General features: G+C 35.1%; 39 protein-coding genes, 2 long non-coding RNA genes, 1 other non-coding gene and 6 pseudogenes across 44 annotated transcripts; 32 read left to right on the forward strand and 16 right to left on the reverse strand.

Annotated features, from left to right (window-relative positions):
* Positions 1 to 1,331: 1,331 nt before the first annotated feature.
* On the forward strand, positions 1,332 to 8,680 carry LOC145610938 (cysteine-rich receptor-like protein kinase 7; annotated as a pseudogene).
* A 1,090-nt stretch (positions 8,681 to 9,770) lies between these two features.
* Positions 9,771 to 12,786, forward strand: LOC145610940 (cysteine-rich receptor-like protein kinase 10). Its single transcript, XM_081666196.1, has 6 exons — positions 9,771 to 9,774; positions 9,958 to 10,091; positions 10,175 to 10,385; positions 11,660 to 11,897; positions 12,026 to 12,176; positions 12,284 to 12,786. Exons 1-6 carry the CDS (start codon positions 9,771 to 9,773, stop codon positions 12,605 to 12,607), a joined length of 1,062 nt encoding a protein of 353 aa, XP_081522322.1. The 3' UTR covers positions 12,608 to 12,786.
* Positions 12,787 to 13,466: 680 nt separating this feature from the next.
* LOC145610941 (cysteine-rich receptor-like protein kinase 25) lies at positions 13,467 to 14,237 on the forward strand. The gene has a single exon (XM_081666197.1). It carries the CDS (start codon positions 13,467 to 13,469, stop codon positions 14,235 to 14,237), a length of 771 nt encoding a protein of 256 aa, XP_081522323.1.
* Positions 14,238 to 15,783: 1,546 nt separating this feature from the next.
* LOC145610942 (cysteine-rich receptor-like protein kinase 25) lies at positions 15,784 to 18,156 on the forward strand. The gene is made up of 5 exons (XM_081666198.1): positions 15,784 to 16,606; positions 16,823 to 16,945; positions 17,044 to 17,165; positions 17,618 to 17,828; positions 17,921 to 18,156. The coding sequence occupies exons 1-5, from the start codon at positions 15,784 to 15,786 to the stop codon at positions 18,154 to 18,156; spliced, it is 1,515 nt and encodes a 504-aa protein (XP_081522324.1).
* Positions 18,157 to 21,175: 3,019 nt separating this feature from the next.
* On the forward strand, positions 21,176 to 26,736 carry LOC145611501 (cysteine-rich receptor-like protein kinase 26). The gene is made up of 6 exons (XM_081666833.1): positions 21,176 to 21,993; positions 24,881 to 24,999; positions 25,324 to 25,534; positions 25,644 to 25,881; positions 26,018 to 26,168; positions 26,271 to 26,736. The coding sequence occupies exons 1-6, from the start codon at positions 21,192 to 21,194 to the stop codon at positions 26,586 to 26,588; spliced, it is 1,839 nt and encodes a 612-aa protein (XP_081522959.1). The 5' UTR covers positions 21,176 to 21,191; the 3' UTR covers positions 26,589 to 26,736.
* LOC145612657 (cysteine-rich repeat secretory protein 57-like) lies at positions 22,084 to 23,472 on the forward strand. Its single transcript, XM_081667981.1, has 2 exons — positions 22,084 to 22,090; positions 22,919 to 23,472. Exons 1-2 carry the CDS (start codon positions 22,084 to 22,086, stop codon positions 23,470 to 23,472), a joined length of 561 nt encoding a protein of 186 aa, XP_081524107.1.
* A 73-nt stretch (positions 26,737 to 26,809) lies between the features above and the next one.
* LOC145610943 (cysteine-rich receptor-like protein kinase 10) lies at positions 26,810 to 30,235 on the reverse strand. Its single transcript, XM_081666200.1, has 7 exons — positions 29,668 to 30,235; positions 28,993 to 29,127; positions 28,312 to 28,433; positions 27,844 to 28,054; positions 27,500 to 27,737; positions 27,215 to 27,368; positions 26,810 to 27,121 (listed from the first exon to the last, which is right to left on the reverse strand). The coding sequence occupies exons 1-7, from the start codon at positions 30,233 to 30,235 to the stop codon at positions 26,810 to 26,812; spliced, it is 1,740 nt and encodes a 579-aa protein (XP_081522326.1).
* Positions 30,236 to 32,396: 2,161 nt separating this feature from the next.
* Positions 32,397 to 38,723, reverse strand: LOC145611502 (uncharacterized). Its single transcript, XM_081666834.1, has 2 exons — positions 36,265 to 38,723; positions 32,397 to 32,685 (listed from the first exon to the last, which is right to left on the reverse strand). The coding sequence occupies exons 1-2, from the start codon at positions 37,330 to 37,332 to the stop codon at positions 32,662 to 32,664; spliced, it is 1,092 nt and encodes a 363-aa protein (XP_081522960.1). The 5' UTR covers positions 37,333 to 38,723; the 3' UTR covers positions 32,397 to 32,661.
* Positions 38,724 to 38,976: 253 nt separating this feature from the next.
* LOC145611503 (uncharacterized) lies at positions 38,977 to 40,446 on the reverse strand. Its single transcript, XR_014106395.1, has 2 exons — positions 39,605 to 40,446; positions 38,977 to 39,289 (listed from the first exon to the last, which is right to left on the reverse strand). It is a non-coding gene; the product is annotated as an uncharacterized LOC145611503 (long non-coding RNA).
* Positions 40,447 to 42,467: 2,021 nt separating this feature from the next.
* On the forward strand, positions 42,468 to 46,519 carry LOC145610944 (cysteine-rich receptor-like protein kinase 10). The gene is made up of 7 exons (XM_081666201.1): positions 42,468 to 43,236; positions 44,430 to 44,555; positions 44,661 to 44,782; positions 44,907 to 45,117; positions 45,201 to 45,438; positions 45,537 to 45,687; positions 45,816 to 46,519. Exons 1-7 carry the CDS (start codon positions 42,468 to 42,470, stop codon positions 46,107 to 46,109), a joined length of 1,911 nt encoding a protein of 636 aa, XP_081522327.1. The 3' UTR covers positions 46,110 to 46,519.
* Positions 46,520 to 49,909: 3,390 nt separating this feature from the next.
* LOC145610945 (cysteine-rich receptor-like protein kinase 25) lies at positions 49,910 to 53,910 on the forward strand. Its single transcript, XM_081666202.1, has 6 exons — positions 49,910 to 50,684; positions 50,926 to 51,045; positions 52,118 to 52,215; positions 52,298 to 52,842; positions 53,471 to 53,621; positions 53,713 to 53,910. Exons 1-6 carry the CDS (start codon positions 49,910 to 49,912, stop codon positions 53,908 to 53,910), a joined length of 1,887 nt encoding a protein of 628 aa, XP_081522328.1.
* A 2,624-nt stretch (positions 53,911 to 56,534) lies between these two features.
* Positions 56,535 to 60,882, forward strand: LOC145610946 (cysteine-rich receptor-like protein kinase 25). The gene is made up of 8 exons (XM_081666203.1): positions 56,535 to 57,366; positions 57,799 to 57,918; positions 58,270 to 58,454; positions 58,590 to 58,779; positions 58,897 to 59,134; positions 59,288 to 59,438; positions 59,538 to 59,772; positions 60,707 to 60,882. The coding sequence occupies exons 1-8, from the start codon at positions 56,535 to 56,537 to the stop codon at positions 60,880 to 60,882; spliced, it is 2,127 nt and encodes a 708-aa protein (XP_081522329.1).
* Positions 60,883 to 62,102: 1,220 nt separating this feature from the next.
* Positions 62,103 to 65,200, forward strand: LOC145610947 (cysteine-rich receptor-like protein kinase 15). Its single transcript, XM_081666204.1, has 7 exons — positions 62,103 to 62,892; positions 63,137 to 63,259; positions 63,646 to 63,812; positions 63,921 to 64,131; positions 64,227 to 64,464; positions 64,611 to 64,761; positions 64,862 to 65,200. Exons 1-7 carry the CDS (start codon positions 62,103 to 62,105, stop codon positions 65,198 to 65,200), a joined length of 2,019 nt encoding a protein of 672 aa, XP_081522330.1.
* Positions 65,201 to 73,596: 8,396 nt separating this feature from the next.
* LOC145610948 (cysteine-rich receptor-like protein kinase 15) lies at positions 73,597 to 76,849 on the forward strand. Its single transcript, XM_081666205.1, has 7 exons — positions 73,597 to 74,404; positions 74,675 to 74,803; positions 75,190 to 75,359; positions 75,490 to 75,700; positions 75,796 to 76,033; positions 76,253 to 76,403; positions 76,499 to 76,849. The coding sequence occupies exons 1-7, from the start codon at positions 73,597 to 73,599 to the stop codon at positions 76,847 to 76,849; spliced, it is 2,058 nt and encodes a 685-aa protein (XP_081522331.1).
* A 9,543-nt stretch (positions 76,850 to 86,392) lies between these two features.
* LOC145610949 (antimicrobial ginkbilobin-2-like protein) lies at positions 86,393 to 87,313 on the forward strand. Its single transcript, XM_081666206.1, has one exon. It carries the CDS (start codon positions 86,393 to 86,395, stop codon positions 87,311 to 87,313), a length of 921 nt encoding a protein of 306 aa, XP_081522332.1.
* A 2,782-nt stretch (positions 87,314 to 90,095) lies between these two features.
* Positions 90,096 to 91,681, reverse strand: LOC145612212 (peroxidase 56-like). Its single transcript, XM_081667593.1, has 4 exons — positions 91,463 to 91,681; positions 91,096 to 91,281; positions 90,825 to 90,990; positions 90,096 to 90,514 (listed from the first exon to the last, which is right to left on the reverse strand). The coding sequence occupies exons 1-4, from the start codon at positions 91,679 to 91,681 to the stop codon at positions 90,096 to 90,098; spliced, it is 990 nt and encodes a 329-aa protein (XP_081523719.1).
* Positions 91,682 to 100,600: 8,919 nt separating this feature from the next.
* Positions 100,601 to 101,389, forward strand: LOC145610951 (uncharacterized). The gene has a single exon (XM_081666208.1). The coding sequence runs from the start codon at positions 100,601 to 100,603 to the stop codon at positions 101,387 to 101,389; it is 789 nt and encodes a 262-aa protein (XP_081522334.1).
* A 5,918-nt stretch (positions 101,390 to 107,307) lies between these two features.
* On the forward strand, positions 107,308 to 108,135 carry LOC145610952 (cysteine-rich repeat secretory protein 4-like). Its single transcript, XM_081666209.1, has one exon. It carries the CDS (start codon positions 107,308 to 107,310, stop codon positions 108,133 to 108,135), a length of 828 nt encoding a protein of 275 aa, XP_081522335.1.
* A 1,247-nt stretch (positions 108,136 to 109,382) lies between these two features.
* Positions 109,383 to 110,330, forward strand: LOC145610953 (antimicrobial ginkbilobin-2-like protein). Its single transcript, XM_081666211.1, has one exon. The coding sequence runs from the start codon at positions 109,383 to 109,385 to the stop codon at positions 110,328 to 110,330; it is 948 nt and encodes a 315-aa protein (XP_081522337.1).
* Positions 110,331 to 111,777: 1,447 nt separating this feature from the next.
* On the reverse strand, positions 111,778 to 113,354 carry LOC145610954 (peroxidase 27-like). Its single transcript, XM_081666212.1, has 4 exons — positions 113,136 to 113,354; positions 112,772 to 112,957; positions 112,496 to 112,661; positions 111,778 to 112,196 (listed from the first exon to the last, which is right to left on the reverse strand). Exons 1-4 carry the CDS (start codon positions 113,352 to 113,354, stop codon positions 111,778 to 111,780), a joined length of 990 nt encoding a protein of 329 aa, XP_081522338.1.
* Positions 113,355 to 118,375: 5,021 nt separating this feature from the next.
* On the reverse strand, positions 118,376 to 121,306 carry LOC145610955 (cysteine-rich receptor-like protein kinase 19). The gene is made up of 6 exons (XM_081666213.1): positions 120,580 to 121,306; positions 119,733 to 119,854; positions 119,438 to 119,648; positions 119,089 to 119,329; positions 118,782 to 118,929; positions 118,376 to 118,690 (listed from the first exon to the last, which is right to left on the reverse strand). Exons 1-6 carry the CDS (start codon positions 121,304 to 121,306, stop codon positions 118,376 to 118,378), a joined length of 1,764 nt encoding a protein of 587 aa, XP_081522339.1.
* A 4,749-nt stretch (positions 121,307 to 126,055) lies between these two features.
* On the reverse strand, positions 126,056 to 128,064 carry LOC145610956 (uncharacterized). Its single transcript, XM_081666214.1, has 3 exons — positions 127,947 to 128,064; positions 126,546 to 127,115; positions 126,056 to 126,315 (listed from the first exon to the last, which is right to left on the reverse strand). The coding sequence occupies exons 1-3, from the start codon at positions 128,062 to 128,064 to the stop codon at positions 126,056 to 126,058; spliced, it is 948 nt and encodes a 315-aa protein (XP_081522340.1).
* Positions 128,065 to 128,348: 284 nt separating this feature from the next.
* LOC145610957 (putative cysteine-rich receptor-like protein kinase 20) lies at positions 128,349 to 131,232 on the reverse strand. The gene is made up of 7 exons (XM_081666215.1): positions 130,482 to 131,232; positions 130,062 to 130,172; positions 129,739 to 129,860; positions 129,444 to 129,636; positions 129,086 to 129,323; positions 128,809 to 128,959; positions 128,349 to 128,653 (listed from the first exon to the last, which is right to left on the reverse strand). The coding sequence occupies exons 1-7, from the start codon at positions 131,230 to 131,232 to the stop codon at positions 128,354 to 128,356; spliced, it is 1,866 nt and encodes a 621-aa protein (XP_081522341.1). The 3' UTR covers positions 128,349 to 128,353.
* A 627-nt stretch (positions 131,233 to 131,859) lies between these two features.
* Positions 131,860 to 132,594, forward strand: LOC145610958 (antimicrobial ginkbilobin-2-like protein). Its single transcript, XM_081666216.1, has one exon. The coding sequence runs from the start codon at positions 131,860 to 131,862 to the stop codon at positions 132,592 to 132,594; it is 735 nt and encodes a 244-aa protein (XP_081522342.1).
* A 154-nt stretch (positions 132,595 to 132,748) lies between these two features.
* On the forward strand, positions 132,749 to 135,008 carry LOC145612570 (putative cysteine-rich receptor-like protein kinase 20). Its single transcript, XM_081667918.1, has 6 exons — positions 132,749 to 132,817; positions 133,523 to 133,644; positions 133,763 to 133,973; positions 134,114 to 134,351; positions 134,441 to 134,591; positions 134,670 to 135,008. The coding sequence occupies exons 1-6, from the start codon at positions 132,778 to 132,780 to the stop codon at positions 134,964 to 134,966; spliced, it is 1,059 nt and encodes a 352-aa protein (XP_081524044.1). The 5' UTR covers positions 132,749 to 132,777; the 3' UTR covers positions 134,967 to 135,008.
* Positions 135,009 to 137,559: 2,551 nt separating this feature from the next.
* On the forward strand, positions 137,560 to 139,573 carry LOC145610960 (putative cysteine-rich receptor-like protein kinase 20). Its single transcript, XM_081666217.1, has 5 exons — positions 137,560 to 138,046; positions 138,322 to 138,441; positions 138,682 to 138,803; positions 138,892 to 139,089; positions 139,484 to 139,573. Exons 1-5 carry the CDS (start codon positions 137,560 to 137,562, stop codon positions 139,571 to 139,573), a joined length of 1,017 nt encoding a protein of 338 aa, XP_081522343.1.
* Positions 139,574 to 141,449: 1,876 nt separating this feature from the next.
* Positions 141,450 to 144,795, forward strand: LOC145610961 (putative cysteine-rich receptor-like protein kinase 20). The gene is made up of 7 exons (XM_081666218.1): positions 141,450 to 142,280; positions 142,399 to 142,518; positions 142,929 to 143,050; positions 143,141 to 143,351; positions 143,472 to 143,709; positions 143,807 to 143,957; positions 144,108 to 144,795. The coding sequence occupies exons 1-7, from the start codon at positions 141,551 to 141,553 to the stop codon at positions 144,405 to 144,407; spliced, it is 1,872 nt and encodes a 623-aa protein (XP_081522344.1). The 5' UTR covers positions 141,450 to 141,550; the 3' UTR covers positions 144,408 to 144,795.
* Positions 144,796 to 148,650: 3,855 nt separating this feature from the next.
* LOC145611095 (cysteine-rich receptor-like protein kinase 10) lies at positions 148,651 to 151,502 on the reverse strand. Its single transcript, XM_081666337.1, has 7 exons — positions 150,646 to 151,502; positions 150,417 to 150,557; positions 150,197 to 150,315; positions 149,903 to 150,113; positions 149,579 to 149,816; positions 149,334 to 149,484; positions 148,651 to 149,239 (listed from the first exon to the last, which is right to left on the reverse strand). The coding sequence occupies exons 1-7, from the start codon at positions 151,460 to 151,462 to the stop codon at positions 148,913 to 148,915; spliced, it is 2,004 nt and encodes a 667-aa protein (XP_081522463.1). The 5' UTR covers positions 151,463 to 151,502; the 3' UTR covers positions 148,651 to 148,912.
* A 6,838-nt stretch (positions 151,503 to 158,340) lies between these two features.
* On the reverse strand, positions 158,341 to 161,259 carry LOC145611103 (cysteine-rich receptor-like protein kinase 10). The gene is made up of 6 exons (XM_081666342.1): positions 160,338 to 161,259; positions 159,864 to 159,982; positions 159,558 to 159,768; positions 159,101 to 159,338; positions 158,848 to 159,001; positions 158,341 to 158,750 (listed from the first exon to the last, which is right to left on the reverse strand). The coding sequence occupies exons 1-6, from the start codon at positions 161,161 to 161,163 to the stop codon at positions 158,421 to 158,423; spliced, it is 1,878 nt and encodes a 625-aa protein (XP_081522468.1). The 5' UTR covers positions 161,164 to 161,259; the 3' UTR covers positions 158,341 to 158,420.
* A 2,764-nt stretch (positions 161,260 to 164,023) lies between these two features.
* Positions 164,024 to 166,939, reverse strand: LOC145611096 (cysteine-rich receptor-like protein kinase 10). The gene is made up of 7 exons (XM_081666338.1): positions 166,088 to 166,939; positions 165,836 to 165,976; positions 165,620 to 165,738; positions 165,294 to 165,504; positions 164,969 to 165,206; positions 164,727 to 164,877; positions 164,024 to 164,631 (listed from the first exon to the last, which is right to left on the reverse strand). The coding sequence occupies exons 1-7, from the start codon at positions 166,902 to 166,904 to the stop codon at positions 164,305 to 164,307; spliced, it is 2,004 nt and encodes a 667-aa protein (XP_081522464.1). The 5' UTR covers positions 166,905 to 166,939; the 3' UTR covers positions 164,024 to 164,304.
* Positions 166,940 to 170,033: 3,094 nt separating this feature from the next.
* On the reverse strand, positions 170,034 to 173,394 carry LOC145611094 (cysteine-rich receptor-like protein kinase 26). The gene is made up of 7 exons (XM_081666336.1): positions 172,341 to 173,394; positions 172,095 to 172,238; positions 171,886 to 172,004; positions 171,592 to 171,802; positions 171,081 to 171,318; positions 170,836 to 170,989; positions 170,034 to 170,728 (listed from the first exon to the last, which is right to left on the reverse strand). Exons 1-7 carry the CDS (start codon positions 173,161 to 173,163, stop codon positions 170,399 to 170,401), a joined length of 2,019 nt encoding a protein of 672 aa, XP_081522462.1. The 5' UTR covers positions 173,164 to 173,394; the 3' UTR covers positions 170,034 to 170,398.
* On the forward strand, positions 173,006 to 175,963 carry LOC145611102 (uncharacterized; annotated as a pseudogene). Its single transcript, XR_014106330.1, has 4 exons — positions 173,006 to 173,142; positions 174,006 to 174,059; positions 174,632 to 174,715; positions 175,049 to 175,963. The product of XR_014106330.1 is annotated as an uncharacterized LOC145611102 (transcript).
* A 1,256-nt stretch (positions 175,964 to 177,219) lies between these two features.
* Positions 177,220 to 178,422, reverse strand: LOC145610962 (cysteine-rich receptor-like protein kinase 26 pseudogene; annotated as a pseudogene).
* Positions 178,423 to 179,313: 891 nt separating this feature from the next.
* On the forward strand, positions 179,314 to 181,356 carry LOC145611104 (uncharacterized). Its single transcript, XR_014106331.1, has 2 exons — positions 179,314 to 179,734; positions 179,931 to 181,356. It is a non-coding gene; the product is annotated as an uncharacterized LOC145611104 (long non-coding RNA).
* Positions 181,357 to 182,329: 973 nt separating this feature from the next.
* Positions 182,330 to 184,981, forward strand: LOC145611100 (cysteine-rich receptor-like protein kinase 10). Its single transcript, XM_081666340.1, has 6 exons — positions 182,330 to 182,460; positions 182,587 to 182,717; positions 182,856 to 183,066; positions 183,180 to 183,417; positions 184,069 to 184,219; positions 184,364 to 184,981. The coding sequence occupies exons 2-6, from the start codon at positions 182,619 to 182,621 to the stop codon at positions 184,652 to 184,654; spliced, it is 990 nt and encodes a 329-aa protein (XP_081522466.1). The 5' UTR covers positions 182,330 to 182,460; positions 182,587 to 182,618; the 3' UTR covers positions 184,655 to 184,981.
* A 2,521-nt stretch (positions 184,982 to 187,502) lies between these two features.
* Positions 187,503 to 188,518, forward strand: LOC145611101 (uncharacterized; annotated as a pseudogene).
* Positions 188,519 to 189,065: 547 nt separating this feature from the next.
* LOC145611092 (cysteine-rich receptor-like protein kinase 7) lies at positions 189,066 to 192,244 on the reverse strand. The gene is made up of 7 exons (XM_081666335.1): positions 191,301 to 192,244; positions 191,027 to 191,167; positions 190,799 to 190,917; positions 190,514 to 190,724; positions 190,202 to 190,439; positions 189,958 to 190,108; positions 189,066 to 189,860 (listed from the first exon to the last, which is right to left on the reverse strand). Exons 1-7 carry the CDS (start codon positions 192,133 to 192,135, stop codon positions 189,531 to 189,533), a joined length of 2,025 nt encoding a protein of 674 aa, XP_081522461.1. The 5' UTR covers positions 192,136 to 192,244; the 3' UTR covers positions 189,066 to 189,530.
* A 652-nt stretch (positions 192,245 to 192,896) lies between these two features.
* Positions 192,897 to 195,964, reverse strand: LOC145611098 (cysteine-rich receptor-like protein kinase 10; annotated as a pseudogene). The gene is made up of 7 exons (XR_014106329.1): positions 195,121 to 195,964; positions 194,728 to 194,868; positions 194,505 to 194,623; positions 194,172 to 194,382; positions 193,833 to 194,070; positions 193,585 to 193,735; positions 192,897 to 193,461 (listed from the first exon to the last, which is right to left on the reverse strand). The product of XR_014106329.1 is annotated as a cysteine-rich receptor-like protein kinase 10 (transcript).
* A 2,135-nt stretch (positions 195,965 to 198,099) lies between these two features.
* Positions 198,100 to 201,387, forward strand: LOC145611099 (cysteine-rich receptor-like protein kinase 25). The gene is made up of 7 exons (XM_081666339.1): positions 198,100 to 198,907; positions 199,548 to 199,700; positions 199,790 to 199,920; positions 200,040 to 200,250; positions 200,349 to 200,586; positions 200,802 to 200,952; positions 201,097 to 201,387. Exons 1-7 carry the CDS (start codon positions 198,100 to 198,102, stop codon positions 201,385 to 201,387), a joined length of 1,983 nt encoding a protein of 660 aa, XP_081522465.1.
* Positions 201,388 to 204,475: 3,088 nt separating this feature from the next.
* Positions 204,476 to 208,619, forward strand: LOC145611787 (cysteine-rich receptor-like protein kinase 25). Its single transcript, XM_081667156.1, has 7 exons — positions 204,476 to 205,500; positions 206,281 to 206,409; positions 206,512 to 206,642; positions 206,839 to 207,049; positions 207,140 to 207,377; positions 207,560 to 207,710; positions 207,852 to 208,619. Exons 1-7 carry the CDS (start codon positions 204,672 to 204,674, stop codon positions 208,173 to 208,175), a joined length of 2,013 nt encoding a protein of 670 aa, XP_081523282.1. The 5' UTR covers positions 204,476 to 204,671; the 3' UTR covers positions 208,176 to 208,619.
* A 1,097-nt stretch (positions 208,620 to 209,716) lies between these two features.
* On the forward strand, positions 209,717 to 210,718 carry LOC145611257 (cysteine-rich receptor-like protein kinase 25). Its single transcript, XM_081666569.1, has one exon. The coding sequence runs from the start codon at positions 209,717 to 209,719 to the stop codon at positions 210,581 to 210,583; it is 867 nt and encodes a 288-aa protein (XP_081522695.1). The 3' UTR covers positions 210,584 to 210,718.
* An 840-nt stretch (positions 210,719 to 211,558) lies between these two features.
* Positions 211,559 to 215,022, reverse strand: LOC145610963 (cysteine-rich receptor-like protein kinase 8). The gene is made up of 7 exons (XM_081666219.1): positions 214,833 to 215,022; positions 214,264 to 214,488; positions 213,876 to 214,007; positions 213,604 to 213,719; positions 212,908 to 212,968; positions 211,857 to 212,094; positions 211,559 to 211,712 (listed from the first exon to the last, which is right to left on the reverse strand). The coding sequence occupies exons 1-7, from the start codon at positions 215,020 to 215,022 to the stop codon at positions 211,559 to 211,561; spliced, it is 1,116 nt and encodes a 371-aa protein (XP_081522345.1).
* Positions 215,023 to 218,217: 3,195 nt separating this feature from the next.
* LOC145611256 (cysteine-rich receptor-like protein kinase 15) lies at positions 218,218 to 221,906 on the forward strand. Its single transcript, XM_081666568.1, has 7 exons — positions 218,218 to 219,064; positions 219,360 to 219,485; positions 219,986 to 220,116; positions 220,213 to 220,423; positions 220,500 to 220,737; positions 221,021 to 221,171; positions 221,278 to 221,906. The coding sequence occupies exons 1-7, from the start codon at positions 218,236 to 218,238 to the stop codon at positions 221,584 to 221,586; spliced, it is 1,995 nt and encodes a 664-aa protein (XP_081522694.1). The 5' UTR covers positions 218,218 to 218,235; the 3' UTR covers positions 221,587 to 221,906.
* Positions 221,907 to 234,920: 13,014 nt separating this feature from the next.
* Positions 234,921 to 237,015, forward strand: LOC145610964 (cysteine-rich receptor-like protein kinase 26). The gene is made up of 5 exons (XM_081666220.1): positions 234,921 to 235,743; positions 235,901 to 236,023; positions 236,196 to 236,317; positions 236,489 to 236,702; positions 236,777 to 237,015. Exons 1-5 carry the CDS (start codon positions 234,921 to 234,923, stop codon positions 237,013 to 237,015), a joined length of 1,521 nt encoding a protein of 506 aa, XP_081522346.1.
* An 11,666-nt stretch (positions 237,016 to 248,681) lies between these two features.
* On the forward strand, positions 248,682 to 248,788 carry LOC145612935 (small nucleolar RNA R71). Its single transcript, XR_014106840.1, has one exon. It is a non-coding gene; the product is annotated as a small nucleolar RNA R71 (small nucleolar RNA).
* Positions 248,789 to 253,737: 4,949 nt separating this feature from the next.
* Positions 253,738 to 257,960, forward strand: LOC145611371 (cysteine-rich receptor-like protein kinase 15). Its single transcript, XM_081666697.1, has 7 exons — positions 253,738 to 254,559; positions 255,408 to 255,542; positions 255,748 to 255,872; positions 255,980 to 256,190; positions 256,296 to 256,533; positions 256,694 to 256,844; positions 257,308 to 257,960. The coding sequence occupies exons 1-7, from the start codon at positions 253,788 to 253,790 to the stop codon at positions 257,623 to 257,625; spliced, it is 1,950 nt and encodes a 649-aa protein (XP_081522823.1). The 5' UTR covers positions 253,738 to 253,787; the 3' UTR covers positions 257,626 to 257,960.
* Positions 257,961 to 258,271: 311 nt separating this feature from the next.
* LOC145610965 (uncharacterized) lies at positions 258,272 to 271,105 on the forward strand (annotated as a pseudogene).
* LOC145611376 (cysteine-rich receptor-like protein kinase 25) lies at positions 263,254 to 264,992 on the forward strand. The gene has a single exon (XM_081666703.1). The coding sequence runs from the start codon at positions 263,254 to 263,256 to the stop codon at positions 264,154 to 264,156; it is 903 nt and encodes a 300-aa protein (XP_081522829.1). The 3' UTR covers positions 264,157 to 264,992.
* Positions 271,106 to 281,775: the final 10,670 nt, after the last annotated feature.

The following is a 281,775-nucleotide window of genomic DNA, read 5'->3' on the forward strand; positions in this document are numbered from 1 at the left end:
CACCACCCCCTTCCCCCCAATTCACCACAACCCTCCCCGAAACCACCACCCGCGTCGCACCACCAGCCCCAACCCACCTGAACCCTCCCCCTCCCTTTCCCACAACCGCGTCGCCCCCAAAACAACCAAACCCAAAACCCTAGATCCCCACCACGGCCACGAATCTGGCCACAAATGGCCGAAATCGGCCGGTTTTGGGGCTCAGTGGCCTTGATCGGCCGATTTCAGCCTTTTAAGGTCAAATTCGTGGTCGTTTTTGGGGGGATGAGTTTTGGGTTTGGTGGTTTTTGGAGGCGATACGGTTGTGGGGAAGGGAGGGGGAGGATTTAGGTGGGTTGGGGCTAGTGGTGCGACGCGGGTGGTGGTTTCGGGGAGGGGTGCGGTGAGTTGGGGGGAAGGCGGCGGTGGCGCGGGGGCGGTGCTGCGGTGTTGGCTGGAGTAGTTTTAGGATTTTTGTTTTTTTTTTTTTTTAATTTCTCTTTTTTTTTTAACAAATAAAATGCTGACACGTGTTACGGTGGGCCACACTTAACGGAATTTTTGGATGGAAACCGTTAAGTGGTGGTAAAACCTATTTTCGTGTTTTTTACGAGGTGGTAAAGTAAAATACTTTTTTTGGGAGGTGGTAAAAGAGATTTTCGTGTTTTTGTGAGGTGGTAAAAAACTAAATTTCCTTTTAATAATGTTTTTGTTATTTTCGTATTTAGTAGTTATTGGGCCTTGGACTTCCAAAGTTGTGTTATTTAGTTATTGGGCTATCTTGCTTCTTTAATTAATTATTAGGAATTTTATCTAACTTGCTTGCGGAGCAAGTAGGATAGATTTATTTTTCTTATATATACTAGTTGTATGTCAATTATTTTAATAGGATATTTTATAATAAAAATTTGAGTTTTATTGAGCTTTTGCTTGAGCTTTTGCTTGAGGAGAACTTTGTTAAGGTTTTGTTAAGGTTCATACTAGTTGTTAACTAGGGTTTTGGGATGGTTGCTCCTAAGATCAAACTTAGAAGTCGTTGCCTTCTAAGACTATCCTTCAAATTTCCACCATTAAAATCACTTAAATCCTTCAATCAAATTAAAGCCATCAAATTTCATTTTTTTAAATTTTTTTTTATTCTTTTTTATAAATGGATGGCGATTTTCGAAATTTTCCGACAGAAATTGAAACTCCAAGGGTAGCATTAATGGAGGAGGATAGCACCCCTTCCCTTTAGGTTAAACCATGCCCCTAATTTCACCTTTTTAACATAGGGATATCGTTTAATTTAGTGGCGCAGCCGCCGTAATATCGTCGGTAGAAGATGATATTTTTGGTGAAAGGGGGAGACGATGCGTGTGGTGTCGGTGGAAGGAGGAAGTGATACAGATGGTGGAATTGGTGGTGTCGGTGGAAGGAAATGGGAGGTGTTGGTGGAAGGAAGATTGAAGCTTCAATGGAATATTAATGTCTACTTTGATGACTAAGCAAGTGACTAAGCAGTGAGTAAGCATAGATTGACAAAATTTGTTGATCTAATAGATCAACTGGGACTCCCTCGTAAAATTATGCTTTTACAAATCTACCGGCCTTAAATTTACAGGGCATTATCTGATCCTGTCAATTTCTTGTGTTATAAACATGATTATGGCTTAATAGTTTTCTAATGGTTTGGTAGCCTAAATATAAAATTGCTGCTCAGCTTTAAGGTTAAATACTATTATTTGAAAATTATGCTGTTAGGTACAAGCCAATTCAGACTGAGGCTTCTTTGTACTCAAAATCCGTTGAACTAGTAATATCTTAATCTCACCTATGACTCACAAGTTTACTTTAAAGTCGTTATTAATAGACGCTTATGTTATCTTTTTATAGATAAAACTTCATCCCTGACATCATAGAGTAGAACATTTTCTGGATTTTGTATGTTCGAGGAAAAGGGGGATGATGAACTCATCAATTTGTCCCCCTCTCTTGTTTTTGGACCATGCAGTTTGGTTTATACAAAGCTAGTTGTTTAGCAGTTTGGACTCTCATTTTAAAAACAGAATATGGTTAATAATTATAGTATTAGACATGTTTAAATAGGTTTCTTTGAATATAAAACCATAAATTTATAGGAAGACTTAGCCTTTTGACTTTCTTCTTTTAATTTCTGCACTGGTTAGAAATCTGGACATACATGACAAGTTTTACCTCTACAATATCCTCATTATATGGCCAAAGCTCTATTAATTTTCGTTCTTTTACTGCTACACAATCTGATAATTGAATGTAAGGCTACAGTAACTTTTGTGGAAAAGTATTGTTCTAAAAATTCTTATGATTACAAGGTGCAAGATAACGTCAAATCTCTTTTCCAAAATCTTTCTAGAGGAGTAGCCTTAAAGAAGAACTTTTACCAATCTACTGCTGACAACAACGCTGTTAAAATCTATGGACTCTTCCAGTGCCGCGAGGATTTGGATTCACAAGTTTGTGGTGATTGCATACAGGATGCAATGTTTACATTAGCAGGGAGGTGTGCGAACTCTTCCGAAGCTGTTGCATGGTACTATGAATGTATGCTTCGCTATTCAAACCAATCTGTGTTTACATTGGATAGTACAACTCCATATACCTCATCGCAGGAGAGGCTACCTTATGTTTCGGATCCACATCAGTTTGATAAACTTCTTTCTGATACTTTCAAACTAGTGATTGATAGAGCAACAGATGACAGGCCGTTGAGTCATTTTGCAGTTCAGGATGCTGAATCGAAATGGTATACACTTGCACAGTGCATCCCTGTGATAAGTGGGTCAGAGTGCAAAAAGTGCCTAAATATTGCAACAACTAAAATGCTTCAATGTTGTAGTGCCCTTCAATATGCAATGGTTTTCCTGCCAAGTTGCCAACTCAGGTATGCCAATAGTCCTTTCTACAAGGTGCAAAATGCATCTCACCTGCAATCATGGAAAATTGCAGCAATTGCGGTTTGCATTACAATTGGAGTTGGAATACTAGTCGTCTGCTCTATATGCTTTAGAATTGACCGAAAGATGGCAAACAAAAATCACAAAGGTAAGGATCCGTTTGGCATCGCTTTGAATTTTTATTTTTTGGTTTTTTGTTTTTCAAAATCATTTGATGATATAATTAAGTATGTCATATAATGAATCAAAAATTAGTCAAACTTATTAAAATTATGATAATTTTTAAAACTGACAACAAAAAAGTGAAAATACCTTAATCTTTGGGTCTATCTAGTATTGCTGTGTTTTTTGTTTTTAAAAATCATATTATATGTCATATAATGAATGAAAAAGTAGTCAAACTTATTAAAATCATGATAATTTTGAAAATCGACAATAGAAAATTGAAAACACCTTTTTTGTTTTTTTTTTGCCTGTTTTTGATTAAATTTTTTTTTTTAAAACATAAACGATGCCAAATAAGCCCCTAGTTTCTTGTTTAATTTTTGCTTTAAAAAAAATCAGAAAATGGAAAAAAAAAAAAACAATGCCAAAATTATTGTGAACTCATTTCATACTCTTTATGTGTTTATCTTGGTTAATGAACATCCTAATTCTATTCTTACAAGTGTTGTATCTGTTGAAATGCTGAATTATAGACTATGGTAGCAACTAGCAAACCAAAAATCCTTATTTTTGCAGCTTGTTGACTTTCAAAAGGATGCTAAATACATCTTTAATCTTATGTAATTCAGGCAGGTTTTTTATTTTTATTTTTATTTTTTATTTTTATTTTTTATTTATTAAATTTTTTATTTAATTTTTTTATTTTATATCTTTGGGTGCAAGAATTTCTGGTTACAAGGTCCTGTTCCATTTTCATTAATCATTTAAGGATATTTGCAACTATCCTCTAGTTGCAAGTTAAGGAAAAAAGTCGTGAATTGGAAAAAAAAAAAAAAACCACATGAGTACGTTTATTATGAATTGATTATATTATAAACTATATAAAGAGAAAGGGTTTTTTGGGTGATAAATTTGCCTTTCTCCAAAATGCCCTTCTCAATTTATAAAATTACTTATCTACTATGTATTTTTATTTATAAAAATTTCATAACTACTCCAATAAAAAAAAACACTTTTTTAATTTTTTTTTTATAAAAAAAAAAACACTTTGTTAAAAGAGCTGTACATATTTTTATTAAAATAAATAAATTTAATACCAATATAGTTCCCTAAAAAAACCAATATAGTTCCCTAAAAAAAACCAATATAGTTTAATGTATACCACGTTCATATTTGTTTCAAAAAAAAAAAAAAAAATAATTACATTTAGGGCCTTTTCATATTTACTGAATTGAGCTGAACTGAACTGAACTGATTGGAGCTGAACTGAACTGATTGGAACTGAACTGAACTGAATTGAGCTGAAATGAATATTTTATGTGAGAGGGAAATTAAGAGCTGAACTGAACTGAACTGATTGGAACTGAACTGAACTGAACTGATTGGAGCTGAATTGAACTGAACTGAACTGAAATTAAGTAAATGTGAATAGGCCCTTATCTTATCTATATACATAGTATTACGGATTTAAGCTAAATGTTTACTCTGTAGTCTTGAATCTTTTATACAAAAAACTCAACAATCAACAATATTTAATAAGGTGTATGTGTTGTTGACTTTTTCGATCTTTAATTTAAATCTTTACTTTAAAATTTTATGTAAGTATTGATTTTCAAAAAAAAAAAAGATAAAAAAATAAAAAAAATTAAAACAATATTATGAGTAAAATAATAAATTTCCTACATTGTACACGCGTGGCGTGTATCTCGTAGCTTGTATAGATGATTGAAAGTGATTTTGCTTCTCCGATCCTATTTAACTGCATGTGATACAAATAAGTCATCTGAAGCTGTTGATTAAAAACCTAAGTTTTTTTTAATTTTTAATTTTTTATTATTATTTTTTAAAAATATTTGTTTATACTTACATGCTAATGAAAAATTGCTTTCTCAACTACTGCAGTTGACAATGATGATGTTAAGACTGCTGAAACATTAAAATTCAGCTTCAGTGTCATTAAAGTTGCAACAAAAAACTTCTCTAATGATAACATACTTGGAAAAGGTGGATTTGGTGAGGTATACAAGGTAATTATCTTTCTATAAGTGTTGTCTGACTTTCATTCTAAGACAGTCTAACAGCTCAAGTTCACCATAGTTTGCTACTTAATTATACAAAATTTTGAATCAGGGTAAACTTGGAAATGGACAAGATGTAGCTGTGAAGAGGCTCTCAAGGAATTCAACCCAGGGCTTCTTGGAATTCAAGAACGAAGTTCTCTTAGTCGCTAAACTTCAGCACAGAAATTTAGTTAGACTATTAGGATTCTGCAAAGCAGCAAAGGAAAAGATACTTATTTATGAATTCCTATGCAATTCAAGCTTGGATCATTTCCTTTATGGTAATAATTTTTAAAAAGAATTTAACACATACCAAAGAAGCGTACCGTGTTGATAAAGTTACACTGTAAATATTGCAGATCCAAAGAAGCGTGCATCTTTGAATTGGGAAATTAGATTTAAAATCATAACTGGAATTGCAAGAGGGCTCCAGTATCTTCATGTAGACTCCAGACTCAAGATCATACACCGAGATCTGAAATCTAGCAACATTTTGCTTGATGAAGAAATGAATCCTAAAATATCGGATTTTGGTATTGCAAAGCATGTTGAGATTGATCAAGTACAAGGTGATACAAGCAGAATCATTGGAACATAGTAAGTTGCCTTTAGTGGTATGCTTGTCATTTATTCAAGCTGGCATGAATACAAATTTATCTTAAGCTTCTGAATCTTCTTCTTCATAATTTCCTTATAAGTGCAGTACATATCAATTATTTTTACATGTCAATAGTGTTTTTGGCACATGTTTATTGGATTAGTAGTGAGTGGTTGATTGGTTTATTATTACGGTGGGTACATGGCTCCAGAGTACGCCATGGAAGGTCATTTCTCAGAGAAGTCAGATATCTATAGTTTTGGGGTCATGGTTTTAGAAATCATCAGTGGCCAAAGGAATAATGTTAAACAACATCAACATGAAGGACTACTACACCAGGTGAGCATCTGTTCTGTACACCTTATTTTCACTTATTTCAGGTGTAATAAGTTCAGATAAGTTCAAATAAGTTCAGATCAGGTTTAATGAGTTCTAATAAGGGTTATCCAAGTACAAATTACAACTAAAATAAGTTTTAATAAGTTCAATAAGTGAAAATTAGGTGAATAGAACACACTCTAATTTTGGTATTTTTTTTTAATTGTATACAGTAATAAGTGTAGATATAATATGAGGTAATTCTAAAAGTGATTTTTAACAGGCATGGAGAGTTTGGAATGAAGGAAGAATGTTGGATTTAGTAGACCCACTCTTAGGTGATGACTTCTCTAGTGAAGAGGTGAAAATTGCTTATCACATTGGTTTGCTATGCATCCAAGAGGATGCATTTAAGAGGCCTACAATGGTACCAATTGTTACAGCATTGAATGGCAACTCGATAAATCTACCTTTGCCAACCCAGCCCCTTTTTTTCAAAGTGGTTTCTACTGATGATGCAACACATACCAACTATTATACAATGGTAACAGAGGACAAAAGTCAATCAAATGGGTTGAATCAATGTGCTAATGTGGCCGCTGCATCGGTGAACATACCACAGCTCTGAACTGGGTTGGCCAAAATCATTCTGTCAACCTGGAGCTTTGCATTGTTAACATATCAAATTAATGCTCCCGAGCCAGTGTAGTCCTATAGATCAATCAGTTCATACATGTTTCGTATGTTTCAGAACCGTTCAGTTACTGTAATTTCTTCAGAATTGGTCTTTTTCTACATGTTTTGATCACCGATGGAAAGGTTATGACTTATCCCCTCGATATCCTCTGTTATCCCCTGTTTTTTTAGTTGCACCATTTAGTATAGGCATAAGATTTAAGAAAAAATGTAAAAGATGGAGAATGTCATAGTATGTGCACATGTGAAACAAACAAATAAGAGAGAAAAAAGTTGGTAATAATTGTTATAACATGTAATACTCTTATTGTTTAATTAATGCATCCTTATTTCAAAACAAAAAAAAAAAAAAAAAAAATTGTAATAACATGTGAACTTGTGAACAAGGGCAATAATGGTATTTTCGATAAGTGAATGAAACATACTTTCTCGAATTTTTTTATTTTACTTGCAATGTGGTTTTGGGAGGTTATTAGTGAAGGTAAGTGCATAATTTTTTTCTAAATAATTTTAGCATTGAGATTAGAGAAGGGTTAGGTACCTTGTGTAAAAATCATTTGGGAATTTACCATTAGTATACCTCTAGAATTGGTTTTTGTCATTGGTAAATTATTAATCTTTTGTGTTTCTAATTGGTACACCTGTACTCTATGTTTCTTTCCACTAGTACACCTCTATATTATGTTTCTTCCCACTGGTATATCTTTATGTTATTCTTTTTCCTATATTTGAGCTTAATTTGGATCATTAATATGTCTACAGATTTAGAGTTAAATGAGAACTTTCTTAAAATAAGAAATAAAATTAGGATTATATGTGCATAATTGTTGTACTGAATGTGCATATATTTCGAGCTAACGAACGCCCCCGGGAGTGTATATCAAAGAGCTAGTGATTCTTCTTCTTCTTCTTTTTTTTTTTTTTTTTTTTTTTTTTTTTTTGGCAAGAAACCGAACAGGATTAGTAATTAATAAGCATGAAGTTAGTGGCCAAGGCCAACTTACAAAAGCACCTCACCATAGCTACGGTGGTTGGTGTTGTAGTGCAATTAGTTGTTCAGAATTAACTAAGTTTGGTCCAAAATGGTCATTCAAGCTACTACAGATCAAAGTATTAGCCACATCAGGCCTTAGAACATTGATCGCTCCTTAGATTATTCTTTTCTAGTGATTCTTCATATTACTTAATTAAAGATTTTAAACTACACATGAAACTGCACGATCTTTTTTAGTCCCGGTTTAATGTGATAGCCATCACAACATTGATCGCTCCTTAGATTATTCTTTGGAAGACTAGATAATTAGTTGGTGTACATTATAAAATTTTAGCCAAATTATTGATGTTAACATTTTGAATACTCTATTTCGTAAATTAATAGTATTACAAATATACTTTTATCCAACTTGATCGAAGCTAATATTGAACTGTTCTAATTTATAACCATTGAGCTGAGACTATCTTGCAGGCCATATATGTTAAAGTACGTATTTATATTAGTAAAAGGAATTAATTAAAAACTAATTATCTGGTCTTTGCAAGCTAGCCTTCATGTTATTGATCACTTTCCTACTGTAGATTTTAGGCTGTTTTCTAGCCCCGTTTTCTCGTCTTCATGGGAAGGTTTATGTTTACTTTCACCTTACTAATTTTGATTTGCTTTGGCCTACTATTCTATGGAGGCGACGCCGAGGTAACCTATGTTAATATTACTGGCTGTGCACCTGCAAAAGGAAATTATACTGATGGCAGCTTCTACCAACAGAATCTCAATCGTCTATTCACCGATCTCTCATCTCATGCCCCCTCTCAGAAGTTCTATAATTCCACTGTTGGCAATATCCCCAACAAAGTTTACGGCTTGTATCAATGTCGAGAGGATGTTAGCTACAATATATGCAGTGAATGCATCCAAGCAGCAACCCAAAAGATTCTGGAAGTCTGCCCTTTGATGGTGGAGGCAACGGTTTGGTATTATGAATGTACTTTACGGTATGCAAACCGGTCGATTTTCTCCTCATATGAAACATATCCTGCGGCTTTCTTATGGAGCTATAAATTCAATGTTTCAAACTACGGTGCATTTGCTCCAGTGCTTGCAAGAGAATTTAATAGCTTAATAAGTCAAGCAGTTATCGGTACATCATCCGGACATTTTGCTACCGGAGATGCCACATGGTCAACTTTTGAACGAGTTTACTGCCTTGTTCAGTGCACCCCGGATATAGACGAGTTTGGGTGTAACAGCTGCTTGATAAGTGCTTTAAGCGACATGTCAGGCTGTTGTAATGCAAGTTCGAGGGTATTGATCTTCAAGCCAAGCTGCCACTTGAGATATGATACCACGGAAAAATTCTATTTTGACATAAACCATGAGTTACCAGCTCCTCCACCATCAAACATGACTACAGGTTAATCCTTGATCTATTTTGTTTTAAAAGGAGTTGACATTCTTATTATGTTCTTATGATTATCTTTCTATTTTATAATTTTTGGTAAAAGGAGAAACCTCCAACAAACCTCCTGACATAACCACTAGATTGAAGCGGTCAATGATTGTCGCGATAGCTGTTGGGGCATCCGTTGGGTTTTTGCTGCTGCTTGTTGGTCTATGGTTGTGTATGCGGCCAAGTATAAGGAGAAAAGCATCTATGCCAACTCTTACACAAGTTCCACCACCTCAACAACCAGATAATGGTAACCCATTTAACATTTTCTCCCTTGAATCTCATCCAATATGCTTCATTTGACTTTTAGGGCAAGACTCATCATAAGCTCTATGTTGATTTTATTTTTATTTATTTATTAGCTGAAACATCTAAAATACATTGGCTTAATTTTATTAGTAAAAAAATTGCTCGTTGACTTTTTCACATATTTTACATTTTTATTTCCATTTATGTTTGTATGGAGTACTTTTTTTAATGTATTACTTGAATTTGCACATTTGCCAAGACACATTTTTGATAATCAATAGTATTGACAATTTCATTATAATAGTAAATCATTAAAGTAGACATTGTGACTAATCTAACATGTTACATGAGTAACATTTATCCTAAAACCGATAGGTGATGAAGGTGATAGTCTGGGTGATATGGAATGTCAAGCAACTCAGATTTTGATTATTATCCTAACAGATAATACAAAAAATTGAATCAACCAATGCAATGTCAAGCACCCTAAAAAGTTTTTTTATTTTATTTATTTATTGTTATTCTCAATACAGTTAGAGGGGAAGAAGGTGATAGTCTGGGTGACACGGAATTTGTGCAATATGATTTTGCTACTTTGAAGGATGCAACAAGAAACTTCTCAAGTGATAACAAGCTTGGAGAAGGCGGCTTTGGTGCTGTTTACATGGTAATACATCCTTTGTATAATCTAAATTGAATTGTAATCCTAGACTATATATTATCTTTCGTATTCTTTGTGGATATTGATAGGGGACCCTGAATAGTGGACAAGTATTAGCTATAAAGAGGCTCTCTGGCAACTCGGGACAAGGTGCTAAGGAGTTCATGACCGAGGCTCGTCTTGTGGCCAAGCTTCAGCACAGGAATCTCGTCAAGCTGTTGGGCTTCTGCTCTCAAGGAGATGAAAAACTACTTGTTTATGAGTTCTTGCCTAATTCAAGTGTTGATCGGTTCTTATTTGGTATTCTCTTTGAACTCCTTATTGTTTAGACTTTTCTCTTTAAAAAAAAAAAATATGGATAATAGTCTACAGCATATACTTTGTATATCTGTTATAGGAAGTAGTTTTTTTGTTTTATTTATTTATAAATATCAGTTAAGGAAGTAGTTAAGCTGACATTTTTTCATTAAGCTTTTGAAGAAAGAATAAAACACTACTCCGTAATCTGTAATATGGAGTATGTACATTAACCATTTAACAAAGATATTGTTCAATTTGCTCTCATTCTCAAATTGTGTAGCCTATATTTCAAATTAATTAAACAAATAGGTTAATTTTTTAATATAAGTTCAATATGAGAGTGAGGGATAGCTCAATTGTTTAGAGCTTCCTCCCGGTTCCAAAAGATCATAAGATCGATTTTCACCCCTCGCCCTTGTGGCTCTCTAAACACCAAAAAAAAAAAAAAAAAATTATATAAGTTCAATATCAAACTTCCCATATTATAGTTGATGGTTAGCTGTAATAGAAAATTTCAAAGGAAAATAAGAATTACATGATATGGTTGACGACGTACTCCGGTATATTTTTGTTTTATTATGTTGAAAATTTCAAAGGAAAATAAGAATTACTCCCTCCGTCCCAAATTACTTGCAACAGTTTGAATTTTTGCACTATTCATACATCTCCCTTTGACTATCTTTTTTAACTATTATATGAAAGTCAATGTAATCATGTAAGATGTTGTTGGGTCTATTTTAATGTATAGTTTCTTAATATAAACTTTTTATAACTTATATAAATATATAATAAAAGATATTAACGGTCAAACATGTACATCGGCAAGCGTGTCCAGTCAATATGTTGCAAGTAAACTGGGACAGAGGGAGTACATGATATGGTTGACAACGTACTCCAGTATAATTTTGTTTTAGTATGTCATTCCTTATGTATTTGTTTGTTTGACAGAGTACCACATATACTGTATGTAGATGATTAACAAAAAAACACAAAAGTACAACATTTGGGCAAGACTTACATACATAAATGAAAGAAGCTAGATTGTGATAAGTGGAGTTTCTTAATTAAGCAACATGAAGTATTAAAACATGTCAATGTTCACTAAATAATTCGGAAAGAAATCTAGCATGTAATTAGTAGATATGACTACTCTCGTCGATATTACTCTTCACTTGCTTAGATTTGTAGCCATGAGTGGTAAAAATCATAATCATGACGTAGATGCTCCAAATGACTTATTTGCATTGTGTTTGTGTGTATTCATGTGAGTATAGATCCAAGAAAGCGGGGAACACTAGATTGGGAAACACGGTACAAAATCATAATGGGGGTAGCAAGAGGACTTCAGTATCTTCATGAAGACTCCCGCCTTACAATTATACATCGTGATCTTAAGCCCAGCAACATTTTATTAGATAAGGACATGAATCCCAAAATAGGTGATTTTGGCATGGCAAAGCTTTTTGGAAGGGAACAAAAGTTCGGAAACACCAGCAAAATTGTCGGAACACAGTATGCTTTTATTGCCTTCTTACTCCAAAACTTGCCTGAAATCTTTGTAGAAGTTGCAATGAAATTGGTTGATAATTTCTCAATTTTGTATTTGCCTGAAATCTTATATGCTTAGAAATAATATGCAGTGGATACATGGCCCCGGAGTACATGTTAACAGGGGAGTATTCTGATAAATCAGATGTCTATAGTTTCGGCATCATAATTCTAGAGCTCATCAGCGGTCAGAAGAACAGAATACACTACCAGTCTTCACACATGGAAGATATTCCAGTTCTTGTATGTCTAGCTTATTCTGTATGAAATTCTTAATTTCTAATCCTTAAATTCTTTTTCATACTATATAATATAGATAACATGTGGTTTTTCTACTCATTCTTTCGAAGGCGTGGAGACTGTGGAATGCAGGGCGATCTTTGGAACTACTAGATTCAACATTATTGCGTGACGATTATACAAGAAATGAAGTACTGAAGTGCATCCAAATTGGGTTGCTATGTGTTCAAGGAAGTGCAGTAAAACGACCTACAATGGCAGCAGTAGTTTTAATGCTTAATGGTTCTGTCGCCTTACCATTACCCTCAACACCTATAATCTCTCCCCATCAGTTTAATGATAGACAGCAAACTGATTCAACTGCGGCTGATCAATCCATGTCCAAGTCTGTAACCTGGGATGCAGAAGTCGAGCGAGATTTATACCCGAGATAGTCATGACGGTTGCACCATTTGAATACTTTAGTTTGAAGACACAAAAGGTATGATCACTTGATGAATGTTGTAGTAAATATGCAATTTGCAAATTGTATTTGGCCTTCTCACTATCTGTTGTATGATACCTGATTCCTGAGTTATGTTACTGATCAAAATTTCTTCTGAACATTCCTTGAATTCTAATTGAACAAAATCATTAAACAATTGAACTCCGTACGATATTGTAACACAATTCTGTGATTTGTGAAAGAGCCAATGTACAACAAGTCAACAATACAAGAATTCATAACTAAACCCAAACCAAACAACTCATTATTGGTCCCATTGCATTAATATCAATCCTTCCAAGTTCCAACTAATTTCTTGTGCGCTAATTCAAAGAATATTTAAAGCGTAAGAGAAATGTTCACATAAATTTGATATCTATCAAATCTTAGAGGACTATGTCAGAGGATATATATTGGTATAAATTTGTATGATTTGGATATATGATAGCCACGAGCTTGCAAAAGATTACGTTTGAGATTTTAGCCTTCTTTCCTATTTTAGCCTTCGAAACTGTTTATGAGAATGATATAGTGGTTGGCCTTGACCTCCGTCCCTAGTTGGCCTAGTTGATCTACCGGGATAGCAATGGCATTGAGGTTTGTGAGTGACGCGACGTGTACGCTAATTAATCCCTATTGAAGATCGATCAGATCAAGACAACTAACAAATGAAGACAACCAAAAAAATTGCCATCTTCTTTCTACACTTTTATTTCATAGTTCTGTTAGCCAGTACACTTTACACATACAACATGGTGAGACTAATTATTACGAGTATATTGCTTATTACCTTCCTATTATTTCCACCAATGGCTATTGCTACCACCCACAATGCGCTCTATATTGGATACAATTGCACAGGTAGCGCAAATTCTTCAATCGATAGCAACAAAGCCTCGCCGCTATACCTATATAACCTTTATAATTTGCTAGGAACTTTCACATCCCACGCCTCAAGCACGGCATACTACAACTCTTCCTTAGGCCAAACCCCCAACTGTGTGTACGCTTTCTACATATGTCGATTTGATCAAAGTGCTAACAGCTGCAGTGCATGTATCAATGAAGCGAAAGACCGGATCCTCAAAGCGTGCCCCTACCAAACGGAGGCTATCATTTGGTATGAAAATTGTATGATGCGCTACTCTCGGTACTCATTTTTTGGCAAAATGGATGTATCTCCTTGGGTACCAATAGCAGAACGTCACCAGAATATTAGTAAGAATCAAGTAGATCATTTTGCAACGAGTATGCGAAAGAGCATGAACGAATTGGCGACATTGACAGCTTATAGCACGTCTCCTAGGGGGAAGTTTCAAATGAGAGTGGTAAATATAACAGGATTTGGGAAATTGTACGAGACAGCACAATGTGTACCAGAAATAACCGCAAAGGATTGTCAACTTTGCTTGATGACCGCGGTTGAGAGGGTTGCAGTAAGCGTTAGTGCTCGTGCATTGTTGCCTAGTTGTATTGTATGGTATCAAACAACTCCCTTCTATAACTCTTCAGCAATAACATACCCGTTCTTCAACTCAACCTCGGCGACACTTCAACCAACAACTAATTTGGGTACGTGAAACACTAGTAATCATTGCTTACATTTTGATAGCGAATTGATTGATTAGTTATTGATCAGTTTTGATTGTTTTGTTTTGTTTTATTTATTTATTTTAAATGGTGGTCTTATATAGTTTTGTTTAACAAGAAGTACATTAGTATAAAAGAAACAAAAGGATAGGAAAATTGATCTTAAAGGCTTTAATTTGGTAAGTGTTGTTAAAAGAAATTGAAGGTGGTTGTGATAGACTACAAGTGAAGGATGATGTAGGAGGCTAAGGTCCTGCTCACTTCTCCCTTAAAAAAATAAAATGAAGTAAAAATAATTTCAGTTCAGTAAAAATAAGCTTTGTTCAGTAAAAATAAGTTAGGGCCTATTCTCATACGATTATTTTCAGTTCAGTTCAACCCTAATAAGTTCAGTTCAGTTCAGCTCCTAATTTTCTTCTCTTATATAATATTCATTTCAGTTCAGTTCAGTTCAGCTTTAATAAGTTCAGTTCAGTTCACTTCAGTTTAGCTTAGTTCAGTCAATGAGAACAGACCCTCAGTTTAGTAAAAATTCAGTAACTTTAAAGAAGAAATATAATAGAAAATCGGTAAAAATAATTTCAGTTTAGCAAAATTAATTTCAGTTTAGTATAATTAATTTCAGTTCAGCAAAAATAAGGTGAAGTGAACAGGCATAATTGAAGGAAAGATGGCGAAAACTTCTATAAAAGAAAATGATAAACAGTTTTTGATACAAGTATTATTATTGTTATTTCTCTCAGTTAATTATAGATTTAGGATTTTCATCAAAACCACTAGTGCAAAAAAATGATCATGAGGCTTTTCATTTGCAGATAAAAAGGAGTTATTTATTTATTTATTTATTTTTTTTATTTTTATTTTGTTATAATATTTCTTATTTTCAAACTAAGTTGTTGATGGAGACTTGGAGTTGACAAAAGTAAAGAATTGGAATCAAATCCAAGCGGCAACATATTTGTCCCATTGATTTATTTTCATTCCATCTAACCACTTTCTGGTACGAGTACTATAATTCAAAGGATATTATTTATTTTCATACCCATTGACATCTTGATTCTTGACAATAAATGTCACCCAAAACAGGAATCTTTTTTATCCTAAATATAAATAAATAAAATTTAGAAATCAGTCCAAAATCACAAGCAGACCATGTCAAGGGTTATTAACTTATTATATTTATTAGATAGCACGTATATATTTTGTTTGTATAATAGTTATGAGCTTCGAAGGGGTCAAGTTCGGCATTAAAGCCTTGTTTCCTTATTCAGCCTTCGAAACTATTCAAAAGAAAGATATACGTACATTCTTGAGATTGGCCATCTCGAAGGCAGCAAAGTTGATCGATCGATGACAACAACTAGGAGGTTAGCGAGTGACGCGTCACGTATATTATTTACTAGATTTCTATCGAATTGACAACGAGACTAATAAGAATAATGAAGACGACAACAATATAAGATTTGTTGTCGGCTTCATCTTCCTACACTTGCAATTTCAATTATTCATAGACCCATTTTGTAGGACACATATAAAATGTCGAGACTATATATATTTTTGCTTACCATCCTACCCTTTCCAATTGCTATTGCTACAACACACAATGCGCTCTATATCGGCTACAATTGCACAGGCAGCGCAAATTCGTCGACACTTGATAGTAATAGAGCCTCACCTTCGTACCTATACAACCTATATAATTTGCTAGGAACTTTTACTTCCCATGCCTCAAGCGCGGCTTATTACAACTCTTCCCTGGGTCAAACCCCCAATCGTGTGTATGCTATATACATTTGTCGATTTGATCAAACTGCTCGAAGTTGTAATGCTTGTATCAATGAAGCCAAAGATCGGATCCTCAAAGCGTGCCCTTACCAAACGGAAGCTATTATTTGGTACGAAAATTGTATGATCCGTTATTCCAAGTACTCATTTTTTGGCAGAATGGATGTATCTCCATGGATAGCAATATCAACGCCGCAAAACAGTACTAGAGATCAAGTAGTCCACTTCGAGAAATATATGCGGAGGAGCATGTATGATTTGGCTATATCGACAGCTGATAACTCGTCTCCAAAGGCGAGGTTTAAAATGAGAGTGGTTAATATAACGGGATTTGGGAGCTTGTATGAGATGACACAATGTGTGCCTGAAATTACTACCGAGGATTGCCATCTTTGCTTAACGATTGCTATTGGGAGGCTTGCAAATATAAGCGTTAGTGCTCGCGTCTTATTGCCTAGTTGTATTGTTTGGTATCACACTGCTCCTTTTTATAACTCTTCAGCAATAACCTACCCTTTTTTCAACTCATCCTCGGCGACAAACCCACCACACACAAAGATAAAGACTCCAGCCGGTAATAGTTGGTTAAATTTACGAGTACAACCTAGTATAAAGATAACATGTACATTAGTGTCATAACGAGTATACTCCTAGTATACTCGCTCTAATATGTTTGATTGGTTATGATCGATATTATTTTGTTTATCAGATATATGAAAATTTTCATTTGATTAAATTATCAGATTTTGCTTCTTCAAATTGAAAATTTCATATAATTCTTACTATACAGGAAGGAAGAAAAGATCTTCACATATTGTCGTAGCAGTATGTGTACCAGTAGTTGTAGCAATCTTGCTTTACTCCGGTGCTTGGTTTTGTATCTATCGCCGTAAGCACTCAAAACCATCTTCAGGTAATTTAATTAGTAGATTTATCATGTGCAAGACTATAAATCTTATATTTTGAAGCAAATTTTAGCCTTATTCCATGTCTTTCTACTTATTATTACAGATATGGAAGATATTGCTGGACTAGAGTCATTACAATTTGAGTTCAAGGTGATTAGAGCCGCAACAGATAACTTTTCGCCAAGTAATAAACTTGGACAAGGTGGATTTGGTGTGGTTTATAAGGTAAAAGTCTACAGCCATAACTCCTTTCTTCCCACAATGCATTGTCTTTTTTTTTTTTCTTCTTTTTTTTTTTAATTTTTTATTTATTTTTTATTTATTTTTTTTTATTTTTTGGGTGAGTTTATTATAAGTTATAACATGTAACTTTTTTTTTTTTTTTGAAGACTATAACATGTAACTTTAATCATCGATATACTTTGATTTGATTATTTGTAAGCATATACTTTTATTTTTGTTACAAATCATTTTTATTTTATTTCTTTTGTTAAGCATCATATATTATTTTAATCACATTGAACACTTTTGTTACCTTATAGATTAATCTCTACGATCGAACTCTATTTTAAGTTGAGCTCACTTGAGAGAGCTACGATATCATTTTGTTGATACGTGTTCAATCAAATTCACAAACTAATGATGTTTATTTCGTTTCGCTGCCTTTAATTTGGTAGGGAAAACTTCAAGATGAGCAAGAAATAGCAGTGAAAAGGTTGTCAATATATTCGGGACAAGGCATATCAGAGTTCAAAACCGAGATTCTTTTAGCGGCGAAGCTTCAGCACAATAATCTGGCTAAACTATTAGGATTTAGCTTACATGGAGAAGAGAAGTTACTTATCTATGAATTACTGCCTAATGCAAGTCTCGACAAAGTCTTATTTGGTATAATCTCATGAACCTAACTATCAACTTTGTCCTAGCTAATTTGTAAATTAAAATCTTCTATTTCATAACATGTTTCGTATTCATTGTAGGCCAAAATAGTGTGTCACTAGATTGGGAAACCCGGTACAAGATCTTACTTGGAACGGCCAGGGGACTATTATACCTCCATGAAGATTCGAGGCTGAAGATTATTCATCGAGATCTAAAATCTAGCAATATTCTTTTAGATGAAACTATGAACCCAAAGATTACAGATTTTGGATTAGCGAGACTTGTTGGAAGGGATCAAATTCACGCTGACACGAGTAAAATCGCTGGAACATAGTAAGTACATTACATAATAAATTTCCTAATTGATGTACACATTTTGCCTCAAATCATCGAACTATGTTACTTTCTTTGTATTACAGTGGATATATGGCTCCCGAGTATGCATTAACGGGGCGTTTCTCGGTCATGTCAGACGTCTATAGCTTCGGAATAATAGCTCTGGAGATAATAAGTGGTCATATGTGTAGCTCAGTTGCCTTCCCCTATCATGAAGAAAGTCTACCTCTACGAGTAACTTCACTACTCAACTTCGTGTATTTTTCCTTATATATAATTGACTCATTTTTTTCAATCTAAACTTCAAATTATTTTGTTTGATTTTAGGCATGGAATTTATGGAAGAGCAACTCAACAATCGACTTGGTAGATCCTAGACTTAACGGAAAATTTCCGGGCCACGAAATGGAACGATGCATCCATATTAGCTTGCTTTGTATACAAGAAGATTCAAACAAGAGGCCAACAATGGCTACGATTGTGTCGGCACTCAATGGCCACCAAGTAGCTCTCTCGGAACCGGAACCACCTTTGATTGGTCCGTCAACCAACATTACATTTGGCGGCTTACACCAAAATTTGGGCGTATCATCTTCTGGTGAATTTCTTTCAAATAGTGATAACATAACAGAACTTTATCCTCGGTAGAGTAAGGGATTTGTAGAATATGTATTCCCCCCCCCCCCCCCCCCCCATGAAAAATGTGACACTTAAATCACAATGATGGTATGTATTCCATTTAGTATTACAATGTTTACAAAATTTTTTTGGTTCTTCTCAGTTTTCATTTAGATTTTTTTTCTTTTATTTTTTCGTGGGTTGTTCACTTGTTCTTTGCCGTTATTGTAACAACAGAAAACCAAAATTGTAAAAATCATGTAAAATTAATATTACTCTCTTAGGGCCTGTTAATATTTACTGAACTGAGCTGAACTGAACTGATTGGAACTGAACTGAACTGAACTGAACTGATTGGAACTGAACTGAACTGAACTGAACTGATTGGAACTAAACTGAACTGAACTGAACTGAAATTAAGTAAATGTGAACAGGCCCTAGTCACATATTGTTTATAATATTGTGAATTCACAAGAGCTAAGAAAGGTTGAACATTGCATGTTTGGTATATATGTACATCCATGAATAATACTTCTAATTGTTCTCCATATGACAAAAAAAAGGGGGGGGGGGAATTCCCCTTGCATGAAAGATTTATTGTTCCTTATAAACGTTTTATTCATTGATGTGTACACGCATTTTGATGAAAATTAGAACAATTTAGGTTTTTTTTTTTGGAAGAAAGAACAATTTAGTTAGTAAATACTTCGTATATAATATGAAATAATATTTTATAAAGTAAGGAATTATGGTAAAAATAAAAGGAATAAGAATATTATATTGGGACAAACTAATTAAGAAGACCAAAAAAAAATTATGTGATAACCGATATCGGAGATTCGGAGTTGTCACAATTTATAAATACATTTTTATTTCAAAGTACTCGTATTAACTAGTAAACTTTTGTATTCACGCTTAATTCACGATATTAACAACTATATTAAATTCCCTCAAAAAAAAAAAAAACCATATTGAATTTGTTTACTCCGTAATAATAATTGTAAGACTCCACGTGGAAAAAACAACAATAAAAAAAAGGATTATTATAAGACATTACCTTGGAAGTTGGAATTGTCTAGTCTACCCTACACAAGTTAAAGAAAAGCTAACGAGAAAATTATTAAAAGACCATAATCCCATGATTCAATTATTATGTTTAGCCCTTTAACTTCAGTGTGTTATCGTCACATTTATATCACTTCCACGATTTTGTCATATGCTAATCTGAATGGGAGAACGAAAAAAGTCAAAAATTCATGTAGGTGTAGTTAGTGGACAGATAAACATTACACACTATTTTTTTTTTGGGTAAATGATAGACGACATTACAACCATCGAACTACTACCTCCGTACAGGATATGTGCAACGATTAGACATTTTTCCACTTTACTTTATGTCAAATCGTTGCACACAACCTGTAACGGAGGTAGTATATGTTAGTCCACTATTCTCTTAATTCTTCAGTTCACACAATTTTTCCTTATGTCCTGTTTAGATAGACCAAACACTCTTACTTACCTTTCTGACAAGAATAATTTTCAATGTACAATCAGTTATACCTTGTAAGAAATTAAAGACTTATTTCTAGTTGGAGCACATTTGTAGGAGAGAAGTTGCAATAATAGATACTGTTGATTATTAAAGTTAAATATATATTTACATAAGGTGGTATCAAGAATAGTATATTTTAAGGGAAAAAGAGTATAGTGGGATTATTAAAGAAGTTTTAATGCAGTAAATTTTAAAATAAAAATAATTGATGACTCCAAGTCTCCAACTAAAATAAAATAAAGTTTTATCTTGAAATAGAGGGAGTACATATTATGATAGAGTATAAAACATATTCTTGGGCCACAACCATCAGCTTAAGCTTTTGGTTGAGATGGTCCACTAACATGGTATCAAGAGCCAACGTGACACAAAGGTCACAGGTTCGAATCTCATCCACCCCCACTTTCAAGTGGAATATTAAGTGCTGGGTATGAGGAGGGCCCATGTTGCATCCACACTTCTAGCCCAAACGGGCTCTCGTGTGAGGGGGCGTGATAGAGTATAAAACATATCCCTAGGCCACAACCATCAGCTTAAGCTTTTGGTTGAGATGGTCCACTAACATATTATTTCCCGGCACAAACTTTACTTACTCCGTTTATATTTTCAAATTCTATTACATCAAAAATTGTCAAAACAATGGTCACACCGAAGGAAAATTTTAATCCCAAGAGGACCATATTGTATACACTTATTATCACTATCAAGAGTATCAACTTTAAGGCAATGACGTATAACACCTAACAACCCAACCATGTATGAGTTATTGTATCATTACTACTTTCAACTGTACTTAATATATTTAATTCTAATAACACAATTTTGTTCATTTACATCCCCACTTATAGCTTATTCATTCTAGTATGTATATGAAGAGGCAACTTTTTGTTTCAACCTTCATTTTGGGTGTTCTTTCCCAACTTTTTAGTGTTTATGCGGTGGTTGTCTTTGAGTATAATGACTGTTCTTCTAGTTATGGTAATTACACCCAAGGAAGTGTCTACCATCAAAACCTTAATAATCTTTTTTCGAACCTTTCATCGCAAACTTTGTCTCGTCGATTTTATAACACTACTAGTGGCGATATTCCTAACAAAGTGTACGGAATTTATCAATGTCGAGAAGATTTTACCGTAGAGGTATGCAACCAGTGTATCGCAGATGCAACGCAAAAGATTACGGAAGTGTGCCCTCTATATGTCGAAAGTATCGTGTGGTACGATGAATGTATGTTACGATATGCAAACCGTTCCATATTCTCTTTGAGCGAGACATCTCCATCTGGTGATGCGTGGTATACGGATGCTGTCTCAAACTATGAGGAATTTGTCCCGGTGATAGAGAAGACGACGAAGACCATAATTAGTCAAGCTGCACGTACTACTGCTCGGGGACATTTTGCTAGCACGTATGCCAATTATACATCGGTCAATAAGGTGTACAACTTCGCCATGTGCACCCCCGATATAGATGAGGTCGATTGTAAGAATTGCTTATTGATTGCTTTGAAAAAGTTATCGACATATTATAACGAAAGTAAGGGGGTGACGAGCTTCCTTCCTAGCTGCCAATTAGGGTATGATACCGCGATTAATCAGATGACGCATGTACCACTGACTCCAGATCAAGCTCAAGCTCCCGGTCAACCTCCAAGTCCGGCTCCAGGTAAGGCTCTAAACTATGTCTTTTTTTTTTAGTTTTTTTAAGAATTGTATTGAATGAGTACTTAAATATTTTTTACGTCTTTTTGCAACCATGTGGGGTAGGAAACTAAAGTAGAGAGGTAGTGTTGAGGTAATTTTTCATGAAAATGAAATAATGCAACTTTTTATGGACCCATTGGAGAAAAAATTGGTAATAATCTCTTAGACGAGAAGGGAATATCAACTACAGTAGATAAGAGGGGGGGGGGGGGGGGGGTTATGAGTTATGACTGTGGGGCGACATACATAGTTGTAACTAGAAAGTATTTAAGATTCATAAATATAATGGCCCCTCTCTAAAAATTGTTTGACGAACGGGTCCAATTATTTGTTATTGACCCACATATCTTATCTTTTGACTGCCCCAAAGTCCAAAGTAAGAAGTGATGGGGTAGGTAGTAAAATAACAACTTTATATGAGATAAAGATAACCCAATCTGAACTCGACTCATTAAGATGTCGAACAAAATTATGTTGATCCGATATTACTCGACTAACCAAACTCAAATTTAGATTAGACATGATGACAATCATAGCACCAGCTACAACTTTGGTATTTTTAACACAAAAGTACTAATAGATATAATTAAAAGTTGATATTTTGAAATTATACCAGAAAACAAATTTAACATAATATATATTTTATTCAGTAAATAACTAATTATTGATTTTCAATATGAAGTATGTACATGGTGTGTCAAAAGTCAATATTACTTCACATACTATAAATGCACGCACCACAAGTCTACTAATAGTATACTAGCTAATACGTTAGCACGGCTTAAATAAATAGATCCTGTCAAGGAATGACATCATGGTTGGCGAGAATTAGTCAAAAATCTTGTTTGTTTACACTTTGCTTTTGCAACTTTTTGGTGTCGATGAAGCGGTTACCTTTGAAGTGTACGAGTGTTCTTCGAAAAATGGTAATTACACCAACGGAAGTGCCTACCAACGTAATCTCAATCGCCTTTTTTCGAGTCTATCCACCAAGACATCTACTCGAAGGTTTTACAACACCACTACCGGCGATTTTCCAAGCAAAGTTTATGCAATCTATCAATGTCGAGAGGATCTAGGCTTAGATATTTGTAGTCAGTGTATAAAAGATGCAACAAAAAAAATTACACAAGTATGTCCATTTTATAGTGAAGGTATTGTATGGTACGACGAATGTATGCTAAGGTATGCAAACCGTTCTATTTTCTCCTTGAGCGAGACAAATCCATCAAGGGCGTCATGGTACGATGGTATAGTCTCGAACTATGACAAATTTGGTCCATTAGTGGAAAAAACAATGAATAACATGGTAACTCAAGCTGTTAGTGTTACTTCTAGGGGACATTTTGCTAACACATATGTCGATTGGACATCAATCGATAGGATGTACTGCTTTGCTATGTGCACTCGCGATATAGATGAGTTTGGTTGTAAGAACTGAAAGGATTTAACGAATGTGCTAGCTAAGTTTGCGATTAACGACAATTAACAACAACGAAGACGGAAAACAAGCAATAAACGAGACAAGGAGAATTTACCGTGGGAAACACGAGAACCGGGAGGAAAACCCACCAATCCACTATGGAGTAACAATTTGATGAAGAACAATGTAGATTACAAGCTTTAATTACCATTAAAGCTCCCACCCCAACTCACCCTCTCAAACACTCAAACCCTAAGTGTTTGGGTTTACATGAGGCTCTCTATCTCTACATCTTTCCCCTTCTTCCTCGTTTCTTGGCCAAATTTAGCTTATGACCAGTCGTTGGAAAGCTCTTGAGACGAGCTATCACCTCCAACTTGAATCATCTCAATATCACTTTTAGATCTTGAGATATGGTCAATTGAAGTCAACCCTTTGTCGTCCACCATTGCTTAACACCAAGCAATAGCCCATAGCTTAAACTCCTAAGCTATGCACCCCTCTTTGCCTTCTTGAACCGTTCTCCACACTCTCAAACCCAACAATCTCCCACCTGGAGATCGGTTCAAGTGTGAGAACAAACACACTACACATATACTCTCATGGCTTCTCCATTGTGCTTCAACATCTCTCCATAAGCCTCACAATCTCCCAACCCGGAAATTTGCTTATAATCACGAGATCACAACAACACAATAAGCCAACCATCGTCATCAACATCTTTGCTAATCACCATAGCAAAGATCCGTTTTCTCTACACCAAGAAAACAAACCCACTTCCTCTTAACCAAGGAAGTGACATCAAGGTCTTCACCAACCTTGACAAACTCATCACATAACCAAGGGACTTTGCCATGTTCTCCAAGCACTTCACCGTGCTCTAAGCCGAACACACCCTCCAAAGCAACACACAAGCCAAAGGAATTCAACAATGCTCCCGGAACAACTCACCATGCTCCCACCCGAACAAAACATCCTTTGCTCCACTTGCTTTTCCACACACAATACCCATGTGTGCAACACATGTCCTCTTCACCAAGGAACACCACCGAAGTCTACACCAACTTCGACACAACCATTTCCTATTCAACAAGGAAACAACATCTCCTCTACACCAAGGAGACCAAACATCAAGATCAACACCAATCTTGATAAACCACTTTCTCTCCACCAAGAAAGCACCACTTCCTCTACACCAAGGAAGCAAACCGGAGTCTACACCAACTCCAACACACCACTTCCTCTACACCAAGGAAGCAAACTCGAGTGCTGGTTTTTGCGTCTACTGTCACAAACGCAAAAATCCTAATCCAAGTAACTTGCAAATTATTGTCGACGATCTTCTAAAATCTTCACTTAAGCAAATCCAACAAGATTTAAATTCATTTTATATTTAGTACGTGTCTTTTTTTGCCAATTATTACAGATGAAGAAATTGTTGGTGTAGAGTCATTGCAATTCAACTTCAAGACAATAAGAGATGCAACCGATAACTTTTCCGAGCATAATAAACTTGGCCAAGGTGGATTTGGTAGAGTTTACAAGGTACATTTCTTCAACCATAACACGATTAATATATACTAGTCCCTTCGATGTCTATGTATCCCTCCTCTTAGTAACCACATACCAAAAAAATTGTGACAAATGAAAATTATCATTCTAGCTATTCTAATATACACATTTTTTTTCTCGTTCTTATTTCTCCCTAGCTAGTTGGTTACCAATTGACTTTTTCGATTTCTAACTTGTTAACCTCCTTAATATTCCTGCCCCAACTCATAAAATGGAGGGAGTATAATATCACTGACGATTTGCTCATAAAACTTTGATTGATTCTTGTTTATTTTTATTATGTAACTACTTTCATAGGGAAAGCTTCAAGATGGACAAGAAATCGCAGTGAAAAGGTTGTCAACATGCTCAGGGCAAGGCAGTGCAGAGTTCAAAACGGAGATTCTTTTAGCTGCAAAACTCCAACATAATAATCTAGTTAAACTCTTAGGATTTTGTTTACATGGAGAAGAAAAGTTGCTTGTGTATGAACTATTGCCTAATGCAAGTCTCGACAAAGTACTATTCGGTATATAATTTCATGAATATTCATCATTCTTTTTTTTTCTTCTTCTTCTTCTAATTTTCTATAGAAAGAAACTAGAATTATCAATAATGCACCCTTGAAAATTTTGCAGGCCAAAACGAGCATCCATCACTAGACTGGGAAATCCGCTACAAGATCTTACTTGGGACTGCTCGGGGTCTTTTATACCTTCATGAAGATTCGAGGTTGAAGATTATCCATCGCGATCTAAAACCCAGCAATATTCTCTTAGACGAATATATGAACCCAAAGATATCAGATTTTGGATTGGCAAGACTTGTTGGAAGGGAACAAATGCATGTTGATACGAGTAAAGTTGCTGGAACATAGTAAGTGGCACATTCAATTTTTTAGTCCCTTCAATTATGCGGCTTCTTTTGATAAGCGTAACTCATACTCACACCAAATTATCTCTTGTATATACCTCGATCAAAAGTTTCTTATCGATGACTCCCTATACTGCAGTGGATATATGGCTCCGGAGTATGCCTTGACAGGGCGTTTCTCACTTATGTCAGATGTATATAGTTTTGGAGTAATAGTTTTGGAGGTAGTAAGTGGTCACATGTGTAGTTCAACCGTCTTCCCTTATCATGAAGACAGTCTATTAATACGAGTAAGTTATTACAAGACAAAAGTATTAGTCTAATTCTATTTGTATCATGATATTTTTGCAGCTTAATGTTCAAACTTAGACCAATTCTATGATTTGTTGCAGGCTTGGAAACTGTGGAAGGAAAATGCAATTTTAGACTTGGTGGATCCTAGACTTGATGCCAACTATTCGACCGATGAAATGACAAGATGCATTCACCTAGGTTTGCTTTGTATTCAAGAAGATGCAAACAAGAGGCCGACAATGGCTACGATTGTCTCAGCTCTCAATGGCCACAAAGTGGCTCTTTCTGAACCCGAACCTCCCTTGGTTGGTCCATCAACCAATGTTACATTTGGGTTGAAAAATAATTTGGGTATATTATCTTCCAACGAGTTTCATTCAAATATTGATGACATTACAGAAGTCTATCCTCGATAAAGCAAGGTAGACTGAAATCATAGTCATCGTATTTATAATCAGGTTGTTACATGATATAAATGTCACACACATCAATTTATATAAATTTTTCATCTTGCTCGAATCCTTTTTTTTTTTTCTTTTGTTTTGAAATATATTCTAGCTCGAATCCTATTAAAGTTTAAATTAGTCTAGCGAATCATTGATACAATAACTTAGACAAATCATCTATATATATGCATTCATCTTGGGTCAACCCCAGATATAGTTACATTATTCACAGACCCGCTAGACCCGTTGTCTAGAACGTTTACTACTCTTATGTTCCTGAAAACGAAAATCGGCTCTTGTGGCATTGGAAGTGTGTATGCATTACTAATATTACTATGTAACACAAGAACTGGTAATTCCATCGTAGGTCTAACATCCATCGACTCTTGAACGCAAAGCAAGCCAACGTGCATGCATCTCATAACTTCGTCACTTGAGCATGAGTCTCTTATTATTGGATCCACAAATCCCAAAGGATTTCCTTCCCTCCATTTTATCCACGCCTACATATATATTTTAGTTCTTGTTTAGGTCCTTCCATAATTTCTATTGGTATGGAAATTGGAGAATAACATGTAATTTAAAAGGAGACTTACATGGCTTATAAGGTCATCAGCGTCACCCAAATCATCGAAACAACTATTTCTTCTTTTTCCAGTGATGATTTCTAAAACAAGTACACCAAAGCTATACACATCTGATTTGTCGGAGAATTGGCCTTGCATTGCATACTCTGGAGACATGTAACCGCTGCAAGAAGAATGATGTACGCATAAATAAATGTATATTCATCAATAATATATGAATATGTTCCTAAATGATTCTTTTGGTCCTATTTCTATTCAATCGCCAATGAGTTTGAATTTTGTAATTCTACTCACTATGTTCCGACAATCCTATTTGTAGTCCCTTGGCTTTGATCCACATCGAAAATCCTTGCCAAGCCAAAGTCTGAAATTTTGGGGTTCAATTCTCCATCAAGCAAAATATTGCTTGCTTTGAGATCACGGTGGATTATTTTAAGCCGAGAATCTTGGTGGAGATAAAGCATCCCTCGAGCAATCCCTCCTATTATATTGTATCGCGTTCCCCAATCTAATAACCCTTGTCTTTCCGTATCTGCAGATCATAATAAGTTACAATATAAAGGTTAGTTAGCCCGTTAATAGTTTTAATATCTTAGAAAGAGACCTAAAAAGAATCTATCATGAGAAATCTATCATACCAAATAAAAAATAGTCAAGACTTTTATTGGCAACATATTCGTACACTAGAAGCTTCTCTTCTCCGGTTAAGCAAAACCCTAATAGTCTAACCAAGTTTCTGTGTTGAAGTTTTGCTACTAACAAGACCTCATTCTTGAACTCTTCTTCACCTTGGTAAGAACCTTTGGACAACCTCTTCACTGCTATTTCTTGTCCATCTGGCATTATACCCTAAGATAAAAATTAAAAATAAATTAAAATAAAAATAAAACCAACTAGCAATTTTTACCGTTTTACAAGTCTATTGTGTAACCGCGCATGATAAAAAATAAAAAAATCTCTACTAATTTCGTTATTTTATGTTCTACTTGGTTGAAAAACATTTTTTGAATAATTTTATAAATGTAAGAGGATGTAAGATAATAATAATATAAAATGATAAAGAGAGGGTATAATTATAAAATTGAGTTCTAATTATATTGTAATACCTTATAGACGCCTCCAAATCCACCTTCGCCGACTTTATTCTCATCTGAAAAATTATTAGTTGCTAATTGAAGTGTAGCCACATCATATTGCAAGGACTCAATCATTGCGAAATCCTGACTTGCTGTATCATATCATTAATCGATCATCTTTAGATTTATGAGTAATGTAACAATATAATTTAAAGAAGGACATTTTGTGGGAAACTACCTTTTAAAGCAATTTTTTTGCGAGAAACTACCTTATAAAAAAAATGTTGTAATAAACTACCTTATAAAAGCTAAATGTTGTAAGATATTACCCCTTGGCCGGAAAGTGAGAGTTGACTAAATTTTTCCGGCGTTGACCAAGTCATGTGCCGGTCACATGACATTTAATTCATCTTGGGTATTATATGGATAAGCTCGGGGAAAATTAGGGGAAATGTGGAAAGATGAATTAAATGTCACGTGACCGGCACATGACTAGGTCAACGCCGGGAAAATTAAGTCAACTCTCACTTTCCGACCAAAGGTAGTGTCTTACAACATTTATCTTTTATAAGGTAGTTTTTTACAACAATTTTTTTATAAGGTAGTTTCTCGCAAAAAAAATGCTTTAAAAGGTAGTTTCTCACAAAATGTCCTTTTAAAGAACTAATCTTAGGGAGTATGCAACAATATAATGCGCGATCTTCTTACCACTTCTAGCGCGCAATGTGTTATACTTCTTAGCTTTCTTAATCTTATAACATAATCCTAGGGCAAGAATTACAGCTGATATAACAACTACTGGAATCACAATGGCAATGATCATCTTGGCTGTATTGTTTCTTTTTCCTGCATTTTTGTAGTTCTTTTGTTAACATCATAATCTCATTGGGACTTATCTCAAAAAGAATGAAAGACAGTAAATAGCAAGAAATAATATGGTAGCGTATTAATACAGTTGTTCATCTTACAGTAAGATGAGATGCAATATGATCAATGATTAACTATACATTAAAGTAACAATAATGTACATATAATTATTATCATATTTGTTGGGCCGCACGCACACCACAACTCCACATTAGTATGATATTATCCGTTTTGAACCTAGCTCGAGATTTAATAATCAATTGTAAAATATATTAAAATTAAATTCTAATTATAAGTTCACATTAAAAATGAATTTAACAAGATCAACATGTCATTTTCCATCTATAAATCACAAATGGTAGTCAAACTAAAGTTTAAACTTAATTTATATTTACATAACCCCTGAGATTTCACGTCAAATATATAAGTCGCAAAACGTAAGTGAAGTAATTATAATTAATCTTTCCAATAAATAAAAATATACTAGTACCTACGTAAGATTTGTTTCAAAAGTCATACCTTCATGAATTATTGCTGTTACATTCGCGATGGTAAGATCAAATCGAACGTTACAACTAGGTAGCAATACCCACGTACCGATCCTCGTCTGGAGCTGACTAATTCCAACACTCAAGCACTCGTTACAATCATCGGAAGTCAAGTCCGGTGTACACTGAGCCATCGCGTAATACTTTAAGGAACTTGTAACATCACCGGTCTTATTACCATACTTCATGGAGCTATTCGCGACTAGGGGTGCTAAATCATCCATGGTTTCATTCCGTACTTTTAAAAATGCTTGAATTACATCACTAGGAATCGATGGAACATCGTTATACCCCACAATACTATGAGTAACATCGACTTTCTGATAGATTGGCACATTAGAAAAACGAAATGTACAATTTTCACTCCATAGAACGGCCCAATTTTGGGTCGGACACTCTTTGATGATACTCAAATGTGACTCATTAACACATCGGCTACAAGATTGACCATCAATATTACCCCGGCATAGGTAAAGGCCGTAAACTTGATCCGGACTCTGGCCAACCGTCGAGTGGTAAAATGTTGATCGGGAAAGCATAGCTTGGGAGGTTAAATTGGTTAAAAGATTATTGAGGTTGGTTTGATAAGTGCTATTTATGGTGTAAGTTGAACTACCCGTGCAATTTGTATAGTAGTAAAAATAAGCTTGTGCACATGGAATAACAAATTGAATGGCTAATAACAATGTAAAGGATATTATTATCGAGGCCATAGAATTTGCGCAAAAAGGCTAGACAAAAAGAGATGATGATAATTGATTGGACTATTTTGTAAAATATACGAAATATTGTAAGTAATGGAAGAAAACAAAAAATGTAGTACGTATATATATTATAGAAAAATTCCATTGTATTATTAGGGCTGCCAAGGTTGACTTTTCCAAATTAATGACTTACTCTGCATAATAGGGTATAAGTATAGCACTATATATACTTGACATTTTTAATTTGCTAACCAACTTTGATTGTTAATGTTATGTATAAGTTAAACGAATCTTTGGAAATTAATTTTTAAGCTTGCTCGATATTATTAATTTTATACTCTTTATGTCCCCATATAATTTGAAAAAGTCTCATTTCATCTGTTTACATTTCCTTATTAGTTATAGATAGAGTATTACTTTTTTTTTTTTTTTTTTGACAAGTAGATAGAGTATTACTTAACAATAATTTGTTTGTATAATTGAATATCACCATTTTTCATTTACATTTTTTTTTAAGTGTTTAGAGCCACACAACTGAATAATTTTAGAAATTATTATCGTCAAACTAGACCGAACCTATCTCTCCATAGTGGACTTATTCTAATTTCTAAATTAATTTAGACAAAGTCATCTATTGTTTAATAATTCGATTTCCTCTAACCTTCTTAAATTTCTCATCAATGTAGGGCATTGTCTACCTTGCTCCATTGATCTTTAGCAACAATATAAGAACTAAAATAATAGAATAATATCAATAATTCTACTTTTAAATGTCATTTTAAATTAGTTAACTACACTGTCCTAATTTTAATGTATAACTAATTATAACTAGTCCCACCAAAACATGATTTCTAGTATAATTCTACACCGAGTACACCCCATTGTGCCAACTGGCCTAGTAGATCATATAAAGCATATTCTCTCCCCATTAAATATATTAGTCTCATTTAGTTAGTGGACAATTTTAATAAGTTGACTAAAATTGGGTTTAGCATCGTATTGATGCCATAATTAGTAATATGGTCTTTTAGGAGAAAGATTTGTAAAGCAAAATCCTTAAAAGGAATGAAAATGGAAAATAAAATATTATCAAAACACAACTTAAAACTATAGGAAGAAGCAGTTTTTAATGCAATTATGCAATGGATGATACAAGCAACTAATTGATCTTTGACAGATCGAACTAACGAACATTATTTGGGCATACTTGCTTCCAATTTGGGATTGGTTTATTCCAATGATTACTTACACAACTGTTTTGAGCTCATGCCATGCATGACTAATGCAAAACTTTCCTTTTTGTTGATAATATTTTAATCCAAGTATAAAATTTCATTAATTGTTATTATTTCATTGTATGTTTACATGTCTGTATCTATTGTACATGATTGATATCATTTCATAACAATTATTTTATGGGATATATCCTATGCAACTTTTACGTACGGTTGGGAGAAATTGGCATCGACAACACAAAATCAACAATGGAGACAATGGTGGTGTTAGTACCTATTGTCATAGTTTGTGTTATTTTAACTATTAAGAGTAATAATGGAGACAATGGTGGTGTTAGTACCTATTGTCATAGTTTGTGTTATTTTAACTATTAAGAGTAATCAAAGGTAATATTGGGTGCACCTAAATCATATATAACTAATGTTTTACGTTACACCAATTTTGCCTTTTTACATATGAGCATACTATCTTTTTTCATAGTCGCTCGTAAAAAAGTTGCATCGTACGTCAATAAGTCTTGTAATGCTTGATTAGGAAATTCACACATTAGGTAGAGACCCATCGGCCATCAATCAAAAGTCCACTTAATACAAGATAATCTTCTACAAAATAATAAATTAATAATAGAATTGCATGACTTACCATTGACCCCTTAGTTTTGAAAAGTCAAGTAATACCAAACTAACCACAGTTAAATAATGCCTCCTCCGGTCCTCCCACGCTTGTTTTATCTTTACTTTTTTTTTTTTTTTTTTTTTTGAGGTAGAAAAGGAACTTAGTTAATAATTAAGGAGGTAGTTAAGTTTACAAAAGGCGATCTCTCACTGTGAGAGAACAAAAGTACAGTCTGATCAGAAGCACGATCATCTAGAGAGATACAGTCAGAATCTAGGTAGTTTATACAATAAGGAGGGGGACTTTGTAAAACAAAAAGCTGGTTCCGTTCAGTTGCCTCCTTCCGTGCCTCCTTTGCCATGATGTCAGCAACTCTGTTCTTCCCTCTTTCTCCATAGTATAGTTGGACCTCAGGCAGTTGAAGAAGCTGCGCCCTGCATTCAAGCAATGGTGGGGTTAGGACACTATTGCTTGTGTCATTTAGATCAAGCACTATGTTCCTGCAGTCTGTTTCAATTTGGCATCTATCCCATCCATTGTTCCTGATCCATTTTAATGCAAGGGAGATTGCCTGTAGTTCTGCATCTTGTGCTGAAGGTGAGAAACCTTTCCATTTGAAACCTTCTATCCATATACCCTTGTCATCTCTAGCAACACCTGCACAGCCCACTTGTTTGGAGTGGTTGATGTATGATGCATCCACATTTATTTTAATGAAGTTTTGGGGGGGGGGGATCCCAGGCAATAGGCTTAGGCTCTGTTCTGGCTGAACTAACACTGGAAAAGTACCATTCAGCAGCAGCCCAAGTGCATTGGGATGTAGATTTTTGAACAGGGGAATTTGAGTGTGAGAATATCCAGGAGTTTCTCCTCTTCCAGATGAACCACAAAGCAAAGGTGAAGGTGATGTGCCAAGGGATATTGTGGTGGCTTAGAAGTTTGTCTTTCAGGTTCCTAGATAGCCAATTTGGGAAGGTATCTAGCTGTGAGTCAAATGTAGAGGGAGGTGGCTTAAGCTCAGTCCAGAATTCCATAGCTCTTGGGCAGTCAATGAACAAATGGGTAAGGGTTTCAATGTTTGCAGGGCAAAAAGCACAATATGGTGTGGGTTTGCAGTGTCTATTATACAAGTTCCTTGCAGTGGGAAGTCTATCCCATAACAGTTGCCATAGGAACAGTTTGATTTTAGGCAGGGTATGCACCTCCCATACACATCTCCAATGGTACTCAATGCAAGGGGTGGTAAGATCTGAGTTTATTATCCAAGCCTTTGCAGCAGCACTATCAAACTTCCCTCTTTTTGTCCAACTTGTGAAATTAAAATCTTCACAGTCAGATAATTGAACACTGTTAATTCGAGCCCTGATATCCTCTGGAAATACAAAGCCTAGCTCACCTTCTAACTGTTCTCTATCACTAAGTATTGCACTGAGGGATTTATATTGTGAAGAGAGTGTTAAAGGTCCCACAATCAAAGTTCTTGGAGTCTCATGATGTAGCCACTTATCTTCCCAAAAAGTGATTTTCTCTCCATTCCCAGGTTCCCACATCAAACTATGTTTGAAGAGCTCCCATCCTTTTCCTATGGCAGACCAAATGTGGGAGCCTTTGTTAAAAGGGGTTGGGTTGGGTTTGTTTTTTACATACTTCTCAAAAAGGAGTTTTCCAGCCCAATTTGATCTGGTATCCACCATCCAGCACAGTCTAGCAAGGCTAATGAGATTAAGGTCTGAAAATTTCAGGAATCCCAGCCCACCCCTCTCCTTAGGTTGACAGACAAAATTCCAAGCTATCCAAGTTATCCTCTTTCTAGTGATATCCCCCCCCCAGAGAAAGTTTGAGCATATGGAGTCAAGCTTATTTAGGATGCACTTTGGTAATTTTACACAGTTCATTTGGTACCTGGGGATAGAGAACAAAGTGGACTGGAGAAGAGTGAGTCTTCCCCCCCTTGACAGTGTCTTTGCTTTCCAGGAGGCTAACTTCTTCCCAATTTTTTCAATAAGGCCATTTAGTTGCCTCCTAGTTGGCTTTTTCTCAGACAGGGGGTAACCTAGGTAAATGCCTAAGTCTGCAGATCTAGTAACATTTAGGGTTTGTTCAAAATCATCAATCATGTGGATGGGGGTGTTAGTAGAAAAATAAATTTGGCTCTTCTGTTCATTTATCTTCTGACCAGAGATGGAACAAAAATGTTTGAGGGTGTCACTCAGGGATTTTAGTGTTTTGCTATCAGCAACCCCAAAGAGTAGGACATCATCAGCAAAAAGGAGGTGAGAGATTGAGGTCTGGCCCCCTCTAAATCTAAATGGTTTCCATTTATTCAGGTTGCATTGATCATGGATCTGTCTGGATAAGAACTCAAGACAAAGGATGAAAATGTAAGGGGATAGGGGGTCACCTTGTCTAATCCCTCTAGATGGGTGGAAGGGGGAAGAGAGCTTACCATTTATGAGAATTTGGGAAGAGACAGAAGAGATGCAGGACATGATAAGGTGTACAGTCTCAGGTGAGAAGTTGAAAAAGAGAAGGCAGTGCCTTATGAAACTCCACTCAAGCCTATCATAGGCTTTCTCCAAGTCTAGTTTCAAAGCAAAAAGACCTCTAGAACCTCTTTTTTTCCTCATAGAGTGTAAGACTTCAGAGGCAATTATGTAATTTACCTCTGTCCCCCTCCCTTTTAGGAAACTGTTCTGGTTTGGAGAAATTATTGAATACAGGTGAGGTCTAATTCTGTTAACCAGAATTTTTGACAAAAGTTTGTAAGAGGTATTGACAAGGCTAATGGGTCTAAAGCTAGTGATTTTACATGGAGAAAGCACCTTGGGAATGAGGCAAACAACTGTTTTGTTTATTTCTGGTGGGATTTGTTTGGAGGAGAAGATAGAGTTTATTAATGACAAGCAGTCCTGATGAATAAAGGGCCAAGAGGAGTGGAAAAATGAGGCATGGAAACCATCAATTCCAGGAGCCTTGAGAGCTCCAATAGAGAACATGGCCTCCTGGATTTCAGGCAGGGAGGAAGGCCCTGCACAGTGTATACTACCAGAAGAGTGTGGGGTGGAGGGGACAGAACAGGGCTCAGAAGAGAAGAGTTTTATGAAGTGAGCAAGAATATGCGAGTGAATATGACCAGGGTCAGTGATCCAATCCCCTACATCATTTTTCAAGGCATGAATTTTGTTCCTTCTGTCCCTAATAGTTGCTGAGCAATGGAAGAACCTAGTGTTTCTATCTCCTTGTGACAGCCAGTCAGTTCTAGCTCTAGTAGCCCAGTAAAGTTGTTCCTGGTCAAGTGTTTCACTCAGAAGTTTCTGTAGGCTACTCTCAAGGTCAAACAGGAAGGGGTTAGAGGGATTTGATTGGTAAGCTAGTTGGACTCCATTTAGTCTAGCATTTATTCTTTTAATTTGGCTTCTGAAATTCATAGGGTGATTTTTACTCCAGGTCTGTAAATCTGCAGTGAGCATGTGCAGCTTGCTGTGGAGATCTCCCAAGTAAGAGGGCCAATTATGTTGGACAAAGGAAATGAAATCTAAGTCAGTTAACCAGAGAGGTTCAAATCTGAATGGTTTCTCACCAGGGAAAATTTGTGTTGCTGTGAGAGTCAGTAACAAGGGGTTATGATCAGAGGAAAGTCTAGGGAGATTTCTAACAACATTCTGAGGGTGCATTTGAACCCAGTCAGCAGTAGCCAAAAATCTATCTAATCTCTCTAAGATTGGATTTCTTTTTTGTTTGTTGAACCAAGTAAATTTGTGCCCCACATACCCCAAGTCTACAAGATTGCAGTGTTCAATGGTATCATTAAAGGCACTCATTTGATGCAAGGGATGAAGATTGCCCCCCCATTTTTCATGTTGATAACATAATTCATTAAAGTCACCACATACAAGCCAAGGTAAGGACATAGATTCACTCATCTTTTTCAAAGACTCCCACATTTCCAATCTAGCATTAAAAGAAGTAGAAGCATAGATTGCAGAAAGAAAGAATTTGTATTTTGAATTTACCTGTACCACAGCATGAATTGCACGTGGTTCTTTACTCACAACATGGAGAGAGTTGAAACCAGAGTTCCACAGAATGAGGATGCCTCCGGAGTAGCCAATTGGATCCACCACCTCGAAGGAGTTATAGGGTAGGATTGAGAGTATGTGTTCACAGCTGATTTTTGGCACTTTAGTTTCGGTTAGGATGATGATATCAGGGTTGTGATCCCTAATCAAGCAACGGATGTTGAGTTTAAAGCCATCACGGGCTATCCCCCTAGCATTCCATAGTAGGATCGACATTCCGGGTTTCATGTGGGGGAGCTTTGATAGTTCCTTCCTCGTGGGGTAGGCAATCTGAGTGTTGAGGTCGACATATTTGCTCAGAAACGGACTGAACATGGAGGTGGTGTTCTTTTTTATCTTGATTCCCGACATTTGGGTCTCTTTCCCTTTTTGTTTCCCCCACCCCACTGAGAGATGAAGTTGTTGGGCTTCCTGTGCAAGGTGCATGAGTTTGACGTTGTTTGTGCCTGACACTGATTGAAGCACCAGCAAGTCGTCGGTAATCGACAACGCTTTTCTTACGCTCGGAAGAACGGGAACCGGGTCTAGTATGAATTGTAATTCCCATGGTACCGCCATTAGTGAGCCTTCCTTGTTCAGTTTTTCCATCCACCATTTGAATAGTATCCCGAGTGGTTCGCTGATGATGGAGACATCCGACAGGGAGGGGACATGTGCTGGAACAAGGTAAAAAGGATTGTCCGGGGACGCCATTCGCAGGTTGGAGTAGAGGGGGGACTGATCTTCCGGGCTTAGGAGAAGCCCCCTGATGCTCGTCGGCGAGATCGCATGCCATTCCCCGAACAGGCCTTGAGCGTAGAAGGACATTAGGTTGAGCATTGTCTCCGGGAAGGTTATCACCGGCTTCGTCTTGGTGATAATGTTCCTGTCCTGCGATGGTTGAAGATGGACAATCGAAGGGGGCATGATCGGAGGTCTCAGGAAGCCTCCCTGATCCGCTAGCTCGTCCGGGTCTAAATTGATGAGCTTGTTCAAGTAGTCTGGGAGAGACATGCTTGCCATGGTCGCTGTTTTGGTTTTCTTGTGATGGATGGCAGTGGTGGTAAGGTGGGAGGAGTGGTAGATAGTGAAAGGGGATGGATAAAAGAAGGGTAAAGGGTTTCTCGGAAATAGTCATTTTAAAATTTTTTATGGGAAAGGAGGAAAAATTGGTGATGAGACAGGAGGGGGAAGGGCGGCGAGAGGTAGGGGTTAGCTGTTGTTGAGTGTTGCAGGGAAGTTGAAGTGACAAGTTGGGAGAAGGTAAGGAATTAGAAGGCAAACTGTCATTTTTGGTGGGATTTATAGTTTCCTCGGGCCCCACAAGTTGAGATAAAATCTCAAATTGATTTTCCGTATTTTTGGATGAGTGTGGGCCCCACGTGTTTACTTTTTGATTTTTGGAAGCCAAATTACCGGTGGATATTACCCCCCTATTCTGTATTTGGCGCCAAACTTTTTGATGTTCCTGCATCGGCGATTTCGTTGTTGCCGGAATGGTATTTCCGGCCATTGTATCCGTTAGTTTGATGTCCGTGGAGTGCTGACCCTGGTTTCTCCTTGAGATTTGATCCAAGTAAATCAATCTCTGTTTGAATCCTCCTATCCACAGTCCGTCCTTCCTCTGTTTTTCGTAATCCATCATTACCAGGATTCGGGCATATCTGAGGTTGCCCTGCTCTAATTTTCTGGTAGTGGCTCGAATGAAAACTCCCAGTGAGTTCCCTATTTTCCTAAGTATGCAGTCATTCATGAATTCAATAGGTAGCTCCGGGAGCTCGACCCAAATTGGAATGCGGTTGATCTTCTCCTCTGAGGGTTTAAACCCTGCTCTCCATTTCTGAACATGTAAGAAGGTACCATTAATGAACCAAGGTCCGCCTGACAGGACTTTTCCCATGTCTGCCGCGTCTTCAAATTTAGATATGAAGAATCCCTTCCCAATTGGAAAGGATAGTACCTTTGCCTTTGGTTTCCATATGCGAGGCAGAGTTTGCACAAGGTATTCAGTGGAGAAGGATTTTCCATGAGGTTTGGATATAATTGCATTAATCCATGGTTGGCAAAGGGAACTATATTCTTCCTGGGTAATTGGAAGAAAAACCTCTTTTGTTTCATCGAAATTTGAGGGGGGTGAGGAGGCTGGGAGGGTGGACAAGGCCTGCAAGGGGTTCGTACTACCACCCAATTGAAGTGCTTTTTTGAAGGAGAAGGGGTGCGTGGTGGTGGGTTGTTTTGGGGGAGTTGGTGTGGGGAAGGAAGGGTGGGAGTTCTTGACGGCAGATTTGGGGAGGGGGAGAGGGAGGAGAGGTGGGTGGTGGGGTGAAGTGGTGTTTGGTGGAGTTGGAGGAGGTGGTGGATCCGGTGGCTTTTTCGAAGTGCTTGGTTTCACTCTCTCACTAGGACTCTCTCTCTCTCTCATCCTATCTGGTGTTTGGTCCTGTTTTATCTTTACTTCGTAATCAAAATAAACCTTACATTTTTATTACTTTTATTTTCAATTGCTATTCCTTCAACTGAAGCTGTTCTTGATGATTATACCGATAACGCAAACAGTCCAGATTACACCCTGAATAGCCCGTTTAAAGCGAGCCAACCTTAACAACATTTTAGCTATATTACAATATGGAATAATTTGATTGCACCGTATGATTGGAAATATTGATATAAAATTATAAAGCATTATGATCTTCGTCATTATATGAAATATGTTATACGTTTCAGTCCATGATTATATCAAGTATGTTATACAGCAGTTCAATGCATGTTACATGTCTAATACAGAGAAATTTTTATCTTATATTTTGTAGCAAATGAAACAACATAGATCGTTACAATATGTTACACAAACAACCAGTTTAATTTATTACCACATTGTTTTATAGGGAAGCTCATTATATAGTACTTGTGTGCTCGACTACAATCCATCGTCATTCCATAGATCATTCGCTTCTATCAGCAGGATCATTGAGTTGTGTTCCTGAATCCAGACAAACTTACAAAAATGAACGACTGCACAAATTATATCATAAAATAACATGGATGGAGTTAAATGTAAAACTTTAAAAAAAATGTTAATATTTCCTCTCTTTTTTTGTATTAGATGCATCACTTTTAAATAATAGAACTTTCAATTTAGATGCATCACTTTCCCTTTTAATTAATACATTAAAGGTCTTACTAGAGACTGATGAGATCTCAAATCAAATTATTAACCAAATCAAATCCAAAGTAAAACCAATATTACTAGCTAGTAAATCTGATAATATACAAAATTTTTAGTATCTTCATTTACCTGTTAGTGAAATTGGTGCTGAATTAGTGGCTGCTGTAGATGGGAGAAACTGCAAGGGCTTAACCTCTTCACTTGTGGAATACTTGTTACTGAATGCGAGAGTAGTCTTATATTGAGCCATACAACTACTGTATATAACATCTCCACTTAAGCTACCGCGAAAACTCAGTAGCTTCTGGCTCGCTTTTGTCAAGCACTTGTAACAATCACTAGCCAACAAGTCCGGCGTACACTGGACCATCGCGTGAAACGAATCAAACCTTGTATATTTGACAACTTTTGAAGCAAATTTTCTTCTGTTTAAAACATTCGAGGCTTGGATGGCCAAGGCCTTCATCGTATTCCTTAGAATTTTCATGATATGAATACGACGACTACCCTCATTTTTACGATTGTACCAAGAGGCCGTTAACATCCCTGGATCCAACTTGCCAAGAAACGACTCATTCGAGTATCTTACCATACAGTGGTCATACCAAATTAAACCCTCTCTTCCATAAAAGGAGTTTTCGAAGATATAGTTTTTAGCAGAATTGATACAACTATAGCAAGCTTGGGGATCGACAACATCACCTCGACAAAGGTAAAGGCCATGTAGCTGATTAGGAGTTCCGGGGAAGGTAGTACTAAAGTTATAAAACCCGGTACTTAAGGTTTGGGATGTTAAGGTCACTAGGAGATTTTGAAGATTGTTTTTTTCACAATTATCGATCGTTCCAGTTCCGTATGCATGTGCATAGACAAAGGAATGATTTGAGGTTGATAAAACACATTCAAGGCGTAGGAAGATGATAAATATTATTGGAAATATCATCATATTGGTGTTTTGAAGGTGTGGGATGAAGGTGATAAATAACAATGACTACTAGCATGGCTTTTATTGATTGATTGATAAATTAAGTCAATATTTGACATCAATCGTTTTTATTTTTCCTAAAATTAGGGACCCACATCGTTTTGGTGGATACAGGGCGACCATTTAAAATCGATTAGTTAGCGAGCCCACTATATTGAATGTTTTACATGTGTTGACTTCAAAGTCAAGAGGAAACATCATAGAAACCCCTGTTTTTTTTTTTTTTCCACTTAATAGAAAATTAAACTGAAGAAGTGAAGATCTCCGAAAATCGAGAGAAGAGCGCTATGACCGCTAATCCACTCAAAAGAATACTATATCAAGATTAAAATTCGAGAGTAAATTAAATTTTCAAAAATGTTAATAAACGGGTGAGAGAGAGAGTTCTCATCATGCCCCATTATTATTATTATTATTATTATTATTTTTCCTCACATTCTAGAATTGACTAGGTCATTTTCAACGTTGACCCCCATGAGCAGGTTAGATGACCTTTCTTTAACCAATCCCACCCTTTTTCTTTTAATTTCCCTCTAACCACTATTTATTAATCAGACATTAACAAAATGTATCAGCCAACAAAACTCAATCACAGAATGTACATAACGGCTAACAAATGAATTATATCAGCCAACAGAAGGATGAATAAGCAAGCAAAAACAACATATAAGCCAACAAAATAAACATATCAGCTAACAAAATGAAACATATATACGCTAACACAATACGTATCAGTCAAAGGAACATATTAGCCAACTAAAGGAACATATAAACAAACATATCTGCCAGCAAATAAAACATATCAGACAAACTTGCCTCACATAATTACGCGTACGGCAATACGCACACAATACTTTCTCACTTTCGATGACATACGGCTTCTTTAAATAAATCTGATTTTTTACCACCTCTAAATCTCTAATGCACATATTTTACTATTAATAATGCATTTCTATTATATATGAAGTACATGATAAATTTATAAAAACTTGATACTTTCAAATTAAAAGTTAAAATAAATTTCATAATATCTCACATAATATTGTTGTGACATTTATGTGGCAATGAGAATTTACAATCATATTTGCATTTGTAAGATCTAAGTAAAAAATAATTCATGAGACTCCATCAAAGGAGTCAATAATATAAGGAAATTTTGACAATTATCACCTTCTGTTATGTCCATTTTAGCAATTAACACCTTCTATTTTTTTTAAAAAAATTATCACCTTCTATTTTTTTTTTTTTTTTTTTTGACAAGACCTTCTATTTTCAATAACATCAAAAGTTACCACTTTCTTGCTCTCAACTACCACATGATGTCATTTTGGGCTCATTCTTCCCCTTTCCTCCTTATTTCCCTCACATTTCTCATTCCTAACTCAATTCTCATCCCCTCCTTCACTTTTTTTCCCCAAACAATAAAAAACACTTCAGTTCACTTCTCCAAATCAAAATTGACGAACAATTATTGGTGGTTTAGGGGAAAAAAAGTGAAAGAGGAGATGAGAATCCAAATAGGAATGAGAAATGTGAGGGAAATAGGGAGGGAAGGGAAAGAATGAGCCTAAAATGACGTCACATAGTGGTTGGGGGCAAGAAGGTGTTAACTTTTAATGTTTTTGAAAATAGAAGGTGGTAATTTAAAAAAAAATAAAAAAAATAAAAAAAATAAAAAAAAAAAATAGAAGGTGGTAATTGCTAAAATGGACATAACAGAAGGTGATAATTGTCAAAATTTCCATATTATAATATCAATCATACTCTGCATCTTGTATTCTTGGAAAAAAGTAGTCAGCATAGTTATAATTACTTGGGAAAAACAAAGTAAGACATCATTGATTTGACAACAATATCGACCATTCAGGAAGCAACTGAAAACTTTACCAAATACTTGTATAAGTTAACCATTGCTTTTAGAACATTCATGTAACCCAAAATTTTAGGCACTCTTTCATTATACTTACTCCATATATACTTTCATGCATCAGCCACGGCGGCACAACTATGGTCATGTTGATATCCCTAACCTTATTACTTGGGTTTCAACTTATTATTAGTACCCATGCTTTTGATTACTTCACTAACTGCACAGGTAGTTCTAATTACACCCAAAACAGTCAGTACCAAAAAAACCTCAGTAATCTCTTAGCCGAGTTAACTGCCAAAGCTTCGGTTTCTGGTTTTTATTACACATCTGTAGGTCAGATCCCTGATAAAGTCTATGGCCTTTACCTATGCCGGGGTGACATAGGTGGTCAAGGTTGTGGTCAGTGCGTATATGTAGCTCAAGGTAGTATCCTCAAAGAGTGTCCGACCCAGATATGGGCTCTTCTATGGTATGACAATTGCATGCTTCATTTCTCTAATGAGTCATTTTATCATCAGATGGATGATTACCCAAGCAACGTGGCATGGAACCCTGAAAACATTACTAGTAAAGAGACTCGGGCATTTTCTAATGTGCTTAACAAAACCATGATGGATTTGACACCAGAAATTGTGAACAGCAAGGTGAAATTTGGTACCAAAATGGCTAACATCACAAGGTCAAAGAAGTTATATACCTTGGGGCAGTGCACGCTAGACTTGTCAGCAGATGACTGTGGTCGATGCTTGAAAATTGCGATTGGGAAGCTTCCAATGATGCTTGGAGGGAGAGCTTTGCTACCAAGCTGCAATGTAAGATTTGAAGTAAGACCGTTTTATGGCAATACTGTTAACACATCATTCTTGCTATCTGCAATCACCAATTCAACATCAACCGTTACAAGAGGTATAAAATTATGCAACTACTTTTTGTTAGCTTGTAGTGGCAATTTTCATAGTCTTCATATTTTAGAATGGATTTTTAATGAAAGAATTAACAATTAATCACTATCATTTGTGGACATAACCTATCACTTGAGAACTTAACTAAGTACACTTGTCTAGTTTTGCACCGTTAGTTTCAAGTGTCATGCAGTCATACACTCATACTGATCTTGTGATGCAAAAATCTTACAAGTTAATATCAAGAAAAAGTATTTACTCCATTTTTCATTACCTTAGGCTATGAATAAGATTTTAGGAAGCATCACTTTCTGCATAAAAAGAGCCGAGTAATAGTGCATTGATAATTTAAAAGAACAAATAATAGCATATCTACATTTAAAGTAACATATCAAGAGCGGACCTATATGAACCTGTAGTAAAAAGTTACATCCCCTGTTTTTTGGAGATAATCAGCCAAAGTTCAATTAATTTTTGGATGAGAGAGATATGTTTTTCGAGGAAATTAGTCGGTTGAATTTTCTCATTAGGGAACTTTTTGTTTGTCCAAGTACACTTAATTTCACAAGATGCATAGTATTAACACAAATATGACTACAGAAAAGGACAGCTCAAAAAAGCCAGGTCAAGAAACAAAGTTAAAACAGAGCAAAACAGAGGAAGAGTTCAACTGTGACTTTTTAGAACGGAAGTTTACAGAAACATTAATAAAGAAAAGTTAAGTTGAACAAAGAAACTAAATCAACCAATTGACTTCTAAGATGACTACTGTTTTCAATATGGTGTATTAAAACTTTATTACACCTGGATTAAGCACTGATTTTATTGTAGCAGCCACTACACTAGGAGGCAACAATATGAAACTTAAGAGAGAGTTTTAAGTAAAACACGCAAGCTGAATATACTATTTCATTTTATTAATAACTAATGTTGCAAACTTGCAATATCAAGCTAATATCAAGCTAAGCTTGATCAAGCGGAAAGGATAATACCTTCAAAACATGAGTCGCTAGGGACACTTTAAGAGTGAAGATTCAAAGTGTCTAGCCTGCTAAGTAGTTAACCTGGGCCAGGTACATGAAGCTTCAGCCTGGAGAAGGCAATTCTTATTAGCTAGTCCAATATTTTCAGGATTTATATTTAATCCAATTCCGTGCAAAAAGGATAAAAATCTTAATACAAACCTTAACTATGCAGACAAGCAGAAGATAAGAGAATCACACATCGCCATTGCTGTCAGCATTCCTGTAATCTTTGCGGTCTTGCTCCTGGCTGGTGCTTTCTGTTGCATATACAATCGAAAGGCAGCAACGCCATCTCCTGGTAAATCAAAACTTTATGTTGAACACTCCTCTTTGACAGTCATATAGCATGCAAAGAACATCACAAAATTCATGTATTTCAAATAATATCTAACCATTGAAACAGAACTGGAGGAGATAGTTACAGTAGAATCATTACAATATGATTTCAAGACAATACAAGTCGCAACAAATAATTTCTCGACAGATAAAAAGCTTGGGCAAGGTGGATTTGGTGTTGTTTACAAGGTAATATATCTAAAGTATAACAAGCTACATATTTGAAGACATTTAAATCATAAGTTTTCAGTTTAGGTTTGTTAAATTTTATTGCATAGAATATTATCACACATTTTTAAATCCAACTTTACAGGGAACACTTCAGAATGGACAGGAAATAGCAGTGAAAAGGTTGTCATCCACCTCAGGGCAAGGCATTGCAGAATTCAAGACAGAAGTTCTATTAGTTGCAAAGCTTCAGCATAAGAATTTGGTCAGACTACTGGGATTCTGTTTGCAAGCGCAAGAAAAGCTACTTGTCTATGAGCTCTTGCCTAATTCAAGTCTTGATAAAGTCCTACTTGGTACCATATAATTAATTTACAACAACCAACACTTCATTTCTCTTTTGTTTGTAGCAGATCAAGGTTTCTAATAAATTAAAACTGCAGATCCAAACAAGCATCATTGGATTGGGAAACCCGATATAAGATAATAGCAGGAATTGCTAGAGGACTCCTCTACCTTCATGAAGATTCAAGACTAAAGATAATACATCGTGATCTAAAATCAAGCAATATTATGTTAGATGAAAACATGAACCCAAAGATATCAGATTTTGGTTTGGCAAGGCTTGTAGGAGCTGATCAAATTCAAGGTGATACCAATAGGATTGTTGGGATATAGTAAGTATATCATAACGATTCATACTTGTTGGATTATAACTGTTTATTAAATATTCTCAATTATAACTTCTTCCACATGAACTTGAATACTGTTGCAGTGGATACATGGCTCCAGAGTATGCAATGGCTGGGCGGTTTTCAGTCAAGTCAGATGTTTATAGCTTCGGAGTAATAGTTTTGGAAATCGTAAGTGGTCATAAGTGTAACTCAACAGCCTTCCCTTTTCACGAAGAAAGTCTACTTCAGCGAGTAAGCATGATTCTATACAGGGAAAACCTTCTTAATCTAAGAAATTTTATAACTTAGGACAAGGCTTATTAGTTTTCAAACTGAAGATCTGATAGTTTATATTTGATGTGTGAATCTATTCACCCCAGGCCTGGAGGCTTTGGAACCTCAATGCAGCTTTAGAGTTGGTGGACCTCAGACTCAAAGGTAGCTTCTCAAGTGAGGAAGCAGTAAAATGCATTCACATTGGCTTGCTTTGCATCCAAGAAAATGCAAATAAGAGACCAACAATGGCTCCAATTGTCTCGGCGCTCAATGGCTATACAGTTGTACTCTCTGAGCCAACACCACCTCAGTTAATAGCCACTAGTAGTAGCACTTCTGGTCAATCTTCTATTATATTTTCAGGAAGTACGGACATCACAGATGTTTATCCTCGATAACGAATAGAGGATAGGAGAAAAATATATATATAGTTCAGGACAGATGGTCTTTCTTTTTGCTGGGATATAACATTCCAATATTCAACAAGACTACAAGTTAGCTAAAAATGTGTCCAATTACAGGAAGAATTCATTCACATGCTCTAACATACAGGATTTACTTCTTGCTCAGATACAGCATATAGAAAGGACCAGTCATGAATCTCATGATGATCAATATTTACATCAGAGATATGAGAGGAGATGCAAAAATATGCAGAAAAGTCATAGATGTGAAGTCCACTTATGAACATAAAGTGTAGGCCACTGCGGCCAAATTTTTTTTTTTCAATTCTTTAGCTTTGAAGTATAGATAGAATATTCGTAAGAACTTGGAATCCTTATTTTTCCAAAAACAAATAAAAATCAATATAAGCACATTAGTTGACTTATTACATAATGAACTATCACATTCACATCAAACATCCAAAACAAAAAGTTCTTGCTGTATTTAATTTGGTTATATATGGATTAAAAAGATTTTTATGTAATTCACACCGCAAAATAATATGATCTATGTTTAGTTTGCTCAGAACTGTAAAATATTGACAAACTAGAAGAGGAAGTTTACAATTGTACCTTTTTGACAAATGATAAAGGTAGAAACTTTCCAAAAACAGATCCAATATAGTGCTGCTAAATTAGAGTCCAGAGTTCCAGACGCAGTTCCAAAACGAACAAAGCTACCTGCACACAGAATAGTGCACCATACTGCATGTTAATAACATCAATAATATTATGGCTCCATCCACTCATTTAACCAAGTATTGACTCTCCAACAACAACCCCTAGTTTTATGTCAAGACTGGATGTCAAATTTGTCAACTTCTTAGTTCACAACAGCATCAAATATTGTAATGAACCAATCAAGGCCACCTATTGTGCACACTTACTACAGAAAGAAGCAGCAACAACAAAAAGGCTCGAGCAAACCACAAGACAAGCAACAACAACAATTGACAGCAGGAGACAAATGATCAGAACAGAATCGCTTTTCAGGAGCTTTATTTTGGCACCAAGGCAAGAAGACAAAGTTAGTAGTTGTTAGTAATTAAGGCTAGTCACATGTCTTATGTAAGGAGATAGTTAAATAGCAAGAGGGAGGGAAATAGAACATTCATTCAGAAAGTTGTAATAGTTAATTGTAGCCATAGTTGTAGTGAACTCTCAAGCCTTTTGGCTATATCAATTCAATCAAACGTATTCTGCCATTATCTTCTTCTTCTTCTAACCATGAATTACTTGTGTGAGAGCACAGTCCGTTGCAAACATCACCAAACAATTGGTACTGGTTAACCTTGATATAAATCTTATATCAGAGGCTAACAGAACAGGTGTGAGCTATTGAGATTGACTTATATATTACCTTCATTTCTTAAAAGCCTACACATTCACTATGTTAAACATGACATGATCATTGTTACAGAAGCATGGACCCAAAATATATTAGGTGCGATAAATTGTCTGTCGTACCAGATGTCTACAATTTTGGAGCCATTGTTCTTGTGGTCAGAGAGATAGAAACATCCGTACTACAGCAGAAGAAAACAGACTTGAAGTGTGTGTGTGTGGAGGGTGGGGGTAGGGTGGGAGGTATCTTTAGATAGTTTCTCACAGATTACACATACACTAGCCAATAAAGTAAAAATGATTCATGGACTCATGCGACAGCAATGGAGGTCGTAAAATACCAAGGAAATACTAGCTTTTAGTAGACACTGGCAATTTTTCAGCTAAAGGAGTAATACAATATATCCATATTGGCTTTCAAAATCATGCACAACAGAATAGACCCACAATGGCATCATAGTTTCTGCCCTAACTAGCCACTAAACTTATCAATCAGATGTACCATCAGAAGATTCCACAAGACATATAACAACATTTCATCAGCAGGGATGTATCAATCTACCACTACATATTCAGATATGCAAGATATAACAGTGTTAAGAGCTCGAAGATGGTCAATGCTAAATCAGGTACATTTATCAGAAGAACAGCTAGTTCAAAAACAGCTTAGATGTGTTCATGCAATCATGCTAGCATAGCTTCTCAATTAAGCTATCTTCCTTGTAAGACATAGCAGGCCAAAGCATGGATAGGCTTACCATTCTTGAGGATTGAGATAGATTTACCGCAAAAAAGTGTGTGCATCACCTTATGGCTTTTAATTTTTCTTTCCATTGACCAATCTCTAACTGCTACCAAAGTCTTAATTTTTTTTCTGAACAGGTGTCAACTCACTAAAAAATAGGTTTCATTGACACATAGTTATCAGTAGAATATATTCTCTAATAATTCCAAATATCCTGATCTGACATAAGCCTTACCACTTTGCAATTACGTCAATCATAAATAAATTAACAAATATTATTTGAAATAATATTCGAAAAAGACAAAAAGCCAGTGCAAAGGATATGCTCGGACTTGACACTTTAACAAGGGCATTGATTATAGGTTCAACTATAATCATGTATCAATTTGGTATCAAAGAATATATAAGATCCATCTGTTCTGAAGTAGCCATATTCCACATTATTGCATGCTCATAAAAGATAAAATAATGTAGTAACAAGTTGATGAAAATCAACTAATGACATCATTTTAGCGAATCTCTATTCTCAAATACTTCAAATCAAACAATAAATTGTTTGGATGAGGAGGTACAAAGACTTTGGCTTGGCAAGGCCTGTTAATATATAATATACAAAAGGCAATACTACATACCAACAATTTTGGAACATAACACTATTAAAATAAAAAATATATAGTTAAAACAGTTTGAATTCATGTATCAAAATCAGAAACCATGTTATATGCTTAATTATATTCTTATATACTGAGTATTTTACTACAAGATCCTAAGATGCTAGGCTATACAATAAAGTAACCTTCTCCATTTGCTACGTCATTACACAAACGTGCACAAAATGAATCTAAAGAATGACAACATTCTCAATTAATCAATCCTTGTAACAGCTATGTTCCAAACCACATTACTTTCGGCAACTCATTCATTAAATGCCATACCCAGTTTCTCACCCTTGCAAAGTTCTTATTTTTGTATGAGGTACTTACGACAAATTATCATACAATTTGATTATTTCAAACTTGGCTACAACAAGTTGAGAACAAACACTAACAGTTCTTTCAATTGAAATATTCAGGTGACCCGGCTTTAATTAAAAAATTATTACAGTCCTCACATTGAAATTTTCAAATAGCTGGGCTTTTCCCTTGCATGGAAAATTTATAGAGAAAAATCATTGAGTTGCATTGAATATGAGCAAAAAAAATATTTTCCCATCAGGCCATTACCCAATCAATACTCCCTTGCTGAACTTTCTAGGTCACATAAACTCATTCCTAAGGAGCAAAAAAAAAAAAATTCCCATCAGGCCATTACCCAATCAATACTCCCTTCCTGAACTTTCTGGGTCTCATAAACTCATTCCTAACACCAAATATATCATTTTTATCAGGTCAAGTAGACAGGTTCAGGTCCGTTTTAAGCTTAATTCAATAAATCATTCTCTTATACTACTAGATAATTTCAAGTAATATTTGAAAAAATCAGCCAAGCCTACAAAGTTATGTTTGCTCTTTGCAATATATAGCGGGATATCTATTTTAAGGAAAAATAATACATCTAGAGCCCCTTCCGGGGAAAGTCAGATGTATTGGTTCAATCACTCAATCAGATTTCAAAAATATAGTCTCTCCCAAACAAAACAGCTGGGCTGGGCTTTCAAAACTCAAAAATGTCACCGTTTCACTATATCTTAATACCTTTCCTAATAGTCTTCCTTCAAATTCTCCAGCTAAAAACGGTTACTTCAAAGACAAATCTTATTGGCTCATACTGCTATGAAGCTGGTAATTATACACAGAACAGTACATACCAAAAAAATCTCAATTATGTCCTATCAGATCTCAGCGTAAAAGCTTCTACAACTGGCCTCTATAATTCCACCAGGGGCCACAGCCCCAACATAGTCTATGGCCAATTCTATTGCAGAAGTGATGTCAGTCATCAGCCCTGCCAAGAATGTGTACAGTCTGCGGCACAAGAAATAGTTACCAAATGCAGTGACCAGAAAGAAGCAAGCATTGCATATGAGGAATGCTCGCTAAGTTATGCAAACAGGTCAATATTCTCACTCTCGCTAAGTTGGCATCGGAACAGCAATGAGGACATATCCAATCCCACACAGTTAGACAAAGTAATGTCAACAACCATCGACAACTTAATCAAGAAGGCAGCTTATAATAAAACGTACCATGGTTATGCAACGGAAAAGGCTCCTCTCCCACCTGATCAAATGTTGTATTGTATTGTTCAATGCTCCCCTGTTATACTTGGCTCACCTTGTGAAAGCTGCTTGAGCAACTGTTATACAGAATTGCAGACTTGTATTAGAGGAAAACAATGGGGTGTGATTTTCCGGCCAAACTGCCAAACAAGGTATAATACATCACGTTTCCATCCTACACCAGGTACTCCAGGACAATCAGACAAGCAAACATCGCATTCAGGTAATAACAATAAACATTGTGAAGAACTTTGGAGAATGATAAACCCTTTATAATTACAAATATTAAATCAATATCAAATAAGGACATAACTTTCTGGGGAGTACAATTCAAATTGAATACATTAAAGCACCAAGGCCCCCAACCAAAAAACAGACTTAGTATTTATGATGCTATTAATTGCATAGTTGACAGTCTTGGCAATATAGATATTTAACTTTATTTTATTTTATTTTTTGAGCAGTCAGGAGTATACATTTTTACATAACAAGAGCTGTTGTTCCAGCATCTGGCTTTGTATTGTTGCTTCTCTGCAATATCTACTTCTCTATGTACAGGAGGAAAAAACAACACAGACGTGCAGGTATATAACTAATTCATCCCAGAATGTGTTTCTTTATTTTTCCCCTCTAGATTATAAGCTATAACCTAAGTCCTATACACAACATTACATGAGCTTATTGTCAATCATTAGTAACACATGCAATAACAACAACAACAACAACAAGAGAAGAAGAAGAAAAAAAAAGGGTAAAACCTCACCTCTAGAAGAAACAGAAATTAAACTGTCATCTCATTGCATAATGTTTTAGCAAAAGAACTAGTGCACCGCAAGAACACAGGTTTGACAATTTTTTTTTTAAAGAAGGTTTGACAATATAATTGTAATAACATAAGCATTGATATATTACAAATTTAAACAAGAATCTTTATTTGAATTAATAAATTTAGGAGGGAAAAAAAACCTAAGAATAAACAAACACATATACTGAAGGGTAATTTAATAGCCAAAACTCTTGTCAAATCTTATTCACAGTGTAATATTGTCACTGGAACAGTATGCAATGCTTAAGCTCTGCTTAAGCCATGACAACATTATTGGGTAGGGGTAGGAATGTAGGATAGCATTAGCCAAGTCTTTTTCGAGTTATAGGATTTGATGTATTATATATTTCATACATATGGTTTTTTTACCAGTCAAAATACTTGAGTAATTCTACTATCTCCGTTTTTTATTATTTGCAACAAAGGGGTATGTTTGTGAGACATAAAAAATTCCTTTATCGCAAACAATAGGAAACAGAGGTAGTGTCTTAATCTTGCATGGGGAGTGCTATACACTTCAGCACAATAGGGTCTCCTCCGTAAAGTGTAGAGTACATCAATTAATGAGCTTGTCTCAATAAAAATTTTACCTTTACAAAATGTCCACTAAACATGTAGTGGCACCATCGAATTTGAGACTGGATTATTGACCAAAAAATAGAGTCCACATACAGTCAAAAATAATATTTGATAGCACCACATAAAAGCCTTTTGCAACTTCTAATAAAAGAAGGATTATAGAGGTAATGCTGCATTGTAATTATGGTTTTCTAACTAATAACAGACTTGTTTTACTACTGTTTACTCAACCACAAACAATCCTCTGCCAGGCATCATCAAATATAGCTTCAGCGTAATAAACACTGCGACAGATAACTTTTCTAACGATAACAAAATTGGCCAAGGAGGATCTGGAGTTGTTTACAAGGTAATACAACATACACGTCCACTCACATTAACATTTCAATTTTCTGTGACAAATGAAAGGGTTTTCCATACACCCACTGCAGGGGAAGCTTCCAGATGGCAGGGAAGTGGCTGTTAAGAGGCTCTCAAAAGCCTCCCGTCAAGCTCTTAAAGACTTTGATAATGAAGTTCAGTTAATAGCCAAGATTCAACATGAAAATCTCGTCAAACTGTTGGGGTATTGCTCCAAAGGCAAAAAAAAGTTGATTATCTATGAGTTTGTACCCAACTTGAGTCTAGATAAATTCCTATTCGGTAATATGTTCTATCAGAAAGAAAAAGATTGTGAAAGGTACAAAGTTATTCAGATTGTAGTTTGTGTTGTCACTCATGATCATGAATATCTTGTAGATCCAAAAAAGGTGAAGCTACTGGACTGGGAAACACGGTTCAAAATCATAATAGGAATTGCGCGAGGACTTTTGTACCTTCATCAGAATTCAGACAATAAAATTATTCATCGGGACATGAAGCCAGACAACATATTGCTAGATGAGGAGAAGAACCCAAAGATAGCAGACTTTGGTGTGGCAAGGCAACTGAAAAGAGGTCATACAAAGGCAAAAACTAAAAAACTACGTGGAACACAGTAAGACCTAAAAAGCTTCTGAAAAATATTGTTTGCAAATAGTTCTACTTTTATTCACTTTTTCAAGATGCATAGCTTTGTGATAAATAACTCTTGTTAAATACTACCTCCGTTTCTTTTTAGTTGACACATATTCCTTTTTAGGAAGTTTCTTTTTAGTTGACACGTTTCCTTTTTGGATAAATTTTTTACCTTGCATTTATAAGCTACCCCCACTTGCTTTTTCATTCTCTATCACTCTCTCTCCTCTCTTAAATATTTGTGCCTAAATCAAACGCGTCAACTAAATAGAAACGGAGGAAGTATTATTTTACTAGTATAAAAGATTATTTATTTTGGAAAAATACACATTGGAACTAACAAGATCCACATGATAACATACATATGTTTACCAACTTTGTCCTTTGAATAGGAGTACTCAGTTTTGAGTATGATATTTTCATCATGATATAGGAATCCAATCCTATATGATGGTTACATGCTCCCAAGACAAGCCTAAATATCTTGAAGCATACAACCAGGCTCAAAATTAAGCCAAAAGGTCTTCCAATTTCTAATATTGGACAAAAGATTTGTTTCACACTTTCACTAAGATTCTTAATGCTTATGGCCAAATATTGTATTGCAGTGGATATATGGCTCCAGAATCTGTAAAGGGTGAAGAATTCTCTATCAAGTCAGACGTGTATAGTTTTGGGGTCACGCTCTTGGAAATCATAAGTGGGCTAAGAAATACTTATGTTATCCGTGTACTAAAGAAGGATGGTCTTATTAACCATGTAAGACATCCTATATTTTCATGTTTAAAATAAGCTTCAAAAGGCAACAATAAGCTATATAAGTCATAAATAATGTATCATGTTGCTTCAGGCAAGGAGTCTTTGGAACACTAGATATGCCATTAGACTAGTTGATCCATCTCTGGAGAGCAACTTTTCAAGCACTACAGTCATACGTTGTATCCAAGCAGCACTATTATGTGTTCAAGATAATCCTTCAAGTAGGCCAACCATGAAAGAAGTCCTCGATCTCATTCTTCACAACAGCTCCGCCTCAAATGTCGAATAAAGTATTGTTGGGTACTTCACCAGCATCATCCAACACAAATCCACAAGGCAAGCACAAAATAGACGGTAAAGTTTTTGGTGGGCAAGAAAATGAGACAAATACAAAAAGTCTGCCTTGCCAGTTTGAACTTTGCACCAAGAGTGACACCCACATAGCAAGACATATACTACCTTTGTTACCTATTTAGTTGCACCTTTTGGGTATTATTTGTGTAACATACAAAATTCCAAAGTTACAACTAATACGTAACATAGGTAGTATTTTACCTTGTTAGTTATTACCAACAAGATTACATACATATGATCACAAATGACCTTGAGTTCAAAGGAAATTCTCAGATCACCTCAACACTATAAAATTTCCTAAGGACTGTAACTAGGATGGTCACCATACCTTTGGTGTATTTCACATTCGCTAAGATAACCTTCACACATTGCAATAACAATCTTTTAAGAGAGATTTACATCTTAGGGTTGGTCCTAAGTTCGAGGCTATTTACAAACAAAATAAAATGACTATTGTATTTCATTTCTATAGTTCTAAAACAATTAATGGTTATACTTACACATCATTATAAGGAAATGTAATTGTTTACAAGATTTTTATGTTTTTTTTTTCTAGACGTCAAACCGAAAACTTTAATTAGGGAGGAGAGCGAAGGTAATTAGGGGAGTTAATTAAGTGGGAAAGTGAAAAAGTGAGCCCAATAACGTCTTATTGGACGGAAAACGTTAATGGGTAGTGTTACCCAAACATTTTGTAACTTTATTCTAAACAAATTTTAAATAGTTGTTCAGTAGTTCTATACAAAATTTCCTTAGTTGACATCTACACTTCTTTTTATAAGTTGAATTGCCTATATTTGATGAATAACAACTATGATTCAACTATTTTCGATTCTGGTCAGTAGTCAGTAGAATTGAAAGCAACACAGTGTAATATTCTCTATTCATGACTTTATGCCAAGCATTACCAAACACCAAGATCATGAACCATATAAATATTATAATTAAACATAACCAAAGCATATACCATTAACAACTATTATTCAATATAACCAGAAGCAATCAAGCAAGTGCAATTAACATTTAAAATTAAACTACTACCTCAATTTCGAGAAGAGAATTGTGGCAAAATTAAAGGAATTAAAGAAAAAAAAAACGGAGATTTACTGATTTAGTACAATTAAAGTGAAAATTACCTCATTATGACACCACTGAAGAAACTTTAGATCTTTCCTCAACAAATTGTTGGGCCGCTGTGCCAGAATTGTGGAATTGAAGTGATAACTTTGAGCAATTTCTGTCCTAAATTGGTTCTTCAAGCAAAACCCAATTTCATGACACTCTTCTCAATAAATTTGGAATTGAAAATTGATAGAAACAAATTCGACAGATTGAAAAATAAAAAATTAAAAAATTAAAAGCTTCTACATTTCTAGGTAAATTACCCACAACGGGTAAGTTGTCACACACTCACACTCGTGTGCTAGTAAGGAGACGGGTATTGGTATATGGGAATTGGGTGGGAGTTTTGCGGTGTATATTGCCTTGTTAGTTTTGTGGGAAAGGGAATTCTATTCGGCTTAATTTTGTAGGTCTATTTCCACGATTTTGTAAGAGTGCGGGGAATAGAGGGGGTGGGAATAGGATTGGGAATTCAATAATATATTGTGTTATTGATAATTCAATTTTTTTTTTTTTTTTTTTTTTGTTAAAAAAAAAAAAAAAAAAGCTGGGAAGAAAATTGATTGAGAAAAAAAATCAAAATTATGATATTTAGAGCATCAATTTTGGACATCGTCTGAGATTCTACTAATAAACAAAACACAGATGTAGCCCAGACGAAGAAGTTGCATAGTGGTGCATCAACTCTATAACAATGGGCTAATGGGAACATGTATAGTGTTTAGAGGTGTCAATTTGGATGTTTGGATCGGATTTGATGAGGTCTGATCAAGTCGAGTCGGGTCATTTTTTAAAGTTGAGTCATACTAAATTATTATGTCCACACAAGTCGAGATCTAAATCGGATCAGATTGGGTCGGATGTAGTTTACACAACACTATTAACTAGTACAATAAAATTTAATTAGTATTGTCAACTATCATTAAACTATTATCCATTTAGAGAATTTTCTTTTGCAAAAACATATATTAATCATTTGTATATTCGAATTTCTATATAAGTAATTAAACAGTGGACAATCAATTGACAGCAAATTGATATCACTACATTGATCAAGTTGATGTTGTTAATTGCTGATTACAAGTAGACATTGATTATAATAGTACAAACTTAATAGTCAAAGTCAAATGTTGATCATTCTAACTCAAGAACAAAGCCATTTGAGGCATAGGCAGTACTGAGTCCAATTGACCTTTCAGAACTCTATGATATTATTCAGTTTAAGAAATCAAAGTAACACAAAAACTTACCCAATACAGTATCAAGCAATTACTGGAAGTTGGAACAAGGAATTTGCATCATATTCATATCAATTACCCACAACTTGGGAAAATGATACCCAAAACAGTTTGTATCTGCACTCGGTAATGTCTCAACAAAGTTGATACCACGTATTTTCAGCACTATAAGCTTTGAAGTGGCCAAACTTATGTTCATATGGCTTACAAACCAACAAAAGTTTTGCAGGAAAAACGGTTGAATAAGATGGAACCATCTTATATCATCTCAAAATCTCTCCAACTAACCTTCCTCGTATTCCTACTGCTGAAACATGTTAGTGCAATTTCCCAGCCCACTTACTTCTATACCATTTGTGACAATGAAAGGGGTAACTATACGCAGAACAGCTCATACAGTGGGAGCCTCGTTAAGCTCCTCACAGAACTCGGTGGAAAAGCCTCCGGATCTGATTTCTATAAAGCCACCAGGGGAGAAAGCCCCGACAAAATCTATGGCACATTCTATTGTAGACGTGACATCAATCCTGACTTATGTCGTGATTGTGTACGGGCAGCAGCGCAATGGATCATAAGAAACTGCACTAATCAAAAAGAAGCTGTTGTCTGGTATCTGGAATGCACTCTAAGGTATGCAAACAGGCCAATATTTGGTCTGGACGAAGACGACTATAATGAGTCATCGGTGACCAGCTATGAAAATGTAACCAATCCCAATGAGTTACAGCAGGTGGTACTCGAAAGCATGAACAGCCTTATTCAAAAGGCAGCTTACAACAAAGCTTACCATGGTTATGCAACGGGGGAGGCCCCTTTCCCCCCATATCCAACCCTATACAGTCTTGTCCAGTGCTCACCTGATATTCTTGGTCCACCATGTTATCGCTGCTTGCGTCGTATATTTAGAGATATGCACTCTTGCTGCAACGGAGGGAGAGTGTCAGTTACCATCTTCAGGACTAATTGCCAGATGAGGTACGATTTGGCACCTTTCTACAACCAACTGGCTCCATCTCCACCCCCATCTACAGGTAATAATACACAAAGGGAAGAGAAAATGAGATTCCTTTGCCAGGTTGTTATGGGAAATTCCCAGTTTCTCATGGTGAGAAACGAAATTTGTTTCTCATGGGGGCATTTTCGTGAATAAATCAACAACTTTTTCAATATTGTGGGCTCCACAGTTGAAAAAGTTGTTGATTTATTCACAAAAATGTCACCATGAGAAACGAATTCGTTTCTCACCGTGAGAAACTGGAGCATCCTCAGGTTGTTATACCCATAAAATGCCTCATGTATAATCATTTTCCTTCCCTTCCCGGCCCCTATCACACATGCATGCACCTTGACTCATATTTTCAAAGTTTTTCTGGTAAAGAACCAAACTACAGCTTTGGAGTACGCATAAACAGCATTATACGCATTTCATATTCCTAACCATTTTCCTACAATTTATGCTGCAGAAAAGGGTGTACTATTCTATGTGATAAGAGTTGCTCCTCCGGTTGCTGGCTTTGTATTATTGCTTCTATGCATCCTCGCATTCTACATGTACAAGAGGAAGAAAAATCAGAGACCTATAGGTAATTGTCACTCAACAGACTATAATTCCTGTTAGGATCGGATATGTTAAATGTTAAACCATACAAAAATTTAATACTAATAACTTGCTGGACTAGTAAAAGAGACCAGCCATGGAGATAACACAACACTACACAAAAGAGGATTACAAACTTACAACTGCTGAGAATCCTGAGATAGAGGATAACAAAATACCCATTCATATTTTATAAAATATTAAGCCTTATAAAAATACACATGTTCTTGAATATCACATAAGGTATAGCTAGCCTTTAGTTAATCTAAGCTTGCAAGTCGCATGCATTGTTTTCCAACTAATGGCAGTTTATTTTTTCCACTCTTTTCCTCTACAGCTGTTGATCCTTCCACCGTAAGCAATGATCCTGTGATTTCTGTCATTAACAGCAACGAATCGAACATCGAGCCATCCAACCCCACAGAATCATTGCAATATAGTCTGGACACAATTAAACTCGCTACAAGACACTTCTCCATGGACAACAAACTAGGCGAAGGTGGATTTGGAGCTGTATATAAGGTATTAATATAATATCCTGAATTCCAAAAAACAGAATATCAACAATCATGTTTTTGCTTTGTTTTAAATACCAAGCTGAAAATGGTTGCTCAATTATCTGTTAAGACTTAATGAGTTTCCAAATGCCTAAAACAGGGAAGACTCCCAGATGGACAGGAAGTAGCTGTTAAGAGACTCTCAGAAGACTCTCGTCAAGGTCTAAGAGAATTTACCAATGAAGTTCAATTATTGGCGAAGCTTCAACACAGAAACCTTGTCAAACTTTTGGGTTTCTGCTTAGAAGGCGAAGAAAAGTTGCTTATCTATGAGTTTGTATCCAACTTGAGTTTGGACAAATTCTTATTTGGTACTATTATTTTACTCAACATTATTCTTGGTGGCATAAAGTACTAACTTATTCTGATAGTATTCCATCTTACTCACGGTTATAAAAATCTTGTAGATCCAAACAGGCGCAAGTATTTGGATTGGGAAACACGATTCAGAATCATAATAGGAATTGCACGAGGGCTTTTATACCTTCATGTAGATTCTCGGGTCAAAATTATACACCGGGACTTAAAGTCAAGCAACATTTTGTTGGATGAAGGAATGACTCCAAAGATAGCAGACTTTGGCATGGCAAGGCTTGTGAAAATGGACCATACACAGGCCAATTCTACCAAAATTTTTGGAACATTGTAAGCTATTAAAATCTTCATTGGTGCTTGGGGGGGGGGGGGGAAGCATCCACAAAAATCAAAAAATGGTCCCCCCACATTGTGATCATGTATACAAATATAAGATTTACTTCAATAATGGTAACTATAATGTTGATGGGTAATATTTTGCAGTGGATATATGGCTCCAGAATATGCAGTAGCAGGGGTATTTTCTATCAAGTCAGATGTCTACAGTTTCGGGGTCATGCTTCTGGAGATCGTAAGTGGGCAAAGCAATAATTTGTTTATTCGATCACTAGGACATGACAGCCTTATAAGCTATGTAAGACACCCTAATTTCTGTTTTCTTGACCTGAATTTGGTTCTAAGGTTAATATTCTTTATAAGTAATAGGTGAAATATGTATGTCCCATTGTTCCAGGCACGAAAACTATGGAATGCAGGGACTATTTCAGAACTATTTGACCCATCCCTAGGGAACGACTGTTCAAGAACCGAAATCCTAAGATGTGTCCAAGTAGGGCTACTTTGTGTCCAAGATGAACCTCCAAGTAGACCAACAATGGAATCAGTTCTCCTCATTCTACAAAACAATTCCTCTGATATCCAATTTCCACCACGCCTTTCATCAGTTTCATCTGACACGAATGTGCAAGGTGGGTACGTAATAGGAGAGCAAGATAGATTTTAAAATCATAAAAGAGATCAAGATTATAGTGGAAACTCCACTGCGCAATTAACAGACTTGTACCCGCGCTGACATTCTCTTAACAGCAAGAAACAACTTTTCCTATTTTATCCCCCTCCCCTTTCACACACCCAAAAAAATGTGATTTGCAATTTGCTAAACTATGGTTGAGAAAGATTTATGGAACTGATGTATTCAGGCTTCTTTTTATGTCAAATTGTCTAAAGTTGATTGAGCAAGTATTAAAATGTTGTATATTCAGCATACAAGGATAAAATCACACAAAAGAAGGAGAAACAGCAGGTGTTGCCAATACAACAAAAACAAAATTATAACATTAATTAAGTCGATCTAGCAAAAACACAAGCGAGTAGAGGTAATGTTACCTCAGATTTCAATTATAAAGATCTAAACAGCATGCAGCCATACATGTAAGCCACTCACACATCGACCTGAATCTCAAACGAAAGCAATAGTAATTAATATCAAGAACAACCATTGATCAAATAGCATGATTTGTACACTGTGAATTAAGGCAAAAATAAGGAATTGCAAATTAAGGGAATACAAGGGTAGATTTTTGAGAAATGACTAGTTTACAAAGTATGAAATTGTTTGTACTTAAACTAACCAATTATTATTGTTTATTGGAAATTATTTCATATAAACTTCAGCTCTTACCCAAAATAATCACCATGTACTTCCCTCCAAATTCAATTTTAATTTAAACAATATCTATGAGGAAATATAAGTTAATTGTAATGATTGACAAAATTTGTTAATCATAAGAGTAAAATTAACTTTTCCATAAATTATTTGGGATATTTTTGTCAATGTACTAGGACATGGTCACCATACCCTTTGCGGTTGATCATGCCCTTAATATCACCCTTTATTCATAGGGTTTTTGTTTAAGGTCGGGGAAGGTGAATGGAGATCAGGGAAGCTTCAACGGTGTTGGTGTTGGTGTCGGGGAAGCTTCATTGGTGTTGGTATAGGAGATGCTTCAATGGTGGTTGAGGTTCGGAAAGGTTTAATAGGGGAAGAAGCAGAAAGCTTTTCAACAGGGGGAGTTTAAATGATGGTACTGGTAGAGTAACGGCAAAACAACTGTCAAATAATTGACCGTTAATTCAACCATGAGGTGGCATCAAGTATTGTTCACAAGTATGGCAGTATTACAATAATCCTTCTTTGGGGCTGGCTCTCAATCAATTATCCTTCTTTTGCTCAATTAATAATTAACATTAAATAAATTGTAAATTAGTGAAACACAATAACTTAAAAAAATATATAAAATACTCTGTAAAGTTAAGACTAATGTCATTAAAGTTTAAACTAATCCTAATCACCTATTTGGATTCACGATTAAAATCTAGTCAAATTGAAAGAATAATTCTTCTTGAAGTGGCTTGATGTGACTTAACGCTATTGTTAGCTCCTTCCCAAAATGTCTTTCTTTGAATTTCATTATTTCTTCCCTTCCTAGAGAATTGCTCCAAATTTCAACTTTATTTTTTTTAAGAATCAGGTGCAAATATGTCTACATGGGTATGCACAATTATTGACAAGGAGAGGAAAAGGTATTAAGCAATCTTTAGTGACGTTTGTTTTTTTTTTTTTTTTTTTGTATACTCTATATAACTGTATAAGACAAGCTTTTAGAGACGAAGGGTATATGACTATATGTCACACTATATCTACTAAACATATTTGTAGATTAGGAGTGTGTTTGCAAGACTTATTAGATATGAAATAATGAGCCTGACTAAAACCTTATTTGAACTTGATGAGCCTGATAATAAGAAAGGAAAAGTAAAGACAACCATAACACAAATAATACAGCTCTCAATCTATATAGTTGTCACATTGCCGTTACATTTTTAGATTCAAATTCCTACTGTGATTTCACTAATATAGAAGTAGTACTCCTTATATAATCCGTAGTAGTTGCCTCATTCCTCTAATCCTCTTTGTTCTCCATCACTCCAATTAGAAAAGGTTATTTTATTTGAAAAATACCCTATATAGTTTATATGACTAATATATAATATATATGAATAAAGGGAGTAATTGATAACTTCAAGCAATCAATAAAGTAATACAATGTATTTTGATTAGGCAAAATCTCAAGTGTATCAGTAGGCAACAAAGCCAGTCACTTTGATAGAAAATTTCAGATACAGCTTTAAAGCGGCCAAAATAATAAACGCCAATAGCAGCACATAATTGGAATTAAGTTGGGAGTAATACCATAGCATAATAGCAATTTAGCATATGCATCAATGCATGCAGCAAATGGCACCATTTTACTATACCTCAAAAATTCTCCAAGTAATCTTCCTTCAATTCCTACTGCTAAAATCTGTCCTTGCATATTCCAATCCAAAATATATCGCCTATTACTGTGAGCAAAATGGTAACTACACAAAAGACAGTGAATATCAGAAGAACCTCTACCAAGTCCTTAGAGATCTTGGTAACTCCGGAACTGATTTCTCTAACTCCGCAAATGGTGAAAGCCCAGATAGAGTCTATGGCATGTTCTATTGCAGAGCTGACATCAATCCTCCATTGTGCCAAGCCTGTGTACGGGCAGCAGCAAAACAAATCGTGAATAATTGTACTAACCAGAAAGAAGGAATTATCTGGTATCAGGAATGCACTTTAATGTATGCAAACAGGCCACTCGCCTCTTTGGATGAGGAAAATTCTCCTCTTTATTGGTTTTACAGCGAAGTTAATGTATCCAATCCCATTCAGTTTCAACAAATAGTGTCATCTACTATGAACGACCTTATTCAGAAGGCAGCTAAAAATAGCACATACCATGGTTATGCGACAGCAGAGGTTGAGCTGCCACCATATAGCACACTTTATTCTCTTGTTCAATGCACTCCTGACATACTTGGTCTACTATGTGAGAGATGCTTGATTGTCTTTTTAAGACATATACAGAATTATTTGCAAAACTCTTCAAAAATTACGCTTCTCAGGGCCAATTGCCAAATGAGGTACGATCCAGTGCCTTTCTATACACCGCTACCTCCCCCGGAAAGCCCAAGTCAACAACCTCCTTCATCTCAAGGTACAGACTTTTTTTCTAAATAATAGTATATAAGAAGCAGGTTGATTTACTAGAGACCAAAAAAAATAAAAGAAAAAAATGAGTGGTAAGATTAGACCTGGGAGAGTGGGAGGGAACATCCATGCACCTTGCGAGAATTGAGTCCTTGTCTAAGATGTGGCACTGATTCTCCCTGCTCTGCACAAAGTTTTTTTCATTGTTAGCACATCATGCCCCTAACTTCTTCACCTTTTTTATTGAGCAGGCAAGGGCATACTATTCTACATAACAAGAGTTGTTGTTCCAGCTGTCGGTTTTATATTGTTGCTTCTCTGCGTGATTGCATTCTACGTATATAGGAGGAAGAAGAAACAGCCAAGACCTGCAGGTGAATATCACTCTACATAAATTCCACCATGTATGCTATAGATTTGTACAGTATATCAGATTTTGCAACTGGATAATAAATATGCAAGTGGAGTCATCTATCTGCACATAATTAAAGCGCTTGAACAATAGATAAGGCATATATTAGTTTAATTTTCTCTACTAAATCTTCTATATGTACCCTTTAATGGAAAAAATGACACAAACTGCAAATGTTAACATAGTTGCTTGACTGCTTCTTAATCTTCTACACATATTAAGATGTTAGGCTACCATTTGTCCATTTGAGAAAGATAATTTCTAGATGGGGTATCAAATTAGTGCTAGAACAGTTATTGGTCCTAAGAATACCAGCTTATGGCATACACTTATTTCCTTGCTCTTCAGCTATTGAAAACGGTCCTCCAGCAGATGGCAATAATCATGATCCGAAAATTCAGCATTCCAACAGCGCTGAATCATTGCAATACGACCTGGACACAATTAAATATGCAACAGGCAATTTCTCTATTGACAACAAACTTGGTGAAGGTGGATTTGGACCAGTTTACAAGGTAATATTCACTAATATAAAAGATTCAGATTTGGTTTGAAATCCAAACCATGAAAGTGGTGGCCCAAAAACATTTGAGAATTAATTGGTTTCTTTATGGCTGATGCAGGGAACGCTTCCAAATGGCCAGGAAATGGCTGTTAAAAGGCTGTCAGAGGACTCCCGTCAAGGTCTCAGAGAATTTACAAATGAGGTCCAATTAGTAGCCAAGCTTCAACATAGAAACCTCGTCAAACTTCTGGGGTTTTGCTTGGAAGGAGAAGAAAAGCTACTTGTTTATGAATTTGTCTCGAACTTGAGTCTAGATAGATTCCTATTTGGTAGTGATTCAACCCAAAAAAATCCTTGCATCTGGTACATATATAAAATGCTTTTGGTAGTATTTTTCTCACTGACAATCATATGCATCTTGTAGATCCTAACAGGCGCAAGTACTTGGACTGGGAAACCCGGTTCAAAATTATAATAGGAATTGCACGAGGACTTTTGTACCTTCATGAAGATTCTCGAGTCAAAATTATACACCGGGACTTAAAAATAAGCAACATTTTGTTAGATGAAGAGATGAACCCAAAGATAACAGACTTCGGTACAGCAAGGCTAGTGAAAATAGACCATACACAGGTTAATACTACCAAAGTTTTTGGAACATTGTAAGATTAACAATCTTTAAAATAACTTATTGTGATATTATTTCAATTTAAAATTGCAAATTTCCATAAGATGCCTAAATCTCTTGGTCATTTACAAAACTTTAACCAAAGAGCACTATATTTAAGATAATGGGAATGTTTTGCAGTGGATATATGGCTCCAGAATATGCAGCATCAGGAATTTTCTCTATCAAGTCAGACGTCTACAGTTTTGGGGTCATGCTCTTGGAAATCATAAGTGCACAAAGTAATAATTTGTTTACTCGAGCACTTGGGCAGGACAGCCTTATAAGCCATGTAAGACATCCTAAGTTGTTTTCTTGTTAATAATTAGCTTAATACATGCTGGTAACAGGGTAATAAGTCATATCTATTGTGTTCCATATCATTGCTCTAGGCGTGGAAACTTTGGAACACAGGTGCTATCATGGAGCTAGTTGATCCATCTCTAAGGAACAATTTTTCAAAAACTGAAGTCCTAAGATGTATCCAAGTAGGGTTATTTTGCGTTCAAGAGGACCCTACGAGTAGACCAGCAATGGAATCAGTCCTCCTCATTCTCCAAAACAACTCCTCCGACGTCCAATTTCCACCACGCCTTTCAGCAGTTTCATCTGACACGTATATGCGGAATGAGAACATATCAGGAGAACAAGGCCAATTTCGAAGTCTTGAAAGTGATCAAGCTTATAGCGGAAACTCCACTGCGCAATTAACAGACTTATACCCACGTTGACATCCTCAGAACAGCAAGAAACAACTTTTCTATGTTATTCCCTCCCCTTCCACACACCCACTCACACACACACATAAAATGCCATTTGCTATTTTCTAAACTATGGTTGAGAAAGAGGGAAACTGATTTTGGCACACCCATTGTGAGAGCACAGATTACAATGCTATTCTCAAAGGAGGTGTGCTAAAATTTATGTTTGGTGTGCTTAAATCACTTCCCAAGAAAGTGTTATGCAACTGTATTCAGGCTTCTTTTTATGTTAAATTGACTAAAGTTGATTGAGCAAGGCTTAAAATATTGTACATTTAAGCTGAAATGTTTATGCCTGATTATTATGTCAAGCATTACAAGAATAAGATCATAATAATAAAGAAGGAAAACGATAGCAGGTGCTGCTAATACAACAAAAACAGAATTATAACAAATAAGGTCTATAAGTTTACCTCCAATATCAACCAAATTAGATCCATACAGCATACAGCCATACATGTAAGCCACTCGTGCGCCGACTCGAATCTGCAATGAAAGGAATAACAATCAATATCAATAACAACTACTGATCACATAGTATGATCTTTACACCGCGAATGTAGGCAAAGTTTAGGAATGCAGATTAAGGGAATACAAGGGTAGATTTTATGAGAAATGACTAGATTTATATAACATAATCCCCACTTAAACTAGCCAATTATTAGCGTTTAATGGAATTGCAATTATAGTCCCACTTAAACAATATTTGAATTGACTGAAAATGGTTTCAGAATCATAAAGGTTACACAATGCTTTACATAATTACATCCTAATTTCTTCATATTTACAGGGGGCTGCCCAGTTGATCTTTATGATTGACAAACTTTGTCAATCTTGGTTGCCATGTCAGAAGTTGGAGGAAGTGGACATCTACTCAGCAGCCGAGTCAGAAGAAGCCTGATACATGTTGGCATATTCTTTTTAAATGGCGGTCACGTTGTTCGTTAGGTGCTACTTGACGGTGGAAGATTTAATTTATGTTTGCAATAAATGTTGGTAGGTGGAGGTTTATATAGACCAGTCAAATATAGTTGTTTGACTCATATTAACTAAATGTAAAAGAAAAGCTACTGGAAGTGTTTGTAGTATTAGTACTGTAGTATACAAGTATTAAATACTCCTATTTTTTTTTTTTGCCTTTTTTTGCATCAATTTGGCCGGTATATTTGCCGAAACGCAACTTTAACCATTAATATCTTTAATTATCTATTAGTAAAAATTATAACAATGAAACTAAACATTATGACTAATCTAATGTATATTATATAATAACATTTTTTTTGTTTATAGAGGTGAAAAAAATTTTAATCAACCATGATATGTATATAGTGCAAAAATCAAAGTGATGGCATTTAAAAAAACAGAGGTAATCTATATTAAATAAAATTACACAATCCATTTTTAAATAAATGTTACTATTTGCCCGCAACATTTTAGGATTTTCCATTGTGTAGTTGTAAATGAGATAGTTGGTGTACTAAATAATGTACAAAAAAAATAATGATTTATAAAACGGTTATTTCACCAAATGTCACTAAGTTGTTTAAAAATTTACTAAATGCCATGTAGTTTCACAAATTCACCAAATATAATTTATTTTAATTAATAAAAATAATACTTTTCTCATGATTTTGACAAAAATTGCCCGAGTAAAATTTTGGGAGTCATTTTGATTCTTTATGAGTTCAAATTAAGCTCGAAATTGGCAAAAAAATAACATAAATGTCCCGTCTAGTGTGCCAAAAATTATTTCGATTAGTGTGTCATTATATTACAAATACTATATTGTGGACCGAGTTTAATATTTATTGAAAAGTAATGTGCAACAAAACCAAAAAAGAACTAGATAATTATAGATGAATGAACTTAAACGGTATATGCATTACAAATCATAAATTGTGGACCAAGTTTATTATTTTATTGAAAAGTAATGTGCAACAAGACCAAAAAAGAAGTAGATGATTGGACTTACATGGTATATGCATTACAAATACAATATTGTGGACCGAGTTTAATATTTTATTGAAAAGTAATTTTTAAGAAGACCAAATGTAGATAATTGTAGATGATTGAACTTAAACAATTTATGCATTACAAATCAAAATTATAGACCGAGTTTAATATTTTATTGAAAATAAATGTACAACAAGACCTAAAAAGAAGTAGGTGATTGTATATGATTGAACTTACGTGATATGTGCAAATTTACAAATACTATATTGTGGACTGAGTTTAATATTTTATTGAAAAAAAAAGTAGGTGATTGTAGATGATTGAACTTACATGGTATATTTATTACAAATCATAAATTGTCTACCGAGTTTAATATTTTATTGAAAAGTAATGTGCAACAAGGCCTAAAAAAAGTTGGTGATTGTTTATGATTGGATTACATGATATGTCCAAATTACAATACTATATTATGGACCGAATTTAATATTTTATTAAAAAGTACTATGCTACAAGACCTAAAAAGAAGTAGATGATTAAACTTACATGATATATGCATTACAAATACTATATTGTGGACTAAGTTTAATATTTTATCGAATACTAATGTGCAATAAGACCAAAAAAGAACTAGATAATTATAGATGACTGAACTTAACGGTATATGCATTACAAACCATAAATTGTTGATCAAGTTTAATATTTTACTAAAAAGTCATGTGCAATAAGGCCTTATAAGTAGTAGATGATTATAGATGATTGAACTTACTTGGTATATGCATTACAAATCATAAATTGTGTACTGAGTTTTATATTTTATTGAACTTTAATGTGCAACAAGGCCTAAAAGTAAGTAGGTGATTGTATATGATTGAATTACATGGTATGTCCAAAATTACAAATACTATATTGTGGACCGAGTGTAATATTAATTGAAAAGTATTGTGCTACAAGACCTTAAAAAAGTACTCTACTATAATTAGTACTTCCTCCGTCTCATAATAAAAGTCCCTATACAATCTTCTTTGGGTCTTTATGGCGGAATCAAGATAATTGCAACAATTAAAAAAAACTAATTACATTGTAACACGCCCAAATCTCCCTCTACGTAAATACTATATTTATACATATACAAATACTGTAGAGATAGACTTGGGCCTATTACCGCCACGTGAAAACGTGAAGCTTAATTAATTACTCAAATTGCAGCGGAAAAATAGGTATTATTAATAATATGAATAACCATAATAACTATTTCAAAATAATCCAATAAAAACTCCATACATAAATAAAATTAATTCCTAACTATGTGATCCCAATCCCGACTCTAGTATGCGCACGAACAACTCCACACCTGAAATCAAGACTGCTTACCAAAATGGTAAACAGGGCAAACCAAAACAAAAAGGAAAACAGATTAGCAAAAACGTTAAGTACGTATAAGTGCAAGGCATGTAAATATTTATATTAGGCAAACATGCTTTCGAAATAATCAGTTAAATTTAATTAGTCACAAGTCACTTTCAAAATTAGACTTTCTAAAATCAAACTTTCCAAGGGTAGTAATGTTCATTAATAAAGGCTTTCCAGACAAGTTATACTATACTCGAGAAAAGACCAGATCATACAAAGCTCATTGTCTTACTTAACCAGTCCCGGGTAGAGGAACAATTAAAATACCAAATACTCAGGCTCATAATAAGCTGCAAATTAATTAAATCAAGTGATTTATAAATTAAACCAATTTATATTTAATTCAATCAGCACTTTTAGAGATCAAACCTTTAAATCATAAAATCATATATTTTAACTTGTCACGCAAGTCATTAACTTAAATATTCATACGTTTATTCAAACAGTTATTAAAACAAACACACTACTAAAATTAGGCTAAATGGGTATAATAATAATAATAATAATAATAATAATAATAATAATAATAATAATAATAATAATAATAATAAAACGAAAATCATTCTTAAATAAATAAAATAATTGGATTAAATCAAGTTAAAATCCGGATAATAAAATAATAGATAATATCAAAACTAAGATTAGTTGTAATTCATAAAATAATAATTAAGCTAAGGTTGTTAAGTATTACTAAAATCCGGAAGATAAATTTAAAAACGGCATACAATGTTAATTAATAAAGTATGAACCGACCAAGATAATAAATTACAAATATTTAATTATTTCAAATAATTAAATAAATTACTAATTAAGAAAATATTTTCCAAAAATTAGGGGTATTACACTAATAATTGGAAGCACATGTTTGCATTTAGGGTGACTCGACTCGATTTGGCTTGACTCGAACTCGACTCGACTCGAAACCTTAACGAGCACGAGTCAAGCAAGTTATAACTCGACTCGATAAGCTCGTGAGCAGCTTGATAATATTTTTTTATTTAAAATATTATATAACAATTTATAAGAAAAGTATAAAAAGAAAAAAAAAAGTAAAACTAATAATACTAAAACGTGGCATAAAGAAAAAAAATACAGCAATTATATAATAGAAAATAAAAAAAAATTAACATAAAACACTCCTTTGTAATTAGCAACAGTAGAGTGGCTTCAAAAAAAAAAAAAATAAATAAATAAATAAATAAATTAGCAATACTAGAGTACTAAAAATCCAAGGTTTTTGAAAATCAGATGCCTCAACTCATTTTTACCAAATCAAATTATGCCTCACTTTTCCCAAACCAAATTATGCCATGTGTGTGCCCATTAATGAAATCAAGTTATGGCATTGAAAGTTTGTTAACTAACGGCATTGAACGTGTGGTATAGTCCGTGAAGTCCAACTATGCAAGCCTATTCATACGTGGATGCTTAGTCAAGGGTAGTAATCCAACTCAACAGGGCAATTTGACAATCATATCCTCAACTTTATAGGTTGAAATACCATAAATGACCTTAGATTGACAAAGTTTGTCAATCATAAAGATTAACATGGAATTCCCCTATTTACAGGCCACTGTATTTCAATTTCATAGAAGAATTACAGTATATATAAAAAGAACAATTTTTTACAAAATTTCAATTAGATATCACAAGTACTAGTAAAATAATAAATTGGAAGAAAAATTAGATTGAAAAGATTAGTCAAATACCTAATTTGTTTACTTGGTATTATTAATAGGAGATTAGGAGCCTCTGATTTACCAGAAATTTGTCCAATAGAAAGATGAATCAACTGCTCCTTTATAGTTTCGCAAAATTCATCCAGTTCTTTCGCCAATTTTGGAAATCACTAATCAAAATTTTCTAGACAAACAACCTCTTATAATTAGATCACACCTCCCTTCAAAAAACAAATAAAGCCCCAAATTTGGCACTTGATAGCCGAGGAGAAGTAAATAGCGTGTCAAAAAGACGGAAACTGACATGATCGACCCGATAGTTAAGCTAATGTCACGTTATTTGGGAATGTAAATGTACTACTGGCGCAACGCTGTGATGTAAATGATGCCTAAAAGCTGTTCTCTTCGGATCATTTTCAGTTCAGTTCAATTTAGTCCAGATTTAAAAAGTTCAATTAAGTTAATTTCCTTCTCTCATAAGATATTTAGTTCAGTTCCAATAAGTTCAGTTCAGTTCGTCAATCAGAAATTCAAAACAGGCCCTAAGAGTGGCATTCAAGGACATATATAGGAGCATGTTGTTGCTCTATTTCTAATTACTTTACCCTCCACGTGTCCATTTTATTTTTCTCTCTATCTCTCTCCTCTTAAAAAAAAACTGTCTAAAAGACCGTGAAAATAAAAGTGTAGCAACTAAAAAGAACGGAGGAAGTATGTAGTATTTGATATCTTTTTATGAGTATGGTCAAAATGTAAAGATTAAAAAATAACAAGGAAGTAGTTTTCGTATTTAAGGCTTAATCAACTCAAGGTCATAGAAAAATGACAATCTTGAAATATTCCTTGTCAAAATGACTATGGAGGGGTAAAACGAGGGAGAGGGAGACTGGAAATGACTAGGGGCGTGGCGCTAGCTTTTAGGTAACTTTTAGTGGTTTGACCAATTCAAACCACTACTTAACAAAAAATGTGAGTGTTTGGCAAAGTAGTGGTTAGGGTAGTTTTTAGTGGTTGAGGTAGCTTTTATGAAAAGTTAAGAAAGATTAGCTTTTGAAATTTGAGGTAGCTGTTGAAAATTTAATCTATAGTTTTAAAAATGAAATATTGATTTTTATACATAACAGCTAGTCAACCGCTACTTTACCGAACACTCATATCTAAATTATTTATCTTCAGAGCTAATAGCTTGTTGACAGCTAACAACTACCTACACAACTAACAACTGCCTCCACAGCTACAGCTACCTTCTCAGCTATATATTAGCGAACACGCCCTAGGTTGGAAGGAGTTATGAAGGATATGAAGTATATGGATTTGCACGAGGATAAAGCATTGGATCGTAAGGGATAGAGGAGGAATATTTATGTCGATGGTTACACGGAATAAGCAAATTTGGTTCATGTTAGTCGACCCCACTTATGGGATTAAGACTTTGATTGATTAATTGATTGATTTGATTTTGAGAAAATCTAGAATTAAGATTACACTTAAATTAGTTGGTAATGACAATTTCATAGTTAGCATATCCTGACATCCTGTTATATTATTGCAGCAAAAAAAAAAAAAAAAAAAAAAAAAAAAAAAAACTGTTATACGAAGTATAATCGTTAGTAACCCATACAAGTCTGCAACTTCATCAGAAAGTTCTTAATTATAAGTCAAATAATAATCAATTATGTTAAAATGCAAGTTGCACTGTAAAATTTGTCAAGGAGCTAATGACATTCTCTCTAGCTAACTTGAAATATCACGACACATACTCCCTCCGTCCCCATTTGATAGTCTCTTATGGGCAAATTTTAGTCCTAAAATATTCACCACATTTGCTTTTTCCAACAATCATAAATATTAATTTTTTTTACCAAAATTCCTTTCAATTTGCAATTGTACAAATTTATATTTTTCATGTAAATTTTGTTTTCCCATGTATTTTTAATACTTTCTCTCTCTACTTTTTTTTGCATACCCAATGTCAATTTATTTTTTCGATGTACTTTAACTATTCATATTTGTGTTTATTAGTTCCCGTGAAAAATGCCCATAAGAGACTATCAAAAGGGGACGGAGGTAGCATAAAACAAAATATGTGTTGAACCATATTACTTCATCCTCCTATTATTAACATAATAATTCTTTTAACATAAATTTTCAAAATAAGGAGGCAAAACATTATGATTTTAATTTTCAAAATTGTCATCCTCACGCTCATCAAAATCACAATAGCACAAACCCAAGAACTTCAACTTGATTTCGCCGGAGGAAAATGCCTAGAAAGTGATAATATAAATACCAATGGCACATACCACAACAACATCCTCACCCTTTTATCAAACCTCCAAGCATCCTCTTCCGTCAACAACTTCTCCGACTCCTCCGTTGGCCTTGGCTCCAACTGTGTCAACGGATACTACCTCTGCCGTCCTGACATCTCCCTCACCACCTGCGAGTCCTGCATCCATGCCACCATCAACACCATACACCAATATTGCTTCGATAGGAAGGAGGTCACCATCTGGTACTATGAATGTATGATAAGATACACCAACAACTCTATCTCCGCCACCGACGGAAACCAAACTAACCCTTTATATTTCAACTATGGTACATTAAATGTCTCTAAACCTGAAGGCATCCCTGCATTGGTGAATACCACTATGCGGGGGATAAGGGGGTTGATTTCGGAGGCGGTTTCATTGGATAAATTATTATAGATGAATAGTGTCAGTAACTTTAAGTGGTAATATAGATCATAATAAGAATAATTAATTTTTATGTGTCAAGTGTCATTAAACTACTATCCATTTATAGAATTTTATTTTGCATAAACATATATCAATACTTCGTATATTCGAATTTCAATATTATTAATCAAACACTAAACAATCAATTGACAGCAAAACTGATCTCACTACATTGATCAAGTTGATATTGTTTATTGCTGATTACAAGTAGACCCTTAATTTTAATAGTATAAGCTTAATAGTCAAAGTCAAATGTTTGCTCATTCTAACTCAAGAACAAAGCCATTTGAGACATAGGCAGTACTGAGTCCAACTGACCTTTCAGAACTCTTTGATATTTATATACTACCTCCGTTTCGTATTTACAACTCATTAAATGTTTCGAACGTTGAATGTAACACAGTGATGTGAAACAGACAAGAGCACCTCATTATTTACAATCATCAACAGTTCATACCTTTACTCGGTAAAGTCTGAACGAAGTTGATACCACGTATGTTTAGCACTATAAGCTTTGAAGTGGCCAAACTTATGTTCATATGGCTTACAAACCAACAAAAGTTTTGTATTAACATATGAAGCAATGGAACCATCTGATATCATCTCAAAATCTCTCCAACTAATCTTTCTTGTATTCCTACTGCTGAAAAATGTTATTGCAGATTCCGGCCCCAAGTATTTTTTTACCACTTGTGACGATGCAAATGGTAACTATACACAGAATAGCTTATACAAAGCGAACCTCTACCAGCTCCTTAAAGAACTTGGTGGAGAAGCCTCCAGATCTGACTTCTACAAAGCCACCAAGGGGGAAGGCCCTGGCAAAATCTATGGCACATTCTACTGTAGAGGTGACATGACTCCTGAATTCTGTCGTGATTGTGTACAGGCAGCAGCACAACAGATTATAAGAAACTGCACTAATCAGAAAGAAGCAGTTGTCTGGTATCAAGAATGCACTCTGAGGTATGCAAACAGGCCCATCTTTGGTCTGGACGAAGAAGACCTTCGTTGGTCTTATTGGTTCGACCAAAGTTATAATGTATCCAAACCCAAACAGTTACAGAATGTGCTGTTCAAAAGCATGAACAGCCTTATTCAGAAGGCAGCTTATAACAAAACTTACAATGGTTATGCAACCGGAGAGGCCCCTTTTCCCCCGTATCCAACTGTATACACACTTGTTCAGTGCTCACCTGATATTCTTGGACCACCGTGTCAACGCTGCTTGCGTCGTATTTACAGAGATATGCAGCTTTGTTGTGACGGAGGGAGATTGTGGGTTATGATCTTCAGGACTAATTGCCAGATGAGGTACGACATGGTGCCTTTCTACAACCATCTTGGTCCATCTCCAAGCCCACCAGGCTCACATCCATCTACATCTACAGGTAACAAAGAAAAGAAATAGAAAACAAAATCCCTTTGTCAGGTTGTTTTATTTTACCCATATAATGCCTCATCTTCCTTCCCTTCTCCCAAAAGTCCCAATCATAGATTCATACATGCACCTCCCAGCCATGTTTTAAGATGTTTTTTTCTAGCAAGTAATCAAAGCATGATTTTTTGCTTCCTCAATCCAGAGCGAACACAAGTGAGGCAGATTAAAAACATTATACATAGTTCATATTCCTAAACCTTTCTTACATTTTATGTTGCAGACAAGGGTGTACTATTCTACGTGATTAGAGTTGTTCCTGCAGTTGCTGGTTTTGTCTTGTTGCTTCTGTGCATCCTCGCATTCTACGTGTACAAGAGGAAGAAACATCAGAGACCTGTAGCGGCTATAGGTAATTGTCACTCAGCAGACTAGACTTCCTGTTCTTATATGTAACTCGTAAACCATAATAACTTTAATTCTAATTACACGCTGAACAAGCAAAAGAACCCAAGTCACGAAATTGATACAACATACAACACAAGAGAGGATTATAATTTACAACTGCTTACCTAGAGCTAGAGAAACACAAAGTACCCATTCATATTTCAAAACATATTAAGCCTAATTAATACTACAGCATATTGTTCTTGAATATCACATAATGTATACACTATAATGAATCCAAGCTTGCAAGTTGCATTCATTGTTTTCCAACTAATGGCAGTTTTTTTTTTTTTTTTTTTTTTTTTTTTTCCTTCTTTTTTTTTTTCCCTACAGCTCATGATACTTCCACAGTAAAAAATGATCCTGTGGTTCCTGTCATCATTAACAGCAGTGAATCGAACATCGAGCAATCCAACCCTTCAGAATCATTGCAATATAATCTGGACACAATTAAATTCGCTACAAGACACTTCTCCATAGACAACAAACTAGGTGAAGGTGGATTTGGAGCTGTATATAAGGTATTATATCCTGAATCACCAAAAACACAATTTCAACAATCATGTTTCTATTTTGTTTTGACTACTAGGACTCAAAATGGCTGCCCAATTCCTTATTACAACTTAATGAGTTTCCAAATGCCTTAAACAGGGGAGGCTCCCAGAAGGACAGGAAGTAGCTGTAAAGAGGCTCTCAGAAGACTCTCGTCAAGGTCTAAGAGAATTTACCAATGAAGTCCAATTATTGGCAAAGCTTCAACACAGAAATCTCGTCAAACTTTTGGGTTTTTGCATAGAGGGCGAAGAAAAGTTGCTTATTTATGAATTTGTATCCAACTTGAGTTTGGACAAATTCCTATTTGGTACTATTTTTAACTCAACGTTATTAATGGTTGCATAAAATACTAACTTATTCTGATATTATTCGATTTCACTCATGGTTATAAACATCTTGTAGATCCAAACAGGCGTAAGTATCTGGATTGGGAAACACGATTCAAAATCATAATAGGAATTGCACGAGGACTTTTATACCTTCATGTAGATTCTCGGGTTAAGATTATACACCGGGACTTAAAGTCAAGCAACATTTTGTTGGATGAAGGAATGACTCCAAAAATAGCAGACTTTGGCATGGCAAGGCTTGTGAAAATGGACCATACGCAGGCCAATTCTACCAAAATATTTGGAACATTGTAAGCTATAAAAATCTATTTTATATTTCCAATAACGCTGTTCTTCAGCCATCAAATACTATGTGAAAGTTTAATATTACCACTAAATGCCAAACAGGTGCTTGAGGAATCCACAAAAATTAATATTGGTCTTCCACATTCTGATCATGTTATTCGTATACAAATATAAGATTTACTTCAATAATGGCAACCTTAATGTTGATGGGTAATGTTTTGCAGTGGATATATGGCTCCAGAATATGCAGCAGCTGGGGTATTTTCTATCAAATCAGATGTCTACAGTTTCGGAGTCATGCTTCTGGAGATCGTAAGTGGGCAAAGCAATAATTTGTTTATTCGATCACTAGGGCATGACAGCCTTATAAACTATGTAAGAATCCCTAATTTCTGTTTTCTTGATATGTATTTGGTTCAAATGAGCTTACAATATGGTTAATGGCTAATATGTGTGTCCCAATCTTCCAGGCACGAAAACTTTGGAATGCAGGGACAATTTCAGAACTATTTGACCCATCACTAGGGAACAACTGTTCAAGAACCGAAATCCTAAGATGCATCCAAGTAGGGCTACTTTGTGTTCAAGATGACCCTCCAAGTAGACCAACAATGGAATCAGTTCTCCTCATTCTACAAAACAATTCCTCTGATATCCAATTTCCACCACGCCATTCAGCAGTTTCATCTGACACGAATGTGCAAAGTGAGCACATAACAGGAGAACAAGGCCAATTTCGAAGTCTTGAAAGTGATCTTGAAAGTGATCAACCTTATAGCAGGAACTCCACTGCGCAACTTACAGACTTATACCCACGTTGACATTCTCTTAACAGCAAGAAACAACTTTTCCTATGTTATTCCCCTCCCCTCTCACACACCCAAAAACAACAATGTCATTTGCTATTTGCTAAACTATGGTTGAGAAAGAGTTATGGAACTGATGTATTCAGGATTCTTTTTATGTTCAATTGTCTAAAGTTGATTGAGCAAGGCTTAAAATGTTGTACATTCAAGTTGAAATGTTTATGCCAAATTATGTCAAGTGTTACAAGAATAAGATCATACTTCGTACTAAAGAAGGAACGAAAACAATAGCAGGTGTTGCTAACACAACAAAAACACATTATACAATCAAAGTCTATAAGTTTACCTCAGATTTTAACCAAATCTGATCTAAACAGCAATCAACCATACATGTAAGCCACTCGCGCACCAACCTGAATATCAAATGAAAGCAAAAATAATTAATATCACAGTATGATCTGTACACCACGAATAAAGGCAAAAATAAGGAATTGCAAATTAAGGGAATACAAGGGTATATTTGTGAGAAAAGACAAGTCTATACATTAAGACATTATTTGCTACATAAACTAATCAATTATTAATGTTTATTAGAAATGATTTCATATAAACTTCAGCTTTTACCCAAAATTATCACCTTATACATGCCTCCAAATCTATTTTAAGTAGAATATTAATGGATAATAATCAATTATCAATCTCTTATGTTCAGTTTATAATTCACATTATTTGGATTGGTTTTTGGTAATCAAAACATTAATTAGGAAAAAAAGGAAGAACACCAGCCTAATTTCAATTTGTTCATCTTTACAGGCTACAATACTTCAATTTCGTAAAAAAATTAAAGCTGAAAAAGAACGATTCTTATGAAAACATGTCAATGACATAGAGTAATCTGTAATACTAATTCTTTAACAAGCAAATATAAAAATCGAAAATACTATCTTGGACAATAAATTAAAACTGAAATGTCGAAAAAATTAATCAAATACCTAATTTTTAATTGACAGCTCCTCCAATTGATTTCAGAGTGCAGAAATTCGGGACGTCTTTGGCATCATCAGAGATTTTTTTATTTTTGACGGAAAATCATCAGAGATTTTTACAAGTGGAAAGTTGTAATACGGAGTGAACGTACTCTTGGTAAAGATCCAATTTTATGTTCTTGTCCTTCTTGATTGACAAATTTCATTTCCTAAGGGGCATAATAAGTACTAAATGCAGTAAAAAATTTCCTAAATGCAGAAAAGATTAATAATCAATCAATCAATCAATTAACCTATACTAAAAGCGAATCTAAAGTGACATTTGTCACGATGTCGTTAAAAAATTTCCCGCCTTTTTTTTTTTTTGCCAAATTTGAATGACTTCCATTTTGTAATCTACTCATAATACTTATTTCCATTTTGGCAACACATTAATCCAATCATACTCAATTAATTTTTTATTATTATTTTTTTAACATATATTTTATATAATAAATCTTTTAGTTACAAATATACTAACATAAATTAAAATTAAGTATTGAAATATATCAATATCCAAGATTATTATAATACTATCAATTTTTTTTCCTCCAACTTAAAATTTATTTTAATTAAAAGTAGAAAAAATTGTTTTGATAGCCTACTTTGAAAATTATACATAACGTTTGTATGAACAACTGAACAAAATCATTTTAGTACATTATACTCCTCCGTTTTTTTATAAGTTATAGTTGGATTTGTACAGTTGTCGAGACACAACTTTGATCATCAATATCTTTAATTAGAGACTATTATTTTGTTACAAATATTGTTTTTGGTTAAATTATTGTTGAATTAACACTATTCTTTACAATTTTTGTTGTAAAGTTTAATTATTACCGTGCATGGCACGGGACTTAACCTAGTATGTATATTAAAAAAAAGACAAAAATAGGAGCGGGAATAGGGTAGCACATGAATTGGCTCATTTCCAACCTTGGGAATTTAGTCAAAGAGTGTGGAATAATAATTTCCCGGCTCACAATTTGGATGTTGCAAACGATGATTTATTAATCTAAGTTCCCTTTTGAGGGTTTTTTTCAAAAAAAAAAAAAAAAAAAAAGAAGACAAAAATAACCTCTTCTAAATCAATACTATCGTTTTCCTTAATACAGTGGATTCTTCACTCCTTCCCCCCTTCTCTTAATGTCTACTGTAATCTTCTCCAAGCCAATTCTACATTAACTTCATCTCTTAAACATTTTTTTGGTTGCTTGTTTGTCAATTGGGTTCACAAACTGTTGTTATAATTCATAATTAGGTAGTTTACTTATACGAAGTATATGTCTAGTTTGTGAAAAAAATTGCCTTAAAAGTTATAATTCACTGTATTTTGATAAGAGTATTTGTCTTGACGCCCGGAAACATCATCCGGTAGGTAGTTCAAAGCCCCGGAAACATCATCCGGTACATAGCTGTCAGCCCCGGAAACATTTTCCGGTAGTTGGTTTTAAAGCCCGAACATTGCAACCAATTGCAAAATGTTGGAGTTGGAAATTTTTTAGAGAAACTTTTCCATCAATCTTACAAATATTATGTACTTCGAATGATGAAAGTAACTGGAAAAAAAGTCAAGGAAAATTTAACAACAATAATCCAACCTTTCATCGTTTCTCCCAAAATAATCCAACCTTTCAATTAACCCTGAATAATCCCACCTTTACTACTTATTCTCCCATACCACCCCCAGCAGGTCACCTCACCTCTTATGACCGGTTGCCAAGCCACGTGGCACTCTTTTATTGGTTGAAATTTTATTTTTTTAATTAATCTTTTAATTTTAATACTTAAAATAAAAATAAAAATTAATAAAATTCCTATCTTCTTCTCCCTCATCCCTTTCTGCTCCAATCTCTCTCCTCCTCTTTCATGGCCACCATTAAAGGCGGACTCTCTTTTAATTGGACTTGCATTTTGACTCTCTTTTCCTTGGTTGCCCTTCCACTACTTACTAAAAGCAAAATCTTTCTTTTTTTTTGTTTTGATTCGATTCAGACCAAAAATTACGGACTTTCAGTCAAAATTCATGATAAACACGATAAATTGGAACCATTAAAGGCGGGGTTAATGGCGGCCATGGATGGCTTGGTGTTCGTATTGGTGGTGGACTGGTGGTTCGTAGTGGAGAGGTGAGTGGGTGGGTAGTAGTTCAATTCGTGGTGGGGTGGTGTAGGGGTTTAGGTGACGGTGGATTGAGGTCTTGAGGGTGGAGCTTAGTGGTGGTGGTTGTCAATCATGGTGAGGTGAAGTGGTAATGGTGAGTTGAACTGTTGGAGAAGGAGGATGAAACAGGAAGGGGAGGAAGGAGAAAGGAGGTTTTTTTTTTTTTTTTTTTTTTAAAAAAAAAACAATTTTCTGTTAATTGAATAAAAATAATAACAAAATTAAAAAGGAAAAAAAAATTACCGGTTGTATAGGTCACATGTAAATATAGGATTGCTATGGGAGAATAAGTAGTAAAGGTGGGATTATTCTAGGTTAATTGAAAGGTTGGATTATTTTGGGAGAACTGATGAAAGGTTGGATTATTCTTGTTAAATTTTCCAAAAGTCAAAAGGTTAAAGAAGTTGGAATTTGCGTACAAGTGGTGAAAGGGATGATTATACTACATATACTAGTATAAAATTTCAAAATTTTTGGGTTGGAACTCTGGGACTTAAGAGTCTTAAAGAGGTTATTGTTAACAAAGGGTAAGATTGGAAATCTAATTTTCCATAAAAATTAATTTATACTGCATTTAGGTAATTTGGTACCTGCATTTAGTACCTCCCGAGATTAGTAGATTTAGGAACAACCCCGTTGAAGATGTTACTATGCTAGTGACAAATGCGTAGAACAATTTTGCGTTGTTAATCCTTGCCAATAATTGGCAACTTACAAAGTGACACATTTAGGGTCTTTTATTCAGCTTAATTTCAGTTTAGTTCAGTTTATAATTTCCTTTTCTTATAAACAATTCAATTTCAGCTCTATTTAATTCAGATTAGTTCATTTCAGTTAAGTTAAGTTCAGTTCAGATGTTTCTTGTAAATCGGAACATACCCTTAATATGAGATGAGCTCTAGTAGACAGTATTGACATATTGCACCTTCTTTTGGCTCGGTTGATACTCTTTAAATCAAGGTTAGAGATGTTAATGAGGCAATTAGCATTAATGTAAAAAAAATAAAAATAAAAACCGACAAAAAAAAAGCTCATATGCACATGAATTGTAAATGATTGTCGGGATGAACTTTTGTAATTAGCCATAAACCTAAGACCTGATTTACCCTCATTGTTATTACATAGTTTTTATTTTTGTATGTCACACTGATTAGTTAAAAAAAGGATTTTTTGACATTTGCTACCACTAAATACGCCTCTCTTCAGATTCACTATCAATTTTAAAAATTATTTTACTTCGCTACCACCCTAAACAGAGTTTGTTAAAAATAACTACGTTATGCCTTACACCGTTATAATTTTCGTCACTAGGGTTGTACCACCGTCTAGCCACCTTCTTGCCACCCTCCCACCTTCCAGCCACCCTGCTACCACCAACAACGACCCTTGTCTCACCACCGCACACAACACCTCCCTCCACCGTCACCACCGCAAAATCTTGCAGCAGCACCCACCTTCATCGTCGAGGCAACACCACGCACCGCACCTCCTCCATTAGCACCAGCACCGCAAAACACCACCACGCACAGTGGCATATCCCCCCTTCAGCAGCAGCACCAACACTGTCACCAAATTGCGACCAACCACGAAGCCAACCCCCCCTCCCCTTGAAAACCCGATCCAAGCCCCGATCTCAGCCCCCTCCGATCCCCTTGAATTAGGGTTTGAGATTTGCTCAATTGGGGGTTTTGGCTGGGATCGAGGCGGGTTTTCGAGGGGAGGGGTTATCGGTGGTGGTGGTCTGGGTTTGGGGGTTAGGGTGGTGTCGTGGTGGTGGTGAGGTCTGGGTTCGTGGGTTTTAGGTATAGGGTTGTCGGTGGTGGTGGTCTAGGTTTCGGGGTTTGGGTGGTGTACTGTCGTGGTGGCTTGAGGGTGAGGAATAGAGAGACTCTTTTGGCGCCGGCCGCCGGCAAGGGGGAGGGGGAGGGGTGGGTGGCAGTGGGTGGCTGGGTTTTTTCTTTTCTTTTTTTTTTTTTTTAAATTTTTTTAAAATAAACTTAACGGAAATCCTAACGGATTCCGTTAAGTGGTAGTTATTTTTAACAAACTCTGTTTAAGGTGGTAGCAAAGTAATTTTTTTTTTTAAAATTGGTAGTGAATCTGAAGAGAGGCGTTTTTAGTGGCAGCAACTGTCAAAAAATCCTTAAAAATAATTGGTTTCAACAATCCCACTTTATCTTAATTATTTTTACTCCCTTTGATCTATTCTAGTGTTACCTTTGACCAAACACGCATATATTTGTTGGATTAAGTTCTCACTTAGAGCCTGTTCTCATTGACTGAAATGAGCTGAATTGAACTGAACTGAATTGAACTTATTAGAGCTGAATTGAACCAAACTGAATTAAACTTATTAATTAGTGATTTTTAACTACGGATTAATGATCTTTGCCTATTTATTATTATATATATGTGTATATACAAATATACATATTAAAATATTTAAGAAAAATATTCTAGATAATTAAAATATTTATGAAAAATATATTAAAACATGGATATTATTATTATTATTGTTATTATTATTATTATTATTGTCGTTGTAGTAATATAAGCTTAAAAGTATGAAATTTGGCTTTATATCATTAGCAATATCATTAGATATTAACTTAACTGAACTGACAATATAAAAAAAAAAAAAACAGTATAAAATAGCAATATGCACGTTAAAACAAAGAAAGTAGATTTTATTACGACAAGCTACTAAGTAATTGTATGACTCTTCATGTTCCCTGCCATAACAATTATGATGATGTTATAGAATAATTAATAATCTTGAATCAACTAGTTCTTGAAGAATAATTCAAAGGTAACTTATCCTTTCAGTCATATTATATATAGTTGGATACTGCAAGTTGTGAAATTAACTAAGGAGCTACTGATCTTCTCTCTAGCTAACTTGAATGTTCATGACACATATATAAACAACATGAAAACATGTTCTGAACTATTTTAATTCAATTATCCTCTTATTATAGCATAGAATATATCATTAATTTCTACCATAATAACTCTTAACATAAATTTTCAAAATGAGGAGGCAAAACAATATAATATTTGTTTTCAATATTGTCATCCTCACACTAATCAAAATTACAAGGTAAAATTGGTAAAAACACCTTTTATGTTCAATTTTTTTGAAAAAACCACCTTTTATGTTTTTTTTTTTTAATTAAACCACCTTTTAAGTATCTAAATTTTTAATTGCACCACCCCTATTTCAAATTATGACGAAAAAATTAACTAAACGTCAAAGGGGCCCACAACTTGTGACTTTCGCTCCTAAATCATGTATTTTTTCACCTCCAAAAACATTTGACCCTCCCCTTTATATATATGCATGACTAAATTGAGTAAAGCTCTAAATAACCAAACTTAATTTTGCTACAAAAATTAAATTGTAGTATTTGTTTATTCTCAAAACCTAAATTGAGGTAATTGAAGTGGATGGTTGAGATGGAAGGGAAAGATTTGCTATGGTTGATGATTTGGAAGTGAATGGTTGAGATACAATATGTTAGATTTGAAATAGGGGTGGTGCAATAAAAAATTTAGGTACTTAAAAGGTGGTTTAGTTAAAAAAAAAACTTAAAAGGTGGTTTTTTCAAAAAAGTTGGACAAAAAAGGTGGTTTATACCAATTTTACCAAATTACAATAGCACAAACCCAAGAACTTCAACTTGATTTCGCCGGAGGAAAATGCCTCGAAAGTGATATTATAAATACCAATGGCACATACCACAGCAACATCCTCACCCTTTTATCAAACCTCCTAGCATCCTCCTCCGTCGACAACTTCTCCAACTCTTCCGTTGGACTCGGCCCTGATCGTGTCAATGTTGGATTGATTCAAAGTAGTTGCTATAATTTAGGATAGGAACATGTTTTGTTAGTTGTTAAGTAGTTTGCTAAATATGTGGAGTTAAGTGGAGTTAGTGGGTTAATCAGCTTTGCTTTATTAAAGTTAGACGTGGGAATATGGGTCATGCTATTCCTAAATTTGTTATGCCTATATAAGGGCTTTTATTGTACTTAGTTTTAATTGAATTGATGAATACAAGTTAGTTTTGTAATTCTTTACGGATACTACCTCTGCCGCCCTGACATCTCCCACGCCACCTGCGAGGCCTGCATCAATGCCACCATCAATACCATACACCAATACTGCTTCGATAAGAAGGAGGTCACCATCTGGTACTATGAATGTATGATAAGATACACCAACAACTCTATCTCCGCCACCGACAAAAACCAAACTAACCCTTTGTATTTCAACTATGGTACATTAAATGTCTCTAAGCCCGAAGGCTTCCCCGCATTGGTGAATACCACCATGCGGGGGTTGATTTCTGAGGCGATTTCATCGGATAATCTACACCGGTTTTTTGCTCATGGGCAGGAGAATTTCACTACGTTCGAAGGGTTTTATGAGATGGTGTTGTGTAGGCCTGATATGACAGCAGAGTCATGTGAAAGTTGTTTGGTGACAGCATTGGGTATAATACCTAGTTGTTGTGTTGACAGTTTAGCAGTATGGACTATGGTTCTGTTGCCTAATTGTCAGTTGATGTATGATACTGCGCCGTTTATCTTTGATTCTCAATCGACGCCGTCACCAACGCTTCCTCTTCCGCCTACTTCTGCTCCCTAACCTTCATCGACATATGCTTCACAACCGAAGAATTATTATCTATTTGTTGTGATGGTTTTATGATTTGAGCTATGTAATGAGCTTATTATGGTAATTATTTCCTATATTGTATTGGTGAAGATCAATATAGCTTTGGGGATTCTTAAGAATTGTACTTTTAATTTTTAAAATCAATAGCTAAGTCTATTAATTTTCTAACTTGTTGAATCAAGAGTTTGTCAATAATTTTCCCTTTACAAGTGAATTGCAATCCAAATAGCATCACAATGTCATATGTATAATTTTAGATAAGTTATTTTCATTAGTCTTATGAAAACATCACACATGCACAAACAGATAACCAAGGAAATAATGATACGAAACGCAACAAATAGTAAAATAACCACATTTCGGCCATGTATATGAAGTTACACCTCTATTTCAATACAAATTTTTGTATGCGGCTGGCCACATGGTGCGGCAGGGGTTACTTGTATGGTGTTACTGGTTTTGTCCGGGGTTACTTGTAGGTGTTACTTGTATTCTAGGGTTACTTGTAAGGGTGTTACTGGTTTTGTCAAGGGTTACTTGTAGGTGTTACTTCTATTCTGTGCTTACTTGTATGAGTATTACAGGTTTTGGTTAGGGGTTACTTGTAGGTGTTACTTGTATTATGGGATTACTTGTATGGGTGTTACTGGTTTTGGCCAGGGGTTACTTGTAGTGTGTTACTGGTTTGGTACGAGGTTTTGGTCTGAGGTTACTTGTAGGTGTTACTCAACCCCTACAAGTAATCCATACAAGTAACCCCAAAATACAAGTAACATCCTACCAGTAACACCTACAAGGCTACAAGTAACTATAGAAACAAGTAACCCCTGTCGCACTGAAAAAGCTCTGCTATTTCAAATGTCTAATAAAATTGCAATAAATTGTGTGAGAGTGTTTATCCCAACACTAGGGATATGTTCTACTCATTTATTGTACAAGTTTCTTATTGTTAAGCTCATTTAATAATTGAATGCAGCCAGAGCAATTATAGTACTACACATTTAGGGCCTGTTCACTGAACTGAACTGAGCTGATTGGAGCTAAATTGAACTGAAATTAAGCTGAAGTGAACAGATGCTTACTAATTTATACATAGAAAGACGTGCTGTCATCGAAAACTATTCATGGTGAGATTAAAGCTTTGAATTTAGAGTTGTGCTCGATTACAATACACCCTCTTTCGTTGTCCAATTTAAAGTCATTTCATAAATAAAAAATATTTCCGTATCTAATTTCCTTATTTCTTTAATGAAAACAAAAATATTCTCTTTTACCCTTCTTTATCCTACCATTCTACATTAGTACATTATTATGTATTGAGAAAGATGTATAGTTAGTATGGAAGAATATGTCTATCTCATGAAACGTCAAAAATGTCAAAGGATAGATCTTCTAAGCTAGTAAATGGCTAAGCACTAAGCATACTAATAACTTCGTGCTTCCACTAATGAGGAAAGAAGAAGACATTGACTTCACTTTAGGTGTACAATTAAGTAGCAAATTGTCAAACTATATATTACTCTAAGTGTACAAGTTGCTGATTAATTTGACATTAAGGATTATGATTTGACTAAACTTCATTCTACCCTTAGATTTATACAAGTAGTACAACAAGTTTATATTATTTATTCTTCGAAATAATAAGTGCAAAACTAATACTCCGTATCATTTTTCATCCAAAATTAAGAGATGAAGCTCCCCATCGATGTTAGTATAATCTTCTTCATTCCTTTTTTCCTTGTTATCACACTGGTTTCATCTGAATTCCATTTCCACAGCGAATATTGCCTAGATGATGTTGGTAATTACACAACGGGTAGCACGTACCATGAAAAATTAATTGCCCTTCTGCCTAAACTCATAAACAAAGCCTCCATATCCACCTTCAATCATCATACTGTTGGACAAGGGATCAACCAAACATATGGCTTATATATGTGTCGAGGTGATCTCAATGACCAACAATGTCATGATTGTGTTGAGGCTGCATCCAAAACAATTATCGAAAAATGCCCTACACAAAAAGAGGCCATCATGTGGTACCAGGAATGTATGGTACACTATGCAAACCGCCCCATCTATTCTCACCAAGAGCAAAATCAAATGAGCTACACTCCGAGTACACTAAATGTGTCTGATCCTATTAAATTCGGAAAATTAATTTCAAAGATGATGGATGGTTTGATCGCGCAGGCTGCCTATAACTCAAGTCGTCGAGGTTATGCTACTGACCAAGGCGAGCTCACATTGCTTGAGAATGTGTATGCCTTCGCGCAATGCACTCCTGACATACTTGGAAATCGATGTGAGAGATGCCTAAGAGTGGCATTTCGAAATATGGGAGCATGTTGTGGGAGGGCAAGGGTATCGATGGAAATGTACTTGCCTAGTTGCTGGCTTCGATATGATCAAACTCCTTTCATAGGATATTTTAGCAATGAGAATTACGCTGAATCTACCAGTATGTCTTCTTCTTCGACATCAGGCCCGCCAACAATGAACTTCAATGTTCCAAATAATACGCCCGCCGTGCCACCTTCGTCACCTTCCGCTAGTAATCGGATGTTTCTACTATGTCATTCTTCAAAAAAAGGCACCATAACATTATGACGTGGCATGTTATGATTCGTCAATTTTTCCTTTATTTTTTAAAGGTAAAATGTATTATAATATATGTATAATTGTAAATACGCATATTTTTGTAAAGAATACATAATTATAATATTTAAAATCTATTTTTTAAGAAAATCATTTTCAAATAAATTATAATTAAAATTTTTAAAATAAAATATGTTCTTCATCTTCATCGTTCTACATTGTTCATGGATTTTTTTTTTAATAATCTCTATTCCGTACAATCATGGGCAATTAGGCTGCAGCGATTAGGGTGCAAGTTCTGGCGGCTTTTCCGGCGCATACAGCCATACAGGTCCGGCAAAGGGTCCACCGCGGCGGCTCAAGTTTCTGGCGGATTTTGGGTGGCGTGTTCCTGGTGGTTTTCTCGATTATTGGTGCAGAATTAGGGCTGCGGTTTTCAGGCGAATCAACAGGTGGTTCAGGCAACAACATAGGCTTTCCGGCGTTGCAGTTCTTCGACAGTTCACAGTTTGGCGATGGTTTAAGGATTGATTTTTGTCAATTTTAAAAAGGTTTCAGGCGGTACTTCATTGTTCGTTAAAATTCATTATGGACATGGTTTAAGGATCCATAAATTGGGATGAACGAACAATGTATTAAAATTGTATTGGCAAGGGTATTGAGAATACATTCAATGAATTTGGGATGAACGAACAATGGTGAAATTAATTAATTTTGTGAATTTTCTTTGTTTTTAAATGATTGTTATTATTTTTTTTTTTTTTTTGAAAGAAAAATGATTGTTATTTTTTAATTATACTGAAGTTATTTTCAAAAATTTATTACTAATGTATAAATAGATTTTCATAATTTATAATTATGTATTTCTAATAAAAATAATACATAATATAAATACAATTTTAATACATTATGGACATTAAATAATTCAAAATAAAAATAAAAATAAAAATACTAAATACGGACCAATCAAATATCGCCATGTCAGCAAGTTGTGGTGTCCTTTTTGAAGAATGACATTGTAGAATTTTCACTAGTAATCAGCTGAGAAGCCCAAAGAATTACTTGCTTGTAATAATGACATTCTTCATATCATCATATATATTCATGCTGGCCTGTTAAGTTTTCGAAATTACGGGTGTATTATCTATGACCTTCTTAGAGAAATGATCAAGGCGGCCATGGGTAGTTTCATTGACAGAAATATGTAGACAATGCAACTATGTATCAAACAATATCTGCTTTATTCAACAAATGTTACTTCCTATCAAATGTTAATTTCATTGAGTATTTGATAATAGTGTTGTGGTAATAGACTTTTGTGACAAATGATATGTAATGTTATTGTGTTCCTTGGCGTTGAGAATACTTGGCTTTATCATAACAGACCTGGACCACACCCGTCACAAGCGTCCATTTCATTTGACCAAAATTATTCCAACTCAAAACTATATGGCAATGATCGCTTAGCCTTCTAAAGTGGACACGACTTTCTCTTTTCTTTGATGTGGGATCACATCCCAATATTTCACTTCACTTTTATAGTATTTTAATGTGGGACAACACTTTCACTCACATGTGAGTTTTCTCATGAGCTCAACACTCCCCCTTACATGTAAGTTGTCCATAATATTAACCCATATTACAACACAACCTAACCTGGACTATATATATATATATATATATATATATATATATATATATATATATATATATATATATATATATATATATATATATATATATATATATATATATATATATATATATATATATATATATATATATATATAATCACCAAATAAAGTATTAAGGCACAAAAGTACAATAAAATTAAATTTACTCAAATTGATATCGTTACAAGATATTGATTAGGCTATTTTATTTAAAATTTGTACCATCGATCCTTTTGTTTTTTAAAGCTTAACTCTCAATGGAGTAAAATGTTGATGTGTGCAGTGTAAGCATTGTGGATAAAATACGAGAGGCTGATTGATTGAAAAGGGTAAATATTATGGGGTAAGGGGGAAAAGAGGTATATGGGGTTCAATTCGAATTCACTAGTAAAGATTATGCAGGATTGCATCAAAATAAGAATTTTCAATTCAATTTAAATGAATCAAACAAAAATGTTCCTAATTGCTTGACTGTCATTTGAAATGGCTGCATATTCCAGCAATACATGTGAAAGATATACTATGCTGCAAGATCGCTCCATGTTCCATTATTCGCAATTTTGATAAAGGAATACCATTATTTGATTCTTAAAATAAATCCGATATCTTTTGTAGATCTCGTATTACTTTATAGTACGTAATTAGTTAAGCTTACTAAAAATATAAAAAAACTCTTACACAAAAATTATAATAATTATAAATTATGTTTATAAATAATGATAGTTAATTAATATAGAAAGAGAGCATCCAACTACATGAAAACAAAGACAAAGTAATGGAAAATATTTTAACTACATACACATTCTTGAGATCTTATGAAAGATCATCCGATCCTATGTATATAGAAAAAATAAAATGGCTTCCACTCTTTGAGCATATATATACTCCGTTAAAGCCAGATATTACTTCGATCTTCAGTTGGAGACGAGCTCGATCAATCTCACTTGAACTTATAAGTTCTTTACCAATATCAAATCTCACAAACATACACTTAACGAATCTTCTTAATTATTTATGCAGTAATTAGTATAACAAAATGAACGAACAAATCAATTAACATGAGTATAATTTTGGAGTTCGGACCACGACGAAACGTCACATACGTACGTTCTTGCTTTTAATTAGTAGTTAACCTTTGAGCAAACTTTCCTTACTTGACCAGCATTACCAGTTAGAACTTCAATTCTACCCATTCTAACCATCGATACACCAAAGTCTTTGAAGAATTGCCTTTGGTTTTTATTATTTTTGTGAGCTTCAACATAATATTTAGTAGCGTAATCGTCGAGTAATGCAGCATCAGATTGAAATAATCCTCTATGTTTAGACACTGTCTCGAAGTAATCGTTATCAAATTTGTTGGAACTTTTGGGATCCATTTCGACAATCACGTCAGGACCATTTTTGGTGCATTTCTTCCTCAATGCAGCAACGTATTTGGGATCCATGGTTGGATCGAAAGAGTTGTCACCTCTTCCGTTGAAGTTGTAGAGACGGTTCCTGAACGACGAACAATGAGATACACCTATTGTGTGTGCTCCTGCACAATTATTTTCTCGAGTTAGTATCAATTAGAATTTGTTATATACACCCGGGTGTACCGTACACCTAACTAACTAACCTAAGGTTAGTTTTTGCTCTTTGTTTGATGATGAAATGAAAAACAATCATCAAAATGAGAACACATACTCCTGGGTGTATGGTACACCCGAATGTATATAACAACCTCTCAATATCAATAGTGAATTGTAAAGTTTAATTTAGATACGAGAAAGTATATATGACTTACTGATCGACGAGAAGAAATGTAAACAAAAATAAATAAAGAGTTGTTAAACATATTTACATACCTGATAAAACTACGAGATCCTTTTTGGTTAGTCCTTTTTGGTTAAATATATTAATCAAAGAGGAAATGTTGAAAAATGGTGGTGGCAAATTTGCTAGAGCTTCAGTATTCGAAGTAACGAAACCATCTCGCCTTCCTAACTCAACATTCCAGTACGATCCTCCGGTCTAAAAAGGCAACACACAGTACAATAATAACAACATCTCACTACCAATGTACAATTATAACATTAGATAATTTAGATTTTTTTTTAATTATTTAAAAATGTATACCTGAACCACAACGTCCCTTGATACTATGGCTAATATATCAGCACATGAAACAACTCCGGGGCAATGCTTTTCCAATGCACTCTTGACTTTATCTATGACTTTGTAACCTCTAAGAGTTAGATTTGGAATTGCATCTTTCTCACCTTGTTTTGTAGGAGAATCGAGTAGGATTGAAGCATCACAACCCTGAGAATCAATATATATATTATGAAAACGATTAGTTTGTTTGCAACTATACTATGTTATATACATGTAGAAGGTCAAAAAAGAGTTGCATTAAATTTTTATTGAAAGAACATAGTCTAATTAGTTCGCGCAAAAATGGATAGAAAAAAATGAAAATTCTACAGTAGTCATCCTTACTCACCCTAACAAAACAATCGTGAAAGAACATTCTCAACAAGGGGCCAGGAAGAGTAGGATCAACGTAAAGAGATTCTTTGATGACTTTCAAGGCAATGGACTCGGCTTGAGGACATGAATACCCATAGTACCCCACTGATAGGCCGGATGGGCCATAAGCAGGATTCGAGGCAACAAGAGGAAGAAGAAGAGCTAAGAAAATCACAACTTTAGGAGTAGCCATCGATCGATCTCTTAATTATTGATCAAGTATTAGGCTAATTAAAGTTGCTAGGATGAATGTTGTAAGGAAGATAGGAGCATCCTTATATAGTGTATATATTAACATGTAAAATATTGCCAACTATTCCAATTTGCATGCATGCAACACCTTTGTGTTTGCACGTTTGTCTTTGATTTTTGGTTGGTGGTGATAGCAATAGTCCTACCGTATTTGATGAATTTGACGAAGTATTACTTCAATTATATATATTAACTACTTGTATATAGTATCAGTTACTATTGGCATGGATGTTGGACTATCCTTTCCTTAAAATAAACAAAACATTAATCAAATGAAACTGAATTATGAGTAATAATTATTTAATGTTTAAGTGATGAGCATGTAATACACTTGTAATTTATTATTATATGGGAATGGGAATAAAGATTGAAGGAGTATCCGGACATAATAGGGAAAATTGGACATTGCCAGTCCATTGAAATAAGAGGGTGCTAGGATTATTTCTCTCTGAACAGCAAAATAAGGAAATTTTGACTTTTATCACTTGTAAAAAACGAAAAATTTACTTTTACCACCTCTATAAAAAATAAAATAAAAAAAAGAGTTATATTTTACCACTGTATATATATAAAAAAAAAATGACTTTTACCACCAATCACCGCCAACTAACGGACTCCGTCCATAAATCCGTTAGTGGGACCTACCATGTCTACGTGTCACCATATTATTGGGTTTTGTTTTTTTTTTTTAAAAAAAAAATATCCAATCATGTGGCAATAAGAAATATTGATTTAATGATTTTGAATTTTTTTTTGTTTGTTTAAATATTGATTTAATGATTTTGAAAATTTTTAATCTTAAATATTTTATGTGATAAGTGTTATTAAATATAATTTTGGCAATAACAAAGGAGAGAGAAATATTTAATATCAATTTTAGTGCCAAAACTAATGATCATTTTTTTCATTTATAATCTTTATCATTATAAAAATACGAATATTGTTTAATATATTTAAAGGTATCGATGGGCTAGTATATGGAAACACAACATTAATTAGTTACTTGATGCCTATTCGTGACTAAATCCTACGACTCTAAGAGACTTTTTTTTTTTTTTTTTTTTTTTTTTTTTTTTGGTTTTTTGACAGAGTATGAGACGACCTTGGTGCCAAACACAATCTCACCAATTATTGATTATAAAATATTCTTCAGTTTCTGTTGTTTTAAGGTTAAACAATTAAATGTTTAAAACCTAATCTAGAGAAAGAAAAAAAAAAGGTCAAGTATAACACCTATCGTTTTTTTTTTCTTTTTTTTTAATTAATTAATTTATTTTTTTATATAGGTTTTTTTTCGTAGCTGTTTTTGAGCAAGATATATTACACCTACGTTGGAGTCTTGAACATACCGTGTCAACCTTCGACCGGCACATGGGCCAGCTAACATGTTCTTGCGACGATGGCACAAAAAATTTATTTTTGCACCATCCTTAAACATATAATAAGCTACTTTCAAAATATATAATAAGCTTCTATGCATCCTCGCATTCTATGTGTACAAGAGGAAGAAAAATCAGAGACCTAAACCAGCTTGAGTTTGGACAAATTTCTATTTGGTACTATGTTTTAACTCAACATTATTTTTGGTTGCATAAGGTACTAACTTATTCTGATATTATTCCATTTCACTCATGGTTATGAACATCTTGTAGATCCAAACAGGCGTAAGTATTTGGATTGGGAAACACGATTCAAAATTATCATAGGAATTGCACGAGGGCTTTTATACCTTCATGTAAATTCTCAGGTCAAGATTATACACCGGGACTTAAAGTCAAGCAACACTTTGTTGGATGAAGGAATGACTCCAAAGATAGCAGACTTTGGCATGGCAAGGCTTGTGAAAATGGACCATACACAGGCCAATTCTACCAAAATTTTTGGAACATTGTAAGCTATTAAAATCTTCATTGGTGCTTGGGGGGGGGGAAGCATCCACAAAAATCAAAAAATGGTCCCCCCACATTGTGATCATGTATACAAATATAAGATTTACTTCAATAATGGTAACTATAATGTTGATGGGTAATATTTTGCAGTGGATATATGGCTCCAGAATATGCAGTAGCAGGGGTATTTTCTATCAAGTCAGATGTCTACAGTTTCGGGGTCATGCTTCTGGAGATCGTAAGTGGGCAAAGCAATAATTTGTTTATTCGATCACTAGGACATGACAGCCTTATAAGCTATGTAAGACACCCTAATTTCTGTTTTCTTGACCTGAATTTGGTTCTAAGGTTAATATTCTTTATAAGTAATAGGTGAAATATGTATGTCCCATTGTTCCAGGCACGAAAACTATGGAATGCAGGGACTATTTCAGAACTATTTGACCCATCACTAGGGAACTATTTAATTAAATTATTACGTAGTATTTATAATTCAAAGTAGACAAAGAAACTCATACACTGATACACATAACAATAATACAAGTAGTAATAAATTTTTGTTAAAAAAAAGTGTTTAAAAATATGAAACAATGGTGGAATGAATTACGAAAATCATCACATTGACAATGATACGCTATAAAGAAATCCAGCTATACATGATTGACCAAGTATTACTGTATTAGCAAAAATGTCAACGACATTATCAACAAAAGTAGAATATTATAGTCCGTAAATTCTAAAGCAAACCACTGCATTACTAAATTGATAATGAGGTGTGACCAAGTTAAACCAGAAATATAGAGTATATTATTGACTGAATTTTATTTTGCTAATTCCTGAAATGCTCGAAATAAAAAGTATAGCTGGCCACAAAGAAAGTCTCATCATAACACTGAAAACAGAAACTTTCCATTTTACAAAATATAGGAACTTTCCTGCCTTACGCGAAAATGATTTTTTTTTTTTTTTTTTTTTTTTTTTTTTTGGTGAACACGAGGGGCAAGCCCCAAAAGAAGAAAGAAAACACCTAGAACAAAACTAGAAAAGGAAAACAGAACAAAAAGAAAACAAAAGAACAGCAAAATAAAAAAACTACTAAACTAGGCTGCTGCCAAGAACAAATTCCAGCAGCCTCTTATTCTAGCTCAAGGAACTGCGGACGGCACCATCCTAGCCCTCGTAACTCCCTTCAAGTCCTCCAATAAAACGGTTCGAAGATCCTCCGGGACCGCCTCAAAGATGACTAACCTCTCTGTAGCCGTTACTCCATAATTAGCTAACCAATCTGCAGCCCGATTAGCTTCCCTGTAGCAATGGCTAAATGTAAGCTCCCACTCACGCTTAGTGATAAGGGATTTGCATTTTCGTAACAAATGTATATAAGGAGAGTTGGGGGGTACAGGATCCACCAACATACGCATAATCACCTCCGAGTCAACTGTAACTTGGATCTTTCGGTGACCACCATTCCAAGCTATAGATAGACCCCTCATTACCGCAAGCAATTCAGCTTTTGTGTTCGAACAGATTCCACAATTTGAGGCAAAGCATTCATATAATTCACCTCGATGTCCTCGAATAATGCCTCCTGCTCCTGCTAGTCCGGGATTACCACGTGAAGCTCCATCAGTATTTAAACGCACCCAATACTCACGAGGAGCAATCCATCTGATCAATACCTCAGTTCTCTTCCTTTTGCGGATGTTACTTCCAACAATATCTCTTTCTAAAGCACACTTAATATCCCTCACTCTAGCCATAATGAAGCTGCATTGATCAAGAGGAATAACAACATTGTCCTCAAAAGATCTTTCGTTTCTCCATCTCCACAACCACCAACAAGTGGTTGCAAAGGTGAGATTCCAATCACTTTCAACATTAGCCTTGATCGGATTCAAATTATACATAAGCCAATCTTGAAAACTTAGGCTATTCCACCCACCTTCATACTTAATACCCAATTTGCGCCACACTGATCTTGCTGCTGGACATTCTCTCAATATGTGATTCATATTCTCTTCCACATATCCACAAACATAACATCTGGGATCAGCCGTGAGGTGCTTAATAAATCGAATAGCATTTGTCATGTGTCTATCATTATAGGCTAACCAAAGAAACAGTCGAATCCTTTGAGGCGCTTGAACCTTCCAAACATAATCCCATCTCTTATCTTCTTGAGGACTATCAGCAGCCCCTGTTCGAATAATATTCATAGCAGATTTCAACGAGAAACCACCCCTTGTCGAACCATTCCACACTATCGAATCAACAGCTTCATCATCAGCTATTAACTCGTGGGAGTAAATCTCCTGCACCACATTGGTTGGTAGATAATCAGCAAAGCATTCAATTTTCCACCCAATAGATGGATCCCACATTTCATCAACTGTGCACCCAAGAACAGAATCTGGAGGAGTAGCTGTAACTGATTCGATCAAAGGGACTTTGGTAGCCCACCTTTGATGCCAAAAAGAGGTTGATTTCCCATTTCCTACAGCTATGTCGATCCCTTTGCGAAGCACATCAATATTCTCCACTATACCCCTCCAAGCATTAGAAGAGTCAGCCTTATGTTTAAACATCTCCACATCACATCGGCCTTTGCAATATTTTTGTCGAATAACACGAGCCCAAAGGGAGTTAGGTTCCGCAAGCACCCTCCATCCGAGTTTCGACAAGAAAGCAGAGTTCACTTTCCTCATAGAACGCAAACCAAGCCCTCCTTCATTCTTAGGTATAGCTACTTTATCCCAAGCCACAAGATGAATTTTTCTCTTTGAGTCTGTGCTTCCCCACAAAAAACCACGGATTTTGCTATCAATTTTATCACATACACCTCAAGGAATCCGGGTTGTTTGCATAGCATAATATGGAGCTGCTGACAAAGTCGATTGGGCTAAAGTAAGCCTGCCAGCCATCGACAGAACCTTAGACTTCCACCCTGCCAATTTATTATTTATTTTATCAATTAGAAACTGATAATTCTCCTTTGTTACACGCCCATTTATCGTTGGTACTCCCAAGTATTTCACAAAATCTTCTGTATGCTCCATTCCTAATTCTTCACAGACTGCTTCACGAATGTTATAATTCGTGTTGTTGGAGAAGTACACTCGGCTTTTATCGACACTTACTCTGCTTCCCGAAGCTTCACAGAAGGTATCGAGTCATTTCTTCATACATCTAGCTTGGTCTAAACTAGCTTCACAGAATAAAATAAGATCGTCTGCAAAAGCTAAATTCGATATGGGAGGTCCACCAACACTAGCTCTTATTGGAATCCAACTTCCCAAGGTACATTCTCGATCAATGAGGTGAGCAAGTCTTTCCATACATATAACATAAATATATGGAGAGAGTGGATCACCTTGGCGGATTCCTCGTGAAGGGAAAAAAATTCCGTGGGTTCTCCATTCCATAAAATGCTCAGTTTAGTAGAACTTATGCACATTATGATAAGATCGACAATTCCTTGAGGCAGTCGAAGTTCAAGAAGAGACTCCCTGATAAAAGACCAACGCAACTGATAAGTGTTTTATTTGTCCACTTATCATGGCTTTTTAAAACACAATTTTGTACTCTTTCCCCTACTTTAATCCCTTTTTCTAACTCCTCTTGTGCTAATTTGCATCTTTTGGCTTCCCCGTTTCTTTTTATGTGTGTGCTCGTGCTTGTAGGTACGATGAAAAATGGGCTAATAGCATAAGCATGAAGAAATACTCTTTGGAAGCAAAGGAAAGCAGGAGCGGGCGTGCAGCCTTTTAGGAGCGGGCGCTCCTGCCTGAACTGCCACATTCTGCCTCCCCTGCGCTTTTAAGAGCGGGCGTGCACCTATTTAGGAGCGGGCGCTCCTCCCTGTTTTCCTACAAACTGCCTCAAACTGGTGCAAGAGGAGAGGGCGTGCAGAGAGCCCAGGAGCGGGCGCTCCACACCCAGGAGCGGGCGCTCCACACCCAGGAGCGGGCGCTCCTTCTGTTCTGAAGCTCGATTTTGACGGATTTTACGATGTAACTTTTGGGCATATAAATACGACCCTTGGCTTCAGTTTTCTGGATCTTCTTTTCCTTTTAGTTTTCTTAGGCCCTTAGTTCTCTCAACCCTCATTTATTAGCTTAGAACTTCTCAACTCAATCATTGTAGTAGATTAATTGAAGATTGTTCTCTTGAATTCAACAATTTCTCAACCTTGAAGCATTTTAAGTAATCTCTTTCCTCTATCCCTTACTCTTTATTTTCTGTTTTTAATTCCTTGAATTGTAGATTTCTCTCTTAATCTTGGTTAATTGTTGTTGCATGTTCAATCTACTTTGTTCTTACTACTCTCTTCAATTTGTTAGATTAATTTTGGATTTAGATATTGTTGTTTTGATGTCCCTCACCATGTTTAGTGAGTAGTTTCTTAGCTAGGGGTTGGGTGAAGACCCAACCAAGCCATGGGTTGATTGATGTTTGTGCTTGCATGTTCATTTTGGATTGATAATTGATTGTTAAAGAGATGGTTAATTGCATGTGTAATTGGATGGCCACTTATTGCTCATTTATTCACTTCTATGCTTGCATTGAAAGATGAGGTCTAGATGTGAGCCATTTCTTGTATGATTATGCTAAATTCCTCTTGATTACGGTACCTCGTTTGGATGATGTAGTAGTCTTAGTTGCGGTAATTAGGAGAGAAATCCCAATTATTTGTCCCTTAGTACTATCTCGAATCGATCGAAAGACGAACCCGAGTTAGTAGTCTACTTCCTATTGTTAAGACTTGGTTGGCCTATCTTGCTAGTTGAGTTTGGTTTAAGAATGCTTAGTGTGGTGGCTTCGAAAGAAGACAATGTTGAGTGCCCTTTCTATCACCCAATTTGTGTACATGCTTGCCTATTGTTTTGATTCATTGGTTTGGTTGGTGTCGATTCCCATATCCCCCTAGTGTTTGTCTCCATATAGTAGTTATTTAATCAAACCTCCCATTTGTGACCGAACTAGATTACAACCGTTTCATATTCTCGGTGTACTTACCCATTCCCTGTGGATACGATCCTCTACTTACCCTAGACTTGTCTTAGGTTGGTTTAGGTAGAAATATTGTTTGGTTTTAGGGTGATCGTCCAACGACCGATTATTTCCCTCTACCAGCAACCAATCATAAGCCTTTTCGAAATCAATCTTCACCGCCATATAACCTCTTTTACCTTGCTTTCGTCTCATAGTGTGGAGCATCTCTTGCACTATTATGATGTTATCTGTAATTTGTCTTTTCGGGACAAAACTACATTGAGTCGGGGAGATCAAATGCGGTAAGAGAGGCTTTAAACGATTAACTAGGACAAAACGATTAATGCGAAAATGATTTATGGATATAAGTTAAATAGTTAATTAAGATTATAAAACTAAGTAAACCAAGTTGCAAGTAATTAATATTATAAAATCAATTAGACTAAGAGTCTGTTTACATTTACTAAATTGAGCTGAACTGAACTGAAATGAATATTTTATAAGAGAAGGAAATTAAAAACTGAACTGAACTGAAATTAAGCTGAAGTAAACAGGCCCTAAGTTAATTAATCCACACATATACTATTGAATTTTTCTACACTATATCATTAATAGCCGTGAAGTATATATTTTCATCTTTGTAAGAAAAATGAGCTAATTATATTAGACGAAACCTCGCATAGGTCAATTTGTCTCGAGTTCACAAGTAAGTTCTTTGGAAATGTGGGACAAGTGAGGAACTTTCCCAACTTCATAACTGTGACTTTTATAAGACAAAATCCTTACTAGTAAATGAAGTAATATCTGTTGTGAAAGGGCAAATATGGCACACTCATTTCCCTTATATAAAGTTGAACACAATGGCACCTATTTTTCTCCAAACAACACATACAGCAAAACATGGCCACTTCTTTTCTTTCAAAAACTCAGCTTGCTCTTTTTTTCATCATTCCATTTTTTCTTGGTGTGAGTTCTCAATTAACTTATCTAAGCCATTTATGTTCTGAAACTTACACTAATCTTAACGACTTCAAAGCCAACATCGACAAAGCCATAACTCAACTCACATTTGAAGCATCAAACACCTATTTTGGCACCAACACCACAGGCTTAGGCCAAGACCAAGTTAATGCCTACTTTTATTGTCGTTACGACGTCTCCCCAAAAACGTGCCAAAAATGCGTCGCAAGTGCGGCGAAAAACATGACATCGGCGTGCTTTTCTAGTGACGGAGGCATCGTACACTACGAAGAATGCACCTTACACTAAGATCACCTCTCATTTTCCACTATTATGGTAGAGCTGCCGCGGCTCATTGCCTCTACCCATGAAACCGCGGAACTTGAAATCTATTTTAATCGAATTTTGGGTGACACCGTAACTGATTTAATCGGAAACGTTACCGCTGAGTTTCTAGTTTCCTCCCGTTACTTCGCCACGACAACGCCCAAGTACGGGTCCGGAACCATATACACACTCGGTCAATGTAATCCGGATATTTGTTGAAAAAGATGCTTCAAAATGTTAATTGTTTTAATTAAATTAGTCAAATATTAATGGCAAATTATGCTCCTAAATAATAGTAGCAGTTTAGTATGGTAGTACATAAAATTAGAGTCAACAAGTGTAGTGGGGAAAATTATGGTACATGATTGACCACCACTTACCCATGTTTTCTATATTCTTGGCATTAGTTAGTTAGTTGTTAGCTTAAAATTAGCATTGTTAGTATTAGAATTTAGCCTATATAAAGGCCTTTGATGTACGTTATTATTTGCTCAATGAATGCAGTAGCTTTGTTTACAACATTTTATTCATATATTTGCATTCATAGTTCCAACAAATTGGTATCAGAGCCATTTGATCCTTAGGTCTTGTGAGGTTAAAAAATTGTGAGAGTTCTAATGTCTACCCCAAACAATTTTTCACTTTCCATTCCCACATTCAAAGGGGATAATTATAGTACATGGGCTATCAAAATGAAATCATATTTGAAAGCCATGATTTTATGGGAAGCAATTGAGAGTGATGTGTATCCAATTCCTCTTTCACAAAATCCAACCGTAGCCCAAACCAAAAAATATGATGAGGATATGGCAAAAATTGCAAAGGCACTTTTGTGTCTACATTCGGCGGTGTCGGATGAAATCTTCACAACTATTATGGGCTGTGATACTCCTAAAGAAGCATGGGAAAAAATTAAGGAGAAGTATGAAGGAAACCATCAAACCAAACTCATGCAAATTTTGAACCTTAAAAGAGAGTTTGAAATGATGGCAATGAAAGGTGGAGAAGGTGTCAAGGAGTATGGGAATCGGTTTATGTGTGTGGTCAACCAAATCAAGCTACTTGGTGGAGAATTTACAAGCCAAAGAGTGGTTGACAAACTTCTTGTCACTCTTCCGGAAAAGTACGAAGGTAAAATTTCTTCACTTGAAGATACTAAAGATCTTACCAAATTTACATTTGCAGAATTGATCAATTCACTCCATGCGGTGGATCAAAGGAGGACCATGAGAAATGAAGATGGTGAACACAAGAATAAAAAAGCCTTTCTAGCAAAGTCTCCTAATCAAAAGGGGAAAGGCAAATCCGTCCAATGCAACAATTGTCAAAAGATAGGTCATGATGAAAAGGAATGTTGGCATAAGGGAAAGCCGAAATGTTTCAAATGTCAAAAATTTGGGCATTTGGCAAAGAATTGTAGGTCTCAAAATGAAGATCAAGAGACCATGGCACAAGTGGCCGTGGAAGAAAATTTATTTTAGAGTTGTGGGTGAGAAGTGCACCATGGAGAGAAGTGCTCCAAATTCCAAACGAGAAATGTTGATGAGACGTGCATCAACCAAGACAAAGTCAAAGGCAATGAGATGTGCATTGCGGTTGAAGAGAAGTGCTTCACAAAAAAAAATTATCAATTTTGAAGCAAGGGTGTGTGTTGAAAAAGATGCTTCAAAATGTTAATTGTTTTAATTAAATTAGTCAAATATTAATGGCAAATTATGCTCCTAAATAATAGTAGCAGTTTAGTATGGTAGTACATAAAATTAGAGTCAACAAGTGTAGTGGGGAAAATTATGGTACATGATTGACCACCACTTACCCATGTTTCCTATATTCTTGGCATTAGTTAGTTAGTTGTTAGCTTAAAATTAGCATTGTTAGTATTAGACTTTAGCCTATATAAAGGCCTTTGATGTACGTTATTATTTGCTCAATGAATGCAGTAGCTTTGTTTACAACATTTTATTCATATATTTGCATTCATAGTTCCAACAATATTACCTCTGTAAATTGCAGTGTGTGCTTGAGAAATAGATTCAGTGACCTCTCTATAACTTATACTAGCTCAATTTATGGACAAATGTTTTCACCAATATGTAGATTGAGCTATGTATTATCTGATGATGTGCTCAGTCGCCCGTGGAAATTTTCTCGAACTTTTGAACAACGTCCAATTTTCTCAACAGGTATGACCAATTGGCAAATGCTTCAGTCAATTTTCGTCTTAACTATTTTAGAGGCCCTACCCCTACTTCCTCCGTTGACTAAATCTGTTTTTTTTTTTTTGAAGAGACTAATTACCTTATTATGATAAGAATCGTATTATGTGATATGTTGGATTCATCTTAAATTTTCCAAATATCAAATTTTTATTACGTATAATTTTTACACTCATCTAATTAACACTACTAAAATTCGGCTAAATTGCGACCGTTTTTTTACGACCGTCTGAAAATCGGTCGCAAAATATGAAATTTGCGACCGTTTTTTATGCGGTCGCAATCTTACGACTGCTTTGACAACGGTCGCAAATTTGCGACCGTTATTAACCTTTTAGACGGTCGCTACGATGTTTGAACAATTAAAAATAATACTAAATTAAAATAAATCGTTTGCGACCGCCAAAGACGGTCGTAAATGTTATAATCTGCGACCGTCACAGAGACGGTCGTAAATTTCATAATCTGCGACCGTCAAAGGCGGTCGTAAATGTCATAATCTGTGACCGTCAAAGAGACGGTCGTAAATTTCATAATCCGCGACCGTCAAAGGCGGTCGTAAATGTCATAATCTGCGACCGTCAAAGAGACGGTCGTAAATGTCATTATTTGCGACCGTCAAAGACGGTCGCAAAAAGCTTTTTTTTTATATAAAAAAATTCGGGTATATAACTACACCCATCTCACTCCAACCCTAATTAACTAACCTCACGCCGCTCCTCTTTCTCTTTCCTCTCCTCTCTTCTTTTTCTTTCCTCTGAATCTCTAATTTACTTCCTCTTATCTCTCTCCTCTATGTTTCCTCTCTTCCCTTCACCGATTTTTGCCACCATCCTTCCTCCGCCACCATATTTCCTCCACCACAATCTTCACTGGCTCTCCTCCTCCTTAAAGGAGTACGACAGCGGGCGGTTTTATTGGCGAGTTCGGGTTCGATTTTCTCAACAAGTACATTTAATGGTTTTTAAGGTGGAATTCGACCATGAAAAGTCTAAATCTAGGCTTTTTTTATGGCCGAATTTGGCCTTATTAAACCAAATTTGAGGTGAAATTCAAAGTTTGAGGTATGTTTTCATGTTTTTGATTTATTTTTTGTTTCATTTTTGTTATTTTCGTTTAATTTTTGGTTGATTTTCGTTTCGTTTTTGGTTGTTTTGTTTGATTTTTGTTGTTTGTTTTTAGTTTTAGTGGGTTTGATTTTGTTTTTGTTGATTTTTGGGTCTGATTTTTGGGTAATTTTCGTTTAGTTTTTGGTTAATTTTTGTTTCGTTTTTGGTTGTTTTGTTTTTGTTGTTTGTTTTTGGCCTAGTTTGTTTTAGTGGGTTTGATTTTGTTGATTTTTTGGTTTGATTTTCGAGTAATTTTGGTTTAATTTCGTGGTTTAATTGTCATTAATTTTTGGGTTTGATATTTAAAGTGAAATTGTTTGATTTTTGTTATTTTTAGATTTGTTTTTCGTTAATTTTAGTTGGTTTAATTGGGTTTTATTTTCATAAATTTTGTTGAGGGTGGCTTTTGTTGTGGCCGATTGGGGTTTTTACGGCAAAGGGTTGGGGTTTTCACGGCAAAGGGATGGAGATTATGGTGGTTGGGTGATATTTACGAGGTGGCTGGTGGTGTTTTAAGGTGGGTAAAGGTGTTTTAGGGTGGGTAAAGGTGATGAGGCAGGCTGCATTCACAAGAAAGTGGGTGCGGCTTTTTTTTTGTTTTTTTTAAACTCTTTGCGACGGCCTTAAGCGGTCGCTAATTTCCAGATTTGCGACCGCTTCGTATGCCGGTCGCAATTATATATATTTGCGACCGTCGTCCAAGCGGTCGTTGAAAATATAAAAACGGTCGCAAAAAAATTTGCGACCGTCAAACGGTCTTAATTATTTTTTTTTGCGACCATATGAATAACGACCACCACGTTACGACCGTTGACGGTCGCAATTAAGTTCTGCGACCGTTTTTGCTATTTTCAACGACTGTCAGAGGCGGTCGCAATTTGGCTAAATTTTAGTAGTGTAAACAGATTCATAATCAAAGATGTGCATTGAATATTGTAAAAGTCAAAGTGTAGAATATAGAATGAAACTGGTAAAAGCATTATACTAGTCCGTATTATTTTTGACAAATTGTCTAGTCCTTGTATTATACTCTGTATAATTATATATACTTCCTAGGCCCTATATATATTAATGAATGCATGACTCTCTCTTCATTCTTTCCAGGAACACGAGGAAGTTCAATAATTGGTGCAATGATAGCAAGTATTTCTATCGCGGCATTGTGTTTGAAGCTTCTCTAAGTCTCGAGCTACTCATAACATATAGACATATACCGTTTCTCAAAAAAAAAAAAAAAGAAAAAAAAAAGAGAGTTATAGACATATACCGAAGTACTATATACTCCATAACTTGTGAATTTAAGTGTTTTTAAAGCTTGTGCAATTTTTTTTTTCCCAACTATCTTTATCACTTTGTAACTTGTGTAACTGTATATCTTCATTAAAGCACTATATGTTGCCTCCATAAACTGTATGAGGAATAAAATTAAACATTTTCTTTACAATTGAGGTTCTTTTTCGCCAAGGTAGACATGAACGATTAATTCTGTACATGTCATCTTTGAATTTGTGATGAAATTGTTGATTAGGGCCTGTTTACATTTACTTAATTTCAGTTCAGTTTAGCTCTAATCAGTTCAGTTCCAATCAGTTCAGTTCAGTTGAGCTCTTAATTTCCCTCTCACATAAAATATTCATTTCAGCTCAATTCAGTTCAGTTCAGTTCCAATCAGTTCAGTTCAGTTCAGCTCCAATCAGTTCAGTTCAGTTCAGTTCAGCTCAGCTCAGTTTAGTAAATGTGAGCAGGCCCTAAGATTACATGTAAAGTGATGCGAAAGTGATAGTTGTATACATAAAGATTAGGCACATTGTAAAAAAAAATATTCTCGAGACATTTGCATTCTCACTACTACAAAAATTGGCAAAGAGACCCGTTCAAATATGCCTAAGAAACCGCTTTACAACGGGTCTCTATCTCAGGGGTCTGTTTGATAAAGAGACCCGTTCGTTGGAGGGGTCTGTTTTTTAGAACAAAGAGACCCGTGGTAAGTGATAACGGGTCTGCTATATATGTTACAAAATTAATAATTTAGAAGAATAACAGACCTGTTATTTGAGATAAGGGGTCTGTTTGGTGGTATCTAACAGACCTATTATGTCAAATAACGGGTCTCTTTATTCTTCAACTTTTTTAAAAAAATAATAATTTTTCTTTTTTATTTGGTGTGGTTTGGCAGGTTCGCATTTGAATTTTGAAAATTTTGTTTATAAAAATTGGCGGATAAATCAGATGAAAGTAAACTGTAAGTGACAATTTAAGACCACAAAAAATAGCAATAGAGTAAAGTAAAATTGATGTAATACAAAAAAAATCATCCAACATAAAATTGCAACAGAAAAAAGAAAAAAAAAATAATTTTACTGAAATTTACAATTATATATAGTTACATCAATAAAGACTTGTATACTCCATTTTCCATCTCCTTGGTTGAGCAGATCTTGTGCAAAATCACGCAAATCTGACAAAAAAAAAACAAAGACAAATTGCTCTTAATGAAATTATATAAAAGCTCGTATAATTATATTGGTGATCCAACAAAAACAAGAAAAATAAAAAAGCTAATTAAATAACTTCGTATGTAACATTTATTCATTAAGATGACACTACACTACAACCAAAACTCTACTCCTATTATACTTGTAAACAAAATAATTACCCATGAGCATAAAATTCATAATAATACAAAGTAAAAGAACACCTGCAATTAATACGCATCGTTAAAGTGGATGAACTCCCAGGAAATACTACATCATCTCGGCCGAACCTCCATTAATCAATCAACTCTGAAAAATGACCTGAAGGTGAGATCCGAAAAGAGGACTACAACCAAAACGAAAATGGGTAGTTGTAACTAAGAATTCTATTAGAAAACTTATTTGAAATCACATTCAATAATAATAACAATAATAAAAATAAAAAAAATCAATCTATAGATAGGAATTTAGCTCATCAACTAAGACAACAATTCTTCATAATTTCCAGATCTATTAGCATAAGAGGTTAAACTTCTTTTCACCATTGAAGAATTGAAGTATACCTTGAATGGGGTTCGATATTTAGAAAAGTCGAATGCGATTGATGATGGTTTATGTTGTTTATTTTTCCACATACATCTCCCATTAACTTGATGATTTCTTGAACTTCAGAAAAATGTGAGGATGAAAAGTAAGCAAAATTGAGGGGAGAGAAAGAGCCCCTATTTACCATTGTAGTGGTTTGATTCAATAGAGAAGGGAAGATGAAGTGACGGCGGATTCATCAGGAGAGGCTGAGGGATTTATTTGAGGGTTGGGCTTGGTTTGGGCGGAGGTTTTAAGAGAGGGAGATTAGATGAATGACATAGAGTGAGAATAGGGAAATATTAATTTAAAAAAAACGTCAGGGCACTGCAGTTTTGGGAGCAAAGTTTCGAGACCCTCAAAAGTAGAACGGGTCTCTTATCTCTTTTTTTTTTTTTCTTAATACACATAAGAGACCCGTTATAATTAATATTAGATCTCTTACATCAAACAGATCCGTTAGTTAAATAACGGCTCTTTAATTGGGGGTTATTTTTCCAAGTTTTGTAGTAGTGTCTGATAATCGTCGTACGTAGCATGTTTGCAATAATGATAACCATTGCCATCAAAGTTGACAAAAACTAATTAGCATCGATCTGGTGGGTGGGTGAATGTAGTATCGTATACTTACATTGGTAGGATCTTGGTTATTGACTTATTGCTTGGAAGTATAGGTTTGTATGATTCTTCATAATCCTGCCATAGCAAGATATTATAGAAGAGTTGACAATCATGAATTAATTAGTTTTGAAAGAATAATTCAAAGGAAACATATCTTTTAGGTCATACTTGGTATTATATAGAACGAAGTACATATAGTTGGATAATGCAAGTTGTAAAATTAACTAAGGAGCTACTGATCTTCTCTCTAGCTAACTTGAAAGATTGTGACACATATAAATAATATGGAAACATGTTCTGAACTATTTTAATTCAATGTTGTAGGTCCATAATATATACTAGTATCATTTCCTATCATTAACACACATAATAACTCTTAACATAAATTTTCAAAATGAGGAGGCAAAAAATTATGATTTTTGTTTTCAATATTGTCATCCTCACACTGATCAAAATCACAATAGCACAAACCCAAGAACTTCAACTTGATTTCGCCGGAGGAAAATGCCTCGAAAGTGATATTATAAACACAAATGGCACATACCACGGCAACATCCTCACCCTTTTGTCAAACCTCCAGGCATCCTCCTCCGTCGACAACTTCTCCAACTCCTCCGTTGGTCTCGGCCCTGATCGTGTCAACGGATACTACCTCTGCCGCCCTGACATCTCCCTCGCCACCTGCGAGGCCTGCATAAACGCCACCATCAACACCATAGACCAATACTGCTTCGATAGGAAGGAGGCCACTATTTGGTATGATGAATGTATGATAAGATACACCAATAACTCCATCGCCGCCATTGAGAGCAACCAAACTAATAATCCTTGGTATTTCAACTATGGTACATTAAATGTCTCTAAACCTGATGGCTTCCCCGCGTTGGTGAATACCACCTTGCGGGGGTTGATTTTGAAGGCGATTTCATCGGATAATCCCTTAAAGTTTTATGCTCATGGGAAGGAGGATTTCACTTTGTTTGAAGGGTTTTATGGGATGGTGCTGTGTAGGCCTGATATGACAGCAGAGTCTTGTGAAAGTTGCTTGGTGACAGCATTAGGTAGAATTCCTAGTTGTTGTGTTGATAGTTTGTCAGTTTGGACTATGGTTATGTTTCCTAATTGTCAGCTAAGATATGATACTGCGCCGTTTATATTTGATTCTCAACCGTTGTTGTCGCCGCCACCAACGCTTTCTTTCCCGCCTACTCCTGCTCCTTAGCCTTCATCGACATACTTCACAGCTGAATTGTCTATTTGGTTTGAAAATTTATGATCTAGCTATGTTATGATATTTTTATTAGATTGACTTGATTACGATCAATATAGCTTTGGGAGTTTTTAGAATTGTATTTTTTGCACTAATTATAAAAATACTACTTGTATTTGAGTTGATTGAAATTATACATTTTTTGTATAAGGAATTTTTGCTACAAATATTTCAATTGAAAATGTACGAACCACAACCTCATTTTGTTCAATGTGACTCTGTAATTAGATCAGTATCTTACATCCTTTGGAGGCAAAACAATGATCTCTTGCATTTGCAAATTGTGTTAAATTAAGAAAATAGCCAATTTTTCATCAGATCTTGTATTAATTTGTGCAAATAATCAAGACTTCATCATTAATTTTACCTTTTCAAAATTTTAAGTGAATTGCAATCCATATAACATCACATTGTCATATGTACAATTTTACATTTTTACACAAGTTATTTCACTAATCTTATGAAAACATCACCCACAAACAAGATAACCAAGGAAGTAATGATACGAAACGCAACAACAAAGTACAATAATCAAATTACCAAAATTTTCCTCAAAAAAAAAAAAAAAAAAAAAAGGAAGTACATTTATCAAATATTGGCCATGTATGTGAAGTTGTAGTTCTGTTGAACACATTTAGTACTTTAATAAAGAACGATGTGAAGTCATCGAAAGCTACTCATGGTGAATTGAAGCTTTGAATTAAGAGTTGTGCTTGATTATGATGCACCCTCTTTCGTTGTCCAATTTAAAGCCAGTTCCATAAATTAAAAATATTTCGGTATCTACTTTATATCTTTAATGACAGCAAAAAACCAGGCTACTACCTTATGTATTGAAAAGGATGCATGATTTTGTATGGAAGAATATGTCTATCTTATGTAAAGTCAAAACGCTAAAAGATAGATTTTCTAAGCTAGTGATGAATGGCTAACCACTAAGCATTCGTATAATTTCGTGCATCCACTAATGAGGAAATTAAAGAAGAAGACATTGACTTCGCTTAAGGTGTACAATTAAGTTGCTAATTAATTATATTTGACATTATCTATATATTGCATACACATATATGATTTGAATAAACTTCTACCATTAGACTTATACAAGTAGAAGTAGTATAACAAGTTTTTTTTTAAAAAAAAAATCTTCTTCTAATTAATAAGTGCAAAATTTAATATCTTTTGTCATCTAAAATTAAGAGATGAAGCTCTCAATCGATTTTCGAATAATCTTCTTCACCCCCCTTTTCCTTACCATCACACCAGCTTCCTCTAAATTCCATATCCACAGTGAATATTGCCTAGATGATGTTGGTAATTACACAACGGGTAGCACTTACGACGAAAACTTAATTGACCTTCTTCCTAACCTTATAAACAAAGCCTCCTTATCCACCTTCGATAATCACACGGTTGGACAAGGGATCGACCAAACATATGGCTTATATATGTGTCGAGGTGATCTCGACGGACAACAGTGTCATGATTGTGTTGAGGCCGCATCCAAAACAATCGTTGAAAAATGCCCTATACAAAAAGAGGCCCTTGTGTGGTACCAGGAATGTATGGTACGCTATGCAAATCGCCCCATCTATTCTCACCAGGAACAAAATCAGATGAGCTATACTTGGAGTCTACAAAATGTGACTGATCCCATAAAATTCGGAAAATTAATTTCAGAGATGATGGATGGTTTAATCGAGCAGGCTGCCTATAACTCAAGTCGTCGAGGTTATGCTACTGACCAAGGCGAGCTCACGTTGTTTGAGAATGTGTATGCCTTCGCACAATGCACTCCTGACATACTTGGTAATCGATGTGAAAGATGCCTAAGAGTGGCATTTCGAAATATGGGAGCGTGTTGTGGGACGGCAAGGGTATCGATGGAAATGTACTTGCCTAGTTGCTGGCTTCGATATGATCAAGCACCTTTCATTGGAGAATTTAGCAATGAGAATAATGATGACGCTCCCTCTACCAGTACGTCTTCGTCGAAGACATCAGGCCCGCCAACATTGGACTTTAACTTTCCTAATAATACACCGGTCGTGCCACCTTCACCACCTTCCGCTAGTAATCAGCTAACAAGCATAAAGACTTACTTTTTTGTAATGACATTGTGTATATCATCATTATTCATGGCATGGTAAATTTTCGAGATCACGAGTGTATGTATTATCTATGACCTTCTTAGAAAAATAATCAAGGCCGGCAGCCATGGGTTGTTTCATATGTAGGCAACTTTGTATCAAACTATATCGGCTTTGTTAAACAAATGTTACTTCAATTCGTATCAAATGTTAATTTCATTAAGCATTTTGATAATAGTGTTGTGGCAATGAACTTTTTTTGTGACAAATGAAATAATGTTATTGTGTCCCTTGAGATTCTTTTTTGTTCAAACTTTAAAAGTGATGACCAATAATATCTTAAAAGTAGACTTGTCAAAAAGATTTGTCGGAATATAATGTCGGGTTAATTAAGTTTAATTTGAGTCAGGTTATTCGCAAGTTGAGTTACTTTTACTATAGGTTTGAGAACACTTATCTTGATCATAACTCAAAATATTAAAGTATTGTATGTACATGTTTGCTGTATTGATGAAATTGATATTGTTACAAAATATTTTGTTTATTTTTATATATTTTCTTTATTTAAATTTTTGTACCGTCCTTTTGTTTTCTAATAAAGCTCAACTATCAATGGAGTAAAATGTTGATCCTCGTAAGAAATGTGGATTAAATAAGAGATTAATGAGGATGAGTAAAAAGTATAAATGTTATGGGGTAACAGGGAAAAGTGGTAATTCGGGATTCAATTCGAATTTGTTACTAAAGACTTATGCAGGATCTCAACATTTATCAAATTTTCAATTTCAATTTAAATGAACCAAACAAATATATTTCTAGTGGCTACAACAAATCGCTTGTCTGTCTCTTCGAAAGGGCTGTATATTCCAATGATACATTATATTTGAGATATATTCTACCGTGCAAGATCGTCCCATCAATCATAGTTTTGAGCTATTGATAAAGGAATACCTCTTTTTGCTTCAATTAAATTCGATTTCTTTTATAGATGTCGTATGGCTTATCCGCAGTTAATTGAGTTTACTAAAAAAAAAAAAAAAAAAAAAAAAAAAAAAAAAAAAAAACTAAACTCTTACACAAATATTATACGGAGTAATAATTTTGTTTATAAATAATGATAGTTAACTGATATAGAAAGAGAGCATCCAACTACATGAAAACAAAGACAAAGTAATGGAAAATATTTTAACTACATACACATTCTTGAGATCTTATGAAAGATCATCCTATGTATATAGAAAAATTAAAATTGGCTTTGAGGATACATATATTCCTTTAAAGCCAGATATTACTTCGATCTTCAGTTGGAGACGAGCTCGATCAATCTCACTTGAACTTATAAGTTCTTTACCAATATTAAATCTCACAAACATACACTTAACGAATCTTCTTAATTATTCATGCAATAATTAGTTTAACCAAATGAACGAACAAATCAATTAATATGAGTATAATTTAGGAGTTCGGACCACGACGAATCGTCACGTACGTACGTGCGTGCATTTAATTAGTAGTTAACCTTTGAGCAAACTTTCCTTACTTGACCAGCATTACCAGTTAGTACTTCAATTCTACCCATTCCAACCATCGATACACCAAAGTCTTCGAAGAATTGTCTTTGGTTTTTACCATGTTTGTGAGCTTCAACATAATATTTAGTAGCGTAATCGTCAAGTAATGCAGCATCAGATTGAAATAATCCTCTATTCTTAGACACTGTCTCGAAGTAATCGTTATCGAACTTGTTGGAACTTTTGGGATCCATTTCGACGATCACGTCAGGACCATTTTTGGTGCATTTCTTCCTTAATGCAGCGACGTATTTGGGATCCATTGTTGGATCGAAAGAGTTGTCACCTCCTCCGTTGAAGTTGTAGAGACGGTTTCTGAACGATGAACAACGAGATACACCTATTGTGTGTGCTCCTGCACAATTATTTTCTCGAATGAGTATCAGTTAGAATTTTTTATATACATCCGGGTGTACTGTACATCCAACTAACCTAAGGTTAGTTTTTGCTCTTTGTTTGATAATAAAATGAAAAACAATCATCAAAATGAGAACACATGCTCATGGGTGTACGATACACCCGCATGTATATAACAACCTCTCAGCATCAATAGTGAATTGTAAAGTTTAATTTGGATACGAGAAAGTATATATGACTTATTGATCGACGAGAAGAATTGTAAATAATAAAGAGTTGTTTTATATATATACATACCTGATAAAACTACGAGATCCTTTATGGTTAGTCCTTTTTTGTTGAAACTATTAATCAAAGAGGAAATGTTGAAAAATGGTGGTGGCAAATTAGCTAGAGCTTCGGTATTCGAAGTAACAAAACCATCTCGCCTTCCTAGCTCAACATCCCAGTACGATCCTCCGGTCTACAAAGGCAACACACAGTACAATAATAAGAACATGTCACTACCAATGTACAATTATAACATTATTAGATAATTTAGAATTATTTTTTTGAATATTTAAAAATGTATACCTCAACCACAACGTCCCTTGATACTATGGCTAATATATCAGCACATGAAACAATTCCGGGGCAATGCTTTTCCAATGCACTCTTGACTTTATCTATGACTTCGTATCCTCTAAGACTTAGATTTGGAATTGCTTCTTTCTCACCTTGTTTTGTAGGAGAATCGAGTAGGATTGAAGCATCACAACCCTGAGAATCAATATGTTAATATAACGATTAGTTTGTTTGCAATTGTACTATGTTATATACATGTAGGAAGGTCAAAAAATAGTTGCATTAAATTTTTATTGAAAGAACATAGCCTAATTAGTTTGCGCAAAAATGGATAGAAAAAAATGAAAATTCTACAGTAGTCATCCTTACTCACCCTAACAAAACAATCGTGAAAGAACATTCTCAACAAGGGGCCAGGAAGAGTAGGATCAACATAAAGAGATTCTTTGATGACATTCAAGGCAATGGACTCGGCTTGAGGGCATGAATACCCATAGTACCCCACTGATAGGCCGGATGGGCCATCAGCAGGATTCGAGGCAACAAGAGGAAGAAGAAGAGCTAAGAAAATCACAACTTTAGGAGTAGCCATCGATCGATCTCTTAATTATTGATCAAGTATTAGGCTAATTAAAGTTGCTAGGATGAATGTTGTAAGGAAGATAGGAGCATCCTTATATAGTGTATATATTAACATGTCAAATATTGCCAACTATTCCAATTTGCATGCTTCCAACACCTTTGTGTTTGCACGTTTGTCTTTGATTTTTGGTTGGTGATTTTTGATTTTTGTTTGCACGTTTGTTTGCAATAATCCTATCGTATTTGATGAATTTGACGAAGTATTACCTCAATTATATATTAACTACTTGTATATAGTATCAGTTACTATTGGCAAGGATGTTGGACTATCCTTTTCTTAAAATAAACAATTAAAACTATATATATTATGAGTAATAATTTAATACTCACTTATACTTGGTGAAAAAAGAAGATTGGCACTGTCCTAAGGTCACCGGTTTTTAAAAATGTAATACACTTGTAATTAGTATTAATATATGGGAATGAACATATTAAGTGATGAACATGTAATACACTTGTAATTAGTATTAATATATGGGAATGATGGGATTAAAGATTGAAGGAGTATCTGGACTTGCCTCCCAGTTGTACATAATAGGGCAAATTGGACGTACATTGCAAGTCCATTGAAATAAGAGGTTGCTATTATTTCTCTCTTTATCTTAAAAGCAAAATAAGGAAATTTTGACTTTTATCACCTGCAAAAAACGAAAAATTTGCATTTACCACCTCTATATATATATATAAAAAAAAAAAAAAAGAAGGTTGTATTTTATCACCACATAAAAAAAAAATAAAAAAAAAAGTTAGCTTTTACTACCAATCACCGCCAACTAACGGATTCCGTCCATCAATCCGTCAGTGGGACACTGGGACCTACCATGTCCACGTGTCACCATGGCAATAAGAAATATTGATTTAATGATTTTGAATTTTTTTTTGTTTGTTTGAATATTGATTTAATGATTTTGAAATTTTTTAATTTTATAATATTTTAAGTGATAAGTGCTATTTAATATAATTTTGGCAATAAGAAAGGAGATAGAAATGTTTAATATCCATTTTAGTGCCAAAACTAATGATCATTTTTTTCATTTATAATCTTTATCATTATAAAATACGAGTATTGTTTAATATATTTAAAAGTATGGATGGGGCTAGTATATGGAAACACAACATTAATTAGTACTTGATGCCTATACGTGACTATATGCTAGGACTCTAAGAGACCTTTTTTTTTTTTTTTGGCAGAGTATGAGACCTTGGTGCCAAACACAACCTCACCAATTATTGATTACAAAATATTCTTCAATATCTGTTGTTTTAAGGTAAATGTTTAAAACCTCATCTAGAGAAAGAAAAAAAAAAAGGTCAAATATAACACCTATCTTTTTTTATTTTATTTATAGGTTTTTAATTGTTTTTTTCGTAGCTGTTTTTGAGCAAGATATGTTACACCTACGTTGGAGTCTTGGACATACCGTGTCGACCTTCGACCGGCACATGGGCCGGCTAACATGTTCTTGCGACGATGGCGCAAAAAATTTATTTTTGCACCATCCTTAAACATATAATAAGCTACTGTCAAAACAGCTAAAAAAATACTATTTTTTAACAAAGAAAAAAATTCAACATTATTTCTTTGGTTAGTCAATATTAAGTTCATGGTATTCCATTACAAACCCGAGGCTTCTTTCAATTAGCTGGAATATATATAACTTGTTCTAAGCTAGTAAGCTGCACATATCTATATAATTTAGGAAATTTTGTGAAAAACTACATATTATAGTCCAGAATTTGCGAGGAACTACCTATTAAAAAAAATATTGTAATTGACTACCTGATTTTTGAAAAATGTGGTAATTTACTACTTTAGGCCGGAATATGAAGTTTGACCAAAATTCTCCAACGTTGGTCACGCGACACTTAATGACCCCTTTCTTTCCCAATTTTTTGCCCAAAACCCAATTTAACCCAGAACCCTCAATTTCACAATTCGAGGTGATGGTCAAGTGACCAAATCAACGTCGGAGAATTTTGGTCAAACTTCATATTCACTGCTGCATACCTAAGAAGCTAATTTAATGCAGAATAATTCAACAATTCGAGCCATCCCAAACAATTTAGAAAATACGAGTAGTCAATTTGTCAACTCATGCAACAAGAATTAGAAAAAGAAATAATAATCAAAGAACAACAAGCATCATGCCACAAGGTGACAAGGATGAGAATTTAGTTCATGGCACTCCATTACAAGCTAGAATTTAGTTTACACGATTACAACCCGAGGCTATCTTCAATTAATATATTTTGTTGTAAAGTATGATCTATAAAATTATAAGTCACTTTGTATAGTGTACATATGCATTCAAAATCACTAATTTAGTTAGAAATACAAAAATACATGGCTATCTTCCGAACTATTTTGTTTATCTTTCAAATTATTTTACCATTTATACTAACACCTCAAGTAGCGGCTCAAATTCCTATTCATGATAAAGGTATCAATACGTCTCCAGGCCATCTTTGCATTTTTCTTCATAATTTCGGCAATTTCACGGTTAACATATTACTTATATAATTAGAACGCTACTAGATAAGATTTTAACTATATATCTTTTTCTTGTTTAGGTACTGGCAACACAGTTTGGATTATTTGGAAACCTCTCATCATAATAAGCGGCATAATAGCCATCATTATAGTTGTGTTTGTTGGCTTAATAATTGGTTGTATTGGTTTATGCTTTGGCTGTATCAAAGAGGAAAAATTGCAAGGTAATGATCTTACATACTATCTTGATATCTTCCTCCTTTAAATCTTCTTCATATTAACTTATTCTATGAGTACTTGTGTACTACATCTGTATCGATCCTATGCATGCATGCTAGATTGCTAGTAGTGTACGTGCATGTATGTTGTCCCACATTAGTGAAGATCGAAAAATGATTCACCTCATAAACTTGAGGTATAGGAATATGATTTGAGTATCAACATCAAAAAAATGATTGTTTATAAATGTACGAATATACATATGAAATAAAGTTTATATACTTCCTCCGTTTTCTTTTACTTGCAACACACCTTTTAGGCACGCAATTTAAGGAGATAATTAATAAGGATAAATGAGCGATTTTATCAATATAATTTTTACATGAAGATTAGAATAGGGTTAAGTGTCATTTGTAAAAATTATAATTAATAATTTATCCGTTTAAATTACATAAACCCGACCTCAAAACACGTGCCACAAGACTGTGTTGCAAGTAAATAGAAACGGAGGAAGTATAAATCTACTATGCTTAAGTGTATTGTTAGCCATTGACATTGCTAATGCGAAAATTGGATTTATGTCATTGCAGAAAACAAGGGGCAATCAAATGATTTAACTGAACCTCCACAGGTTTAGGTCGCGATAATCATCATGAAATCATTATATCCCGTCAGAACCCATGTTTAATTGGCTGTAAGCAAAGTTAAATTAGCTTTGTGCATAAATCTAGAATGTCTTAATTTAATTTGCTCCTCTATGTTTGAATCGAAAAGAATATTTTGTATATATTTTTTTCCAAAATTTTTAGTGCAGAAGTTTGGAATTAAGAATCTAAATAACTTGCATGCTTCTCATTATTGTCGTTGACTGAAAGAGTCCATTTACAAAAAAAAAGCCTGATGGACTTGATTTATTTTTCACAAAATAGGGATGCAGTTGCTCCCCACCTACTCGGGCTTTATAGGTCTTCCCCAAAACCTAATCTTGTTGTTTAAATCGACTCGTATGACATGCATGATTAACAGAGTTAATGAGGATATGTAGTGACATTTTCGTAAAACTTATGGTGAATTTGAAATTTTTGATGGGTGTGTGGTGTATAAAGTGAAATCTCTAGGATATTTCGTGAAAAAACCTCTATTAACATTTAACATGTTATATTTTTACTACTCATACAATGTATTGTTCTAAATATATTGATAGTCAAAGTAAACCTTGACAAACAAACGTGCATTGTTAAAAGGAAATTTTGACAATTACCACCTTCTGTTATGTCCATTTTAGCAATTACCACCTTCTATTTTTTTTTTTTTGAAAATTACCATCTTCTATTTTCAAAAACATCAAAAGTTACCACCTTCTTGCCCCCCAACTACCACGTGACGTCATTTTGGGCCAATTCTTTCCCTTTCTTCCCTATTTCCCTCACATTTCTCATTCCTATTTGGATTCTCATCTCCCCTTTCACTTTTTTTCCCCCAAACCACCAATAATTGTTCGTCAATTTTGATTTGGAGGAGTGAATTGAAGTGTTTTTGATTGTTTAGGGGAAAAGAAGTGAAAGGGGGGATGAGAATCGAGTTAGGAATGAGAAATGTGAGGAAAATAAGGAGGAAAGGGAAAGAATGAGCCCAAAATGATGTCACGTGGTAGTAGAGAGACAAGAAGGTGGTAACTTTTGATGTTTTTGAAAATAGAAGGTGGTAATTTTCAAAAAAAAAAAAAAAATAGAAGGTGGTAATTGCTAAAATGGACATAACAGAAGGTGGTAATTGTCAAATTTTCCTTGTTAAAATATGAAGAAAATTAGGATTGGAGAGAAGATTAATAATTGTACACCCGCCTTACAATATTTTTCTGCACACGACTTATTTAAAAGCTTGTGTTTTATGTAGGAATTATGGTACAATACAGGAAGATATCTATCATCAATATCAGTCTGGTAACATCAAAGGATATCTGGAAAAAATGTTCACCACATTATAGAGTTGTGTTTTAATGGCTGCCAACAAAACACGCACTCGCACACGCATACATTACAGTCTTGCATTATTTTTTTCCCACAGCTTTACAAAAAGAGCAGTTTTTTTGTTTATGTACAACAACTTATACCCCGTGTTAGTTGTGTAGGACACAAAAAGGTTATTCTTTGCTCATGTGCTTGTACCTTGTAATTGCGTTTATGCATGAACACGAGCAAAATAGTTATCCTTGATTGTTCCTTGAAACGTACATGTTGATGTACGGTGAAGATACTCTTTTAGCGAGCAGACAACTCAGTGATAATATCCTCCATTATTGGTTCTACTCCAGAGCTTCCAAGTAAATCTGCCGGATTTTGTTGCTTGTAATAAGGTAAAATTGGAGGGGGAAAAGGCAGAGTCATGCTAATATTTAACTGGGTGTTAAGCATGATTAACACTGATGCCATGTTTGGTCGTTTATCTGGATCCTCTTGAGTACACAATAGTCCAACTTGTATACATCTTTCAACTTCTTCTTTCGAAAAATCGTTTTTACCTAGTGCCGAATCTACCAAGTTCAAGGGTGCCCTTTCATTCCAAAGTCTCCATGCCTGAGATGTCAATTCAAGTGCGACATAAGTACAAGCAAGGTTACTACATATTAGGTCTTTGAATACAATAACAAGTAAAATTAGTACTTACATAGCTTAAGAGGTTCTCTCCTTGTGCATTATTTATGTCCAAGCAACGATTTCCACTGATTATCTCTAGCAGTATCACACCATAACTAAAAATGTCTGATTTGCTTGAGAAGTGCCCTGTTCTTGTATACTCTGGCGCCATGTATCCGCTGCACCATTTATTTTTTCGCTTAGAATAAGCCATACTTCTATATAGTATGCCATAAAATAGGTCTAGTGTAATACTGTAATTGTGTACAGTTTAATAAACCATCTAAAATTTTTTGTTACATTATTATTACTAGAGATTAAAAGAGTCAAAATCTTACAACGTTCCTCCGATTCTGCTAGTATAATTTCCTTGAGTTAAATCTCCTCCAAAAAGCTTAGCCATGCCGAAATCAGCAATTTTGGGATTCATCTCTCCATTTAACAAGATGTTACTCGGTTTAAGGTCTCGATGAATAATTTTTGGACATGAGTCCTCATGTAGGTATAATAGACCTCGTGCAATTCCTACTATGATCTTGTAACGAGTTTCCCATTTCAATAATGCTCCTCGTTGAGCATCTGCATCATAAAAAGATTAGCAGATCAGTAAAAAAAGCAAGATAGTTGAAAATTTCAACTATTTGAAGTAATCTTGTTTTAGATTGCAAAAAACTTTCGAAAACAAACCAAATAAAAATCGATCAAGGCTCTTGTTAGGCACAAACTCATAAACCAACAACATCTCATCTCTTTCCAAGCAGAATCCAAAAAGTTTAACAAGATTTTTGTGTTGAAGCTTGGCAGCTAAACAGGCCTCGGTCTTAAACTCTCTGATTCCTTGCCCTGATGCATTCGAAAGCCTCTTTACCGCCACTGCTTGTCCATCAGCCAATGTCCCCTGAAATCATAATCTCAATAAAACATAAGTAACATATACTGCAGGAGTCTTTTTACAAGTTTGTAGTTTTGACTTTGGTCTTACCATGTAAATAATGCCAAATCCACCTTGTCCAAGCTTGTTAGACTCGGAGAAGTTGTATGTTGCTGATTTTATAGTTTCGTAATCTATTTGCAAATTTTCCATGCTTTCGATTTCTTCAAGCCCTGAAATTACATGTAAAGTGTTTTTTAAGTGTTCAATATCATGAATTTACAGTTTCTTTCAATCTGTTAATCTTTTCTTTCGATTCTCGTAACTGTTTTCTATCAAATCTGTTTGCTCAAAATTACTAAAAAGCCCAGGCCAAGTATACAAACAAGTGAAACAACACCAAAAGCCATAATTAACGAGTCTAAGAGACTACTTTAATTCCCCCATAGGAGTAAATGTGAAGAGGTCTAATCAGAGGCAGAGACTCCGCCTTGGGGACCACCCCGAGTCCCCAAGGACATGGAGTCCATCTTACAGGTATAGTATCTTAAATGACTAGAGTCAAGACCACAAACACCCATAGATGATCATACCATAAGGTACAAGTACAAGTGTACAACCTTTTTTTACCTAAAACAAGCTAAGATCTATGTTTTAACATGAAAATTTACAAGAACTAAAATTAAATTTACCATTTGGTCTTTTTTTGGCCTTTCTTCTCTTTAGATGACAGATCAGAAATACAATAATGATCAAGAATATGGCCGCGAAACCTGATACAACTCCCAATCCAGCGTACAACTTTTTATCTGGTTCTGAAAATGGAAAAATCGATGATTAAAAAGGTTCGGTCATAACAGCAAAAACAAGCTAAGGTGATCAAGTCGATTACTCATATAAGAATGTTTAGCACTTCATAACAGCAGGTGAAATCAGAGTCATATTGAAAACTAATTACCTTTAGGTAGAAAATTTGAAAATTCCGTAAAAGTATATGTCAATCGACAACTCGGTTGCAGAATCAATCCGTATTGCTGACCCTGTGTATGAAGCCTGCCTAGTGCAGTTTGTAAGCAACTGCGGCAATCTGATGGGCGTAGATCAGGTGTGCAGTCTACTGAAGAAGTTAACAGTATATTTCCGGGGAGTTGACTGACTGTTGAGGCTGAAGCTAGCGACAAACACCCAGCCGAGGCCACATTGAACAGACCAATAAACGCGTTTGACAGTTGCTGATTAAACTGACTGTACTTTGTTGGACCAAATATGAGTGGAAAGTAAGGATTAACATCATTAATGGAGAATATGGAGTGGTTTGCATAGCGTAGCATACACAACGTATACCAAACTATTGCTTCTGCACTCGACGGACATGTCTGCAGGATTCCTTCTGATGCAGCCTTAATACAGTCTCGGCACAGCTGATTGTCTGCACCACTGTTGCAGAGGAAAAGGCCATATACTGTATTTGGGCGTTCCCCTGTGGTGAAGCTGTAGAATCTTCGTGTGTCCGAATTCGAGGTGAGATTTGATAATAGGTGATAAAGGTTGGTTTGGTATGCACTTCCCTGCTCAAATTTCCTATCAGAACAGCTGCCATTGATGTAAACATTTAGGTCCTGAGAACTTACAAAATTGAGAAAACAAATAAATGAAAATATAATGGGGCTTAGAATCTGCCCCATTATTTTTATGGCAATCAAGAAGCTGCTTCTATTATTGCTTTTTTGTTTTATAAGTAGGATTTTATTATTTTAATTGTACCATTAATTTGATTTGCTGAAAAAGAGACGTATTGATGCTACATAGCTACGAAAGTTATTACAGTAATTAGACTATTATAGTGGTATATGTCTTATACTGTACTATGATGGAAAGAAACACAAAGTGTTTTATTAAATCTTGTTCATGGCCGCATTTTATGAACACAAATTTTTAAATGTGACCAATCACACCATTATTAGAGAAGTCATCGACTTTTGTTTTAATAAATGTGTTGATGATTGGAAGTTTCCTAATTATTATTGAGAGACGAAAGTACATTGAACAAATGAATTATTACAATTAAAAAGATGACGTATGATAATGTAATTTTTATACAGGTGTACAGGTACTCACCAATTGAATTTTATTAATCACACGGTTGAATTACTCTAGATCTTGTAATCTATTACATGAATTTCATTTATCTATCTTTTTTTAACCCTTTGATTAGAGTGTTTTTTCATAAGAAATCTGTAATTTACTATATAGATCATATATTATGAAAAAAAAAATCCTTCTTTACACACGCGTCATGCACATAAGAGCTAATATAAAATAATTCAAGTTATTCAACCTTTGAAGCGATAAGAAATTATTCAATTTGCCAACTCATTCAACAAGAGAATTAAAAAAGTAAAAAATAATCAAACATCAATAACCATCATGCCATAAGATGACAAGTATGAGAATGACCGTATACAGTGGCGGATCTACCTTTGGGCATGGTAGGTCACGTGACCTAGCAAAAAAGCAAAAAGTTTCTAAATATTAAACATTGCAAGGAATAATTATATATGCTCACTAGACTAGTGGTTGAGGCATATCTTTTCTAGGGAATGAACATGGGTTCGATTCCCATGAGCAACATTTCCTTTTTTTTTTTTTTTTTTTTTTTGTGTGTGTGTGTTTTTTTATTATTTATAAATTTATTAATTAACTTCATCCTCAAATCCCACCTTATTAGTATTTTTTCCTTCTTAGTTCTTATTAGGCAACTTGTTAAAATTTATTTTTTATTTATTACCTTCATCCCTCAAATCCTACCTTCTTAGTTCTTACTAGGTAACTTGTTAAAGCTCGTCATTCTAAATCTTTTGGTAATTTCATTGGTTATTTGTCATTATCCGTCAGACCATCACAAATCCTCCTTCTCCTCTCCCACGAGATAGTTAATATTTTTGGAGTGACTTTTTTTTTAAAAAAAAAAAAGCTTTAAGAATATTTATGTATTAAATATTGATTTGTATGCGGTCGATGGGAGACAGTGACCCAGCATCCGTAAAATCCTGGATCCGCCACTGACTGTATAGACTATAGACCAAGGCTAATAGGCTATGACTCAATCATACTCCTGTGTAGAAACTTTGTGAAACTCGACTTAACTCTCATTCATCAAAAAAACGATATATATAAATCATATACTCCAAGCTAACCCTAGACTTACCTGATCTTTGGTAAGCTAGAAATTAGGAAACAATTACAAGATAATCATAATAACCCTAACAAACTCTATCAAATATTCTCGAGTATTGGGATGTTTGGGCATTGCCGATAGTGAGAGAGGAGTTATAAGGGGTTTTTCGAATGAGGGGTGGGGTAATGGGGAGGGTAACAATGGTTAGGGGAAGGGGGTTTGGGCGGCGCCGACACTAGGGGTAGAAGGGGTCAGGCTGGGCGAGGGTGGCAAGGGGATGGTTGGCGTGGAGGAAGGGTGGTTGTCATTTTTTTATATACTAGGGCAGCTAACGCGCGCGATGCGCGCGTCATAGCTAGCCATATCTTGAAGGTTTTTTTTGGTTTGGTTTTTAAATCACAAAATTAGTTAAACTAACCATAAGAGAAATTTTTCCTAAAAAAAAAACAATAAGAGAAAATATGTAATCAACTATATTTAGGTGGTATGAGACAACTAACATTTATGAAAGCATAAAAGTACATAAATATTTTAGAGGGTATAGTTGTCTAAACACTATTCATTAAAATAGCATCTACATATTAATGAGGGTATGTATGTAAATACACATTTTGAAGGGCACAATTGGCATTACACTATTCATAAGAGTATGTTTCTACATATTAAGGTAGGGATATTATTTTTTTAATTTTTTTTGACCAATCACGTATTGACATGTGTGTTTCTGTAATATTAGGTTGTTGACCACTTATTAACCGCTTGGGACTGTTAGAGGCAAACTGATGTCGTTGGATATTAGATAATAATTTAAAATTGGATTATGAAAAGTCATTTTCCTGTTATTTCTTCAATGTTTTTTGACCAATCATGTAGTAACACGTGTTTTGTTTTGTAATAATAGGTTGTTGAGCACTTAGGGCGTGTTTTGATTGACTGAATTGAGCTGAACTAAACTTATTGGAGCTAAACTGAACTGAAAATAAGCTGAAGAGAACAGACCCGTATTAACCGTTTGTGAGAGGCAAACTGATGTCGTTGGATATTAGATAATAATTTAAAATTGGGGTTATTAAAAGTAATTGGGGACTGTGCTTCATTGTCAGATCTAGTTTCTTATCATTATAGTTACTTTAGATTGTATAATTATTTAAAGATGATTTACTTGATTAATTTAGGTACTTCGTATTACTTTTCAATAATGGCTATTGTAGATGCCATATGATTTTCAATTAATAATATTTTATCTTTCCTTACAAAAAAAAATAAAAATAAATAAAAATAAAAATAAAACTTGCTTGAAATTAGAATTATTAAAGTGATTTTTTCAGAATTGTTAATAATTTACCGTTTACGCATTATACCGTTTTTACCACTAGATAAACATTGGAAAGAAATTTTACGGAATACTCTACAGAGAAGGAGTAAAAGGACCTCTATGCATTGGAAAGAAATCTACCCTTTATTTTGTTTTGCTGCAATTCAATGACGAAATTGTGTACTGGTACTACTCTTTAATTTGAAGGTATCATCTTTTATTTGTGCTACCTATATGATTATTTGCTAGATATGATGATTATAGCAGATTCATTTCATTGATTATGGTTTTTTTTAATCATTTTTGAGTTATGCTCACCAGGTGTTCGATGAAATGCCTAAGTGAATATGGATTGCTTTATATATGAACATGAACAACTGATAGTTGACAGCAATATAATGTCACATAAGCGGTATGTATTCTATCTATTTTTGTAACTGCAATTTTTTTTTTTTGGGTAATTTTTTTGAAAGAAAAACATAAAGTTGATCAGTTCCTGTAAAGGCAAGAAGAATTAGGCAGTAGAAGCTTGTGTATTCATTAATTGGCAGAGCAATATTTATACAAGGGAGTCTAACCCTACGGCAAGTAGTATAGGAAATATTCTAGCTTATCACATAACAAAGTGTATAACAAATATATTCTTCCCTTATTATCCTAATACCCCCTCAAGTTGGAGCATGTAAGTCACAAATGCCCAACTTGCTAAGTAAATACTCAAATTGTTGTATGCCCAAAGCCTTTGTAAAAACATCAGCCAGTTGTTCCTTAGTCGAAACATATGAGGGAGCAATCAAACCCTCTTGAATCGCATCCCGTACAAAGTGGCAATCGATCTCAATGTGCTTTGTAAGTTCATGGAAAACCGGATTCCTGGCAATATGCGACGCAGACCGACTATCACAATAGAGGGGTATAGCCTTTGGATGAGGCACACCCATACTCAATAATAAAGCCTTGAGCCACTTCAATTCATAAGTAATCGCAGCCATAGAGCGATACTTGGCCTCTGTAGATGATGTGGAAACCGTGCCTTGCTTGTTAGTCTTCCTGGAAATAGGAGAATTCCCCTAAAATACCAACCAACCTATGAGAGAACGCCAAGTCATAGGACAAGCGGACAAGCTGCCCAATCAGAATCACACCAACCAATCAAAGATAGCTCACTATCTAAGCGAAGTAATATTCCGTGTCCCGGGTACCCTTCAAGTACCTTATTACTCGCAATGCAGCTTCCCAGTGCTCTTGTCGTGGCTCATTCATAAATTGTGATAAAATGTGCACTGTGTAAGCTAAGTCGAGACGAGTAACAGCCAAGTATATGAGACGTCCCACCAAATCGACAATACTGCTGAGGGTCATCTAAGAGCGCCCCATTTGCAGAGTTGGAGCAGGCTTACTATCCAATGAACCTGTATCATGAATAATGTCTAGAGCATATTTTCATTGGGAAAGGAATAACCCTTTAGAGCTACGGGCAACCTCAATACCAAGAAAATATTTTAGAGCTCCATGATCTTTCATATGAAAACATGAACCAGGATAATCTTTAAAGGCCTTAATTGCAGCGGAATTATTCCCAGAAATTATCAAATCATCAACATAAATCAAGATATTTAAATGTATGGCACCCTTAGTATATGTAAAGAGTGAATAATCTGAGTATGACTGCGAAAATCCATACCTCTTCAAGGCGGCAACCAATTTGGCAAACCAACATCGAGGCGCTTGTTTTAGGCCATATAAAGATTTCTTTAGACGACATACCTTGCCAGGGGAATCAGACTTGAATCCTGGAGGGAGCTTCATTTAAACCTCTTCATTCAAGTCACCATGCAAAAATGCGTTATGGACGTCCATTTGATGTAGTTCCCAATTCTTAGATGATGCAATTGCCAGAAAAGAACAAACAGTCCCCATTTTTGCCACGGGAGCAAAGGTCTACTCATAATTTATCCCTTCGCCCTGATGATTGCCGAAGATAACCAATCGAGCCTTCAGTCTTTCAATACTACCATCGGACTTGTGCTTGATTTTATATACCCACCTACACCCCAAAGCTTTCTTATCTGGGGGAAGGTCTTCCATAACCCATGTACCATTATCTTCTAAGGCACGTATTTCGTCTTGCATAGCCTTGCACCATCCTCCATCTGTCATTGCTTCTTTAAAGGATGTAGGCTCCTTCCCTGCTTTAACAGCTGCAATAAAATTTTGGTGTTTCACAGAAAATTTGTGACAACTAACATAATGTGCTATAGGATACGGCATACCCGAGGGAGGTGGAGATGTAGACTTAGGTGAGACGGGGGATGGACTTTGCGTGAACATTGTATGAGTGACGAAATCTCTGTGCTTGACGTTTGGAAATTTCTGCCGGAAACCACGACCCATATTTTCATCAACAGCCCCCGTGTCATGTACTGCAGACTGAGGATCACCCCCCCTGCATTCGGCACCACAGCAGGCACAGCACCCTGCTGCTGCCCCTGTGGTTGCGGCTGCACAGCAGGCAGAGCAACCTGCTGCTGCCCCTGTGGTTGCGGCTGCACAGCAGGCAGAGCACCCTGCTGCTGCTGCTGCCCTTGTGGTTGCGGCTGCACAGCAGGTACAGCACCCTGCTGCTGCTGCTCTGCTGCTTGCGGCTGGGCAGGGGGTTCCGCAGCCTGCCTGCGGTCTGGGCAGGTGGTTGCGGGCCCTGCTGCATCCTGCTCTTCCTCTATTATAATGTCTGAAAAATCAGCATTGATACCCACTTCATGTTGCACACTATCCGGCACAAAATTGGTAGCAACCGTGTCCAAGTATGGGAATATATTTTCAAAAAATTTGACATCTCTTGACACAAAAAATTCCTTAGTGTCTAAATCAAAAAGACTCCAACCCTTCTTGCCAAAAGGATATCCAACAAAAATGCATTTCCTACTCCTACCAGCAAACTTATCCCCCTTAGCACGTTGATTATGAGCAAAACACAACGAACCAAATTTTTTTAGGATATCTGGACAAAATTGTTAATGTAGCTGTCAAACTTATTATTTTGATGCTAAACAGATTCTGCAGTTTTTTGTGGTGATGTTATATTCAGGAAATAATTATTACCAACCCTTCTTTTTTAAAAATGAAGGAAAATTTTAAGTTTTTTATTGGTCATCCTTAAAAGTATTGAATTCTTCTGAAGATTGATGTGTGTTTGAATAAGTTTAGTTCCTGACATCTAATTTTTGAATTGTTTGGGCATCTGTTTAGTTTCAATGGCTTATATGGACGATTCCATTTGTTTTCTGCTGGTGGTGGTACTGCCATTGTTCTACATGTGTTATGACATGCCCCAATCCATCATTGGTAACAAATCCAATTATTACAGTGGAAACTACTCTGTGAATAGCATGTATCAGATCAACCATATTCTTGTTCTTTTAAAGCTTAATTCTCACAGCTCAATTGCTGAAGTCTCTATTTCTGGAATCTGGATTCTACAATTCCATAACTGGTGATGTCCCTGACAAAATGTTGGTTCTTTACTGCAGAGAGGACATGAATTCAAAGCAATGCAACTGCATTACGGCTACAGATAAGAGGATTGTAGAAGTATGTCCTGATTTAAAATAAGCACACAGATGATATCCTGTGTGTATGCTGCATTATGCAACTGGTGAATTGATAACCTAGTTCAGACTTCGGACAGGTGATTCCAGGGATCACCTCATCAAGATTAGTCGGTAAATCTTGTTTAAACTATCTCTAATAAATACTTTTTCCTTACAATATGCACCATAATGTGTGATTAGGGAATGGGGTATAAATAATGATGAAATTAATATGTGGAAACCATGAAGTGCAGTTGATATTCTTTCGTAACTATTTTGTGCTTGCCTGATATGACGAACAAACAATGCAAAGTCATTTTTTGAAGCAGTGAAATCACTGCTGATATGATTTTGTAGCATAATTATCCTGAAAAGACAATAAAACAAAACTGAAAAATAAAAACAAAAGTAAAGTTTAGCAGAGGTGAAATTTTTGCTCCAGTTTCATTCATTATACACTACAGTATATAAGATCAAACTCATAAAACATCACAAGTCAGAGAAAAAATATAAATTGTTCCCAAAACTAAACAATAACTGCAGTTCTTTAAAGAAACATTCCAATATATATTGGCTTTCAAGCTCTTATATTAATTGATACTATTCACAAGATTTTGTTTGCCAAACACCTTGCATCTGCTTTTACTTATCACCGGGGATTCAATTCAGTGATTTCGTATTCTGCTTGAATGCTATAACTTTCACGTGGAGCTGCTTTCTTACCTAGGCAATAAGGGAAAGCAGGAGGGCGTACCGGTGATGGTATTGTGACAGGTTGGGTGTTAAGCATGAGCAAAACTGATGCAATGCTAGGCCTTTTGTCTGGGTCTTCTTGAATGCACAACAACCCAACCTGTATACATATTTCTGCCTCAGTCTTTGCAGAAACATTCCCTAGTGCTGAATCTAGCAACTTCAGAGAATTTCCTTCATCCCAAAGCCTCCAAGCCTTGTAAAGAGACATTGCAATATATGATATCAGGGAAGTGATTTATTTTTTTCTTTTTTTTTTTTTTTTTTTGGGTGGGGGGGGGGGGGGGTGGGGGGGGGGGGTGGGGGTGGGGAGGGAGTTTATGAATAATTGACTACAGAGTTTTAACTTACATAATGTAGAAGGCTATATGCCTCCATATCTGGATCAAACAAGTTATTCCGCTGACCACTCAAAATCTCCAAAAGTATGACACCATAACTAAAAATGTCAGACTTGCCCGAAAATTGTCCTGTTATTGCATATTCAGGAGCCATGTATCCACTGCATCACAATTTACGTTTCTTATAAAGGTTAGCATTCTTCTTCTTAAGTTGTTAATATTTATAAGCTGCTTTATAAAGTGATAAGGATGTAATACAATGAATTCAAATTGAAATTTTATCTTACAATGTTCCTGCCACCCTACTGGTATTCCCCTGACTTTGGTCCCCTCCAAAAAGCTTTGCCATGCCAAAATCTGCTATTTTTGGGTTCATCTCTCCATCTAACAATATGTTGCTTGGTTTAAGATCACGATGAATAATTTTGGGCCGAGAATCTTCATGGAGATATAAGAGGCCTCGTGCAATTCCAACTATGATGTTGTAACGTGTCTCCCACTTCAAAGTTGCGCCTCTTTTTTTATCTGCAGTTCATGATTGATGAGATATTATGAATGAAGGTGTTTCAAATGAGTCACATGTCTGTAAAGAAATTGTGATGCATTGAACTCGTTTTCAACTGGATGTGCAAAAGTAAACATTACCAAATAAATATCGGTCAAACTCATAGACTAGTAGCATCTCATCCCTTTCCAAACAAAATCCGAAAACTTTGACAAGATTTTTGTGCTGAATTTTGGCGGCTAAACATGCTTCATTCTTAAATTCCTTGATTCCTTGTCCTGAAGCATTTGACAGCCTCTTAACAGCCACTGCTTGTTGGTCTGCAAGTGTTCCCTGAAATCAGCATTGTCATTTAACAATGTCAAAGAAGTCAATATCTATAGTGGAAGAACATGAATATGAATAGCAAGATCACATCGTAAGTATCGTACGAACCATGTAAACAATTCCAAATCCACCTTGCCCAAGCTTGTTGGCTGGGGAAAAGCCATCAGTGGCTGCTTTAATAGTTTCCAGTTCAAAATGCAGGTTTTCCATGCTTTTAATTTCCTCAATCCCTGAAATGACAGAAAACCATTGTTAAAGTGTTTATTTTGGATTGTGTGACTATCCTGATTAATTTTAAATTTCTTTATCTTAAGCAGATCAAGTGATGATTTGTCTTCGTAAAGTTAATATTTCCTTCTACCCCATTAATAAGTAATAACCTGCTGGTTCTTCCTTCAGCAAGTGAAAGTGTGAGAAGAGAACAAACTTACCAATGGGCTTTCTGGTGGAATATTTTCTCTTCAGAAAGACGAAGAAGTGTAAGAACAAAGATGATGCTGCAACTACTGAAGTAACAGCCAAGGCTATGTATATCCCCTTGCCTGAATTCACAAATTGAGATGTAAGTTTTACTTTATTCATACTCTAATTACATTTCATATTATGTAGTCCGTCTTCTTTCTTTGGGCAAGTAAGATTATGCTTTTCTCAAAAACAAACAGGAAAATACAACTTATTGGAGTGTTCATCTTTGTTTGTCATTATACGCAAGGGAAGACATCAGAGAGAGAGAGAGAGAGAGAGAGAGAGAGAGAGACAGGGGAGAAGAGAGGGGGAGGGGAGGGGGGTGGAAACTGCAAGGAAGCAAGATAAAAAATTCTTATTTCATACTCTCGTCATAATTTAAGTACCTGGTGAAAGAGATCCAGCATCATTGAAAAAATACATCAATCTGCAACTTGGTTGCAGGAGTCCTCCAGATTTGGTACCAGGTGTTGTAAACTTACTTAGTGCACTATGTAAGCAATTGCTGCAATCTGAGGGGCTTAAATCAGGAGTGCAATCTACAAAACAAGTCATTGATAGGTCTCTTGTTAAATAAACTGTTGTGCTTGATGCTAACGATGAATTCCCAATTGTAACCGTGCTGACGAGGCTGATAAATGTGTCTGTCAAGTCTTGATTATACTGACTATACTTTGCTTGTCCATCCCCTATAGGACGATGTATAGAGTCATCGTTGATGGAGAAAATGGAGTGGTTTGCATAGCGTAGCATGCATTCTATATTCCACACAATAGATTCTACACTAGATGGACATTTTTGTCGGATTCTACCCTGTGCAAGTGTGACACAATCTTGGCAGACCTGATTGGTGGTGTAACTGTTGCAAAGGAAAAGGCCATAGACTTGGTTGGGGGGTTCTCCAATAGTGACATTGTAGAACTTGTTTGTGCTGGCTCTTGAGGTGAGATTAGATAATAGTAGATCTACATTGTTTGAGTATTCACTTTCCTGATCATATTTTTGATCCCCTCCACAGTAGCTATCTATGTAGGTGACTTGATCCTCGGCAATCGCAGCCTGTAGTAGAAGATCTGAAAGGCAAAGAAATATAAAGGTTCTTGATAAGAAATAAAGTACAAGTTTTGTTTGGTCCATTTCTTCTCTTTGTACTAGGAGGAATATTGCAGACCATGGGATGTTGAATTTATTGGTTTTCCTTTCTGACTAATTAATAAGTTTACATCATTAATGAAAAGTTTTTAGCTTACAGTTTATTTTTCAACTGAATATGACCAATTTTTTTTTTTGCTGTATAGAAACTTCAGTTCCCGTCATCTGATTTAGCATCTGAATTATTAATTGCTTTGTTTATGTATTACTAGCGCTGATTAATTGGACATCTACTCAAAATCACAAATAAGAATTATTGCCTTATTAAAGTTGTTTTTATCTAATTCGTCATCTTTACTAAACGTAATTGTCATCTTTGTAGCATTCCAACTTAATCTCTTTGAATTCCTGAGTATAGTTATTTCCTGGAAGTGCCACCGATTGAGTAGTTGACTATTTTAAAGTACTGACTTTGACTGGGATTATTTTTTTACTTATAACTGTATGAAGATAGTGACAGAACAATTAATTATTGCAGGATTAGTTGTAAATGGTTTGCTTATCTAAAGTCCTGAGTAAGTTGAATTTGATTGCTTTGGGCACATATCTATGTATTATCAGACTTCATTGGATCTTATCAAAGCATAACATCTGAAAATGAAACTAAAGTCAATGGGTATTTTTAACCCAAAGGTTATCTATTTGCTCTGTCTTTCAGTCTTTTTCTTCAGACCTGCTATTTCCGAAGACCAAGTTACTTTTATTCAGCAATTTTGTTCTGAAGAACAATTTGATCATGAAAGCATATATCAAAGAAATCTAAATCATCTTCTAGCCAATCTCTCCAGTGAAGCAGTCTCAAATAAGTTCTACAACTCTACTGCAGGTGATGGTGTTAATAAGGTGTATGGCCTATTCCTTTGCAATGCGGCCTACACTGCTCAACTTTGTCAAGACTGCATTACTGTAGCAGCAGGGCAAGTTCAACAAAAATGTCCATATAATGTTGATGCAATAGTGTTTTATGGGCAATGCATGCTACGTTATGCTAACCATCCCATATTCTCGATTGAGGATGATTCTGTGCATTTCAGTTTTGAGTATGGACCACAGATTTACAAGGAGTTTGATCAGCAATTATCGAGCTTGTTAATCGACCTCTTCAATAAGGCCATAGCAGATAATGCATCCCTGGCTTATGCATCAGGAGTTGTTTATGTTAGGGAAACAATATCACTTGTGGCCTATGTTGATTGTACTCCTGATTTAAGTCCATATGACTGCAACAGATGCTTGCAAGTAGGACTCAATAGGCTTCCAATGAATGGAAGACAAATCGGAACAACTGTGCAGCCAAGTTGCCGATTGTCATACTTTTATATTGATGTCAGCCCAGGTGGCACTTAAATCCAAACCTTTCCTCCTGAAATGTTTTCATTCATTCTTAATTAGTTTATGAAGTAAAATTCATCATGAAGAAAATCTGAAAGGAACTTATTAATGGATGCAGGGAAACGATTTGGTGCTTCTTATGTTGCTCTTACCACAGTTTCTGCCATAGCAGGGATATCATTTATCTTGAACTTCTATATGTGCTTCCGCAAAAGCAAGGAAAGAGGAAAACCCACTGGTAAATCATCTTCTTAAGTATGAAATTTGGAGATATGAATGTTTTGGGAAATAGAATTTCATGATATAGGGAAGATCGAGTTATTTATTTGATTTCAAGTACATTTTCCACTTGACTCTGTAAAAGATATCAGATCATGAGTCTTAGTTTATTCATTTCTACAAGAAAGATGATTCAATTTACCCCATGACAATAATTGCTGGTGGGGGTTGGAATTTCCCTTATCTTTTCTCAGGGATGAACTTTAACTTGTTTATTAAACTGAGAACAATATATCAGTCTTGGTGGTTAGAAACATGAATATCTTTAATTTACATTCTTGTTTAGACAATGACAGTTTAGAAATATCATCTACCCCGTAATTTCTTTCCTTTAAACATGGTGAATTTAACTTTAGCATAAATTTGTACGATATCAAGTATCTTCCATAACTAGAAAAATTCTCCATGGATAAATGATAAAGGTCCATCAGGCATTTGGTGACTAAATGATTATTACCTTCAAAAGCAAGATAATAGTTACAGAGTTCTTTGACCAACATTTAGTGTACTAATTTTATCAAATATGTCATCTACAAGAGATATTTGTCTATCTGCTAAAACTTTACTAGCGGTGCTTATATACCAAGTAATATGACGGTAAAAAAAACATATGCAGTCTTTTAGATATCTCAGCATGAATGAGATTCTGTGATGTGTTTTGCAGGACTTGAAGAGATTGAGAGCATGGAAACTCTGCACTTACAATTTGGTGCTATCAAAGTTGCTACTGACAATTTTGCCTCTGCCAATAAAATAGGTCGAGGTGGATTTGGAATTGTTTACATGGTATTTTCGAACATGACTGATAAATAAAGGATTATTTACGTTTTCCTTCCTATGTATAAACTTATTCAGATTTGACATCTTACTGGAACAATTATTATCACTTCCATGGCAATTTTAGGGAACACTTCCAGATGGACAAGCTATAGCTGTTAAGAGACTTGCAAGTCCCTCAGGGCAAGGAATCAGGGAATTCAAGAGTGAGGCATGTTTAGTGGCAAAGCTGCAGCACAAAAACCTAGTAAAACTTTTTGGTTTTTGTTTGGAAGGAGATGAAAAATTACTTGTCTATGAGTTTGTGCCGAACAAGAGCCTTGATCGCTTCCTCTTTGGTATTATTTTCTTTCGATCTGTTGCAATTTGAAATTTGTTATAAAAAACTACGATGGAGATGCAGAATAGCTTAATTACTACAACCAATTTGTGAAAATTTGTAATTTCTTGACAATCCTTGTCATCTTTGATGATGTAGATACAAATAGGGGAGTCCATTTGAATTGGGAAACTCGGCAAAAAATCATATTGGGAATTGTAAGAGGACTGCTGTATCTTCATGAAGATTCTCGATTCAGGATTATCCACCGGGATCTCAAGCCTGGCAATATTTTGTTAGATGAAGAATTGAACCCCAAAATTGCTGATTTTGGAATGGCAAAACTATTTGGGGTTGACCAAACTCAGGGAAATACCAGCAGAGTTTCTGGAACATTGTGAGTTAACCTTCCCTAATTCTTAGCTATAATTTCTCCTTGTCATAATTTGTGACTTGTGATTTATGGAGGTATTATACATAATGCAGTGGATACATGGCTCCTGAGTATGTTTCAACCGGGAAATTCTCAGTTAAGTCTGATGTCTTCAGCTTTGGAGTTATTCTTCTGGAAATTGTGAGTGGACATAGGAATAGTGTCTCTGAGCTACAAGAAGAAGATGAAAATCTTCTAAATCATGTAAGTATTAATCTTCTTTTATTGGACTTCAACTAAATTTACATCTGCATTAAATTTGATGTTACTTTCACAACGCAGGCATGGAGGCTCTGGAACGATGGGACTGCTTTGAAGTTAGTAGATCCAAATCTTGGAGGAAATTACTTAATCCCTGAAGTGACAAGATGCATCCATATTGGACTATTGTGCGTCCAAGAAGACGCAGCTAGACGGCCAACAATGGGATTAATTTTGTCCATGCTCAGTAGCCTGTCAGTAGTTCTACCTTCTCTGACAGCACCTCCAGCTTTTCCATATAGGAGAAACATGCCTCAAGCCTCGAGTGAAAGTAATGCACGTTTTACAGAGGTGTTTACTACTATGCAGGGGAGGTAACTCTGTGCCTTGGGAAGCAGACAACTCGATGATTTTAATGCTTAAAAGACTATTTACTGGAATTATTTCATGTAAATATAAAATCTTTGTTTCAAGTGTTTTATATACCTGTAGAAATTTTTTGCTGTTGGTCCTCTTTTTATTCATATCTTGTGGATATTTTACCGCCTGTCCCCTTGAACCAACTAAACCACCTTTTAAAGGCAGGGTATTTATCTACTGTGGGGGTCGGGGGAATATAATGGATATTCACGTTTAGCTCCACGCCTCCATATATATGGTCCTGCATCAAATTTACTTGATGAAAATGGCTGCAATTAATAGTTAAGAAAAATCATACTCGTAGATTATATCGTTGCCTATGCAGCTGTGCCTGTCAAGTTTTTCAATATAACATCATCAGCTATGTGCTTTTTACTCTAATATATCTTACTGATTGAGGGTTTCGAAGTTGGTATTTAGTTAATCCATGAATCTTCTGCAGAAGCTGAAATTTTCCTAGTTTCACTCTGTACTTCAGATTCCTGACCTGCAACCCATTAGATTAAAATCATTTTAGCTTTTCTATGGGGCTATCTTTGTCGTTGACTTTCTTTTATTCATTTTTTTCCCAGGTCCTTAAATAAGTAGAACAGAGTAACAACTACTACTAGTGGTTTAACAGAATGGATCTCTTTAGCGTACTACAGTAGTATTGTGGTTTCATATCTCTGACTTGCAGAGTTGCAGTTATGCTTCAGTTTTCATTTGGAATTCAATGCCTTACTTTGAAGGAGTGAGAGCCAAATTGACTAAAAGATCATATCAAGGAATCGAGTCAGTAATGACATGTTATGACAACAGAGAACTATGATCAAAGGAATTCACTTGTAAGGCCATCCTTCCTGCTTATTCTGCAAAGTAAATATATTTTTATTGGCTGCTTATTCTGCTTATTCCTGCTTCCTTATTTAATGTAGTTCCATTGCTGTATATTCATTATTTATTTTACAATATTTGTTGTTGCACTTAGTCTTTGGTAATTATTTTTTGTATCCTCAGTCATTTCATATAATATCTGCTCAACAAATCAAGAAGTCTACTGAGGTATTCCACAGTTTTTTTAAAAATTATTGGTTCAACAATTTGATCTACTTATCTTGGTTGTGATATCATCTTCAATCAAATGGGGTTTTGAAAAAGTCCTCTGCAATTAATAAACACTTTAGTCAGGATTCTTGAAGTTATACTATTGTGCATTCACACCATGATTATAGATTAGTTTAATTTTCATATATAGCCCAATAATTGATGTATGATTTGACTCAGATGAAGAGTTCGCTACACAATAAGTTAAAGATGCAGCGATGCTGCTTTGACTTTCAACAAATTTATACAAAAATATACTAGTATAATATTTTCTCAAATCCAATATTATACTATATTTCCACTTATGCTTTGATCAAGTTTTGGACAACAAATTTGGAAGCCAACTTTTACTAATTTTTCTCGGTGCAAGGATAACTAGTTAGTTTAAGAGTGTCTTATGTATAGAGAGGCTCAAATTTACTAATGTTACATGCATCTTGTAGACCGTAGAGAACTATGTTAAAATCATTTTCTGAACTTATTCTTCTGATTAGTAAATTCCCTGATTTCCGACAATAAACTGTCTTTGACCTGTAACAAAATTCCAGCTGTATTTGACCGATGTTTCTTAAAATGCTATCTCTAGACTTCAGTTCTCGTTTCATCTAAGTCAATATCTTTTTAATATTACGTTGCATTGTGAGATAGAGGTTGGAATGTCGTGATTCATGCATTCTATTTTGGTAGCAAAACAATTAAGCAGTGAACAATTTTTAAGTTTTATTACATTTATTGGGATTGGTCAGAGCATACATGTTTATCTGTGATAATAACAGTTAAAGAATATTTGTCTCTGAAGCACAGTTGTGACCTGTGAGCTTTCATTTGTTATGACTATGACTGGAAAAAATTATTAGGATTATGTTTAAATGGTATGATTCTCCAGAGTGATCTGAAGTTATTTGCTTTGAGTACATATCTAGCTTTATTGACCCTTGTATACATCTTATCAAATAATTTCTTTTGAAAAGAAAATTACTGCGAATGGCTATTTACATCCCAAAAGCTATGTGTCTGCTCTGCCTTTTAATCAATCAATCAATCAATCAATCAATCAAAGCCTTAATCCCAAAAGTGGGGTCGGCTAACATGAACCAAATTTGATTATTCCGTGTAGTCATCAACATAAATCTTTCTCCTCCATCCCTTACGATCCAAAACTTCATCCTCACGTAAATCCATGCACTTCATATCCTTCCTCACTCCTTCCAACCAAGTCATCTTTGGTCTCCCTCTTCCTCGTTTAATCCCTCCATGGTCCCACTCTTCCACTCTTCGCACCGGTGCACCCTCGGGTCTCCGTCTTACATGTCCAAACCAACGCAGACGATTTTCCCTTAGTTTATCTACAATGCCCGCCACACCTACTTTCTTGCGAATAACCTCATTTCTGATTCTATCTCTTAAAGTGTTTCCACACATCCATTACTTTAAAGCGGTCGTTTCTGATGATCAAGTCACTTTTATGCAGCAGTTCTGTTCAGAGGAGGGACACTATGATCATGAAAGCATATATCAAAGCAATTTAAACCTTCTACTATCCAATCTCTCCTTTGAAGCAGTGACCAAAAAATTCTACAACTTCACTGTGGGTGAGGGTGGTGATAAAGTGTATGGTCTTTTCCTTTGTGATGGCACCTACACTGCTCAGCTTTGCCAAGACTGCATCACTGAAGCAGTAGGTCAAATTCAACAGAAGTGTCCAAATCATGTTGAAGCAATTGTGTTTTATGGGCAATGTATGCTACGTTATGCTAACCGCTCCATATTCTCCACTGAGGATGATTCTGTGTATTTCAATTATGAGTATGGACCTCCTGCTTACAAGCAGTTTGATCAGCCATTATCAAGCATGTTGATCGACCTCTCCAATAAGGCCAAAGTTAATAATACGTCCCTGGCTTATGCAATGGGAAGTGTCTATATTAGTGAAAATGTAATACTTTCAGCATGTTGATTGCACTCCTGATTTAACCCCATCAGAGTGCAACAAGTGCTTTCAAACTGGACTCTATAGGCTTCCAATGAATGGAAAGCAATTAGGGACAACTGTACAACCAAGTTGTTGATTGCAATACCTCTTTGTTGATTTCCACCCAGGTGACTCTAAGCTTCTGATAACTTTGCTGTAGTCTGTTTTTCATTTTTGCTTAGTTTTAACTTTGAAGCTACCACCATATTTTAGTATATTACTTGTTTTTTAATAGAAATGTATATTTTGATGCAGGGAAACAATCACACGTATCATATATTGTTGTTATTATAGTTGCTGGAGTTGCAGGGATATCATTTATCTTGAACGTCTATTTGTACTTCAGAAAATACAAAGCAAGAGGAAAGCCCACTGGTAATTCATCTACTAATAACTTTTACATGTAAGCATGTTCTGGAGAACAGATCTAGGGTGGACTCCGTGGAGCTCTTTGTAATCTTCAAATCAAGTATTATCGAGTTTTCAAGTATCAGTTTTATCATTATGGTACCTACTATATTGTTAGGAATTTGCAGCCTGTAGAGACGATAAACAAAATTTTGCAGTCTAATAGAGATTGAAAGCATGGATAAGATTCTGTGCTGTGTTCTGCAGGAATTGAAGAGATTGAAAGCATGGAAAATCTGCACTTGCAATTTGATATTATCAAAGTTGCCACTGACAACTTCTCTCCTGAAAATAAAATTGGCCGAGGTGGATTTGGAGTTGTTTATATGGTATGTTTGCGTAATTGACGGATAACATAAAGCTACTGCTTTCTTCTGTTAATGTCAAACTGCATACCTATAATTTGTTTCTTGTCAGACAAACAACTTATATTTGTTTCAAAAAATTTCGGGAACACTTGCAGATGGACAAGCTATAGCTGTTAAGAGGCTTGCAAGTCCATCAGGGCAAGGAATCAGGGAATTCAAGAGTGAAGCATGCTTAGCAGCAAAGCTGCAACATAAGAATCTTGTAAAACTTTATGGATTTTGCTTAGACGGAGCAGAAAATTTACTTGTATATGAGTTTGTTCCAAACAAAGAGGAGGCCCCAGTTTCTCATGATGAGAAACGAATTCGTTTCTCATGGTGGCATTTTTGTGAATAAATCAACAACTTTTTCAACTTTATTCAACTGTGGAGCCCACAGTATTGAAAAAGTTGTTGATTTATTCACGAAAATGCCCCCATGAGAAACAAATTTCGTTTCTCACCATGAGAAACAGGGAATTTCCCCCAAATAAAAGCCTTGACCGATTTCTATACGGTATGATTTCAATTACAACCTGAACTTTGTTATAAAAGGCCATGTTGGAAAATGTATGTTATACGTAGTATACAACTAGGGGAGTCTCTGCAAAAATTTCTGATCTCTTGATGACTTCCTCTTCTTGTCCTGGCTGGTACTGTAGGTGCAAACAGGGGAGTCCATTGAGGACTTCCTAGAGGTCATCTGTCTTAGTAACATTCTCAACCATTGTGGCTCATATCAAGCGGTGTGACAAAGCTCCTTTTATCCAGTTTAATGAATAAGTATAAATCTATAATAAGAGTTTATCAATAATAGAAATTACACTATTATTTTAAGAGTTACTGCTTTATAAGTGGTTACATAATGTGATTGGCTGCATAAAAAACGTGCTATTATATATTTCCTCTATTCCAAATTAGATAACACATTTTAAATTTTGATACTATTTATTAACATTGCAATGACTAACTGTAATTTATAAGTATATACAAACATAATCATGTGAGTTTTTGTTAGATTAATTAAATAAATTTTCAATTAATCTTTTGCATTGACAATATAAAAAAACGTGTCATCTAATTTAGAACAGAAATAGTATATCCCCATATTCCCATGCATACACTAGTTATATTTTTAAAAAATGAAAATAAAAGCAGTTGATCAATTCAATTGAGCCCCATCAACAGATTTAGAATGGGTCAGTATTATCCAATCTTTGTCGTCGATTCTGTCTCCTCATATACAGCTCCATACTCATTGATTGCTGCTCACTGCTTCTGATATGACCATTTCACTTCAATTTGTGTTTGACATTTTCTTTCTTTATTTATTTTTGAATTTTGAACTATTCCTAGAAAAAATTATGTAATTCTTTCTTGCATTATGATTAAAAACCTTATCTTTCGGTTTATGCACAGTGGATTGAAATTGAAGCAAAATATTAAAATTAGTTACAAAATTGTACACCTTTTGAAAATCACCAGAACCCCAGTTTATTTTGTCATTAGTTTTCGAATAATTTTTCTGGCTTACTTGAATTTTGATAGATAGTCTACTTTTTCTTTCAAGATATTATGCTTAATTGTTTATTTAATTTATTGTTGATGCTTTAATTGAATCGGATTAATGTAACTTAACATTAGCTAGTGATGGTACTTGTCTTGTAATTTGGCTAAATGTCTGTATACAACTGAATTTATTTTGACACTCAATAGTTAATAGTGATGGCAGATAACTTTAAATTTAGGGGTTTTGTTTGTTTGTTTAAATACCAAAATAAGAATTTACTTTTTACCCAAGCTCAATTCCTTAATGCAATTGGTATGATGTATATGTAACACTGTATTTTCGATTTGTTAGCTGCTTTCTTTATTAAAAAGGGATTGCACTTAGTGACATGAATCTTTGCGTATAATCAGTGACATGAACTTGATTTTGTGACTTGGGAAATTCACTGGAGCTTATAACTTCCGAGCTCTCCAAATCATTGATGTCCCATTGTTATTTTCTAGCTCCAATGACCATAGTGATACTGGTTTTATGAGGTTTCTAAAATTAAGGTATACTTGTATTTGTTAAGAGTGGGTGTTACTGATCTCAAAATTTAAGTTTGTTTCCTATTAAAGCTAAGGTTCATACATCCATATGTTTTATATTAAAAGCGTAGTGGATTGGTTGTTAATCTGTTTTGATTCGTGAATACTAAAGCGTGAAACTATGGTATTGAGCTTAATTATGTTGAGTAGTTGATTTTTCATCCTATATTCAAACCCCCACATAGCTTCTTGTCTGAAGCATAGAATTCACTGTTTCTGAATATCCCTGTAAACTCTTTGAAAAAGTCTAATTGAAGTGCTTTCTGTCTCTTTCTAAACTGTAATAAAGTCTGATCTTGATTGCCTTTCAATTTTATGTCTTTGACGGAGTATCATTTTGATTATTTGTACCAGAAAGTGGGTGGAAATCATAAACATTAATGAAATTGGTTTTCTTGTTGAGAAGGAAAATTAAATATTTAAGCTTCTCCTGATAAGTTTCTGAATGCTCAACTTGGCACTATATAACCTCATTGGATCGTGCATGCCTTTCAATCATATTCTTGAGTTAGGGCCATATTTGAAATTAATAAGAGTGACTGAGTGAACGTTGTATCTCACCTCATAGGTTAGTTCTAGCATGCTTTTATCAAAAATTAATCAAAACAAATATTTTTGTATACATCAAAGTTATGCCAATGACTTTATTTTATCCAAAAGCTATCTGTCTGCTCTGTCTTTCAATTTTTTTCTTCAGGCCTGTTGTTTCTGAAGACCAAGTCACTTTTATGCAGCAGTTCTGTTCAGAGGGACACTATGATCGTGGAAGTGTATACCAAAGCAATCTTAATCTTCTATTAACCAATTTTTCCTATGAGGCAGTCACAAATAAATTCTACTATTCCACTGTGGGTGAGGGTGTTGATAAGGTGTATGGCCTCTTCCTCTGTAATGGAGGCTTTACTGTTCAACTTTGCCAATACTGCATATCTGTAGCAGTAGGGCAAGCTCAACAAAAGTGTCCTAATAATGTTGAAGCAATATTGTTCTATGGACAATGCATGCTACGTTACGCAAACCACTCCATATTCTCCATTCTGGATGATTCTGTTTATTTCAACTACGACTTTGGACCATCAGTTTACAAGCAGTTTGATCAGCAATTATCAAGTGAGTTGATAGACCTTTCTAATAAGGCCATAATTGATAATACGACCTTGGCTTCTGCAACTGGAATGGTCTATGTTAGCATAAACATAACAGTTTCTGCCTATGTTGACTGCACTCCTGATTTGACCCCATCAGACTGCAACAAGTGCCTGCAAACGGGGCTCAGCAGGCTTCCAATGAATGGAAAGCAAATAGGGACAACTGTACAACCAAGTTGTCGATTACAATACCTCTTCATTGATTTTAACCCAGGTGGGTAAAAGATCCTAATATTATATATGTAGTCCTGAAAGCATGCACATTTTCTAAAATTATTTCTTTCATTCTTGATTTTATTTGATACCTTATGTAAGTGTATTCTTAAATGTAGGGAAACGGTTTCACACATCATATATTTCTCTTAGTGCAATCGCTGTAGTGGCAGGGATATCATTCATCTTGAACTTCTATATGTGCTTCAGAAAAAGCAAAGCAAGAGGGAAGCCCACTGGTAAATCATCGAATGAACCTTTATGCTATACAGGGAAATGGAATTTCAATTTGATACGGTGGATTCTATATTTATCTTTTATTCATGTGTCGTTTAGACTCTCCTTAGTCCATTGAGAGATTATATCATGAGAGGCAGAATCCTATTAATCACTACATGAGAAAAGATGGTTCATGTTTCCTTTTGACCGACACAAGTTGGTTGGAGTTAGAATTCTGCTTTCTATCATTAACTCTTTGATTGATTTACATCCCTTCTACGAGTTACTACAAACTAAGTTTGTTTATAAACCAAAAGTTTTTTATTTTATTTTTTTTTGAGGGGAGGGGGGGTGGTAACAGGTGGATGGGTAATGTGCTGTATTTTAGATTAATCTTAGCATGGAAGAGATTCTGTGATGTGTTTTGCAGGTATTGAAGAGATCGAGAGTATGGAAAATTTGCATTTGCAATTTAATGCTATCAAAGTTGCCACTGACAACTTCTCCCCTGCTAATAGAATAGGTCGAGGTGGATTTGGAGTTGTTTACATGGTAATTTGTGTTATAGGCCACTTAAGTTCTATTTTGTCTGTTCCTCTTATTGGGACATATGACATTTGTTTTATTCCTTTGTGATTTCAGGGGATTCTTCCTGATGGACAAGCTATAGCTGTTAAGAAGCTTGCAAGCCCTTCTGGGCAAGGAATCAGGGAGTTCAAGAGTGAAGCTTCCTTAGTAGCTAAGCTGCAGCACAAGAATCTTGTCAAACTTTATGGATTTTGCTCTGAAGGAGAGGAGAAGTTACTTGTTTACGAATTTGTGGCAAACAAGAGCCTTGATCGCTTTCTTTTTGGTACTTGTACTTAAACATTGTTATTGAAAACTATATTAGAGAGTAGCATGTCCAAAAACTACAACATTGACTGAAGAAATGTTCTGATTTCTTGGTTGCTTGTCTTGGTTCAAACTCTAGATTCAAAGAGGGAAGTCCAATTGAAGTGGGAAACTAGACAAAAGATCATATTGGGAATTGCAAGAGGACTACTGTATCTCCATGAAGATTCACGATTCAAAATCATCCACCGTGATCTTAAGCCTAGCAACATCTTATTGGATGGAGAAATGAATCCTAAAATTGCAGACTTTGGAATGGCAAAACTTTTTGAGGGTGACCAAACTCAAGGAAATACTAGTAGAGTTGCTGGAACATTGTAAGTTTATTTAATTCTTTCCCACCTCTGACCCCTATTACTTGTCCGTGATTCTCATTACAATGACTTGTTATCTTAATGTGAAAACTAAATGCAGTGGCTACATGGCTCCTGAGTATGCTTCATCAGGAAATTTTTCAGTCAGGTCTGATGTGTTTAGTTTTGGAGTCATACTGCTAGAGATTGTGAGCGGACAAAGGAATTATATATCTGATCTAAAAGAAGAAGATGAGAACTTGTTAAATCAAGTAAGCTTTAATTAATATGAATTCCTCTTTGCCCCCTTATTATCACCCCCCTCCCCCCCTCAACACCAAAAAAATAGAGAAAAAGATCCCACCTCTGTGTGTCAAATGTATGGGATGATTCACTGTGGTTAATGTTATGTTTAAGTGCAGGCATGGAGTCTCTGGAATAATGGGAATGCCTTAAAGTTGGTGGATCCAAATCTTGGAGGAGAATTGATTCCTGAATTGAAAAGATGCATCCATATTGGATTGTCATGTGTCCAAGAAGATGCAGCTAAACGACCGGCAATTGCATTAATCTTGTCCATGCTCAGCAGCCAGTCAGTTGACCTACCTCCTCTTACAGCCCCTCCAGCTTTTCCATGTAAGAGAGAGATGTCGCAACAAGTTTTGAGTGGAAGCAATGCAATTCTTACAGAGGAAGTTTTTACTAATGTGCATGGCAGGTAATTCTGTGACTTGGGAAGAAGACAAATCATGAATATCATACATTCATACATGAAAATGATATATATAGAAATTATTCTATGTAAAGCACAATATATATGGTGTTGTGTTGTTTTGGTGCCAAAGATATCGGTGTTAGATGCCCGTATTTTTTACCTTGTATTGCTTTTTAGTGTTGTTACTTTATATTCTTCATTATGACCTTAGAGGGATAAAAAGAAAATAAAAGAAAAACTAGATGTAGTTTGTGCTTGCAACTCCACCTATTTGGTGTTGGATCGAACTTACCTGATGAAAATGACTGTATATAACTGTTATGAACAGCCAAAGATTGTACGAAGTATCCTGTTGTCTACGTTCCTTGTTCCTGTCTGGTGCTTCATTATAACTTCATCAGCTATGTGCTTTTTACTTAAATATATCTAATTTATTGAGCATTTTGCAGTTGGTACTTGGTAGTCTTGGTACTCGGGTAAGCCATGAATTTTCTGTACAGGAGCTGAGATTCCCCTAATTTCATTCCGCGCTTTAGTTTCCTAAACCTGCCTCAATAGTTTCAAATCTTTGTAGTTAGCTTTTCAGCGGGGCATTTTCTATCTGTGACTTTCTTCTATGTATTTTCGTTGTCAAAACTTTAAAAAAATGAACACAGTAACAAACAAGCTACCATTTCTAGTGGTATTAAGGAAAACAGAATGGTTTTTATAGTGTAATAGTATTGCTAAATGCTAGATCCAACATGTGACACCCAACATACAACAGGGTGTCGAAGTAAGATAGCTAATTGTATAGTTTCCTATAACATAACTTGCAGACGTGCAATTTTGCTTAAGTAGTGTTTATTTTTGACTGCAAATTCAATGTGGTACTTTGAAGGAGTAAGAACCAATATGAGCTGAAAGATGAAGGAATTGAGCTAGTGATGGCATTTTCTGATGACGGAGAACCATGATCAAAGCCATGCACTTTTGAGGTCATCCTTCCTGCTAATACTGCAAAATTATTCATTAGCTCTTGTATTCACAAGTATATAACCAAATTTTACTTGGCTAGTTTCTACAGCTTGTTGCATATAATTTGATTACATTCTTCTGTAGATATCTTTTTTATTTGGCCACTTTCATTTTAAGGCTTTATGTGCATTGACCTATCTTTCTCTGAGTATGTACTATATAGTGATGAAGTGTATGTTAAGATATATGATCATGCATGTTGTTTTATAACCTCTTTCCTAACAACTTCGCATATAAAAAATCTCCTATATTATGCAGATAAAACTGACACAAATATCAGCAAATAATATTATGTTAAAGTGAGTAGCACTTCAAATAAGAAAAATAAAACAGGTGAAGTAGTAATTAGGCATGATTGCCATAGATTTTTCTACCGTTTAGTGGTTGTTGTGTATCTTGACAGTTGTTCACTTGTTCAAACTAGTGCATGAGTAAATCACACTATGATTTTGACACTCACTAGCTACCAGCAATTTCGCTTGGCCACTGTTTGAAACTGTTGGGTGTTGAATAACATGATCTACCATTGTTTTTGGAATTCATTCCATGTGTATTTCTCATTTTTCTTTCTTTTATGCTGTCCTTTTGGTGCTTTCTTTCTTGCACTCAAATCTTCAAACTTGTAATGATCGGTATCTTCATTCAATGATTGGTTCTTTTTTCTTGGATACGACATATAATTATACTGAACAATACAACTGTGATGAAGTACATGGAGATACTATCATGATCATAGCCCAGGCAGAGATAAGAGGGGTGAAGAAAATGGTCAAAATATGTGATCTGATATTTTTGAGATTTCGAATGGATTGTAGTCCATTTGTTCCTTGAAATTAGTGCACATAATGAAAAATGTTAATGCAAACATGGGAGTTCGTCTCTGGTCTGAATATTGGATTAAAATCATGTTATATTAGGAATTGCTCCAGGAATTCTGTATCTCCATGTAAAAACTCAATTTATACCCACATCCCATACCTGGAGACATCTTGTTGAATGGAGAAATGATTTCCAATGCAGATTTCGGAAGAGAGTTTCTGTATCATTGTTAGTTGATCGCCTCACAACTACTTATCTGTAAGGCCAGGGTTACTTACATGTATCATAAGCATAGTCTCCCCTTGTCCTGATTCATTGCTAATGCTGAGGCCCCGCGAAGCATGATGTGGTTAATCTGGTGTTTGTATGTCTTTGAGTCATACTACCAGAGTTCCAGAGATAGTGAGCAGAAATCGGAATAAATGTTTAATTCACAAGAAAGGATGATTAATTGTTAAATCAGGTAACTTTTAATCTTCATTCTGGTTCAAAGTGTCCCTTTCCCTCGACTAAATGGCATATGAAAATGAATATTTGTCAATATTTTGGATGATTATAGATTTATGATCATCTAAATAATAAATATTCTATAGTTTTACAGTTGTTTTGTGATAAATGTCATTTTCAAAGTTCTATCATTTCACTCAGAATCTGGTGTGATTATTTTATGTATCCTCTGGTCATTTCATATAGAATCTGCTTAATTAATCAAGAAGTCTGCTGAGCTAATCCATATTTTTTATAAAAAATTCTTTTGGTTCACACATTTGATCAAATACTTGCCTTGGCTGTGATATCATCTTCTACCAAGTGAGACTCTGAACAAGTCTTTTGCTTTTAAATAGTATATACGCACTACCAAGAAAAATTACTTGAATATGAGATTGTGCCAAATAAAAGCCTTGACCGATATCTATTTGGTATGATTTGAGCTACAACCTGAACTTTGTTATAAAAGGTCATGTTGAAAAATGCATACTAGATACAACTAGGGGAGCCCCTTTGAGAAAAGTTCTGATTTCTTGATGACTTACTCTTGTCCTGGCTGAAACTGTAGGTACAACCAGGGTAGTCCATTTGAAGTGGGAAACTCGACAAAGGATTGTAATGGGAATTGCAAGAGGACTTCACTATCTACATGAAGATTCCAGATTCAGGATTATCCATCGCAATCTTAAGCCTAGCAACATATTATTGGATGGAGAAATGAATCCCAAAATTGCAGATTTTGGAATGGCAAAACTTTTCGAGATTGACCAAACTCAAGGAAATACTAGAGTTGCTGGAACATTGTAAGTTTGATCCCTTCCTATCTCCTCCTCTGGATAAAATCCATAGCCCCCCAAACCTTAGTCATGAAACTCATGTATTTTTTTGTTTTGTTTTGTTTTTTTTTTTCTTCTTTTTTTGCGGATGCAAAATACTGCAGTGGCTACATGGCTCCTTAGTATGCTTCAACAGGGAAATTTTCAGTCAAATCTGATGTTTATAGTTCTGGAGTCTTACTTCTGGAGATTGTAGTGGACGCAGGAATAGTGTAACTGATCTAAACATAGAAGATGAGAACTTACTAAATCATGAAAGCATAATCATAAAATATTATCCACCTAAAAAATAAAAAAATAAAAAAAGGAAAATCACTGCCTCTGCAAGAAAAATTTAACAGATAAAGCTCTTTAACTGATGTTATGTTTTCATACAGGCATGGAAGTGCTGGAATGATGGGACCGGTTTAGAGTTGGTGGATCCAAATCTTGGAGGAAATTTGTCAATCCCTGAAATTGAAAGATACATCCATATTGGATTATTGTGTGTTCAGGAAGATGCAGCTAGACGGCCAGCAATTGCATCAATCTTGTCTATGCTCAGTAGCCAGTCAGCTGTTCTGCCATCTCTGACTGCGCCTCCGCCTTTTCTGTATAAGAGAAACCTTCCTCAAGCCTTGAGTGCAAGTAATGCTCATTTTACAGAGGTGTTCACTAATGTGAATGGCAGGTAATTCTATTACTTAGAAGGCTGATTGATTACAATGCTTGAAAACTCTATATAGGGATTCTTTTACACAAAATTTATTTCCTTCATGTCAATGAATGATAATTATACTCAAAATTTTGCTTGTTAACACAGCATGATTCTAATAATGGTTTTCTGGCTTTGCTAGACATTATTATTTGTTAACACAACAATTGATTCTACTTTGATGTGGATCCAAAAGTATCTGTGTGTGTGTGTGTGTTTTTTTCCCCCGAACATAATAGTTTAATTTGCTAAGGGCCTGTTCAGATTTACGAAACTGAACTGAACTGATTGAAGCTGAACTGAATTGACTGAGCTGAACTGAATTGTTTATGAGAAAAGGAAATTAGGAACTGAACTAAATTAAACAGATTGGAGCTAAATTGAACTGAACTGAATTGAAATTAAGCTGAAGAGAACAGGCCCTATGACTGCATAATTGTCGGTCTGTAGCATATAAATGTCTATACATGATGATGCAATATTTCAATTTCCTTTTTTACTTCCCATATTTAGCATCACTTTGGGAGGGTCTCTACAAATCGTCATATTGTGTAACAACAGTTGGCTACTATTATATTGGAAATAATACTGTAATTATAAAGCTGCAGACAGTTGTAATATTAGCAGCATATACCCTTCAGTGGACCTAGATCTCTATTATCGAGGGTAGAGCTCTGTCACAGAAGCTTCATTAACTGATAATGATCTGCTATTTAATTGATCTGAGGAATTTTCTTGTGAAGGTTCACTTAGTAGCATGGGACGGTTTTGTTTGAAAAACGCTGGTTGCAAAGGCACTTCCAGGGTCATAGTGTAGCTACTTAGCATAAGAGATACCGAAGACATAGTTGGTCTATCGGCCATGTTATTCTGAACACACAGCAAACCGATGTGTATGCATCTCAGTATCTCAGCACTAAATGCAGGGGATAGTGCAGGGTCTACTAGATTCCACGCTTTGCCTTCTTGCCAGTTTTTCCATGCCTAAGACATCATCATTTTAAACGTTAAGAAAGCTTGATTGTTGTTAAATCAATGTTAATATAAGTTGAGTTTAAGAATAAATGATCACACTTACATAAGCAAGTAGATTTTCCTGTTTTTCTCCAATTTGGAAAGAGCTAATCTTTTGGCCGCTTACTATCTCCAAAACAAGTACACCAAAGCTAAATACATCCGACTTCAATGACACCTGACCTTGACTCAAATACTCTGGTGGCATGTATCCGCTGTAACAAACCAATGTCATCTTTCAAAGTTAAAGTTTCAAACAATTAATAGTAATCCCAACATGAAAAAAGCTGCTAATGTTATGATACTTACCAAGTACCAACTACTTTGCTTGCCACTGCTTGAGATTGGTCAGCCTTGAACAACTTTGCTAGGCCAAAATCTGCAATCTTAGGGATGAATTCAGCGTCTAGCAGAACATTAGCAGCTTTCAAGTCACGGTGTATAATCCGCTGTTGTGAATCTTCATGCAGGTATAGGAGTCCTCTAGCAACGCCATTAATAATTTTAAGCCGCGTATCCCAGTGCATAGATGCACGGTGCTCTGGGTCTGTAATTATGTACAAGCCTTAGATGATTTGCCAAACTACTAATGAAAATAAAAGGATAGAACAACTTCAAGCAGTAAATACTAACCAAAAAGAAAGGCGTCAAGGCTTTTATTGACGACAAACTCATAAATGAGAAGCATTTCATCTTCTTCCAAGCAGAATCCGAGAAGTCTCACTAGATTCCCGTGATGCAGCTTTGCTAGGGTCAGAATTTCATTTTTGAACTGCTCTTCCCCTAGAACTGCATGTCGTTCGATCCTCTTCACCGCTATTTCTTGCCCATCAGACAGCTTCCCCTGATAATAAATGTAACAAAGATTTATTCTTATTAGCTCTTGCATTTGATATTATAAATCCTAGACAATTACTAAACAATTACCTTGTAAACAGTGGCGGATCCACCTTTTCCGAGCATATTTTCAACAGCAAAGTTCTCTGTTGCAACCTTGATTGCCCCAGTACTGAATTGCAAGGCTTGAAGAGTGTCCATTTCTTCCTCTAAACAAACCATATAAGTAATAATATTACAAGATTAGATTTCTAGTTTACTATATTAATATTAGACTGTTACAAGTCTATAGATTAGAATTCTTGCTTACTGTCAAAATTTCCAGAAAACTTTTTCTGCTTCTTTCTTCGCGTAAAGATACAGATGGAAGCCATAATAAGGATGAGTACTAATGATCCAACAATCGGAACAACAATAGCAATGATTTTATGTGATTTGCTACTACTTGCACCTACAAAAAAACAAAACACAAATCCATGATACAGATTAGGACTAATTATAATACCAAAGAATCAAAATTTATATTCATATTTTTTTACCTTGAGCAGAAGTAGCAGCAGTTCTGTTGGAGGCAGGTGGAGTAGCTATATAAGTTACATTCTTATAGAAAGGATAGAGCTCATACCGAAGATTGCAACTAGCCGAAACCACTCTTCCTCCTTCAGCCATAAATAAAGGACTAGTGGTGATAAAATAATGAGTGAAAACACTCAAAGTGAGATTTTGCACACACTTAACACAGTCGAGCCTATTCAAGTCAGGACTACACTGAACTAGACCATACAAGGATTGATTGGCAGTAACTTTCGTGTTTCCGGTAGCAAATTTGAGAACAGAATTACCTAAGGAAGCCTTGTTTTGCAAAGAGGTCATCAAAGTAGTAAGCGAACTGTTAAACTTGGGGATATCATCAGTAATACTGCCATCAAACCGAACAGCCCAAAATGGGCTATCTGTTAAAACATGAAACAGACTGATGTTTGTGTAATGTATTACACAGTTGTCAGAATACCCAAATGCCTGCATACTGTTGGGACAGACTGAAAGCAGACTAGAAGCAGAAGAACTGACACAACCACGACAATCATCGACTGAGATATCGGCCCTGCAGAGGGACATGGCTTCGACTTTGTTGGGTTGTTGACCGGCGGTGAAGTTATAGTAACCATAGGTGATTTGGGTGTCTGAAGACATAGAATTGAGGGTTGTTTTAAGGTTTGTTAGATAAGCAGTGGGAGTGGAGTGATTGTCTCCACACCTACTATAGAGAAACTCAAATAATTGAGCAGAAGTTTTGGGAATTACATAAAATAGTTGAACCAAAAATACTAAGAAGAATAATTTGGTTAATTTCATATTTGCTGTGAATGTGATTCAGATGGTAGCTAACAGAGGTCTATAAATAATTTTTAAATGACGAAAAGGGTAAATTGGGTCATAAATAAATATTATATGACGAAAAGGGTAAATCGGGTCACGGGTTGTTATCATACGAGTCATAGCGAAGTTGCCTTATATTCTGTTGCTATCTATAAAAAAACTTGGAGTGTTATTACTAGTAGTTAAATAATGGTTTTATTTCATGGTATATATGGTAATAACATAAATTTTTTTTTTTTTTTTGTTTTTGTTTTTGTTTTTTGACGAGATAACACAATATTAATAATGCATTGCTATTTGGTCAAAGCCACCACCCCGTTAATAAAAGAATGCAGAACACCACTAGTGGAGCATTGTATGGAACTATGGGCTTGGTGAGTTGTGGTTTTGAGTGTTTGCTGGTGGTGGAGCTAGCTAGGTGCGATACTATGGGTTAGTATGACGTCTGTTACATTAGATTCGTCTTATAAGAGAATTTTTACTTTTTTAAGTTTTGATTGGGTGTGATGCAGTAATCTATGAATTCAATCTTAATCCATACATCTTTTATCCACATGTATATGTGAATAGGGATTAACTATTTCACGTTAAAGGAAGAAGAAAACTAACATATTTGACTATTCAAAATAATTGTATAAATTAAAGTCATTAAATAATTACATTTCCTTTGGCACGCATGCTTCATTTCCACCATAAGATAAAAGATCAGCTCTATTTGATATTTTTTTGGGTGCAAAATGTGTTAAACGGTCCTCTCCTAAAGTACTACGATTAGTTGAAACTTGAAAGTGGAACACTATACTCGTAGCAATTTGGATAAAACTCCTATAATGAAAAAGTGGATTAGACACTTAGATTTCCAAGAAAATGTAAGAAACTCCAATATTTTAAGCTGAAATTTCTCAAAAACAAAAAAAAAAAAAAAAAAAAAAAAAAAAAAAAAAAATGTAAATCACTCTCATAGTCGGTTTGGTTTTAATTTGTTAATATTGTATTTATGTTAAATCTATTTGTATTATTGTGTATATATATATTGTCTTATAATCAATGCAAGGCCTAAGCCGTTTTCTCCACATCTTTCTCCACTTTAACATGATATCTAAGCCTTTCTAATTTCTAAGGAATTATTTTTCGATCTTGGTTTGTTCTTCAAATTATTTTTTTTTTTTCCCGCAAGCTAATTTCTTAGTGAGATTAGGGCTTCAGTTGTTTTTTTCACAAAATTCTGTTTGGTCAAATTTAAGGTTTACAATCTCTAATTTTTGGTCAGTTTGTGCCTTTGTGGTGCGCATATTGTGTATACATGTTGTGTTGTACGCTGCCTTGTGGTGTGCGTATGTTGAGATTTTTTGGTGCTCCGCAGGTGCGCTGATGTTGTGATATGCTGCTATTGCGGTACGCTGTTGTTGTTTGCGTGGTGTTGTGGTGCTACGCTTTGGTGTGTCTTGTTGTTCTGTGGTGCGTGTGTGCGTGCTTGCTGTGCAGTTGATATTGCATGTTTTGGCTCAGTTTTTGAGTGATCCGCAAGTTTCTCATTAGGTGCGGTTATTCGTGTCTAATGGTACCTTAAGGGTGGTCCGGGACAAGGCATCTTATTGCGACCTATGAAGGATTTACACCCGACGAAGTTTTGTGATAGTGATTGGGCGGCGTGTCTTTTTCGGCGTTCCTTTTGTCAGGTTATTTTTTGTTTTTAGGTCATTTGTCTGTTTCTTGGAAGACTATGAAACAACCTACAGTTTACCGATCTTCGGCTTCAGCCGAATACAGATCTATGTCAGTCACTACTTGTGAGGTTGTTGAAATAGTTGTTGTTTGCTCTTGGTGTTGATCATTCGAAATCTATGCAATTGTTTTGTGATAGTCAGTCGGCCTTGCATATAGCTAAGAATCCGGTGTTTCATGATCGTACGAAGAATAATGAGGTAGATTGTCATTTTGTACGTGATGAGTTGTTGAAAAGTAATATTTCTACTTATTATGTTTCGACGAATCATCAGTTGGCAGATATTATTATGAAGGCTTTTGAATGACAACGATTTGGATTTTTGTTACGCAAGTTGAGCATTCCTGATCAACATGCTCCAACTTGATGGGGAGTATTATTAGAAGTCGGTTTGGTTTTATAATATTGCATTTATGTTAAGTCTATCTTGTTAGGATTTTAGGCTTGTTAAATTAGGTTTCCTTTTGTATTATTATGTATATATATATTGCCGTATAATCAATGCAAGGCCTAAGCCGTTTTCTCCACTTTAACACTAATTATTTGAATGCATTATCTTAACATATTCTAGTTGTAAATTAAACTCATGTAATGATTCACTATTATATTATTCCAAAATATAGAATGCGACTATCTCCTAAATCTTAGTAAATAAAGCCATAAACATGACAAAAAGGAAAGAGATAATAATAATAATAATAATAATAATAATAATAATAATAATAATAATAATAATAATAATAATAATAATAATAATTTTAAAAAATATAAAAAAAAAATATTTTTTTTTTTAAAAAAAAAGCCAATTTAAAATAGTTTTTACGTGCAAATTGAAAGAGTACTTGTCAAAAAAAAATATAAAAATAAACAGATTATTAAAACACTAAATCATACCATCCTCCATATTTAATTACTTCCTCCCCTTTTCTTTTGCAGTCGTATTTATTACTTCCTTATCATAGTTAAAGGATTTTCATATTATATATTTCTCCTCCCAACTTTTATACTTTATTTTTTTAACCATCCGCACTTCATTCATATTTTATTATTTTCTACTAATTTTCGTAAAATCTCCGTGAATAAAAAAATGGAGCAACGAATAATACGGAGGGAGTATGCTCGAAGTAGAAAAGATAAACGGATTCATGTAATAAATAAGGATGTAACCATTGTAAGTATTTAAATCACTCCATATCCCTACCTTATAAAAAGTAGAAAATTACTCTTGTGAATAGTGTAATGTCAATTATACCCTGTAAAATGTGTATTTACATATATACCCTCATTAATATGTATAAGTTTTTTTTAATGAATAGTGTTTTGACAATTATATCCTCTAAAATATTTAATTATGTACTTATTTGCTCTCATGCATTAATGTTAGTTGTATTGGACATTTATACCCATAAACATAGTTGTTTACATATTTTAATTAGGAAAAATTGCTCCCATAAATCCCAACTTTGCCTCGTCCGCCCAAATTAATCCCTACTTTTGATTATTATCTATTGCACCCAACTTTAGGGGGTATTAATTTTCGTTGCACCCAACAGGTCATCTAACCTGATGTAGCAGGTCACCTAGCCACGTGTCAGCGTATGATTGGCTTAAATTTTTTTTTTTAAAAAAAAATAAAACAAAAAAAATAAAAAAAAAAGAAAAACCCCACAAACCACCCCATACCAGCAGCCGACCACCACACACCACACCCCCACCCCCACCATGCTGCCGGAAACCGCCGCCCTGCTGCCGGAAACCCCTCCCCTGCTGCCGGAAATCGCCGCCCAACCTTCCCCCTACCTCGAAACCCACCCTTTCCCTTCCCCCCACCCCCGAAAACCATTCCCCCACCCCCGAAAACCCCTCCCTCACTCCCGGAAACCGCCGCTCAACCCTCCCCCTTCCCTCAAAACTCCCCCTTTCCCTTTCCCCACCCCCGAAAACCCCTCCCCCACCCCTATTTCCTCCGTCACTCCCCTCTCCCCCGCCGTTTTCCGACCCTAATCCCCTTCCCCTTCCCCTTCCCCGTCGTTTTCGCCGTTTCCCCCTCCCTGTCGTTTCCGCCCCCTTCGCATTCATTTCCGACCCGAATCCGGCCTCCCTTCCCCGTCGTTTCAGCCCCCTTCCCCCACTGCCATTAACGGTGGCTGCCGTTAAGGGATGGCTGGGTTTTTTTTTTTTAATTTTGTTTTTTTTTAATTTGTTTTTTTTAAAATTTTTTTTTTAATTTGACCATTCATGTAGTGACACGTGTCCATAAACAATGTAACACACAAATGTTGACCGGATTAACCGGTTGCAGGTAAGTTGGGTGCAACGAAAATTAATACCCCCCAAAGTTCGGTGCAATAGATAATAAACGAAAGTTGGGATTATTTTCGGCGGACGAGGAAAAGTTGGGATTTATGGGAGCAATTTTTCCAATTAATTATCCCAACAACTAAATTTGTGATTTTAAAACAAGTCGAAAGAGCTTCTAGATATGACTAGCTATATGTGCGCATCGCGCGCGATAGCTATCCTAGTAAAGACTATAATTACTTTTAACAATACACTGTACTATTTATAATTTTACAACTAGTTTTTAGGCCTCGGGCGATGCTTTGAGTTACTAAATTAATTTCATGATTAAAATTCTTAATTATGTTTAAATTTAATAAAACTTTAATAAAATATGGTATAGCTTAGTGGCTAGCAATATAGTTTTCATACTTGAAATCTTGAGATCAAATTTTATCCAATCCATATTTTTAACCACATAAATAAAATAAGTGATTAATTGAGGAAGGTTCCACGTAGCGCCATCCAAAAAAAGTCACATTGTAGTCTTGTAGAGCAAGTGGATGAAAGTAAAATTACTTAAGTAGTGCGTGCCCCTCTTCAATGGGAATTGTCGAGTCCACAATCAACCGTTGACAGTATCGTTGACGTAAGAAGATGGCCACAAAATAAAAATTTAAGAGTAGGTTTAATTGTATTTATTTATTTATATTATTTTTTTTATTTGAAAGGTACACGGTAGTACGGTACTAGTAATTTCTCTATCTTAGAGAAAGTTTAATTGTATCTAATCGTGTCATCTTCTCATGCGAATTATTACAATAATATTAATTGAGCTTCGTTTGATATTTTGGTCTTTAGGATTAACTGAAATTCAACCCTTAGGATGATTGAAATGATTAAACTGAAAATCAACGGAGTAATAAAGTAAGATTCCAAAAGCATAAGAACGAAAGCCTCCTTTTTTTTTTTTTTCAAATTGATGTGGTTTAGAATATAATAATTATAAATTCGTAATATATTTTATGTTTGTAAGTTTGTTCACATCTTCATCTCAAAACTTATAGAGTACGTATATGTGCAAATCAATGTTATGATATCTCTCAAAAAAAAAAAAAAATTATGTTATGATTATTGTGAATCAGAGGGAATATAGTTTATTATAACTAACCCGGCCCATAAATAGGGTAACAACTTGTGACTATAAGCCAATTGACTGATTACTTGTAGTCTGTTTAGGGGTGAGCAAACCAGGTACCCGGTCAAAATTTTAGGACCTGGACTTGGAATTGGTTGGAACCGGGTCCTAAAATTCGGAACCGGAATTGGAATTGGTTTAACCGGGTCCTAAAATTTAGGAATTGGAATTGGAATCACCGGGTACCGGTTCCGGTTCCGGGTACCCACTTATGTATATAATTGTTAAAATATAATACAAATTACAATTTTTATTTTAATTAGGGTCATTTTTAGCGTTTAATACTTATATTTATGTATGCATTAAGTTATTTGTATTTATGTTACATATTAACAATACTTTTTTATTTTACAAATTATATGCATTCAACATATTTTAATTATTTAAAATTTATTTAGTTTATAATAATGTATTGGGTAACCGGGTACCCAACCGGTTCCGGTTCCAAAAAGTTGAGAATTGGAATTGGAATTGGTTATAACCGGGTCCTTAATTTACTACCCGAAATTGGAACCACCGTGTCCAATTTCAGTTCCGGACCCACCAGTTCCTAACCGGTTCCAATTCCAATTCCGGGTACCCGGAATTTTTGCTCACCCCTAAGTCTGTTCATCTTCTTTTCTTGGTTATTCATTGTCAAGCTGTCATGTTCTTGTCCTTCTTGACCAAATGAAAAAAAAATAAAAAAAAATCCTTCATGTCTAGCTGTAATACAAGGAACAATAGGTGGTTATTCATTGTCAAATTGTCATGTTTTGTCCTTCTTGACCAAATAAAAAGAGAAAAAAAAAAATTCATGTCATACAAGGACCAATAATGGATCACGACTTCACGAGTCAAGCTAAGAGCGAAATTACCTTGACCAATTGATCAAGTAGTACCCTAAACTCTAGGACGTAGTAGTCTAGTAGACAATTACTAGTATTATTCCTACAATAACTTTTTGAAAAAAACAAATTGACTTAGGGTTTGTTCACATGAAATGAAATGGAGCTGAACTCAACTAAATAAAGCTGATATGAATATTTTATGATAAAATGAAATTAGGAGTTGAATTGAACTGTACTGAACTGATTGAAGTTGAATTTAGCTGAAATTAAGCTGAAGTGAATAGATCCTAAGTATAGTCTTCGCATAGTTTATTAGTGATAACTTTGAGCTCAAATCAAACTACTTCGCAAAGATAACAATAAGTCACTCCATATTTCTTAACTACAGAGTACTGATACAAAAAGAACCAAGAAAATGATATTCAAATCACTGTATCCTCTATTTAAACGTCAGGAAATCTATTTCAAATAAATAGCGTGGTGTTTTGTTACAAGGCTAAACTCACGATAATACATCAATCGATTTCACCTGTTTGTCTAAATAATTTATTAGTCATAAGTAATATGGTTTAATATATACTTCCGCTATTTTTTTTTAATAGTTGCAACATTTTTCTTTTCACGTTTGTCGATACATGATTTCAATCGTTAATAGCTTTAATTTCCAATATATATAAAAATTATTAATATTTGATAAATATATAATTTGAGACGAAAATCTAAAAGATCTCACATTACTATATGCTTAAATATAAATTATCAAAACTAGTCAAAGTGAAATACATAAATAGTGTAAAAGTCAAATTGTTACAGCTATAATAAAAACGAAGAAAAAACTATTCACTTGACAATTAATTGTGGGTATCCCTTCGATACCTTCTAGGGTCATCTAAAGCTCCATTACCTAGGGTGCAACTCTGTTATCGAAACATTATTGATTGAACCTCCCTCTGATCTTACACTCGACTTAGTCGTTGTACTCCACTCCAAGAGCATATCTGGTAGATTTTGGTCCTCGGTACAAAATGCAGGCTGCGCCGGTACTTGAAGTGTAACAGAATCACTACTCAACATAAGAGCGACTGCAGACATCGTTGGCCTGTGTGCAGGGTCGTCTTGGACACACAACAAACCGATGTGGATGCATTTTAATATCTCGGTAGTAGAACCGGGTTGTATTACAGGATCTACCAGATTAGAAGCATTGCCTTCAGTCCAATTCCTCCAAGCCTATTATAAACCAATGTTTCAAATACCATTTATGAATTTTTGTAACATTGTGAAAGAAAGTTATCAAAATACGTCAAATTTTTATTAGGTAACTTACAAAGCTTAAGAGGTTTTCTTGATTGTCCTCATCGTACAAAAATGAAGTAATGCTTTGCCCGCTTACTATCTCTAGCACGAGTACACCAAAGCTGTAGACATCTAACTTTACTGATACTTGATGTTGATGAGCATACTCAGGTGAAATGTAACCTCTGCAAAAACAAGATATTTTATTTCTTGTACAAAGAAATCATAAAAACATAAGCCAATAATAATATGGTAGGTAGAGTTTGAAGATTTTGGATGCTTACAAGGTACCGACAATTTTGCTAGCTTGTGTTTGAGTTTGATCAAAGTTAAATAGCCTTGCCAAACCAAAATCTGCGATCTTAGGATAGAAATCCTCGTCTAAGAGAATATTTGCTGCTTTGAGGTCGCGATGTATGATTTTTAGTCTAGAATTTTCATGAAGGTACAAGATCCCTCTAGCTATGCCGTTTATGATTTTGTACCGTGTTTCCCATTGCATAGATTGACGACTCAATGGATCTGCATTTGATTACATGTAACAGAATTTTAGACAATCTTATTGATCAATAAAAATCAATTGCCTTAGAGCGAGGTATCAAATCTGATAGAGTATAAATTATATTCGTGAACCTCAACCATCAGCTTAAGCTTTTGATTTAGTTGGTCCATTAATATGGTATCGGAGCCAACATGATACAAAGGTCATACCATCATTCTGTGAGAAGTTTTTTCACTCACCAAATATAAACTTATCAAGGCTTCTATTAGCAACGAGCTCGTAGACGAGAATCATTTCTTTTCCATGTAAGCAAAATCCCAAAAGTCTCACCAAATTTCTATGGTGGAGCTTTGCTAATATCAGTATTTCATTTTTAAACTCTGCATCGCCCTGCCTCGAGTTCGTTACAAGTTTTTTCACTGCAATCTCTTGTCCATCAGGAAGTACACCCTGAAAAATGGATTAGGAAATTAAAAAAAAAAAAAAAAAAAAGATGGCTTATTTGTACTCATACTATCTATCTAGTTGTTTGATTGAATTAGTACCTTATAAACAGAGCCAAATCCGCCTTCACCGAGCTTATAATCCTCAGAAAAGTTCTGTGTTGCCTGCTTCATAGCTCCAAGACTAAATTGTAACGATCTTATGTCCTCAATTTCATCTTCTGCACTTACCCATTAACAAAATTAGCAACATTATTATATACAAGAAGCAAATTACATAATAGAAGGCTGTAAATTAGACCAAAAATCTTACTGCTGAAATTCAACATCCAAGAATTCCTTAATTTTCTTTTCTTTAGTAAGATGCTGAAGATGATACTTGTAGCAAGTAACATTGTTGACGCACCAAGTGCAATGGAAACAATACCGACTATTGGAGTCTTATTACTTTTTCGACCTACCATATATCATATAATCCATAATTGTTATTAATTAGTCCAAAATACTTAACAAAGTATTATTTTAAGCACAATCACAGAACGATTGATGTATGAATTATTATGTATTCGATATTACCTGAAGTAGTAGCATTATTATTTGATGGACTGATGTTAAGTGACGACGTAGGCAGGGGATCATTAGGCACATCCCCATAGAAGGAATTGATATCATACCGAACAAAGCAATTCGGCAAAACAAGCATAGCTCCAGAAGCCGTGTAATTCGACTGAACACAACACGAAGGGAAAACATCAATTAACTTTTGACTACACTGCATACACCTTCGCTTTGACAAATCTGGTGTACACTGCACAAGACCATACATACTCTGACCACCTGATGTATTAGCCTTGTCTGCAGCATACTTCATCTCTGAATTACCCGAACCAGCTCGATTCTTCAATGATTGCATCAGCAAAGACATTGAATCACTGAACCCACGAGTATTCGTAAAAGGTGATCTATCTGCATACAACCATGGGTCTACCACATTTTGTACTTCCCCATAAATCGAACGGTTTGAGAAAAATACTGAGCAATATCCACTATACCCAAATCCTTCCATTTGGTTAGGACAAACGGTGTTAATGAGCAAAGAAGCTGAGTTTTTAATACAATTCCGGCATGTATTAACGGGGACATCACCCCTGCATAGGGCTAATGAACTCACTTTGTCCGGTTCGTGTCCTGCTGTCATATTGTAAAACCCGTAGGTGATTCGAGTGTCCGTCGATAGAGAGTTTAGGACTGCTTGAAGGTTGGATTGGTAAGTGCTGTTTGGCGTGTAAGTCGTGTCGCTGCACCACTGCGTACGGAACGGGCTCTGAGCTGAGACAAACTTGGGTATGGTAGAACAAACTATGAGACTGAGTACTATGGTGTAAACATTTGAAAACTCCATATTAGCATCAAATTTGTTTGTTAAGAGTTGCAAAAAAGTTGAAGAAATTAATAGTACAAACTACAAAGTAAGATGAGAAGAAAGAAAGGTGATAACAATTTTGATCAACAGACTAGTGAATGAGATTGAAAAGTTGTTTCTTCAAGACTGTACACTAAATTGCGGAAATTCCCTCATTGTGAGAAATGAAATTTGTTTCTCATTGGGGTATTTTCGTAAATAAACAACAACTTTTTCATTATTGTAGGCTCCACAATTGAATAAAGTTGAATAAAATTGTTGGTTTATTTACGAAAATGCCATGTGAGAAACAAAATTTGTTTCTCACCATGAGAAATTGGGGCATCCTCATTATGGGAAATTACTAATTAGTTACTTGTATTACACATTTACACAATATGTTGACCAGAAAATTATTGTTGGTGTATTCTCATATGACTTGTATCCAAGTCTATTATAAGTTATATTTATGTTTAGGAGATGAAAAGACCATTTTATTGTAAATATAATGAGCACTAATTAGTTTAATTTTAATTTATTATACTCCTTTTTTTTTTTTAAATGCATCACTTGGAAATGCGCATAGTTTTAGGAGATAAATATAATATTGTGTGTGAGTAAAATTATTATAATAAAAGTATGATGAAGATTATGAAAGAGAAAGTATGTAAGAGAGAACAAATATTTTATTATCTAAGTGGGGACATAGAAGAGAGACAAATGATAAAATAGTTTGAGTGGGGTTTAAAGTAAGAGAGAGAAATAATAAAATATAGTATAACTTTACCAAATATAGAAGTGATGCATATAAAAAAAACACCCACAAAAGGAAAGTGATGCATATTAAAAACAAAAAAAAAAAAAAAACCGAGGGAGTATTAAATATGAAACACTTAATTTTCTTACTTAAATTTGTAAGTTTTAGAATGCATAAAGATTAAAGACTCGAACATTATTTATATATTTTGTTTTTATATTAAAATTGGAATTTAAAAAAAAAGGATTAAAAGAGGTGACATGTGACATATGAGTGATTATGGTGACATGTGGCTTAGTATAGATTTGTGGTTTGTGTTTTTAAATACTAAAAGTATAGATAGATATAGATATAGATTTGAACTTGTAATGAATTGCAATATTTATACTTAATATATAATAAAAAAAAAATTAATTTTAAGGTCCCTAGTCTGATTAGACCCTGGGCGGTCGCCTCTCAAAACAATCCTTAGGGTCTGTCCTTATCTCCACTAAGAAATACATAGAGATGGGGATCCTTTATTCTCCCTCTCACATTTAAAGTGTCTAACCGCAAAATAATGGTTTAAAAACCATGACCATTGTGGTTTGGTCGATGTCCTTTTTACTTTAATAAAAAAAAATAATAATTAAATATACTTTTATCTTTTATTATTCCCCTTTCCAGGTTCAACACATGGTATTTCACCCATTTTTGTTGTAAGTTCTTCCTCCGTTAAATATTAATTGCAATAAAGGAATTTTGGACATCTCACAAATAATACTCCTTTGTTGCAATTATTATTTAACGGTGGAAGTATAAAAAATCTTACAAATACCTCTTTGAGATAATTAAAACCTTGTCATTAGTAATTACAATTATGCTTTTGGTAGTTGTAGCATTTATTAACCGTTTAAGTACCTTTAATTTCATAATAACATCTTGAAATTCTTAAATTTAAAAAATACACATTAATACGAATCTTAAAATCATCTCATTTGATATTTTATTTTTTTTGGTCAAATTGAAATTAAATTAGATTTGATGAATGGGATGAATTGGCCAAGATAATGGGCTTGACCATTATTTTGGGCCTTGGGGTTTTGGATTTTTCAAGCCAAATTCGGGTCAGGCCAAAAAAATATCGGGTATTATGGGCATTACGGGCCACTTAGTCGGGTCTGAGTAAACATCAAACAACTGAAACAACTGTGCAACAGTGTAAATATCGTCAACTTTTTTTGGCCGGGTTTCAGAAGATCATTTTCAGCAGTAATATTTCATCTCAACCCCGAATACTCAGGTATTAAATTCCCATATTTCTCCTAATTTTTTGTATTTTAATCTGAATTATCAGTGGAATTTCGCAGTTATTATTGTTTATTATTGAACTTGGATGATTTTAGCTATTTCTGTAGAAACTCCTAATAAAGTAATAAGTTCATCATCAGTTGAATTATATACTGTAATTCATAGCAATTTGTAATCTTCTAACCAAGTACTATAGAATTTTGAAGTATTAGCTTTATCATTATGGCACCAATACACAAGATATTGTTAAGAATTTGCAGCCTATAGGCTATATAGTGTAGGGGGGATAAACAAAATTTGTCAATCCCTGAAATTGAAAGATACATCCATATTGGATTATTGTGTGTTCAGGAAGATGCAGCTAGACGGCCGGCAATTGCATCAATTTTGTCTATGCTCAGTAGCCAGTCAGCTGTTGTGCCATCTCTGACAGCGCCTCCAGCTTTTCCGTATAAGAGACAGCTTCCTCAAGCCTTGAGTGCAAGTAATGCTCATTTTACAGAGGTGTTCACTAATGTGAATGGCAGGTTATTCCATTACATGAAAGCTCTGTTACTTAAGAGGCTGATTGATTATGATGCTTGAAAACTCTATTTAGGATTCTTTTACACAGTTTATTTCCATCATGTTAATGAATGATAATGATACTCGATAATTTCCCTTGTGAACAAAACATAATTTTAATAATGGTTCTCTGGTTTTCCTCGACATTATTATATGTTAACACAACAAATGATTCTACTTCGATGTGGATCCTAAAGTATCTGTGTGTGCGTTTTCTTTTCTGATGATTCATATCTGTAGAATACAATATGTTAATGTCTATAGTCTACATGATGATGCAATTGTAAATTTTCTTCCCATATTTAGCATCACTTTGGGAGGGTCTCTACAAAACATCATACAGTGTAACAACACAGTTATTACAAAAATAGATCTTAAACTATTAGAATTTTATGTAGTATATACAAAACCACCTAAAAGTTGGCTATTATATGCAACAAAAAGTAATACTGTAGTATGCATATCTTATAAAACTGCAGACACAGTTAATAACTTAGCAGTATATACCCTTGAATGGACCTAATTCTCTATTATCGAGGGTAGAGCTCTGTCACAGTAGCGTCATTAACTGACAATGATCTGCTATTTGATTGATCTGAGGAATTGTCTTGTGAAGGTTCACTTAGTAGCATGGGACGGTTTTGTTTGAAAAACGCTGGTTGCAAAGGCACTTCCAGGGTCATAGTGTTGCTACTTAGCATGAGAGAAACCGAAGACATAGTTGGTCTATCGGCCATGTTATTCTGAACACACAGCAAACCGATGTGTATGCATCTCAGTATCTCAGCACTAAATGCAGGGGATAGTGCAGGGTCTACTAGATTCCACGCTTTGCCTTCTTGCCAGTTTTTCCATGCCTTAGAAATCGTAATTTCAATGTTAAGAAAGTTTGATTTGTGTTAATCGATTTATATATAAGTTGAGTGGTAAGAATAAAAATGATCAGACTTACATAAGCAAGCAGATTTTCCTGATTTTCTCCAATTTGGAAAGAGCTAATCTTTTGGCCGCTTACAATCTCCAAAATAAGTACACCAAAGCTGAAGACATCCGACTTCAATGACACCTGACCTTGGATCAAATACTCAGGTGGCATGTAACCACTGTAACAACCAAACTAATATCATCTTTCAAAGTTAAGGTTTCAAACAATTAATAGTAATTGAATTAAAGCTGCTATGATATGATACTTACTGGGTACCAACTACTTTGCTTGTCACTGCTTGAGTTTGGTCAGTCTTAAACAACTTTGCTAGGCCAAAATCTGCTATCTTAGGAATAAAATCAGCGTCTAGCAGAACATTAGCAGCTTTCAAGTCACGGTGTATAATCCTCTGTTGTGAATCTTCATGGAGGTATAGGAGTCCTCTAGCAATGCCATTAATGATTTTAAGGCGCGTTTCCCAGTGCATAGATGCACGGTGCTCTGGGTCTGTAATTATGTACAAGCCTTAGATGATTTTGCCAAATTACATTTAGAAAAGAGAAGATAGGACAACTGTAAGCAGTAAATACTAACCAAAAATGAAGTCGTCGAGGCTTTTATTGATGACAAACTCATAGATAAGAAGCATTTCATCTTCTTCCAAGCAGAATCCTAGAAGTCTCACTAGATTCCTGTGATGCAGCTTGGCTAGGGTCAGAATTTCATTTTTGAACTGCTCTTCCCCTAGAACTGCATCCCGTTCGAACCTCTTCACTGCTATTTCTTGCCCATCAGTCAGCTTTCCCTGATTATATAAAAAAAAACAAAGATTCATTCTTAATAGTTCTTGCATTTGACGGTATAAATCCTAGACAATACAAGCCGATGCGAGATTTTTTGGTGTTGAACTGAACAATCACCTTGTAAACAGTGGCGGATCCACCTTTTCCGAGCATATTTTCAACAGCAAAGTTCTCTGTTGCAACCTTGATTGCCCCAGTACTGAATTGTAAGGATTGAAGAGTGTCCATTTCTTCCTCTATGCAAATCATATGAACAATATTATAAGATTAGCTTTATAGTTTACTTTTAAACTTGGACTGCTACTTGTCTAATAGATTAAAATTCTTGCTTACTGTCAAAATTTCCAGAAAACTTTCTCTGCTTCTTCCTTCGTACAAAGACACAGATGGAAGCTATGATAAGGATGAGTACTAAGGATCCAATAATCGGAACAACGATAGCAATGAATTTATGTGACTTGCTACTACTTGCACCTACAAAAAAACAGAACACAAATCCATGATACAAGTTAGGACTATTTATAATACTGAAAGAGAGCTAAATTAACCAGATAATCATAATTTTTAAACATATTTTCTTATTACCTTGTGCAGAAGAAGTAGCATTTCTGTTGGAGGCAGGTGGAGTAGCTATGTAAGTTACATTCTTATAGAAAGGATAGAGCTCATACCGAAGATTGCAACTAGCCGAAACTACTCTTCCTCCTTTAGCCATAAATAAAGGACTAGTTGTGATAAAATACTTTGTGAAAACACTCAAAGTGAGATTTCGCACACACTTAACACAGTCGAGCCTAGTCAAGTCAGGACTACACTGAACTAGACCATACAAGGATTGATTTGCAGTGACTTTCGTGTTTCCGGTAGCAAATTTAAGAACAGAATTACCTAAGGACGCCTTGTTTTGCAAAGAGGTCATTAACGTAGTAAGCGAACTGTTAAACTTGGGGATATCATCAGTAATACTGCCATCAAACCGAACAGCCCAAAATGGGCTATCTGTTAAAACATGAAACAGACTGATGTTTGTGTAATATATTACACAGTTGTCAGAATACCCGAACGCCTGCATACTGTTAGGACAGACTGAAAGCAGACTAGAAGCAGAAGAACTGACACAATCACGACAATCATCGACTGAGATATCGGCCCTGCAGAGAGCCATGGCTTCGACTTTGTTGGGTTGTTGACCGGCGGTGAAGTTATAGTAGCCATAGGTGATTTGGGTGTCTGAAGACATAGAATTGAGGGTTGTTTTAAGGTTTGTTAGATAAGCATTTGGAGTGGATTGATTGTTTCCACACCTACTATAGAGAAACTCAAATAATTGAGCCGAAGTTTTGGGGATTACATAAAATAGTTGAACCACAAATACTAAGAAGAATAATTTGGTTAATTTCATATTTGCTGTGAATGTGCTTCAGATGGTAGCTAACAGAGTACTATAAATAATAAAATAAATATTAAATGACAAAAAGGGTAAATCGGGTCATAAATAAATATTATATGACGAAAAGGGTAAATCCGGTCACGGGTCCTTATCAAACGGGTCATAACGAAGTTGCCTTATTCTGTTGCTAATTGTTTACGGAGTAAACAACTAGCAGGAATAAAATGATTAGTTATTACGGAGTACTTATTACTTTATTAGTGTTAGTTTTATATTGTGAGAATTTTTGGAGTAAAAAAATGGTTTAATTTTATGTTATCTATGGTATAACGTATTATAAATATTCAGAAATCTAGAATGCATTTGGTCAAAGCCGCCACTCCGACATTCCGTTAATAAAAGAATGCACTCATCCATTACTCCACAAGTGGAGCATAGTATGGAACTATGGGCTTGTTGAGTTGGTTTTACGATTCAGATCAATGAGGGTGTTTGCTGGTGGCGGAGCTAGGTGCGACACCATGGATTAGTGTGCCATTTGTTACATAAGATTCGTCCTATATGAGAATTGTTACTTTTTTAAATTTTAATTGGGTGTGATACTGTAATCTATGAATTTAATCTTATTCTATACATCTTTAACACACATGCATATGTGAATTGGGAGTAATTATTAGGAAGAAGAAAACTAACATATTTGACTATATTAAATAATTGTTAAGTCATTGAATAATTACATTTCCATTAGCATGCTTCATTTCCACCATAAGACAAAAGATAAGCTCTATTTTAAATTTATTGGGTGCAAAATTGGTAAACGGTCATCCAAAGGGAACACGTTACAACAAACGATTAGTTAAAGGTGGGAAAATTAGGGTCCGTTTATATTTATTGAATTGAGCTGAACTAAATTTGAACTTATTGGAGATGAATATTTTATGAGAGAAGGAAATTAGGAACGAAACTGAACTGAGTTGAATATTATACTTGTATGAGAGAAGAAAATTAGGAGCTGAACTAACATGAACTGATTGGAGCTGAACTGAACTCAACTGAAATTAAGCTGAAGTGAATAGACCCTTATACTCTTAGAGTCTTAGTACTTCCTCCGTTTTTTTTATATGCATTACTTTGACAATTGCACTATTCACATACCATGGTTGACTTAATTTTTTCATCTCTAAAAAAAGAATAAATGTTATAATATTATATATCATTAGATTCATCATAATGTCTAGTTTCATAATATAATTTTGTTACAATTTTTACTAATACACAATTAAAGATATTTATGGACAAAGTAGCGTCTCGGCAAATATGCCGGTCAAACCGATGCATATAAAAAAAAAAAAACAAAGTCATTTGGATAAAATTCTAATAATGAAAAAGTAAATTAATCTTTGTCAAAGAAATTGAAAATTTGTGTGTGGAAATATGATTTCGATATTTAAAGCTGAAATTTCTCACTAAAAATAATTATAAATTTGTAAAGTTTTTTTTTTTTTTTTCGAAATTTTAAAATAACTTCTACGGAGTAATAAGTAGGGCATCCAAAAGAAGTCAAATTGTGGAACAACTTAGGAAGAAAGTAAAAGTACTAAAGTAGTGCCCCTCTCTTCAATGGGAAAAGGAAAGAATTGACGAGTCCACAATAAACAGTTGACAGCATCGTTGACGTAAAAAGATGGGCACAATCGCACCAAGTATTTAAGAGGAGTAGGCTTAATAATTGTATTAAATGCCTAAATGGTGTCATCTTCGAATTATTACGAATCAGTAATATTAATTTATTACTCCCTCCGTCTCTAAATTAAAAGTTTCTTTCTTTTTATTATGTGAATAATAAATGCTAGAAAGTGACTTTGTATTAAGGTACGGAGGAAGTATTAGTTAATAACTTTTAATATGGATGAGCTTAGTTTGAATTTTGGTCTTTAGGCTAAACTGAAATTCAACATTGAAATAATAAAGTAAGATCCCAAAAGCAAAAAAAAAAAATTAAAGCCTCCTATTTTTAATTAATGTTATTTAGAATAATCAAAATATATTTCATGTTTGTTCACAACTTAATCTCAAAGAAATCCCCACATCAATGTTATGTTGATTGTGAAACAAGGGAATATGGTGGTTTATTAATAAACCCCACGAATAAGGGAACAACTTGTGCCTACATAAGTTTGTACGTACATGTAATATGATGATTTGATTGGTTGTGAGTATGTGACAATATCTCAAAAAATCTATGGAGTACATACATGCATGATATGTGCAAATCAATGTAGAGAGAATATGGTTTATCAACAAACCCCGCAAATAGGGGAGCATCTTATACGCCTATAACTCTATCAGCCCGTCTTGTGTGTGGCCAGCCACACCATGTGGCCACTTATAAAAGAACAAAGTAACCCATATAAAACTGACCAAGTAATCCTTGTAATACTAGATGAGTAACCCCTGTAATACTAACTGAGTAATTGTATAGCACTGACAAAGTAACCCTTTTAACACTGATTAAGTAACCCCTATTACGCTAACGAAGTAACCCTTGCCACACGGTGTGGCCAGCCACATATAAGACTTTGTGTAACTCTATACGCATACGAAACATGATAGATTGATTGGTAGTGAGTCTTGTGACGATAAAGCTTTTGTTCCACAAGAGTCTATTTACTAATAGTCTTATTACAATGTTTATCAATTCTTTTCTTGTACTACCTCCGTTACATATTATTTGCAACGATTTGACATATTTGCAACGATTAGACATTTTTCCTCTCTACTTTATGTCAAATCGTTGCAAATAGTATGTAACGGAGGTAGTATATTCATTGTCAAATTATCATGCTCTTGTCCTTCATGACCCGTGGGTAAAAAAAATACGTAGTAATAATCTTCATGTGAAGCTATAATACAAGGTACAAGGTAATAAACTAATACGTATTAATAAGAAGCCAAAAAATGACACAAACAAAAATGGATAACGACTTCACGAGTCAAGTTAAAGGAACGAAATTACCTTGATCAATTGATCTAGTAGTACCCGGCCTAAGGCCTAAACTCTAGGACGTAGTAGGACCAATTTCTAATATTATTTGAAATACGAAATATAATTCTTACAATAATTTAACTGAACAAATTGAGTCAGTACAGTTTTTGTATAATTTTATTAGTGAAGAATTTGAGCTCAAATCAAAGCAACTTCACAAAGATAACAGAAAGTCACTCCATATCTCCTAAGTCCTAACTATTGATACAAATGAACCAAAAAAAAGAAAAAAAATTCAAATCATTGTATTCTTAATTAATACCTAGGCGGACTATTTATGATAAATTGCGACGCAAAACAACCTTGTTTTATTACAAGGCTAAACTCACAATACATCAATTTATTCACGTGTTTGTCTAAATTTTATTGTCACAACATGATTTAATTTAATTTGTACTATTGACGTGACAATTAATTCCAGGCATCCCTTCGATACTTTCAAAGGACATCTTAAGCTCCATTATCTAGGGTGCAACTCTGTTATTGTAACATTATTTATTGAACCTCCCTCTGATCTTATGCTCGACTTAGTTGTTGTGCTCCACTCTAAGAGCATATCGGGTAGATTTTGGCTCTCGGTACAAAATGCTGGTTGCGCCGGTACTTGAAGTGTAACAGAATCACTACTCAACATAAGATCGACTGCAGACATTGTTGGCCTGTCAGCAGGGTTGTCTTGGACGCACAACAAACCGATGTGGATGCATCTCATTATCTCGGTACTAGAACCGGGTGGTATTACAGGATCTACCAGATTCCAAGCATTGCCTTCAGTCCAACTTCTCCAAGCCTATAAACCAATGTTGCAATGCCATATATATGAATTTTTGTAACATTGTAAAAGAAAGAAAGTCATCAAAAATACGTAGTATGTCAAATTTTTATTAGGTAACTTACAAAGCTAAGGAGATTTTCTTGATTCTCTTCATCGTAAAAAAATGAAGTAATCCTTTGCCCGCTTACTATCTCTAGCACGAGTACACCAAAGCTGTAGACGTCTGACTTTACTGATACTTGACGTTGAAGAGCATACTCAGGAGAAATGTAACCTCTGCAAAAACAATATATCTTAATTCTTGTACAAAAAAATCATAAAAGCATAAGCCATTAATAGATCGAGATTCAAGATTTTGGATGCTTACAAGGTACCGACAATTTTGCTAGCTTGTGTTTGAGTTTGATCAAAGTTAAATAACCTTGCCATACCAAAATCTGCGATTTTAGGATAGAAATCCTCGTCTAGGAGAATATTTGCTGCTTTGAGGTCCCGATGTATGATTTTAAGTCTAGAATTTTCATGAAGGTACAAGATCCCTCTAGCTATGCCATTTATGATTTTGTACCGTGTTTCCCATTGCATAGACTGACGACTCAATGGATCTACATTTGATAACATGTATCAGAATTATAGACAATCATATTGATCAATGAAAATTAATAGAGGTACCAAATTCTACATATCCCAAATCATCTACTGTATTATACTAGTACACCACAACTATTTAACGTACCATCATTCTGTCACAACTACTTGTATATATAATCTTTATTTCTACCGGGAATTTGATAGAATTACTAGTACCTCTGCTGTATTAGCATGACATTACTAGTACTTGATATGAATTTACACTAAGGGGAGAGTTCATCACTCACCAAATATAAACTTATCAAGGCTTCTATTAGCAACGAGCTCGTAGACGAGAATCATTTCTTTTCCATGTAAGCAAAATCCCAAAAGTCTCACCAAATTTCTATGTTGGAGCTTTGCTAATATCAGAATTTCATTTTTAAACTCTGCATCGCCCTGCCCCGAGTTTGTTACAAGTTTCTTCACTGCTATCTCTTGTCCATCAGGAAGTACACCCTGAAAACATGATTAGGAAATTCAAAAAAAGATGGCTTATTTACTTGAAGTCATACTAGGTAGTTGTTTGATTGAATTAGTACCTTATAAACAGAGCCAAATCCGCCTTCTCCGAGCTTATAATCCTCAGAAAAGTTCTGTGTTGCCTGCTTCATAGCTCCAAGACTAAATTGTAACGATTTTAAGGCCTCAATTTCATCTTCTGCACTTATCAATAACAAAGTTAGTTACAACTTTATATACAAGAAGCAAATTACATAAAAGAAAGATGTAATTAAACCAAAAATCTTACTGCTAAATTTCACCATCCAAGAATTCCTTAATTTTCTTTTTTTTAATAAGATGCTGAAGATGATGCTTGTAGCAAGTAACATTGTTGACACGCCAAGTCCAATGGAAACAATACCGACTACACGAGTCTTGTTATTTTTTCGACCTACCATAAATCATAATTAGTCCAAACTACTTGACAAAATATTTAATTTCAAGCACAATCACAGAACAATTGATGTATGAATTATTATGTGTTCGATATTACCTGAAGTAGTACCATTATTTGATGGACTGATGTTGAGTGACGATGTAGGCAGGGGATCGTTAGGCACATCTCCATAGAAGGAGTTGATATCATACCGAACAAAGCAATTCGGTAAAACAAGCATAACTCCAGAAGCGGTGTAATTCGACTGAACACAACACGAAGGGAAAATATCAATTAACTCTTGACTACACTGCATACATCGTCGTTTTGACAAATCTGGTGTACACTGCACAAGACCATACAAACTCTGACCACCTGATGTATTAGTCTTGTCTGCAGCATACTTCATCTCTGAATTACCTGAACCAGCTCGATTCTTCAACGATTGCATCAGCAAAGACAGTGCATCACTGAAACCACGAGTATTCGTAACAGGTGGTCTATCTGCAAGGAACCATGGGTCTACCACATGTTGTACTTTCCCATAAATAGAACGATTTGAGAAAAATACTGAGCAATATCCACTATACCCAAATCCTTCCATTTGGTTAGGACAAACGGTGTTAATGAGCAAAGAAGCCGAGTTTTTAATACAATTCCGGCATGTATTAACAGGGACATCACCCCTGCATAGGGCTAATGAACTCACTTTGTCCGGTTCGTGTCCTGCTGTCATATTGTAAAACCCGTAGGTGATTCGAGTGTCCGTCGATAGAGAGTTTAAAACTGCCTGAAGGTTGGATTGGTAAGTGCTATTTGGTGCGTAAGTCGTGTCGCTGCACCACTGCCTGCGGAACGGGCTCTGAGCTGAGACAAACTTGGGTATGGTTGAACAAACTATGAGACTGAGTAATAAGAGGTAAACATTTGAAAACTCCATATTAGCATCAAATTTGTTTGTTAAGAGTTGCAAAAAAGTTGAAGAAATTAATAGTACAAAGTAAGATAAGGAAGAAAGAAAGGTGATAACAATTTTGATTAACAGACTAGTCAATGAGATTGAAAAGTTGTTTCTTCAAGACTATACTAAATTACTAATTAGTTATTACACATTTACACAATATGTTGACCAGAAATTATTGTTGGTCTATTCTCATATGACTTGTATCCAAATCTACTTGTTATAAGTGCTCTTATTATGTCACTTCACTTGCCAGTTGCCACCGTTCATTGCATTAATTAGTGATTATCAAGATTTGTAAAACAAGGATTATTAAAAGATTAATTATTCAACTTTCATGATTAAAACAACTATAACCGAGGGGTAGTTTTCAACTTTTCACTTCTCAACAAATAAGCTGAGGTTGCTATTTCAAGGTTAGTGGATAGAACTTTCTGAAGGCTGCTAACATGCTAGACAACAAGAAGTGGACATCAATTTCTAATTAAGTGACTTACTAAAAAGTTAAACATTGGGTTTGGAATATAATAGAGTGAATTTGATAAATAAATAAATAAATAAAAAATACTCCGTATATGTTTATTTCGTTCGTATTATATAATGGCGGTCGCCTCTCAAAACAATCCTTAGGGTCTGTCCTTATCCCCACTAGAAATACTTAGAGGTGGGGATCCCTTATTCTCCCCTTTACTTTTAAAATGTCTAACTGCAAAATAACATATTGAAAACTGTGAACATTGTGGTTTGGTCGACGTCCTTTTTATTTTAATGAAAAATATTAATTAAATATACTTTTATCTTTTATTATTTTCCTTTTTCAGGTTTCATTATTCCCCTTTTCAGGTTCAACACATGGTATTTCACCCATTTTTGTTGTAAGTTCTTCCTCTGTTAAATATTAATTGCAACAAAGGAATTTTTTACATCTCACAAATAATACCCCTATGTTTCAATAATTATTTAACGGGAGAAGTATGTAAAATCTTGTAAATACCTCTTTGAGATGAAAACCTTGTCATTAGTAATTACAATTATGCTTTTGGTAGTTAAATAGCTACCAGGTATGCACTTATAGCATTTATTAATCGTTGAAGTACCTTTAATTTCATAATAATATAAAATTTTGAGATTTTCAAATTTAAAAAATATACATTAAATACGAATCTTAAAATCATCTCATTTGCTAATTTTTTTTTTTTTTTTTCCAAATTGAAATTAAATTAGATATGATAAATGGGATGAATTGGCCAAATTTTTTTCTAAGATAATGGGCTTGACCATAATTTTGGGCCTTGGAGTTTTGGATTTTTCAAGCCAAATTCGGGTCAGGCCTCAAAATATATCAGGTATTATGGGCATTACGGGCCACTTAGTCGGGTCGGAGTATTTTATTTTTTGTGTTCTTCCCTTCAATCTATATCAAACAACTGAAACAACTGTGCAACAGTTTAATTATCGTTGACATTTTTTGGCCGGGTTTCTGAAGATCATTTTCAGCAGAAATATTTCATCTCAACACCGAAATATTCAGGTATCAAATTCCCATATTTCTCCTAATTTTTTGTATTTTAATCTGAATTATCAGTGGAATTTCGCAGTTATTATTGTTTATTAATGGAACTTGGATGGTTTTAATTATTTCTGTAGATACTCCTAATAAGTTCATCATAATTCGAATTATAGGCGTTTTAATGAATTGAAATTATTGATTTAGTCCAATAAAAAGAATTGGGTTTTGTTGGATTATTGTTATGTAATTATAGGGCTAATAAGTTCATTATTAATCATATTGCTGGGATTCAATTGGTTATGAAAATTAGCTTATGAAATTAACATTTTGTGCATTATTGTTATGTAATTATAGGGCTAATTAAACTTGGGAGTATTTGCAAGTTTCCACTTTTGGATAGATTCTTTCTTAGGAAGCAGAAATTCCATTGTTAAAGGACAGCATAGTGTGATTGATTTGAGTGTAGGTTGTGTAAGTTGGTGGGAGGCAATGAAACTCTTTGATGCACATTGTCACCTTCAAGACCCAAGAATTTTAAACCTCTCCTCACGATTAATCAATTTGTCTCTTGAATTTGGCATTGATTATTTTGTGGTTAATGGGGTTTCGGAGAAGGACTGGGGTTTAGTTCGGGAGATTGGTCTTGACAGAGGGTTGAAAGGGAAATAGATTGATTATGATGTTCAGGTTGAAGTGTTTAAGAAACAGCTGAAAAGGCCGGCTTCTGTTCATTGTGTTCGTGCCTTTGGTGAGATTCTTGATGCGATGAAGGAAGTTGGGCCGTTTCCTGATGGAGTAATTCTTCACTCTTATTTAGGGTCTGCTGAGATGGTTCCTGAATTAGCAAGGCTTGGTGCTTATTTTTCGTTCTCTGGACATCTTATGCCAATGGAATCACAAAACGCAAGGAAAATGCTGAAAGCAGTGCCTTTTGATAGAATACTGCTCGAGACTGATGCCCCTGATGCCTTGCCTAAGTTCAATTTGGGTGATTTGTATGTGGTGGAAGGTGATCCTTCCCTTCCTCCTGAACTTCAGACACTAGAAGAGAATCCGCGTTTAAGGAATAGCAGTGACATGTCAGAAGCTGATATAGAAGCAAACAAATTGCCAAAAGGGATGTTGAATCATCCAGCTAATATTCATGATGTACTGACCTATGTGGCTTCTCTGCTAGAGATAAGTAAAGAAGAACTTGCAGAAACAAGCTACTCATATGCAGTTCGGCTGTTCTCCTATGAAGGATCTAAAGTACTGTAAGAAGGTTAGTATGTTTTAATCTGTGTTCTTACACGGCTTTCTGCATTATTTTCTTGAATAATGTTCATTCTGTGAACAAATGATGCATGATCCTGGAAAACGAGACGTAAATCAGGGTACTCATGTCTTGACTGTCTTTGTAGCTTTCTTTGTCATAACATAAACGCTTTGAATTGAAGCCTTTTTAATATCAATGATTCTTGATTTCAGAAAACAAAACATGTATTTTAGAAGCTTTTTAAACCATGAAAGGTTCATGTTGCTTTGCAGTTTTGATCAAAGTGTACTCATATTTCTTTGTTTGTCTGAAATATAGAATGCTTGAATTTTTTACTACAGCGTGCACCAGTAAGATTACATAGGTAGTAGAAGTAAAGTTAGTGTAATTGAAGCATCAAGTATCTCCATGAATTCATACATTTTTGTATGTTATGGCTTAGTCCACATTTTTATGCAATAATTTTCTCCACTTCTTTCTATTGGTGCACAACTATAGATTATGTAGTGTAAAATGTAACTGACGTGATTTCAGATGGAGAGATGTAGTCATGTAGCCCTTAGCTAATCGTGTGATTTGTGTCTTGTGTTATTTTTCAAAATTTGAAGCTTACATCTCTTGTAGCATCAACATATACTTGTGATTTTTTTAGTCTAGCAAGAACTATAAGACTTTAATTACTCTGTTGATTGAAATCTCTGACGAAACTTCTGCATTTCCTTCAAACAATGCTTGTCATTTATCCCAGTTGATTGAAATTATGCAGCTATATTCTTACATTTTAGGTTAAGGCTTTGATTCACTGATAGGGTCTTTCAACCTTCACAATACTTAAATAATGATCGAATGAACCAATGTAATTGTACACTTCTCTTAATCTTCCTAAAATGCCTTAAAATGAACAAGGTTGTTTAAAAACTACACCTCTACAGCTAAATTTTAAAGCTGTTCTCAGTTGGCTGCTGTACTTCTTCCTCTGCATCACTTCTATGTACAGCCATAACTGTTCATAGCAACTAAATTGTAAGTCCATGTTTTTTTTGCTTTCATAGATTATATCAGAGTCATATGGACTAAAAAAACCGAAAATTTAATCATATAAACAGTTCATTATGATGTACAACTAATAGAAGCTTCAAGTAATAGTGTTGTACTATAGAAGGTAGATTTCTGTCATAGAAACCTCATTTATTGAACATGCATACATTCTTCTAGTAGATTGACTTGAGGTATTCCCTTGAGACGTCTCATTAGATGGTGTATGGCTTCAAGTGAAAAAAGCTGGTTGGGAAGGCACCTGGAGGGAAAGAGAAGAGCTACTTATTAGCATAAGCTCAACCAAAGACATAGTAGGTCTGTCTGCCATGTTATGCTGGACACACAGCAAGCCAATGTCTATGCATCTCAATATCTCTGTACTAAATGCAGGAGATAATGTAGGATCAACAAGATTCCAAGATTTCCCTTCTAGCCAATTTTTCCATGCCTGTGACACCGAAAATATATTGTTAGCTTACTTATTTTGTGTCATTAATCAATGCCTGTATCACCTGAATGCAAATAAGATGATCATGTCCACTTACAAAAGTAAGCAGATTTTCGGGATTTTCTCCAATTTGGAAAGAGCTAATCCTTTGGCCGCTTACAATCTCTAGGATAAGTACACCAAAACTGAAGACATCGGACTTTATTGAGACATGACCATGGAGCACATACTCGGGTGCCATATATCCACTGCCGAATAAACAAAGTGTCATGTCTCAAAGTTGAAAATGGATAACAAAATTGATCATATTTGCTTATAGATATTATTATAGTGATATAGTGATACTCACTAGGTTCAAAACAATCCTGCTTGCCACTGCTTGAGTCTGGTCAATGTTAAACAACCTTGCCAAGTTGCCATACCAAAATCTGCAATCTTTGGGTTGAATTCTGCATCAGTAGAACATTACCAGCTTTAAGGTCACGATGAATAATTCGCAGTCTAGAGTCTTAATGAAGGTAAAGAAGCCCTCTTGCAATGCCGTTAATGATTTTGTAACGTGTTTCCCATGGCATGGATTTACCATGTATAGGATCTGCATTTTAAGAAATGTCAGATTATTATGAGCAAAACATGCAGGAATGATCAGTACAAATTTTTTCCTACTAACCAAATAGGAAGTTGTCAAGGCTTTTGTTAATCACAAACTCGTAAATTAGAAGCATTTCATCTTCTTCCAAGCAGAATCCTAGAAGCCTCACTAGATTCCTATGCTGAAGCTTAGCTAATATCAGAATTTCATTCTTGAACTGTGCATCTCCTTGAACTGAATTCCTTGCTAATCTCTTTACTGCTATTTCTTGGTCATCAGGCAGCTTCCCCTTAAATAGAGAAGATGATTAATTAACTTTAGTTCAGAATTGATTATTTGATAGATTTTAGGAACTGATGTTACCTTACACACAGTACCACTTCCACCTTCTCCAAGATAATAATTATCAGAAAAGTCATCTGTTGCAACCTTGATGGTTCCAATACTGTATTGTAAAGACTGGAGAGTTTCAATTTCTTCTTCTATAAACAGTCACATATATAAAAGATTAAAGTTAAACTACCTAATTAAAATCAATTAAGTCAACAAAACCAAAATTTATAACTCTATAAAAAAGTAGTGTTCTGGCTTACTGTTAATTTTTGTGGTTGACTTTTTTAGCTTCTTCTTCCTTAGGGCATGCTTGGATTGGGGGTAATACATTAAGGGGGTAATAAAAGTCAAACTAAGCAAAATGAATGTGAAAATAGGGAAGAAGGAGATAGTGATGGTGTGATTGTAAGAAGATTATGTAGTGATGGTATGGTGTGAGGTGAAGAAAGAGGAATCAATACCCTCATTTTAGGGGTAATAGTTACACTAGGGGGAGGGTGGGTAACTATTACCCTCATTATGAGAGTAATAATTCCTCCATCTCTCTCTTTTCCTCATGGCACAACTAGTTTGTTTCATTTGTAAGCACCATGTCTCCTACAACAACACCTCTAATTACTTTTGTTTTTTCAAGTTTGACTTTTATTACCCCCTTAATGTTTTACCCCCAATCCAAGCATGCCCTTAGTAGGAGACTGATTGAGGCTATGATTATGATGAGTACTAGTGACCCAAGAATTGGGAGTGTTAAGGTATAGTGCTAATTGTGCATAATATAATATAATAAAAAATAAATAAAAAATAAATTATAATGTAATTTTATTTTTGTTGATATGATATATTTCTTATAATTTTACAATGCTTTTATAGATTAATTACATAAACACCGTTAACAGTTTACTTAAATTTTGAATGATTATTAAAGTGAAATCACTCGTAATATAGTTTTAACTTAAAATAGCTTGTTAATGCATTTTGGCCCAATTGGAACCGGGCTACGGATACACTTATAGCCCAGATAGGTCAAATTCTAATAATTTGACGGTTTACTCCCTTCGTTTTTTTTAAGTGCTATCTGGCATATGGTTCTGTAATGGTGACCTTATTAACGGAGTTTCTTCTTGTTCTGCTGCTTGAGACAGATGTAGTGTTCTCTTGGGAAGGGCCATTTGATTGAGAGATGCTCTCTATGAAGAATGCAGGTTGTAATGGCACTTGAAGGGAGAGAGACTGTCTACTTAGCATAAGATCAATCGATGACATCATTGGCCTGTCTACAGGGTTCTCTTGAACACACAATAAACCAATGTGGATGCATCTCAGTATGTCTGCTGAAACCTGTCGATAATGTAGTATCCACTACATTCCAAGGTGTGCCATCTACCCAATTCTTCCATGCCTATAAAAACAATTATATTTATATCAATCTATTTGAATTTAGTAATTAATCTTCTGGTCTTAAAACACTAATCACTTGTACTGTAAACAAACTTACATAGCTTAGAAGATTTTCGGGATTCTCTCCGTTTAAGAATGAGCTAATCCTTTGTCCACTTACAATCTCTAGGACGAGTACACCAAAGCTAAAGACATCGGTCTTCATTGATACTTGTCCATGGAGCACATAGTCAGGTGATATATATCCACTGAATAAAAGTATTTATCTCAAAATCCAACTGTTATAAGAACTGAATGTATGAACTGCAACCTGAATTTAGGTGAAGTTTAGGACACTTACTAGGTACCAACAATTCTGCTTGCCAATGTCTGAGTTTGATCAATGTTAAACAACCTAGCCATTCCGAAATCAGGAATCTTAGGTTTAAATTCTTCATCTAGAAGTACATTCCATGCTTTAAGGTCACGATGGATTATTCGTGTTCTTGACTCTTCATGGAGGTAGAGGAGCCCTCTGGCAATGCCATAAATAATTTTATAGCGTGTTTCCCACCTCATAGTCTCACGCTGCACAGGATCTACAGAAAAAAGTAGAAATTCAAGAACTTTAGATGTACTGTTTTAATTAGGTAAAGATCATACAAGTGTTATCTTGAGATTTAGTAATTTTATTGCTTACTGAATATAAAGTAATCGAGGCTTCTATTGGCAACAAACTCATAGATGAGAAGCATTTCTTCTTCTTGCAGGCAAAATCCTAGAAGCCTGACCAAGTCCTTGTGTTGGAGTTTGGCCAATATCAAAATTTCGTTTTTGAACTGTAAATCTCTGTGTGCTGAATTCTTTGATAACCTTTTCACTGCTATCTCTTGTCCATCAGAAAGCACACCCTGAAAAAGTAATTAAGAAAACACAATTAAAACACAGTACGAGTACTATTTTTCTTAGCAATCTTAAGATCTTACCCAAGATATATCTGACAAATTTATCGGTAAGTTGGATGAACAATTATAAAAGTTTTTATTTTTTGAACATTTGCTAAACTCTGTACTAATGGCATGTTAAAGGTAGTAGATTAGTACTCTGTCTGTCCCTTAATACAATGTTTCTTTCTCTTTATTATGTGAGTAATAGATGCTCAAAAGAGGCACTGTATTAAGGGACGGAGGGAGTAATGTTTAGTTGTCAAAAATGGGTTATTAAATGATCCCTTGAGCTTGTGAGAAGTTGTTCCATTGATTTGATTGATGATATAAAAAAGTAGGTAAACAACACAAGTAGCCGAATAAAAACTACTCTCTCCGTTCCCTTATGTTTTTTACGCTTGGAATTATGTGCGGTTATTTAGAAATTGTGTAAAATAGAGGTATATTGGAATATTTTAATGATTGAAAGTATAATTCTATTAATAAAAACAATATTGTAAGTGTGTGGTGAACAAAGTAGAGGAGAGAGGAGAGAAAGTAATAATGAATTATATAGAAAAATCATTAAAATAGTACAAAAACTACAATAACACATGCAAAAGTAAGGACTTTTGAGTATTAAAATTGCAAAACAATGTTTCCTAAAAAAAAAAAAAAAATGCAAAACAACGATAATTTTGTCCAAATTTTATGACTAAAAAAGGAAAGATACTAAATATAAAGAATAAAAATGAACACCTAGAATGGAGTCAAAAACAAATGGGAACGGTGGTAGTAACTTATTTTCTTAGAAAAGTTTATGAAATTATACCAATAGTGGCCTAGTGGGTGTACTCCATCAGTTACGATTTTTGGATAAGTGCTACATATATATATATATATATATGTATATATATATGTATATGTATATATATATGTATATGTATATATATATATATATAGGGTCAAATGAGAAGATCCTTAAAGTGAGAAGTTTTTATGTGCATAATTTTTGTACTGAATATGTATATTTTTCGAGCTAAATGTGCAAAACAAAATTTGACAGAAATTCAATGTGCATAAATTTTGAACATAATGTGCATATTTTCTGTTTTTCCAGAAAGTTCAAAATTATTATTAGTTCGAAAATCAATTTTGCACATTTAGTGAAAAAAATATGCACATTTAGTGAAAAACTTATGCACATTTTTTCCTTCTCATTCTTCTCATTTTAAGAAACTTCTCATTAGATCTCTACCCTATATATATATATCTGTACATATTACATATATATATAATATGTACATACACATATATGTATATATATTGGACTGCCAGTGTTAGTATTAATTAAGCTTAAATTCAATAATTACTCATTAATAATGACTTACTAGATTGATTATACATGTGATCAATATGTTCGTGTTACTTTCAATTTAATCATACAACTAAACTAAATTCTGCAAATAATACAAGTGAATTCTTGTTGGCATATGTAGCTTTAATTACCATACCTCTGCATCAGAAATTACTGAATGTCCGATATTTCCATGGCATAAAACTAGCCATAAAAGAACTTAATCGTGATCTGTTTCATAAGCTTTTACAGTACTATTATAACTTGTACCAAGTACTTAAGTTACTTTTCAACTTCATCATTTACAGGAAGTGGAAGCAATACTTCAGCAATTGAGGTACTTATCATAGTTCCAACAATCGTATTAATTGCTCTTGCAGTAGGCTCCATTTACTTGTGTCGACGAAGAATCATTAGGAAAAATATTGAAAGTTTAAGTAAGCAAAAGAATGTCTTCTCTGTTTAGAATCATCTTTTTTTTGAATTTAACTAGGACAATAATGATATATATCTTGTTATTATGATGCTGATCCTCTGCTTTTCTTAACGTATATATGATTCAGATAATGATAATGATGTAGAAAGCAGAAGTTATATGTCTCTACAATATGGTTTTGACACCATTAGAGTGGCAACAGATAAATTCTCAGATGCTAATAAACTTGGTCGAGGTGGATTTGGTATCGTTTACAAGGTACTTATAACATTCTAACTTTTAAGCATTAGAATTATTTGAGTAGTTTTTATATAGTGTATGTAATAAATTACTAAATTATACCTTAATTAAGTTTTATGGACCATTAAACTATATGTATGTGCTTGCTAAAACCAGGGAAAATTACCAAATGGACTAGAAATCGCCGTGAAGAGACTCTCAAGAGATTCAGGACAAGGTGACAGCGAGTTCAAAACTGAAGTTTTGTTAGTGGCTAAGCTTCAACACAGGAATCTTGTTAGGCTCCTTGGCTTCTGCTTAGAAAAAGAAGAAAGAATACTCATTTATGAATTTGTTCCCAACACTAGCCTCGATCACTTCTTGTTTGGTATGTTTGATTTTGTTTTTTTAAAGCATGAAATATATATGATGTGCATAAATTTGTGAAAAATTAATTGAACTTAGCTGTATGCTAACTCCATGAGTATTATTTGTGTGCAGATGTAAGCAGGCGATCTGTTTTAGATTGGCAAACCCGGTACAAGATTATAATTGGCATAGCTCGAGGAATCCTTTACCTTCATGAAGATTCTCGACTAAGAATTATCCATCGTGACCTTAAAGCCAGCAACATTCTTCTAGATGAAGATATGACTCCCAAGATTGCAGATTTTGGGATGGCAAGGCTATTTGGAGTTGACCAAACCCGAGGGGATACCAACAGAATCGTCGGTACCTAGTAAGTTTACCACTAAATTAAACTAATTAGGACAGTGTCCTATACTAATGTGATCATTTTTATCTATCAATCAATCAATTAATCAAAGCCTTAATCACATAAGTGAGGTCGGCTAATAGAACCAAATTTGATAATTCCGTGTAGTCATCGACATAAATCTTCCTCCTCCATTCCTTACGATCCAGTTATTCATCCTCATGCAAATCCATATACTTCATATCTTCCCTAACTCCTTCCAACCAAGTCATTTTTGGTCTCCCTCTCCCTCGTTTAATCCCTCCATGGTCCCACTCTTCCACTCTTTGAATCGGTGCACCCTTGGGTATCCGTTTTACATGCCCAAACCAACGCAGGCGATTTTCCCTTAATTTATCTGCAATGCCTGCCACATCTACTTTTTTACGAATAACCTCATTTCTGATTCTATCTTTTAGAGTGTTCCCACATATCTACCTTAACATGCGAATTTCTATAACCTCTATCTTTTTAATGTGATCATTTTTATGGACATCTAAAAAATGACACAAAACTATTAATTTTGGACAGAGTAGTTGGTAATCATCCTTTGCTTTGATATCACACATCTGATCATATGAATGAGAAAATCATGATAAGTATGATAGCCTAATATAATTAATCTCCATTATGCAGTGGATATATGGCACCAGAATATGTATTCCATGGATTCTTTTCTGTAAAATCAGATGTTTACAGCTTCGGCATACTAGCCTTAGAAGTTATCACAGGTCGAAAGAATTCAGGATTTCAAAATGGCGAACACACAGAGGATCTAGTAAGCTTTGTAAGTGGTCAAGCATAAATACATCATCTTTGATTATGTCTTTAAAATTACTCACTTTCAAGGCAAATTTCTATGTTGCATACTCCTGTAATATTGTCCTCCAACTAATCTATGTCACTTACATAATTTAATGTCTTTGCACAGGTATGGAGAAATTGGAGAGAAGGTACAGCAATATCTGTCATTGATCCAATATTATCAACGGCGTCTACAACTGATATAGTAAGATGCATACACATGGGCTTGTTATGCGTTCAAGAGAGTGTGGATGACCGTCCAACTATGTCATCTGTTGTGTTGATGCTCAGTAGCCGATCTCTCTCATTGCCGGTGCCTTCCCATCCTTCGTTCATCAGTGTTAATGCGACTATACACACTAACTCTGAGAGTTTGTCAACAAATGAGGTTTCGATTACTGATCTCCATCCACGTTAAACAGATTGTTCGTGAAGATCAAAGTCGTTTGATACCTCCTGTTGGATATTAGTTCAGTTTAGGATCGGATGATAGAGCAATTATTGGTTCATTCTAGTACAATCAAGATTATGTCAGGTATTTAAGGTGAATCGGCCAACAATCAGTGACGCAATTCATGATCGTGCAATGAAAAACTTAGCTTGCATGTTTTTGAATCAACCAACTTTAAATAAATTTGTTAGTCTTTTGAGCATAAATTACATTAGGACAAGTTCGCTCTACAATATCAAGTATTTTTTTTTTTTCTTTATATGAGAAAATGAATAAAGCTTATTATTATCCATTTATTACAAATAAGCGAGCTGTATGTGAGTTTTGTGAATTACTCAAATGAACTGAGGGTCTGTTTCCATTGAATGAACTCAGCTGAACTAAGCTGAACTGAATTGAACTGAACTGAAATGAATATTTTATAAGAGAAGAAAATTAAAAGTTAAACTAAACTGAATTTCAACGTATGAGTACAGGCCCTGATTTTGGTAAAATTTATTCCTTAAGAGGAAAATTAGTCAAGTGAAAGAGGTCTAACTAATATGAGATTTAACTCATTCAAGATTTCAAGGTGCAAGAAAAAACCTCACGTGTCAATGCATTATAAATTTGGAGTACCAAAAAGTAAGAAGACCACTTAAAATTAAGCCTAGAATTGGTAAATTAAAGCATCCCAAAATATATATATATATATATATATATATATATATATATATATATATATATATATATATATATATATATATATAATTCAACATCATAGTTAAAAAAAAAAATATCATAACTGTTTGCTAGACCTCTCTCTAAAACCCACCAATAGGAAGCCCCCCCCCCCCCCTTCTCTCAAAATCTACTAGAAAAAAAAATGAGGGGAAAAAAATTACCTGAAGTTCAGGTAACTAGTTAAATATGATCGGTAGAAGTAAATATATGGTAAACTTAGGATTATTCGAGGTTAATTGAAAGATTGGGTTAAACTAGAAGAACGGGGCAAAGGTTGGATTATTCTTGTGAAATTTTCGTTTTCAATATTTATACTTAACGTGTCATAAAAATATTAATTTTGAGGGCCCTAGTCTGATTAGGCCCAGGGCAGTCGCCTCTCAAAACAATCCTTTAGGGTATGACCTTATCTCCACTAGAAATACTTTTTTTTTTTTTATTGAGGGGAAAAAAAACCTTATTCTCACCCCCTCACTTTTAAAGTGTCTAACCACAAAATAATAGATTAAAAACTATAAACATTGTGGTTTGGTCGATGTCCTTTATACTTTAATAAAAAAATTAATTAAATATACTTTATCTTTTATTATTCCCCTTTCCAGGTTCAAACATGGTATTTCACCCATTTTTATTGTAAGTTTATGATATAAAAAATCTTGTAAATACCCCTTCGAGATTAAAACCTTGTAATTAGTAATATTAATTACAATACAATCTATACTATATATTAAAAGGCGTTCCTTTTAAAGGAACAGTGCCACGTGGCACTCTTCAACTCTATACTATATATTAAAAGGCGTTCCTTCACAATGCCACGTCAGCGACACATAAGCTTGCGACTTCATTTAACAAATTTAATAAAATATGGTTATATCTAGATTCGAACCCCCAATCTCAAACAAATAAATGCTACACATTTACCATCTCAACCAACTTCTATTAGTGTTATAAATTTCACATATTTAATGTTATATATTCCTTTTATATTAGAGGTTATTTAATATATTTATTTTTCACAAAATTAGAAAATAAATACATATGAAGAAAAAAATCGAGACAACACCCAAATCACACACTAGCTATACAACAATTAAACATAATTATCAAATTAAAGAAGTACAAATTAGCAATCCGGAGCATCGCCCGGGACACACACTAGTTTTGTTAGTTAAATAGCTACGAGGTATGCACTTATAGCATTTATTAACTGTTTAAATACCTTTAATTTCATAATAATGTAACATCTTGAATTTCTCAAATTTTAAAAATACTCATCAATACGAATCTTAAAATCATCTCATTTGCTATTTATAAATTATTACTATTATTAATTTTTTTTTTGTTCAAATTGAAATTAAATTAGATTTGATTAATGGGATGGATTGGCCAAATTTTTTTTTCTAAGATAATGGGCTTGATCATAATTTTGGGCCTCGGAGTTTTGGATTTTTCAAGCCAAATTCGGATCAGGCCTCAGAATACATCGGGTATTATGGGCACTACGGGCCACTTAGTCGGGTCGGAATGGAATTTATTTATTATTATTATTATTATTATTATTATTATTATTATTATTATTATTATTATTATTGTTTTGTGTTCATCCCTTCAATCAACATCACAAACAACTGTGTAACAATCGTTGACTTTTTATGGCCGCCGGGTTCCTGAAGATCATTTTCAGCAGTAATATTCAGGTATCAAATTCCCATATTCTCCTATTTTTTTTGTATTTTAATATGAATTATCAGTGGAATTTCGCAGTTATTATAGTTTATTATTGAACTTGGATGATTTTAATTGTTTCTGTAGATACTCCTAATAAGTTCATTATTAATCAAATTGTAATCGTTTTAATGAATTGAAATCATTGATTTAGTCCAATAAAAAGAATTGGGTTTTGTTGGATTATTGTTATGTAATCATAGGGCTAATAAGTTCATTATTAATCATATTGCTGGGATTCAATTGATTATGAAAATTAGCTTATGAAATTAACATTTTTTCCATTATAGTTATGTAATTATAGGGCTAATTAAACTTGGGAGTATTTGCAAGTTTCCACTTTTGGATAGATTCTTTCTTAGGAAGCAGAAATTCCATTGTTAAGGACAGAATAGTGTGATTGATTTGAGTGTAGGTTGTGTAAGTTGGTGGGAGGCAATGAAACTCTTTGATGCACATTGTCACCTTCAAGACCCCAGAATTTTAAGCCTCGCCCCACGATTAATCAATTCGTCTCTTGAATCCGGCATTGATTATTTTGTGGTTAATGGGGTTTCGGAGAAGGACTGGGATTTAGTTCAGCAGATGAGTGAGTCATATCCATCTGTTGTTCCTTCTTTTGGTGTTCATCCGTGGTTTGTTCCTGAGAGGACGGCAGACTGTTTTACCGTTTTGAGACAGTATTTTGAGTCAACACCCTGTGCTGCTGTTGGGGAGATTGGTCTTGATAAAGGGTTCAAAGGGAAAGAGATTGATTTTGATGTTCAGGTTGAAGTGTTTAAGAAACAACTAGAATTAGCGTAACAGCTGAAAAGACCGGCTTCTGTTCATTGTGTTTGTGCCTTTGGTGAGATTCTTGATGTGATGAAGGAAGTTGGGCCGTTTCCTGATGGAATAATTCTTCACTCTTATTTAGGGTCTGCTGAGATGGTTCCTGAATTAGCAAGGCTTGGTGCTTATTTTTCGTTCTCTGGACATCTTATGCCAATGGAATCACAAAAGGCAAGGAAAATGCTGAAAGCAGTGCCTTTTGATAGAATACTGCTCGAGACTGATGCCCCGGATGCCTTGCCTAAGTTCAATTTGGGTGATTTGTATGTGGTGGAAGGTGATCCTTCCCTTCCTCCTGAACTTCAGACACTAGAAGAGAATCCACATTTAAGGGATAACTGTGACATATCAGAAGCTGAAAACGAAGCACAAGAATTGCCAAAAGGAATGTTGAATCATCCAGCTAATATTCATAATGTTCTGACCTATGTGGCTTCTCTGCTTGAGATAAGTAAAGAAGAACTTGCACAAACAAGCTACTCAAATGCAGTTCGCCTGTTCTCTTATGAAGGATCTAAAGTACTGTAAGAAGGTTAGTTTTTTTTAGTCTGTGTTGTTACAAGGCTTTCTGCATTATTTTCTTAAATAATTTTCATTCTGTGAACAAATGGTGCATGATTTTGGAAATCAAAACATAAATCAGGATACCCATGTCTTCATAGCTTTCTTTGTTATAACATAAATGCTTTGAATCGAAGGTCTTTTTAATATCAAGGTCCATGTTGCTTTACAGTTTTGCTCAAAGTGTACTTGTATTTCTTAGTTTGTTTGAAATTTAAAATGCTTGAATTTTTTTTACTATAGCGTGCACCAGTAAGATTACATAGGTAGTTGAGGTAAACTTAGTGTAAACGAAGCATCAAGTGTCTCTATGAATTCATATATTCTGGTATGTTATGGTGCACTATAGATTATGTAGTTGAAAATGTAACTGACGTAGTTGCAGATGGAGATCAGAGATGTAGTCATAGGCAAGCTAATCATGTGCTTTGTGTTCTTGTGTTATTTCTCAAAAATGGAAGCTTACATCTCTGGTAGCATCAAAATATACTTGTGCTTTATTTTAGTCTAGCATAACTATAGGACTTTAATTACTCTGTTGATTGAAATCTCTGATGAAACTTCTGCATTTCCTTCAAACAATGTTTCTCATTTATCCCAGTTGATTACATTTCAGGTTAAGGATTCGATTAACTGAATGGGTCTTTCAACCTTCACAATACTTAAATAATGATCAAATGAACCAATGCATTTGTACACTTCACTTAATCTTCCTAAAATGCCTTAAAATGAAGAAGGTTGTTTAAATACTACACCTCAGCAGTTAAATTTTAAAGCTGAATAAGCTGAATAGAACCTGTTCCCAGTTGGCTGCTGTACTTCCTTCCTCTGCATAACTTCTATGTACAGCCATAACTGTTCATTGCAACTTTATTAAAAGTCCCTGCTTTCTTGCTCTCATAGATTATATCAGAGTTGTATGGACTAAAAAACTGAAACTTTAATCATATAAATAGTATATTATGATGTACAACTATTAGAAGCTTCAAGTAGTAGTACTGTACTATCGAGGGTAGATTTCTGTCATAGAAACCTCATTTATCGAACATGCAGACATTCTTCTAGTAGATTGACCTGAGGTATTCCCTTGAGGTGGCGCATTAGATTGTGTATGGCTTCGAGTGAAAAAAGCTGGTTGTGAAGGCACCTGAAGAGAAAGAGAAGAGCTACTTAGCATAAGCTCAACCAAAGACATAGTAGGTCTGTCTGCCATGTTATGCTGGACACACAGCAAACCAATGTGTATGCATCTCAAGATCTCTGTACTAAATGCAGCAGATAATGTAGGATCAACAAGATTCCAAGCTTTCCCTTCTAGCCAATTTTTCCATGCCTGTGACACCGAAAATATATTGTTAGCTTACTTATCTTGTGTCATTAATCCATGCCTGTATCACCTGAATGCAACTAAAGTGATCATGTCCACTTACAAAAGTAAGCAGATTTTCGGGATTTTCTCCAATTTGGAAAGACCTAATCCTTTGACCGCTTACAATCTCTAGGATAAGTACACCAAAACTGAAGACATCGGACTTCATTGAGACATGACCATGGAGCACATACTCAGGTGCCATATATCCACTGCCAAAACCACAAAATGTCATGTCTCAAAGTTGAAAATGGATAACAAAATCGATCATATGTGCATATAGATATTATTATAGTGATACTCACTAGGTTCCAACAATCCTGCTTGCTACTGCTTGAGTCTGGTCAATGTTAAACAACCTTGCCATACCAAAATCTGCAATCTTTGGGTTGAATTCTGCATCTAGTAGAACATTATCAGCTTTAAGGTCACGATGAATAACTCGCAGTCTAGAGTCATCATGAAGGTAAAGAAGCCCTCTTGCAATGCCGTTAATGATTTTGTAACGCGTTTCCCATGGCATAGATTTACCTTGCATAGGATCTGCATTTTAGAAATGTCAGATAATTATGAGCAAAACATGCAGGAAAGATTGGTACGAATTTTTTATTACGAACCAAATAGGAAGTTGTTAAGGCTTTTGTTGGTCACAAACTCGTAAATTAGAAGCATTTCATCTTCTTCCAAGCAGAATCCTAGGAGCCTCACTAGATTCCTATGCTGAAGCTTAGCTAATAACAGAATTTCGTTCTTGAACTGTATATCTCCTTGAACTGAATTCCTTGCTAGCCTCTTTACTGCTATTTCTTGGTGATCAGGTAGCTTCCCCTTAAATAGAGAAGATGATTAATTAACTTTAGTTCAGAATTGATTATTTGATAGATTTTAGGAACTGATGCTACCTTATAAACGGTACCAAATCCACCTTCTCCAAGATAATTATTAGCCGAAAAATCATCTGTTGCAACCTTGATGGTTCCAATACTGTATTCCAAGGACTGGAGAGTTTCAATTTCTTCTTCTATTAACACACATATATAAAAGGTTAACGTTAAACTACATAATTAAAAACAATTAAGTCAACAAAACCAAATTATATTACTTCATAAAAAAGTAGTGTTCTGGCTTACTGTTAATTTTTGTGGTTGACTTTTTTAGCTTCTTCTTCATTAGTATGAAACCGATTGAGGCTATGATTATGATGAGTACTAGTGACCCAAGGATTGGGAGAACGATGGAAATGGTGGTATGAGACTTTTTGCTCCTTTTAACTACAGGAGAAATAGAGTAAACCCATGTTTTCAATGTCAGATAAGTCCCAGAAATCTGAAGACATTCAGAACCTAAAATATAAATAACTTGAATAAAATAACAGTTGATTCAAAACTTTTGCGTATTCTGTACCTTTTGCAGTAGTACTTCTGTTTGATACAGATGATGGTGGTAGCAGCGAGGGTGGTGCTGACGGAGGACCTACATCAGTTACATTACCATAAAAACTGTAGATTTCATACCGAAGATTGCAGCTGGGCGTTATCACTCTTGCTCCTGCAGCTGTAAATGTCGGTGTAACAAACCACTTTGGAAAGAAACTGAAAAGATCCTGTACACACACGACACAATCATTCCTAGACAAATCAGGAGAACACTGCACAAGCCCATACATTGTTTCATTTGTACCAGTAAGATTAGTCTGTCCAGAAGCAGATTTCAGTTCAGAATTTCCTAAAGAAGCCTGATTCTGCAAGTTCTTCATTAGGGCAGTAAGTGTTTTGTTGAACCCCATGATATCAGAAACATTATGATTATTCCATAGACTCCATAACGGCCTATCTCTTACAACGTGAAAAGTAGCGTTGTTTGAGTAAAAGATTATGCAGCGATCGGAGTACCCAAATGCCTGTGATTGATTCGGACAGACCAATGGGAGACTGGCAGCCGAATCACGCATACAAAGGCGACAAGTATTCACCGGGACATCTCCCCTACAGAGGACCATAGCTTCAACTTTGTCGGGCTTTTGCCCCACGGTGAGGTTGTAGTAGCCATTTGTCACTTGAGTGGTTGAAAGAGAGTTGAGGACTGTTTTGAGATTGGATTGGTAAGTGCTGTTCGGGGTGTAGTAACTGGTGTTTCCACATAGGCTTCCGAGGAATTGGTACTGGGCAGATGTTTTGGGAAGCAATGAAATGAAGATGAATTGAAGGACTAATAAGAAGAGTGGTGTTAGAAAATCCATAGCTTTAATTTAGTTTAAGCTAGAGAATAGAGATTGTATATCAAAGTGACCAACAATATGAAGACTTATGGATTGACTGAATTATCTAAGGCACCTTAATCAAATTGTATTATATATTTTTTTTCAATATATGTGCTAATTTGCTCATACTTCCTGTTTATATATGTGGTGCTAAGTGAAAAGTCAGTAGAGGCTGCTATCTTCTGTTTACAATTAGCATGTAGGGCCATGCATTCTCATTCAATGTATGTGATTTGTGTTAATACTCGGCATTTTCCGTTTTGAGTAACATATACTCCGTAATATGCACATGGTAGAATTTTAAACATCAGATCTTATTTTTCTAATATTTAATTTATTCCATTGACTTTTGACTAAAATAGACTGAGGTTGTGTTCTCCGATTATTCCCTCCGTCCCCGAAAGAACGACTCAGTTGGCCTAATTTTAGTCTAAAAAAGAATGACCCATTTACATTAAAATAACTACCAATTTGCAATAATATTTGTGCATAATTAGCTTCCCCATACTAAAATTTGATTTTCCATGTAATTTTAATACTTTTTCTCTCTATTTTTTTTATAAATCCCATGTAAATTTATATTTTTAATATACTTTTACTTCTATTTATTTAACTTTAATTTCTTAATACCCGCGTAATCAACCAAATGGGTCGTTCTTTCAGGGAAGGAGGGAGAATATAAAGTAGTGGTAGGAATAAAATAAATTTCAGCAACAAGTTGATGTTAGTAATTACTTCGTATTTATTAAAGACATATAGACAAAGATTGAAAACAGCCCAAGTGTAAGAAAACCACAGGATTGCAAATGCGAGTTGAGTAAGAGACTGTCTATTTTGAATAGTTTTATCCACTCAAGACGGCATTGAATCTAGAAAATATTCTTAGGAAAAATAAATTAGAAAACAATTCTATGCTTTGTGGCCCAATTGGAACCGGGCTGGATATTTTGTAGCCCAGATAGGTCCAATTCAAATAATTTCACCGTTTACTCCCTTCGTTTTTTTTACGTGCTATCTGGGGTATGGTTCTGTTATGGTGACCTCATTAACGGAGTTTCTTCTTGTTCTGCTGCTTGATTGAGAGATGCTCTCTATGAAGAATGCAGGTTGTAATGGCATTTGAAGGGAGAGAGACTGTCTACTTAGCATAAGATCAATCGACGACATTGTTGGCCTGTCTACAGGGTTCTCTTGAACACACAATAAACCAATGTGGATGCATCTCAGTATGTCTGTGCTGAAACCAGCTGATAAAGTAGTATCAACGACATTCCAAGGTGTGCCATCTACCCAATTCTTCCAAGCCTATAAAAAAAAAACATTATGTGAATTTATTTGTTACTATTGCATTTAGAAATTACTCTTCAGATTTAGAAATTACTCTTCAGGTCTAAAAACACTAGTCACTTGTACTATAAACAAACTTACATAGCTAAGAAGATTTTCGGGATTTTCTCCATTAAAGAATGAACTAATCCTTTGTCCGCTTACAATCTCTAGGATGAGTACACCAAAGCTAAAGACATCGCTCTTCATTGATACTTGTCCATGGAGCACATACTCAGGTGACATATATCCACTGAACAAAAGTATTGTATCTCAAAAATCAACTGTGATAAGAACAGAATGAACTGCAACCTGAATTTACTATTTAGGTGGAAATTTAGGACACTTACTAGGTACCAACAATTCTGCTAGCCAATGTCTGAGTTTGATCAATGTTAAACAACCTAGCCATACCAAAATCTGCAATTTTAGGATTAAATTCCTCATCTAAAAGTACATTCCCTGCTTTAAGGTCACGATGGATGATTCGTGTTGTTGACTCTTCATGAAGGTAGAGGAGCCCTCTAGCAATGCCATAGATAATTTTATAGCGTGTTCCCCACCTCATAGTCTCGCGCTGCACAGGATCTACCAAAAAAAGATTAAATTCTAAAACTTAAGATTTACTGTTTTAATTAGGTAAAGATCATGCAAGTGTTAATTGAGTTTTTAGTGTTTTTATTGCTTACTGAATATAAAGTAATCGAGGCTTCTGTTGGCAACAAACTCATAGATGAGAAGCATTTCTTCTTCTTGCAGGCAAAATCCTAGTAGCCTGACCAAATTCTTGTGTTGGAGTTTGGCCAATATCAAAATTTAGTTTTTGAACTGTAAATCTCTGTGTGCTGAATTCTTTGTTAGCCTTTTCACTGCTAGCTCTTGTCCATCAGAAAGCACACCCTGAAATTGTAAATAAGAAAACACAATTAAATCACAATTTTATTATTTTTTCTCTTAGCAATCTTAAGCTCTTAATCAAGATATATCTGACAAATTTATCAGTATGTCGGATGAACAATTACCATATAAACAACGCCAAATCCACCTTCTCCGAGCTTATTTTCCTCTGAAAAATCCCCTGTCGCATGTTTGATAGTCCCCAAACTGAATTGCAAAGACTGAAGGGTCTCAATTTCATCTTCTGCACTTATCATAAATGGATATAATTAGGTACCTTATCTTGAAATTGTACTTGTAAGTACATTGCTAATAATGAGGAGCTTCTTATTAGATTTCAGAGCTTACTGTTGAATTTCAGCATCCAGGCCTTTCTCAACTTCTTCTTCCTTAATGTGATGCAGAGGACAACAGCAATAATCATTGTTGTTGCGACAACGATTGGGACAGCAATAACACTAGGATTAAGAGATTTCTTTCTTCTCATTACTACAAAGAACATCAGAGATAATATCCCATGTCAGAAGAACAACATAGGTAACTACACAATTTACCCAGTCTAGCAGAGTAGACGATCTAAATTGTCTAAATTAGACCTGCCCCATATTCAGTTTTCCACAAATGACTCAAATCAAACTAACCAAAATCAAAGGACTTGTTTGTTACCTCAACTCAATATATACCCACCAACAATCCAACAAACACTTTCAGAATGTAAAACAAGACAATTTTTATATTTACCTGCAGTAGATGTTGAATTATTATGGCTTGGTGGCGAGGGAGGTCCTGGTGACGGTGGTAGTGGTGGCGGAGTTAGATCAGGCACAGTCCTAGTAAAATTGAAGAGCTCATACTGAACAAAGCAGCTCGGTATGACAATTGTTACCCCTGAAGCTGTATAAGAAGGCTGAATACAACATGTTGGGAGAATTGAAAGAGATCCTTGAATACATTGTATGCAGGCCAGCCTTGACAAATCCGGAGTACACTGTACAAGCCCGTATATTTTCTGACCTCCACCTCCAGTAAGACTAACTCCTCCAGTAGCATATTTCAGCTCAGAATTACCTGAAGCAGCTCGATTCTGCAACGAGTTCATTAGAGAATAGAGTGTTTGGTTAAACCCAATAACACCAGTCACATTATCACTAGTTGTCAGATACCATTGTCGCTCATTCTGCACAATACCATATATAGCGCGATTTGATATAAATATTTTGCAGTATAAACTGTAACCAAATGCCTCTTTTTGGTTAGGACAAGTCTGAGTGATTGAACTCGCAGAGTCTCTTACACAAACCTGGCATGTTCCTAGAGGAACATCACCTCTGCATACGACTAAAGAGTTTACTCTGTCTGGACCTTGTCCAGCAGTGAAGTTATAGAAACCATAGGTGATTCGAGTGTCCGTAGCAAGGGAGTTTAGGACTGTTCTAAGGTTTGATTGGTAAGTGCTGTTGGGTGCATAAGTGGCGTCGCCACACCAAGTGTGGCGGAATGAAAATTGAGCTGAAGCTAATTCCGGAATTCTTAGAGCGAGAACGAAACAAAGTAGCAAGTAAAATATGTTTGATGACTCCATTCCTTTGAGTTGTAAGGTAAGAATAGAAAATATGAGCAAAAGAAAGGTGGAGTTTGGTATAATATAGTTTTAATTGAAAAGAAGTTAATTTTGCACAATTTGACTATTAGTACAGTTGTTTAAAGCTAGTTTTCAATCAATAAGCCAAAATTCTATGTGCCATTCAATATTTTATGATGTATCTGCAATCAGTAGTCAGTAGGGTAGGGGTTGCTTTGTCAAGTGGGAAATTAAATTGGATTTTTCCTTTTTTTTTTTTTTTTTAATTATAATGTTGTAATTTTATTTTTATGTTTTAGATTTCGTATCTTGATGCTTGATACAGAAATAGAACAGTGGGTGTAAAAGTAGAGTAATAACGTACTCTATAATTGACTTTCCCCTGTTTTTTTTATTCTCTTATTTTTTTTTTGTTACACTATTTTTGGAATGATTTAGAGTTAATTACTTACTTTCGAATTAATCTTTGATAATATCACGGAGGACCAGATGTTGATAGAGATACAAAGTGTATTGACATATCATTTAGTGCCATTGTTTAGCATGAGAAGAACATCAGTCATGACTCATGAGGCATCTCATCAGATTCGTGCTATTGCAAATCTTCAAAATATTAATATTATTGAATTTTAAATTAAAGATTAAAGACGTTGAAGGTTGAATTTTATGTTGACAGGAAATTTCATGGGTGATTGAACTAGCAGAGTCTCTTACACAAACCTGGCATGTTCCTAGAGGAACATCGCCTCTGCATATGACTAAAGAATTTACTCTATCCGGACCTTGTCATGCAGTGAAGTTGTAGAAACCATAGGTTATTCGAGTGTCCGTAGCAAGGGAGTTTAGGACTGCTCTAAGGTTGGATTGGTAAGTGCTGTTAGGTGCGTAAGTAGCATCGCTGCACCAACTGTGGCGGAAAGAAAATTGTGCTGAAGTCAATTCCGGAACCCATACAGTACGTGAGAATGAAACAAACTAACAATTAAAAGTCAATCCCGGAACCCATACAGTACGTGAGAATGAAACAAACTACGAGTAACAAGTAAAAGTCAATTCCGGAACCCATACAGTACGTGAGAATCAAACAAACTAACGAGTAAAATAATATGTTTGATGACTCCATTTCTTTGAGCTGTAAGAGAATAATAGTTTTTTTTTTTTTTTTTTTTTTTTTTTTGAACTAAAGAAATGTGGAGTTTTTGTAGGGCAGGGGTTGCTTTCATGCTTTGTTAAGTGGGAAATTAAATAGGACTTTTCCTTCTTCTTTATCTTTTTTTTTTTTAATTTTTTTTTTTTATCAAGTTGGTTATATTTTATCATGTTGATAATTGTTGTATTTTACTTATGTTTTATCTTTTAGATATGTAGTATCTTGAATATATATAGAAATAGAACAGTTGGTGTAAAAGTGGAGTTGTATAATTTCAGTCAAGATTTAAGAATCAGGTGCATGACATCTAGAGTTATCATATCTAGAGTTGATCTTATAACACATTTGGTGGCAAGATGAGTTGCTTGTATTCTCGTATTAAATAAAAACGTGTTTGTATGGAACTATGGATCCTCTTTTTCCTCAAAGTTGCAGATCATGTTTTAACTCGATATCTCTCCGACTGATCTCTTTCTCTGAAAAAACACCACTAGGTTCCTGGCCTCGTTCGTTCTAGGAAGGTTGATCCATAATTTCGCAACAGGCTAGCTCTCTGATAACAAATGACAATTATTAACAAATAATAATGTTTTTCTAACAAGGTGTGCTAGCTTCAACCTTGTGACCAATGCCTAGTTGGACAGGGGCTGCTGCTTTATCAAGTGGGAAACTAATTTGGCTTAATATATTAATTTTCTGATTACAATTTTGGCATCTTGGTTATATTATAATTCGATTATTTTGAGTGTATGAGTTTAAAAATGAAAACAATGGGCAAGTACTAACCATGCCAAATGACTATTTAACAGTCTTCTTTACTTTCTTCTCTTGACTTGCAAAGTTCTTTTTTAATTATTCAGGTATGAACTCTAAACACGCGGTTTTAGATTCATATTATACACACTTTGCTTAATTTTGCCATTGTAGCTAGTATTTATGATCCTCCTAATGTCAAATGACATAACAAGGAGCTGAGACACGCGAATGCATGGGAATGTCTAGAGTTCTTCATATTTGCATTGTCATTTATTTTTACTCAATTTCCATCGCGATTTGCCAACCAAATTTCATAACTCATTTGTGTATAGACACATATGGTAACTATACAAACACCAGCACATACCATGCCAATCTCAATACCTTCTTCAATTCAATATCATCTAACTCTCAAATCAACTCGCGCTACTATAATATTTCAGTTGGGAAGGAACCTGACCGAGTTTATGGGGAAGCACTATGTGGAAGTGATATGACTTTCCAAGATTGTCATAGATGTCTCAATAACTCAATAAGTTTGCTTCCACGGATCTGTCAGCCACGGAAGGAAGCTTATGGATGGTACGACGACTGTATGCTAATTTATTCTAATCAAACAGGTGCATTTTGGACTTTCAGTACAAGACAACCTTCCTACTATCTAAGCAATGGAAATTCTGTGAGTGATAATAATGTTGAAGAGTTTAATCGAGTGCTAGGATCGTTATTGAATAGGATTCAAAACGAAGCTGCATCGGGTGGTTCTCAGCTTAAGTATGCAACCGGAAATGCTACTTATGGAAGCTTAAAGAATGTTTATGCACTTGCTCAATGTGATCCGGATTTATCATATCAAAGTTGCTTTAATTGTCTTGGAGATTGTATTAATAATATGTTTCCTAGTTGTTGCAATAACAGCATAGGAGCACGGGTTATTGGACCTAAGTGCAAGATAAGATACGAGCAGGATCTGTTTTACAACATTACTAGTCCACCACTTACTCCACCGTTAACAGCACCATCTCCTCCTCCTCCATCAGGTAACCGCGAAATTATTCAAGTTTTTACTTTTGAACATCAGAATTCTGAATTATAAGTTGGAATGCTAAAGTCTGAACTTTTAATGGATTAGGAAATTAATCCTTGTTATTTATTCTATTATATTTTTAGCTTAGCTAAGCTTATTTTATGGGAAAAATTATTAAATGTTGCTTCAAAGTTTCAATCTAAGATCCGTCGAGCTTTTGGAAAGTTGTTGCAAAAAAAATATGTACAAAATACAACTAGCCGAATAAAATAATAACCTTTTCTATTAGAGAAGTTTATGAAGTTCACCAAGTAGGGGCGTCGATTAAGATTTCGAGATAAGTGCATGCATAATATTGATGGCGGTAGTATCAAATTTAAAATTGAATGATTAGAACACGTTAATATAAACTTATTAGATTAAATAAGCATGTTATAATCAACAAGGTCGTATTAAGTTCAACTTATTTATTTGACTAAACTAAATTCCGCAAATAATACAAGAGCATTGTTGTTGGCATATGTAGCTATACCTCTGCTGCATCAGAAATTACTGAAACTCCGATGTTTCCATGGAATAAAATTGGCCAAAAAAGAACTTAATCGTGATCTGTCTCATAATCTTTTAAAGTACTATTATAATCTTTACTTAAGCTACTTTTTTTTTAACTTCATCATCTGCAGGAAATGGAAGCAATAAGGGAAAAATTGCCGTACTTATCATAGTTCCAATAGTCGTATTAATTGCTCTTGCAGTGGGCTTCACTTACTTGTGCCGAAGAAGAAAGAGAAGGAAAAATATTGAAAGTTTAAGTAAGTAAAAATTGTCTTCAATGTTTATATATATTGCTATTATGATGCTAGTCCTCTGATAATATTCTTAACCTATGATTTAGATAGTGAAAATTATGAAGAAAGCAGAGGTTACATGTCTCTACAATATGGTTTTGACACTATTAGGGTGGCAACAGACAACTTCTCTGATGACAATAAACTTGGCCGAGGTGGATTTGGTATCGTTTACAAGGTACTTATAGCATAATAAGCTAAAGAGATAATAAAAAAACCAAGCATTTAGTAAATTAGTACTAATCCATATCTTAAATTTATGGCGCATTAAGTTATATGTATATGTTCTAAAACCAGGGAAATTTACCAAATGGACAAGAAATCGCAGTGAAGAGACTGTCAAGGGATTCTGGACAAGGGGACGGCGAGTTTAAAACTGAAGTTTCGTTAGTGGCTAAGCTACAACACAGGAATCTTGTTAGGCTCCTTGGCTTCTGCTTAGAAAAAGATGAAAAAATACTCATCTATGAGTTTGTTCCCAACACTAGCCTCGATCACTTCTTGTTTGGTATGCTTTGATTTCTTTTTAAAGCATCAAATAAATTTATAAAACATGAATTGAATTTTATTTTAACTCATGTGTATGGTATCATTTGTGTGGTGCAGATATAAGCATGAGATCTGTTTTAGATTGGCAAACCCGCTACAAGATTATAATTGGCATTGCTCGAGGAATCCTTTATCTTCATGAAGATTCTCGACTACGTATTATCCATCGTGACCTTAAAGCCAGCAACATTCTTTTAGATGCAGATATGACTCCCAAGATTGCAGATTTTGGGATGGCAAGGCTATTTGGTGCTGACCAAACCCGGGGGGATACCAACAGAATTGTCGGTACCTAGTAAGTGTACCAAAGTAATTAGGACAGCTTCTTAGACTGATGTGATCGATCATTTTTATGGAAATCTAAAAAGGACATATAAGTGATATAACTATTAATTTTGGACAGAGTAGTTTGTAATTAACAGATTATAAAATCATCTTTTGCTTTGATATCACATAGATCTGATCATATTAATGAAAGCCTAATGTACGTAATTACTCTCCTTTATGCAGTGGATATATGGCACCAGAATACGTATTCCATGGATTCTTCTCTGTAAAATCAGATGTCTACAGCTTCGGCATATTAGCCTTAGAAGTTATCACAGGGCGAAAGAATTCTGGTTTTCAAAATGAGGAATACACGGAGGACCTAGTAAGCTTTGTAAGTGGTCAAGAATAAATACATCAACTTTGATCATGTCTTTAAAATTACTTGCTTTCCAGGCAAATTTCTATGTTGCATACTCCTGTAAAAATGTGCTGCAACTAATCTATGTCGCGTTCATAATTTAATGTCTTTGCACAGGTATGGAGAAATTGGAGAGAAGGTACAGCAATATCTGTCATTGATCCAATATTATCAACGGCGTCTACAACTGATATAATAAGATGCATACATATGGGCTTGTTATGCGTTCAAGAGAGTGTGGATGAACGTCCAACTATGTCATCTGTTGTGTTGATGCTCAGTAGCCGATCTCTCTCATTGCCAGTGCCTTCCCGTCCTTCATTCATCAGTGTTAATGCCACTAGGGACACTAACTCTGAGAGTTTGTCAACAAATGAGGTTTCGATTACTGATCTCCATCCACGTTAAACAGATTGTTCGTGAAGATCAAAGTTAATTGATACCTCGATCTTGTTAGATAAAAGTTGGGATTGGGATGATAAAGCAATAAATGGTTCAGTCTAGTATTTCGTAAACACTATTACAATCAAGATTAAATATAATAAGGTGAACCGGCCAACAATCAGTGAGGCAATTCATGATTGTGCAATTAAAAACTCAGCTTGCAGTTCCATGAATCGACCAACTTTAAATTAATTTGTTAGTCTTTTGTACATAAATAACCTTAGGACAAGTTCGTTCTACAATAGCTAGTTTTTTTTTTTTTTTTTTTTTTTTTTTTTTTTTTTTTTTTTTTTTTTTTTTAGTTTTTATACGAGAAAATGAACAAAGCTTGTTAAGCCATTGCAGTATATAAGTGGAGTACCAAAAAGTAAGAAGACCACTTAAAATTAAGCCTAGAATTAGTAAATTAAAGGATCCCAAAGACCACTTTGAAGTAAGCTAAGTAAACCACCAAAACGAACTTATAATTATCCATTTGTAACTATTACACTGTAAGACTCATACTTGTGCATCCAATTAAAGCTTGACCGTTATAATTAATTATGAACACTTTTTTAATTTGGAACTATTGTGTGTCCCAGGCGTCCAGGCGATGTCCTGGTTTGCTATTCTTTACTTTGTACTTCTTTAACTTAATAATTATGTTCAACTGTTTGTATATCTAGTATGTGATCCGAACATTGCTTCAGATGTTACTGTTTTATTTACCTCATATGTATTTATTTTTTAATCTTGTGAAGAATAAATAAATTAAATAACCTCTAATTTGAAAGAGAACGATAATGTTAATTATGTAGAATGTAAAACACTAATAAATGTTGGTTAAGATGGTAAGTGTATAACCTTTATTTGCTGCACGTTGCGGGTTTGAATCTAGATCAAACCATAATTTATTTATTTTGTTAAATGAATTTGCAAGATTACGTGTCACAAATTTCCAAAAAATGGGTATTACCACCACTTAACTAATTCCGTTTAGGATGTCGTAAAGTGGGCCCTTAAAGCCATGTGTCGCTTTATTATTGGCAAAAAAGCCATCCTAGCCCCCCACCGCCCCACCACAACCTACAACTGCCCTCCCCGAACCCACTATCAGCGGCGCATCCCCACCCAACCCACCTGAACCCTCCCCCTCTCTTTCCCGCAACATTTTCGGCCCCATAAACCACCAAACCCAAAACCCTCGTTCCCCAAAATGGCATGAAATCGGCCAGATAAGGCCACTGGAATATATAGCATACATAGCGCGATTTGATATAAATATTTTGCAGTATTGACTGTAACCAAATGCCTCTTTTTGGTTAGGACAAGTCTGAGTGATTGAACTAGCAGAGTCTCTTACACAAACCCGGCATGTTCCTAGAGGAACATCGCCTTTGCATATGACTAAAAAAATTTACTCTATCTGGACCATGTCCTGTAGTGAAGTTGTAGAAACCATAGGTGATTTGAGTGTCCGTAGCTAGGAAGTTTAGGACTGCTCTAAGGTTGGATTGGTAACTGCTAATTCCGGAATTCTTAGGGCAAGAATGAAACAAACAAACGAGTAAAACATGATTGATGACTTCATTTCTTTGATTTGTAAGGGAAGAATAGAAAATATGAACAAAAGAAAGGTGGAGTTTGGTACAATATAATTTTAATTAAAAACAAGTTAATTTTTGCATAATTTGACTGTTAGTACAATTGTTTAAAGCTTAGTTGTAAATCAATATGCCAAAATTTTATGTGTCATTCAATATTTTATGATGTATCTGCAATCAGTAGGGCAGGGGTTGCTTTGTCAAGTGGGAAATTAAATTGGATTTTTCCTTTTTTTTTTTAAACCAAGTTGGTTGTATTTATAATGTTGATGATTATTATAATTTAATATTTATGTTTTAGATTACGTATCTTGATTCTTGAATATAGAAATAGAACAGTGGGTGTAAAAGTAGAGTAATACGTACTCTATAATTGACTTTCCCCTGTTTTTATTTTTGTAATTCTTTTTTGTTACATTATTTTTGGAATGATTTAGAGTTAATTACTTACTTTCGAATTAATCAAGATCAGATGTTGATAGAGATGCAAAGTGCATTGCACAGGTATGGAGAAATTGGAGAGAAGGTACAGCAATATCGGTCATTGATCCAATATTATCAACGGCGTCTATAACTGATATAATAAGATGCATACACATGGGCTTGTTATGTGTTCAAGAAAGTGTAGATAACCGTCCAACTATGTCTTCTGTCGTCTTGATGCTCAGTAGCCAATCAATCTTTTTGCCGGTTCCTTCTCATCCTTCATTCATTATTAGTGTTAATGCTAGACAATAAGAGATTACTATTTCAACTAATGAGGTTTCGATTACTGATCTCCATCCACGGTATACCGATTGTTCGGGTAGGTTGCAGTTGTTTGATTAGTTAGATAGCATAAATATTAGTTCTGTCTAGTATTTCGTTAACACGCGTACAAAATACTAATAAATATGCAATTGACATTTTCAAATTTTAATTTGTATCATTGTTATTTATAAGTGTTAAATTTTGTAAAAAAAATATGAATGGGTTTGGGTAACCCGAATAAAGGAGAAGGAGAGTAAGGTCCACAAACAAGCCACCTTACAAACTCCTGCTCGATCTTTCTCTTAGAAAACACCCATAGTTTCCTCATCCGTTTTAGAAAGGTCAACTCACAAACATTTGCTTGATCTCTCTTAAAAAAACATCCATAGTTTCCTCATTCGCTCAGAAAGGTCTCCCCACAAACCTCTGCTCGATCTTTTTCTTAAAAAACACCCATAGGTTCCTCGTTCGTTCTAGGAAGGTAGCCCCATAGTTTTACAATAGACTCTACAATTGACCAATAATGTTGTCGTTTCTAACAAGGTGTGCTACATTGTCACTAGTAGTCTAGTGACTAGTGGGACAAGGGCTGCTGCTTTATCAAGTGGGAAACTAAAGTTGGCTTATTGTATCATTTTTTTGAATAACAATCTGGCAACTTGGTTGTATATATTCGAATTTAGAAATTATACAATGAGAAAGTACCAACCATGCCAAAAGACTGTTTTCCACACTCTCCCATATTCAGTTTCTTCTCATAAATTCTTCCTTTTTCTAGTCTTCCATCTTCGAGTATGAACTCAACAAACGCGGTTGTTATACACATTCTCCTTAATAATTTCGCCATTTGTAGCTTGTATACATGATCTCCCTTACGTCGAACCACAAAATAGGGAGCTGATCTGAGATTTAAAAATGAGAATTTCAAGAGTTCTTTATATTTTGATTCTTATTCATTTTTACTTCATCTCCATTTCGTTTAGCCAACCAAATTTCATAACTCATTTGTGTATAGACACTTATGGTAACTATACAAACACTAGCACATACCACACCAATCTCAACACCTTCTTCACTTCAATATCAGCCAACACTCAAATCAACTCGCGCTACTATAACTTTACACTTGGCAAGGACCCTAATATAGTATATGGGGACGCGCTATGTGGAAGTGAACTGTCCTTCCAAGATTGTTATACATGCCTCAATAACTCAATTACTCTGCTTCCACGGCTCTGCCCCACGCAAAAGGAAGCTTCTGGGTGGTACGACAATTGTATGCTACGCTATGCAACTCGATCATCTGCACTGTCGAGCATGAGCTCAAGACAACCTGCCTACTACTTAACAAACTCGGCTAGTGTGCCTGATAATATAGCTAAAGACTTTGATGAAGTGCTAGGATCACTATTGAACAAGATTCAAAATGAAGCTGCTTCGGGTGATTCTAGACTTAAGTATGCAACCGGAAATAGTACTTATGGAAGCTTGAAGAATGTTTATGCAGTTGCTCAATGTTCTCCGGACTTGTCATATCGAAACTGTTTTAATTGTCTTGGTGATTGTATTAATAATGTGTTTCCTAGCTGTTGCAATAATAGCATAGGAGCACGGGTTGTTGGATCTAATTGCGAAATAAGGTACGAGCAGGATTTGTTTTACAACATTACTAGTCCTCCTTCTCCTCCACCATCGACAACACCATCTCCTCCACCGTCGACAGCACCATCTCCTCCACCATCAGGTAAATGCAAAATAATACAAGATTTTACTTTCAAATATCATAATTCTACATTATAAATTGGATTGCTAAACTATGTGCTTTTAAATGGATACTCAGTTAGTACATTAATGTATATCTAGTTGTCAAACATGGGTTATGAAATCAATCCAAATCTTGCTATTTGTTCTATTATGTATATAATTTATTTATTTATTTTGAATCAAATTATGTATATTATTTTAGCTTAGTTAATATAGCTTATCTTATGGGAAAATTATATGTTACATTCAAAGAATTAAAATAAGAACCTTGAGCATGTGGGAATCGAAGTGGTCAGTGGACAATAAAATGAATAGGTACATAACACAAGTAGTCGAAAAAAATATATATTTTTCTTTTAGAAAAGTTTATGAAGCTCACCAACTAGGTCCTCTACTAATTAAAATTTCGAGATAAGTGCAAGTATAAATATAATGATGGTGATACTATTACATTAAGCTTTGATAGAATAATTAATTAGAACACGTCAATGTATACTTATTAGATGGAAATCAAGGATAGCTTAGTTGGTTAGAGCTTCCCTGTTGGTTCACTACTAGAATTCGGTGAAATTGCAACTGATTTTTTATGACCTTCATTAAAACGGTCGCAAAATTGGAATTAATAGAACTAACTGAAACTCCAATGTTCTATGGAATAATGGAATAAAATCGGCCTCAGTACAAGGACATAATTGTGATATGCTTTTACAGTACTATTGTAAATAATATTTCAGCTACTTGTCAACTTCATAATCTGCAGGAAATGACAGCAACACGGCAATAACCACGGTACTTATCATAGTTCCGACAGTTGTATTAATTGCTGTTGCAGTAGGCTTCATTTACTTGTATCGAAGAAGAAAGACAAGGAAAAATGTTGAAAGTTTAAGTAAGCAAAAGAATGTCTTCTCTGTTTATAATCATTTATGGTACTTGTATATATCTTGATATAATGAGGCTAATCCTTTGATTTTTTTAACCTTTGATCAAGATGATGAAAATGATGAGGAAACCAGAAGTTATATGTCTCTGCAATATGGTTTTGACAGCATTAGAGTGGCAACAGATAACTTCTCAGATGCTAATAAACTTGGTCGAGGTGGATTTGGTTTTGTTTACAAGGTACTTATAACATCGTAAACTTATGATTGAAAAACTAAGTATTATAAAAATTATATTGCAACGTTTCGTTTTGCCCAAAAGCTTTCACATATTTGGTCGAGTGTTGCAACTTTTTTAAAGCAGGGGAATGAAGTTTTATTTGACTAATTTTTGTAGAATGGGGCATAAGTTATATGTGTATGTTTGCTTAAACCAGGGAAAGTTATCAAATGGACAAGAAATCGCAGTGAAGAGACTGTCGAGGGATTCTGGACAAGGTGACAGCGAGTTTAAGACTGAAGTTTTGTTAGTGGCTAAGCTTCAACACAGGAATCTTGTTAGGCTCCTTGGCTTCTGCTTAGAAAAGGAAGAAAGACTACTCATATATGAGTTTATTCCCAACACTAGCCTTGATCACTTCTTGTTTGGTATGATTTGACTTCTTTTTAAAGCATGAAATATGATGACATAAATTTATGAAACATGAATTGAACTTTATGCTAACTTCTTATGTGCAGATGTAAGCATGCGTTCTGTTTTAGATTGGCAAACCCGATACAAGATTATAATTGGCATAGCTCGAGGAATTCTTTACCTTCATGAGGATTCTCGACTAAGAATTATCCATCGTGACCTTAAAGCCAGCAACATTCTTCTAGATGAAGATATGGCTCCCAAGATTGCAGATTTTGGTATGGCAAGGTTATTTGGAAATGACCAAACACAGGGAGATACCAGTAGAATCGTCGGTACCTAGTAAGTAAATCATGCTAATAAGAACATTTCCCTAGACTTTTAGTATGTTGTCATTATTCTAAACATCTAAAAAATGACATCAAACTTTAATTTGCTTTGATGTCACATATATATGATCATATGAACAAGCAAACCATGAAATATATCAAAGCCTAATGTCGTAATTAATCTCCTTTATGTAGTGGATATATGGCACCAGAATATGTTTTCCATGGATTCTTCTCCGTAAAGTCAGATGTCTACAGCTTCGGCATACTAGTCCTAGAAGTTATTACAGGTCGGAAGAATTCTGGCTATCAAAATGGGGAATACACAGAGGACCTATTAAGCTTTGTAAGTGTTGAAGCATTTCTTGTATCATATTAGACGACATCTTTATAGATTACTCACTTTAAATACAAATTTCTATGCTCCAGACTCTGTAATAATGTCCTGTAACTAATCTATGTTGGCTTCATAATGTCCCACATACAGGTATGGAGAAATTGGAGAGAAGGTACAGCAATATCAGTCGTTGATCCAACATTATCAACGGCGTCAAAAACAGATATAATAAGATGCATACACATGGGCTTGTTATGTGTTCAAGAAAGTGTGGATGACCGTCCAACTATGTCTTCTGTCGTGTTGATGCTCAGTAGCCGCTCGCTCTCATTGCCGGTTCCTTCTCATCCTTCATTTGTCACTGTTGTCAGTGTTAATGCGACTGTGGACAGTAACTCTGATAATCATGAGGAAAGACAATTAGTGAGTTTGTCCACAAATCAGGATTCCATCACTGATCTCCAACCACGTTAAACAGATTATTTGTGAAGATCTCTTGGGGGATAAAAGTTCAGATTAAAATGATAGAGAAATTAAATTGGTGGTTAAATTATTATTTTGTAAGCACTTGTATAATCAAGATTACATATAAAGTGAACCACGATTAGTACAGTCACTCTGTCACCATTTCAGTACCTTCGAAGCCTGCTTTCCTGGCATCGAATGATGTGGTTGATCATCTACTCGAAAGTGAGCAACGGCCTCCCTTTGAAGTGTCCATTAACGAAGTATCATTATCAACACTTGATCCTCGTTTCAAGCAAATATTTCAACAAATGGTAAGTTTGTAAGGGAAATAACCGTCAACTTTCGTGCATGGAAATGCTAGTCTACCCCAAATAATTTTCAATTTACCTAATAATATTTCCTTCGAAGTGGTAATGGATGGTAATTTGGTAAAAAAAAAAAAAAAAAAAAAAAAAAAAAAAAAAAAAATGAAGAAACACATGTTTGAGGATAAGATTGCCTTAACCATGGCAATTGCAATGTAAAATTTATTTGGTTCTTTCTAATTTACACTTAAAATTATTTCCTGTTACCAACATTTAATTATAATTGTCTATCAAACAAAACACAAAAGGTTTAATGTTTTTCAATTCATAGTACTTTGAAATTACATTTTCTAATTGTAGGAAGTAAATTGAAAACAATATATATGCCTCAATTGATGTCAAGTTTATAGTGTTGCTCCCTCTAAGTACAATTAGATACTTAGTATTTAGCTCATGCTCTAATAATTTCAAGTTCTTGCATCCTAGTTCCCGGTTAAATATTTGTAATTGAAAATAAGAGATGGTAATAAAAAAAAAAAAAAAAAAAAACAATTGGAACTGCCAAATTGGAAAGACAAAACAAACAAAAAAAAAAAAAATGAATAGCCCTGAAAACAATCAATTGATTTTGGTAAAGTTTATTCCGTAAGTGGATAATTACTTACTACGTAAAGAAAAGATTAGTGATGTTTGAAGAGGTCATAATGCATATTTTTAGAGCTTGTTAGAAATAACCTCACGAGTCAATGCATTATACAAATGGAGTACCAAAAAGTAAGAAGACCACTTATATTAATTTAATCCTAGTCTTGGTAAATTAAGGAATTCAAAGACCACCACTTAAAGTAAGAATACTTGTTTAACCACTTAATTGTTACTTCCTTACTTAAATTATTTCCAATTTTAACTATTAATCCATAAGACTAGAACTTGTCAATCCAATTAAAGCTTGACACATTATTATTAACTCTGAACACTCTATTACTTTAGAATTAAAGTTATAACTTGACCAAAGACTTGCAAAGATGCCACCTGAAAAAACAAGATGCTATATATATTTTTTTATTGGTTTACTCATTTGAAGGGTTTGACCCATAGTTCTATGTATTTGATATATACCATCACCTTAGGTTAAAAAATAAATAAAAATAAAATTAAATTAAACTTTAGTGTAATATATATTCAAGTAGTATAATATTCAAGCAATGAGATCATAAACTAGACAAAATTAAAGGGATAAAAATGGCTCAAAAAATAATCCAAATTTTGGTAACACTAATAATCCATAAGCTAATTCTACTAATTATGATATCGAAATCAACATCCGGTATAAACTATGTCTGCTCAAACAAAACTATGTTCGATAACAATAACCGATATCAAGCCAACCTAAACACCCTCTTCCGTTTTCTCTCTTCCAATTCGACCAACCCCACCGGCTTTCACCAAGCAGTTTCAGGCAACGGCAAGAATGCTAAAGACATCGAGGCTGTTTATGGCCACTTCCTTTGTCGCGGAGACCAAAATACCAGCTCGTGTCAAGATTGTGTTACCACGGCTACCACCACGGACCTCCCAAAGCTATACTGTCCTAACCGAAAAGAAGCAATTATATGGTACGACGAGTGTATGGTTAGGTACTCTAACAAGTCATTTTTTAACACGATGGATGATTCGTTGGCGGTGATTATGTGGTACACTGGAAGCATAAATACTACGGGTAATGCTACCCGGTTCATGGAGCTTATGTACAACATGATGAACAACGTGATCGCGGTGAGAGCTGCTGATGGAGGGAAACAGAAGAAATTTGCCACAGATTTAGTGAAAGTTTCTAAGTTTCAGACAATATATGGGTTAGGGCAGTGTACACCTGACTTAAGCGCAAGTGATTGTAATCTGTGCTTGGTGGATGCTATTGGAAAATTTACGGTGAGTCAATTTGGAAGAGTTTTGCAGCCTAGCTGCTATGCTGAATACGATGTTCGTCCTTTCTTCGATTTGTCATCACTTCCCGCACCACCATCCTCGCAACCATCAGAACCACCAATACCATCACCAACAGATAATTTCGGCCACTCTAGTGGTAAGTTACATTTTGTTGCCTAATTCAAGATTTTTTTTTTTTTTTTTTTTTTTTGACAAAGCCTAATTTAAGTTATATGATGCTATATTTAATCATTCTTTAAAGTAAATAAAAATATATTTTTAAAGTATACATTCAAATGAATCTAATAATTTCCAGCATGAATTTAATATATTATACTACCTGCATTACATGTTATTTACAATGATTTGACATAAACAAGAGAGGAAAAATGTCTAATCGTTGTAAATAATATGTAACGGAGGTAATATCTTAAGAATAAATAATACGGAGTACAAAAGTTATATTACTGCAAGTATTACTAATGAAAGAATTACGCTAATTTCCGACTTGATATTGTAGGAAACGTAAGCAACACGGGGAAAACTGCCATTTTAATCGCAGTCTCAACATTTCTGTTAATTTTCTTGCAGTGGGATTCTAGATCTATATCTTGTTTAGATAGAAAACAAAAGGCATGAAAAAAAGTTGGATACATGCGAATAAATTTGTACTTCACATTACATATGTGGATGTATCTCATACGCTAACTATGTAATTAATCTTTCTTAACCTTCGATTTTTTATGATGCAGAAATACTTGCTTGGACCTGGTTCACAATAATATTATTGTGAACCCAAGGTTTATACACACGCAACTGACGTTATATTGAACATAGTGACCTTTATTTTTAACATAGTAACCTTATTTTTAAGATAGTAACCTTTATTAAAAGTTGTATAACGTCTAATACTATTGTGAACTTGAAGTACGACGTTATTACCCTAATTTTAACATAGTGACCTTAATTATTAATATTGACCTTATAAAATATTTCATTAAAAAAATTAACCTCTTACAGCCTATATTTTACCAAAATGACTTTTATTTTCAACATAGTAACCTTCATTTTATTATAGTGACTCTTTTTTTAATAATAAAACAACCATAGTTTCTCTAATGTTAGTGGTTCACAATAAATTAGTGTGAACCAGGTTCATTTAAGAATTTGTACTTCTCCAATCCCTTCATTGCAGAATTTGGTGACCCTTAAGCCACTTATGATTTCCAAAAGTAACACTCCAAACCCGTAAACATCTGACTTAATGGAAAATTGGCCTTGCTGCACATACTCTGGCGGCATGTACCCACTGCACAATCATGTTAATTAACAGTGAGTTAGTCTTTATGTGAAGCATTGCACCTATGCAAGTATTCATCAAAAGATCATCAAATGTATGACCAGATCAATGCTAGAAATGCATATTAAATGTGTTTGAAAGTAAGAATATTACATGGTGCCACATATTTTGCGTGTATCTTCATGAGTTTGATCCATACCAAGGAGCCTTGCCATGCCAAAATCTGAAATCTTTGGGTTCATTTCATCATCTAAAAGTATATTGCCGGCTTTTAGGTCACGATGGATAACTAATAGCAGAGATTCTTCATGTAGGTAAAGCAATCCTCGAGCAACGCCTCCTATGATTTTGTAGCGAGTTTGCCAATCAAGAGTTACACGCTTGATGACATCTACATGCATGAAAAAACTAGCAAGGTATTGATAAGGATCGGAAATTAAAGAAATTGGCTTATCTGTTATTCTCTAGTTTGGATAATTCATCCCGGCCTCCTGTTCAAGATGCCGGAAGATTATGTTTACATGGCTTCAGCATAAAATATGAAAGGAAAATGATTAATGCAACTTTAAAGACTATGTATAAGGACAAACATTTTAAAAAAATAAAATAAAAATAGTCAGATGTATAATAAAATATTGTACATTTGTTAATCTGTTATAAAATTACCTTAAAATAATCAAAAGTTACCTTGTAACGAATGAAAGTTACTCCATGTATATAATTTATCCTGATATAAATAAAATTTATTTATGTTATATTAATAAAAATTTATCAAACAAAAGGCTAAAATTTACCCTAAATTCAATAAAAATTACCTTAATGTACAATAGTATTACTGTACATCGGATATATACACAAGTTTTTGATGTATAAGATGCTTGAAAAATAAAAAGATCGGATTAGGAATAACTAAACACTACTTACACCAATTGTCATGTATGTGTTAGTTTTTGTTTTATATTCTCAAATTTATACGAATTGAATTACTATTTTACAATTTTCATTTGATGCTAATTAAGATTACTATAATTAGATGAAGGTGGAAATAAATATACCGAATAGAAAGTAATCCAAGCTTTTATTTGGTAAAAGCTCATAGCTAAAAGTCTTTCTTCTCCTTCCAAGCAATAACCTAGGATTCTCACCAAATTCTTATGTTGAAGCCTTGCCACAAGGATAACCTCATTCTTAAACTCTTAAATACCTTGCCCACAATTTCTTGTTAGCCTCTTGACGGCTATTTCTTTGCCACTCGGAAACCTACCCTGAATCGTTATTTGTTAGATAAGATTAATAAGATTAGCAAAATGTACAACTTTATTTCCTCTTTCTTAAATATACACCTACTTATACAGTTATATGTCATGAATACATACTTCATTTGTTCTTAAATGATTGTCATGTTTGACTTTTTTCACTATTCATAAACTAATTTTGACTATCGTTTTTTAATAACATATTAAAAAAAAAAGATATTATCATGAATTATATTATTAAAAAAAAGTACTTGGTAGAGTGTAAAACATATTCTTTAACTTAGACCATGAGCTTAAATTTTTGGTTGACTTGGTCAATTAAATTAAGCTCTGATACCATGTTAATGGACAAACTCAACCAAAAGCATAAACTAATGGCTGAAGCTCAAAAACAAAATTTATACTCTATCTGTATTAATATAAAGTTTCGTAATATTAACTTTAAATAACCTTTAATAATAATTAATTATATATATCTAAGATCAAAATAGTACATTGACATATGTCAAATTTGACTGAGTCAATTATCCAGAAACGAGGGACTCGTAGATGGATAATGTGACATCAATTAGTAACATCAACTATACTAGATGTGATAATACTTGGGAATGGGTCAATGGGGACAAACTATATTGTAAGAGTACCTTATATACTATGCCAAACCCACCTCTGCCAAGCTTGGTAGTATCAGAAAAATTCCCCGTAGCACTTTTGATAGAGCTGAACTCCATTTTCAATGATTGAAACATCTCATCACCAGCTTCAAGAAATTAAAACAGGAGTTAGCAGCGTACAAATTAAATCAGATAAAGTCATCGTCCACAATCCGACAACATACATATTACGGAGTATTATTGTTACTAGTATGTACAAAAATATGATCACCATTTTTCCTTATTGTTTGCGCCAAATTTACCTTTAAAACTCTTTGGTGCCTTTATCTTCAACCAGTAGTAACAACCAAAGAGAGTGACGAGTAGTAGCAAACATGTAATAGTGAGGGGAACTACAAAGAGGGTAAAAAGTCTCCACTTCTTAGATTTCTTTCCTACAAAACCATAATCAAGGAATCAATTCAATGCACGCAACTTTTGAAATTGGAGAAGGTGTATATATGGTAGGTACTCGGCTTTTCTCTTATTTTTATTAATGTTTTTGCAAACACTACCTCCGTTTTTTTTTTTGGTGCAACAAATGAGCTTGCACGTACTTATATGTAGTCATTTTTTTTTTTCAAAAGGAAAGTAGTAATATATATTAAGATCAAATAAAAATTAATTAAGGTAATTAGGTTAGTAAAGTACCTTTTCTTCTTAACATAGAGGAAGGTGGTGGAGAAGCAAAAGACATCGGTGAAGATGACCGTGATGGCTTCAAAGATTCCAAATACGTAGCATTATAAATGGGAAAATTCTCCAATCGAATTTTGCAGCTTGTACAGTAAACTCTATTGGTTAATCCATAAAGATTAACAAGAGAATAATTGATGGTATCATCCAGACATCGATAACAATCAGAGTACTCTAAGTCTAGAGTGCATTGTGTGTTGAAGTATTAAGAGATAAAAAGAAAGAGATAAAAGAACATAAAAGCAAAATAATCTGATAATATTACTCACTTAATCATAACTTGAAAATACAAAGACTTCTTAAATAGGCTAAGGAATTTTACCATAATTCCTATCTTCAAGGACAACTAGGCCCCACTAAATATGCCACTAACAACATAACTTAGATCAATAACCCACAACTTAACAAACTCCTACTTACATGAAAACATGATAATAAACTATGACCCTATTAACCCACTAACATCATTAAGCTAGAAAATAGCAACTAAGATAATTAATTAATTTTTTGAATCACACACTAACATTGTGCGAATGCGTAAATAATGTAGTCGCTGCTAACACTAGCTTTGCCTGCTGCATACTTTGTCCGAGAATCACCGGAGGCCGCCTCTTTTTGCAACTTGGCAAGCAAGGTTGCGGCAGTTTGGTTGAACTTGACCTTGTCGCTAAAATGAGAATCGTCTTCCTCATGGAACCAAGGGCCAAACTCCATTTTACTAAATATGTAACGGTTAGAGTACCGTAACATACACGTTTGATACCGTCCGATAGCATCTTTTTGGTTAGGGTATGCTAGGACAATTGCGGCTGCTGCTTGACTAAGGCACGTATGGCAATCATCAACGGAGATGTCTGTCGTACATAGACCAATCCCATTTACGATGTCCATGTGCTGGCCAACCGAGAAGTTGTAGAAGCCATAGTCGATTTTTGTATCTGATGTTATCGTTGAAAGAAGGGTATTAAGGTTTTTTTTTAAATGTACTATTAGCAGTGTAGTTTCCAAATGTATCTTGACAAACAGTGGAGTCGAAAAGGGGTTGGGAGGTTATAGGTGTGGTCAAGTAAACTACTCGTAGTATTTGGGAAATGACAATGAGAATTACTGGTATCATCGTTGATCTAAACTTTAATTTGGATTAAAATATTGTGAAAATGGTAAGAAAATATATAAACAAATTGATGTAATTCTATCAGAAATATTATCAAAATATCTATCGAAAAACATACATTGAAAAATACTCCGTATTAAATTTGAAAGAAATTTTCATTTGAAGAAATTTCAAAATACAGGTGGAGTCAAGTAGGTCCAACGACACTAATTAATACAAGCGTACAAGAACATGTATAAGCTTGACTGGAATCGATGAAAGTTTAAAATGCTCCATAATTTACTTATTGAGACCATTTTGTTTGACAACGCTTTTTTTGGGTTGGTAAATCATCCCAATTTCCAACTCAAAATCTATATCTATACTTATATATTAAAATGCGTTCCTAAAACAGAATATGTTTCACGTGTCACCTTTTTCTAAAGTTGGACATGTCAGCAATATGTGCCACATATCACTATAAACATGACATGTCACCTTCACAACATAGTTTACATTTAAAACATGCTTATAACAAGACTTGAACTCAAGACCAACAAGTTTTAAGTTGCAAGTTTTACCATCTTAGCCATTTATTAATTGTGTTTTTTTATCCAACAAAATTATACTTGTAATTAACTTAGATAAGTTAATTGGTGTTTCATTATACTAATTGTTCCATTATGTAATGATTGAGTTTGACAACTAAAAACTGTTTATAGTAAGACTTAAACTCGAAACCAGCATGTACAAACTAGCAACCCAGGGCATCCTCCGGACCACACACTAGTTGTAAATTAAAAATATATACTCCAACTTTTTTGAGTACTTTATATTGATCTTCATAAATATTCACTAATGAGTCATTTAATTAATTTAAAATAAACAATTAATGTACTGTACTTTATCGTGTTTAACGAAGACAATAATGAAAAAGGTATTTAATGATTTCGTTGGTTAATTACATGTCTTCACCAACTGTGAAGGATATTTAGGAAACTCTAGCGGAGTATAATAAATTGGGGGTATGAAGATATATTTACATGAAATAGAAATAAGTATTATAACTTTATAAGTCATTGATAACTCGGTTTTAATTTGGCTTTACAGATAAAAATGAAACAAAAACTGATATATATAATGAGAAAACTAATCATTCGTAAGTGTTAATGGTACGATATAAAAAAGACGCAAAAATGACCTTATAATAAGGTAAATAACTCAATAATTACTCTATTTTAAAAATGATATTATTTGAATATTGAATTTGTTCAACCCGACCTAAAGTAAGTCAAACACAAGAAGGATCTGAAATCTGGATTGGAATTGACCCTAGATTGAATCAATCATAGGTTATCCTAATAAAATTAAATCGAAGTTAATCGAATTGAAATCAACTCGATGACCCAAAGTCACCTGACCCAAAATTAACCTGGTCAAACTCGTTTTAAAGTTAATACAAATGTATCCGAACCAAATATGAATTGATTTGATGTTGATCAGACATTAGCTCGATAGATCTTCACTTGATATAACCCGACTCGAAATTAATTCAACCCAAACCGAGGAAGCTTATGTTAAAAGGGTAGCTTTGAACCCAACAGATCCAATCCTTTGTAGGTTAAAAAGGATAACTTTGAACCCAGCGGACTCAACCCTTCGTACTTTTGTAGGTTAATTTAAACTACATTCAATTACTTGAATTGACACCCCTTCTTATGAATATATTTTTTTGACTAGTATTTTCTCCAAATGTAGTAATGTACAATCTATTGAACCCATAAAGCACGTCCAATTGAACTTGCACGTCCAATTGAACTTATAAAGCACGCCTTTGTGGTTGACAGTCGACACCGTAGTCTATTCGCTAAGTGTCTGTTATATTACCCCGTCAAGTACGTTGCAAGACCTTATCAGTTTTTCTTCTACCTTAATTATTTTTTCTTGACAATGAACTAAAAGTGTTGAACTTTCTAATTTCAAGCAATGCCCCCACATGATCAAAATTTTCCTCATTTCATAAATGCATTCATTTAACTTTTTACGTTGTTGTATTAAATTAAAATTATTTATATTAATTCTCGATTATACTTATTAAAAATTATTTTTACTGAATTCAAATTATTTTTAGTGAACTAAAATATTGAAAAACATTATTTTAAGAAGTATTGTTCTTTTCATCTTATTTTGTTGAATTAAAACTATTTTTGTAGAAATAATTTTTTTTGGTGAACTTAAGTTATTTTAGTCTTACGTATAAATTTCAAAGTTAGAATACTCTGTAAATAAATATATACTCATCGTAATATACTTTTATATTTTTTTTTATGTATAAATCACTGTAAATGGTCAAGGGCGTGTGAATATAATTTTAAAGACCAAATTTTTCAAGATTTATGGGCTAAGTAAAGGCTTGTTCACATTTACTGAATTGAGCAGAATTGAACTGAAATGAATTTAACTGAGCTGATTGGAGCTGAACTGAACTGATTAGAGTTGATCTGAACTGAATTAAACTGAGCTGAAATGAATATTTTATTAGAGAAGAAAATTGAGAGCTGAACTGAACTGAAATTAAGTAAATGTGAACAGACCCTAAGTAGGTTTTGTTTATTAAACCCAAAACTAGATTTAATCTTTTTTTTTTTAATTATAATTTATAATCGGCTACAATTCCTAAGTGTCGTTCGTTAGCGCTGCTAGTCAAAGTCAAGTACATCATACTAAGGGTGAACCATACATTAATAACTTTATATTTATATAAACTCAAACTAGCTAATGTTTATTTACAACACTAGGAGGCTGCATATGGGCTTGATAACTTGAAAAAAAAAATGAAATCCACAAGATTATACATAAGAATAATACTAGTTATATTTCCCGTTACTATCATCTTGTTTGCTACTCCTACAAATTCTCAGCCTGAATTTCTAGCCTATACATGCGGGGATCTCTTAGAGAATTACACCATAAGCAATCCAACTTACAAACAAAATCTCCACACTCTTCTATCCTCTATAGCTTCGAATTCTCGAATCAACTATGGCTTTTATAACCTTTCAGTTGGCCACAAACTCGACGAGGTTTATGGAGTCGCCCTATGTAGGGGCGACGTTCCTACCTCCAATTGCAAGACGTGCGTTGATTATGCGGCAGCTAGGATTGGCTTAGATTGTCCTAGCTATAAATCTGCTATCGGATGGTACGAAGAGTGTATGATTCGTTACTCGGATATTGACATATTTAAGGGGGAGATGTCTCATCCACGGTATAATTTGACACGTCCTAAAGAGGCATCCGATCCCAAGGGGTTCAACTCAACGATATCAAACTTGATGAAGAAGTTGGCTTATAAGGCTGCTTCAGGGGATTTTCGTCGCAAATTTGCTACGGGAGAAGTTAATGTTACTAGAAATTTCAAGGTATATGCACTCCTACAGTGCATACCAGATTTGGAGGAATATGATTGTTTGAATTGTCTAAATCTTATCATTAATTATACCCTTTCCGATTGTTGCTATGGCAAGGAAGGGGCTAGAGCTGGTGGTCCAACGTGTAACCTTAGATACGAGAACTACCAATTTTACAACTCTATTAATGCGCTACCACCACTTCTACCACCCTCAACACCGTCTCCATCCACTATCATCACAACGCGAAAAGGTAACATAATTCATTATATATGTAAAAAATTGTTCAACAGACTTCATTTTATTTCTAATTATACTAGAGATAGATGTATCCAAGATTATATTGGCTACTCATTAGTCTTTACCCTTTAGGGGTATGACTACATTTTGCACAAAAAATAAGCACATGAGTAACCAATGTTATCCTTGTGTACACCTAACTCTATACGTATTTAATTGGAAGAACTAACTAAAATCTTGTACAATAAAAATATGCGTATTCATTGCCAGAGTAAAATTTTCTAACTTTGATGATTGGCCTTCTTTAGGAAGAAAAAGCAAGAGGTCAAGACTTGCCATGATAGTTATCATCCCCATCTTTACGATTTTAGTAGTGGTAATATTTATCAGCTGCTACTTAAAAAGAAGAGGAAGGCCATTGCAGAAAGTTGAAAGTAAGTTTTGATTACTACAATCCTTTTAGATCACTATAATTTAAAATATTTGTTACAGATATATAACTTCTAAAATATTTATTACACATAAATAACTTTTATAGTAAGTTTTGATTATTATCATAATATATATAACTTTTATAATTTTTACTTAAGAAAAATTAAAGTTATTGTTCGTTAAAATTTTGCATTGGCAAACGTGATTAAAGAAATTAAGTAAAAAAGAACAGAGGTTGTAATATTATGATCTAAGTTTTGTCTCGGCAAATGTTTCAAATGCAATTGATGCATAATAAAAACAGAAAAAAAATATATTAAAAGTAACAATTAAAATTGAATTTTATTTGAAAGTTATATTACTTTTTGAAATTTATTTTTCGTTTCAAAACAAACTCTTACTGAATATTTTTGTTTTAAGATGAAGATAGCACAACTTAAGCATGCCTTAATCTATAAATCTCATATCATTGTAACTTGAATCCCCCTCTATGAATTTGAAGTTGAAGAGGCTGAAGATGATTACAAAATGATTGAGTCATTGCAATTGGAATTTGGCACTGTTAAAGCTGCAACAAATAACTTCTCCAATTCTAACAAGCTAGGCCATGGGAGTTTTGGTACCGTTTACAAGGTACAATGATCCACATTTTACTTTAATTTCGTACGAATTTATTAGCTTGTCAATGCACAAATTGTACCTTACATATACAGAAGCAATCAATTTCAGGGTAGACTTCAAAATGGACAAGTAATAGCAGTAAAGAGATTGTCCACAAGTGCAGGACAAGGTGAAAAGGAATTCAAAAACGAGGCCTTATTAGTAGCAAAGCTTCAACACAAAAACTTGGTGCGATTTCTTGGTTTTTGCCTCGCGAAAGAGGAAAGACTCTTGATCTATGAATATTTACCCAACAAAAGCCTCGATCAACTCCTTTTTGGTAATGCTTCGACATTAAAACTTTAAAATTAATCTAATTCAAAGTTACTACACTTGTTAAATCTAAAATTATGCAGATCCTATCAAGAGCAAGTATCTAGACTGGGAAAAGCGCTACAAAATTATAGGCGGCATTGCTCGTGGACTACTTTACCTGCACGAAGAGTCTCGATTGTTAGTTGTCCACCGTGATATAAAAGCAGGAAATGTGCTATTAGATGCAGAGATGAACCCAAAGATTTCAGATTTTGGTGTTGCGCGTTTGTTTGGAGCAGACCAATCTCATGTGTATACAAGTAAAATTGCTGGAACTTGGTAAGTCAAATCCTAGCAAATTCCAAGTAGTACACACTCCATCCTTTCACAATTTGTTTTGATACGTACTTCTCCTAACCCCTCATAGTTAAGGATATGTCACGGTTTTACCAAAAGGCCATCACAATAGTTGGATTAATCATAATTTCAGTTGCTACTTTTTCAATTGTAGCAAAAGTATCTAAGAAAAATTAATCACATACAACTTCTTCAATGAGTATTACATATACTAACACATTTTTTTTTTCCTTTCAATTCAATCAATCTTCCATGTGCCTATTAGTGGATATATGCCCCCGGAGTATGTTATTCATGGAAATTTCTCGATCAAGTCCGATGTATTCAGTTTTGGAGTGCTAGTACTAGAAATCGTAAGCGGCCAAAAGGTCAGCAGGTTTTCACAAGCACATAATGGAGATAGTCTTCTAAGCTTTGTAAGTGATCGAGGAAAATTTGTATATGTTTATTGATATAATTTGGGGTATTTTATACCTTCAATTTCTTATCGTCCAGTTCCAAATTATCTTGGTATATTTCTAGGCTTGGAGAAATTGGTCCGAAGGAAATGCAATGAAACTAGTGGATCCAACCATTTCAGCTATAAATACAAATGAAGTCCTAAGAACCATACACATTGCATTGTTATGCGTCCAAGAGAATGCAACACAAAGGCCAATCATGTCATCCGTTGTTCTAATGCTAAATAGCTATTCTATCACTCTTCCTGCATCCTCGCGGCCTGCTTTTCTGATGCAGAATGATTTGGACTTAAATCAACCACTTGAATGTGATATGCCGCATCCTGATGATTCCAACGACAAGGCCTCCCCTTCAACGTGTGATGCTTGAGACTACGTGCAAGAAGATCAATACTAAAAAGCAAGTGCATCCTGATTGTAACAAGGTGGTGTACTGAATGTTCTTTGATAGCAGCAAACATCATAACGTTAATTCTTCAGCTGCGGTACTCTAGCTAGTTTCGACAGTACATCAACTCAACTTCAAATTCGTAGAGTTACATATCATATATTTTCATGCAATTGAACATTTTCACTTCTATGCTTCGCTCAATTTTTACATGTATGTTCCAACGAAATGGTGTTAGTGTATGTGTTACATTGTTGTTATTATAAAATCTGTGTGATTATCTCGTCTTCATGATGATTATTTATAAAGCAACACATAGTTGATTATTTATGCCCCTTGATTAGTAGAACGAAATAACAACTCATATACGAACAACTAAGGGGTCGAGCTACATACAAACATGGTAGGGGGAATAATCGGTCGTTGGACAATCACCCTCAAGCCAAACAATAATTCTACCTAAACCAACCTAAGACAAGTCTAGGGCAAGTAGAGGATCGTATCCACAGGGAATGGGTAAGTACACCGAGAGTATGAAACGGTTGCAATCTAGTTCGGTCACAAATTGGGGGTTTTGATTAGGTAACTACTATGGAGACAAACACTAGGGGGAAATGGGAATTGACGCCAACCAAACCAATGGATCAAAACAATAGGCAAGCATGAACACAAATTGGGTGATAGAGAGGGCACTCAATGTTGCTTTCTTTCGAAGCCACAACACTAAGCATTCCTAAACCAAACTCAACTAACAAGATAGGCCAACCAAGTCTTAACGATGAGAAGTAGACTACTAACTCGGGTTTGTCTTTCGATCGGTCCAAGAAAGCATTAAGGCACAAGCAATTGGGATTTCTCACCTAATTGTTGCAACTAAGACTACTACATTATTCAAACAAGGAACCATAATCAAGAGGAATTTAGCATAACCATATAAGAAAAGGCTCACAACTAGACTTCATCTCTCAATGCAAGCATAGAAGTGAATACATGAGCAATAAGTGGCCATCCAATTACACATGCAATTAACCAATTCTTTAACAATCAATCATCAACCCAAAATGAACATGCAAGCACGAACATCAATCAACCCATGGCTTGGTTGGGTCTTCACCCAACCCCTAGCTAATTAGCTACTCACTAAACATGGTGAGGGACATCAAAACAACAAGTTCCAATTCAAACATTAAGTTAACAAGTTGAGAGGAGTAGTAGGAATAAGGTAGATTGGACATGCAACAACAATTAAGCAAGATCAAGAGAGAAATTAACAATTCAAAGTAAATAAAAACTGAAATTAAAGAGTAAGAGATAGAGGAAAGAGATTACTTAAAATGCTTCAAAGTTGAGAAATTGTTGAATTCAAGAGAACAATCTTCAATTAATCTATTACAATGATTGAGTTTGAGAAGATCTAAGCTAATTAATGAGGGTTGAGAAGAACTAAGGGCCTAAGAAAACTAAAAGGGAAAGAAGCTCCCGAAAACTGAAGCCAAGGGTTGTATTTATATGCCCAAAAGTTACATCGTAAAATCCGTCAAAATCGGGCTTCAGAATAGAAGGAGCGCCCGCTCCATTAAGGAGGAGTGCCCGCTCCTGGGCTCTCTGCATGCCCTCTCCTCTTGCAGCAGATTGGGGCAGAAAGTAGAGGATCGGGGAGGAGCGCCCGCTCCTTGAAGGTTGCACGCCCGCTCCTATATGTGCAGGGGGAGGCAGAATGTGGTGCTGGGATGAGGAGCGGCCGCTCCTGTAAGGGTGCACGCCCGCTCCTGCCTGATAATGCTCCCTCGAGAAAGTCTTCATGCTCATGCTACTTAACCATAATCTCATTGCACCTACAAACACGAGCACACACATAAAAAGAAAAAGGGAAGCCAAAAGATGCAAGTATGCACAAAAAGAGTTAGAAAAAGGGATTGAAGTAGGGGAAAGAGTACAAAATTGTGTTTTAAAAAGCCATGATAAGTGGACAAATAAAACACTTATCAAAACACACATTTATTCTTTATTACACCTTAGTATAGGGGTATAAAGTTGGCAATGCATTATTAAAAATTAGCTTGAGCCATATTTACACAATTAATAGCTTGAACCTGAAAATACTTGGCTAATTTCATCAAAAGTTTGTGAACAGTAAAGTATGGTAAGAGGTGAATGGTGATTGGCACGGTGGCGAAAAGCCTTGAGCTGAGACCCCTACGGGATACATCTCTGGATGTACAATTGGGTCGGTGGAACCATCCAATATGCCCTTAAACGGTCATTTTACCCGTTCACACCTTGCAGTGATTTCGTAAACTCAAGCCTAACACGGACGTTTATGACAACATATAATGATCATATAAGGTTCCAAATGGCATTATATGACCCCGAGATGTATCCCTTAGGGTTTCAAGGCTTTTTGCCACCATGCCCCGAAACTTCAAAATAGCCTCAAAAACCGTGGATTATAGCCTTCAATTTTGTAATTTTTGTACCTTTTTTTGCCAGTAAATAAAAATTTCCGAGATGTTAACCATGGTGTCTAGTGCCCACCAAGAGTCCAATTGGGTTGGTTGAACCATCCAATATGCCCTTAAACGGTCATTTTACCCGTTCACAACTTAAAGAGATTTCGTAAACTAAAGCCTACCACGGACGTTTATGACAACATATAATGATCATATGTGGTTTCAAACGGAATTATATGACCCCGACATGTATCCCTTAGGGACTTACGGCTTTTCGCCATCGGGCTCCGAATCTTCAAAATATCCTCAAAAACCGTGGATTATTATAACCTTCAATTTTGTAATTTTGTTTACCTTTTTTCGCCCGAAAATAAAAATTAAAGAGATGTTAACCATGGTCCCTAATACCCTCCAAGAGTCCAATGGGGTTGGTTGAACCATCCAATATACCCTTAAATAGTCATTTTACCCGTTCACAACTTGAAATGATTTCGTAAACTCAAGTCTATCACAGACGTTTATGACAACATAAAATGATCATGTGTGGTTTCAAACGAAATTTTATGACCCCGAGATGTATCCCTTAGGGTCTTACGACCTTTAGCCATCGGTCCCCGAAACTTCAAAGTTCCTAAAAAGCGTAGATTATAGCCTTCAATTTTGTAATTTTTTTACTTTTTTCGCCCAGAAATAAAAATTGTCGAGATGTTTACCATGGTCCCTAATATTTTCCAAGAGTCAAATTGAGTCGGTGAACCATCCAATATGTCATTAAACGGTCATTTTACCACTAACAATTTGTAGTAATTTCGTAAACTCAAGCCTACCACAGATGTTTAGGACAACATATAATGATCATATACGGTTTCAAACATAATTATATGACTCCGAGATGTAAACCTTAGGGTGTCAAGGATTTTCGCCACCGGGCCCCGAAACCCCAAAATTTCCTCAAAAAGCGTGGATTATAGCCTTCAATTTTGTATTTTTTTGACCTTTTTCGCCCTGAAATAAAAATTTCCGAGATGTTTACCATGGTCCCTAATACCCTATAGGATTCCAATTGGGTCGGTGGAACCATCAAATATGTCCTGAAACGGTCATTTGACCCATTCGCAACTTGCACCGATTTCGTAAACTCAAGCCTACCACGGACGTTTATGACAACATATAATGATCATATATGGTTTCAAACATAATTATATAACGCCGAGATGTATCTCTTAGGGTCTCAAAACTTTTCTCCACTAGACCCCTAAACCTCAAAATTTCCTCAAAAAGCATGCATTATAGTCTTCGATTTTGTAATTTTTTGACCTTTTTTCGCCCGAAAATAAAAATCGCCGAGATGTTTACCATGGTCCCTAATACCCACTAGGAGTCCAATTGGGTCGGTGGAACCATCAAATATGTCCTGAAACGGTCATTTGACCCGTTCGCAATTTGCAAAGATTCCGTAAACTCAAGCCTACCACGGACGTTTATGACAACATATAATGATCATATATGGTTTCAAACGTAATTATATGACCCCAAGATGTCTCCTTTAGGGTCTCAACGCTTTTCGCCACCGGCCCAGAAACCTCAAAATTTCCTTAAAAAGCAGGGATTATAGCCTTCGATTTTGTAATTTTTTAACCTTTTTTAGCCCGGAAACGAAAATTGCCGAGATGTTTACCATGGTCCTTAATACCCTCCGGGAGTCCAATTGGGTCGGTGGAACCATCAAATATGTCCTGAAACGGTCATTTGACCCGTTCGCAACTTGCACCGATTTCGTAAGCTCAAGCCTACCACGAATGTCTTTGAAAACATAAAATGATCATGTATGGTTTCAAATAGGGGTGGGCAAAAAATCCGATCTGATTGATCTGATCCGTGATCCGGCTGATCCAATCCGAAAAATTGGATATCCGATCCGGTTTTTTTAATTTCGGATATTTCGGATCGGATATCCGAAAATTTTCGGATCGGATCGGATCATGAATTTGAAATTTTCGAATATCCGATCCGATCCGGTTTTATAATTTTTTTAAAGAATACAAAATGTCTTACTAATTTTGTTGAACCATATACACACTAAAACTAAAAGAACCCTAACAGTCCCCTAAAAAATATTCACTTGTGCAGCTAACACAAACACACACCACCTGATACCCACGAAGTAAACTTCACCCATTATTCCCAACTCCAAACTTTTCACTCTCACCGGAAGTAGATGAACCACCGGCCTCGACGCCTCCTCTGCATCATCGGTTATCACCGATACCGACGCTTCGGAGCCACCCACTGATATAAATCTGAGGTCGTTTTTTTTTTATTATTTAGATTTCTCTGTAAAGAAAAACTAAATCTCTTCCATTATAATGAGGAGATAGAATGATGATAGAGAAATGAGAGATAAAAATTGAGGGATCCTTGTGCTTTGGACTGATGGCTTGATTATATGTCTGGATCAACTCTATGAGGTAGTGCAAAAGATTGAACTTTATTTTTTAATTTTATGTCTTGTACAATTCTATCTCACCTACTCCTACTTTAATAATTAAAGCAAAATGGGTGAAATAAATCTCTTTACACATCCGCTGATCCGATTTTAATAACATCAACTTTAGCAAAGAATTTTGGATCAGATATCCGGTGATTCGATCCGAAATTTCGAATATCCGAAAACCGGATATCTGAATTTTTTCGAATCGAATTCGGATCAACTTTTGGCCAATCCGAAATTTTCGGATATCCGAAATTTTGGATCGGATCGGATTGGATATCCGAAATGGCCAGCCCTAGTTTCTAACGGAATTATATGACCCCGAGATGTATCCCTTATGGTCTCAAGGTTTTTCCACCAGACCCCTAAACCTCAAATTTTCCTTAAAAACCTTGGATTGTATCTTTTAGATTTGTAATTTTTTGACCTTTTTTCACCTAAAAATAAAAATTTCGAAATGTTTACCATGGTCCCTAATATCCCCCAGGTATCCAATTGGGAAGGTGGAACCATCCAATATGCCCTTAAACGATCATTTTACCCGTACACACCTAGTAGTGATTTAGTAAACTCAAGCCTAACACGAACGTTTATGACAACATAAATGATCATATATGGTTTCAAACGACATTATATGACCCGAGATGTATCCCTTAGGGTTTTAAGGCTTTTTGCCACCGGGCCTCGAAATCTCAAATTTTCCTCAAAAAACGTGGATTATAGCCTTCAATTTTGTAATTTTTTTCACCTTTTTTCGCCCGTAAATAAAAATTACAGAGATGTTAACCATGGTTCCTAATACCCTCTAAGAGTCTAATTGGGTTGGTTAAACCATCCAATATGCCCTTAAACGGTCATTTTATTCGTTCACAACTTGAAATGATTTCGTAAACTCAAGCCTACCACTGACGTTTATGACAACATATAATGATTATATATGGTTTCAAACGTAATTATATGACCCCGAAATGTATCCCTTAGGGTCTCAAGGCTTTTCTCCACCGGGCCCCGAAACGTCAAAATTTCCTCATAAAGCGTGGATTATAGCCTTCGATTTTGTAATTTTTTGACCTTTTTTCGCCCGGAAATAAAAATTGGCTAGATGTTTACCATTGTCCCTAATACCCTCCCGGATTCCAATTAGGTCGGTGGAACCATCAAATATGTCCTAAAACGGTCATTTTACCCGTTCGCAACTTGCACCGATTTTGTAAACTCAAGCTTACCACGGACATTTATGACAACATATAGTGATCATATATGATTTCAAACAGCGTTATATGACCCCGAGATGTATCCCTTAGGGTCTCAAGGTTTTTTTTCTTCTAACGGGGCCCTAAACCTCAAATTTTCCTCATAAAGCTTGGATTGTACCCTTTAATTTTGTAATTTTTTAACCTTTTTTCGCCCGAAAATAAAATTGCCGAGATGTTTACCATGGTCCCTAATATTTTCCAGGTGTCCAATTGGGTAGGTGGAACCGTCCAATATGCCCTTAAACGGTCATTTTACTCGTTCACACCTCGTAGTGATTCCGTAAGCTCAAGCCTAACACGGATGTTTATGACAACATATAATGATCATATATGGTTTCAAACAGTATTATATAAGACCCTGAGATGTATCCCTTAGGGTTTCAAGGCTTTTCACCACCGGGGCCCGAAACCTCAAAATTTCCTCAAAAAGTGTGGATTATAGCTAGAGCTGTCAAAAACTGACCCGACCCGAGACCCGACCTTAACATACAATGATTAGAACCAAGCATGTACTCAAACAATGGGTTGAAACTAGTGACTTGTAACCTGACTTGAATCTAGCCCGATCTTAACTGAAAACCCATTTGATCCAATACTTTATGACCTGAGCCCGAAGCTGCCGCAGTTCTGATAGTAACCGTTAACCGATTTCATCCGACCCGAAAACAATCTGAACATGAACTAGTACCCGACCTAATTAAAACATGAACCCGATTCATGAAAGGTTTAATAAAATTTTATATACCTTTTATTCAGCTTATATACTAGTATAATTATGTAAACCCTCAATCCGATTTAATAAAATCTTTTGATCAGCTTAATAACTTTTGTTCTCTATTACTCGTATATAGGTTTAATAAAATCTTGATGATGCTTGATCAAGTTATGGAAGGCGTAATTATATAGTTCAACTTGGCCACATCGATATTTATTAGAATTGAATTTGAACCAGAACCTGACTCATCACTAAGCCGAACCCGAATGTACCATCTTGTTAACCCATCCACACCCGACTCAACACAACTCGAACCTGAAATTAAACGCGATATGATTTTAACTCGAATTGAACCCGACCTATATCCGAAAAGATGAACGACCCGTTATAATTTGAACTGAAATTGACCCAACCTGAACCTAATATGAAGCTAAATTGACTCAATATAACCTGATCCTGATTTAACCCGAGACCTAATTTGACCCTACCCAAACCCGACTTGAATACCTGAGTTGACAGCTCTAGTAGCTAGTCATTCGGTCTAACAAGTCTATTAAAAATGATAAAGTAACAAAGGCCAAGGTCTTCGCGAATGAGTTGATTGAATTAGGAAATGTAAACACTTAATGGGAAATCTGCCCACGTTTTACTCCATCAAATATTGACTTAGTACCTATACTTCTAATAGTCCTAGAAGGCTACTTGTACTTTTATTTAGGAAAGTAATGTGCACCTAAGGCGGAGGGGTTAATTCGAGTGTTAAGGTCGGGTTCGATAAGACCGGATCGGGCTGAGTATATTTTAAACTTGAGTCCTGATCATTTATTGTATCCATAGAAGTCAATATTAGAGTTAGATATTTTTCGGGTCGAATTCAAATCAAGTTGAGTTGGATGTGATTTAGACACCTCTACCTCACCAAGGCACTAACAAGTAACAACTTAGTCCACTAATTTTGGGCATTAACAAACAAAATTGAATGCCTAAGTTTTTGGAATAGTCATCCAACATCCAAGTTATACGCTTGTAGAAGTAAGTCTTTAACCATAAATTCATAATAATAATAAATTCATCATTTTGCTTAGTCTCCCACGCACAAAAATTTCCACACTCTCCTCTACCGTCAACTCCAGCCAACACGTACAAGTTAACTCGCTACTGAATTAGTTGGTAATATCTTAGTCGAATTGAATAAATATAACAGCATTAACAATGATCACGTTAACTGAACTTTCATACGTTACGAACCTGACCCACATATCCGTATTGACACCTATATTTAAGACCCAATATTAATAACATGAATGTTTTTTTTTAAAAAAATCAAAACTAGCTTAAAGAAAATTAGATAAATTATTGATATTGTCTCATATGACACTAATTTTCATTAATTAAAGTCATATAACATCTACAATTATTAATTAACGACAACGAAAACATATTTAACAAAATCAAACAAGCTAAGGGTTAACTAGGGAAGGGCTAATAGCCAGTATTAATATTACATATGTTTCACATTATGTACAACGATTGAATATTTTTTGTAAAACAAAAAATATTTGGATTTTTTGTGAAAAATTATCTTTTAAACTTTGAATTTTGCGAAAAACTACCCTAAAAACAAAATGTTGTAATTAAGTACCTTATAAAGTATGAAATGTTGTAATTGACTACCTCCCACCGGAATAACACATTTGAATTTTATTTTTCGCCGTTGACCATGTCACGTGAAGGTCTTGTGACCCTATAATGACTTAATTTCCCTCTTTCCCCCACATTTTCCCACTTTACGCCAACTATTTTCTCTAATAATACGATTAATCATATTTTATACTACTTATTTGCAACCCCTTTGAAAATTATATGGGTTGAATTGGTGTAAAGCGGAAATTTTGGAGGGAAAAGGGGGAATTAAGTCATTAAAGGGTCACGTGACATGGTCAACGTCGGGAAATAAAGGTCGGATGTGTCATTCTGGTGAAAGGTAGTCAATTACAACATTTTATACTTTATAAGGTAGTTAATTACAACATTTTGTTTTTAGGGTAGTTTTTCACGAAATCTGGAATTTAAAAGGTAGTTTTTCACAAAATATCCAAAATATTTCAATTGTTGCTCATAGTGAAATGGAGGTAGTGTATGTACAGATATAACAATTCGGCATATTCTGAATCGTTGTCTCATCGGCTTTATAAGTAGATTTATCATCATTTCGTAATTCTAGGATAATTTTATCTTTAGAAAAATATCGAAAAAACCTTATCTTTCAAAGAAAATTGAAAACTTATCCTTTAGTGGGAAATAAGTTGGTTCAGGCTTATTTCCATTGGTAAAATTCGATGGAAGCTCTTTTAAAAATCTACAACGGAGATAAGGGTTTAAAAGAGAGGAGAAAGGCGGAGAGAGGTTAGGATTTTTTCCAGAAAGAAGGAATGAGAGATGAGAGAAAAAGTGTTGGTACAGTATTTAACGATGGTTTGGAATTTGGTGCAATTTTAAGACCGTAGTTAATTTGTGACAGTTATCTAAACTATTAGTTTTGTATGGTCATTGCTACAAAACTGTCGGTATTCACTCGCTTTTTAGTACTCCGTTGTAATGGTGATGAAAGCTTTTAATTTTCATCTAGCGTTTTCACGATGCGATTTGGATCCCAATCAATGCAGTAAGCCGCAAAATTACGGTTTGTATTTTTGAAAAACCGCACTTCTAACCAAATCGCACCGCAAAACTCGGTTTAGTGTGGTGCGGTTTGCGATTTAACCATAATTTTTAAAATATAATTATTTTTTAAAGCAAAACTTTTATTTTATTTTGAGATTATAATAATTAAAATATAATTAAAAATGCAACTATTAAACTCTTTTTTCTTTAGCCTTTAATTAGCTATTAGTCAAAGATTAACTCATACTTTTTTGCTCTTTGATATTTATTTAATAAAAATATAATATAAAAACCGCAAATGACATCAAAGTGCGGTTTGTGGTGCGGTTTGGTCTAATTTTTTTCTAGAAACCGCACCAAACCGGAAAAACTGCACCGTAATTTTCAATTCGCAAACCGTACCAAACCTTTGCGGTTTGGTGCGTTCTAAATCGCAATTTGAACAACCTTATTTTCATCATTCATTGTAAATTAATAATTCTTTCCTCGCTTGTAGTGATACTTGTTTATATTACTAGAAATAGGTCGATTTCCAGTGGACAGTTTTCAACAGACACATTTTTCCGTCGCAAACAATGAAATTTCTGACGGATCTATATTCCGTCGGAGATTTCCGAAGAATTTAAATAATCAATCGGAAGTTCGTCGAAAATTCCGACGAAATTCAAATCGGTCGGAATATTAGTCAGTTTGATGGGGTGGAGGGGCTGATAGTGGTTTGATGGGTAGTGGAGGTGGCGCGGCGTTTTTTTTTAATTGCTTAAAAGAACTTTCCGATGGATTTTACTATTTCGTCGGAAATTTTCGACGGGTTTTTCCAGTGCCTGAAAATCTCATATGACGGAAATTTTTGACTTTGAGTACAACAATTTATTAATTTGGAATTGAAGTTAATAACTTGACTAAAAACTTGCAAAAGCGCCACCTGAAAAAATAAAAATAAAAAAATAGTGATAATTACAATTCAACATTATAGTAATCTCAAAAAAAAAAAAAAAAAAAAAAAATCATAATCGTTTGCTCGAGCTCTCTCTAAAAACCACCAATAAAAATCACCCATAGGTTCCTTGTTCGATCTAGGAAGGTAGCCCCATAATTTCACAATAGACTCTACAATTGACTAATAATGTAGTCCTTTCTAACAATGTGTGCTACGTGACTAGTCCCTAGTAGGACAAGGGCTGCTGCTTTATCAAGTGGGAAACCAAATTTGGCTTAATGTATCATTATTTTGAGTAACAAATTGGCAACATGGTTGTATTAATTTTAGTACATTTGAATTTAAAAATCATACAATGAACAAGTACTAACCATACCTAGGGCTATCAAACGGGTCGTGTCATGTTGGGTTCGTGTTCGTGTCGATGTTAAACGGGTTGATAAACCTTGACCCAAACCTAACCCATTTATTAAACGGGTTGAAAACCCTTGACCCAAACCTAACCCGCTTATTAAACAAGTTACCCATGTAACCTTTTGCCCATATACTATGTAATAAACTATAATATTTAATATAAAAATTAAAAAGACATACATCATAAATTCATTAATGATACTACAAGAGTTTAAAGTTAGTAATTTTAGCAAAGTACTGCAGGAATTTAAAGTTGGTTGCTTTAGCAGCACCCATACATAAAAATTGTCCCAAATTAACAGCCAAATTTTAATTTATAAAATTTGAAATTTATTTTATCAGCCAAATTAACTGCCAAAAATTACCCAAAAATTACAAAATTACAAGTTTAGAATAAAATTTTCATTTTTTTTTACTACTTAATTAATAGGTTAAGTGTGTCGGGTTTAGGTTAGCGGGTTGTAGTTCAACCCATTTATATAATTGGGTTATGCGTGTCGGTTTCGGGTTGGAAATTTCAACCCAAACCTAACCCGTTTAATTTCGTGTTGAGTTCGTGTCGACCCAATTTTGTGAACGGGTCAAGAATACTTGACCCAAACCCGCTTATTTCGTGTCGGGTTTTCGTGTTGTGTCAGCTTTTGGCAGCCCCAACCATACAAAAGAAAGTTTTCCACACTCTCATCATTAGTTTCTTCTCATAAATTTTTTCTTTTTCGAGTTTTCTTTAAGTATGAACTCAACAAACACGGTTGTTATAACATTCTTATATTACACATTCACCTTAATAATTTCGCAATTTGTAGCTTGTAACATGATCTCTCTTATGTCGAAGCACAAAAGAGGGAGCTGATTCATTAATAATTAGTGTTAATGCCACTATGGACACTAACTCTGATAATCATAAGGAAAGACAATTAGTGAGTTTGTCTACAAATGATGATTCGATTACTGATCTCCACCCACGTTAAACAGATTGTTTGTGAAGATCATATATTCACAGTTTATTTGATATCTCTTGTTGGATAAAAGTTTAGATTCGAATGATAGAGAAATTTATTTATTGGTTCAGTTATTATCTCGTAAACACTTGTATAATCAAGATCATATATAAATTGAACCATGAGTCCACGATTGGTGATGCAATAATTCATGGTCAATCATTTAAGAGTTGCAAAGATGAACTTAAATTTCCATGAGTCGGCCAACTTCAAGTAAATTTGTTAGTCTTTTAGCACAACTTTAAGTAACATCTGTGGATAGTTGAATGACAATGTTCTATTCACATGAATTTTACTTATTTGATCTTATCTTAGTTGGTGAAAAACCGCAATTTGTTAAATGTGAAACTGATTCTGTTAAGCTAGAATCAGAAGAAAAATTGAGAGAAAAGTAAGTAAGATTAATTTTGGAAAATTTTATTATGGGAAAAAACTGAAGAAAAATACACGTAAAAGATATATATAGTTAGTTACATATTCTAACTAACTCTGCCAGCTAGGACAAGGAGCAATAAATATCTAATGCTAAGCTGTACAATAGAAAATTCCAGAACAGAACATTAGAATCTTCTGATAGAATCTTCTCTGATCATCATTATAATTTGTGATTGAAGGAGTCAAGAAATGTTGGAACCCAATGTGTATCACTTGTGAGTGTCCCACATTGGAGAAAGAGGAGAGGTGTATCCACTTTATAAGGTAGATGAGTAACTCCTACTATTGCCAATTGGTTTTAGTATGGAAGCTCCGAAGTCTTGTTTGTGGACCTAACTCTCTTCCTTCTTGTTCGGGTTGCCTAGGCCCATTTCACTTTGTTTCGAAATTTAACATGGTATCAGAGCCCGGGTTTGTTGGGCCGTTTATAACTGAGTATTTGTCAAGCCACTGGTTAAGGGGCCTCTATTGGATGTTCATTCCCAAAGAGGATTTATATTGTACTTTCTGGTGTGCTCTAATTCTAAGGACACTCACAAGTGAGGGGGAGTGTTGGAAACCAATGTGTATCACAATTGGTTTTAGTATGGAAGCTCCGAAACCTTGTTTGTGGACCTAACTCTCCTCCTTCTTGTTCGGGTTGCCCAGGCCCATTTCATTTTGTTTCGAAATTTAACAAGAAAACACATGGACCAAAATGAAAATTCTAAATTTTAAATGACACGGAAACACCATTTTAATTTGGAAAAATCTTAAAATTTTATGAAATGCGATGAAAAATCATATCACGGGAATTTGAAGTCAAGTCAAATCTGAATAAATGAAAATGACTGCAAAACCCCACTCAATCAATGTTTTGTACGTCTTATTCCGAAAGTATATGCAATACAAGTGTTATACCGCTAATTTCAGGTTCATCATATTTCATTAGTATTAAACCAAGAACAAAAATGAAGCCTACAAGTCTGTGCTTGTTGCTATGTTTAGTTTTCTTTACACAACTTACTTTCATCGTCATCGCGACTCAGGATTCATTCTCCTGTAGTGAGTGTATGGATTCCGCCGGCAATTATACAAGCACAAGTGCCTACCGTAATAACCTTAACACACTTCTGTCCACCATATCTACCACCACCCAAATTGAAAACGGATTCTACAAATTTTCGGTGGGTGATTACCCGAACCAAGTTTATGGAATCGCGGTATGCAGGGGAGATCTTTCAGTTTCTGACTGTCAAGACTGCCTAGCTGACTCCACCAAGAGACTTCCAGAGGATTGTCCCACACAAAAGGAAGCCATTGGGTATCAGTATAGTAAGTGTATGGTACGGTATGCAAATAGGCCTATTTTTGGAATCAAAGAGCTCAGCCCGAACTGTGCCATGACGAGTAGATTCAAGATATCTGCCTCTGATGTAGAAAAGTTCAGGTATAAGCTTAAGATTTTGTTTGATGGACTAAAAAACGACGTGTCTGCAGGGGATTCCCGTAATAAATTTGCAATTGGATTTGAAAATGTTACTGCTTCTCTCTCAGTGTATGGATTAATGCAGTGCAATCCTGATTTATCCAATTCAGATTGTTCTGATTGCCTGCAAGTGGGGATTAGACAATTAGAGTCATGCTGTAGCAATATAACTGGAGCAGGAATATATGGACCGTCATGCAGTCTTGAGTTTGAGAACTATCTATTTATAAACATGTCTAGTTATTCACAATTTCCAATTTTATCCCCATCTGCTTCACCTTCAAATCATTCCAAAAGTAAGCCAGGTGAAGTTTTTTTTTTTTTATTTTTTGCTCATTAATTCTTGAATAATAGCATATATTCACATCACAATAGCAACAATTTTCGTTGTTGGGAACGCGTTGCATTACATTATATTTAATTATGTTGTTGTTTTTTGCTTGATTACTATCTGTCATTCAGGAAAAGGATGGAACAGTCACAAAAAATGGATTGTCATTGTTGTTGTCCTGCTTATTCCTTTAGCTGCACTTGGATTGTGGCTCTCGGGAAAAAGAAAAAAAACAATACATAAAGAAGCTAGGAGTAAGTACAACTACAATACTTTGTCAAGCAAAATCAACACTTCAAAAAATTGTTGATATAATTTGCTTTTCCTCTGTTTTTAAACAGCAGAGTAGCAAATTATATCAACAATTATTACCTTACTTGAAATAAATTCTAAACTGTTGTATATTTTTCCACTTTTCCCTTCAAGACAATGTACAGATAACATGTGTTGACTCCTTGCAATTCGATTATATTACAATACAAGATGCAACAAATAGCTTCTCTAATGCTAAAAGGCTTGGGAAAGGCAGTCTTACGAAAGTATATAAGGTACGAGTACTGATATCATAGGTAGCTTTGTCTTATGCAATGCATACAATTAATGTAATGTTAATTTTTTAGAGAGAGTTCATCATGGACAAACTGAGAAAACAGTAAATTCGAATAATCTTCTTACTCTAAATTGATTTCGACATTGTTCGTTCCTTGCATGGTATATAGGGTAAGCTTCCCAATAACGAGCAAGAAATAGCAGTCAAGCAGCTCACAATAGATGGCAGGCATAGTGAACTTGAATTTAACAATGAAGTTTGGTTGTTGGCCGATCTTCAGCACAGAAATCTAGTAAAGCTCTTAGGATTCTGCATAAAAAAGAATTCAAGGCTTTTAATTTACGAGTATCTGCCTAATGAGAGTCTCGATTGGTTCTTATATGGTAAGGCTTCATGTTTACAACATCAACAGCTTGAAATGTATTAGGTGAATCTTAAGTATATATGTTGAATGCAGATTCTATCAAGCGTGCACACTTAAATTGGGAAACACGGTACAAAATAATTCTAGGAATTGCTCGAGGTTTGCTTTACCTACATGAAGATTCTCAAGTAACAGTGATCCATCGAGATTTGAAACCCAGCAATATACTCTTAGATTTAGCAATGAACCCCAAGATTTCAAATTTCAGCAAGGCTAGCGTAATTCATGCAGACCAAAGTAGGGGAGATAGTACCACAGTTCTAGGTACCTAGTAAGTGTCCTGTTCTAATAATTGCAGCTATTACACCATATCCGGAACCTTAATATATATGCTAATCATCATACGCACTACAATGTGCAGTGGATATATGCCTCCGGAATATGTGAAACTGGGACATTTTTCTGTCAAGTCTGATGTGTTCAGCTTTGGTGTTTTACTCCTGGAAATCATAAGTGGCAAACTGATCTCTAAGTTTTCGGACGAAGGAAGAGGAGAAAGCCTGCCGAGCTATGTAAGTAGTAACATCAATGTTGCCAGATTTTTTCTTTTATTCTACAAGTTGACATGGGAATTAGAGATAGTAATTAAAGAGGCCGGGGAATTGAATACGGAATTAATTAGTTTGCTTTCGGGTTTCAGGCATGGAGGAAATGGGTTGAAGGTAAGGCCGTAGAAGCAGTGGATCAATTACTTCCGCAACTAGAGAGGGAAATGACTCAAATCTTAAAATGCATCAAAATCGCGTTGTTATGCGTTCAAGAAAATCCAACGAGCAGGCCTAATATGTCTACTGTTGTATTCATGCTAAATAGCAACCTAGTGTCGTCTATTGCTGAGCCTTCAAGACCTGCATTCATTATCTTTAGTGACATGTATCAACCCTCAAGTAGTTCTAGTAGTCAAAAAGACAAATCATATGAAGCATCTGTAAACGAGGCTTCCATCTCTTATCTTGATCCTCGTTAAGTTAAAGCTAGTTGAATCAAATTAAAGTGTTCGTATTTAGTCATCAATCAACAGAGGTTTTAGTCTGTCGAGTTGCTTATTTGGAAGCACAATCCAATTTATGTTCTTATAAGGGCAAAATTCTTTCTAACCAAAAAAAAATATGACAACTATGAACTTTCCCTCAATTTCTGTGCCTTTAGTAGGCCTAATATTTCCAGCGATTGCAATGGCTTCTTTATTTCTTCATGTTCAAAAAAATAAGTTTAAAGTAGCTCAAGGCTGTTTTAGATACATAATTACATATACACAAATAGCTTGAAAGTTCCCAAGTAAAAGATGTCAAAAATTAAATGACCGGAAAGGTTTCAGAAAAATATTAGGCATTGCATACGTCGTACAAAGAGTTTGCGTCCGTATTTATCTAGAAAAAGGGTGTCCTAACCATCATCCAAACGTCGTAATATCATTGAGCATGTAAGTCTTGTATGTAGCCAAACACCTAGAGTAATCACATTTTCTTTATCACATTAAGGAAATTTTAGATTTTAACACCTGGAAAAAACACGAAAATGGTTTTTTTCACCTCCATAAAAATAAAAAAAATGATTTTAACACCACAAAAATCTTCGATATATTGATTTTACCACCACTTAACAGATTCCGTCCAAGAATCCGTTAAGTGGGGTCCACACTGTCACGTGTTATAATACTATTGGTTTTTTAAAAAAATTAAAAAAAAAAAAAAAGAAAAAACCTACAGCCACCCAAACACCACCACCACCACACGCACGGCTTCAAGCCGCCGGTAACGTTACCCACCCCCTTCCCAGCCCAAACCACCGAAAACCACTCTCCTCCCAAGCCCCGACCACCGGAACCATTTCCCCTCTCACTCGCACCCATAAACCCGTCCAAATTCTAAAAACGACCATAATTTCAGCTACTAATGGACGAAATCGGCCGGTTTTGGGGATGATTATCCTAAATCGGCTAATTTCAGCCATTATTGGACGGAATCGTGGTCGTTTTTGGGGAAAAGGGGGCCGCTTTCTTGTGGGGCTGGTTTATCGTGCGGCGGTTTTTGGCTGCGGGAAAGGGAGGGGTTGGGTCACGGTGGGGCTGGGTTAAGCAGGGAGAGGTTTTAGTGTCGACGATATTATGGGCGGGGGCCGGCGGTTGTGCTGGGTGAGGGCGGAAATCAGGTAATGCAACCAGTTTAATTGGGACCAACCAAGCTCAGCTCAATGTAGAGCAAGAGTTGGATCAACAATCTCAGAGAAAATCCAGGTAAGAAAGGAACTCTCGAGAGAATAATTGATGAAACAGTGAAAATAACAGAATAGAGAGAAAGAAAAAGAGAGATATAGAGAGAGAAAGGGAGTAATTTCATTAATCATAAAAAGTTCTTACATCATGCTTATGGCTTATATAGCCTTACAAAAACTGATAATTGAAATAAAAATAGAAAATAGCTTAACAGAAAGCATAACAGAAAGATTCCCTCCCAAATACAGAGAACTATATGATTCCCTTTCTAACAAACTCTAGGCCAGCTGTCAGCTACCTTGCCAGCTCATTTCCTTCCTCTTTCTCAGCTTCACCTAATGCAACAGTGTCAATTTTAGCGATGCTCATGCTCAGATTCGTATCATCAGGGAATCGGTGGTGGCGTAGGGGTGGCTGTGTAATTTTCGAGATTTTTTTTTTTTTTTTTCATTTTTTGTTTTTTTTAAATTTTGTTGACTAACCACAAAGCGACACGTGGAAGTGTGGATCACACATAACGGATTCTTGGACGGAATTTGTAAAGTGGTGGTAAAATCAAATTTTCGAAGATTTTTGTGGTGTTAAAATCAATTTTTTTATGGAGGTGTTAAAAACCATTTTCGTGTTTTTTCCAGGTGTTAAAATCTAAAATAACCTAAAATTAACCTTTCTTTTTTTTTCGTATTCTCAATTTATTATAGAAGTTGGTGGGAAATTTATAAGAACAAAGAAAGCCAGGCCAATAGAGTACTAATATAATATGAAGAAAATTGCTTTTTACTTGCTTAATTAAAAGATTACAACACCTTTTATATAAATCCGGGTTCACATAGAGATGGATGCATCTAATTAAGGGTGGTTTAGTATTAAATGAGAAGAAAATACCCAACAAATTTAGTTAAAAACTAGGACCCCAACTAGTTAATAGAATATGTGACCCACTATCTCCTACATTCCATGATCATGAAAAAATTAACAGAGAAAAAAAAATATTATTTGGGTACTAGTGGTAGTGGTTAGGGTTTTGTGGTGTACGTGTACGTGGAGTTGTTGTGCGTGGTTGCAAATCAAAGGAGGTTTAGGGAAGGTGGTGTGGGTCTGGTTGCGTGGGTGTGTGTAGTGGGTTTAAGTGATTTAGGGTGGTTTGGTGTGCGTTTTGGTGGTTTAGGGTGGGTGGGTAGTCTGAGTGGTTTGGTTGGGTAATTTGGTCATCTTGGTCATGGTGGGGGTGGTTTAGGGTTACGGTGGCCCGGTGGGTGATGGAAGGGGAGTGGTATTTTTTTTTTTTTAAATTTTACTGCTGGCATTTCCGATGGCTTAGCCATCGATAATCTCTGACAGTTTATCCAGCCATCGGAAATTTCCAATGGCAAAGCCGTCAGAAATTTCCGATGGTTTATGCCATCGGTTTTTTCCGATGGCTTTTAAAAAGCATCAGAAAAGTGATTTCCGATGGGATTTCCGTCGGACAAGTGGTGTAGGTAAATAACCGGTCGTTGGACGATCACCCTAAAACCAAACAATATTTCTACCTAAACCAACCTAAGACAAGTCTAGGGTAAGTAGAGGATCGTATCCACAGGGAATGGGTAAGTACACCGAGAGTATGAAACGGTTGCAATCTAGTTCGGTCACAAATTGGGGGTTTTGATTAGATAACTACTATGGAGACAAACACTAGGGGGAAATAGGGATCGACTCCAACCAAACCAACGGATCAAATCAATAGGCAAGCATGAACACAAATTGGGTGATAAAGAGGGCACTCAACATTGCCTTCTTTCGAAGCCATAACACTAAGCAATCCTAAACCAAACTCAACTAACAAGATAGGCCAACCAAGTCTTAACAATGGGAAGTAGACTACTAACTCGGGTTTGTCTTTCAGTCGGTCCAAGAAAGCATTAAGGCACAAACAATTGGGATTTCTCACCTAATTGTTGCAACTAAGACTACTACATCATTCAAACAAGGAACCATAATCAAGAGGAATTTAGCATAATCATATAAGAATAGGCTCACAACTAGACTCCATCTCTCAATGCAAGCATAGAAGTGAATACATGAGCAATAAGTGGCCATCCAATTACACATGCAATTAACCAATTCTTTAGCAATCAACCATCAACCCAAAATGAACATGCGAGCACAATTAACAATAACCCATGGCTTGGTTGGGTCTTCACCCAACCCCTAGCTAATTAACTACTCACTAATCATGGTGGGAAACAATCTAACAATTAAATCTAGGGTTAACATGAATTCAATTAAACTAGGAGAGAGATTAAACAAGGATGGTTGGACATGCAAGAACAATTAACAAAGATTAAGCAAGAACTAATATTAATAAAAGATAAAATCAGAAAATTAAATAGCAAAGGAGAGAGAAAGAGATTACTAATTGATGCTTCAAGATCGAGAATAATTGTTGTTGAAATTGATAGAACAAACTTCAAATAATTCTTACAATGATTGAGTTTTGAGGAAAACTAAACTAATTAAAGAGGGTTTAGAGAAACTAAGGGCCTAAGAAGTCTAAGGGGAGTTTAGAAGGAAGAAGAAGATCCGAAAACTGAAGCCAAGGGTCGTATTTATATGCCCAAAAGTTACATCGTAAAATCCGTCAAAATCGAGCTTCAGAACAGAAGGAGCGCCAGCTCCTATAAGGAGGAGCGCCCGCTCCTAGGTGTGGAACGCCCGCTCCTGGGCTCTCTGCACGCCCTCTCCTCTTGCACCAGTTTGAGGCAGTTTGTAGGAAAACAGGGAGGAGCGCCCGCTCCTAAATAGGTGCACGCCCGCTCCTAAAAGTGCAGGGGAGGCAGAATATGGCAGTTCAGGCAGGAGCGCCCGCTCCTAAAAGGCTGCACGCCCGCTCCTGCTTTCCTTTTCTTCCAAAGAGTATTTCTTCATGCTTATGCTATTAGCCCATTTTTCATCGTACCTACAAGCACGAGCACACACATAAAAAGAAACGGGGAAGCCAAAAGATGCAAATTAGCACAAGAGGAGTTAGGAAAAGGGATTAAAGTAGGGGAAAGAGTACAAAATTGTGTTTTAAAAAGCCATGATAAGTGGACAAATAAAACACTTATCAAATTCCCCCAAGCTAGCCAATTGCTTGTCCCTAAGCAATTCACTTGGCGCAAAAGAAACCAATAGATTAGTCCGCTCAAAGAAAAGCACATGTAAAGATAAAAGAATCCTTAAGCAATAAAAACTCGAGTATGAGGTATATGCCTAAGATCAACCACGGTCATGACTAGCCAAGGCCTAGCTAACCTTCCCGAATGTACTCAACTTTGGTCCATTCAACCAATCTTACCGCGTCCCCAACACAAAGTTCAAATTCCCCCTAATGGTAGTGTCTCATGACTCCTCGAAGGAGCCGGAAGAAAGATAAACAAAAGAAGGCTTAGAACACTCGACATCTCAATGATAAGTACCTTCTCCATATGCTTGTGAACCAACTCCCTCCACCGACTATGGCTTCAACTACTCTACTAACATTACAAGACTCAAGGATTACGGCACAAAGTTAAGGCATAGAGAAAACTAGAAGTGCTTTGCAATTAAAGTCAAGCTAAGATATATAACATTAAGAGTAAACCTAAAGAGGTTTCTGACTTTGATCCGTTACAAACTATGAATAAACTTGAAACAAAAATGCACCCCCAAGCTTGTTTAATTGCTAGGGTGGTAGCTATTCATCACTTCTTTTTCTTTCTTTCTTTCTCTATTTTTTTTTCTCTCTTTTTTTTCTTTTTTTTTTTTTTTTTTTTTTTTTTTTTTCAAACTTGGCATTTACATCACAAACTATTATTTATAACAACTTAAAGATTGAACTAATGAAACAAGAATGACATGCCTTAACTTTGTGCGAATGAACAGTACATAACAACCTTCATAATCACTAAGAGTAGTTTAGGCCGCGATCTTGGGAGTTAAGACTCAAGTTCTCGATCTAGGTACTAAATCAAAGAGGATCCTTGCCACTCATTCAAAATGTAGTAGGCTTGAAAAATATTACAACCTCACTTTTGGGAACAATGCAGGATCAAATGCTACCTTTCGGGGTTCAAATTCCTTCGATATGGGCGACACCTTCTTACCACAATCCTAGACTTTTGGTTTCGTACATTCGGTAAGGTTATTCTCACACTAGCCTAAACTGGCCAATTCTATGTTCAACCAAGGGCATCTAAACCATACTCGAAATTTTATTACCAAAAGAAAGCAAATATCCATCACATGCAATCCAATATCATCATTGAGGACTATTCTAAAAGCAAAAAAAAATGTTTTTTTTTTTTTTTTTTTTTTTTTTTTTTTGATCTGAACTTAGGAGCGGGCGTGCAGGGTGTAAGGAGCGCCCGCTCCTACAATTTCAATAGTTCCTGCTTGTTTGCTGTTGTTTGGAGCGGGCGTGCACTCCTTGAGGAGCGCCCGCTCCTGCCTTTTGCTGTAGATTCTGATTGCGTGCTTTGATTAGGAGCGAGCGTGCTATATTGAGGGAGCGCCCGCTCCTAACTGGATGGTTGAACCAACCTTCTTTTCATATTCCTTAGCAATTCACCTACAACAAAAACAAAACACTAAACAAAACATTCAAAATGTTAAGTGTTAGTTTAAGCTCTTTCATCTCTCTCTCTCCTTTTTTTTTTTTTTTTTTATAGTAAAAGCAAAAATACTCGGGTTGCCTCCCGGGAGCGCTTCTTTAACGTCACTAGCTTGACGCCCTTCCGATCACATTAACCGGAGACATTGAATTCTTTGACCTTGATGGAGTGAACCACACCTTTCTTGTCACCCTCATAATAAATCTTGAGGCGTTGACCATTCACTTTGAATGCTCCGGTGCTCTCACTCCAAACTTCAATTGAGCCATAGGGAAATACCTTTACAACTTGAAAAGGACCACTCCACCTTGATTTAAGCTTTCCGGGAAAAAGCTTTAACCTTGAGTTGTAGAGAAGAACCTTATCACCTTCCTTGAAGTCCCTCTTGATAATGTACTTGTCATGAAACTCCTTAGACTTTGCCTTGTAAGAGCTTGCATTATCGTATGCATTCATTCTCAATTCCTCTAGCTCATGCAAGTCTAGCATTCTTTTCTCTCCGGCACTTTTGAGGTCAAAATTCAAGGCTTTAATTGCCCATTGAGCCTTGTGCTCCAATTCCACGGGCAAATGGCAAGACTTCCCATAGACCAACTTGTAAGGAGTGGTCCCTATGGGTGTCTTAAAAGCCGTACGGTATGCCCATAAGGCATCATCAAGCTTTGCCGCCCAATCCTTCTTACTTCTGGCCACGGTCTTCTCCAAAATGAGCTTGATTTCTCTATTTGAAACCTCCGTTTGGCCGCTTGTCTGAGGATGATAGGACAAACCCACCTTATGGTGTACTCCGTACTTAGACAATAAAGCTTTGAATGTTCGATGAGCAAAATGAGACCCTCCATCACTTATCACGGCCCGTGGAACGCCAAATCTTGGGAATATGATCTTTCTAAACATCTTCATCACCACCTTGGAGTCATTCTTTGGTGATGCAAGAGCTTCCACCCATTTGGACACATAATCCACCGCTACTAGAATGTAGAGATTATCGTAAGATGAAGGAAAGGGACCCATGAAGTCGATCCCCCAAACATCAAATACCTCCAATTCCAAGATCGGATTTTGAGGCATCTCATTTCTTTTTGATATGTTCCCGGTTCTTTGGCATTTGTCACAAGTCTTCACAAAGACCCATGCATCCTTGAATAGAGTAGGCCAAAATAACAAACATTGCAACACTTTTGCCGCCGTTTTGTTTGCTCCCATATGACCACCACATTGCGATGAGTGGCACATATGAAGCACACTTTGAATTTCGTCGTCGGGAACACATCTTCTCAAAAGATCATCCACCCCTATCTTGTACAAAATAGGATCATCCCATATGTACCTTTTCGACTCATGCTTCAATTTCTTTCTTTGTTGAGGGGTGAACTCTGGTGGAATCGCCTCACAAGACAAGTAGTTCACTATATCGGCATACCAAGGCAATGACTTTGCTTGGATAGCATACAAAACATCATCTTTGAGCTCATCATTGATTGGAAGTTGATCAACATCTTCATCTCGGATTTCCAACCTTGACAAATGATCCGCTACCGAATTTTCCGTCCCCTTTTTGTCTTTCACCTCTATATCAAAATCTTGCAAAGCAAGCACCCATCTCATCAACCTAGGCTTTGAATGCTTCTTGGACATTAGATATTTGATTGCCGAATGGTCGGTGTAGACAATGGTTTTTGAACCCAAAAGGTAGGAACGGAACTTGTCAAAAGCATAGATTACCGCAAGAAGCTCCTTTTCGGTCGTGGTGTAGTTCTTTTGTGCATCATTCAATGTCTTGCTTGCATAGTGGATCACGTGCACCCTCTTTTCTTTCTTTTGCCCCAACACGGCACCAACCGCCGTGTCACTTGCATCACACATTAGTTCAAAGGGGAGGCTCCAGTCCGGAGCTTGCACTATTGGTGCCGAGATCAATGCATTCTTCAACCTACAAAATGCATCTAGACAAGCATCATCAAATACAAAATCACACTCCTTTTGAAGAAGTGTAGTAAGAGGTTTGGCTATTTTAGAGAAGTCCTTGATGAAACGCCGATAGAAACCGGCATGTCCCAAGAAATATCTCACCCCTTTCACATTAGTAGGGGGTGGGAGCTTCTCTATTACATCCACCTTAGCCCTATCAACCTCAATCCCCTCATGGGAGATCTTATGGCCAAGAACAATGCCTTCTTGAACCATAAAATGACATTTCTCCCAATTAAGGACAAGGTTGACCTCTTCACACTTTTTCAAACATCGCGTGAGATTAATTAAACAATCATCAAAAGAACTTCCCCCAACCGAGAAGTCATCCATAAAAACTTCCATTTCCTTTTCAATCATATCCGCAAAAATTGCCATCATACATCTTTGGAAGGTAGCGGGGGCATTGCATAAGCCAAATGGCATCCTACGGTAAGCATAGGTGCCATATGGACAAGTGAATGTTGTTTTCTCTTGGTCATCCGGGTGAATTGGGATTTGAAAGAACCCGGAATAGCCATCAAGATAACAAAAATACTTGTGAGATGCTAGCCTTTCCAACATTTGATCAATAAAAGGCAATGGGAAGTGGTCTTTCTTGGTGGATGTGTTTAGCCTACGATAGTCTATACACATCCTCCAACCGGTAATAGTTCTAGTAGGGATGAGTTCACTTTTTTCATTTTTAATAACCGTCATCCCCCCCTTTTTAGGGACTACTTGCACCGGTGCCACCCATCTACTATTAGAAATAGGATAAATGATACCGGCGGCAAGTAGTTTAAGAACTTCCTTCTTGACCACTTCAAGCATTGGAGGATTAAGCTTTCTTTGTCTTTCAATTGATGGTTTAGCATCATCCTCCAATGAAATTCGATGCATACAAAGCGTTGGGCTTATACCTTTCAAATCATCCATTTTATATCCCAAAGCTTTGCGATGCATCCTTAATACATTCAATAATTTCGAGGTTTGAACCTCATCCAATGAAGCATTAACGATAACCGGAAAAGTAGAAGATGGACCAAGAAACTCATACCTCAAGTTGGATGGTAGAGGTTTTAGCTCTACACTTGGGCATTCCTTACCATTGTCGTTCATGAGTTGCTTCTTCACTTCTTCTTTTCCAATTACTAGGTTTGCTTCTTCCTTGTCCATGGGGGTGGAGTCAAGAATCTCCACAATTGGCTCCATCTCCATGTTTTCATTGCAAAACCTATCTTTGCTTTCAAGTTCATACTCAAGAGAATCATTAGTGTTATGCAAATGCAATTGTATGGATTCATTAATAACATTCTCAACAATATCAATACTCATACAATCATCCATGTTGGAAGGACATTTCATAACTTGGTTCAATTTGAATTCCACTTTCTCTTTTCCAACAAGTAAAGACAATTTACCATGTTTCACATCAATAATGGCCCCCGCCGTGGCTAAGAAAGGCCTACCTAGAATTATGGGGACATTCAAGTCCTCATCCATATCAAGCACAATAAAATCCACCGGAATGTAAAGTTTGCCCACCCTAAGGGGGACATCCTCTAATTTTCCCAAAGGCATCTTAACCGAACGATCGGCTAATTGAAGGGAAATGTTGGTGGGCTTTAACTCTCCTAGGCCAAGTCTTTTGCACATAGAAAGGGGCATCAAGCTTATGCTAGCACCAAGATCACATAAAGCACGATCAATTACCATTTCACCAATAGCACATGGAATAGAAAAACTATCGGGATCTTTAAGCTTAGTGGGCAACTTATTTTGGATAATTGCACTACAATTTTCCGGCATATTAATTGTTTCCACAAAGTCAACTTCTCTTTTATTACTCAAAATTTCTTTAAGAAATTTAGCATAAGTTGGCATTTGTTTAATAGCATCGGTGAATGGAATGTTAACATAAAGCTTCCTCAAGACTTCCAAAAACTTAGCAAATTGTTCATCAAGTCTAGACCCGGCAAACCTTCCCGGAAAAGGAAGCTTTGCCACATGTAGCGGGATTTCACTCTCTTTTTTTTCTTTTTCAACTTCTTTATTTTTGTTTTTCTCTTCTTCTTCTTCTACTCTCAACTCTCCATGGGAATCACTCATTTCAATCACTCTTTCCTTTGACTTCTCACCTTCTAAGTCATGTTGCATTCCCTTTCCTTGAACTTCCCCCAAGCTTTTTCCACTTCTAGTTACAATGGCATTGGCTTGCTCTCTAGGATCTAGACCTTGGCTAGGCAATGAGGTACTAGACTTGCCTTTAAGGGCACTAGCTATTTGGGCCATTTGATTTTCCAACATTTTATTGTGGGTTTGCATTTGCTTTAAGCTTTCCTCTAAGTCATTTGTCTTTTTAGTTTGGGAGTTCATGAATTGCTCCAACATGCTTTCTAGATTAGACTTAGGAGGAGGGGGAGCTTAAATTTGAAGTGGTGGTCGAGGGATAGGAGCTATGGTTGGTCTTACTCCTCCATTAAAACCGGGTGGGTTGTGAGTGGAAGAGTATTGGCCTTTTTGTTGGTATCTATTGTCATTTCTATAATTCCGTTGATTATTAGACACATAATTACCACTACCACTAGCTTGACCTTGACCACTACCTTGCCCTTGGTTTTGGCCACTTCTCCAACCAAAATTAGGGTGATGTTTCCATCCCTCGTTGTAGGTGTTGGAATAGGGGTCAAACCTAGGATTAGCATTCACGTTATTGACTTGTTCCATGGAAGGGGAAGGGGAACATTGCTCATTCAACAAATAACAATCGGAAGACGCATGGTCTTCACCACCACATACATCACAAGACATCAATTGCATAGACATATTATCATTCGAGGAATTAGATGCACGTGAATTAGGGAGGGGGGAGATAGGAGGGGGAGAAGATTGCATTTGGTCAAATTTAGAAGACAAGGCATCCAATTTTGAACTAAGCATGTTAATAGCATTTACCTCATACTTTCCCCCTCTCTTAGAGGTGCTTCTCTCATCGGGGCTCCAATCGGTGTAGTTTTGGACTACATCTTCTATGATCTTTAATGCCTCCGCGGGTGGTTTGTTCATGAGTGGCCCACCCGAAGCTCCATCTAAGAGTATGCGGTCCGATCTCAAGAGACCCCTATAGAATCCATGAAGCAAGAGCCAATCTTCCATCCCATGGTGGGGGCATTGTTGTTGATAGCTTTTGAATCTCTCCCAAGCATCGTAGAGAGACTCATCGGGCTCTTGTTGGAAGTTTGAAATCTTGGACCTCAACTCCGCCGTTTTTCCAAGAGGAATGAACCTCCCAAGGAATGCTGAAGTTACCTCATTCCAAGTTGTCAATGAATTCGAAGTCAACCTATCGAGCCAATCACTTGCACTCCCCGAAAGAGAAAATTTGAACATGCTTAGAAGAATGTACTCCGGAGTCACCCCATTTGCCTTCACGGTGCTACAATACCGTGTGAATTGCTTTAGATGCGCAATGGGGTCCTCATGCTTTGCCCCGGAGAATTGATGACCCTCAATCAAGGTGATAAGGGCGGGCCTTATCTCGAAATTATTTGCTTCGGTAGTGGGAGTAACAATCCCACTTGCTTCTTGATACGGAGGAGGGACACCAAATTCTCTCAAAGTCTTATTTGGAAGAGCCATCTCAAATTGGTGAAAAGGTGGAGAATTTGTCCTTGGTGACTCTAGTGGAATGGTTTCTCCACTAGTCCCACTAGAACTAGATTGATCGGACTCAACTACCACTTGTGGCTCACTTGATGTGGCACCACTAGCCTTCGCCCTCTTTTCTCTTCGATTTGCCCTTACTACCTTTTCAAGCTCGAGATTCAACGGCACAAGAGGAAGTGTCCTATTGCTGCGTTTGGGCATAAACAAAGAAGACTAGAAGGGAGATTAGTAGGTTAGTCAAAGAAAACAGAGAAAAATAAAACTATACAAATGAACTAGTCTCACATATCTCATAAGTAACTCAATGCTTAACGCCTTTCCCCGGCAACGACGCCATTTTGGTGTAGGTAAATAATCGGTCGTTGGACGATCACCCTAAAACCAAACAATATTTCTACCTAAACCAACCTAAGACAAGTCTAGGGTAAGTAGAGGATCGTATCCACAGGGAATGGGTAAGTACACCGAGAGTATGAAACGGTTGCAATCTAGTTCGGTCACAAATTGGGGGTTTTGATTAGATAACTACTATGGAGACAAACACTAGGGGGAAATAGGGATCGACTCCAACCAAACCAACGGATCAAATCAATAGGCAAGCATGAACACAAATTGGGTGATAAAGAGGGCACTCAACATTGCCTTCTTTCGAAGCCATAACACTAAGCAATCCTAAACCAAACTCAACTAACAAGATAGGCCAACCAAGTCTTAACAATGGGAAGTAGACTACTAACTCGGGTTTGTCTTTCAGTCGGTCCAAGAAAGCATTAAGGCACAAACAATTGGGATTTCTCACCTAATTGTTGCAACTAAGACTACTACATCATTCAAACAAGGAACCATAATCAAGAGGAATTTAGCATAATCATATAAGAATAGGCTCACAACTAGACTCCATCTCTCAATGCAAGCATAGAAGTGAATACATGAGCAATAAGTGGCCATCCAATTACACATGCAATTAACCAATTCTTTAGCAATCAACCATCAACCCAAAATGAACATGCGAGCACAATTAACAATAACCCATGGCTTGGTTGGGTCTTCACCCAACCCCTAGCTAATTAACTACTCACTAATCATGGTGGGAAACAATCTAACAATTAAATCTAGGGTTAACATGAATTCAATTAAACTAGGAGAGAGATTAAACAAGGATGGTTGGACATGCAAGAACAATTAACAAAGATTAAGCAAGAACTAATATTAATAAAAGATAAAATCAGAAAATTAAATAGCAAAGGAGAGAGAAAGAGATTACTAATTGATGCTTCAAGATCGAGAATAATTGTTGTTGAAATTGATAGAACAAACTTCAAATAATTCTTACAATGATTGAGTTTTGAGGAAAACTAAACTAATTAAAGAGGGTTTAGAGAAACTAAGGGCCTAAGAAGTCTAAGGGGAGTTTAGAAGGAAGAAGAAGATCCGAAAACTGAAGCCAAGGGTCGTATTTATATGCCCAAAAGTTACATCGTAAAATCCGTCAAAATCGAGCTTCAGAACAGAAGGAGCGCCAGCTCCTATAAGGAGGAGCGCCCGCTCCTGGGTGTGGAACGCCCGCTCCTGGGCTCTCTGCACGCCCTCTCCTCTTGCACCAGTTTGAGGCAGTTTGTAGGAAAACAGGGAGGAGCGCCCGCTCCTAAATAGGTGCACGCCCGCTCCTAAAAGTGCAGGGGAGGCAGAATGTGGCAGTTCAGGCAGGAGCGCCCGCTCCTAAAAGGCTGCACGCCCGCTCCTGCTTTCCTTTGCTTCCAAAGAGTATTTCTTCATGCTTATGCTATTAGCCCATTTTTCATCGTACCTACAAGCACGAGCACACACATAAAAAGAAACGGGGAAGCCAAAAGATGCAAATTAGCACAAGAGGAGTTAGGAAAAGGGATTAAAGTAGGGGAAAGAGTACAAAATTGTGTTTTAAAAAGCCATGATAAGTGGACAAATAAAACACTTATCAACAAGTGAAGATTTCCGACAAAGGAGTTTCCGACAACGCTTATTTTTGGGTATTGTTGTGTTATTGTTGCTAAAAATAATGGAACTACCTTGAGAAGTAACATGAAGACCTAACAACACAAGTTACATATATAGATTAATTAAAGATAAAAAAAAATTTAACTCTATTTGTTCATTTGAATAATCTTCATTACATTATTTCGGCTATAATAATAGTTGCAGTTGTATATAAGAGTAATTTAATTCCTTTATCTCCATTGAATTTTGGTAGTGGAATAATCGGTCGTTGGACAATCACCCTCAAGCCAAACACTATTTCTACCTAAACTAACCTAAGACAAGTCTAGGGCAAGTAAAGGATCGTATCCACAGGGAATGGGTATGAGTACACCGAGAATATGAAACGGTTGTAATCTAGTTCGGTCACAACTGGGAGGTTTGATTAAATAACTACTATATGGAGACAAACACTAGGGGGAAATGGGAATCGACACCAACCAAACCAATGAATCAAAACAATAGGCAAGCATGTACACAAATTGGGTGATAGAAAGGGCACTCAACATTGTCTTCTTTCGAAGTCACCACACTAAGCATTCTTAAACCAAACTCAACTAGCAAGATAGGCCAACCAAGTCTTAACAATAGGAAGTAGACTACTAACTCGGGTTTGTCTTTCGATCGGTTCGAGATAGTACTAAGGCACAAATAATTGGGATTTCTCTCCTAATTACCGCAACTAAGACTACTACATCATCCAAACGAGGTACCGTAATCAAGAGGAATTTAGCATAATCATACAAGAAATGGCTCACATCTAGACCTCATCTTTCAATGCAAGCATAGAAGTGAATACATGAGCAATAAGTGGCCATCCAATTACACATGCAATTAACCAATTCTTTAACAATCAATCATCAACCCAAAATGAACATGAAAACACAAACATCAATTAACCCATGGCTTGGTTGGGTCTCCACCCAACCCCTAGTTAAGAAACTACTCACTAAACATGGTGAAGAACATTCTAACAACAATATCTAAATTCAAAATTAATCTAACAAATTGAAGAGAGTAGTAAGAACAAAGTAGATTGAACATGCAACAACAATTAACCAAGATTAAGAGAGAAATCTACAATTCAAGGAATTAAAAACAGAAAATAAAGAGTAAGGGATAGAGGAAAGAGATTACTAATGAAGCTTCAAGGTTGAGAAAATGTTGAAAGGAAGAATACAAACTTCAATTAATCTACTTCAATGATAGAGTTTGAGAGAAACTAAGCTAAATAATAAGAGTTTAGAGAGTTAAGGGCCTAAGAAGACTAAAGGGAAGAAGGTGATCTTCTCCAAGGAAGAAGATGCAGAAAACTGAAGCCAAGGATCGTATTTATACACCCCGAAATAACATTGTAAAATCCGCCCAAAAATTCGGGTCTGCATGTAGGAGCGCCCGCTCCTACATAGAGGAGCGCCCGCTCCTCAGGCTGGAGCGCCCTCTCCTGGCTCTTGCGCGCCCTCTCCTCCTGCAGCAATTAGAGGCAGTTTGTAGGAAAACAGGGAGGAGCGCCCGCTCCTACTATGGTGCACGCCCTCTCCTAGCTGGGAATAAAGAGAGGTAGATTGTGGCGCTTGGGGTAGGAGCGCCCTCTCCTAAGGGGTTGCACGCCTTCTCCTCTTGTGCTTTGCTTCCAATATAGTTCTTCATGTTCATGCTATATGACCAATTTCTCCTTGCATCTACAAACACGAACACACACATAAAAAGGAACGGGGAAGCCAAAAGTTGTAATCATACACAAAAAGGAGTCGAAAAGGGGGGGGTAAAGAGGGGAAAATGACAACAAAATTGTGCTAAAAATACCATGATAAGTGGACAAATAAAACACTTATCAAATTTACCCTTATCTATTAGGGTTATAACCCCAATTGATCATTGCTATAACCCTTGACCTAGTACTCAATTAATTGTCATGCATATGTTTGAGGTGGTCATACCATCAACTAATAGAATAACAGATTAAGATGAGGAAGCCCTCATTTAACTTCTAGATGAACACAATATGTTTTATGTAAAATTGTAAATGGATTAACAATTTTTGTCTAGTAAGCGGGGCATATGTGTAAATAAATCAATAGTTGTGGCCTATTTTTTATAAAAAAAGAAAATTGGTTGATTTATTTACAATTTTTGCATTTGATAATGATGAAGACAAATTTGATTTCAATATTCCAAATATACAATTTTCCGTTAACGTGTTAATTTTATTGAAGACTTATTCAACTTAAGTTTCTGTCGTCAAAAAAAAAAATTCTATCAAAATAACAAAATAATGACCCACATACAGTGACCAAGTCTACAAAAATTGTATGGCTTATATCTTAACACATCGGAAGAATGCAAGATTCCAAATTGACTTGCAGTCAAAAAGAAATTTCTGGTTATAATTTTCTTTGTATTTAATTTTTTGACAGTTTGCCAATTACGAAGTATATATATATACTGTATAATATTATATCTCGTTAACAAGTGTAATTAAGTAAAATTACAGTATCTGTAACGCAAGATACATACAGTCTACTTGATTGCCTTCAATTTTTAGAGACACCAACACTCTAAAAACTCATCGATCAAAATGTTATTTCTTATAATTTGGCAAATTTTTCTTTACTCAATAATGTCTCATACCACTGCCCAACCAAACTTTTCATCCCGTGTATGTCAAGACACATTTGGAAATTACACTGCCAACAGTGCCTTCAAAAAGAACCTAGACACCTTCTTTTCCACCATATCATCCGACACGAGTATTGATTATGGGTTTTATAATTTCTCGGTTGGCCAAAACTTGGACATAGTTAACGGAATTGGCTTATGCAGGCCTGATGTTGCTAGTGCTGAATGTCGCAGCTGCCTCGATGAAGGAGCGCAAGCAATTGTCCAAGAGTGTCCTACCCAGAAGGACGCCATTGGATGGTATGAAAAGTGTTTGATAAGATACTCGGATCGTTACATTTTTAGGAAGAGGGAATTTGGCCCTTGGTATCTCTTGACTGGTATGATATTAATTCCTGTCGATAAGGTGAAATTTAACCAAACTGTATCAACCTTGCTAGCCAAGTTGCAAGCAAAGGCCGCCTCTGGAGACTCTCGTCGAAAGTTTGGAGCTGGGGAAGCTAATGTCACCGGTTCCTTAACCGTATATGCACTAGTTCAATGCACTCCGGATCTGGGAAGTTTTGACTGTTACGATTGCTTAGACAATGCAATATCTACTGCCCTCACTAATCACTACGGAAACTATGTCCGACTATTTTATACCAGCTGTAACATTCGATATGAGAATTATCCCTTTTACGATTCAAAGAGTTTAATGTCACTGGATCAACCATCCGTACCTACAAAAGGTATGTACATAATAGCACAAAACATCTACTTTGTACTTCAATTAAATAGTTTAGGAAAATTCTACAATAGTCATCCTTAAAATAACTATCACTATTCTTAATTTTTATTGGTCGATTTTTGATTTATTTTTATACTTGGTTAAACTTTTTTTTTAATTTTTTTTTTCTAATTCATTTTTTATCTTTAAAAATTAAGTTTTTGATTTTTCAAAAATATTTTTTTTTATTATTTTCATATAAATGGTATTAAAATTATTTTTTTTTAATAAAAGCAGATTAAACATTAAATTAAGAAAATAGAAATCAAAATATTGTTCTTCGTTGTTCATCAATGTTCTACAATGTTCTTCATCCTTGGAAAAAAATAACCATCATCATCATAATCTTGTCATGTAAATAATACACTCACACATCAAAGAACATTGAAAATATGCATGGATTTGCATAATATATGTGAAGTTTGAATTCATTCATTCATACTAGATGTGAATCTAAGTTAGTTTTTAATCCTAAAACAATATATATGTTAATTAGACAATCACAATCAATTGACGCAAATTCAACTGTTTTATATATGCAAAAATAGAAAATTATAAAATTTTCATAAATCTGGGTTTGTGAGGAAAATCAAAGAAGACATTCGCTATATTTGTTTTGGAATACATGCATGCATGCATGCATGAAAACAAAAAATCAATTAAAAGATAAAAATGAGGTTTGACCAAGCAAAAAAAAAAAAAGAAAAAAAAAATCAACTAATAAGAATTAAGAATAATGGTGGTCAAGCAAACATCGCCTTTTGGTAGTAAAATCACTTAGCACTAGCTTTTTATCCTTTAATTTTGTAGGTAAAAGAAGCAGCAAGAAGGTAAGAGTTGTAATCGAAATCCTTCTTCCTACTACCACGTCCTTGCTACTAGTCTCCGCTCTCATTGGATGCTACTGCTTAAAGAGGAAGCCAAACGCACAGAAGAACGTTAACTGTAAGTTTGCACCTAGACCCCTAGACACGCACCATCCTTTCCACTGTATATCTTTCCCTATATATATTAAGAGTTGTCTTATACGACGACAAAGATATATGCTACGGATGCATTTCATGCATTACAATCCAAATATTAATAGACCGAAAGGTCTTCATCCTGGATATTTAATATAAGGACTGACTTTTTTCTTAATTTCTTGAAGATGGTAATAAAGTTGTACGAAATCCTGAATCTTTGCAAATGAATTTCGAAACAATTAGAGCTGCCACTGGAAATTTTTCCAATGTTAACAAGCTTGGTCAAGGTGGATTCGGCGCAGTGTATAAGGTAGCATAATTTGTAGATTATCTTTAATAGAAATGGGCTGGGTGTTACGTCACATGTTGATTGGTGATTAAATTAAACACATACATTATTTATATGTGATGATACAGGGTAGACTTCCCAATGGGCAAGCAATAGCAGTTAAGAGATTGTCAAAATCATCTGGACAAGGTGAGGAAGAATTTAAAAACGAAGCTGTCTTAGTGGCAAGGCTTCAACACAGGAATTTGGTACGATTCCTAGGCTTCTGCTTGGAAGGAGAAGAACGGCTTTTGGTCTATGAACTTCTACCTAACAAAAGCTTGGATTACGTTCTATTCGGTACATGATCATTCTATTTTGGTGTTACTTACATGCACACTATAAACTGCAATCGTCAAATAATTTAATTAAGCACCTTAATCAACTTGTGTGTGCCTCTTTTAGATCCTATCAAGCGTGTCCAACTAGACTGGCAAACCCGCTTCAAAATCATAAGAGGCATTGCTCGAGGATTGCTCTATCTTCATGAAGATTCACGCCTTTTGGTTGTCCACCGTGACCTAAAATCTGGGAACATCCTCTTAGATGCAGAGATGAATCCAAAGATTGCAGATTTTGGTATGGCGAGGCTGTTTGGTGTAGATCAAACTCAAGGAGATACCAGCAAAATATGTGGCACCTAGTAATGTTATTTTACCTTCATGCAAATTTATTATACATTCATCACCAAAAAAAAAAAAAAAAATAAAAAAAAAAAAAAAATTATTATGCATTCAGATTAAGAAATTAACATTGCATTCTAATTAATGTGTTGATGTATGATACTACCTACATGCATGCAGTGGATACATGCCGCCAGAGTATGTGCATCATGGGCACTTCTCCTTCAAGTCAGATGTTTTTAGTTTTGGAGTGTTACTTTTGGAAATTGTAACTGGCCTAAGAATTGGCGGCTATTACAATTCAGAGACTGGAGAGACACTCCTTAGTTTTGTAAGTATTGTATGAATAATTTAAATACTACTTTTGTTTTATATTATGTGCGGCATTTATAAAAAATGGATGATAAATATTGTGTGCAATAAATGTTTTCTTTCCTTTATTTTTTAAGTTTTCTTTCCCTCTATCTCTCTCCTAATCACATGTATTTTTATATTTCCCTCCTTTTTTGACAATCACAAACAAATTTTGTCTAAGAGTCCGTATGTGTCAAGATCTTTGTTGCACATGGTATGAAACGGGTGTAGTAATATAATAATTACAGCAAGATTTATCGATTTGTTGCAACTTATTTGGCTATAATTGTATTTTATTACAGAGAGACTGGAGTTGTATGTATCACTACACAATGTTAAGATTCGTGCTATATACAGATTTCGCAACTTTAAAATGGTAAAGAAATTTATTTCCAATTATGTTTTGGTCATGAATACTTCTTGTACACTTTTTTTTTCAGGCATGGAGAAATTGGCTAGAAGGTACCCCGTTAATCATAGCAGATTCATCAATGACGACTGTCAATAATACTGCTGAAGTATTGAGATGTATCAACATCGGGTTGCTGTGTGTTCAAGAGAATATAGCTCATAGACCAATCATGTCGTCGATTGTCCTTATGCTAAATAACAACACCATTGCTCCACCCGTGCCTTCACATCCTGCTTTTCTCCTGGACAAGGATGAGAAATTCGAGCAATTAAACTCAACTCGTAGACCTAGAGTGCTTGATGTCTCTGCGAATGAGGTCTCCATATCCGAGCTTGATCCTCGATAATGTTCGCAATGTGAAAGATTTTTACTTCAGTTTCAAGTGTGGGAATAAATGTGCAAGTCGTTTTGGATGGTTAGAGAAGGGTATCTCTAAATTTTGTATCTAAGTCAATGTCTTTTGGAAGACACTTGTTATAATCTTCATTTTAAGAGCTATAATACTTTCCGTTTTTTTTTAGTTGTAGTACTATAAAAATTGTGAATTTCTAGACAAATGTTGTTTGACAAAGGAATACTTTTATTAGTTTATTTATAGTTGTATTTTTTTTTATTTTTTTTTTTTGAAACCTATAGCTGTATTTGTTCAATTAATAGATGTAGTATCTATTTGTAGTCATATAGTAGTATTTGTTCAATCTGTACTTACTATAATTACAAGACGCATACATTAACAATTAATACGGAGTAGTTTAGTCTTTCTAATCAAACAATGAGGTGAAAACATGACCTACGACGTACCATTTAAAAGCTTATTCAATACTTGTAGCATTTTACTTTTCAAAGTTCAATATATGTCATCTAGATTGATTCCAAACACGCCACCGTCTACACCTAATACATGTAGAACTGTCTAACTTCATCTAATGTGCATATATATTTTCGTTAATTCTAAACTTTGTAAGATGATATAGAAAATAAAAGAGTAAGAAATGAGAATTTCAAAAGTTGTTCATTATATACATATTCTTATTCAATTTCATTTAATTTCAATCGTAACTAGCCAGCAAAATTTCATTGCGCATTATTGCATAGACACCTACGGCAATTACACAAGCACCAGCAGATACGAGACCAATCTCAACACCTTCTTCTCGTCTATATCATCCAACACTCAAATCAACTCCCGCTTCTATAACTTCTCAATCGGAGAGGAACCTGACCAAGTTAATGGGATCGCGCTATGTGGAGGTGATGTAACGTTCCAAGATTGTTATAAATGTCTCAATGACTCAATTACTATGCTTCCACGGCTCTGCCCAACACAGAAGGAAGCTGTGGGGTGGTACGACGATTGTATGCTACGTTATGCAAATCGGACAATATTGGGAAGCCTTGAAGAACAACCTTCATCAACTTTAATGAGTACAAAAAAGGTGACTAATAATGTTAACCAGTTTAATCAAGTCCTAGGAACATTATTGGATAAGCTTCAAAATGACGCTTCTAATGGTGATTCGCAACTTAAGTTTGCAACTGGAAATGATAGTTACGGCAGCTTTGGTAGCATTTATGCGCTTGCTCAATGTTCTCCAGATTTGTCGCAACGAGACTGCTTTAATTGTCTTGGGGATTTTATTAGTGAAATGATACCTAGTGGCTCAACTAATAACACGGGAGCGCAGATTCTTGGACCGAGTTGCAAGTTAAGATACGAGGATTATTTGTTTTACAACGACGTGTCGAGTCCATCATCTCCTCCACCGTCTACTCCTCCATCAGGTAAATACTAGATCTATATGCACATGATAGCTAGGTGCAGTGCTCCAAATTTAATACACTAAATCTTTTGAATGATTAATAAAATCGAGGGCATTATTTTAGATTTTTTAAGTGGATACCACTATCTTATCTCTTGACTTGTATAACTAACAGTCTTTAAATATATTGCACCATACATGAATTAGATTAGGAAGACTTTTTCAAACGTCAAAACTTTGAATTTATTCAATGGATTAAGAGCTTTTGACTAATAAACATCAAAACTTGGACTAATTATATATTAATTAGAAGGAATTTTGACCTTTGAACATCAAAACTTCGAAATATAAATTGGATTGGGATATTTTATAACCTACTCTATACTATGTCATTGAACTAGGACATCAGGTCAAAGTATTATACCCATAAAAACTACCTCTTTTTTTTTTTTTTTTTTTTTTTTTTTTGCAACATGTCAATAGTGTACACTTATTATACACCGAACTATAATTTCATTATTTCACTATTATACTTATAGAAAAATAAATATATAATCATATGAAATTTTATTAGATTTGTTTCAAAGTCTACTTTCTAAATCTAATTTTGTTAACCAATGTATAATTAAAGATATAAACAATTGACATTATCATGCATTTACAAACAAATATTAGAATGAGTTAATATGTAAAACAACCAATACTACCACTATTACTTTTGCTTCATCAACTTTCCAATGCAACTCATCATTTTCAGGTAATGGAAGCAATAACACGGCATTAATTGCCATCCTAATCGTAGTTCCAACAGTAGTAGTCATTGCTCTTGCAATTGGATTCATTTTCTTGTGTAGAAGAAGAAAGACAAAGAAAAAGCCTGAAAGCTCAAGTAAGCTTAATGATTTCTTGTCTGTTTTTAATCTATTATTCTTGAATTGGGTAATGATAATACCTGGCCTGTTGTATTATATACTAACCCTCATATTTTCTTAACCTTTCGTCTTAATTAGTCGCTTCCTACTCTCTTCCTCAAGAAGAAAATGATGAAAGTAGAATTTTAGTTTCTTTGGAATTTGGTCTCGACACCATTAGACTGGCAACAGACAACTTCTCAGACGCTAATAAACTTGGTCGAGGTGGATTTGGTATCGTTTACAAGGTACTAATTAGCTAGTTGGATCTATATACTTAATATTGATCACTCTACTAGTATTTGAATACTTTAATTGTGAAAAGAAAATGTTACAATAAATTCATTTTTAAGGGTTTATAGGCTATTGAGTATGTATATGTTTGCCAAATTAAAAACAGGGAAAATTGTCAAATGGACAAGAAGTCGCGGTAAAGAGACTGTCAAGGGATTTTGGACAAGGTGACAGTGAGTTTAAGACTGAAGTTTTGTTAGTGGCTAAGCTTCAACACAGGAATCTTGTTAGGCTCCTCGGCTTTTGCTTAGAAGAAGAAGAAAGAATACTCATTTACGAGTTTGTTCCCAACACTAGCCTCGATCACTTCTTGTTTGGTATGTTTTGATTCGAATTCCTTAAGTTCTAAAGCATGTGTGTAGATACATATATGATAGGATTAAACTAGATGATACATTTATGTACATTATATATATCGTTAGATTAAATTAAATAATATATTGATGAAGTATTGATAATGAATTGAAATACACCCTGATGTGCAGATGTAAAAAAGAGAGAATATTTAGATGTGGAAAAGCGATACAAGATTATAACAGGCATAGCTCGAGGACTCCTTTACCTTCATGAAGATTCTAGACTACGAATCATCCATCGCGACCTTTAAGCAAGCAACATACTTTTAGACGCGGATATGAATCCCAAGATTGCCGATTTTGGCATGGCTAGATTGTTTGGTGTCGATCAAACCCAAGGGGATACCAATAGAATTGTCGGTACCTAGTATTCTAGTAAGTGCACCAACATACTACTAAACATGGGCATATATATTGCTAGATTTTTTCTCATTCATCCATTTAATGTCATCAAAATGAGCACAATTTTCTTGTACATACCAAATTAAAGCCTAATACACTTAACCTCCTTTATGCATTACAGTGGATATATGGCTCCAGAGTATGCATTTCATGGATTCTTCTCTGTAAAGTCAGATGTCTACAGTTTCGGCGTACTAGTTCTAGAAATCATTACAGGTCGAAAGAACTCTGGTTTTCATAATGAGGAATACACAGAAGATCTATTAAGCTTTGTAAGTGGTCAAATAATTCTATATTGTCCTTGTAAATAATCACTTTTAAGGCAACTTTCGATATAAATGCTCCATGATAAAATTATTTTATGCCCTAAAAATGTTATGTAATGCAACTAATTAAATGAATATTAACTACCTACATGGTACATAAATAATTAATGTTTATGTTTTATAGGTATGGAGAAATTGGAGAGAAAATACGGCGATATCTATCATAGATCCAACATTAACAACAGCATCAAGAACTGATATGATAAGATGCATACACATTGGGTTGTTATGTGTTCAAGAAAGTGTTGAGGACCGACCGACTATGTCTTCTGTCGTGTTGATGCTCAGTAGCCGATCTTTATCTCTTTCAGTTCCTTCTCATCCTCCATTAGTCAATGTTACTACCTCTGAGTATTCTAAGGAGAGAATTCTAGGGTCTATGTCAGAAAATGAGGACTCAATCACTGGTCTACATCCGCGATAAGAAATTAAAGATAAGTACTTCTTCCGTTAATTATTTATTGCAACAAAGAAATATTTTATGTCTCGATAATAAATATAATACCTCTTTGTTGCAATTAATAGTTGATGGCGGAAGTAGATTAATTATATTGTTAGGCCGACTTGCAATTGTTTGTTGTTTCTCTTGTTGTGAGAGTAATTTTTGGCTCTTAAGAAGTGCAGGTATGTATACCCTTGAGGATCTCATCATCAGTTTGGTGTTTGTCTAGATTACCTAATGTATCCTTATTTTTTATTTTATTTTATTTTATATATGTAAGCTTAAACAATTTTATTTTCTTCCATGTAAATACATCATGTGTTATTATACATGTTTTGATATTTGAAGCACACATGCAATATGCATTGACCTGGGTATGTGTAGATTCACTATTTCCTCCATTTTTTTTTTTTACTTGATATATCTCATGTATCACTATTGTCAATACATAAATCAAATCATCAATATCTTTTAATTCCTACTAATATAAGTTATGACGAATAAACATTAAACAGAATTTATTGAAATACGATTCAATTAAGATCTTACATGACTATATTTTTTCCTTAGTATATATCATAAAACAAGGTCAAAGGTAGTGTGTGACCAATGCAAAATTCAAACAAAGTCAACTGAAAAAAAATAGAGAAAATATATTAGAGGTGATTAAAAAAACGAGTTAGGCGGGACTTTAACATTTTATTTTCTGCCCAAACCCGCAAAAATGTAACTGGCTTTTTGGGCTTTTTCGAGCTGGAATCGGGTTTTTGGGCTTGTTCGAACCCACCCTATTTTCGGGTTGGGCTAGCAGGTCAAGCCACCGTTGATAACCTCTAAAATATATGTCCATAGGGCAAGTTTAATTTGGCATCCACTAGTTTTTTATATAAGTGAAGTTAAGAGAGAAGCCGAGAAATTGAAGTCATACTATTAGGAGTAATTTGACATATTCAACTATTCAAGGTGTTAGGAAATTCCCAACGCGTCATATGCATCATACGAGTGGAGAACCAACAAGTTGTGAAGACCATTAAAAAGCGTTATCTTGACTCTTGACTAAGGATTTGCATATGACTTTGTAAAGCTATTAAAGACATGCAAATGATGAGAAAATCATATATTTTTTAAACTTTCGGTTAATTTTTTTAGTACCTCTTCAACTACGTAAGATATTAATTAGTAAGGTTTACTTCCGTCAAAAAAAAAAATTAAAAAAAAATTAAATAAATAAACAAATTAGTAAGGTTGACTACAAAACTTACACAACCAAAATTATATGAATGTCACCATCCAAATTTTTCCTGACCTCGCATTTAATTAGAAAATAATGCAATGGAATAAAAAAACAAAAACACATACAATCATTTACGGCACAATTGTGATTTGTGAAGACTATGTTCATAGAAAGGTTTGACCCGTCATGTAACGTCAACTAAACATTTAATTATCTTGTTTAGCTACTTTAATCGTCTCAACCAAAAAAATGGCTCAAAAAATAAGTTGTTTCTCGATATTCTTCTCATTCTGTATGCCAATTATCATATTGATGATTTCCAAATCAACAAGTACTCAAAACTACGATTGCGGCTCAAACACTACAATCTTTACTAAAAATAGCCAATACGAAGCTAATCTCAACACCCTCTTCCGTTATCTCTTATCAAATGCAACTGACCCAAACGGCTACCATCGAGCGGTTTTGAGCAACCCCAATAGCGAGCCAATTTACGGTCACTTCCTTTGTCGTGGGGATTTGAACGCTAGCGCGTGCCAAACGTGTGTTACCAATGCCGTGACACTTGACCTCCCTAAAAACTGTCCTAATCGAAAAATAGCACTTGTGTGGCGTGATGTGTGTATTGTACGATACTCAAATGAGTCATTTTTTGGTAAATTGGACTTGAACTTCGTGGTGGTGATGATCAATCCAGCTAATGTATTGGGAAATTCAACTCGGTTCGAGGAGCTTCGAGATAACATGATGAATAATGTGATTGCATACCGAGCTCCCAGTGGAGGATCACTTAAAAAATTCGCGACAGATTTTGTAAATGTTACGATATTCCAAACGATATATGGGTTGGGTCAGTGTACACCGGACTTGAGCCCTAATGATTGTTACACATGTTTGGGAATTGGTATTGAGCTGTTTCGGATGACTCAAGGTGCTCAAATATGGCAGCATAGCTGTGTTGTCCAGTATGACACGAATCCTTTCTTTGATTTGTCGTCGGTCGCCCCACCACCTCTGCCGTTGCTGCTGCCTCCACAACAGTCGCCTGCCGGTGATTCCAACAAGTCTACTGGTACGTCAGTTTATCTATGCTTTAATTCCATGCCAAGCTTTTATCATAACAATTTTATAGTACTACTGGTAGTATGTTGATCTTGGTTTGCTTTTAGTATAGTTCAATGTTCAATAAGATATCAATTGCTAATTTTCCACTCAAACTTATACCCCAGTGACAATTATTTTAATAAATTCAAGGCAAAATTGATATAAACCACCTTTTTTGGCCAACTTTTTTTAAAAAACCATCTTTTATTTATTTAATTTTACTAAACCACTGCACCTTTTAAATATCTAAGTTTTTTATTGCACCACCACTATTTCAAATTTTGACGAAAAATTTAACTAAAATGTCAATGGTGCCCACGACTTGTGCTTTTTCCTCCAAAATCATTTATTTTTTCCCTCCCAAAAACATTCGACCCTTCCCTCTATATAATGTATAACTAAATTGAGTAAAGTTCTAAAAAACTAAACTTAATTTTGCTGCACAAATTAAATTGTAGTCTTTGTTCATTCTCGAACCCTAAAATAGGGTAATAGAAGTGGATGGTTGAGATGGAAGGGAAGGTTTTGCTGGATTTGGAAGTGGACAGTTCAGATGCAATCCGTTAGATTTGAAATATGGGTGGTGCAATAAAAAAAAAACTTAGGTAAATAAAAGATGGTTTAGTATTAAAAAAAAAAAAAAAAAAAAAAAAAAAAAAAAAAAAAAAGTGGTTTTTTCAAAAAAGTTGTACAAAAAAGGTGGTTTATACCAATTTTACCTAAATTCAACTAACTTTTTTAAAATTCCATGAAAGTCAAAACGTTTCAATTATTTAAACATTGAAGAAGTAACAATTACTCTAAAGTAAACAAGACTTTGACTAAGTAAAACCCACTAAATAAATATATAAGCTAGTTTTAAAGCCTTGGCGATGCCCCGAGTTACTGCATTAATTCCATAATTAAAATCTTTATTTACATTTAGTTTTGGTTTAAAGACATCTAATGTGGTGATAGTTTAGTGGCAAATACTTTAGATTTTAATTAAAGTAAAGGTTTTGGGTTCACACCTTGTACAATTCACATTTTTAAGCACGCTACATGACATGTAGGTTTGCTTAGGATTTGAGGAGGACGCCAAGGGCATATAAGCTTGTTTAGAAACGCCTTTTAATATGTAGTATAGATAAGTGAATGATAAGGGTGAATATTTCCAAGTCTACGGTCTACCTGACCTACAACTTAATTTCAGACTTTCGATTAATTTTTTTAGTACATCTCCAACTACCTAACATATTAACAATAGTACTTTGTATTAGTAAGGTTGACCTCACTTTTCGTTCCTTACAATGCATGAGTTTGAAAAACACAAAATCAATTACTATAATTGATTAATCAACGCGTCGTAGAAATATGGCTCAAACATTTAGTCAATTATTAGTTATATTCTCATTCAATATGCTAATTATGTTAATGATAATTTCCAAATCAACAAGCGATCCAAAGTATGATTGCCCAAACAATACTATGTTCGCCAACAATAGCCAATTTGCAACCAACCTAAACACCCTCTTCCATTTTCTCTCTTCCAATTCTTCCAACCCCCCGACCGGCTACCACCAAGCGGTAGTTCCTAGCGATGACAATCTAAGATAAGGCTATTTACGGTCACTTCTTATGTCGTGGAGACCAAAATGCTAGCTCGTGCCAAAAATGTGTTAGTGTGTTACTATGTCCACTATGACGGACCTTCCTAACCTATACGATCTTTATCCCTTCTTTGATTTGTCGACACTTTCCACCACCACCATCGCAACACCGGGAAGACTGTAATTTCAATAATTACAAGTAGATTTTATCGAGGTAATATTTTCACCAAATGTAGTAATGTATAAATAACTGAACCATAAAGTACGTACAATTACACCCATAAAAGCACACCTTTGTGCGTGGTTGACTGTCGACATCGTTGTCTAATTGCATCTCTCTTTTGAATTTTGTACTTAAATGCTCCGTATCTGAATTTTCCAAGTTCCATTTAGGCATGTTGCTCAATTCTAAACACGTTGGTTGACCTATAAAATGTAGAATTTTCTAACTACATGTGTTATAAGCCATTCATTTGTGACACAGAAAGCAAAAGATTTAGAAATGAAAATTTCTAAAGTTGTTCATTATATTCATATTCTTATTCAATTTCATTTTATTTCCATCGTAATTAGCCAGCAAAATTTCACTGCACATTATTGTATAGACACCTATGGTAATTACACAAGTACTAGCGTATACGAGGCCAATCTCAACACCTTCTTCTCTTCCATATCATCCAACACTCAAATCAACTCCCGCTTCTATAACTTCTCAATCGGCGAGGAACCTGACCAAGTTAATGGGATCGCGCTATGTGGAGGTGACGAAACGTTCCAAGATTGTTATAAATGTCTCAATGACTCAATTACTATGCTTCCACGGCTCTGCCCAACACAAAAGGAAGCTATCGGGCGGTACGAAAATTGTATGCTACGTTATGCAAGTCGGACAATATTAGGAAGCCTTGAAGAACAACCTTCATTAACGTTAATGAGTACAAAAAAGGTGACTAATAACGTTAACCAGTTTAATCAAGTGCTAGGAACATTATTAAATAGGCTTCAAAATGATGCTTCAAAGGGTGATTCTCAACTTAAGTTTGCAATTGGAAATGATACTTACGGCAGCTTTGGGAGAATATATGCGTTTGCTCAATGTTCTCCAGATTTATCGCAACGAGACTGCTTTAATTGTATTGGGGATTTTATTAGTGAAATGATACCTAGTGGCTCAACTAATAACACGGGAGCACAGATTCTTGGACCGAGTTGCAAGTTAAGATACGAGGATTATTTGTTTTACAACGACGTGTCGAGTCCATCATCTCCTCCAACAGCAGCGCCTTCTCCTCCAACAACAGTGCCTTCTCCTCCATCAGGTAAATACAAGATCTATATGCACGCGATAGGCCACGTGTTCAAATTTTGTTCACCAAGCATTTTGATAGTTTTTTAAATCAATGGCATTATATTACAAGTTACGACATATATATCTCTATTTTACAAGTCAAGGGGTCTTTAGTAAATGTGTCAGTAAATGAGGCATTCTTTTTTTTTTTTTTTTTTTTGAAACAAAATGAGGCATTCAATTTGGAATAGAGGGAGTATTGGATTGAGTAAACAACATGTAAAGCAACAGAATTACAACATTGCTGTAAAATGATACTATTACATATAAATTTTTATAATATAACACATATTGTTGAATGTAAAAGATAAACAAAAGAAGAAAAAAAAAATAGCAAAATTAAAAGTTGAATATACAATTTGCTGCTTAAAATGAAACACGTTCCATCGAATGTATTTCATTTTAAGCAGTGGTAAAATAAAGTATAAAAATTACTACACACACTTACCAACTAACGAGTAACAATTATTGTAAAGTAAACAAGACGTTGACTAAATAAAACCCACTAAATAAATAAGTGAATGATACGGGTGAACTTTTCCAAGTCTACAGTCTACCTAACCCACAACTTAATTTCAAACTTTCGGTTTATTTTTTTTATTACATCCAACTACATAACAAATTAATAAGTCTTTTATTAGTAAGGTTGACCTCACATTCACTCATTTTGTTCCTTTCAATCCATGGGATTGAAAAACACAAAATCAATTACGACACAATTGATTAATCAACGCGTCCTAACGAATTCTGAATACTTTATTTATAGAAAGGTTTGAGTGTTTGACCCATTATATTACATCAAGAAAAAATATTTGAAAACTTTGTTTCATATGTCAAATAATTCAATAATTCAATCTATGTGATTATTGATGGTCACAAATCAGGAAAATAATATATGGCTCAAACATTTAGCCAATTCTTAGTAATAATCTCATTCCAAATGCTAAGTATGTTGATGATGATTTCCAAATCAACAAGTTATCCAAACTATTATTGCCCAAACGATACTATGTTTACCAACAATAGCCAATTTGCAACCAACCTAAACACCCTCTTCCATTTTCTATCTTCCAATTCCACCAACAACCTCGCCGGCTACCACCAAGCGGTAGTTCCTAGCAACAGCAATGCTAAAGATGAGGCTATTTACGGTCACTTCTTATGTCGTGGAGACCAAAACGCTAGCTCGTGCCAACATTGTGTTACTATGTCCACCATGACGGACCTTCCTAACCTATGTCCAAACCGAAAAATAGCCACACTTTGGTACAATGAGTGCATGGTTAGGTACTCTAATAGCTCATTTTTTAGTTCGATGGATGATTCAGTCTATCTAGTTTATTATGTTACCGCGAACATTATAGGCAATGAGACCCGGTTCATAGAGCTTATGAAGAACATGATGAATGACAAAATCGCGGTTAATGCTGCACTTGGCGGGTCTCAAAAGAAATTTGCCACAGATTATGTCAATATTTCGGCTTTTCAGACAATATATGGGTTGGGGCAGTGTACGCCAGACTTGAGTCCTACTGACTGTAATACGTGCATAATGGATGGTATTGCAAGATTAATGGTGAGTCCAGGTGGTGGAGTATGGCAGCCTAGCTGCAACATCCGATACGATCTTTAGACACTGCCCCAACCACCATCGCAACCACCTTCCCTACCACCAACCCCCACGGCTAATTTCACCCACCCTAGTGGTAAGTCAATTTTTACACTTTAATCATAGTAGTATTATTAATAATAGTACTAACATTTTCTAGTTTAATACGTTTATTTTCACGCTTGTCAACGTATAAATTCAATCATTAATATATATATTTTAATCTTGTATTAGAAGTTGATATCTTGACTGTATAATTTCAACTATTAAGATCCCGCATTAATATATTTTATCATAAGTATATAATATGGAATACTAAAGTCATATTTGTTGCAAGTATTACTATTTACTAACAGAAAAAGTATGCTAATTTCTGACTTGATTACACAGGAAACGGGAGCAACACGGGAAAGATTGTTATTCTAAGCACAATCTCAACATTTGTGTTAATTGCTCTTGCAGCTGGATTCTATTTCTTGTTTAGAGGACGAAAAGCATTGAAAAAAGTTGGAGGTAAGCAAATTATTTTGAACCTTAGAGATAAGGATGTATATCATATGCTAATCATTTGATCAAGCTTTTTTTTTTTTCTCCTATGGTTTTAGCGGCTTCTGCTTTCCATCATCGAGATGACAATGATGAAAGTGCAAGTTTGGTATGTCTACAATTTGATTTTCATACAATTAAAGTGGCAACAAACAATTTCTCGGATGATAATAAACTTGGCCGAGGTGGATTTGGTACTGTATATAAGGTACTTCTTACATCCATTTAGAAACAAATATAATGTATTGTTAGTCTACTAGAATAGTACAATTAGACTAATGTTCATGTTATTTGAATTAAGGGGAGATTAGCAAATGGACAAGAAGTCGCGGTGAAAAGACTTGCTAAAGATTCAGGACAAGGTGATGACGAATTTAAGACAGAGGTTTTGTTAGTGGCTAAGCTTCAACACAGAAATCTTGTTAGGCTCCTTGGATTTTGTATCGAACGCAAAGAGAGACTTCTCATCTATGAGTTCCTTCCCAATACGAGCCTTGACCATTTCTTGTTTGGTATGAGCATCTCAGTCTACTCTATCAAATAATTTGATATAAATGTATGAGTTAGCTACCTACACCCTCTAAATTATTAACGTGTACAGATGTGAGAAAGCGATCATATTTAGACTGGAGAAGCCGGTACAATATTATAGTGAGCATAGCTCGAGGAATCCTTTACCTTCATGAAGAGTCTCGACTAAGAATCATCCATCGTGATCTTAAGGCCAGCAACATACTACTTGATGCTGAAATGAATCCTAAGATTGCAGATTTTGGCACGGCGAGGTTATTTGAAGTTGACCAAACTCAAGGAGATACCAACAGAATTGTTGGTACCTAGTAAGTGTAATGGTTTTTTTTTTTTTTTTGTTCTGTTTTTTTTCAGAGCATCTCTGCTTTAATATGAAAGTATCATCTAATATCTCATACTATGCAGTGCATATATGCCACCGGAATATGCACTTCATGGATTATTCTCTGTAAAATCCGATGTCTACAGCTTTGGTGTACTCGTGCTCGAAATTATAACTGGTAGAAAGAATCGAGGTTCTCCCAATGACCAATATGCAGAGGACCTAATAAACTTTGTAAGTGTTCAAGTTTTCCTAGGTAGTAAAATGGTTGTTCGTTTATGAATAATTTGCTTTTGTAGACTGCGTTTTCTTAGTAGATTGCTCATCTATTATGGTCCTCAAAACCCAATTATGAAGAGTATTTATATTGATAATTATTTAAATTGATAAAGTTCAATTAAAAACTACTTCGACATGATGTATTCAAAGATAGACTCTTATGTTTATGTAACATTGTAACATATCAGATTTATGTATCTTATACTACGTATATGCATAATGTTGTGTAGGTGTGGCAAAATTGGAGAAAAGGTACACCTTTAAAAATGGTGGATCCAACATTGTCAATAAGATCAAAGGCGGATATTATAAGATACATACACATGGGCTTATTATGTGTTCAAGAAAATGCAGAGGACCGACCAACAATGTCCTTTATAGTGCTAATGCTAAGTAGCCATTCGCTTACTCTTCCGGTGCCTTCTTGTCCTGCGTTCATCACGTCTAGTGCTAGTAGAGGGGACACTAAGTCGCGTCATATTAAGGAGAGATCGATTGGGCGTTCATCTGTGAACAAGGATTCGATTACTGACCCCTTTCCACGATAGGATCCTCCGAAGATGAGCACGATGGTTAATGAGTTGAATTGGGCAGTCAGATGGCAACAAGTACTTTTTATATGCCATCAGATCTCTATCCTTGAGAGGGTTCAAGGATGAGCACAATGATCGATGAGTTAGTAGAGAGTATTTTTTTCCATATATTGTTAAAACTTAATGATAGGAAATAATGTAACTATTATATAAGAGAAAATATAAGTTACTAGTTAATCAGATCACCGGGTAAACACGGGTAATGTCAGGAATTTACATGGAAAAAGGATATTTTCAAAAATTAAATAACGGAAAATTTGTCGGTCCTTTTAAGTGATCGACTTTGTGAGAAAGATCCTTATTTAAAAAAAAAAAAGTGGCAAAAAAAGTCCTCATTATATCTCATTTAGGTCGTAAGGAGAGACCTTTGACCAATTTCCAGCTATTGACTTCATTTTCCGATGAACTATCACGTGATTTTAAATTTTTATTTGTCTTTTTCTCCATTCTTACCCCTGATTCTTTCCTCCTTATTTCTCCTCCAACCCTTGAACAAGCTACTTCGTTAAAAACTCAAAACTAGGGCTCACAAATTAGATAAATGAAGAAGAATAAGGGGTAAGAATCAGGCTTAGTTGGAATTGGGGGGAAAAGAAGAAAAAGACAAAATAAGGCTGGAAAATAAAGTTAACCACCGGAATATCGGTTAAAGGTCCCTCCTTATAATTGAAATAGGAGGTGATGACCTTTTTGCCACTATTTTTAAAATGAGGACCTTTCTCACAAAGTCGACCACTTAAAATAATGGACCTTTCTTATTAAAAAAAACAGAGAAAGAATGATGCTGATGAAACAAGTTTTTTTTTTTTTGACAAGATAAAAATACTTCCTCCGTTTTCTGTTAGATGCAACACTCCCTTTAACGCGATGATTAAGAAAGGTGGGTTTTACATGATATAATAAACTTTAAAATAGGATGAGTGGTTGTTAGGAGTGTAATTTAGTGGGTCATGTGTTTTAAATAAGGGATATAGTATAGTTTTTCCATAAAATAACTTTCCTTTTATAGTGTGTTGCAAGTATCATGATATTCCTTTTAGGAAAGTGTTGCAAGTAAAAGAAAACGGGAAAAGTATATATTAAAATTATAAAAAAAAAAAAAAAAAAAAAAAAAAAAAAAAAAAAAAAACAAGAATTTCCTTGATGAGGGACGGGGTAAATTTTAAAAGTGAGCGATGATGAAGACACAATGTAATTGGCTTAAGAAAAAGTTTGACCAAGCTAGACATAGATAGGGAAATTTTGGTATAGCAGTGAAACTCTACTCTTTATGAAAAAAGCTGAAGCATTAGGTACCGGTAATTCTTGAATGCATATCAAGCCAAGATGTATGTATGCATTTAAACAATTAATTCTTCAATGATCAAGTTACTCATTATTAATTCAAAATGTAGCAAGCTCTAAAGTTGACTGACTTGACAGAATTACATACGTGAAGATCATGATCCTTACATTGAGTGCATATAGTGTTCGCCATAGTATTGTTTGTCATCAGAAACAATGGTCATAAGATAAATTAAAGGAAAGTCAACCAACAGTTAAGCTTACTCACTAATGCATCATTAGCTTCAACTTGGATTTTCATAATTAAGAATATCTTTTTTATATCTTTATGACATAAATTTCTTCCAAATTTTAAAATTTGATAGTTGCTACTTTTTATAATCAAGAAACAACAATTTGTTTTGCGATTGACCCGATTGTCACGGGACATAATTTGTAAATGACTAAACAAGACCCACTTGTATTATATGGAAAGATATAGGGTGTATATATGACAATTGGAGTTGTCGGACCAATACATATACTTTCTTTCGTATTTTCTCAATTCATTTTAGTTGACACGTTGTTTTATTATCATGTTTGTCAATGCACAAGTCTAACTATTATCATCTCGAATTATTATAAAAATTGAATATTAATAAAATATGCACTAATAAGTTTCAAGTAAACCCCACATGACTATATTAATTTTATTGTAACTAAAACCACAAAAGATAGTTTAAGTGTAATTTGTAGATAGTATTACAAGTTTAAAAGTGTCAAATAAAAAAGACGAAGGAAGTAGTAGACAAAAGTTTTGAGAGTATTGAAGATTGGCTACTTATTCAAAACACATAATCTGAGGCTATTCTAAAATTATCTTTATATTCTCTAACATGCCTTCCATGTCTCAAAAAGTCACAAATTGTAGTCAACTTAAAGTAAATGCCAACTTGCTTGACAAATTCCCGCCAAACTTTATCATAATTCAGATAGGTAATCTATTCATTCATCATTCCACCATATTCCAAAGTATCCAAACCCCCCAAAAAAAAACATTGCCTTAATTCATTTTATTTGATTTTTTTTTTTTTTTTTTTTTTGGTCTTTTACTCTAAATGCCAATTTTTCATTTTCATTCTCCAATGATTTCACGTTCATTACCATTTCTAGTCCTCTGGCTATCAATTTCGCTAACCTCGGCTCAACCCGCGGGTGAAGATCTTTCTAGGTTCTCTTGTAACAATACCCTTGGCACCTACAACGAAACCAGTGCTTACGCCGCGAACCTTAAGAACCTTCTTACTTCCATAATCACCAACAACCAAGAAAATTGTGGCTTCTACAACCTCACTGCCGGGGACACTAGCAATGATACGGTCAATGTCATTGCCCTTTGTCGCGGTGACCTTAAATCATCCGATTGCACGGCCTGCCTAGTCAATGCCGCTAGGCGGATCCAGGTAGATTGTCCTAACAAATTTGAAGCAATTGGATGGTACAATGATTGCATGCTTCGATACTCCCCGCGTTCAATCTTTGGCACCATGGAGCCGTTGCCGGCTGATGGGCTAAATAGTGTAGGCAATATGTCTGATCCTGTCAGGTTGGTTCCAACTATGTCTATCGTATACAATATTTATATTCTCATAAGACGAGTATATTTACCTTGAGCTTGTAATTTTAGCTTCTCCGTACGTTCATTGTTTTGACTTTTTACCATATTCATCTATTAGTTTTGAATATACTTCTTGACGTATATAAAAATAACTAAAATATTAATTATTGCTATGTACCCTTTAGTTTTAAGGTATATTTTGATAAAATAACATTTGTAGAATTATAATTTATTATATTCAACTTTGTGTATTGCATCTCGTCATTATAAGATGTTAAAATTATTGTAAACAAATTATTGTTATATAATTCTTTGTTATTGCTAACACTTTCTTCAAATCCGATCATAGTTTCCGGGAAACTCTAGGGACATTGCTTCGGAGTTTACAAGCCAGTGCTGTGGCAGGGAATTCTTTGAAGAAATATGCTCAAGGGTCTGCAAAATTGAATCCTTTGTACGAGGTTTTCGCCTATGTGCAATGCACACCAGATTTATCGAAGCAAGATTGCTCAAGGTGTATAGAGATTACACTCAATCTTCTTGCGACGTGTTGTGCCAATAACTTATGGGCCATCCTTTTACGGCCAAATTGTATGCTGAGGTTTGGAAATTATGAGTTTTATACCCCTACGTATGATAAATGTTCGTCTCTGCCATCCCCTTCGTCGCCACCCTCGTTGGACAATGCATCTTCGCCGTCTCAAGGTAAGTTATGGTCTCATTACCAATGGCTCACTTATAATCTATAAAGCCATTGCAAAGGCCTTATCAAATTTTTGATTTTAGACTTGAAAATCTTTTGATTTAATTACTTCCCCAAATCCTATGTACATGGGTGTCTTTTGATAACATTGATAAGACGAAGAGTTAGAACCCCTTACCAACCCTAACAAAATGTCATTCTGATCTTCTACCTCTGTTTCTTATTAATTGCAACAAAGGAGTATTATTTGTGAGCATATATAAAGAAAAAAAAAATGTTGCAACTAATAAGAAATGGAGATAGTAAAACTAATTGTCAATACCAGATCAACCCTCGACTTCTAACAGGATAGCTCTCATGTACAAAATACAACGGGATTCGATAAAGAGACCTTGATTACACATAATTACGACATTACATTATAAAAAATACTTTGAATTTTCATGGAGCAGATCAAGACAAGGATGCAGTGTACTACTTAATCCGAGCGGGAATTCCGGTCCTTGGCGTCTTATCATTGCTTCTCAGCATTATTACTTTCTACAAGTGTAAGAACAGGAAGCAAAACCATCGTCAAGGTAAAAGTGCACACCCAAATGCTTTAACAAACAAACATAATATTTAGTGAATCGCTAAACGACGCCCACAAATTTATCACATCGCCCGCATTTAATGAATGAAATTACAATGTTACCCCTAGTGCCAAACCGCCAAACAACCGCCACTACTGCCCACCTCCGCCTAATAACCACCCTCACCACTGTCCACCACCACCCAACAACCACCCCCACCACAGTCCACCGCCGCCCAATAACCACCCCCCAAATGTCGCATCTCCACTGCGGATGACTAAATAATTTTTTTTTTGCCGGAAAATGCTCCAACCGCCCTAAAAAAGCGATTTGACCATGGTCAAACCGCTCAGGCAATACGGTTTGACCGTGGTCAAAACGCCCAGGCTAGGCGGTTCAACCATGGTCAAACCGTATTGCCTAGGCGGTTTGACCGTGGTCAAACCGCCAAACGGTTTGACCACGGTCAAACCGCCTAGGCAATACGGTTTGACCATGGTTGAACCGCCTAGCCTGGGCGTTTTGACCACGGTCGAACCGCCTAGCCTAGGCGGTTTGACCACGGTCAAACCGTTTTCCCTAGGCTGTTTGACCATGGTTGAACCGCCTAGACAGGACGGTTCGTCTACTTTTCCGGCGAAAAAAATAAAGCGGTGGTGGTGGTGATTTAAAGTGGTGGATGTTGTTTTACGTCGGTGGCAGTGGCGGTGGTGGTGTTGGGTGGTGGTGGTGGTGATTTTAAGTGAGGAGAGAGAAAGAGGTTAAGTTAGAGATTGGGGGTAATAACGTAAATTCATTCATAATTTGCGGGCGATTTGAGTAATTTGCGGGCGTCGAATAACAACCCCCATTTATTCTACGTATATTCTCTATCAATAAACAAATAATTATCCTAGCTACATAATTTGCTATGTATTTGGGGTAATTCGATATGCATTATCCTAGCTGATAACCTTTGAACCTTTCTTTCACAGTTGTCCAAGAATCCGATAACGGAGGTGCCTTGCAATTCAGTTTAGAAACAATAAAACAAGCAACACGTAACTTTTCCGATGCTAACAAACTTGGTGAAGGAGGATTTGGTGCTGTTTATAAGGTACGATTTTAAATCAAATTAACCACTCTATAAGAGGGTTTTAAGGGTTACATATATAATTAATTTCTCGGGCATAGGGCGAGCTTTCAAATGGACAACAAGTGGCTGTTAAGAGGCTTTCTAAGGATAAAAAATCTGGACAAGGTCATGACGAATTTACTAATGAAGTCCACTTATTAGCAAAGCTTCAACACAGAAATCTGGTTAGATTGTTGGGATTTTGCTTAGAAGGCGACGAAAGTTTGCTAGTTTACGAGTTTATGTCCAACACCAGTCTTGAAAAATTCCTGTTTGGTATGTCTTCTTTACATCAACTTTTTACTTCATGTAGTATAGCAAATACATATGAAACTTGTAAGTGGTTGTTTGGTTGATATGAAGTGTAACATACTTTGCAAATCTTAATTGCCTTGTATTTGTTTCAATTTTCTAAGTACAAGAATATAAGATATGATGCAACATTGGAAGCTAAATGTTATAGAAAAACTCGCAATAGCTTAAAGTTTATGTGATCTTTTTAACATTTTACAGATCAAACTAGGCGCAAATATCTGGATTGGGATACAAGATTCAAGATCATAATGGGAATTGCAAGAGGAATTTTGTACCTTCACGAAGACTCTCGTCTCAAGATCATACACCGAGATCTTAAAGCAAGCAATGTCTTGCTAGATGAGGAGATGAATCCTAAGATAGCGGACTTTGGCATGGCAAGACTAATCAAATTAGACCAAACACACGCCAGTACCATCAAAGTTGTCGGAACCTAGTAAGTCCATGATCTTCGAAAGACTTCTTAATAGTTAATATGTCCCTCTCTTGCTGGTGTGTTGAGGATCAGACTTCTTAATCAATGTTGACAAATTGTGTCTTGCAGTGGATACATCGCACCAGAGTATGCAATGTCCGGCGTCCTATCAGTCAGGTCTGATGTCTATAGTTTTGGAGTGATAGTTTTGGAGATTATAAGCGGACAAAGCAACTTATTTAACCAGCATCTTGGAGGAGACAGCCTTCTAAGTCGCGTAAGATATCTACTAATTCTTGGCTTCTTGTTGTCTTGCATAATCGTCCTTTTTCCTTGTAATGAAGAATTCTAATCATATAGATTCACTAAATTATTTCAGGCACAGCGACTTTGGAGCACAGGAGCTGTAATGGAAATAGTTGATCCAGAACTAGAGACAAACTACTCAAGAAACGACGTAATGAGATGCATACAAGTGGGGTTGCATTGTGTCGAAGAAGATGCTCCAAGCTAGGGGTGAGCAAAAACTGTGGGTACCCGGTATTGGAACTGGAACCGGTTAGGACCCGGCGGGTCCGGACCCGGACCCGGTTGTACCGGTTCCAATTCCGGGTCCAAAATATAGGACCCGGTTAGATCCGGTTCCAATTCTGGGTCCTAAAATTTTGGACCCGGTACCCACCGGGTACCCGGTTATACCAGTTCCAATACCGGGTACCCGGTCTTGGAACCAATATAACCGGGTACCCGGTCTTGGAACTGGACATTTTAGAGCTAATTTGCTGAATAGTTCAAATACTTGTATCTTTTTTTAGAGCCCAAATCAAAATAAGCCCAACATACTAATGTACTCATATTCTTTCTCACTTCACTAACCCTAAAATCTCACAGCCTCCACTTTGAATCACATACTCTCTCACCTCAACAGAGAAAACACCCCTTCACTGGTCACCCCTCCATCACGACGGCTCCGTTCTTGCTCTCACGGTCTCACACTCTCACCACTCGGATTGAAGCTCTCAGATCTCACAGCTTTTGCTCATATTGTTAAAGGTTCTTCTCCTCTCAAGCTCTTTTTGTTATTTTACTCGCAAATTATTTGAGTTTCGCATGTTTATGATAATTGATTAATTGTACTATTTTTTTAGATTAAAAATTTGTGTTTTTTTTTTTTTTGTAAATATGTATACCGTAAATTTGTCAATTTGTAGTTAGTTTTCTACTTGCTAGTTTGAGTAAGTGCAACGAATAAGCGTGTAAATGAGTAAATGACAGTGATCTAAGGCAGAAAGTTTGATGTTTGATTAGCTTACCAACTTGTAAACGATAAACTACTTTAATTATGTTGCTGCTTTAGTCCCATTTGCTAAACTACTTCTATATATACTACCAAAGTACCAATACAACATAGAAATGGCAATAAGGCCTTAATTACTATCGGTACTACTTTAATTATGTTGCTGCTTTAGTCCCTTGTAAACATGGCTTGTTATTGTTGTTGTTCTGATGTTGCTGCTGCTTCTGACCTTCTGTCGTCTGCTGTAAGTCAGGACAGTGGTCGGAGGTGGTGGTGAGTGCATTGCAGTAAGGAGCAAAATAGAATTTAATTATGAAAATGAATTTGATTAATAATGTATACTCTACTTAAGAAGCTAGTAGTAAACTAGTAATGGCCGAACCTACTTGCTAGAATGTACACATTATTACTCTCCTATTTATTTATATATCAATGTATAATTTTAATTTTATTTCAGATTAGTGATGGATCATGAACGTCATGAACCTATGGATGATGAAAGTGATGCCGGTGTTGGGAATGCAACAAGCGAACCAACCACAGTTGGCGATAAGAGGAAGTCTGAGTTTTGGAGCCATTTTTGGGACATTAGAGATCCGAAAACCAAAAAAATAATCAAGATTAGATGCAAATATTGTGACAAAATTTTAACAGGTAACACTAATAATGGAACTTCATCATTAAAGAAGCATCTTAAGTCATGTCCAAAGTACCCTACAAATATTGACAATAAGCAAAAACTCATTTCTATGTTTAAAGCTTCTCCATCTGATTCTACTGTGATGTCTAATTGGGAGTTTGATCAAGATGCATGTAGACTTGCTTTAGCAAAAATGGTTATTGTTGATGAACAACCATTTTCTATAGTTGAGCGTGAAGGATTTAGATATTTTTGTCATGTTGCTGTTCCTCAATTTCATATACCTTCACGGTTCACTGTTGCAAGAGATGTGAAAAATCTATTTGTTTGTGAAAGTGAGAAGTTGAAGAATACACTTAAATGTTTAAAATCAAGAGTATCTTTAACAACTGATTGCTGGACTTCTATTCAAAATTTTAACTATCTTTGTTTGACTGTTCACTTCATAGATGATAATTGGAAGTTGCAAAAAAGGATTTTGAATTTTCAATTAATGGATAGTCATAAAGGTAAGGAGATTGGAAAAGTTGTTGAAGCATGCATTCTTAAATGGGGAATTGAGGATCGATTGTTGTCTTTAACGGTTGATAATGCAAGTTCAAATGATGTGGCAATTGGTTATTTGAAAGCTAATTTTCTTGATAAACTTGTTTTGGAGGGTTCATTTTTTCATATGAGATGTGCTTGTCATGTGTTGAATTTGATTGTGAAAGATGGTTTATCTTCGGTAAAAAACTCGATTGCTAATATTCGTAGTGCTGTTAGATATGTGAGGAGCTCTCCTTCTAGAGCAAAATTGTTTGCACACTCTGCTATGCTTGTGAAAGTTTCTTGTAAAAGCTCGGTATGTCTTGATGTGTCAACTAGATGGAATTCTACATATCTCATGCTTGTGAAAGTTTCTTGTAAAAGTTTCTTTGTGTTTAAAGCAATTTTATGAGTCTACAAAGAAGATGTCGGGAAGTTTGTATGTCACTTTAAACATGCATTTTCATGAGATTTTGGGTGTATTGAATTCTTTGTTAGAATGGGAAAACTCTTCAAATATAGATATTCGTGTTATGGGTAAGCTAATGAGGGACAAGTTTGATAAGTATTATGGAGATCTTACTAAGACAAATGTCATGATGTTAGTTGCGGTTGTTTTAGATCCTCGATATAAGCTTAGATTTGTGAAGTACTCTTTTAAAAAGCTTTTTCCTCGTGACTTTGTTAAGGTGGATGTTATGTGTGACGATTTGTATGACATTCTTAGAAAGTTGTTTGACTATTATGATGCAATTCTTGCCTCTTCTCTCAAGAATGTTGTTCATGATTTTAATCATTCTAGTATGAATGTTAATGGTCAAGAAAGCTCAATAGCACCAAATAATGAGCAAATGAAAAAGTTTTATGATGAGTTTGATGAGGAAGACGGTGGAGGAGGGGTTATTGAAAAAAGTGAGTTGGATAACTATCTTGAAGAAGTTAGGGAGAAGAGGGTTGATGGGGATATGTTTGATATTTTGCAATGGTGGAAGGAAAAAAGTGACAAATACAAGGTGTTAGCAACAATAGCTAAGGACATTTTAGCTATTCAAGTTTCTACCGTTTCTAGTGAGTCCGCATTTAGTACATCCGGCCGAGTACTCGATCAATTTCGTAGTAGTTTGGGGCCAAAGACGGTGGAAGCTTTAGTTTGTGCTCAAGATTGGCTAAGAGCTTCTAATATTTGTGTGGATATTGAGCGCTTTTTAGAGGATGTCGAGAAGTATGAAGAAGGTAGTACTACTATTTATCATCTATTATCTATTTTTATATTTTATTTCTCTTGCTAAGTTTATTACTTAAATTATCTTGTTTACGATTTTTCAGAATTGGGTGATAGTGAAATCCCACAAGTTAATGACATTGTTGGAAATAATTGATGTGGTAATATTCATTTTTATATTTTATTTCTCAAATTTTGGTTGTGATTTAATATATATACTCTAATGATTTAATATTTTAATATATGTGCTTTTTGTTTACAGGAAATTTGTGAAGTGTGTGCTTCATGTTTGGAATCAAGAGATCTCACCTTGTAATAAAGTAGGATGTTTTTATGTTGTTTGTGGACTTTATGTCAGTTTGTTGTAAACTTGAAATTTTGATGATGTTTGTATGGACTTTGTGGAACTTTATTAACAAGACATATTATTTTATTAATTATGTTTAGGAACTTTGAAAATAAAACTTTTAATTTATACTTTGTAATTGGCTATAAAGCCTTTTTTCAATTTTTATTTTTTTTCTAAGTTTGGAGATTACAGGAAGCAATGCAAGCTATAGACACTAGACAGTAGACAAGACAAGTTCAAATAGCAGGTTAAAATTTTAGTAAAATAGTAAGTAAAACAAGAAAAAAGAAATTGGGTACCCGGATTTGGAACTGGTACCCACCGGTTCCAATACCGGGTCCAAAATTTGAGGACCCGGTATAACCAGTTCCAAGACCAGTTCCAAGTATACAGGACCCGGTACAACCAGTTCCAAGACCGGGTCCGTCGAAATCAACCGGGTACCCGGTTGTGCTCACCCCTACTCCAAGCAGACCTACAATGGCTTCAGTTGTTGTCATGCTTAGCAGCAACTCCTCAGATTTCCCATCTTCAACTGCTTCAACATCATCTTCAAATATAGACGATGACCAAGATCGTAATGCACATTGGAGGCTCGGATTTGGTAATCTAGAAAGTGAACCTAACTATGATCAGAACTCTTCTCACCTATTGGAGAGACACTTGCTCCATCGTTGAACATCCTTAACAACCAAGTTTTATCGCCCCTACCAATTCATTCTATAAATACCTATCTGAAAGTGTATATGTACTGCGTTATTCTCACTTGTTTGTTATTAGTGGCAATTCAAAAAGGCAGAATCAAGTGTTTTCC

The sequence above is a fragment of the Chenopodium album genome, chromosome 24 (assembly GCF_948465745.1).
Source record: "Chenopodium album chromosome 24, dcCheAlbu1.1, whole genome shotgun sequence".
Taxonomy (NCBI): Eukaryota; Viridiplantae; Streptophyta; class Magnoliopsida; order Caryophyllales; family Amaranthaceae; genus Chenopodium; species Chenopodium album.

Coding starts and splice junctions, on each gene's coding strand:
- LOC145610940 (XM_081666196.1), top strand. Junction 11,898..12,025: donor AGCAAAATTGTCGGAACACA/GTATGCTTTTAT, acceptor AATAATATGCAG/TGGATACATGGCCCCGGAGT. Junction 12,177..12,283: donor TGGAAGATATTCCAGTTCTT/GTATGTCTAGCT, acceptor ATTCTTTCGAAG/GCGTGGAGACTGTGGAATGC.
- LOC145610941 (XM_081666197.1), top strand. CDS start 13,467: ATGGCTATTGCTACCACCCACAATGCGCTCTATATTGGATACAATTGC.
- LOC145610942 (XM_081666198.1), top strand. CDS start 15,784: ATGTCGAGACTATATATATTTTTGCTTACCATCCTACCCTTTCCAATT. Junction 16,607..16,822: donor AAAGATAAAGACTCCAGCCG/GTAATAGTTGGT, acceptor CTTACTATACAG/GAAGGAAGAAAAGATCTTCA. Junction 16,946..17,043: donor GCACTCAAAACCATCTTCAG/GTAATTTAATTA, acceptor TTATTATTACAG/ATATGGAAGATATTGCTGGA.
- LOC145611501 (XM_081666833.1), top strand. CDS start 21,192: ATGTATATGAAGAGGCAACTTTTTGTTTCAACCTTCATTTTGGGTGTT. Junction 25,000..25,323: donor GATTTGGTAGAGTTTACAAG/GTACATTTCTTC, acceptor CTACTTTCATAG/GGAAAGCTTCAAGATGGACA. Junction 26,169..26,270: donor AAGACAGTCTATTAATACGA/GTAAGTTATTAC, acceptor GATTTGTTGCAG/GCTTGGAAACTGTGGAAGGA.
- LOC145610943 (XM_081666200.1), bottom strand. CDS start 30,235: ATGCTTTCCCGATCAACATTTTACCACTCGACGGTTGGCCAGAGTCCG. Junction 28,434..28,992: donor TAACACATTGCGCGCTAGAA/GTGGTAAGAAGA, acceptor GATATGATACAG/CAAGTCAGGATTTCGCAATG. Junction 27,122..27,214: donor CTGATGACCTTATAAGCCAT/GTAAGTCTCCTT, acceptor ATATATATGTAG/GCGTGGATAAAATGGAGGGA.
- LOC145611502 (XM_081666834.1), bottom strand. CDS start 37,332: ATGGCAAGCATGTCTCTCCCAGACTACTTGAACAAGCTCATCAATTTA. Junction 32,686..36,264: donor CAATTCATGCTGTGGTACAG/GTAAATTCAAAA, acceptor GCTTGAATGCAG/GGCGCAGCTTCTTCAACTGC.
- LOC145610944 (XM_081666201.1), top strand. CDS start 42,468: ATGGTCATGTTGATATCCCTAACCTTATTACTTGGGTTTCAACTTATT. Junction 44,783..44,906: donor GATTTGGTGTTGTTTACAAG/GTAATATATCTA, acceptor CCAACTTTACAG/GGAACACTTCAGAATGGACA. Junction 45,118..45,200: donor TCTTGATAAAGTCCTACTTG/GTACCATATAAT, acceptor TAAATTAAAACT/GCAGATCCAAACAAGCATCA.
- LOC145610945 (XM_081666202.1), top strand. CDS start 49,910: ATGTCACCGTTTCACTATATCTTAATACCTTTCCTAATAGTCTTCCTT. Junction 50,685..50,925: donor CAAGCAAACATCGCATTCAG/GTAATAACAATA, acceptor TTTTTTGAGCAG/TCAGGAGTATACATTTTTAC. Junction 52,843..53,470: donor AAAAAACTACGTGGAACACA/GTAAGACCTAAA, acceptor ATTGTATTGCAG/TGGATATATGGCTCCAGAAT.
- LOC145610946 (XM_081666203.1), top strand. CDS start 56,535: ATGGCTTACAAACCAACAAAAGTTTTGCAGGAAAAACGGTTGAATAAG. Junction 59,135..59,287: donor ACCAAAATTTTTGGAACATT/GTAAGCTATTAA, acceptor AATATTTTGCAG/TGGATATATGGCTCCAGAAT. Junction 59,439..59,537: donor ATGACAGCCTTATAAGCTAT/GTAAGACACCCT, acceptor CCATTGTTCCAG/GCACGAAAACTATGGAATGC.
- LOC145610947 (XM_081666204.1), top strand. CDS start 62,103: ATGGCACCATTTTACTATACCTCAAAAATTCTCCAAGTAATCTTCCTT. Junction 63,813..63,920: donor GATTTGGACCAGTTTACAAG/GTAATATTCACT, acceptor TGGCTGATGCAG/GGAACGCTTCCAAATGGCCA. Junction 64,132..64,226: donor TCTAGATAGATTCCTATTTG/GTAGTGATTCAA, acceptor TGCATCTTGTAG/ATCCTAACAGGCGCAAGTAC.
- LOC145610948 (XM_081666205.1), top strand. CDS start 73,597: ATGGAACCATCTGATATCATCTCAAAATCTCTCCAACTAATCTTTCTT. Junction 74,405..74,674: donor ACATCCATCTACATCTACAG/GTAACAAAGAAA, acceptor TTTATGTTGCAG/ACAAGGGTGTACTATTCTAC. Junction 75,360..75,489: donor GATTTGGAGCTGTATATAAG/GTATTATATCCT, acceptor TGCCTTAAACAG/GGGAGGCTCCCAGAAGGACA.
- LOC145610949 (XM_081666206.1), top strand. CDS start 86,393: ATGAAGCTCCCCATCGATGTTAGTATAATCTTCTTCATTCCTTTTTTC.
- LOC145612212 (XM_081667593.1), bottom strand. CDS start 91,681: ATGGCTACTCCTAAAGTTGTGATTTTCTTAGCTCTTCTTCTTCCTCTT. Junction 91,282..91,462: donor TTCACGATTGTTTTGTTAGG/GTGAGTAAGGAT, acceptor ATTGATTCTCAG/GGTTGTGATGCTTCAATCCT. Junction 90,515..90,824: donor GGATCTCGTAGTTTTATCAG/GTATGTAAATAT, acceptor ATAATTGTGCAG/GAGCACACACAATAGGTGTA.
- LOC145610951 (XM_081666208.1), top strand. CDS start 100,601: ATGAAATCATATTTGAAAGCCATGATTTTATGGGAAGCAATTGAGAGT.
- LOC145610952 (XM_081666209.1), top strand. CDS start 107,308: ATGAGGAGGCAAAAAATTATGATTTTTGTTTTCAATATTGTCATCCTC.
- LOC145610953 (XM_081666211.1), top strand. CDS start 109,383: ATGAAGCTCTCAATCGATTTTCGAATAATCTTCTTCACCCCCCTTTTC.
- LOC145610954 (XM_081666212.1), bottom strand. CDS start 113,354: ATGGCTACTCCTAAAGTTGTGATTTTCTTAGCTCTTCTTCTTCCTCTT. Junction 112,958..113,135: donor TTCACGATTGTTTTGTTAGG/GTGAGTAAGGAT, acceptor ATTGATTCTCAG/GGTTGTGATGCTTCAATCCT. Junction 112,662..112,771: donor CAAGGGACGTTGTGGTTGAG/GTATACATTTTT, acceptor TTGCCTTTGTAG/ACCGGAGGATCGTACTGGGA.
- LOC145610955 (XM_081666213.1), bottom strand. CDS start 121,306: ATGGGGCAGATTCTAAGCCCCATTATATTTTCATTTATTTGTTTTCTC. Junction 119,855..120,579: donor TTCAAATTTTCTACCTAAAG/GTAATTAGTTTT, acceptor ATGTAATTTCAG/GGCTTGAAGAAATCGAAAGC. Junction 119,330..119,437: donor CCTTGATCGATTTTTATTTG/GTTTGTTTTCGA, acceptor TTTATGATGCAG/ATGCTCAACGAGGAGCATTA.
- LOC145610956 (XM_081666214.1), bottom strand. CDS start 128,064: ATGCTACAAAATCATATCAGCAGTGATTTCACTGCTTCAAAAAATGAC. Junction 127,116..127,946: donor AATATCAACTGCACTTCATG/GTTTCCACATAT, acceptor AATTTTGTCCAG/ATATCCTAAAAAAATTTGGT. Junction 126,316..126,545: donor TGCAGGGGGGGTGATCCTCA/GTCTGCAGTACA, acceptor ATTTTATTGCAG/CTGTTAAAGCAGGGAAGGAG.
- LOC145610957 (XM_081666215.1), bottom strand. CDS start 131,232: ATGGACCAAACAAAACTTGTACTTTATTTCTTATCAAGAACCTTTATA. Junction 130,173..130,481: donor TGCTGGATCTCTTTCACCAG/GTACTTAAATTA, acceptor TTGTGAATTCAG/GCAAGGGGATATACATAGCC. Junction 128,654..128,808: donor CATATAGCCTTCTACATTAT/GTAAGTTAAAAC, acceptor TCTCTTTACAAG/GCTTGGAGGCTTTGGGATGA.
- LOC145610958 (XM_081666216.1), top strand. CDS start 131,860: ATGGGTATTTTTAACCCAAAGGTTATCTATTTGCTCTGTCTTTCAGTC.
- LOC145612570 (XM_081667918.1), top strand. CDS start 132,778: ATGTGCTTCCGCAAAAGCAAGGAAAGAGGAAAACCCACTG. Junction 132,818..133,522: donor GGAAAGAGGAAAACCCACTG/GTAAATCATCTT, acceptor TGTGTTTTGCAG/GACTTGAAGAGATTGAGAGC. Junction 134,592..134,669: donor ATGAAAATCTTCTAAATCAT/GTAAGTATTAAT, acceptor TTCACAACGCAG/GCATGGAGGCTCTGGAACGA.
- LOC145610960 (XM_081666217.1), top strand. CDS start 137,560: ATGCAGCAGTTCTGTTCAGAGGAGGGACACTATGATCATGAAAGCATA. Junction 138,804..138,891: donor GATTTGGAGTTGTTTATATG/GTATGTTTGCGT, acceptor GTTTCTTGTCAG/ACAAACAACTTATATTTGTT. Junction 139,090..139,483: donor ACGGAGCAGAAAATTTACTT/GTATATGAGTTT, acceptor CTGGTACTGTAG/GTGCAAACAGGGGAGTCCAT.
- LOC145610961 (XM_081666218.1), top strand. CDS start 141,551: ATGCCAATGACTTTATTTTATCCAAAAGCTATCTGTCTGCTCTGTCTT. Junction 143,710..143,806: donor AGTAGAGTTGCTGGAACATT/GTAAGTTTATTT, acceptor AACTAAATGCAG/TGGCTACATGGCTCCTGAGT. Junction 143,958..144,107: donor ATGAGAACTTGTTAAATCAA/GTAAGCTTTAAT, acceptor GTTTAAGTGCAG/GCATGGAGTCTCTGGAATAA.
- LOC145611095 (XM_081666337.1), bottom strand. CDS start 151,462: ATGAAATTAACCAAATTATTCTTCTTAGTATTTTTGGTTCAACTATTT. Junction 150,114..150,196: donor GATCCGCCACTGTTTACAAG/GTAATTGTTTAG, acceptor ATTTATTATCAG/GGGAAGCTGTCTGATGGGCA. Junction 149,817..149,902: donor CCTTGACGCCTTTCTTTTTG/GTTAGTATTTAC, acceptor ACATAATTACAG/ACCCAGAGCACCGTGCATCT.
- LOC145611103 (XM_081666342.1), bottom strand. CDS start 161,163: ATGGAGTTTTCAAATGTTTACACCATAGTACTCAGTCTCATAGTTTGT. Junction 159,769..159,863: donor GATTTGGCTCTGTTTATAAG/GTACTAATTCAA, acceptor TCCATTTTTCAG/GGTGTACTTCCTGATGGACA. Junction 159,339..159,557: donor CCTTGATAAGTTTATATTTG/GTGAGTGAAAAA, acceptor AATCAAATGCAG/ATCCATTGAGTCGTCAATCT.
- LOC145611096 (XM_081666338.1), bottom strand. CDS start 166,904: ATGAAATTAACCAAATTATTCTTCTTAGTATTTGTGGTTCAACTATTT. Junction 165,207..165,293: donor CCTCGACGACTTCATTTTTG/GTTAGTATTTAC, acceptor ACATAATTACAG/ACCCAGAGCACCGTGCATCT. Junction 164,878..164,968: donor AGCAAAGTAGTTGGTACCCA/GTAAGTATCATA, acceptor TGGTTGTTACAG/TGGTTACATGCCACCTGAGT.
- LOC145611094 (XM_081666336.1), bottom strand. CDS start 173,163: ATGGAGTTTTCAAATGTTTACCTCTTATTACTCAGTCTCATAGTTTGT. Junction 171,319..171,591: donor CCTTGATAAGTTTATATTTG/GTGAGTGATGAA, acceptor TATCAAATGTAG/ATCCATTGAGTCGTCAGTCT. Junction 170,729..170,835: donor AAGAAAATCTCCTTAGCTTT/GTAAGTTACCTA, acceptor ATTGGTTTATAG/GCTTGGAGAAGTTGGACTGA.
- LOC145611100 (XM_081666340.1), top strand. CDS start 182,619: ATGTCTCTACAATATGGTTTTGACACCATTAGAGTGGCAACAGATAAA. Junction 182,718..182,855: donor GATTTGGTATCGTTTACAAG/GTACTTATAACA, acceptor TGCTAAAACCAG/GGAAAATTACCAAATGGACT. Junction 184,220..184,363: donor CAGAGGATCTAGTAAGCTTT/GTAAGTGGTCAA, acceptor GTCTTTGCACAG/GTATGGAGAAATTGGAGAGA.
- LOC145611092 (XM_081666335.1), bottom strand. CDS start 192,135: ATGGATTTTCTAACACCACTCTTCTTATTAGTCCTTCAATTCATCTTC. Junction 190,725..190,798: donor GATTTGGTACCGTTTATAAG/GTAGCATCAGTT, acceptor TCTCTATTTAAG/GGGAAGCTACCTGATCACCA. Junction 189,861..189,957: donor CCGAAAATCTGCTTACTTTT/GTAAGTGGACAT, acceptor TCGGTGTCACAG/GCATGGAAAAATTGGCTAGA.
- LOC145611099 (XM_081666339.1), top strand. CDS start 198,100: ATGGGAATGTCTAGAGTTCTTCATATTTGCATTGTCATTTATTTTTAC. Junction 199,701..199,789: donor GAGAAGGAAAAATATTGAAA/GTTTAAGTAAGT, acceptor CCTATGATTTAG/ATAGTGAAAATTATGAAGAA. Junction 199,921..200,039: donor GATTTGGTATCGTTTACAAG/GTACTTATAGCA, acceptor TTCTAAAACCAG/GGAAATTTACCAAATGGACA.
- LOC145611787 (XM_081667156.1), top strand. CDS start 204,672: ATGAGAATTTCAAGAGTTCTTTATATTTTGATTCTTATTCATTTTTAC. Junction 205,501..206,280: donor ACCATCTCCTCCACCATCAG/GTAAATGCAAAA, acceptor CATAATCTGCAG/GAAATGACAGCAACACGGCA. Junction 206,410..206,511: donor GAAAAATGTTGAAAGTTTAA/GTAAGCAAAAGA, acceptor CCTTTGATCAAG/ATGATGAAAATGATGAGGAA.
- LOC145611257 (XM_081666569.1), top strand. CDS start 209,717: ATGGCTCAAAAAATAATCCAAATTTTGGTAACACTAATAATCCATAAG.
- LOC145610963 (XM_081666219.1), bottom strand. CDS start 215,022: ATGGAGTTTGGCCCTTGGTTCCATGAGGAAGACGATTCTCATTTTAGC. Junction 214,008..214,263: donor CTCTATGTTAAGAAGAAAAG/GTACTTTACTAA, acceptor ATGGTTTTGTAG/GAAAGAAATCTAAGAAGTGG. Junction 212,969..213,603: donor GGTTTGGCATAGTATATAAG/GTACTCTTACAA, acceptor ATAACGATTCAG/GGTAGGTTTCCGAGTGGCAA.
- LOC145611256 (XM_081666568.1), top strand. CDS start 218,236: ATGAAATCCACAAGATTATACATAAGAATAATACTAGTTATATTTCCC. Junction 220,117..220,212: donor GTTTTGGTACCGTTTACAAG/GTACAATGATCC, acceptor AATCAATTTCAG/GGTAGACTTCAAAATGGACA. Junction 220,738..221,020: donor AGTAAAATTGCTGGAACTTG/GTAAGTCAAATC, acceptor TGTGCCTATTAG/TGGATATATGCCCCCGGAGT.
- LOC145610964 (XM_081666220.1), top strand. CDS start 234,921: ATGAAGCCTACAAGTCTGTGCTTGTTGCTATGTTTAGTTTTCTTTACA. Junction 235,744..235,900: donor TCATTCCAAAAGTAAGCCAG/GTGAAGTTTTTT, acceptor TCTGTCATTCAG/GAAAAGGATGGAACAGTCAC. Junction 236,024..236,195: donor AATACATAAAGAAGCTAGGA/GTAAGTACAACT, acceptor TTTCCCTTCAAG/ACAATGTACAGATAACATGT.
- LOC145611371 (XM_081666697.1), top strand. CDS start 253,788: ATGTTATTTCTTATAATTTGGCAAATTTTTCTTTACTCAATAATGTCT. Junction 254,560..255,407: donor ACCATCCGTACCTACAAAAG/GTATGTACATAA, acceptor TTAATTTTGTAG/GTAAAAGAAGCAGCAAGAAG. Junction 256,534..256,693: donor AGCAAAATATGTGGCACCTA/GTAATGTTATTT, acceptor ACATGCATGCAG/TGGATACATGCCGCCAGAGT.
- LOC145611376 (XM_081666703.1), top strand. CDS start 263,254: ATGGCTCAAAAAATAAGTTGTTTCTCGATATTCTTCTCATTCTGTATG.